This window comes from Mytilus galloprovincialis, chromosome 12 (assembly GCF_965363235.1).
Source record: "Mytilus galloprovincialis chromosome 12, xbMytGall1.hap1.1, whole genome shotgun sequence".
Classification (NCBI taxonomy): Eukaryota; Metazoa; Mollusca; class Bivalvia; order Mytilida; family Mytilidae; genus Mytilus; species Mytilus galloprovincialis.
In genome coordinates, this window is record NC_134849.1 from 37,696,017 (window position 1) to 37,984,374 (window position 288,358).

Genomic DNA, 288,358 nt, shown 5'->3' on the forward strand with positions numbered 1-288,358 from the left:
AGAATATCTGCTGTATTTTTCAGCACATTATGTTTTTTTAAAAGCATAAAACATGTCTAACATCTACTAAAAAAACAACCTTTATACTGTTATAGTTATTAAATGCTGGGTGATGGTTTTGTTTTCTGTTTTACAAAATGGCATTCAGCATTATTGGATTTGACTATTCTAAACAGTTTTACACCGATAAGATAATTTTATAAGTTTCCAACTAATTTTATTTGCTTTCTTAGAGGATATTTATCTAAATTTATCCACATATTTTTTTTCGGGGTAGTTCCGAATTATACTGAATATTCTATTTCATTAGACCTATATCTTGTTGTAACGAATCTTGGATAATTTTCAAAGATAGGTAATATAGGATCTACTTATTTATTTAGTGCCGTACATTTTTAAAGTACTTTTAATGTAATAACTATTTTTTGTCGTTCCAGATGGAGGTTGACGTTTTTTATTTCAACTTTGAACGATTATAGAATAACTCATTTAAATGTTGTCAATTCTGAAATCCAGTTTGCTTTATCTTCAATGATATTGTTTATAAAGTGGTTTATTTTCTTATGTTTTTGTTTTACATCCCAATAAATGTAATTGCATGCATTTTACTTTTCCGAAGTTAGTGAAGAAAATAAGAATTCTGTTGTATTGAATTTTATATTTTCGAATAATTGTTGGTTAAGGATATCGTTTATATTTATTGGACTAAAGGTTGTTCGCTGCTCAGTTTTAAAATAAATAACTTTTTATAAATCTAGTATGTATTGATAGGGAATGAATAAAGGAATAAAAAAAAAAAAAAAAATATAGGGGTCAATATGCTTGTTTTTTTGAGATATTAGCCATTGGAGTTTTGGCGGGAAAATGTTCTCTCTTGATTTTTCATAGCTTTATCATTGACCAGTTAAAGTTCTCAAATACTATTGAAAAATAAATGAAATTTGATAAAACTAATTACATATGACTTATAATTATACATGTAACGATTTATAAAAAGAAAAATGGGGGTTCATGGGCAAATTTTTTAAGGCATTCAACTGGATAAAACCAGAGGATTCCGAAAATCTGACAAACATTCCAAAACATGACAAGCAGACATCCTTAATTAAAAAGACGAAACGTGCGTCTGGCGTAATAAATGATAAGTCTGGTACCTTTTGTAACCATATTGCACGTTTTAATTGAATCAAGATACAATTTTGGGAAATTTTCTATTTGCCATCATCGGAAACCAATACATTTTTCAAAAAAAATATCACATAATATTTCATATCAAGTCTATTTAATCACACCATTCGGCTATTATGTTGCAGATATCGGTTTATGATCCTAAAAACTTTGTCTTACTTTTGATTTGTTTAGATTTAGAGTTGATGTTAATCAGACTCGACCCTTCCTTTGCTGACCCGCATCCGTTGATCCTTTTAATTAAAATATGTTTTTCTCTCCCTACACATTTTTACATGTTGTTTATTTCTTTCTTATCTTTCAGGTAATCCTCGCATTTAGATTCCAATGTTTATCGTCGATACAATCAATGAATTTGATATTAAAACTCAGCCCTTGAATGTAATATCACGAGATTTCTCTACCTCACAACACGCATTAATGTTCCTAATTTTTCTTACTATAGAGCTTATATATTAACAATGTATCCATGCATGACTCCCATTGCTAGACTGGGGTTATTTGACTACATTTTGTTGTTAAATGTTGGTGTTTGATTTCTTCAACGACCAAACACATGTACAGAATGTTAAAACTTTTCACATTAACCAGACCAACTTATAGATGCATTTTAATTTGTAATATCAATAGTCCTTGTACTAATCGAAACAATATACGTGTTTATGGGTTGCCTTGATTTTATTTTATACTTTGCAAGTATTGTATTTCTTAGCTCCAGTAGCATATTTATATCATTTAAAAAACTGAGAATGTCATACAATTGCAAGCTAGTGTTATTGAGTATTGCAGTAATAGAGTATTACACAACACCGTACTGACTATATGTGACATACTTGCAGCTTTCCATTAAGCAGTAAACAATGCAGAAAGAAAACAAGAACTTATAAGTTAGCAAAGTTTCTTAATGAGACAATATTTGCCTTTGAAAGTGAAATAATATTTAAGGACCTTGCTTATCTTAAGTAGCACATTAATTCATTAATCACAGATACATGTAAATGTCGTATAATACAATAATGAAAACATACACTTTATCTTTCAGTTACCATTGTTTATACAAAAATAGAGTGTGTATTGGTGCATATTCCTTAAATCTAAATACATTACAAGTCGGTGATAAACTTGGTATAATGAAAGCATCAGACAGTACCCTACACTTTCACTTGAATGGTATCGACCATGGTAAAGCTTTTTCTAATTTACCCGAAGGTAAGACCACTATATGGATGGGTATAATGCAATAAGCAAATGCTACTATATTTTATTGGAGTTATTGATTGTTATTTGAGGAATCCAAATGTGATAATGTTAGTTGTAAAATTGTAGTGTAGTATCTAAACATATTTGCTTTATTTGTGGACTTTTACTTAGTCATTATTTTTTTTTTATAGAAATACTTTTTAAAATGTTTCTATAACTAATTCATCTTCTTACGGTTTTAACAACCGTGAAGCAAATACCGTGAAATGAGTTTTCATAGTAGACCATGTACTTTTCATATTATACTATTCGTGCAAACGTCATCGTTTTATGAACATGATGAAGTAGAAGTAGCGAAATGCGAGTCAAGATGATATCAAATCCAAATATAAGGTCGAAACCTCGAAAAAATATATACATGATATAGCCGATAAATGGTTTAAGCTATACATGGCACAAAACAACTCATAATGAAGCAATTTGTCTTCTGATTCCTATTCTTAATATTACAGAACACAGGATGAAGACAAAACAATCATTATTTTCGACCATATGATGGACGTTGTTTTAACAAAATAGTGTATCAAATTAGAATGAATCAATCTGAGTCACAAAATGTAATACAAATGCTTTTTTCATATATGCATGGTTATACATATTTTCATATGAACTACGTTTTGTTATAATGCATTAAAGCAAATAAAAAATTGTGTTTAAGCTCCTCTCTCCCAACAGACAAGTAACATGTTCTCATCAGTTCGTATTAGATTGTGTGTCATTTGTCAATTGACAGTTTATTTGGCCACTATCGTATTTGTTCTATATTGATTCAAAAATGTGTCCTACCATCCACCTTGGTAATTTACGTAGCTTCACAAAAAAAATTAATGTACAGACAATATGCAGGAATGGTCTAAACAAAATGACTTGATGAGAACCGTTACCTTACATTTGTTAAGGCACAATCTAACAACATTTTTAATGAAAAACCGTATCGGGCAACCGCTTTTATGATCTTTTTCTTGATTTTCTTTGCAATAATTTGAAAGATATATCATATTCTTAAAAGCAAAGACAAATAACTTTTATTAAACTTATCATGGGGAATTCTCCAGCGGCAATAATCCTTAAGCAGATCAAGTAATAAGAGTTTCCAATTCGTTATTTTTCGCTTATTATTATCATACTATAGATAACGGAAAACTTCCAAGGGTGAAAATCATTAGAATTACACTATCTGTATGCACATACGAGTAAGTATAAGAGAAACATAAGTCACGGAAATGAAGTTGTCAATATTCTTAGAAAGTAATTGACACTTTTGTCATATTCGTGCTTTTGGCCAAGCAAAACCAGCCTTATCTGATGTACAGTAGATGTCGTCTGTTTTTATGTAATTTATACGTGTTTCTCGTTTCTTGTTGCTTTATATAGATTGGACAATTGGATTTTACGTTTGAATGGTTTTACACTTGTAATTTTAGGGCCCTTTATAGCTTGTTGTTCGGTGTGAACTATATTGGTTTACTTTTATAAATTGTTATTTGGATGGAGAGTTGTCTCATTGGCACTCATTCCAGATCTTCCTATATCTTTTAAACTATAGAACATAGACATACCTCGTGGAAAGAAAACTAGAAAAGAATCAAAATCGCCGAAAATTTCTGTCAAAACTGGGTCAATAGTCTGACTAACATATTTTTGTACTTTTTTTCGTGGTGTGACATTATTTTGTCCGCAAATGCTGAGTATTAACATTGACAAACATCGTCGTTAACGACTCCATACTCTAAATGTGGTTTTTCTAAGTCAGCAGTCTGAGTTTTAGTTTTTTGTTGTTGACTTTTGCGGTATTCGTATTTAATCTGTTGTTTGATAATTAATTATGTTGTTGAACGTTGGTTGATCTATTGAATTATTTCTAATTTTGCTTCGACGGCGTTTAGCTTACTCTCTGAAAAGCATTATGTTTGTTGTGTTTCTTATTCTGATTCAGAAACGTCATTAATCTTTGTTAGTTGCCTCGCTTTCCCCCCAGTTTTATTCCAGATGTTCTTGTTTATTGATGCAGTATCAATCTGTGTTGATTTAACTACAGCCATTTTTCGACATGTATGTGTTGTTATTGTTATTATGTTTTAAAATGTAGATGTAATATGATCGCCAATGGCCATACTGTCCACTAAACTTCAAAGTATATGGATGCAGCAATGATTTGGAACCTTACCACCTAACACAATAAAAAAAATAATAACTTTACCTTTCAGTTGTTTACGGTGTCGTTGACCTTCACGGAAATTGTTGCCAAGTTTCTATCATTAACAAAGGTAAGCTATGCATATATTTCGTACAAATATTTATAAAAAAATAACCAAAAAAGACTTGTCTATCGAACTCAGATTGACTGACATGAGAAACTAACGATAGTTTAACAATAAATAATTCAAATAAATATAATATCACCAATACTGCCCTCATTGAAATCGCCAGTCATGTCTCTGAAAAAGCATTGCATCACACTTCAGTAAAAATTTATAGAATTGCGTGTGATCGTTTGCATTCACTAAGACTAATTAAATAAGACTGTCACGAGATTTAACAATGTTCACCAGAAAGTAATTATCTCACCTTGATGAAAATGCGTTAATGAAACAAAAAACACATTTAAAATTAGCATTATAAATGCTCTTAATAAATTGCACAGTTCTATCGTAGAACTTATTCTAACATGTTGACCGTAGAACAGATTATTGCAGTTAAAACTCTAACAAACATTCCGGTCATCGTTACTTGTTGCTATGCTTTATTTATTTGGCCAAGTTTGGCATGTATACAAGAACTTATTGCATGAGTTCTCCTTAATGTTTCTGTGTTTCATTTCGCGGTATGTTACTTGTTTTCTGTCTGCGCTGACGAGAGCTATAAGATAGTTTTAATGATAACGTTTTTCTTTTGTTTTTTTCATCCTTTTTTTATCTCCTGGTTCTTCATATTATGATTTATATTTCGATTGCGTTTTTAATAGTTGAGCAGCATACGACACAAATCATGCAAATGGCGATACACGCATGAAACTTCGTATGAACATGCCTTGCGGTGAATTTGTATCATATTAAGAGGGTAGCCATGAAAATAATCTATCCCGTCATGGTGGCCGTCTTTGATTTTAAAAATGACATCTTTACAGGTAAAAGACATCAAATTATTTCTCTTTTGCATGCGTTTTTGCATTTATTTAATTAAAACTGTTATTACTTAGAGTGAATGCTGGTTTACTTGTTTTATTGCAGTACTAAAACATCACTTCAAGTAAAATCTTGGTCGATAACTCACTTCCGCTTTAGGTAATATCTTACATTTGATCCATCCTTCCACACACCAATGTTTAAATCGTAGAATGTTGATGAATATTAATTTCGATCGTTGTTTTTAGGTTGAACTTTAGACTATTTTTAAAATGAATTCTCATTCTTAAGTCTTTACTTGGCATCCGTCTGGAACCAATGTTTGGCATCAGTCAATTGTGAGATTGCTTGACTTTGTCGAATGTTTTTCTTAATAAACAGCAAAATTGTTCAGCAGAATAAGAACTTCAAATAAGCAAACAAGACCAGAATGCCCTCATAATCTATTTTAAGCATTGTTTTGCAAATTTGTGTTATCTTTTACACAAATCTCCTCTGAAACAGACAAATATAACCCAATGAGCCACACTCATGATAAAGGTATATGGTTAAAAGTAACTGTCAGATGATTCCATCTACCAAAAAATATGACTGACATTGATAAATAGAGAAAGTTTGAAAGGAACAAATATGTTTAGAAAAAAATATATCGACCAATTGTCCATATATGTAAAACAAAATCTGTAATTCAGATTTTGAGTAATTTCTCGCAATTTGATTTGGTAATATTTTCCTAATAAAGTTTAGTACAATTGTTTTATAACGTCAATCGGAATTATCTTCCTTATGTATTACGTCAATTGGAATTATCTCCCTTATACCATTGACTTAATAAAACAATATCAAATTAAATTGTCTTTATAGTCCAAATATTTTTATTTTTTCACAGTTTTTGATAAAGTTTCTAAAATATATTTGTTTGATATTGTCCTAATATTGAATTTGAATATACTAATATGTAATATTACAAAATCAGGATAAATTTGTTAAACAGTGTTCAAGTGTCCTAATATGGTATTTATCAGGTCAATAAAATTCATATAGGGTTTGGCGTCGCCTCACCCGATATGCATTTTATTGACCCGAAGAATTCTCCTATTAGGACATATACACACTGTGTGTTTATTTAAATAAAAAAATGATCAGCAAGGTAAGATGTTTTAATAAGTCAAAGAAACTATAAAACAGACAAAAAAGATCAGTAATATAAGTTCAACAAAATAGAGACTGTCTTGAAATGTATTCTCGTCTTCAATATTGAAAAGTGCACTTGCTAATAGACTAAGTGGAAGGACACCGCCTCTTGTTTGCTTCTGGTTTTGTTATATAACTAAATCTCTGAGACTTTTCAAAATTGTTTTCGTTAGAATATATTGATAAGTGACTATATTTCTTGGTAATCAAACATATCAAATATATTTTACCGACTTCCAATACTGCGATCTTGAGGTTTAATGTGCGCATGGTGTGTGTCTGAATGCATTGGTTAAGTTTCACCATGCACAACATAACTCATATTTATGAATGTGTAAACCGTTTTTGATATTATGAGGCACACGATTCTCAATTGCACCACCTCAAACAGACTCACTTTTCCATTACGTACATACAAAATATATGCAGATTCAGCTATTAATGGAGCACTCTTGGGTTTTGTCAAATAACAAAGAAGGATGTACGTATTTACACTTAGTCTACTACCTAATCTTTAACCCATTGACATGCGCTGTTTATTCAAAAGTATTTGTGCTATGTATGTTTCCTTGACAAAAATGTCAGGTGTTGTTACGTAGCTTACATTACAAAACTTAAACATCTTTTCTACGTGTATGGAAATATCTTCACATTTTTTTTTCATTTTTAAGAAAGAAGTTCCTTTAAAATTATTCTCGTATTGGTTTAGAAATAAACGAAATAAAATGTGCAGCTATTGAACAAACATGTAAAGCTAGCCATCATGGGTCACTGGGAAGGGGGAAATAATACAATATGCAACAATCTATATCACATATACACGACACAGTCTTTACCTGATTGTGAATATTGCGGCAACACGTACACAAAATGAACGGAAATAACGATCGCTACTAGAAAATAATACAATGCAATTTTTGCATTATTTGAGTTACATTTAACGAAGTAATAAGAACATTCCAGTTTATGTTCGTACTTAGTTCAGTCTGCTATTTCTTGATTTATATAACAAATGATATAGATCCACGTCTAACCCAAAGCTTTTGAATTGTCGATTGTTATCTTTTTTGTGCAACACCCACGTTACATGAATTGTTATAGAATAGCTTAAACGTCCATCTGTATGATTTAACTGTTGATTATTGGTTTCAGATTGTGATTCGAAGACGGGAAACACAGAAAATAGCGGTAGATATTTTTTTTTTTACTCTTTTTCGACATATCGTGTTTATTGGTGGTTAAGTGTTTTAATCATCAAACGAATACGTTGATACATGTTTATTGTAATCGCCACATCATATTGTGTTCTATTCATAGTGATACCATCAAATGTTATATAAAACACTGTCTTCATAAAAAAAAATCATAGACATTAAGAGCCTAGTTCATAAACGAAGTACATTAAAAACAAAACAATTTATCGAATATGGTGGTCAAATTGTTAAAACAGCAACAGCGTTCATAATGAATTGTAAACAAAGTTGACTTGTATGCTTTAGAATTCTCAAATTAGTTTAAACACATTGTTGTTCCATACTTTCAGTGTCTATGTTTGTGCAACTTTTCATTTAATGTAATAATAATTGACATTTCAAAAATGCTGGATATTATTTAAAACATTTTTTCAATGCCAAGATCAATTGATAGCATACAAAATATCAATTAACTGAAACAAGAAGACGTTTTAAAAAGGCATTTGTATACAACATTTTCCAAAATGTAATGTCATTTTTAAGACATCTGTAACATATAAATATTTGTTGAGTACGCATATCAATTAACAAGCAGTCTTTATATGAAAAGAGCGTATACATGTATTATTAACAGTTTATATCATAATAACAGAGTCTGCTACAGTAGCGGGAGCACAGGTGGCAATCAATAAATCATCTAATTTCAGCGGGAGACCAGCAGATTGGAATGTATGTAGAACTATTACCTTATTATAAGCATTTTTCCAAAATCCTCACGCGTATATAATTATATTTCATTAGGTACATATCCAACGATGCATATCTTCATAAACGTTCGTGACTGAAATGAATAGTTCAAAACGCGAGTAACATAAAATTAAATACATGAGGTGTCGGGTTTGATAAATCTTTAAGCGCTGAATGTTTTGATGAAAATCGTGTTAGTATTTAAATTGAAATAAACAAGTTTCAATATTGTTAAACATAAATGTTGAAAAGCAACCGTTCCGACTCCTTAATAAAAAAAAACCCATATCAAAATGTCTTACAATTTTAACATTCAAATATTTAATGTAAACATATTTACCAATGATATTGGTTATTAAAATCTTAATTTTGGGCGTTAAAGAGTAATATATATTCACTGGTCGAAATGGTGAGTGTCCTATACCAACGGCAAGGGTGGCTTTACATCAACATCTCTGCCAAACAACTAAAATTTGAATTAAATCAAACACCATCTACTACCAAGGCGCAATCAGCATGATAATACACCTTTCCTTGTTAAGGGATGATTGTTATGGAGTTTTACGATACAAAAATAAAACGATACGCCATGTTTAGAGACAATAATTATTTGAAGTCAGTATTTCGAAAAAAAAAGTAGGTTTTCGTCTAAGATATTTCTTATAATTACTCACGGTGCATTGACGTATATGTTTTTTTTTTATGGTGAGCACTTAGAAAGATTTCGTTTCTGTTGTTAACCTGGTTAAGCTTTGCAATTAAAAGTCTATAAATAGTGTGTAGTTACATGGATACGTGTTTGATTAAAAAAAATGTAAATATGCGTCTGCCCTGAGATTAAGATAATTAAGCAATTTGTACATACACGTATAATGTACTGTTGTTATACATCTAAGCAGTCGAAAAATGTTTATGCATACAACAAAGTTCAGAATAACATTTGAGGAGTGTACATATAGGTCGCTCCTATATCCGTAACATATGTTAGATATAAGTAACCATGTTGTGAAACGTTAAACTGTGTTGTGAAATGAATTAAACATTTTATAAATATTTTTTTTCTTTCAAGGTACAAACAGTTTGTGAGTTCATAGAGTCAATACCAGACTGTGCGCCGTATGTTGAGAAATTCAGATCAGAACACGTCAATGGGGCTGCCTTATTAGAACTCGACAAAAAGGATCTGAAAGAATTTTTCGAGATGCCTTTAGGATTAGCCGTCAACGTTTGTTCGCATTTGAAGAAGTACGAAGAACAAAAATAAATGAGACAAATTTACGCATTCTATATTTGTACATACGAATCTTGTAGATTTGTATCATAGTTTATCGTGGTTAAAAAAACAACAGACTGTGTTTTACACCTTTGTCTTAAATTTGAAGTATAAAATAAAGCATTAACATTTGTATTGACACTAGTACTTTTTCTTTGATAGGAAGACTAAAATATATTTCTAATAAAAACATCTAATATACACACATAAGACAAGCATACAAACCCATAAACAAATTCGACATTCTGATTAAAACTTGAAATAAAAGTATTATATTAGTTTTAAAACAAAACGTAACACCCAACAACTTCAAACTGCTTGACGAGTGTTACAAAACCAGTGCTTTGTTTTTTTATGATTTTCTTTTGAGTCTAGCACCAAAAAGTTGCTGCCACTGCAGACATGAACTGAACACAACACTTGTTTCTTTTGTGTCTACATCACTTTTGAAGACTGAAATGCAGATATTTATAGATTGTCGTTGATCATCTCAACGAGATTGATTTTCTCGCTTGAGCCGGTAACACAAAATTTCTCCAAATAACATCAATAAGGTCTGATTGTAACTGCAACGTTTTCATTTTACATCCATTAGATGCTGCAAATAACTGATTTACCACAAACTGATCACTGCTAAAATGTTTAACGCACACTCTTGATGTGTCGGATGGCTGAAAGTTCTTCCGTTTCACTTTGATTGTCTGTCCATAGTTTACCTCGTCTGTCATCTTTAAGAAACTCAAATAATCCTATTCCTAGACCTGACCCAGTTTTTTTTTTGTAAGATAGGATCTCGCTGATTTTTTTTCTATAAACGAACTTTATCATATACGTAACAGAAAACTAACAGAGAAATCATACCACACCTACTTATATTTTGTGTACTTTGTACCGGATTTGTTTTCAATTATTGCAAATAAGTTGACTTAGAGAAGGCATCATTATCAAACTATTAACTACTCCAAATACGATGTAAATAGGTGAAAAAAAAAGGGACGAAAAATACCAAAGAGACAGTCAAACTCATAAATCTAAAACAAACTGACAACGCCATAGCTAAAAATTAAAAAGACAAACAAACACAGCACACATGGCACAACATAGAAAACTAAAGAATAAACAACACGAATCCAACCAGAATACTAGGGGTGATATCAGGTGCTCCGGAAGGGTAAGCAGATCCTGCTCCACATGTGGCACCCGTCGTGTTGCCTACGTAATAACAAATCCGGTAAATAGTCTAATTCGGTATGTCACATTCATGAAAGGGAAGGGCATTGTAGTTACGACGTAAGGAACATACCCGATATCATTTGTGAAACGGTAATTCCATAACGGTCAACCAAAACGTGATGGCGTCCATAAAATTTACGAAGGGATGATTTCAACTTCACCATTTGTAACTCTTGGTTTAATAGCTTCCTTGTGAGCAGCAACCCTCTATAAAGAAAATCATGATAGGAAATGCAAGCACGGGAATATCGTATCAATTGGGAGATATATACCCCGTATGCAGGTGCTGCTGGAATTGTGCTACTTAGAAATGGAAAGTTAACAATTGGAAAGCTGAAATCATCTCTTTTGTCGTAAAGTTTGGTTTTCAACCGACCCTCGTTGTCAATTTCTAGATGTAAGTGAAGATATGAGGCCGAATTGACTGTATCTGTAGTATCCTTTATCTCTAGCTGGATGGGATAGATGCGTTCCAAATAGTCACCAAATTTTGAAGTATTTAGTGAAAGAACATCATCTATATAGCGGAACGTAGAGTTAAAGGATATTGCTAACTTTTTATCTTTCTTCCTAAGAAGTTACTGTATTAAGTCAGCCTAATAATAATAAAGAAAGAAGTTGGCAAGTAGAGGGGCATTGTTTGTTCAAATTGGAATGCCGACAGTCTGTTGAAAAACACGTCCTCCGAACGTAACAAATATTTGGTCAATCAAGAAATCAAGGATCTTGTTAATGTCAGTTTTAGAGAATTTTTTGTTTGAAGCAGAGTGATCCTTTACAAAGTAGGATGTATCGCTCCCTAAGACAAGATACCTGTGTCTACGTTGGCCATTCTTTTTTATGAAGCAAATCAATACCAACTCTTTCAATTTGTCTCTTAGTGTGGAATGTGGAATACTTGTGTAAAGAGTAAAAAAGTCAAATGTTTTAATACTGTTACAAGATGAAAGAGAGTAAGATTGTATGTACTCTAAAAGATCTATGAAATTTTTAAGTATCCACATCTGATTCATGCCACCTCTATAATAGGCAGTTTCACAATAACTTTGAAGCCCGTCTTTGATTGCTGATAAAATAGATGTTATTAATTTAGAAAGAGGTTTCGTGGAGCACTTGGAAGACCCAGCAATATACCGTTGTTTGTAAGGACACTTATGTATTTTACGTATCCAATACAGTGATGGAAGATCCAGTTCTTCATCTTTGGTTGAAATTCCAAGGGACACAGAACAGCCCTATAGGATTTCCTCTTTGGTAAGTGTCGTGAGGGTATATGCTGAGTTTCCAAGTGAATTATCAATACCTAATTCGCTTATCAAGCAGTTAATGTAATGAGTTTTACACTCAAAAACGATGTTGTTTGGGGCTTTATCTGCGGGGACAACAACATATTTGTCATGGAGGTAGGAGAGGTGTTTTGTAACAATTGGGTCTTTAAAGATTGACGTGGCATGGGCATTGATAGACGCACTCAGTTTCTTAATTCTGATTTATATCAACGACCTCACTGCCTTAATCCATTCGGAAAGAGTATCTATGTCTTCATTCTCGCGCTTAGCCCATTGCCTGGCATAATCCTCAACTGAATCCATTAACATTTTAAAGCTGTATTTCCAATTGATGAATTTAGGCTTACGATATTTCGGACCTTTCGATAACACATTTCGTAGAGAAGTGGTATTAACAATGTTGAGGTCACCGGTAATAACGTGCTATCAGGAGGTTTAGACTTGAAGTCGTCAATATCGAGATCCTGCAAAACGTGTTTGTAATTGAAAAATTTAGTTGGAATAGGTTAAAAAATGATTAGTACAGACTGGTCTTTGAAATAAGAAGGTTATTTCGATTGAACTAATTTATGATGAAGGATATTGCCTAAGTTGACGCCATCGAGACTTTTGTTGGCGAAGGAAAGATTAAGGAAAGATCTTTTCTCTTTTTCATCTTTGCCAATGCGGACTGGCTTGAAAAGTCTGTGACGAGCAATATCCGAAATTATAGCTTCAAGTTTGTATTGGTTTGAATGAGAGTTTGTAACAGTGGATTCCAAACATAAATTGAACAGAGAATGAAGTTTTGAAAGGGGTAACGAATAAAGTTTCGTGCGAATGTGATGAATACCTAACGGTTTTTGTATAAATGGCAGCAAGTCATTAATAGATATATCATGCAGAGAAGGTGATGTATAATGTCGATGACCATGACTGCATCTACGTCGAGGAGTCGAGTTGAAAGTATTCATCACATTCACCGAGTTACACGAAGGACTAGATAGAATACCTATACCATCAATTTTGTCATTGCAACCATAAGCTGTCGCAGTTCCCAATTGTCTAATCCAGTAGTCCTCTGTTTGTCCACGGAGAGTCGTTGAAAGATTAGGATTGTTAGAGCTATGGCATATCTTCTCGATAATGCGAACTATCATAGAAACGATGGAATGATCGGGCTGATTGAAATGCTGGTATAGAATGTCGTTATCATTGAGGTTAATGTCTGATCTTTGACCGCACATACGTTTGTTTAGTCTTCCTTTCGTTTCACCGACGTATACCAATCTGCAAAGGTTGCACTCCAATCTGTAGACGACAGTTATCGATTTACAATTCAGATCACCGTATCTTCTGGTAAAATATGACTTCTTGTTCAAATTACTAGTGAATTCAGCATCTGTAATTCAAATTGCACAAGTTTTGCAGCCTTTGGTCTCACATTTCGAAATGTGACAGTGTTGTACTGTGTCATCAAAAACCAAAATGTCTTTAAGGAGAACTGAACATGGCAGTATATGTGTCATATTGCTGTTGTCACTAGGACGATGATCTGAATGAGTCATGTTTGAGATATTTGTCATGTCTGGTGATGAGGAGATGTAAATAAGTGAAAGGGTGATACGGAAACTCCAATATTATATATTATTAATCACTTAATACTGTTATTGCAGGTCGATGAGTTATTAAATACGACAATTAAACACTCAATATCAGACTATAAAAACACTTGTTTCAGACAGACTTTCAAACTTATTGTAATTTTCCAAATTAGTTTGTTCATATAAAAAAAACAATAACAGTTCGTTTGTTCATTTTTTAATCAGCGGTTTTGCACTTTCTCATTTGACAATAACGATGTATTTATATCTATGTTAACATGTATAAGGAGACTGCTCGAGATATGAAAACAAATCGAGAGAGCAAAATAAAACAAAACTAACTTCGAATGAGCTTTTAGTATTGTGCCGGTAATATAAACAAATATCATTGTATCTGTGATCAGGATTAAACTATAATAATTTACTTGGATGGAGATCTGTTTCTTCAGACAGTATTTGTTTTAAAAAAAATCTGTTATATTAAGTAATGATACTGAATTGTCAGTTTAAATTTACTGATGAATGTGAATATTCCTTTATCATGTTTAGTGTCTTCAATCTATTTCAAATTCACAACTTATCATATAGAGAAATTGACAATACCGGATAACTTTTATTTCGTCAAAAAAGGTGTAAGCATTATGTTGTCATCTTAATGAATTATCTGACTTTACATACAACACGTTTTATTTTAAATAATTGTGATATAGTTCATGCCGTGTATTGCCCATTTGGGAATCTTGTCAGTCAGACTTTTCGATGATGCAATACATACCATACTTTCAATTTCGTTCATGGATAAATTATATAAACGATAAAACCTTTAATCATTTTAATGACACCAGACAACGCTATGTCCCACATCACTAAGAGAGTGATGAAGAAGATGATTTCTCCTCTAAAAACAGTGAGAATCTCTATCTCTATCTACAGCAGTGAAACTGACAGAACAGAATGTTTCACAAGAGAAGGTAGTTGTGAATTCCGTATTAATCTTTTCTATTACTATCTCTCTCATATTCTTTGGCGTTATACTAGTGCAAAACAAGTATGTGAATAACTGTAAATAATTAAGACATTATCATTTCAATCGGAGAATGCGTGGTCAATAATCGTGCATACACCTAACAGCACTTTCATATGATATTTATTGTTATTAGGAAGAAAATGAAAATTTCCGTTTATCAATTGGTTATGGACTATATACATCTTCATTCATTTTGTTTCTACACTTATAAAACGTGCTAGGTATATCGTTGTTTTCTTTTTAAATGTGAAGAAACTATACAATTATACTTGGAATAATATAAAAACATTTAAGATTCATATTGTTTATCGGAGAAGAACTAAATGGTCGTTTATTTCACTTAACAGCTTCCATCAAACATATTAACATTATTTTGCAAATGGCACCTTGAATACTATTACAAAAACAAACACCAAAAAACAAACGGAAGTCTCATAAAGATGTTTGCGTCTGCGTTTGAAGTACATGATGTACCCACCAGTATTATCAAATTAAATGTATAAACGTGTATAGAAGATACAGTTGTGCGCAATACATACGCAGACATCAAGCTTTATTGAACTTGCATTTTTATACAATCATTATATTTGATTTTCAAAATAACCTAAGTAGTTAATAGAAAGTGGTTTACAATAAAAACAATTTAAATCCAATATACTCATCATAACAGTCAGATGCCTGCTTTCCTGTTGTCTGTTCTTTAGTCGGGTTGTTGACCCTTTGACACATTCTCAATTTCCATCCTCAATTTTATTCTAACTGACTAAAAGTATGTTAAGGTATAAATCGTTTATTACTAGTCTTGACTTATTTTCTGCACATCTAGTTAAATGTCTTAATGGTTTGTTTGTTATTATAACAAATAGGAGTTTGAGTGTTTCAAAGTATCGAATGCACTAATAAAAATAATTAAAAAAAAAAGAAATAACTGTCAAGTCATTACATAATCTAGAATCTCATGCAATGGATTGAACAGATACAATCTAATCGCCAAAAAATTTACAAATACCTTTATAATAATCAATTTTCAATTTGTAATGAAAGTATGACGAACATTTTCAAGGTAAAAGTTAAAAACTAATATTCAACAAATAATAATTAAAAAAATATATTTGCTTTATTTTAGTCATTACACGTATTACCATTCTATCGATTCCGTTTCATGCAATTGTTAAAAAAAAAACTAACGAATAATTGTGATATAGTTCAGGGTATTTGATTTTTTACGAAGGCCCTAAATATTAAGGTTCGCAATGGTTTGTTTTTCTGGTATTGAAAGTATTTCCTAGCTCTTGTGGACAATACTTAAAAAAAGATCCAATTTGTTAAACAGAAGACATTTTCAACAACTTTTTTCTTTATGGACTGCCAAATGTTTCCAATCTATCTTTATTTCTGCATTTGGATAAAATGCATTGAAGGAATTGTCATAGCATCAATAAAATATCGTTAATAGAGAACGATTACTTCTGAGTCTTTATGATGCAATTCATTTATGATAAGTATGTTTCCACATCATGCAAATGGAATATAATCCAGTTATTGTTTGTAACTAATGGAAAACATTTAGAGGAAATATTGAGGACGCAGATGTTGACCCGTAAATTCAATTACGGTCAACCAAATCGTGTTGTCGTTTGTTTTGTAGAATTTTAAGATGGCGATTCGTTTCATCTATGCCAGAACACTTGTTATGGCTCACAAGAAAGACTAATAAGACTTCAAATTCTTTACTTGATAAACAAACCTCCGGAGAGGGTGAAAAACTGAAAAATACAAAATAAGCAATTCTTACTAACAATTAGCATTACAAAAATTTAGCATAACAGTACACAATAAAGTATCAATGCTAAAAACACAATATTTGGTTTTAAATCATCTTTTTTTCTTTTTGTCAAATGAAATGTTCAATATTCAACTTGTGTTATACAATGATTGTCATAATAGTCTAAGCAATTTCACAGTTCATAATAGATGTAATAAAATAATTCAGTTACAGTAAAAAAAACAGTAGCACACATGCTTGTGGTTTACAGTAGAAAATATTCGCCTTTTTTCACGAATCGAAGTGAGTAGTTTACAATAACAAAAACCGCAAATTAAATACTTCTCAAGAGAAAACATCTTAATCAAAGCAAAGGAAATACAAAACAGCACACTGGATTTAAGAATTAAGTGAACAAAAGGTATGATAAACAGTTCATGTAAAATGACCAAAAAGAATGTTTGTCAACTGTTTAAGACGACTAAAAATAATATACTTGTCAGAGAAGGTTTATACATATGTAAAGAAAAATATGCTACATTTTAACTTACGCTTTGGTGTCGTGAAGTTACAAATTTCATGAGAAATTGTACAAAATTTTGCGTGAACACATTTTCCAAACGTGCCGGATATAAAAATAAGTGTATATAACAAGAAGATAAAAAACAAAGACGTGCACTCCGTTTCATTTCCGGAAACACGACACTCCCCTTCTGATTTTTTAAAAAATCACCACAAAAAAAATACAAATGTTATGCTAATCTAGCAATATACATGTACTGAACAAGAAGATGGTATAAAGTTGCAAAAATAACTGACTGTCATTTTGGATCAGTAAGAACGAGAGGAATGAGTTCAACAATTGGTCTTATGAATGAACTGGGTTTGTTGTTTCTAATAGTTCGAATTTCCACTTTTCGGATTTTCATGTCGGCACTGGGGAAAACTTTTGTTACTATTGCCATCGGCCACTGTGGTCTTGGTAACTCTTTGTCCCTCATGAGAACTATGTCTCCTATATTTAAGTCCTTTATCGGCAATTCCCACTTTTTCCTTACTTGAAGTGTATGTAAATATTCTTTATTCCATTTTGACCAGAATTCATCTGCGAGTCCTTGAACCATCTTCCACTGACTACGTAGCATGTCCTTAGTTCCAAATTGTAGCATGGTTTGTTCATCCTGTCCTTTCTTGTGTGTTAAGAGCATAGACGGAGATAATACTTCCGGGTTATCCGGGACAGTAGAGACAGATACTAACGGCCTTGAATTCACAATAGCACTGACCTCTGCCATTAAAGTAACTAAAATTTCATGTGTGAGTCTATTTTTCTCACGAATGAGCATGCAATCTAAAATCCTTCTACTTAAACCTATCATCCTTTCCCATGATCCATCAAAATGTGAAGCATGCGGAGGGTTGAATTTCCATATAGTTCCGTATTGTGATAGCATTATATCAACAGTGCCCTTTTCAATGAATTCAGCTGTGATTCCTAAATCTTGTATTGCACCAACAAAATTTGTTCCTCTATCTGATCGAATAAGTTTAACAGATCCTCTGATAGCAATGAAACGACGATATGCATTGATAAAACTGGCGCTACTCATTTCTTCTATGACTTCAATATGTATCACTCTTGAAACCAAACATGTGAATAATATTGCCCATCTTTTCTGATTGATTGATGAGCCTCTAGTTTTTCTATGGATGATTTGGTATGGTCCAAAAGTATCGATTCCCACAAAGGTAAAAGGAGGTCCTGGAGTGAGTCTATCTTCCGGAAGGTCAGACATTTTTTGTACTTTAAACTGACCTCGCAATTTCTTACATGTGACACATTGTCTGATGATTGTAGAAACTAGCCTTTTACTGCCTATAACCCAAAAGCCTCCTGAACGCAAAGCTCCTTCAGTCATGTGTCTGTCTTGATGACATGTCAATTCATGATAGTGACGCGTCAGTAACACAGCTAAATGATGTTTCTTTGGAATAATTATTGGCTGAAGATGTAGCTCAACAGTTTTTGCATGTCGTATACGTCCACCAACTCTAAGAATATTATGTTTGTCTAACACAGGTGAAAGCGACAATAAATTTGACGAAGGAAGTAACTGACCAACGGAACTAATTACATTGATGTCGTTTGAAAATGCCTCTGCTTGCACTGTTTTGATGATAAATTGTTCCACTTCTTGTCGAGAAGGTGGACTCTCTTGATGTAACTTTCTAATAAACGCTTTAAGAAACTGAATAGCTCTCACTAGACTTTTCCAAGATGCAAGCCGAGAAAACTTGCTTGACAATCCTACTTCCTCATTAATGTCAGTTTTATTAGTAACTACAGACGGACGGACTTCTTTATCATCATTTGGGTCGACAAGAGGATACATTTGTTTTCCAATATCTGAATCTTGACTCAAGAATGTTGGTCCCTGCAGATAGACTGAACTGGGTAAATCTACAGTATTAAGGCTTCTTGTTGCTACATCTGCTGGATTCAGATCAGTTGAAATGTAGCTCCATTGGCTAGGAGAACTTGATGTTCTTATTCGGTTAACTCGGTTGCTCACATAAACATAAAATCTACGTGTTTCATTAGTTAAATAACCTAAAACAACCTTACTGTCAGTATAAAAATGAAAACAAGTCGAGTCTAATTTGAGGTGTTCTTTCAAAGTATCTGCAATCTCGACGGAAAGGACAGCTGCACATAACTCTAAACGCGGAATTGTACTGGCGACACTTTAGCTTTGCCCATCAGAAAGGAGACTTCACTTTTATTCTCACCAAACAATTTTAAATAAGCCACAGATGCTATCGCGTCCGTTGACGCATCACTGAATACATGAACCTCCAAATGTGTAGAGTTTAAAAATGATATATCTGAATATCTACGTGGTATTTGTAAGTTTTGAAGATGAACCAATGAGGATACCCAATTTTCCCATCTTACTTTCAAATGATCAGGGAGATCTTCATCCCAATTTGCAGGTCCAGATTCTGACATCATCTCTCGGAGAATTAGTTTTCCATTCATTGCAATTGGAGACGCAAACCCAATAGGGTCAAATATGCTATTAATGACCGACAATGCACCTCTGCGAGTGTACGGCTTTTTCTCTGAAGACACTTTGAATGTAAATTGTTTGACAGAAATGTCCCATGAAAGTCCTAGGCTGCGTTGTACAGGAGGAGTTTCAGATCCAAGGTCCAGGTCCTTGAGGTCCGAAGATAAGTCTTCCGATGGAAAGCTTTGAAGAACAGCTTTACTATTCGACACAAATTTATGGAGTCGTAATCCACCACCATCTACAAGAGCCTTTTGAGTTCGCTTCATAAGGTCAATTGCGGACTCAACATCTGGGCATGACATCAACCCATCATCAACAAGAAAGTTGTTATAAACAAAGTCCTGAATGTCATTATCTGCATTTTGCACTGCTCTCCTTAAACAATATGTGGCAACAGAGGGAAAAGAGTTATTCCCAAAAACATGTACAGTCATTCTGTAATCAATAAGAGGGCGATTAACTTCATTGTTTTCAGGCCATACAAAACGCAAATAGTCTCTATGTGAATCTGTTACCTTAAAGTTGTAAAACATTTGTTCTACGTCTGCTGTCACTGCTACAGCCACTTTACGGAATCTAAGTAAAACACCTAATAAATTGTTTGTTATATCTGGTCCTTTTATTAAGACATCATTCAATGAAGTTCCGCTAAACTTAGCTGACGAATCAAAAACAATTCTCACTTTTCCAGGTTTTTTTGGATGATATACCCCAAAAAAGGGAAAATACCAACATTCATTTCCTATGGGTAGATTTGGTGCCTTCTCAGCATGTTTGTTCACAAACATCGTATTCATGAATGCAAGTATATGCTCTTTTTTGTTAGGGTTCATGCGAAGACTACGTTCCAACGAATTAACTCTCTGCACTGCTTGTACTCTATTATTAGGCAACACAGGTCTGTCTTTGCGAAACGGAAGAGGTGCAGTCCACCGATTATCTGACCCTTGTTTCACTTTAGAATCCATCAATTCTATAAATAGTTTGTCCTCGATTGAAGGTCCAATAGTTTCATCGTAAGGTGTTCTCTCAAAGATAGATTCAGGTTTTACAGTAAAAGCATTTGCACAAGGTTGAAACTGAGAGGTGCGTCCATCTGGCAAAATAAAAGTTTTGTTTACAGTTACAGTTTCAGTTCGATTAATCTGACCGAGACAAGATTCTCCTACGATCACCCACCCTAATGGCAACTTTTGAGCATAGGGCAAGTTGTCACCTCCCAAGCGTTGATCAAGAACGTGATGGGCTTGAATCACATCTCTACCAATAAGTAATTCAATTTTGATATTCTGGTCAATGGGTGTTATGTGCGACTCTATGTTGTTAAGATGATCATGACTAGCCTCCACTTCTGGTGATGGTATCTCATCACGGTTGTTTGGTATGTCGTTGCATTCAATTAGTGATGGAATGTTTATAGAAGTACTATGATCTAACGCTTCAATTATATAATGTCTTGCTACTCTACCCATTGTAGATACTTTGCCTGAGCATGATGATAATGTAAAATTTATATGTTCAGCATTCTCATTAAATATATCGAAAAACTTTGATGTACCTAATGAATGAATACTTTGATCATCTATGATTGCATATACTTTCTGATTCATGTGTGTTTTATTTTTTGGATAAACATAAATTGGCAAAATCTTAGCACAAGACTTGCTACTACTCAACGGATTTCCACAAATCTTTGTACAAATAGCTGATACATGTGATAGGTTATTAAGCTCCCCTTCGTGAATCTTCTCACTTTCACAGTCATTTACAGATTGAGAGCCGTTATATGTATCTATGTTTTGGTCTTGTTGGTAAATGTGTAAAGCTGTTGGATGATTTGAACTTTTACAAATATTACAATGTATATTTTCTCTACAGCTTCTTTGTAAATGTTTCTTAAGACTGCAGCAACGAAAGCAAAGCCTGTTTTTCTGTAACAAGTCCATACGTTCAGTCATTGGCTTTTGACGGAAAGCTCTACATTCATTGAGATCATGATTTGTGCCATGAATAGGACAAACTTGCTTTTCATCTATTGTGTATACATCAGTTTTTCTAGTAGATACACGCAAATTAGATTGCATACTAGCAGGATTAGAAGTTTTATTTGTTTGCGGAGCAATCTGAAAACTCGGATCTGTACGCCATAATGCCATGTCATAAGTAAAATCAACAAAGAATGAGAATGGCGGTTACAACATATTGTGCCTTTTCTTGTATTTAATAGCTTCTGTTGATCATTTGTCCTGTAAGTTATGAGGAAGACAATTTACGATCTGATTAACGCCAGTTGAGGAGTCATAATAAGCGAGAACTTGTGAATATTGTGGATTCTTTTTAACAAATTGGATTTCACATAATATTTCATATAGTTCATACAGGCGTTCATGCTGTTTTAGTTCTCGGTAGGTTGCCATTGTCACAACTGGTCGAAGCCTTTTCACTGTTATGGCTCACAAGAAAGACTAATAAGACTTCAAATTCTTTACTTGATAAACAAACCTCCGGAGAGGGTGAAAAACTGAAAAATACAAAATAAGCAATTCTTACTAACAATTAGCATTACAAAAATTTAGCATAACAGTACACAATACAGTTTCAATGCTAAAAACACAATATTTGGTTTTAAATCATCTTTTTTTCTTTTTGTCAAATGAAATGTTCAATATTCAACTTGTGTTATACAATGATTGTCATAATAGTCTAAGCAAATTCACAGTTCATAATAGATGTAATAAAATAATTCAGTTACAGTAAAAAACAGTAGCACACATGCTTGTGGTTTACAGTAGAAAATAGTAGCCTTTTTTCACGAATCGAAGTGAGTAGTTTACAATAACAAAAACCGCAAATTAAATACTTCTCAAGAGAAAACATCTTAATCAAAGCAAAGGAAATACAAAACAGCACACTGGATTTAAGAATTAAGTGAACAAAAGGTATGATAAACAGTTCATGTAAAATGACCAAAAAGAATGTTTGTCAACTGTTTAAGACGACTTAAAATAATATACTTGTCAGAGAAGGTTTATACATATGTAAAGAAAAATATGCTACATTTTAACTTACGCTTTGGTGTCGTGAAGTTACAAATTTCATGAGAAATTGTACAAAATGTTGCGTGAACACATTTTCCAAACGTGCCGGATATAAAAATAAGTGTATATAACAAGAAGATAAAAAACAAAGACGTGAACTCCGTTTCATTTCCGGAAACACGACAACACTATAACATACATATATATTTGTTTAAATACATCAAATAATAACATAACAAACAACATTTTAACTTTATTATTTGTTTAGAAATTTAACTCTGATGGCACTTTTAAGGTGTGGATCTAGTCGTGTGACAGACGATGCGTGGCTCTGTTGTGCTGTTTTTATGTGCTGTGCTAGATTGTTTTACGTATTTGCTTTTATTCTGTTGTATTTCAGCACTTCGGTCTTAACATGTTTATCTATTTAATGATCATTTTTTTTTTAACTTTATTGTTTGCAAAAGCATAAATTATTTTGAACAGTTTTTCTTCTCCCAGGCATATATCACCGTAGCTGTATTTGCAACACTTTGGGGAATTTTGGATCATCAATGTTCTTTTACTTTGTACATGTCTGTTTACCTGTCCTGAAGTGACTGTTGCTGAAATACCTTTCCCTTTTCACGAATGTGACCTACCAAATTAGATTATTTACCAGATTTGCAATAACATAAGCAACTTGATGGGTGCTACATGTGGAGCAAGATCTGTTAACTGTTCTGGAGCACCTAAATCGCTAAATGTTCTTCTGTTCGTTATGTTTTGACATGGATAATAAATAATTATCATTTGTTGACATTAGATCAGAGTTTTTAAATGTCAGATTATTGATAATGAATAACACACAATTACCAATTGATATTGATATCTTGTGTATACCATTCCATTACATAATTGATAAAATTGAGGGAAAAATTCCAAAACTTTTGTAACGTATTGTTACCATAACATTGTATATATTATAAGTTTTGAAATAGCTGTATTTGCAATTTCTTCTAGAGAAAAGTAGAATAATTGTTCTTTCTCATATCAAACAAATAGGAAACAGCTGTCATCATCCAGGAACGTACAGTTATTTTTTTTTTATCTACAAACGTGCATTAAACTTGGTTTTACAGCCAGCCGAACCTCTAACTGATATGATGCATGCAATTAAATTAAGTTTAAAAGAATGTATCAACAAAACAATAATTTGTCATTTTGGGGCTATTTATAGTCGATTATGTGGTAAGGACATTGCCCATTTTTGAAGGCCGTACAGTGACATTTATGTCTGTGTAATGTGGTCTCTTGTGTAGAGTTGGCTTATTGACAATCATACCACATCTTTTTTTATATGTAATTATGCCAACATATTTGGTTACAGCAGTCATCATTGTGTTTTAGTTGTTATTACTAGACCTCACATGATAATTGGAACAAAGGAACCAAAAAGGCTAATCATGACTCTTTGACAAAAAATTAGCGAAAAAAATACAAACTTGATCAAAACACAATAGCACAATAACACAACGGCGGACTTAATTCATATCTAGTATGCTACAACTTGCTTTTGTTTATTGAAAATCATTGTAGGATATTTTGTAAAACGTTTTATTAACATAATATTTGTGGTTGAACAATGTAATGATAGTTTTGTTAGATTTAATTATAGAGAATGAGATATCTTTTAAAATGTTCGGAAGTTCTTGCTGGTTGATATGAATACACATACGCGAGTAAACAGTTTTACATCAATTTTGTATATAAACTACGTACCTAATTTTTTAAATCTAATTCATTATAGATATTTCTGATTAGCCTGCATTGTACCGTTAAATGTCGTGAATTTATTAAAAATTCAGGGTTAACCAAATGCCGTTCTTTCTTTCCTGTACATGATAATATAACTCAAATATAAACTCTTAAACACGTGAAATGCCTGATGAAGAAAATGAGAATGAGTCGCATTCCTCATCATCTTAAGATTATAAAACCGACTTTAATGAAAACCAGGTGCTAAGTTTACTTAAGATACAACGATAAATGGGATAGAAGTGCACAGCTATCTCGTGTTGACGACATTCTTGTACAACAATGTAACTTAGTAATATCAATAGCAATTGAGAAAAAATGAAGTGGGGGTTGTTGATTCATCAGTTTATACAAAATTCAACAATAAAGACGAATCATTAAATAATGTAAATTTTCAAACAAATTGATATATAACATCGGAGAAACCTTTTCAATCATTGTTTAGTAGTCATCGTATGCAGCTTATTCAATTTATTTTAAATGTATTCCCTAGAATATTGTTTAACCATACAAAACGTCACCAATGCACAGCTTTATTTGGCTAATGCACTTTAACATTGTTTGAACATATACATGTATCAAGACACATATTAAAATTGTCGACACAGAAAAAGAGACATAAAGATATAAGAGGGCTATTCAAACTCATTACCCGAAAATAAACTGACAAAGTAATAAACTTATTTAAATGTTTAAAGAAAAGTAAAAAACAACAACATACAAAGACTATTTTACACACACAATAAAGATAAAATAAAGACTGAGCAACATGAACCCCAGAAAAAACTGGATGAGACATGCACCCCTTAATAATGATACCAAAAAGTACCCACCTACCATAGCAAGACCTTACACACATGTAGTGTAATTTGCCAACATAAACAGGCTTTCAAAATAGTCGATTTTTTTGTCTTTTGAGATAATCAATCTTAACCAGAATTTGCTTACCCTTCTGGAGCACTTGATATCCTCCGAAGTTTTCAGTGGGGTTCGTGTTGCTTATTCTGTAGTATTCTATACTGTGTCTTGTGTAATATTTTTTAATATTTAGTCATAGCGTTGTCAGTTTATTATCGATCTATTGCGTTTGACTGCCTCGCTGGTATCTGTCATTTTTTTTCACTCACTATTGCATTAATCAGCAAAAAGGAAAATCAAGTATTTACATCTTATTTCGATCTTTTATTACATTTTTGTAATACAGTCATTTATTAAGACGTGATGGAAGTCAAGGTAACCGTGTTTTCATCCTCGAAAATAAATTGCACTTCTTATTAACGTGAACAATAATCTACTTTTTGAAATGTTCTATTTCAGAGATTTTTCTTTGTCCTTTTTTCACTTTATTTAAGACTAGTATTCTGTAATTTCAGTTAAGTTGTGGTAGATTTGTATTACTTTGATCAAGGAAAAAACATCGAAATTAGAATCCTTCCACAACATTTGTTTTGCTGGCATAACCGCACATGACCATTCCCGCATTGAAAAAAACCAATATATTCTGTTTGTGTTGAGATAATGAACTAACGTGGTTTATGATTCTTCACAATATGGTGTGCGAAAATGGAACAATAACAGCCCAATCCTTTCGATTTATGTCATTACCCCGTTATTATCTTGTGATTGGTTAAAAACTGTATCCGTTGTTTATTCGTATCATTACTTATACAGCTATAGCAGGGAATGATTTTATAGTCAATTGAAGGATATAATACATCAACATCGTCGCAGTTTTCATTTTTCTCCATGCCTATGATGACGTTAATGTAGTGATAATGCATGATTATCACACCTTTTTTCAGGTTAGTGTTTTGTGTGTTTGTGGTTGTGGATGACCATTTGAGGAAGTCATGCGCTTTTCCAATGTATTTTGTAATGATTATGCGTTAAAAGAATACTATCAATATTAAGTTGTTTCATAATGAGTGAGAATGGGCAATCGCTGACCTGCCAACAAATACTGAATACTCAAAAATGTATTATTTACCACTGGGACTGTGTACACAACAATACCCAAGAATTTTGCATACCTTTTTTCGGTGTCGATGTGGCATGCGGTATGTTGGCGAGACAGAACAGTAATTCAACACACGCATGACTGGTCATCGAAGTGACTACATCAGCGAGCCAAACTGCCCCAAGCTAATCAAAAACCTTATCATCAAAATCATAGACGACAACGAGGGTTGGTTAAGGGCAGACAGACTTGCTTAGGAAAGGTTTTGGATAATAAAGCAAAGCACACCTGCCTCACAGAAAATACATGAAAAAAAACCATAGAATGAGTCACTCATTGTCCCTACCATCACTCATTTTCCTTCAATAGATATATGAAGATGTGGTATGAATGTCAATAAGACAACTCTTCATCGAAGTAACAATCTATAAAAGTAAACCATTATAGGTCACGGTACGGCCTTCAACACGGAGCTTTGAATCACACCGAACAGCAAGCTATAAAATCGCCACAAAATTTACTAGTGAAAACCATACGCACGGGAAAACCAACTGTTTAATGTTTATAAAAACGAAGAACGATAATCACTTATGAACCACCTAAACAGACGACAACCATTGAACATCAGACTCCTGACTTAAGACCGATGCAACAATTGCAGCAGGATTAAACGTTTTAATGGTACCAAACTTTCTCCCTTTTCTGAAGCAACAGTATACAATCACAACATAGAAAGACGCACCTACGACCACTTGTCTCCTGTATATCAGGCTTCCATAATTGACCCTAACAGTTTTAAGTATTGTTTTTAAATTATACTAGTTTAAATTACAAGTTTTATTTGTAGGGTGAGGGATGTAGAAGTATACAGTCAAATTCAATCATTTAACCTTAGTCAAAATTTAGTATTATTTTTTTAATCATTATCAAACTGCTATGCATTTTGCATTTTCAAATATACAATTAGCTTTTAAAAACAGTTGGTTTGAGAAAGCCTGATAAATGTGAAAACACAACAACAAAAAAAACACACTGACACCCCTCATTTAATACATTTTGACGGACATGGTGTTGGAATTCGTGGCAATATTTTACAATTATATCAGATGCAAACCTCGGTTTTTCTAGAGTATTTTTAAATAATGCAACTAGAAACCAGTGACTGTGTTGAAAACGGCAGGAACAGCTGTTTTAGAAAACCGATTGTATTTTTGTAATTGATTTAAGCCGTTTTGTTACTATATTATTCTAGACATTTATCATTTATACAATATATTAAAATATTCAACTGTTATCAATTAAACGTTTCAACTAAAAGTGCACATAGCTTATCCGTATGTAATTATTTTGTGCTAACAAGTATATCTTATTCTGAACACGTACCAATTATCTCAGAACTTAATATAGAACTTGTAACATTAAGTAAAGAACACTATAAACATGCAAAACTAATAAAGTCATATGACGATTGTTCACAGGTCTATCTCGATAAACGAAGTTATTGTGTCTGAATAACTGACAAGATAGGCACCATTTATTTGCTTAACTTATCAAATATGTGCATACATGAGATTATTCGTTTTATTAATATTCTTCCACAAATGACTTACAGACAGCTTGTTATCAATTTTTTTTTAATGTCAAGACTCAGGAAGAAACTGTGAAAAGAGGTAAACCACTGGAGGTGGTAGAAGTTACAAAAAGCATGTTTCCGTTTTTTGGGAAGAAGAACCTGTATAAACTGGTTTTGATTGAAACCATTATAAGTGGCATGAAGAAATAAATATCTTGATTGCACTCCATAATATCTATACAACACTGTGCATTCTAATTTATTTCAAGTGCTCTGAATAGGAACTAACATATTTGCAACACATAATTTAAAGTTAATCTGATAATTGTCCGATATGTTGATGATACATACAATGTTTCTTATCAAACTGTAAAAGGCTAAAAAAAAATCAAAATATGGGTGAAACAGTTTTAACCGGAGTAGTATTAGCTGATACAATATTTATAACGCAAACATATGTAAAAATATATTCTTAATGCCAATATTAGATTAAAAGATATTTATTTCATGTCATACTGTTGGATCAAATAATGAAAATGTTTTCTTGCAAAATTCAAGAACGACAACGGCAATTATCAAGATATTCCAATCAACATGTCCATTTTTGTTGCTATTTTACATGTGTTTGCATTTTTTCATATAATTATAAGTCTAACTCTTCAAGTGCCATGTTGGTCTAACATCACACCTATTATAAACTGTAAAGCAAACGGAATAACTACAATAACAAAGAAAAATCGACTACAAAGACAGATGTGATTTGCCTCAGTATACCTTTAACAATGCAGATTAAAAAAACAAGTATATGTTTAATGAAATGAAAATTATTAACATTATGCGATTTCGTTTTTTTTGTGTGTGTGTTTTTTTTTTTTAATTTATTATTAATAGCATGACCATTTTGTATACGTTCAACTAACAGTATAGCAACGTCTAAAAATTAAATGATAACATTGAGTAAACAAATAAACAGACGCACATGGGAGTGATACATAGTTTAGTTATTGGTTGTTTGTTGTTCGTGCATTAAAGTTAGATGAAGACTGAAAGATAATTCACATCTTGTCTGAGAAGTGGTTGGTCAATTTTAATGCAAATACAACTGACCGCATGACCATATCCAAAAAACTTACAAAAAAATCCATCCACTTTTTATCAATCATTTCCTTTAAAACTATTTTATACGCCCGGTTCTCGAATAAGCTGACGTAGTTTTGGATACATTGATTTTAGTTCATAAAATATAAAGCGTCCATATAGAGGCTGCAATGATTTTGACTGGAGGAACATCTATTAATTTACTGTATAAGGAAACTGGATGGGAAAAACTAAAGGATAGACGAGAGGGTCCAGACTTACATATGTTTATAAAATGTCTCACAATATAACTCCATCTTATCTTAATAATATTTTACCTAAACGGTTCCGTAATATACATGAATATACTACAGGTAATGCGAATGATTTTCAACCTATTGCAGTTAGAACTGCATCTTACTCTAACTATTTTCTGTCATCAACAGTAAAATCCTGGAACTCGCAGACAACAGAACTACAAAATAGTCCGTCATTTCTCGCCTTCAAAATTAATTTGAAAAGTAACTGTGAAGTTAGGTTGGTATTTTATCATTGTGGTTCCAGATCAGGTCAAACATATCATGCGAGAATAAGAATGAACTGTAGTAGGCTCAACAAACACCTCTATGACAGAAATTTGATACGATCCCCGAAGTGTGTTTGTGGAGACCCGAAAACAATAAAACACTTTTTATTAAAATGCAAAATATTCAGTGTATCTCGCCAAAGACATTTCCACAACCAACAGATTCCAATCGAAATTTCTACTAATGTCTTGCTTTTTGTCTCCGATAAACTCACAGTAGAGAAAAAACATTAATCACATTTTTTCTACACCTTTTATCCATCTTCCTTTGCTATATTTTTTTTTCTTATGAATTTTTCTTTTGTTATTGTAATCATTTATTGTATTTTGCTACATATTTATTCGTTTGCTATTCATCATGTATTTATAGCTTGTAATGGTATTAGTGGAAATGGATGTATATGTTTCCTAATTCCAATTATTGAATATTTTGTATATTTCGTATTCTATTTAGAACATACGATATTTGGCGTCATAGTCATGACAGTTGATATAATGAACTACGAGATTTATGATAAAGTCTATACAATATGTTGTGCGAACATAGAAAATGAAAGCTATAGTCTTTAACTAATGTCATTACCCGATAATTATGCATAATTATCAAGGGACTTGTTATAAAACCATATCCGTTGTTTGTTCGTGCCGGAAATGTTTCAGTCGATTGACTGATAGTATGCATCAACATTCAAATAGTTAAAATCTTCTTTTTAAACAATTGTTGTGACGTCAGGCTATTCATTTATCGTAGTTTCTTTTTCAAGAATCAACGCTTATCCATTGTATCTATATCACTTATTAACGTCAATGTACTAATAATTCAATAATATCAAACTGTTTCAAGGTACATGTCTTGTGTCTTTACGGTGATTACGGACTATCGTCAGATGCAGTTGCTCTTTTTTCTATGGTATTATGTAATGTATACTTTAAATCAATATCAATATGTACATTCATCTGTTGATTATCATTTAGAAAATCCACTTGCAGAAATCATTTTTACAATATCAGTACTTGTTTGTGTTATAAAAATTTTAACAGATAAGTTGTTCAAAAGTAGTCGTCTTTAATAACCTGTGGAGCCCAATAACAGAAGAGATTTAAGAAACACATATCAATTTGAATCAGACAACATAACGAATAACAAAATTCTTTCCATTGTAAATACAACCATTGTCATATTAAATGCAAGAATGTAGTGAAATCCATCGCAAGCAATCAGAGATATACTAACTTGAATATCAATAATATTTAATTCGATGTGGTCTTTAAATTACATCTCTAATTTGAATAATATTATTATTATAATATAGCAATTGTTTTTAATACCTCTTGATTTACAAATAATAGCAGAATTGTGAGTGCCTTAACCATGTTACCGATTTCATTTTATTTGACATAAGAAAAGCGTACATGTACACTCACACTGAAAGGTGTGATATTTCTTTATAATATATATCATACTGATACAATATGTTAAAACATTCAGTTTTTAACTGTTCAACGTTTCATTAAAAGTGCACATAACTTTTCTGTATGTATGTTTGTTATTATGAGAACTTCAAATCTAATTAGTTTGTTCTGAAAAGTATCTGTTATTCTGAACACGTGCAAATACCTTCAAAACTTAATATAGAACTTGACATAACGTAAAGTACACATGTAAAGTACACTAAACAGTAGAAAAGAAGTCTTATGACGATTGTTCACAGGTCTATCTCAGTCAATGTTATTCTCGTGTCTGAATTATTAATTAAATAAATTACCTTTTACCTTGCTTTATTTATCAAATATTTCCCTCAATCTGATTTTTCGTTGAATTAATATTCTTCCATAAACGACTAACAGACAGCTTGTTGTCATTTTTTTCAATGTCAAGCATTAGAAAGAAATTATTGATAGGGAAACCTGAAGCAAAAGAAACATTCGCTTGAGGTGTAAGAAGTTGAAAACGCGTGTATCCATTTGTTGGATAAAGTACATGTATGGACTGGCCTTGATTGACCTACCTTATTACAAAACAAACGGAAAATTACTTTGACTGTTTTGGTAGTAAGTGATTAAGATTATAACACAATGATGACTGCTATACCACTATTTGTGGCATGCTTCTCAATTTTAAACTATTATGTCTGATTGTTTTGTTCACGCATCGTTTTCAATGTAAGGGAATTTGATGTGACTGTTGTACAAAAGACAGGTTTATCTAGCTTAAAAACCAGGTTAAATAAATCACTTTCTATATAATGAAATGCTGTTTTTAATTTTCGTCGGAGTTTAGTATTTTTATGATTTTACTCTTTTTATTTTAACTTAGAGCCTTCCCTACATGTTTGTGCGTCGATTGTAGTCTTTTGTGTTTAGCCGAATCAATTGTTTCAACTTAACTGTTTTTGTTTTTGTGATGCGATCTCCGTTTTTTCGTCCATATGACAATGTCGTGTTGATATTATTTATATACAACGTGTATACCTTTGTGTAAACATCGTTTACATTGTATACATCGTAATGTTGAAATGGAGTGAAGCCCATTAAAACATGTGTTAAGAAAAAGACAAATAGCTTAGCGACATAAAACGTGATGATATATGAACTATCAAATAATGCAGTAGCAATCGTTTATCGAGTCTCTCTGTATAGACATGTTTACGAGATACATAAAGTGAACTGCACTTTAAAACAAAATGAAATATAATATCAATATCATCTAACCTTGAGCGACATTTCTGTACATATTCATTGATAAAGTCACTTTTCATGCCTAGATACATTGGATTGAGTTTAACAATCTGGATTTTCTATCATTTCACAGACACAGATTATGGATTCTATCAAATTGATAAAGATGTATATGATATGGTTTGTAAGTCAGATTGACGGAATATATTTCAATTTGGGGTTCTGACTATGAATTAACACCAAATCATTTACAGTAAATCTGTAAATTGTCAAATAATTTGATGATGTATACACATATCATACACACCTGTATAAGGACAGGACACAACAACTATAAGTTATATCAACCGTTTACATTACACGATATCAAGCTCGAAGGGAGATTAAGATAACAGGTGCTACATGTACATAAAGGTCGTTACTTTTTAAGAAGTCTAACATAGAGTTCAGAATCTGATTATCTAAACATCACGTGTGATACATGTTGTCTTTAAAATGACAAATATACAATGCATTTGAAATAACTTTCATCAATTCATTCGATAAAGACTAACTGTAAATGATTTGACAAAACGTTTTTCACAGAATGAAATTGAAGTTTTTATTTCTTGGACTTTTATCTTACTTCAGGGATGGTTTCGTTGATTTTATTAAATTTGTGCCTACTGAATAATGTAAAACAAAATTACATTTGATGTGGTATATTTACGCTATAATAATAAAAGAGTTAATTTCTTTCCCTAGAGAAAACTTTCGACATGCTGTGGTTGAAAAAAAGCTGTCATATGACATTCGTGTATTGACTATGTAATTCATAGTACTGGATATTGCCATTTAAATGTTGCTTTTGCCAATTTTTGTCGAAAGGGTAACAATTATATACATTGTTTCCCGATGGCCCGATTTATTATAGAATAATAGCGTTCAGTTGAAGGAAACACAGACATAATTCAATTTAGAAGTCTAGACAGAGTCTATTGAAAAGGGTGTACATTGTTGAATACATTATTATTAGCAGGTCAAAGGGTTAAGACGCCTGTGATGTAATAAATAGTCTATCGTGTTATCAAGTTTCAACTTCTTGTAACACTATATCTTCCCAAAAATTTGTATTGTGTATATTGTATCAAGATTTGATGCAATATACATGATATAACCTATAAAATCTACAAAGACAATTTTGTATTGGAAAAAGGCTTTGGTCAATGTGACGTGTTTAAACAATATATTTGTTAACTTATAGTTAAGAAAGTTTTTGTATTCCAAATTGTAGATAAAGTCGACAAAAACAGAAACAAAAATAGCAACGTACTAGAAACAACAATACCGAAAATAAATAGTAAATAGTAAACACTTTGTCAGTAATGAAACGTCAAAACAGAAAAAAATAAAACGCAGTAAATCCCGGATGACATGAAGTGCTGCACTAGGGACATTATGTTACAACTCAAAATACGTTGATAAAGTAGTATCACATAATACGCAATTACATCTTAGCGAATGTGTCATCCATTCATTTGATATGTTTGAGCTTTTTGGTCTTGCCATTTGACTAGGGACTTTTCGCTTTGAATTATGCACGAAGTTTAGTTTCTTCGTAATTTTGCTTTTTTGTAAATACTTTGTTTACATTAATATAACAACAAATTGTTAAAATATCGATAATGTAATAAGTCTTACTGTATTTCTTCTGATTATTATTAGGTCTTTCCACTTTTCTGTGGAAAGACCTATTGTATTTGTTTTGATTATTTTTTTTCCGCCAAATTTTGTTCTTTCGATAAATATTTGTTTCGCAATATGTCGTTTAGATATTTCTCATATTGTATCGTATGGTTTATGCGCTTTTAAATTTCGCCCTGCTAAGCCGAACCATTTTCTTTGTAAGAGTTATCTCCCTATTCACTGTTAACAATATGTGTGCATCTCCTTTGTAACAAAAAGAGATAGCGACAAAATTATTTTTACAAATTGTTCGTTACATCCTCAGGAATTCTTGGCTTATTAGGATCGAAGCGATTCGATGAAATATTATATTAGTTATCAAACTTTACACAATAAATTTGTCGCTATGTTTTTTTAACTCACAAACCCTGAACCGTATAACCCTGAAACATTTTTATTTGAAGACCCTATGTCCTAATTTGAAAAATAAGGTAAAAGTCAAAGGTCAAGGTCAAGTTCTGAATTAAGAATTTTGCTTTTTTGGCGTTTTTTCCAACACTTTTAAAGATATATATAAAAGAACAAGCGTAAACTGTTTGCTTAATTGTTATGAAGATATGATACGTTTGGTTCGAAACAATTTAATGACTTCTTATAGGAGTTAGTGCCCCTGAAATGTCTTATTATAAGATTAATTGATTATTACTTTAACTTTGTTCATTATAAAGTCATATCACCTTTAACAAAAGGTTGGGTGATATATGACCTTGAAAAATGACAATCAGAAGTGACCTTGAGAAAACTGGAAATAGCCATTTTTGCACTTTTTTCAAGAAAAAGAAGTCGGAATTCATATATTTTGTCAATTAAATACATGAACCTATCACTCAAGACTAGAAATAACTTTCGATCAACCGGAAGTGGCCAATTATCTCCTGGTTTAAAGGCTTAAGTATATAAAAACTATATATTTTTGGGATCCTTGTGAAGAGACATTAACTTCAACAGAAGTAGCAAATTATCACCCTTATTATAACCAAAGGTATATTGAAACCACTTATATATCGCATCAGTATAAAGTAACTAGCTTATTCATTTTAAAATTTCTTTGATGTGGAAAGACCTTCAATTGTTCCCTGAACAATTGGTTTTTAATTAAGTCTTTCCACTTTTCTGTGGAAAGACTTATTCATGTTCTTGTATTTCTTCTGATTATTAAGTATACTTTTCTGTGGAAAGACTTATTCATGTTATTGTATTTCTTCTGATTATTAGGTATATTTTTCTGTGGAAAGACTTATTTATGTTATTGTATTTCTTCTGATTATTATTATTATTATTATTAAGTCTTTCCACTTTTCTGTGGAAAGACCTATTGTATTTGTTCTGATTATTAGGTCTTTCCACTTTTCTGTGGAAAGACCTATTGTTTTTCTTCTGATTATTTATTTTTTTTTTTTTTTCTTCCGCCTAATTTTGTTCTTGCGATAAACATTTGTTTCACAATATGTCGCTTTGCTATTTGGTATATGATATCGAACAGTTTATGCGCTTTTGAAATTTACCCTGCGTAACCGAATACTTTTCTTTGTAGGAGTTATCTCCCCAAACACTGTTTTCCTTGTGCTCACAACTCCTTTGCAACCGTAAAAGATAACAACAAATTTATTTTACAAAATTGCTCGTTATATCCTTTGCATGATTTGTCCTATTTTGACCGAAGCAATATAACCGCTCCATATGAGAGTTATTTCCCCTTATGCATCTGATATAAGTGATATGCATTTCTATCTTATAAACCATAAGTGATAGAGACCTAGGATCTTTTGATTTGAGGTCCTTGGTCCAAAAAAATGAAAATTAGGTCAAGGTCAAAGGTCAAGGTCATATTCTAATATTTGAATTTGGCTTATTTTCACTAATATCCAAAGACCTTATAAGATATCAACAAATTATTTTTACTAAATTGTTAGTTGCGACATGTCGTAACACATAAATTTTTATTGCAAGGGCACGTTGAACATAAAAGGGAGTTTTCTCCCCTCTTGTATTTAAAAATACGTGTTTGGTGATATAAGTCATTAACCAAATATAATTAAGACCTATGGTCTTTTGATTTGAGGTCCTTAGTTCATGACCTTGAAATTGATCTCAAGGTCATAGCTTAATTTGACGTTCTAGATTTTGACCTTTGCTTTTATTTTATATGTATACATGATAAAGCTATGAAACTTTTGGAAAAAGGTATCAAACCATTTAACCTTGAAAGAAACAACCGGAAGTGACCTTTTGTAAACCGGAAGTAGCTATTTTTTGTACTTTATTAATATAAAAGTATATAGAACCAGATATTTTTGGAATCAGTGTCAAGTTAATAATCAAATATAATCGTAAGTAACATTTTTCAAACCGGAAGTAACAAATTATCTCCCTTATTTAAAAAAAAATGTATGGAAACCAAATATTTTTGGAATCAGCGTACTAGAAGCTATCATTTGACGATTGAAATGACATTTTAAACTTAGTTTCACAACTTTCATATCAAAATACATTGTTTTGATGGAAAGACCTTCAATTGTTCTCTGAACAATTGGTTTTTAATTATTTTTTTTTTCTTTCGCCACATTTTGTTCTTGCGATAAATGTTTGTTTCGCAATATGTCGCTTTAACCATCATTTATCGCATCAGTATGAAGAACCTATCTTCTTATCAAAATTTCTTTGATGTGGAAAGTCTTTAAATTGTTCTCTGAACAATTGGTTTTTAATTTTCTTTGAATTGCCAACATGAGATAACTGTTTTGTTTTAAACACAACCACAGTATGTTTTCTGTTGTTTGATTTTAATTATTTTAATTGCCTTTTGGTGTTTTGGAGTGTCGAAGCTTCATCATACCTATAAACATTACTGAAATCATTTAAAATGTATGTAATCTAAAATGCATTGCCTTGGAGGTTGCATTTCTGTAAATAATGACAATGCAATTTCCAATAGGAACTCTTTTTACGATTAAAACTGTACCTCTTTTTCTATGAAGTTTTGAAAAAAATCAGATCCTAGAATATGCACCACTTTTTTTTTCAAAGGTCAAAACATAGGGCTGTGCTGCATATTTTCAACGTTTATATGCCCTGAACTTCTCAGAGTTTAAGCTTACACTAATTTTCTTAACTACCCTTACCTCGAATGAGAGATTACCACATATTTCAATGTTACAATATGCACATGTATATTTACTGGTAACATTCCCAAGTTATGTCTCTGTGAGATGGAACACAGAGAGCATAACTGGGAACCAGTATGAAAACACAATTAATTTTCTATGCAAATTCAAGATCTCCCCAAAAGAGGCGTGTTTTGAGAAACAGCTGTATTTACATAGTGCAACCTGTATTGGAACAATCCAACCGTATTTTCAAACAATTTATCAATACATTTATTGAAATCAATTTCCAATTTGTAAGGAATCAATTGCAAACTATTTTCATTACATATTTGGAATACAATATTTATCAAATACAAAGAAATTCCTGTTGCTCAGTATTTAGTGTTGTATGTTGTGTTGTGTGTACCAATGTTTTACTTTTTTTTGTTTAGCTAAGGCGTTGTCAGTTAATTTTCGGATAATGAATAAGCAATAAGAAAGTAAAGGCTAATGGAAAAGTATTCACATAGAGATATAAAGTGGATTTTGAATAATTGATAAACCAAGTGGCGCTTCTTGTCGATAAATATATATATATATATATGTTTTGATATAAACACCAAAACATTTTCAGTCAAATTTTCAAGCTACAAATAACGTGTTTTGCTTGTTTAACGTGGAGTTGTAATAACCAATTTGATTGCGACATTTTAAATATTTCATAGAAATGAAAGCACCACTTTGTTTATCAATTATTCAAAATGCACTTTATATCTCTATGTGAATACTTGTAACCTATACACATTACATGTATGCAATGTCTACGAGATGTGACAATTAAAACGCACTATTGAATAAACAAATTTATCTCGATAAAAACATTGTCCCTTATATGAGAAGAGATAGGTACATATGTAGTCGATAATATTTCTTCTTGAAGTTATTGTCTGGAGAACTGTTTAATGGCATTTGTATGCTATTTTAAGGAATCCTGTTAGATCTTAATACTTGTTGCAATCTTAAATAATCTTTACACCATTAATTTACCCAAATGGGAATACCATAGTGTAATGATATTTATTGTTATTCATTCATTGCCTTCAACAGATGCTACTTATTTTGATTTTAAAACGGAAAGATTCCAATAAAGAACATTGTAGTCACGATTTCACCTAAATAAAATGACAATGGAAAGAAAAAACATTATAAGGTGCAGGTGCATCTGTTCTGATGCCACACCAAACAATGAATATTTCTGTATCCGTGTTAACCTTGGTTTTAGCTAAATAGTGGATTAAAAATACCATTAATTAGTGAGTGAATAGTAATCGCCTACTTGTCTGAATTAAAGTGAAATGGTAATTCCAATTTTGTGTCCTTTTTCTTGAAATACTTCAGTCGGAAGTCTGTTTCATCCACCATTTTCTACATTTGAAAATGCCTGTATCAAGTCCGGAATATTTCAGTTAATGTCCATGTGTTTCGTCATTTGATTTTCCCATGTGATATTGGACTTTTTGATTTGATTTTCCCATGTGATTAGGGACTTTTTGATTTGTTTTTGCCATGTGATTAGGGACTTTTCTATTTGATTTTCCTCTGAGTTTAGTATTTTTGTGATTTTACTTTTTACTCATAATAATACATCTGTAATGTAAAACTGCAGGACACAAATTGCAGATACTAAGTAGACATTTAGTATAATTATACGACGAGCACTGAGCCCATACATGACAAAAAGACATAAGCTAGTTTATTTCCTTGTGTAGGGTTCAAATACCACATATGTTTGTTTATACGTAATGATGTGTATATTTTTCTACAATAGCAATACAGACGGTGCTCGTTTAGTTTCGTTTGTATGCATACACTTCGACTGTTCACCTTTACCTATTTTGACATGTTTGTAAGTTTCATTGTTGTATTATTTCTCTATAAATATGTCCCAAAAAGGATCCGGAAGTAAACTAGATGTCTTGACGATATATTCATTCAGAGTTTAATCGATTTTATTTCCATTAATATGAACAAGATTAATAGATGTAAGTTCAAATACTAAAAGATTGCTCATGCTGCCACACATACAAACTAACAGCGTATACATAGAAATAGAAAGGGTGATATGAGTGCCAATGAGACAACTCGTCATCGAAGTCATACTTTATAAAAGTAAACCAATACAGGTCAAGGTACGGTCCTCAACACGGAGCATTGGTTCACATCGAATAGCAAGCTATAAGGGGCATCCAAACAATTACTAGTAAGTGTAAAACCATTCAAACGGGAAACTAACGGTCTAATCTATATAAAAAAACTAGAAACGAGAAACACTTATGAACCAATTAACAAACGACTGAAAATCAGATGCCTGTCAGGTGCAAACAATTGCAGCGGGATTACACGTTTTAGTGAAACCAAATTTATCTGAAACAATAATGTAACATCACAGTATAGAAATACATATTATAAAATATCAATTAGAATGGCTAAACTCAATCGAAAAGAAAAAAAAACAAACTAAGATAGTAAGCTTTTTAAAATTAGTATAAAACCGTCATACTATTCACTTCGTCAAAATGCCTTGTTACAGAGTGAACACTAGACAAAGGGTTAATCAACGATCATTGGAATAAATCAAATCATGTATAGGTACTTTGTAATTCATAGGAACAGGTTTAAAGTACTTTCAATGCAAATAAAAACTTCTTAACTAGTCTGAAACCTACAGTGTGACCCAGTTGTTAAGGCTTAGATTTGCAGTTACCGGTATTTCCTTTCTTTAGTATAATTTCGTTTTTATTGTTATAACATTAATATTGATTGCTGTTTACTACTAATAAATATTGTTCTGCATCTGAGATATTTATACAAATCATTTAACATGTGTGTTACGTCATTACGTAATTTAACACGTAGAGCAATAGTTTGGAACGCTTATATATACTTTTTAAAGGATTTACGAAATCATTTAATATGATACTTATTTTTCAATTTGTAATGCATCCATTTAGAAATTTAACACTTGAAAAACGATTTTTTTCCCAAACTTTTGTTATGAAAGTGTTTTTCCATTTCACAATTGTCCATTACAAGAAATAACAATAAATTCACAATTTTAATGTTTAACTCCAACACTAAATTGGGAAAACTAATAAATAAATGTGAACTGTCAAGTTTGCTTAAGCTATTAATCGGCATACCGCATCTTAACATTCACTTACAACCCTGTTATAATCAACTAGGTGGCGTATTACATTTACCCAACTGAACATGTTGTGTTCTTGTAACACATATAGTTACATATATTACACGTATAAGTGTCATGTATTACTAGCACAAACGAAATGAAAGAGTCCCTAATAAATATTCAAAGAAATAAATGTTATGTTTGAGAGTCATTTATTTCTGTAAGCCTTTGTCTATAGAAATCGGATTAATTATCAATTAAATCATACGCAACATTAAAAGTTAGATTAAATCGATATAAACAAAATTAAGACTGCTACAAATATTATTTGATTTTTCCATACTATACACCTGGAAATAGGTATTACAACGATAACATTGAACACAATTTAAACTGATATGATTGTATAATTTGGGTTTTACCAAATACTTTAAATCCGTTTATGGTTTAAAATTGAATTTGTGTTATAGCATTTTTAGCAAACTTACGACTAGAGAGACGCATCATTAGATCTCATTGCAGAACCAAAGTATTTTTTGTAAAAATTGCCAAAAACTATTTTCGTGCAGCTGATCTGTTATGTCCATGTAGGATTAATATTGATTAAAAAGTCAGTTAAAACCATGAGTTCAATTTCAAATCATAAACGGATTAACAGTATTTGGTAAAACCCATTTTATTTGGTAAATTGTTTATACATTTGCGTACTATTTTGTACATTTGAAAATACATTAGAGACACAAAACTTTGATAAAAGAATTGACTTCGTATTGCACTTATGCACACAAAAAGGCAAACTTTCCGTTTAAATGCAAGTCAGTATATAGTCTACAAAAGCGATAATTAAATATAACTGGAATGACGGACTATTAAATGAAGGACTTGCGACGGGTATTTACTAAATGAGTTATTATCAATAGGAATTCGCCTTGCTATTTTTAGAAGGTTACAAAATTTACCTAAAATGTTTACAATTATTTGGAAGACTAACAAGAGATGTAATTATGAATGGTGTTTTGTGGTAATGAACACAATAATGCTGGTTATTGAATACCACGTTAAGTTAATTCATAAAAAATATTTGAAATACGTGCAATATTTGATCCTAGAAATGATAATTTGTGGAAATCCCAATTATCCTTATTCCATAAAACCAATTCTATTGACAAGCAGGTGCTAAGCTAACACGAGTTACAGCAATTTATTGTATGAAAGTTCACAGTTAGTTTTGAGGACAGATTTGGACACTTATGTAGTTAGTGGGAGTAAACTCATTAGTTGTTATAACAGACAACTAATCAGAAGAATCAATTAATAAAGTATAATTTCATACAAATTGACATTTCATTTATTGCAAATGATACAACATCGGAGAGATAGTTGTATTCATTGTTAATTAGTGGTTGTAAGCAGTTTTTTAATTCTTTTACATAATAAGTGTTTTGTTAATTTATACCGTGTTGTAAATTGTTAGATACAAAAGAGAGAAGAAAGATACCAAAGGGACAATCAAACTCATAAATCGAAAAAAAACTAACAACGCCATGACTAAATATGAAAAAGACTAACAATAGTATACATGAGACAACATAGAAACCTAAAGAATAAGCAACACGAACCCTATTACAAATAAGGGGTGATCTCAGGTTCTCCGGAAGAGTAATCAGAACCTGCTCCACATGTGGCATCCGACGTGTTGCTTGTGTGATAACATATCCGGTAAATAGTCTAACTCGGTAAGTTACATTCACGAATGGGAAGGGGATTGTAGTTACGACGTAAGGAACATATAAAATATCATTTGTGAAACTGTTATTCCATAACGGCCAACTTGTGCTGGCGTCCGTAACATTAACGAAGGGATGATTTCAACTTCACCATTTGAAATCCTTGGTTTAATAGTTCCTTGTGAGCAGCAACCCACTATCAAGAAATCATGATAGGAAATGCAAGCACGGGAATAACGTATAAAAAATATGTTTACGATGTGCAGCTTTGACACACTGATACATTATAACATAATAACAAGATTTGTTATACATATCCCTGAAATCATTTGCAATTTTCCTGTTATATAGAAAATCACATCATAGAGAGGCATTATGTTTGAACAGAGGTAATTATTAAAAAATTCAGAAGAGGACACAATAGACTGAACAAATATTAATAAAGATTCAAAATAGGTGTCTTCTACGACATATTGAAAACAAAAAAATAGAATTGAGGCATTTTTCCTAAACATATCGGCAAACGACAACTGATTTATTGTGCAGTGTATCTAATTAGGTTTCCTCACGGGGATAAGTGATCTTCTGCAGAAACTCTAGCTTCCTTTATTAAAAAGACCACCAAAATGAAGAGGAAAATTAGTCTTGAACCCCCTTTTTTATCGTTTAAATAGTTAGACCGGCAAAACAAGTGATCTATTGGTACGTGGTTTTCCTACTCATACTATATCGATAGACTCGACATGCTTGTGTATAAAACAAATGCTATGAAATGACAAAATTCTATGACAAGATCTTTAACAACGCTTTATACTGTAGATCTTATCTCTAAAGCTTGAAAATACAAAACGCTATTTAATATGCTGTGGGTTTGGTAACATTTGTTAACACCAAAAAAATCGACGTTCGTCATTACGCAAACTAGAGTTTTAATATTTATTGAATTCATGTTATCTTCGTTTTTTTTCAATTTCGATAAAAAATATATACTTCAAGGGTTTAATTATATTACAAGATTGATCATCCTTTTCGTTTCTATAAATGATTGAAATTTAATTTGTTCAACATACAACACGTTTTATTACATAGATGTTCACCTGAGTCTTTGTCATAGTATCAGGTATACAATCTTTATTTTCAGTCAACATTTGGTAAATTGTTCTATCTTTATATAGAAACATTATTTTCCTAAAATATTTTTTTTCTTTACAGATGCGCAAATCGAAATAAATGTCTTTCTTATGATGTTGGAAAAACAAAATCCTTGGATGTTGCAAACCGTAAACAGAGTTGGTTTACTGACATGATAGTTATCAAAGTTACCAGGTTTATAATTTGATACGTCAGACCTGCGTTTCGTCTACATAAGACTAATCAGTTACGATCAGATTAAAATAGTTTTAAAGCCAAACAAATAAAAAGTTGAAGTTCATTGGGGACCCAAAATAAAAAAAAGAAGTTGCGCCAAATACGACTAAAGTAATTTATTCCTGTGATAAGAAAATTAATAGTTTTGTAATAGGAAATTTATTAAAATGACCATATAATTTATATTCATATCAACACTGAAGTGCTGACTACTGCACTGGTGACACCCTCGGGGTTGAAACGCCAACCAGCAGTGGCATCGACCCAGTGGTGTAAATAGTTATCAAAGGTACCAGGATTGTAATTTGATACGCCAGACGCGCGTTTCGTCTACATAAGACTCATCAGTGACGTTCAGATAAAAAAAGTTTTAAAACCAAACAAATAAAAAGTTGAAGAGCATTGGGGAACAAAAAAAAAAGTGTGCCAAAAACGACTAAATTAATTTATTCCTGTGATAAGAAAAGCCTTAGTTTTTGTAATAGGAAATTTATAAAAATGACCATATAATTTATATTCATATCAACATCGAAGTGCTGACTACTTAACTGGTGACACCCTCGGGGGTTAAGTTACGTGAATTCACAGTTATACATCCACACTATATCGGCTAGGCAGTTGCACCGTTAGAAACTCGAGAGCTGTGAATTTCGTTTTTCAAATTGAGATTGTAAAATACATATCAATAATGAAAATGTTGCCCGTAACCATGGTAACTCTATTTTTCATATTGTTTTCTTATTTATATTTATTGTGTTGTTTTTTTTTTTGTTTTTTTTTAATAATAAATCAAATGTTTCTTAATTTTTTATTTTCAATTCTTTTTAATTTGGTTGTTTTTTTTTGTTTTTTTTTTTAAATGGAATTAATAAACCAGTCCTTCCTGGTATGTTTACATTACAGGTTTTATAAATAACATTACATCTTAAATCAGATGGGAGAAGATGATTGTCCGTTCGCTTTCTTGTTGAAAAGAAACACGACACATATTTGTATTCATATTTATTGACTGTTTGCGTAAATGTTTATTTCTTTGCAGCTGTATTTTATTACTTTATCTATACGTTTTATGTTGATGTACAAAGGGTGTTGCTTTTTCGACACATTATACATAGATATATATGACATTCAGATAAAGAACAGCAACAAAAACACTGTTCCTATGATTTTTGTGTGTGTTTTTTTCTAGTTGATGTTCATTCATTGATGTTGTGTCATTAATAAATACTACTTATCGTCTTTTTTTCTATTCTACATCTGATATCATGAAAGATTTGGAGAAGTATAAGTCAAGAAATGCATTAATGATCAAACTGGTGCATATAATCAGTTTAGATGATCCACGTCAAAAAATGTATACACCTTTTTTGCAACAAAACTAAATACGTAAATTTGCAGTACATTTGTCAGGTATCATTCATTCTTATAAGCATAACAAGTGAAGACACTTTTGAACAAGGATGAATAAGGCCGTTAGTTTTCTCGTTTGCTTTGTTTTGCAATGTCGTTTTGGGGCTTTTTAACCCCAAAGGATGACTGGGGAAACGAAACATGGTCGCTTGATCTTATCTTGCCCGTCAGCAAAACGCTTGCCGGAGTGTGGCTTCCGTTTGACTGTGCAGGATGTATTAAGTTCGCAGTCACGTCCGGTCAAAATGGGGACGTTAAATCCGATTCCTTGTGTAAAGAGAGTTAAACGCTCCTTTCATGTTACAAACCCTTGCAACAGCTCTTCTAGGTGCCCGTAGGTGGCATGTTGGAAGGTCAAATTTATGTCCCTATCCAATGTACCCTCATTTTCCAGTGGCAGTTTAAATGTCGCCGACCATCCTTCCGAATGGCCTCAATTATGAGAAGACCTACTTATTGCATTTATTGTTAAAGCATATTTATTTTTAGTGGTTTGGGAAACAAGTTTTGCAACTTATATCAATCCCTTTCCACTTTGCGGGTACGAGTGCTGCTTTGTAGCGGCATTAGCCTACTCTGTTTCGAAATCTACAAGGGAGTATTTAACGTGCAAGAGATATGGCTCTCTCTTAACAAGGATCATCGTTTCCTCAAGACCATACTTCAAATGGTGTCAAGGGAGAGCCGAAAATTCAGTTCCTGAAGGATGATTAACTATAGGTCATCCTTCAGTCTTCAACAATGAGTAAAACACATACCGTATAATCAGCTATAAAAGGCACAGATTGATTGATTGATTGTTGGTTTCTTAATGTCCAGTGGCAAATATTTCATGCATATCCAGGACGAGAACAAGTTAACAATACATAATAATTAAGAGAGCCGTGGTGTAGTGGTTAGTCCATCGAACTACTAACACCAAGGTTCCTGGTTCGATTCCCGTTCCGGATAAAAATTTCAGGAACTGAATTTTCGGCTCTCCCTTGACACCATTTGAAGTATGGTCTTGAGGAAACGATGATCCTTGTTAAGAGAGAGCCATATCTCTTGCACGTTAAATACTCCCTTGTAGATTTCGAAACAGAGTAGGCTAATGCCGCTACAAGGCAGCACTCGTACCCGCAAAGTGGAAAGGGATTGATATAAGTTGCAAAACTTGTTTCCCAAACCACTAAAAATAAATATGCTTTAACAATAAATGCAATAAGTAGGTCTTCTCATAATTGAGGCCATTCGGAAGGATGGTCGGCGACATTTAAACTGCCACTGGAAAATGAGGGTACATTGGATAGGGACATAAATTTGACCTTCCAACATGCCACCTACGGGCACCTAGAAGAGCTGTTGCAAGGGTTTGTACATGAAAGGAGCGTTTAACTCTCTATACACAAGGAATCGGATTTAACGTCCCCATTTTGACCGGACGTGACTGCGAACTTGATACATCCTGCACAGTCAAACGGAAGCCACACTCCGGCAAGCGTTTTGCTGACGGGCAAGAGAAGATCAAGCGACCATGTTTCGTTTCCCCAGTCATCCTTTTGGGTTAAAAAGCCCCAAAACGACATTGCAAAACAAAGCAAACGAGAAAACTAACGGCCTTATTCATCCTTGTTCAAAAGTGTCTTCACTTGTTATGCTTATAAGAATGAATAATACCTGACAAATGTACTGCAAATTTACGTATTTAGTTTTGTTGCAAAAAAGGTGTATACATTTTTTGACGTGGATCATCTAAACTGATTATATGCACCAGTTTGATCATTAATGCATTTCTTGACTTATACTTCTCCAAATCTTTCATGATATCAGATGTAGAATAGAAAAAAAGACGATAAGTAGTATTTATTAATGACACAACATCAATGAATGAACATCAACTAGAAAAAAACGCACACAAAAATCATAGGAACAGTGTTTTTGTTGCTGTTCTTTATCTGAATGTCATATATATCTATGTATAATGTGTCGAAAAAGCAACACCCTTTGTACATCAACATAAAACGTATAGATAAAGTAATAAAATACAGCTGCAAAGAAATAAACATTTACGCAAACAGTCAATAAATATGAATACAAATATGTGTCGTGTTTCTTTTCAACAAGAAAGCGAACGGACAATCATCTTCTCCCATCTGATTTAAGATTTAATGTTATTTATAAAACCTGTAAGGTAAACATACCAGGAAGGACTGGTTTATTAATTCCATTTAAAAAAAAAAACAAAAAAAAACAACCAAATTAAAAAGAATTGAAAATAAAAAAATAAGAAACATTTGATTTATTATTAAAAAAAAACAAAAAAAAAACAACACAATAAATATAAATAAGAAAACAATATGAAAAATAGAGTTACCATGGTTACGGGCAACATTTTCATTATTGATATGTATTTTACAATCTCAATTTGAATAGAAATTCATCTTATAACTTGACGTGATTTTAATTTTGGTGTACAAACAATTGGCTTACGCGTAGTCTTTTAGATTATGAAACGGTGAATTCGTGTAACTAATGTCCGTATGAAATTGGAGTCCTTTCGAAAAAAAAATACATTTCGAGAATTACTCTCAAAAGTAGCAATAGTTATTGTTTCATTGTTACTTGTTGCAGATCACCGCACATAAATAAATAAATACAATAAATAATTAAATAAGGTATAAAAATAATTCACAACAAGAAGATACACTTATTTTCAATTATCAAAATCTTCAAGTAACTGATTCATGTTTGTGATTGGTGTAATTGATGGTCAACTTTATAAACCAAGCGAACCAAAACTAGACAATGTATGTGCATTCAGATAACGAATCAAAGTCCTGTGAGCATATGGGTTGGTAATTGTTTAAAAAATTTGATAGTCTGCATGATGTATCCTCTCTTCGCGACAAATGTGTTGATGTTGTAGTCAACACAGCATCTTACTATATTGTTTATATACGGTAATGGCATTATTTTGAGTGTATAATAGGAGCGACAGATACCAAATAAACTCATCAAAGATACAAGGCTTGAAATTTTATATTTGTGCCAGACGCACGTTTCGTCTTTAAAAGATTCATCAGTGACGCTAGAAGTAAAAATGTCAAAAGGCCAAATAATGTACGAAGTTGAAGATCAATGAGGATCGAAAGTTCCTAAAATGAAATGAAAATGAAAAGGGTGGGTGAATTCTGGCTTGAAGTACAAATAGGTTATTGAAATATCCTTTTTAAAAAGGGGGGGAGTATCTCGACCCCAATTTTATAGCTCTCCGCTCACCTAGCACAGAGAGTAAAATGAGCTTTTCACAATACGTGTCGTCCGTCGTCTGTCGAACATATAAAACTAAAGACTGAGCAACACGAACCCCAACAAAAACTGTAGGGGATATCAGGTGCTCCCGCAGGGTACGCACATCCTGCTCCACATATGGCATCCATTTTGTTGTCCATGTTCTTACAAACCGGAAAATAGTCTAATTCGGTAGGTCACATTCATGAAAAGGGAAGTAGAAGAAACATACCCGATATCATCTGTGAAATTACGCTAAACCAAATAGTGATGGCGTCTGCAAAATTTACGAAGGGATGATTTTAACTTCTCAATTTGGAACTCTTGTTTTGATAGCTTCCGTTTGAGCAGCAACCCTCTTTCAATAAAATAATGATAGGAAATACAAGCGCGAAAATATTGTATCAATTTGAAGATATATACTCTGTATACAGGTGCTGCTGTAATGTTGCAACTTAGAAATGTATAGTTCACAATTGGGAAATAAAGTTATCTCGGTTGTCGTAAAGTTTTGTTTTCAACCGACCCTCATTTTCAATTTATAGATGTACGTCAAGATATGAGGCGGACTTAACTGTATATGTCCTTTATCTCTTGTTCGATATGATAGATGCGTTCAACGTGGTCACCACATTTTGAATTATTTAGTGAGAGAACATCGTCTTAATAGCGGAAAGTAAAGTTAAAGGATATTGCTAATTTCTTGGAAGAAGTTCTTGTATGAGTCAGACTCGTAATAATAAAGAAACGAGTCGGTTAGAAGAGGGGCACAATTGGTTCCTCGATCAAGAAAACAAGCATCTTCATAATGTCAGTTTCAGAGAATATTTTGTTTGAATCCGTGTAATACTTTACAAAGTAGAATGTATGCCTCCCTTAGACAAGATACTTGTATCTACTTTGGTAATTCTATCTTATAAAACAAAGCAGTACCAACTCGTTCAATCTGTCTTTTAGTTAACGTTTGGAATGAGGAATACTTGTGTTAGTGTAGAAAAGTCAAATGTTTTAATACTATTGCAAGATGAAAGAGTCTTAGATTGTTTGTACTCTAAAAGATATTTGGAATTTTTTAGATCAACATCTGATTTACGCCACCTCTAGAATGGACAGTTTCACAGTTACTTTGAAGCCCGGCTTAGATTGCTGATAAAATAGATGTTACTAATTTAAGAAGAGGTTTCGTGGAGCACTTTGAAGACCAGTCAATATACCGTTGTTTGTTAGAATACTCATGTAGTTTAGGTTTCCAATACAGTGATGGAAGATTCAGTTTTTTATCTAAGTTGAAATTTCAAAGGAACATAGAACAGACCTATGATTATCTACGATTTCCCTCTTTGTAAAGAAAGGGTATATGTGGAGATTTCAAGTGAATTGCCAATACTTAGTTCATTTATCAAGGAGCTTATGTAGTGAGTTTTACACACAAAAAAGATGTTGTCTCGGGCTTTATCTGCGGGGATAACAATATAGTTGTCATAGAGGTAGGACAAGTGTTTTGCAACCTTTAAAGATTGACGTAGCATGAGTATTGATAGAACTATTCAGTTTCTTAATTCTGATTTGTATCAACAGCCTCACAGCCTTAATCCATTTGGATATAGTATAAATGTCCTTCTTCTCGCGGTTAGACCATCGCCTAGCCTAATCCTCGACTGAAAACATCAGTATGTTAAAGTTATTTCCAATTGATTGATTAAGGCTCGCAATATTTCGGACCTTTGGATAACAAATTTCGCAGTGAAGTGTTATTGACAATGTCGAGGTCATCGGTAATAACGTGGCCAGCCGGATTATATGAGAATTGGGAGTGCAATCAGGAGGTTTAGACTTGAAGTCGTCAATATTGAGATCCTACAAAACGTGTTCGTAATTTTAAATTTTAGTTGCAATTGATTTGGAATAGGTATAAGAAATGGTTTGTGCAGACTGATCTTTGAAATAAGGAACTTTTTTCTACTGAACTAATTTATGATGAAGGATATTGCATAAGTTGATAACACTGGACACTAGTTGGTTGAGTAATGCTTTTCAGTACGAACATATAGTTGTGACTTGGACGCATTATTAAATAGAAAACAGTACATATAAACTCAATGAAAACGTATCAATATATATTATCGAGTATATAACATGTCTATAACATTCATCTTTCAAGTTGACATGCGCGTATCAGAGATATTAAAAACACATTATTCAATTCTTTTACAAACGGTAACTTGCTCAAACATAATCTAACATAACTATGGAACCTTTTTCTGAATATTTGCATTTGTTCGTTCCCGTGTCACAGCTGATTTATTTAAAACAAATGTTTTCGTATGTCTATCCTGAGATGAATGTACAAAGAAAAACAAATTGTCAATAGACTTGTGTTCAGACTTCAGCAAATCCACAAAATCAAATATCCAAGGACATGCAAGTTTTCTTCTATCCACGGAAATTGGAAATTGATACTCACGAAAATAAATGAATCAACAGTATCATATTTTCATTTGATAACAGTTAAATAGTTGATAAACAATAACAATGCATATTACAGCCAATTTCGAAAACTGTATCTGCCTTTACAGGGACTGAATTTAAAAAAAAAATAGATAAAAGGCCACAAGACCATGAAGACGTTACATATATTTATCTTTTGAGACATGATTAAAAAATGCGATACTTACGAATAGAAAATAAAGGGAACAACCTAGTGCAATTGGATTTTTTTTTATTTATCAAATGTTGCGGCAAAGACTTCACTGAAGAAATATAGAATTTGCATCGGTTGTAATACCAATGGTAAGTTTTTTTGTTATTAAATTATGTAAATCTGATATATTGATTTCTTAACTTTGTAGGCCCTTAACAATACGCTTCATTTAAGTCAAAACTAAGCAATCATACAACAAGCAATGTAAGACAGTTAAATGTGTTCAAGCAATAAGACATTAAGAAGATAACAACACTAATAAATGCAAGTTAACATTTTGGCTGTGTTCAGTTTTTTTCACAAACGTAGTCTCTAGGATAGTCACATTTTGCATCATTCCACTTGAAATCAAGTTGATAACCAAGCATCATACAGTGCTGGTTGTCTATACCTAGTTAACCTTGTGCCCACCCTTGAAACAAAGTACTGGTAGGCAAATTCACAGTGGCACTTGTATTTTCCCAGATAAACACTCCTTCTGTTGCTAAGTCAGAACCTCCGATCCAGTAATCTTTAGACGGAACTACAGGAAGACACATGCTATTTTATTCATAATATTGTCATATCAAAAACGCTATACCCTTACAAATCGTAAATAATATTAGGCTCATTATTTGACAGATGCGCATTTTCAACCACAGAATAGCTGCATTTGACCCAAAAAATCGAAATTGTATGTTTTCAATACTCGTCAACTGAGTACTGTATGTGAAGTTTTCACTTATTCAGCTACATTCAAGAATCTCTATCGAGTCTTTTAATTTTGTAGACGTAACGCGGATTTTGTGTACATTATTGTGATTCGTTTCAACATGAGACTCATCGTCAAATAAATCTAAGAAAGACCGAAGCATTTCTAAGCCACAATATATATCGTCATTAGAATAGGGATTACAGTATTGTAATTTCAGTTTGCACTTCGTAATAATTTCACTGTCGCAAGTATTTGTGTACCAATCTGCACTACGCATCGCTAGATAATTTGCGACAGGAACATCTACGTCTTACTAAGGCCAAGCTTAAAACAAAATAGAAATATATGTATCTCCTAATTCAAGACTCCTTACCGATATTGGCTACATAGGACTTGAGTAACTCATCTTCTTCCGAAGTCTCTATTATCGCCAGGTAACCACCGATACTATTACAAAATGTCTGAAAAGCATTTAACATATTAAGAAAGTACAAAGTACGCGTAATAGGTAAAGTACATATTCCATTAATTTTTCATTTTTATTTTCGTAGGCAAAAATGAATCACAAACGATCAGTGGTAATTTGGAATAACGGTTATGTATATACATGTAAACAGCGCAATTTCGAAATTCTATATATATTGTTCTTAAATTTTGAATATAAAGAAATCGTGTTGAAGACACATTATGTCATGAAGAAATAACCTCATCTGATATATATGTTAACAATGTAGAAATTGATTGCTAGCATTTTCGAATAAACATTTGATGTACTCGAATCGCTTTTATAGATTTATTAGCAAATTAATTATCCAGATAAAACTGTAGAACGAACAGATGAACATGTATTCATTATCGACAGGTGAATATCAGCTAGTTGCACCTCTTTAAACATGTTTAAAGCAGCAACGTGAAGAATAACTGTGTATGTTTGACCCAAATTAAAAGTCGACTAGATTGTCTTGAATGATATTCAAATCTAAACTAATCGTTGACTCGCTTTTCGGTGGTAACGAGCAAAGAATGTCCTAATTGTGTTTGTTGTGTTTGTGTCATGATGGTCTTTTTGTCGGTTTTAACAGGCTTATTTTCACATCTAATTCAGAGTCATTATACATTCGCTCACAATGATACTTTATTGAACACAGGTTGGATAATTTTGAAATTGAAAAAAATCTACTAGTTAAACATATCATCTAAGTAAAACCTGCAGAGAAATGTGATGCGGCTGAAGGTTTCCTGATCAGATAAACATTTTAAAAATTATGATTTAATGATGTTTTTCATGACACTTTTCATATCTTCATTTAAAAATGTGACTTATAAGAATCAGAGTGTAAATTATCCATATATTGTTATTGATCGGTAATCAAACAACCAACGATGAACATTAGACAATATCGCATCACTTTTTAGATTATTGTTTTTTGTTGATTCCAAATGCAAGCTGTCTGTACTCTATGGTAGTGCACTTTGAAAGAAATGTCTATTGAAATAGTTCAATTTTCAAATAAAACTGAGAATTGAATTGGGAAGTGTGTCAAAGAGAAAATAACCCAACCAAAGAAAAGAAAAAGCCGAATGCCACTATTTAGTCTTTCTGCATCTTTGATTTTGAAATTTGTAGATTTCAGTTTTCCTGATGATGTTTAATCCACAGAAAGCTTGCATATACGTGAGACACATATCCTCGTGCGATGTGTTTTCGTACTAATAACAATTTTCACTGCTGACGGTTTCCACTGAAAAAAAATTATTCACGTGTGCACTCAAATTTTTAAAGCATGATCTGTCGAATGTTTTTAGGTATTGATAAATTTTTTGTGTCCATGCTTACTACCATTGTTGTACTGTTTCCGATTTTTTTGCGATTTTCTGATGTCAATAAATGGCGCCGTATGCTTTCGTATGAAGTAAAATCTTAATCAGTATACGAACAGGAAATGACTATAAAATCCGGAAAAGAGTATTTCCTAAAGTCGTAGTTCTATTAATTGCTCGAATCACAAAAAAAGTACTCAAACTGACTGGTAAATAGTTTTTGGTTGATGTACCATGTGCTTAAATAGTAACATTTGGACTTTTTTTCAGATTGGCACTGGGTTTTCATAAAAAACATCATTTTTCGATTTTGAAACGCAGATATCAAAATTTTATTAAATGAAAAAAGCTAAAACTGTTTTCATCTTTATGTATAAAGGATGTAAAGAAGGAATGGCAATAGAATATTGAATGAATGGAGTTTGAACGACAATTCTATATGAGAACTCTGTTGATTTTAAGTCGCTGGTTTGGTATGAAAACGACCAAAAAACATGACAGTCACATGTCGTAAAGATCTGGTGTCTGACAGGGAAACGACATATCTGTACTTCATGTAACCCTACAGGATTTCCTCAACAACTATTCTAGTGATGCATATTTTTTTACATTAAATAAAAATGGCTAAATAGGTCCGTTTTATTAAATTTGTAATAACGTCTTTTAAAGCGACTTTGAATATGTTTCAAATTTATCTCGTCGTGGTATTCTTATTGTTGCAAATATATAAACCGAAAAACCCGACACAATATTTAAGATTTGAATGCTTCTTTTTGTAACTTTACTGGGGTGTAAAAGCGTTGACCGAAGTACATTTTGAAAATGTGCGCACGGTCAACGCTTTTACAACCATATGAAATTACAAAAAGAAGCATTCAAATCTTAAATATTGTGTCGGGTTTGTTAATAGAACAGGAAATATATAGATGTAAACCTACCTTTTTCGGCATAATAGGATGACCCTGGAGAGGTTTCACATAATGTCGTATCAAGTAAAATTGTGTTGAATAGATGGCAATCTCCATTTATAGTGTAGGTAAACGAAACACAAAATGGATGGGAGGCACAGACTTTACACAGACTTTACTGCAAACTACTGACGAAGTTTTGTTCACTACAAATTCTATTCCATTTTCACAAAGAATATTATTCACATCATCTCTTCTTGTATATAATTGTTTAAATTTATAAACCCCATAACAGTTTTCAAAAACTGAATGAAGAAGGAAAATTAGAAATATTACCATGATCGATATCAGTTTAGAAAGGAAGTGTGCGAAATGGTATGTGTTTAATTAGAAAAATCTGTAATTCATGCAGTAACTTTCCTAGTGCGTGTGCATATAAGGCATTCCGTCAGAACAACGTCTTTCGACATGGAGTAATTTTTCGCACTTTGTTGGTAAAATGCAACACTTGTTTATACTGAAACCATTGATTACTCTTAATCAGGCAAGGATTACAGATTTTTAAACATAGATTAGACTTAGTTTCCGTCTAAATAACATAGAAATATTATAACATATCAAAGAAAGTCAATTCGAGTCATGAGGAAGCTACAATGAAAAATTATAATCTTCAAATGCATTTTCCGTGTATATGTTTTAAATAGCTTAAGTAAAATTTGAATCATTTCTAAATTATATGTCTTTTTCTTCGATCAATTTATTAAATTTTATGGTGAAACAAATTTCATGCATAGTCAGGCCGAAAATAAATTCGTCGTTATCAAACAAATTGGCCCTACAAGAGCATTTACAATGATTCTTTAACATGGAAGGTGTACAAAAGATTCCCTGCACAAGGAATATAATCAAAGGTTCATCGGACATGTCAAAGCCCCGTTTTGTAACATAAAGCACAACGATAAATTTCATGGTTTCGATGGTCATTTAAAAATGCTATGTTGCACTAAGATGGTTTACGTCCATTTGACGTAGTGTAACTGGTGAGCTATGATGAGAAGGACAATAACAATCAAAACCAAGGAGTAAACAAAGACTTACAAAACCAAAGGCCATTTACATCAACAGTTATAAATGATAATAAGAAAAACACGAACTGCACTAAAAACCGAGAGTGAAATCAGGTGCTCCGGAAGGGTAAGCATTTTCTGCACCTTATACGGCACCCGTCGTGTTATTTCTTTGTTCAGTTCGGTAATGATGGAATGTAATTATGACTGTGGAAGAATATCAGATATGATTTCTGACACACTTTTGTCATAATGGCCAATCAGCTCACGATGGCGACCGTCATGAGTGATGACCTTAATTTGATTGATTCATAGCCCTGCCTTAGCAACTTTTGAGAAAGTAGTATTCCTCGTTTAACAAAATCAACGTACTTTGAGCTAGCTCTAGAGTAACGTATCAATTGAGACACATATACTCCATATCCATATGAAAAACTCAAGTATACAATTTCTTGTTGAAAATTCTGTACATCATCATTTGAATGAAAACATAATAAGACTTTATCAGAATCGTTTATTTATAATGTTATACAGAAGTTTGATTCAACCTTTTATGCATCGACTGTGAAATATGTCACTTTTTTTATTTATACTATGTTATTTGTAGTGAAGAAACTTATTTCATATTCTGCATTAGTTACACACTAACCTTCATGAAACTCGAAAAATATCAGATTTAATAAAGAAATATGGTTTGAAAATTCTATGTTATTTGACCAAATATTTACAATCAATTAAGCACCAAATATTGTAACAGATTTATTTATTTTAGATTATACTTTTGTTTGCATTTCATTGTTTTAATTCGATCTACTTTCCCAGACTATCATTGAGAATTGGAAATAATTGGTCATTGCTAAATTCGTGTGTGCTTATTTGTTTATCTCGTTATAGAATTAGAATGTGGAGAACAGAGACAGGTAAGGGAGCTACCATTTGATTTTTATGGGGGGAGGGGGGGGGGGCTAGGATGAAAAATGTTGTCCTGCTTTTTTTTTTAGTTGTAATCTTTGTCCTGCCTTTTTATTTTTTACTCTATTCGGTCCTGCCTTTTTTTTTACTAGTTTATCCTGACTTTTTTTACACAAATTGTCATAATCTCGTTAGAATTAGAATATGGAGAACAGAGACAGGTAATACCTAAAAGATATCTGTGTAGATGTATAAATGTATAAACAAAACTGTATGTATGTAGTCAACTGTATCATGTTGATAACACTTTTCAAAATATCAAAAGAACAAATCCACTAACTATTACCGTAAGTCAATGTAGGGTGAAAAATCCCTATACAACAGGATTAAAAAGTATGTATTTCGATGTTTATATTAGTATTATCATGATGTTAAAATGGTCAACCACATGCTGTCTACTGTTTTGAATTATTGATGGATATGAGTACAGTCGACACTGCAAATCATGAGAAACTTTATGAAATCAATATAGCGACAGGTAAAAAACACTCACGAAAAAAGTAGTTGGCATTTAATATCGTTGTGAGTCTTCCGAGATTTATGAATTTTAGCGGTTTTCGTTAAATGCTCTTTGTTATGTTTTTTTTTTTATGTTAATCCTTTATTTGCTGATGAAATCTTTGGGTTTTTTCTATTTAAATTTTAATTGTTTAAGATATTATCAGACGTTTTGGTAACCTATATGGCCATTGTTACATCATAGTTCGTTCATGTGTGTGTTATGTTAATGTAATGTTTCTGTTGTGTCGTAGTTCTCCCCTTGTACTTGATGTGTTTCTCTCAGTTTAAGTATGTAACCGGATTTGTGTTTTCCTCAATCTATTAAATTTGATTTTTTGTTATACTATTAGAATGTTCGCACACAATTAGTTTACTCAATTCAAAAACATTTCTCTTATTATAATATATGTATAAGAAAAGAACATTTAACCCTGAAGACCCACCGAAAAAATAATCTTGAAGTTTGAATGAATGAAGTGAAACGTGGGGTTTAATGGTTGATTGGGTTTTTTTCAAAACTCATGCAAATATACCCAACTTTAAAAAAAATTAGTGCCATTCAGTTAATTAGCACTCTTTTTTGAAAGTTTGACCTGAACATTTGCATACTGAGTGGTATGTTTGTTGATTAAAAATATTGATGTTATATCGAAACATATCAACTTGTAATATAAATGTATTATTAAAATATTTATCCATTACAACTTTTAAGAGGTCAATAAAATTGAGAAAGGAAATGGGGAATGTGTCAAAGCAACAACAACCCGACCATAGAGCAGACAACAGTCGACGGACACCAATGAGTCTTCAATGTAGCGAGAAACTTCCGCACCGAGAGGCGTCCTTCAGCTGGCCCATAAACAAATATGTATGCTAGTTTAGTGATAATGAACGTCATACTAAACTCCGAATTATACACAAGAAACTAAAACTAAAAATCATACAAAACTAACAAAGGACAGAGGCTCCTGACTTGGGACAGGCGCAACATTGCGGAGGGGTTAAACATGTTTTTTGAGATTTCAAACCTCCACCTAAACCTTTAGCCAATGTAGAAAAAACAAACGCACTAATACGCAAAGTAAAACTCAGATTAAGAGAAGTCCGAGTCCGATGTCAGAATATGAAACAAAAGAAAATAAACAAAATGACACTAATACATACATAACAACAGACTACTAGCAGTTACTGAGCTTCGTACCTCAATCAAACTGATTGAAAGATTATGTTTTCATCATATGAGAATCAGGCACAATCCCTCCTGTTAAGGGTTTAGTATTATACCATCATGACATATATGAGAAGAACATATATCGTGTCATGCCAACAACTGGTTTTAGAATAAATGTGTTTAATTCTGATGTAAAGACCCTATAAGTGAATCAATATTAAAACCAAAATATGCAATCTTTAATGACCTGACAACAGTATTGTAACTATATTCCATCTCAATAAGACTGTTTAAAGGTTTAGTTAGCTTTTGGGGTGAATACTGACATTTTTGTGCTTAGCAAAGAATATTACCATAAAAGATTGGACGTGAAATACCTGAACGCATAAGATGTATGCATGTTGAGTTATATTTACGAATTATTTCCTTATACCGATGATTAAAATTTAGTAAATGATTTGTGATATCGAAAAATATGAACTAATTTTTCACAAATATATAATTTTCTCTCGCTAAAATCTAATACGTTGTTACAAGTTCATTTACAAAATGCAGGAGCATATTAACAAGCAATATATATTCAACCAAAATAGACAATCCTGCTATTTGGTTAGATGAAGGTACGGAATCGACCGAGTTGTGATGAATAGAATAAATTCCAATCAGCAATCATCGGGTAAATCCGATACTTCGTAAGATGAAGGTACGGAATCGGCCGAGTTGTGACGAATAGAACACATTCCAATCGGCGATCCTCGGGTGAATCCGCTACTTCGTTAGATTAAGTACGTAAGCGGATAGTTGAGACAAAAATTAAACCACTGTATCAAAGTGTTTAATATTTAAAGTGCGAGGCTAACGAGCTCTTCGAATAATTACATGTGTGCTGTTGAGAGACGGGAAATACAGTTAGACACACGGTATAGTGGTAGGATTTTCGTTGTTCAATAATGGTCTTAGACGCCATCTGAACAAAGTTTACCTTCGTTGTCAAAGTTTGACAAAAAGTTGTGTTTTACAAGTGTTCGATTTACATTTTATATACTGTCATTGTATTTGTATTCACAGATGTAAGAGCACATATTGTCATCAACCAAACTGTACCATTTGTACTTGTAAGATCGGAACATCCGTATAAATGTTCCATTTGCATCCGGTTGACCTCTAGCCCATTTTGAATACGGCATTCTGGTCCCATCATTAAATGTCCATTGGTGTGATGAGTTTAGCATGCTTGTTCCCTGAATACAGATGGCGATGTTGTACACAAGACCAATGTCAGCTGAAATTTTAAATATTATCAGAATTTAAATATGCCAAAAAATCATGATGGAGAAGAAAAAAAAACATGAGCACTTGAAATCTTTGTCTGATTTTGGTAGGGTTCATATTTGGCCTACCTTAGTGTTGTAAGTTGTGTTTTGCAGACTTTTATAGTCGTTTTTTCTATTGACCCTTCAGATAAAATATCCCTTTGGTATCTCCCACTTCTCTCCTTATTGTGCTTTCGATGATTATGTTGGTCAAAATATGGTAATCGCTAATAATTTGTTGGGGTGAGTTTTATTTTCAGATTGTTTATTTTTCATTTTGTATAGATCGTGGTTTTTTCTTTCGATTGTTTATCTCTTTTGCCTATGCATTTAATTTTTGACATATACAAAATGTATGAACGTCTCTTTGGTATCTATTGTCTTTTTCTAATGAAATAGATATCAGAGTAACCTAAAGGTTCGTTTCGAATTCCAAGATGAAATTAAATCTAGGAGTTCCTTATTTAAGGAAAAATCACAAGTTCAAACACATTTAACGAATGGAAAATACCTTTCATATTCCTGACTTGGTTCTTGATTTCCCTTATGTAAAACAATGGTGAAATAATCCAGGTTTATAACTAGCTGTATGTCTACACGAACTCTAAAGATAATGGAACAGTCGAGTATTTTCTGTTGAGGGCAAATATCTCTTATCACTGAGTGTTTACTGTTAAGGACAAATATAATCTTATCTCTGAGTTCATAATTTTTTGTGATTTCACTTTTTTATAACACAGTACATTTTAATAATTTTGTAAATATTTTTCAATTTTCACCAGCAGGATATACGTCTTTTTTGGGGTATTTTATAACAATTTACAAAAAACATACCTCGGTTTGTACACTAAGAATCCGACAAAGCGCTTTACACAAGTATCAAATGGTGGCATGCAAGTGAGAAATTTGCTAGCTATTATAAGTTGTATGGTTCGCTACTGACCCACTACGGATGCAAAGAGGTAGTAGAGGCCGAAGGCGGCATCTTCTATAGATTTTATTCACCCTCTATGGTAGGTAGGGGGTTAGTTATGAACCATATAAAAAATTTATCGCACGCTTTACTTGTTCTGTTCCGTTTTATAGAAAGTTTGACAATAAAACACAACACAATTAATAGATGACGTCACCATTAGCTGAATGACGCTACGTCAGGAACACCCAATGACATTTACTATCCCCGTACGGATCCATAGTTGGTCTCCACATAAACCGTTAAACCAATCATAACAATATTATTTACCCTCAGTGCAATAAAAAAAAACATATCATTGTCGTAGGGGAAAGTGCTCTATCAGGTCAGCTATTGAGGGTGTTTTCCATTCGTTTGATTATTTTGTCACGTTTGATTAACTCCAATGATTTAAGAATTTCATGTTTGATACTTTTGTTCATTCTTTTTTTTCTTCAGTAAATACATCTGAACTATTATTTTCTTTTGTTTTGTTTGTGTAAATATATCTAGAATTTCTTTTTACTTTGTATCATATTTTGGTAAAAAAAAAAAAACTAGTTCGCTACTCAGTTTCAAAATAACAAGCTTTTCATAACGTTACACTAGTATTTATTCTTCAATTCGGTGTTCTACTATACAGATACAGCCCTACAGATATCGCTATGCTGTATCTGAATACTATACAGATATCGCTTTAAAGCTCCGCCCACTGCCGGACTGAGTATTGTATGAACCTGTGTGACCTCAGAATGTGTATTGCAGTCGCATTCTAATGACATATTAATTGTGAATTAACATTTTTTAATACGTTCTGTTTGTTTTCAAACATTTCTTTAGATCAACAAGAATCACAACAATTTTCTGAGAACATACACACATGAACAGCAGTCTTTTCTACGATGACAACTATCGATTTCAAAACTTGAATGTGTATGATTGTGTAACAAAACAACCATGATGTCAATTTCAGCATGCATGTTTAGTGCATGTCGAGTCTGAAGCATAGGACAACTCGTACACTCCTGTTTCAAATTCGAATTCTTTTTTGCGAACCCGTCTTCAGCTGAATGTGTGATTACTGTATCGTATTACTACACGGGCCTCAGGGAATTTCAAATCGAAAATAATTGCAAAACATGAGTTTTGTGTCTTTCATAACACAAATAATATACAGAATTAATTGCAGGATAAAGACAATAACTGTTTAGTGTCTTTAAATATCAGCTGCATTTGTACTCGGCTCGAAACAGGTGTATTAGCTCGCTAAAAGCTCGCATATACCTTGTATCCTAGCCTCGTACAAATACAGCTGACATTTAAAGACACTAAACAGTTAGTGTCTATATGTTGATAGGGGATTAATAAAAGAACCAAATGAGCAAAAAATAAAATATAGGTCAATGTACTTGTTTTGGAAATAAGTCATTGAAATTTTGGTGGATTTTTTTCATAGCTTTACCTTTGACAAGTCTCGGTGCTAAGAAACTGTTTGAAGGCAATTAAATGGATAAATCCGGAGGATTCTTAAAATCTGACAACATCGCTCCCGTCACGCTTCAGTGATTCCCTATATAATCAACATAAAATTTTCTGAATCCCCCTACATCCGCCTCTGTATACAAAAAGTACCTGTGATTGTTTCTATGTAGGATTGTCTTTCTTCAGAATCGACCCTCACAAGATCTTCGTTAGGTTCACTACATATCGTAGTAATGGTAGAATCGGTAGCATTTAATGCTGCTCCGAATTTATAGCAGAGATCGAGATATCGATAGTAAAAGAAATCAGGCTTGCATCGACCAGAGTCTGCTGAAATTTAAAACTATATTGTGAAATATGTATATCGTCCAAATCGTCTTTACACAAATTTTAAAATATAATGTGCTTTTCTATATAGATTAGACCGTTGGTTTTCCCGTTCGAATTGTTTTACACAGTAATATTGGGGCCCTTTATAGCTAATTGTTCGGTGTGAGCCAATGCTCCGTGTGGAAGGCCGTACATTGACCTATAATGATTTACTTTTATAAATTGTTATTTGAATGGAGAGTTGTCTCATTTGCACTCACATCACATCTTCCAATATCTATTGGTTATAGCGTTTGCATGTATATAACGTCACTTGCAGTTCGTTTTGAACAAGTTTTCTGTTTAGAATATTCTTTACTCAAAATCTGTGAAAACGTGCATTACTTGAAAATTGGACCAGAAATTTCTAAAATACATTCAAATTGAGTTCATCCATGCTTGTGCATGTTCATTACCTACTGCAAACAAATGTAGAATACATTGTGTGTGACAATAGATAATTGAACACTGTAAAGTTTTCTTTTTTATTATTTATTAAAAGGGGCAAGACCATGGTTCAGTGAGATAACTTTTTAAATCAGTCATTTTTTTTTTAAAAGCTAACATCATAAATGTATTCTAAGCATTTACCAGATAGTCATTTGAAATAATCAATGTTAACTAGAAGCTTAGAATAATTATATGTTTGACACAAACGTACTGATGATTTTAAAAGTTATTTTTTTTCAAAGCAAGATTTACCTTCTTAAACATGTTCAAGCATAAATTGTTAACTTTTCCTTAAAGAAAAATTTACGAGAGAAATATTTTGCAATTTTATGCCAATACAAACTTTGTTACAATTTTTTTTTTTATCCAGCAGAATTCTTTAATTACTATTCAGTTTTGTATCTTTAATATCTTTTTATTGTTAAATTATAATATTCAATATGAATAATGATTTACCCTTTTACTTACTGATAATAGTAATGTAAAATTTCCATCCCGCTCCAGACTGTGACCGGATTGTATATGTAAACGGATCTTCATGTAGGATACACGTGTTCGATACTCCATTGTAAAAATAGGATACGCAACGATTCTGATTTAAACATTCCATTGAACAATGAATTAAAGCTTCTACTTTAGATATGTGAAGAGATTTTTCATCTTCGTAGGTGTCGTCGTAAGCCTTTACATTTAATGCGAAGATGTCTTTTATAATTGTTCCGACGATGCAGTTAAAGTACAACAAAACACACAAAAAAGTCACATAAATGCAGTTCTTGGACACCGTGTTAGCTCTGAAAATAAAAATAGTGTTGTATTTAGGACTCCTCAAAGCTTAAACAAGATTTTTCCGTTTCTTTCCGTTTTTGTGTTGATTCTTTATTTGGTTGCTCGTTCAATATCACAATTACCAAACGGAAATGGTAAAACAAATATGTATAGATATTATTTTCATACAGAATAGATTTAACCCTTTCGCCGATGAGTCCCGGTTTACCGGGATTCACGCTTCAGACAGCTGACGATGAGTCCCGTTTTACCGGGATCGGAATACCTCTTTTATGTTTCCCGCTTTAAACAGTGCAAACATGAGTTATCTTTCTTTGATGAATACCCAGATGAAAGTGTAAACATGACGCTTCCGTTTGTTGAAAACCGTGTCAAAATCAGAGGAAATTTACGGAATTTACGAGAATTTGAAATGAGGGAACATTTTTTTTGAAAGAATATGGAAGAATTGAAGCCAAACTAGTATACTTTTTTGACAAAAAATGTCGTTTTAAGTACAAAACACTTGCAATGGACATCGTTCAGTGTGAGGAATTTGTACAGCCTCATAAAAATTTTCAAAATTTTGCCGTTTTGGGTTAAAAAATTACGATTTGGGGTCAAAGAGCAGAATTTTGAGAATTTTACCTAGAAAATGCTGAAAATTTGAAAATTTGAATATTTTAAGAAGAAAAAATTATTAAAACATGAATAAAACTGTGAACATGGTGTTAGTGAATGAAATAAATACACAAATAACTACAAACAAGTTTTAATTGACATTTATTATGAAGATCTCCCACTTGAGTAATAGTAGCCAGGGAAGCCATCGTCTCAGAGTAGCTTCTGTCTGGGCAGCAATCGGTGAAAGGGTTAAAGCTTTCAAGCTTGCAGAATAATTAACTTCTGGACTTGTAAGCCCCGTATTTCTATTAAAATTCCAATGCTATCCGTTATCAGATTAAATATTGTATGCAATTTAATGTTGTTATTGATATTTCAATGCTTTAAAAAGTAAAATCCAAAAAATACTGAACTCCGAGGAAAATTCAAAACGGAAAGTCCTTATTGTGTTAAATAAAATATTGAGGAAGGTATGTTATTAAACTAATAATTTGTAATAAGATGGATTATACAATTCTAATTGTTACGAGACTGAAACATAATCTCATTTTCGTCATTTTTTTATTCTAATCTCAGATATGTAAAAGAGAAAATCCTTTTTATTCAAATTTTGATATCAATGAAATTTAAAGGTCAGTATACATCTTGCATTTATATCACTGAATTGAATGCAAATCAATAGTTTAATATGTGATGTTATCATATACTTAAACTAAATAACATAAGATTTTTACTGTATGATAATAGCATTAAATTAATGTAAATTCCATATTTTTCGAATTGGTGCTTAGCGGGCTGATATGAAAAGTTTATCAAATGCTTCGATTGTTATCAAATGCCTTTCCGTAACGTTATCACATGGCATTCCGGCGATACTCGGCAAATTCCGGGAAATACACCTCAATGCTACGTTTTCAGTGAAAAACATTACGAAATAGTGTACAAAACAATTATTTAGATACTGAAAAGTATATTGTGTAATAATAACAAAAAAAAATATAAAAAAAACAAACAAATTATTAAATAAATGCATTCTTTATAAGTTTCAAACATATAATTTAGAAAGTTACTTTGAAAAGGTTGACTTTTCCAAACAGTGTTCATTATGTATATTGTTGGTTTTTTTTTGTTTATCGAGTCGTCAATATTAAAAATGTTTTCTCCTCTGTTGAGGCATATGGTAGAAAGACTTTGATATAGAATGTACTAAACTTGGGTCCGACGTCCGTGAACTTTTCAATCTTTGAACTTCTATTTGGGAACCACGTAAAAGGATCAATATATGAATCTGTTATTTTTCTCCATTGTTGAAGCATATGAAAAAAAGATCATAACATGTCATTTTTCATATCGAATGTATTATCAACCCTCGGTCAATATCAGCCCTCGAGCCATGCGGCTCTTGGGCTGATATTGAACCTAGGGCTGATAATACGGCGATATGAAAAATGCCATGTAATAATCTGATAATATTTCATAATGCCATGAGATGTCATGACAAGTTTAGTAGTATGCTTTCAATTATACCTAGTGATCTGATTTGGCATCTTCGTCAGTGTCGTCATAAGCCTTTACATGTAATGCGAAGATGTCTTTTGTAATTTTTCTGACGATGCAGTTAAAGTACAACAAAACAAAAACAAAAGTCATATAAATGCAGTTCTTGGACACCGTGTTAGCTCTGAAAATAAACATAGTCTTGTATTTAGGACTTCTCAAAGCTTATACAAGATTTTTTCGTTTCTTTCCGTTTTTGTTTTGATTTTTTATTTGATTGATCGGTCAATATAACAATTACCAAACGGAAATGGTAAAACAAATATGTATAGATATTATTTTCATACAGAATAAATTAAAAGCTTTCAAGCTTGCAGAATATTTAACTTCCGGACTTGTTTATCCCGTATTTCTATTAAAATTCCAATGCTATCCGTTATCAGATTAAATATTGTATGCAATTTGATGTTGTTATTGATATTGCAACGCTCTAAAAAGTAAAATCCAAAAATAATGAGGAAGGTATGTAATTAAACTTAGTCTTATGATTTGCAATCAGATGGATTATAAAACTATGATTGCTACGAGACTGGTACATAATCTAATTTTCATCCTTTTTTAATTCTAATCTCAGATGTGTAATAAAGAAAATCCCTTTTATTCAAATTTTGTTATTAATGTAAGTTAAGGATCAGTTTGCATCTTGTATTGATGCAGTGAATTGAATGCAAATCAATAGTTGTGTAATGAGACTGTCATCAAAGTGAAAGGTTAAGCGCTATAAAACCAGGTTTAATCCACCTTTTTTCTACATTTGAAAATGCCTGTGCCAAGTCAGGATTATGACAGTTCTTGTCCATTCGTTTTTGATGCGTTTTGTTATTTGATTTTGCCATGTGATTATGGACTTTCCGAATTAATTTTCCTCGAAGTTCAGTATTTTTGTGATCTTACTTTTTATAATGCCATGAGATGTCATGAACAGTTTAGTAGTATGCTTTTAATAATGCATAGTGATTTGGTGAATAATGCAGTGTACAAACCGCTAAGGGAAATTACTCTGAATATACTCTATAGTTTGTTGACTAAATAGTGTGGCTAGACAATAAGAAACCAAGATTAGCAGGTGTACGTCGCATGCCATTTTGTTTACAAAAGACTCATGATTAAGGCTCAAAACGAAAAAGTTGCACATGCCAGATGAAGCACAAAATAAAACGCATTAAGGGCATGAAATTCGATTTTTTCCCCAAATACACATAAGGTAACTTATTCCTGTTGTATGAAATCCACGGCATTTCGTTAAACCCAAAGTATGTTTTAATATTTCATTTTAAAACACAAGTGCTGTTACATGGGCTTAACATACCATATTGAATATGTCGTATTTGGGTGTAAGCATGATGCGGGATTAACACATGAAAACTGAATCATTTTTTGGGAAAAACGGATTCTGACAAAACAATAAGCGGGATCTCCATGATCAGACTACATCCATCAATAAGCAGTGACAGCAACAGTACCGATAAACTACAAACGATGTCAACTTCATCATCGACACTCAAAATCAACCAATAGCAAAGCAAAATCAACAATGAGACAAAAAAGCAATTGACATGCAAATATATCAAACTGATGGGTACATCTGACTGAGTCATTTTTTATCAAATACAATTTTGCGAATAGGTTTTGTTGATGAAATTTTACATTTTTAATTGAAATAATTTCCCGTTTGAATGTTTTTACACTAGATATTGTTTGGGCCTTTATAGCTTGCTGTTTTGGTGTAAGACTAGGCTCCGTATTGAAGACCGTACTGTAACCTATAATGGTTTATATTGTGACTTGGATTGAGAGTTGTCTCGTTGTTACTGATACCACATCTTCTTATATCTATGCATCCGTATTATTTCTGTTCAGTACGAGAATATTAACTGGTTGTGTAACATCAACTTTTATTGGCTTCGACCCAGTATTGAGGCCCCTCATGGGGGGGGGGGGGGTCCTAGTAATCACATAATCACCATTTTTTTGCCAATATAATCACATAATCATTAAATATTTGCTTATCTTTAGTAATCAAATAATCATAAACTAAAAATACAGTCCTAGGTAATCAAATAATCATGAAATATTTGGCTTAATAATCAAATAATCATTAAAAAAACAGCCAAGTAATCACATAATCAAATACCCCACGAGGGCCCTCAGTATTGAATATAATCATCATTCGTCCCAGATGTACCATTTTGTTGCCCGGAAGATGTGGTCGTCTACTCCAAACTAATCAGTGCCAGTTAAATTAAATTCAATGAATGCTAAATAAAATGCACCATTAAATCTAAACATATAAAATTATGTCAATTTATTTGAATTATAGATGACAAACTGGATTCTGATGTTAATCTGTCGGCTATACTGATCATACGTACCGTTGTTATATAACTCATATTGAATGCTTCCTCAACAAATGTACAGCGCAATGTAATGTTAATTAATTTGTTTTTCTTCATGTTCAACTTAGGTGATACCAGAATAAACAAGTGAAGCTGCGAGCCCCCGCCGCAAGTGTATAATATTAATAGTCTAAAAATATGCAAGTCTTTGGTAAACAGGAAGTTGTTGAGTGATGAACCTGAAAACGCATCACACGGTATAGCTGACTTGTATAAACAATGAAACCAAATTTCAGAAATCCTTGTATTGTAGTTCCTAAGAAAAATGTGACGAAAATTTTCAACTTGGCTATCATGTGTAAAATCAAAGAAGTGTTCGGTAAACTGGAAATTTTTATTTAGTATTACCTATATTCTTTATTCTTTATATTTTAGCACCTCATTATACACTTTTTCTTTTTTCTTTTTTTGCATTTTATTCTGCAATTTTTGCCTATTATTCTTTTTCCGTAAACCCCAATCAGACCCTCTTTTATGGAACATTTTAAAAAGAAATTATACGTTGTAAAAAATGTGATACATGTATGTTCATTATCAATATACATATCTAAAACAATAACTAATTCAGACAAAAATACGTTGTAAGTACATGAACGCAAAAATGGTAAAATCTTAAAAATAGAAATCATCAGGGTTACTGTCTACATGTTGACGCAATAAAAGATGTAATTGAAGCCATATTTTGTATGCCCCCTTAACTACCCCTGTACGTCCGTCCGTCCGTCATTCCGTCTGGCCACCCGTCCTTTCGTCCGTCCGTTCCCTTTATAGTTTATAGTTATTCCGCAAAACCTCTACAGTTTGAATCCTAGAACGTACTTTGCTGTCTGTTTGCATGTGGTCAGGGTTTTGATCTTTATTAATATTTGCTCTAATTAGAGATAGTTGAACTTTGTCATTTTTGGGTAACCAATTCATAAATCTCTTGAACTATCTTGTAAATCATCTGTTTACACTTTTTCTCCGTTCCGATATATGATTTGGCCACTTTTGAAAAAAACGTTTTTTTAGCAGCGGAACATGTAAAAGCTTGTGTTTTGGTACTCTATCACGAAAGACCGTGTTCTGTCCATATACTGCTGCTTAACATCGCATATATAAACAAATATTATATCAATGATTCTACAAATTCTTGAAAGAGTGTCGTGTGGTATTTACACATCTTCAAGTTAACAAGTAAAGCACGCAGACAAACTGACATCTTTGTTAATATTTTTTTTTGTTCTGTATAAAATTTATTGTATACAAGTCTACAAAAACGTTTTTAAAAGTTTACTAAATGGTTAGTGTTCCATAAGTGTACATATGTATGCTCGAAGTATATATAGAATCAGTACATGATACACAACTTGCGACAAATAAGGGGGGGGGATAGTAATGACAGGAAACTAAATTAAACTAAGGCTTTGATGAATGTAAACTTTAATAAAACTGGAAGTTAAATAAGGGGAACAGGAAAATAGGAATATATTGCATCACTTACAACAACCTTTAAATTGACCAGTGATTTTTTATTCAATACTGACCAGCAACACCGAGATAATCCAACGATTTTTACGGGTCCAAGGGTCCATATGAAGTGTGGACCTAAATGTTTTTTTTATCTTTAGATATAACGCTTATTCTGTCAAATCTTCAATTAACGATTTTGTAAAATTCTGTACATGGTCATATTTATGTTTGATATGTCTACACCCCGTCTCCCCCCCAACCCCCTTTCCCCCAACCGAAAAAAGCAAGAAAATACAATCGCACACAGGCTGAGACATGACTGGTAATATTGTGTTTTGCTATTTAGTCCATCTACACAAATGAGGGGGGACCTTAAACGGGACTCCGGGATCGGGTGTTTTTCAGCACGGGATTTCGGGATCGATCCTTTATGGATCCGGCTATTCTTTTTTCGAATTTCGATTTTTCTATTCTATGCAGCCGTGTTGTTTCAAAGAGGAAAACAATGTTGTTTAAGGCCGATGATGGTTTATAGACCATTAATTCACCGCGCCTCACGCCAGGGGTGGTGTTCTTGAAGCTATCTTAGGACTAGGACGTGTCCTAAGTCCATCTTATGCCAGGTATTTATCCTAAGTCGTGTTCTCGAAGCTCTCTTAATTTACAATATATCGCAGTTTTCGTCCTAACTTTAGGATACCTAACTAGGTGTCTTAGGATCATCCTATCTTCATCCTAACATAATAAAGATTTGATTTCGCTTTGTGTTCACTTGTTTACCTGGAAATTAACATGAAATGAAACGCACCATCGGTTTTGACTCGAACATGTATATAAAGAAATAATGCATGATTTTAAACTTTGAACTTTGTTTTTACGATTACACTACCAATTCAATTCTCATTTCAAAACAAGTTGTTTTCCAGTTTAAATTACAATCCTTTTTGGCATAATTTTAGTATTACATTTAAAATCATGGATTTAGTTCTTTAATTGTAATTATAAAATTCCTAAAACATTATTAGATGTTTTATCAAAAATTAAATTTGACGATTTAAAATTTCGACTTAGGATATGTTTATGACGTCCTAACATAAGATACGTCTGAGATAGCTTCGAGACACAACTCAAGAGTGTCCTAAATTGATCCTAAGTCCATCCTAAAATTGGTCTTATCTATGACTTAGGACGAATCTTAGGATACTTTCGAGAACACCACCCCATATGTTTAGTCCATTATTTTCCATACTTTAGTTTTACTTTTTTTACTGTTAAGGTATGCGTTATTTTCTTTTCTGTAATATTATCCAATGTACCATAAACTGTTTTTATTGAAATGACTTTGTTGAATATCGTTGCCCGAAATCAATATTAACCTTAAATTTCGATTTAAAAACTTAATTTTGCACATTTTATTTTCGAAAATCTATTTTTTTTTCTTTAAAACTCTATTAATAACATTCTAAACGAAAATAGAAAAATGTGTTCGTATATACATACGATTAAAATCGTAAACGTTGTCTTCTTCAAATAATATTTTTTTTTATTTTAAAAATGAAATCAATTGAACTTTCGACATGGACAAACACGATATATCTTCAGTGTTTAAAGACTCGGACTACAAAGAGAATATAAAAAGTGCACGTTCCGTATCGAAGATTTTTGTATGTATTGATTAAAGTTGTTTTTAAATGTTTTTATTCAAGATTAACTATTATTATAAATACACAAAGATATCTTACTGTTGTGAAGGTTAGTTATTTTCACAATTATACAGTTTTACTAATTAATATGTATCAGAAAACATGTAGTATACTTTATAAGGCTAAGACAATATTTGTATTCATGGGCCGTGTCAACGAAGCTGTCCTAGGACTAAGACATGTCTTAGGATGGTCTTAGGACACGTCTTAGTCCTAAGTCGGGTTAACGAAAGTCTCCTAAAATAAGATATGTCCTAAATTTGGTCCTAAAGTTAGGATATACAATTGGGTGTCTTAGGATAGTCCTAAAGGTAACATCGTCCTAAAACGTAATAAAAACAACAGATATGGCATAAACTCAATACAAAAAATACTAATACAATATTAAACTATCATTAGATAAAATTAATAAAACAAAATATTGTTTAATGTTTGATAAAGATTTAATTGTATTATATTAAATTATTTCGTTATGCCTTTTTTGAAGCCTAAACAATACTATCATCATAAGCAACATATTTTCAAATATGGGAAAAAGTTTACTTCTTTTTTACCTAATCCTGATTCGATACCTGTAATGAAATCGAGTGGACCTAAGGACAAAACTAGTTTATGTACTAAAATTGCAGCACGAATATCACAAAGTTTTGTAACCATTTACTTTTGTTTTCGTATTAAATTCATTTATATCTTTTATCATATTTAATAACGTATTTATTAGTATTCCGTAAAAACTTTAACTTTTATTTTGCGTTAATTGTTTTCTATATAAGAGTCATCCTCCCTCTCTTTACATATACTGTAGGTTTTAAAATACAATTCAATCTATGTCGTACTAATCTCTACATATATTTTCTATTAAATAAATGTGTTAGGATGGTCCTTGGACCATAGTAGTTAGGACTGTCTTAAGACAGCTTTGTTTTACATCCTAAGACATGTCTCAGACACGTCCTAAGACCATCCTAAATAATGTCCTTGACACGGCCCCAGGATTTTAACATCTTAAACTCTGCAATCTAGTTTGTTTTATTAATTAACTTTTTAAAAATAAAACTTTCTGATAAATTTCCTTCACGATCCAATATGTCGTTAATATACACCAATCCCCTTTTAAACCAATTCGGGTAAAAACAAGCATTTGTTGCGATATCTAATATATTTATTTCCCCAAATAATCTGTTTTGTAATATTAGAAAAGTGAGAAGAAAATGTTGATAAACCTCCTCCTGTTTTAACCCAACTTGAAATTACTTGTAAATAAAAATCGGGTATTTTTCCAAGTCCATCTATTGATTTATTATTATCTAAATTCATGTTAAAGACAAAAACGTTTTTACCAAGATTGTTAAAATATTTAGTAGTAATAATCTTCCAATTCGGCAGATTGGTTGTTGTTAGTTTGGAGACCCATGAGGCTTTCAGTGCTGTAAAATAACTGTCATAATCAATAATTTTCAATTAAGTAGATATCTGGAAATTTGACGAAGTAGCCAAAAATGTAATTTATTGTAATATTAATGATTTTATGATCAATATTTTCCCAACCAATGTTAATTTTCTTTTTTCCCATGTTTTAATTAATGATTTCATCTTATCAATTTTAGGTTCCAAATTTAACTTTTCACATTGAAGTCTATCGTGACCAAAATAAATGCCTAAAGCTTTGACGGGTTTGTCTGTCCAGCGTATGCCCTTAATCTTATCTACGCTGTTTTCAAGTGCCCCAATCCAAATTTCTTCTGTTTTATTACGGTTAAGCTTTAACCCTGAGAAAGAGCCAAATATTTCAATTATATTCATAGCTTAAGATATATATGATTTTGAACTACAAAACAGTGTTGTATCATCAGCTAATTGTGATATTTTGATGCTATGTGTTTTAGTATCTATAGTAATACAAAAACCTTCAATGTCTGAGGTTTGCCTCAATCGCTCGGCCATAATTCCGACCGATAAAACAAAAAGTAAAACCGATAAAGGACACCCTTGACGGATTCATGTAGAGTTTTCAAAAACTTCGGATACCCATCCATTATTTATTACACACGTCTGTATACCCTTATATAATGTTTCCATCCATGATATGAATGATTCGTTAAAATCAAAATGTTTTAGAACAAATGACATAAATCCCCATTCCAAAGAATCAAAAGCTTTTGTAAAATCAGCAAATATTATAGCACCATCTATTCCGTTTGATTCTGCATAGTCCATTATATTTTGGATTTGCCGTACATTAAATCAAATAAAACGACAATATCGCTTCTGTCACTATTGAGTATACGATTTTCGAACTGATTAATAACTCTGTTGCGTATTTTTTTTATATTCAATACCCGTTAAAATAGAATTATGTAGTTTCCAGTATCCATTCCCTCGTCATGAAGCCCCTGTTTTAAATTGTAATACTATCTCTTGATGGTCAGTCACTTTAATCAGTGCGGGTTAATTATACAAGATTCAACGAGAGACTAAAATTCTTTTGCAATTAAAATTATATCTATCCTACTAACTTGTGTCTTATCCTTTCTTCTCCGTGTAAACGGTTGTGTGCTTTTATGTAAAATACGCCAAATATCTATAATATTATGATTTTTTATATGAAATTTTAAACTATGAACAGGCTCAGAAAATTTCGTATTTTTATTTAAGCTTATCTATCTAAAGTCTTTTACGCTTTGAAGTCGCCGGCAACCAGAGTAATGCTTATAGAATTTTCTTTTATAAAATTGTTTACTTTTCTAAAGAAAGAATTTCTATCTGTTCTATCATTTGGCGCGTAAGGACAAACTAAAGACAATATTACATTGTCCATTTTCACATTTAATAAAATAAGTCTTCCGTCATTATCGCAGAATTTATTAATAACCTCAATGTCTGCATATTTGTTGATACCTATTGCTACCCTCCTACTTGCCGTAGTTCCATAGCTGCAGTAAAAAATAAAATCTGTTTCCTTTTCTAGACTAACCCTAGTTTTTTCATTGAGATGTGTTTCTTGTAAAAGGGCAAAGGAACACTTATAACGTTTAACCAAATCCATAACTCTTAATCCTTTTTCTTTATTTTGTATACCATTAACGTTAAGTGTACATAAATTAAAATTTGTCATTGTAATGATTATTTAAAAGGTAATTTAAATACGTTGACTTATCTATATGATCTAGTCTAACATAAAGAAATTTTAAACTTTCAATTGACAACAGGAAACATTTTGCGACCTTACAAATAATTTGTTTAATTATCGGTTTAAATGGATTACGTTGCAGTTCACTAAATGCCATGTATTTTCTTCCTGTTTACCTGAACAGAGAACGTCCATTTTGATAATGACAAATCAGGTAATTACTATGTAAACTTTGTTTTTAACTATCTGGCTTGCCAAGATATTTAGTACATGTTCATCAACGATGTTGTGCTGATTATATATACGTGATATAATGGAAAAATTATCATGTATCGTTGACCTTTCGAAAGAATTTAGGGATTGTTTTTGTTATGTCAGCATGTAGAAAAAAGCATTGACTCAAAAACTCATACTGGATCCATCAACAACTTAAGATATTTAAGAACCATGGTCATTAGTCATTACATTAGGTGTTAAAACGTTAAAAAAAAAGGAGTGTTGATGCAGTATCCATACCTTTTTATCCCTGTCAACTACGTACAATAAAAGGATATTTGTATATGTAGAGTGAATCGTATTAGACATGACAGACATGTAAACTGAAGCATACATTTCTGCGAGAAATCAACTGCTGATTTAGTCAATTTCGATTAGTTAAATTTTTTGCACATTTTGAAATTCTGTAACGTACTTTTTTGATAAACTAGTATTCATTTGTTTTAACGGGCCTGCTGAAATTCGCCTCCAGTTGCGGTATTGTCTCACTGTGTTGATAAACCATTAGTGGCCTTAGACTGTTGATGCTCTTTGGTCGGGTTTTTGTCTCTTTGACACATTCCCTGTTTCAATTTAAATTTTATTACTTTTAATTAAATATTAATTTATACATGTGTAAATCATGTGTAAATCGATTAGTTGAAGTTCTCCATCAATATGTATTGTGACAGATATGTCATAATCAGGGGTCCAACTGCTTATTTCATGTGTAAAAATTGTTGATTTTGATAAATTAAGCATAGGTTTTACACATTTATGGTTGCTACATATACGCAACTTGTGGTTCCAACTGGAATACGTTGAACCATTTTTGTTAAGCTGCATTTTATTTCACTGTTCCATGATACGTTAGTCCGATTGGTTGGTGCAGATATAGAGTAGAATTGCTCCCTTGATGAGGAAAGCATGACACTTTGCACAGTAGTTCTTGGTTTTAACCCTTTGATTTCAGCTATGGACCCACTGAGAAAAATCCGATACGGCTGCCATGTTCAAGATGGCGTAAAAACGTTATAAATATCAAGGTTGTCCGCGAAGTATTAAATATTATTTCGGAAATTAAAGTAATGATTCTTTAAAAATGGGCTTCATGTTCTTGAATTTTTTAAATATAAATAAAATAGTATGGTTATTTCTTGAACGCATACATTCCTAAATATGGCTGCATATACAAAACAAATGTGAAAATCAAAATGTGAATCAATATATAACATGTTATTGTAATTGTTTTTTAATCGCTCTTTGTTTTAATGGTTGGAATGAAATAGGTTTAAGTGAGTCGACTGAACGTGGATATAGGTCGGTTAAGTGTGGTGGCGTATTAGATAACTTATCTGAACTTTGAGACAGTGCTGATGTCACCTTGACTCGTGTCTCTTCAATGTCACGTCTTATGTCACAAATCGGGTGTTTATCTGCCGTATCTCTTAAAATTATTCTTTGTTACCAATAGGTGTTCTTTTATTCAGGTGGATGTGACGATTGTCATCATTTAAAATGGTTAAGAGGCAACTATTTCCTTTTCCAACTATGTGCAAAATTAATACGCAGCGGGCATGGTTCTTAAATGAAATCCTGGTCAGCACTTTATTGGTTTTAATTGAAAAAGTTATTCTAGAGTTTAGCGAAACTGTGATGGTTCGTTTTATGCAAACTTACTGAATTGAAATGTCACCTCCGCTGTTAACAAATGCCGCATTTATCACTTGTTGTTGATTGTAAGTATGGTAGTACTCAAATATCACAGCGCCCAGTATATCCCAAATATCTAGCCCAAGTATAAAATCGTCTGTTAACGGCGCTTTCTACACTTCACATTATATGTTTTCTCCATCAATGTCGAGAGAGGTGTTCCTTATAATCTTCCAAGTAAACAGCTATTCACCCAAATCACGTAGCGTTACGTCTCTCAATCTTCATTATCTGCTGAAATTAATTTTTCATTTACTAATGTTATCATAGCAGCAGTGTCCACAATCATGCTCACACTCTCATCGTATAAAGTACCTCGTTCCAATGGTACGTCTGATGACAATATCGGACGAGGCTTTGGCCTCTGTTCGGTTTGTCATGAGTCGATGTGTCATGGCCCGATTCGTTGCTGTTTAAAGACTCCGTTGTTTTGGTTGCGCTTTGATTTGTTCTTTATCCTGGCGAATGTGAACGTTGCCTGGAATAACAGGGATTTCTGGAGATTATTCTTGATCGTTGTCCTTTAGGATCGTCTTTCTTGTTGAAGTGCTATTTCAATGCTTGGCTTTATCATCTGTGTTGACCTTGCGAAAGTACTCCAAGGCAACATGGGCCAGACAATTTAAGAGCCTACACACCTGTTCATTGTCTTTCTATTGTCGTCTACCGGCAGTTCGTTCAAATTGGTAAATGACAACCTCCTTGTCAATTGAATATTTGTATTTTTGGAAGCTGTGGGCTTCGGCTCCGGTCCCTGGCACTAGAATGTTCTTGCAATCGTGTATATTCTCTCTCCCTAAGAGTCTGAAGAAGAGCTATTGCCACGCTCTTTTAGTTTCATCTGGCCTTTTCTGAATCGGTCAGCGGAGTCAGCTTGCTGTTGTGGCAAGACTGTTAGAGTCGTCAGGAGCTGACGAGGTTGTCATAATTGGAGTCATAAATGTTGGAGCAGGATGATTTGCAATTGACTCGACAGAGATGGTACTGTTAGTAGGTACTACAGTCAGCATTGTAGAATTATGATAGAACACACTTGCAGCAAATTGTTTCTGTAATGGTGTGCTGCTCTGAACCAAATATGATTGACTCATAGTAGGTGGTAAGTGTGCATAAGCAGACACATAAGCTAGTAGCTGCTATCCGTGATCAGTACTAAAGGTTTACTAGTATGTTCTGAATTGAGGTTGTTGTTGAATAACTTCCAACTTTAGTGAAGACAACCAATTTTTCTTCACAGAGTTGATTTTGTTCATGCAAACTAATTGGAGGAAGTCCCAAGGCAGGAAGTTTGTTACTTTGGTTGTACAGGCTAAAATCAAATATTGGCTAAGCTGATGTGTCAATTGCAGGAATTTTAACTTCTTTTTTTTTTGTCTGACAACAGATGCCATTTGTTGGACAGAACCCTGCTGTTCAAATGCACTTTTCAAATGAACTCCTTGTGTCTCCTTCCTTAGTTGTTGTCATTTTGTCCTTCCGTCTCACCACAACATTGAATTTATCATTGGTCTGAACGTCATTCCGCCAAGCCGTGTGGTCTATCCTTACTTTAGACAGCTAAACTTGCTGAAAAATTGCTCCCATCTGTTCAATATTATTATTTATTGCCTCTTCTTGCATCGTTATGATACCAACACATATTTTGTCAATCCCGGTGTAATTTAGTTTGCCAGATCCATTTTCTTGTCCTTGTGCTCCTTAATTCCTGCCATCCTACTGATGTGTTTATACAATTCTCAAATTACAGTATAATATCTTAGCTTGTTAAATATTGCAAACCAAGAGATAAGATAGGCACAGAATAAAATCTTAGTGCGGATAAATCTCAAATCACAGCTTTTATGTGGGACCAAACAAAAAAAATGTAGTAGTTTGTAGTGAAGTCTTTTTTTGTAGTTTTTTTCTGAAATTTATTACTTTGTATATGAAATGACAAGCCACGCAAAATCACAACGAAAGAACTGGAACAGAGACTAAATGACACAATACTTTAATAAAATGCTTAAATTTAGGTCAATTCTAAATTATTAATATTTGTTTATTTTTCAAGGCGTCCATTTTGAAAACAGCCGCCATTTTCTATTTCAAAGATAGATTAAAACAAAATTTCAAATATGTGGAATTTTGGGCTTCAAGCATCAAATTCACTGTGATTTGTGCAGAACTGGAAAATATTTTAGAATGTATGGCGGCATTCTTGAAATAAGCAGCCATATTAAATTTTGAGAGTGGGTCCATAGTTAATATTGCTAAGTACACAGGAATGTACCGTCATGCAAAATTTGGTGCTTTCCTCATTACATTGTGTATTTGAGCATTTATTTTTACCGATCAGCCGGACTACGTTGTTTATTATTATGTATATGGGTTACTGAACTAGTTATCAAAATTCCAGGGCCTTTAAAATTTGTTTTGCTGTGATAATTAAGTACGGCCAATCGATAAATAATCAGTAATTTCATCATCTATTTTGACGTTACCATTGTCTATTTTACTTGTAATCCTAGTAAAAAAACAGGAGTCGTGTCGACCGCATGGGCAGAACTCGAATGTACAACCTCAGTTTTGACCGCTACTTGATAACTGTAGAAAATAAACTTAGACCACGTAGCTACCGACGCCTTTTGAGTTAAGAAAGTTGCCATTGATTGTCATAACCATTTGCATTCTTGTCTGTCGTATTGCTTTACAGTTATCTATTTATCTGTCATCGGAATACGTGTTGTGAGTGACGGCTATGTTAATTTGGGAGACATACTGTTTTTAAACAAATATGTGTCAAGGTCAAGAATATCCAGTGTTGCAAATCGTTGACCTTAAATAACATCAACATACAGACTTAAGTAAGGAAATAAACCAAAAAAAAATATCACAAACATACTAAACTTAGAGACAATTGAAAACGATAAGTCTCTAATGAAATGACATATTCCTGACTTGTTAAAGGCATTTTCAAATTAAGAAAATGGTACTTTTGGAACCTGGTTACAAAGCACTAAACCTCTCGCTTGTATGAAAAATTGAACGAAATGACAACGATGTGTGAACAAAACAAACATACGCAATAGGTAAAAATATCGCAAATAGGAGAACAACAGCAAAACAAAGACAACAAAAAACCGGGGGGATGTTAGGTGCTCCGGAACGGTAAGCAGATCCGTCTATTTTCTCATGTTATTACAAAACCGGTAGATAGTCAAATTGTATAGGTCACAATCGTACCAGGGGAACGGGATTTTTTGTTACGACATGAGGTACATACATGTATCTGATATCATCTGTTAAACAGATTTTCAAACATATAGTAATCACACAGCTAAGAAGAAAATACAAGATTTTTTGTAAAGCTATAGACTGGGCTAATATGATATAATAAACTTGAAATAATATAGTATATTTCTATTAGTTGCAAAACATGAGTACGAAAGCTGTCTCACAGGGAAATCAAATAAATTCAACTGTAAAATAGAACATATACAGTTGTACGGGGTCATATTTTACAGCACCCACAAAGCAAACAGACCATACAATAAATATAAAAAGAGGACATACATGCTTAATAAACGCAAAAGTAGTTTAACTCTTTTCGAAATTCTTTAATCAATTGAGAGAACACAAATCAGGGTTACAAACCAAAACTAAGGGAAATGCATCAAATATATGAGGAATACAACAACAAAAAAACTTAAAAGATAATTCAGCACACACAGACACGAATTTAGATACAACATGACTTGGTATAGGGCAGTTTGAGAACAGAAAGGTGAGGTAAACATATGTTGTGTCTAGCCAAACTTCCCGTTGTTATTGTAAACTATTTCACTAAGATGATAGCATTACTTGACTTCAATACATACCAATTGACATTCAGATAAAAAAAAACACCAAAAAACAACAACAACGACGACGAGCATTAAAGACCCTCCATTATAAAAATGTTGTGCTGATGAAAGCTTCAAATTCATTTTACAGAAACACAATCAACATTGTATTTGGCGACAATAAGGAGTATGATGAGAATAAAGTGAATGCAGTTATCGCTATAGCTAACCTAAAAGTTGATTTTTTTTTTCATTTTTGTTTGAATGTAGCACATTGGATCATAGACTTGTGAAATAACTTCATTGAACAAACTATTTTACCGGAGATGTCAAAATTTCACCGACTCTGCGGAAAAAATGTTTCTCTTGATTACAATTGTACTACAGCGACACAAATGAATACAACCAAGGATGGTGGTTATTATGGTATTGTTATGACTAACAAACCATTAAAGAAAGATAAAATGTTTGAAATTCAAGTAAACACACTTCATGAAGACGACGGCCTTGGATCGCTTTCCTTAGGTAATGTAAACTGTCTTTTTTACGAATGTGTAACACTGTTTTTTTTTAATTACCGATCCAAAACGCGACCAAATAGCTACGAAAAGGTTATAACTCTTTTCGGAACGACTTAATTGTTTGAATAGGGAAGATGACATTCTTACGTGTTTGTTTTAGTTTTATTTATTTTATGCTTTGGTAAGAATATTATTAATGTACGCAAGTGAAAAAAAGCTCGATAAAATCATATGTAAAAACAAAATGTGACATTGTTGATTGTATGTTTTCATTATTATAACACATTGAGTCACCTTTCATGTCTAATCAATATCATTTATATTTTTTACCCGCCTCTTTATTTAGCCTGTGTCCTATATGCCTGCGCATTGTATAGGAAAAAAAAATAACAAAAAGAAATTTATGTCTTAGTTTTTCGAAAGAAAATTAAAATGTTCGAAAGGCTATTTATTTAAGTAAGTTTGTTTTAAAAACAAGTTAAAGTTTGTATTGACTGTATTTAAAGAAAACCTGTCGTGAAAAGACAATACCGACGATAATATAAGATTTCCCAATACGTTAACAAGAATTTTAAACTCTTAAATATTTTCTTCTAATGCATCCTTGGAGGGGACACGTTTGCTTAAGGGAGTACGCAACACTTTGGCTAAAATAGATTTGGTTCGTTTATACATTTCATAAGGTTTTGACAAGATGTTTACTTTAACATGTTGACAAAAATACGAAAATTTCTAGAATTCAGAACCTCCCAATTTAGTTGGGTATATAGCAGTTTGACAAATACTAATTTTGAACGTTGAAAGATTGTTTTAGCCTTACTTATAGTATATGATTTAAATAAAAACGCTCAGCTGATGCATAGGAAATAACTCTCTTAGGTGTTCTGTATCCCCTTATTTATATACCTGATTCCAACTACCTGTCACGAAGGTGCACACGGTTGACATTTTTGTTCCCGGTGCATAACTCGAAAATTATCTATTGTAGAGAAAAGTTTATTTCGGTTTTCCATTAGGAACCAATAAGGTTATCTCTCCTGGATTCTGTGTTTATTGACACTTTAGCTAAAATCACGACGAACTGATATTTTTTTGACTTTACTTTGCCTTGATTTTTTGTTTGTTTAAAGAAATGCCCTAAAAAGACATCCTATAAGAAAGTAAGTTACAATAGTTGCATTCTAGTGTACTCTTCATTTTTTACATCTTAATAGAGCTTTTTACAAAAAGACGAAAGGTACGAACGAACGTAAAGGGAGCACGTATTACCTTTCCACAATAACAGTTAAAAGAGTCTTTGTTTTATCCAAAAAAAAAGGCATTCTTTTCTAAATCAAGTTTATTTTAAAAAATATGAATATCGCCACTAATACACGATTTTATTATAATCACTAAGAGAAAAATAGTGTCAAATACACTAACGTCTGGTCCGGATATGTTACTTACGTAAACAACGAGAAAACAAATTTCCGCGGGACATTTTTAAGCACGAGTTTCACGATTAACATTTCAATGGCATTATTGAAGTACGTTAGTCTAAATTTAACGACAAGATTCACATTTATTTTCATTTTTTATAGTACACTTTTAGCAAATTGTCAAAGTGGAATATCGATATTTGCTTAAAAATGATGCTTACATGTTTTTAAAAAGTAATGGTGTAAAAATCTAGAAAAACAGATTTTGTATATCACAAAAAATAAATTTACAATTTTGCACCATTTATGTTGTGGATTTTATAATGACGATTTAACTATACACATGTTTGGAAGATAGACGTGAGGTTGTCACTTATCGTCCAGTGGCTAATATTTCATTAATTTTCAGGAATATATGCAAAACTCAATTATACCCTAAAATGACCGTTCCATTGCTCCGGTGTATCAATTATAGACATTAGGGGGAGGGTGCAATGAATATTACCAGGGGAGAGGCATTGATTCAAAAGTTATTTAACGAGCAACAGCATATGGCATAGTATGAAGATCGTCTTTTTTTCTTTTTTATTTTCTTTTTATTATTTTGAGCATTTTAAATTTTGAATCAAGGAAGTATTTGTGTTTTAAATTTTCTTATTTGTCTGTAAGGGAAGACGACAATGTATTTGTTTTGACATTTTGTAGGTAAAACAATGCCACATTGTAATATTGAAGAATGGGGAGGGGCCGGTTTTTAGTCTTTCAGGGGCATTTTTCTCGTCCGACTACGCTATATTTAGGATATTTTGTAGTGTTATTCCCTCCAACCTGGTGTTATCATATTTAAACCGATCGTATGTCCCGAAATCCTCAATTTATCTCCAGCAAAATTCATTTTAATAGGTGTAATTGCATGTAGGATAATTGTCCAATGTTCCACGACTATTTAATTTGGTCAAAATAAAGGATCCTTAAAAAGACTTTTACGTATGATTGGTCAATTTGTAAGAAAGCTCCAATAAGTGATACATTTTGGCTGATTGGTGTATAAAGCCCCTGACATTTCCTTGTTTTTTTGCCTCAGTTGGCTCAGTTCTTCTTTTGTTATGTTCTGTTGTGTTTGTAAACTTATTTTGATGTTTTGGTGACAATTATCTTGGGATTTCTTACCCAATAGACCTGTCTAAATATATCTTCGATATAGAATACAAACTTAAATAAAACAAGATTGAATGATCCATTTAATTGTAAAATTGACAAACAATGACAGCTTTATTGACAGTGGTGTTTGATTCATTGCCGTACTTTTAATATATTAGTTCAGTTTCATTTACACCGTTACAACGTGAAAAGAGAAGTAATTATAAAATGCACAATGGAATCTAATACATAATTTACAATCATTTTTTTAAGGTTTATGTACCCTTCTGTAGTCATTTTTGTACGAATTTTTCAAACCTCAATTGTATCAAAACTACAGATATAATGAATAATAGAAGTAGGTCATTTAGTACATATTCCAAGGGGAAACTTGATACAAAGCATTAGTTTTTACTGTTTCATTGCATATGATAGAAAAAGATGACTTTGTGGCAAATAAATCAAGATTTTTAAAGAAAATCCACTGCCTTTAATACAGAGATTTTTGTTATAAAATTTGAAACATAAGTTACTCACTTGATTTTCTATGATGTGCTAGTGTTCATTCTTTACAAAAAGTTCTAAGCAAACTGTAAATTCCAAAACCCCTCGTGCTGAGTCACTGAAGTCGAGCGAACCCTAAAAGGTGTACTTGATTTTGACTATATTTATATTTGTTTTAACATATAACTACATTTATAAACTTTTTTTAAGGAAATCAATGCTAGCACTGCATGCAATAATCCTATATCTACTAGTCATAAAATATGGAATATCATTGGAATATGTACAAAGAGGCCTACCTCTATTATTTATTATATCTGTAGTTTTGATACAATTGAAGTTTGAAAAGTTCGTACAAAAATGGCTACAGAAGGGTACATAAACCTTAACATTTAGGTTAGATGTTTTAGACTGATTATTAATTTTAGAGTCCGAATAGGTGTAAATTTCAAATACAGGCAGAATTCACCATTTTAAGTAAGTTTCATTTAAGTCATATTAGTTGTTCATAATCCAATTGCAGGAGTAGCGACGAGTATACCTGAAAATCTTAAAACCATAATAGAATCAACTGCTTTTTTAAAGGGTGGCTTAATGTTAAGGTAAGTTGATGTTTAGAAATGACATTTACATATGACGTGTTTCTTTCGCTTTGTAAACAACACTGTGTTCAAACTCTCGATATATCTGTATTTAACGCAGACTTGTTTATTTACATGATAATTGCTATTAGAATATTCATACCATGTATATTAACATATATCATAACCTATGTCGATCGATTTCGCTGTGTTAAAAATTACAAAGGACAAAATCCATTGCATTTCTGTTAATATCCACAATGCAATTCTTTTTAGGAACTCCATTTACGGCTCAAACAATACAATTTTTACTACAAAGTTTTGAATTTTTTTTTCTCATAGAAAAGAAATTTACAGCACTTCTATGTTTTTCAAAATGTAAAAAATATAGGACTGTGCAATGTTTTTCCAACGTTTATATGCCCCGAACTTCTAAGAAGTTTAAACGTATACTAAAATAATGTACTACCCCTACCTTGAATTTATCATTTCCACAGATTTTATTATGACTGATTTATATATGCATATTTACTGATTCACATTTGATCTTTTAGTGGATACGCCTTACATAAGAACCAAAAGCCTAGCAAGGGATATTCCTTAAATCTTAATGAAATTAAAGTCGGAGATAAGCTTGGTATGATGAGAGCAGCAGACAATACACTCCACTTTTACTTAAATGGTAACGACAAAGGCATCGCTTTTTCTGATTTACCTCCAGGTAAAATTACTATTTGTATATGTGTAATGTTGTAAAAATTACGATTGAGAATAAACCAGTTTATATTGTAAGCTCCGACGGTATCAATTGGCGAGGTGATCTAAACTGGTATTTGCAACAATCAACTCAAAAACTGATGTGGTCGGTGAAGAAAATATAATATTTGTATTTCCATTGAAACTCATAATGAACGATGCAACTTCTATGATGTTATTTATGTATTATTGTCATTTTCATTATTTTCTTCTGTTACATCACCTGATGACATCAGACTCGGACTTCTCTTGAACTGAATTTTGATATGCGTATTGTTAAGCGTTTACTTTTCTGCATTGGATAGAGGTACAGGGGGTGGGTTGAGATTTCATAAACATGTTAAACCCCGCCGCATTTTCGCGCCTGTCCCAAGTCAGGAGCCTCTGGTCTTTGTTAGTTTTGTATTATTTCAACTTTTAGTTTCTTGTGTACACTATGGAGTTTAGTATGGCGTTCATTATTACTGAACTAGTAAATATATTTATTTAGGGGCCAACTGAAGGACGCCTCCGGGTGCGGGAATTTCTCGCTGCATTGAAGACCTGTTGGTGGCCTTCTGCGGTTGTCTGCTCTATGGTCGGGTTGTTGTCTCTTTGATACATTCCCCATTTCTATTCTCAATTTTATGAGAACAATTATAACCATCCTTTCGTTTGTTTATTTATTTTTATATGACAAAATTATGAATTTCTTGTATTGTATTTAAGAGCTGTATCAAATAAAAAAACACTCATCTTGATGTGATTATTATAAGACAAGAAGGCACATCTTTACTTGTTCATTCTACGACAAAAAAGTATCATCTTCACATGTTCATTGTACGACAAAAAGTCTTATCTTTACATGCTCATTATACAGCAAAGAGTCTCATCTTGACAAGTATATTATACGACTAAAGGTCTCATCTTTATTTGTTTATTATACGACAACAAATTTTATCTTTATTTGTTAATTATAAGACAGGCAGGCTTATTTTTACTAGTTTATTATTCGACAAAAAGATTTAAATTATCTTCGTACACAATTAATTTCCTTTCATCAAAAATAAAATAACGTTAACTCAGTTTCTGCATGGGTATTATATTTAACCATCTTACACATTATTCATATGAACGTCAAATAAACATTTCAATAAAATTGTACTATTCATTTAAAGTGATATGTGTGTCTTTCGACATATTTGATTGTAAATCAGCAGAATTTTTAATTAGTTCTGCACATTTCAATAACAGAGGGAGTAATCTTAAATGATAAGAACATTTTTCTTTTGTGACCTTCATTTATAATGGATCAACTCTTTTAAAAGAATATCTCGTTTTTCTTGGATTCCTTAAACGTTTCATAAAACTTCAATCGAGGTACCTAAAAAAAATATTTACGAAGGAATTCACATGTATTTTTTCTATTTGTTATTATAGTTGGATAAAACTTGAAGTTATCCAGTCTTTTTCTTTACGTATTCTGAATACATTTGATAAAACAATTTTCTCGTAGTTTGTTTCGAAATTGAAAATATTCTTCAAAGTGACTTTGTCTGCATAATACATTGTAGATAGCGTGCATGACAAGGTATCAGCAGTATACATGGATTGGACACATTTCCTATGATTTTGAGAATATCAATAGCCAACTATACCCCCGTTCTTCATTACTTAAATACCATAACAGTTTTTGTTATGTTTTTAGACTGAGATAGTATCTTGTCATACTTTGCTGTAATAAAACGAACATACATTTTATATAACAGAATATATGATTTCTTTCATTAATCAAGTGAGCATATCATGCATATGTTTAAATTTGTATTTTAGTTATATATGGTGTTGTTGACCTCTATGGACTTTGCTGTGAAGTTTTTATCACTCATACTGGTAAGTAAAATACACTTGCATTTATTAAATTATAATGATAATTGTAAGAATATCGTGCAAATATCAACAGTAGTGAAAAATAAGGATAAAAAAGATATTTAACGAAAATACAAACATATTGCTATTGTAAGTTATGTACCATAACTATAAATGACCGAACAGGCATATTCCTTTGAGACCGAAATTGAAAATATTCGACAAAGTGACTGTCTGCATAATACATTGTAGATAGCGTGCATGACAAGGTATCAGCAGTATACATGGATGGGACGCATTTCTATGGAACGCCATGACTGCCTTATGTTAATGATCAGCATTATATGCAGTGCTCACACCATTATATTAAGTGCTCACAACATTATATTAAGTGCTCACAACATTATATGCAGTGCTCACACCATTATATTAAGTGCTCACAACATTATATTAAGGGCTCACAACATTATATTAAGTGCTCACAACATTATATGCAGTGCTCACACCATTATATTAAGTGCTCACAACATTATATTAAGGGCGGCTCACAACATTATATTAAGTGCTCACACCATTATATGAAGTGCTCACAACATTATACGTTTTTTGTTGTATGATGAGATTGTTGTATGATGAGATTGTTGTATGATGAGATTGGTGTATGATGAGATCATTCGGTAAACATCGTTTTTTAGCGGAAATTACCGAATCCATAATTTGTAAATTACGGTAATGCCCAGCAAACAAATTTAAACAGTTATTAATGTTTGGTGCAAAAAAACTAGTTTGTGAATTTAAATTCTTTTAAGAATATAATTCGGACTACGCCGCATTTTTGCGCCTGTCCCAAGTCAGGAGCCTCTGGTCTTTGTTTTTCTTATATTATTTTAATTTTAGTTTCTTGTGTACAATTTGGAAATTAGTATGGCGTTCATTATCACTGAACTAATATATATTCGTTGATGGGCCAGCTGAAGGACGCCTCCGGGTTCGGAAATTTCTCGTTACATTGAAGAACTGTTGGTGACCTTCTGCCGTTGTTTTTCCTATGGAGTCGGGTTGTTGTCTCTTTGATACATTCCCCATTTCCATTCTCGATTTTATGCTAGTATACATAAAAGTCAAATTAGTTTCGACAATTTTCCATTTTTTTTCCCCGTGAGTGATCCCTATCCATGAGAAAGAAGCCCCACAGAAACAATCAAGATCCGCCGTCAAAAGTAACTTTCCAGATAACAAAAAAATATTCAGATATGAAATTTTCAACCTTTTAGATTGATCCTAACATGGGATATGGAAAAAAATTGGTAGCAAACATAACAGAAATCCTCAGACTATAGACAAGCTTGTATGTGAGAAGAATTAGAACGCCAATCACAACAACGAGAAGAATTCACAGTAAAACAATACTAGAAGTTCTCCATTAATATAATTATATTACAATTATATATTGACATTATAATGAGTATCTTTTTTTTTGTGCTTCCGTTACAAAATAAATTGTGTGGACTTTAAATAAAATCAAAGAAGTGCTCAGCAACAAATAGCATTCCTCTTTTTTGTGTTGTTGCTATCATCTGGACCTAAACACACATTTGAATCTTTTTTCGAGGTCCGTTGTTATCAAAGAAGTGCGATCTAAAAGATATTATTCTTCTATGACTTGTAGTTGATTATATTTTGTATCTTAATGTACCTTAACCAGAATTAATTTAGGTCAAGTAGTTATCAAAGGTACCAGGATTATAATTTAGTACGCCAAATGCTTGTTTCGTCTACATAAGACTCATCAGTGACGCTCATATCAAAATATTTATACATCCAAACAAGTACAAAGTTGAAGAGCATTCAAAATGACTCCTTTTTCATGGACAATCGTTACTATCCAATAATAGTAAATCATTCTATTTTACTCACAGTTTGTTTCAATCTTTACCTAAATGCAAACTTAGATGCATGTTTTTTTTATTAGTTGTTAGTGGCTTTGAATTGGTTCCAACAGTTTAGGAATTAGGGGCCATAAAAGGGCCCAAATAAGCATTATTCTTGGTTTTCGCACAATAACTTTAGTATAAGTAAATAGAAATCAATGAAATTTATACACAAGGTTTATGACCAAAAAAGAAAGGTTGGGATTGATAATTGCGAGTACTCTCAGATCAGTACTTATAGTGTCTTTTTTGTTGTTGGGATATAGAAGTAGCCGCCCACGTCTACTCTATTTTCTGGTAGATGAATTTATATTTGTACCCATCTGATGAGTTAAGCCTTTTACAACTGATTTTCATAGTTCGTTCTGATGTTGTTCTGTTACGCCACTGTCCCAGGTTAGAGGGAGGGTTGGTATCCCGCTAACATGTTAAAACCCGCCACACATTCTGTATATGTGGCTGTCCCAAGTCAGGAGGTGCCTTTATTTCAGTGGTTGTCGTTTGTTAATGTGTTATATACATGTTAGTTTTTCGATCGTTTGTTTGTACATAAATTAGGAATGTTTTACGTTTATCATTTCGGGGCCTTCTATAGCAGCATGACTATGCAGTATGGGCTTTGCTCATTGTTGAAGGCCGTACTGTGGCCGTTTAGTTGTTAATTTCTGTGATGTCATTTTGTCTCTTGTGGAAAGTTGTTTCATTATTAAGCATACCACTTTTTTATATATATTAACCGTGCAAAATGACGAACAAACGTAGTAAACGTTTTTCATCCCCACAAACTCAGTTTTTATAAGAGATGATAACTTTAAATGAAAATAATGTTAAACTGGGTTTTGAAAGGGTAAAATTTATGGATTGTTTTGAAAAAAAGTGTGTTTCCAGTTTTTGGAGAATAAAATAATTTGTTTTTGATTCTGAGAAAAAAACTTTGGTTGATTCACCCCTAGCTGCCAATATATGTACTGCTAAAATTGAATTCAAAAAAATATTTTCATTGTAGGTGTTAAACATAACTTTAGGCAGCAACCATTTAATTTTTTTTAGGGGGGAGGGGGGGGGGGCTATTGATTTTTTTTTCGCGACAAGTGGAAAATATTTTGTTTAATTCAATTTTAGCATTATATATAATGATGTGAGCACTGCATATAATGGTGTGAGCACTAAATATAATGTTGTGAGCCCTTAATATAATGTTGTGAGCACTTGATATAATGGCGTGAGCACTGCATATAATGTTGCGAGCACTTAATATAATGTTGTGAGCATTTAATATAATGGTGTGAGCACTGCATATAATGCTGATCATTAACATAAGGCAGTCATGGCGTTCCATACATTTCCTATGATTTTGAAGATATCAATGACCGAACAGGCATATTCCTTTGAGACCGAAGGTCGGACTTTTAAAATTATTTTATTAGATCTGATTGACTTCTTATTGAACTTTGTGTATCCACTGAATATGATTACATAAAAGTATCTAAACGCATTAAATGTAAATCCAATATGTTTTTGGACAGTTATATCCCTGAAACATCACGATGGTTATATTTAACAATAATTTGGGACAAGTGTAATTTGTATTTTGTGCTGGTACTTTTATCTAAGGACATATTGAACATTTCGACCTGATGATTGATTTTAAAAATCCTATGCTAGACCTGTTCTATAGTCGAATTATTCTAAAGCTGTAACCAAAATTTAATGGCTAGTATCGACTATCTTAATAGGTGAAATTTAGGCTAATGACCTATCAAAATGTGCAAGTCTTTAAAACTGTTAGCGTTAAGAAACTACTTGCACTGGTACTACAAAAACAGATACAAACGATAACAACTTGTTAGGTTTAAATGTGTTTTATGAACCAATTTCAATCTTAATCATCAATTTCTTCGTCAGTTGAAACCTTTACGATTTTATTTCAGTATCGTTTTGTTTTTATGCCCCACCTACGATAGTAGAGGGGCATTATGTTTTCTGGTCTGTGCGCCCGTTCGTCCGTCTGCCCGATTGTTCGTTCGTCTGCCCGTTCGTTCGTCCGTCCGTTCGTCCGTCTGTCCCGCTTCAGGTTAAAGTTTTTGGTCAACTTGAAGGTAGTTTGTGATGAAGCTGAAGTCCAGTCATCTTGAAACTTAGTACACATGTTCCTTATGATATGACCTATCTAATTTTAAAGCAAAATTAGTCTTTTGATCCCAATTTCACGGTCCACTGAGCATAGACAACGAAAGTGTGAGTTTCAGGTTAAAGTTTTTGATGTTGAAGTCCAATCAACTTGAAACTTAGTACAAATGTTCCCTATGGTATGGTCTTTCTAAATGTAATGGCAAACTAGATTTTTTACCCAATTTCACGGTCCATTGAACATGGAAAATTATAGTGCGAGTTGGGCATCCGTGTACTTTGGACACATTCTTGTTATAAAGGGACATAACACCACTACTAACCGTGTATGAAATAAGCCCCGTCTCCTACTACTTTATATGGTATATAAAAGGATGTAACACCACAACTAACCGTGTATGAGATAGGCCCCGCCTCCCTACTAATCTAATATGAAATATACATTGTCTCAACGATGGAGCTTTCAACCAATCACATTCCTAGAAATATGTAGGGGGATATACAAATATACGTCCACTCTGTGTTTTTATTAGATAAGCTTCTATTTGTATTTATCCAATTAGTTGAGGCTTTATCCAGTGGCTCTAATAGTTGGTTTGCCAGGGGTACTGTTCCACTATTATCATAAACTAGTGAATGATTAGAGCCTAGGAATGAGTGAAACGCCGCCACATTCTGTATGTGTTCCAAGTCTGGGGCCTGTAATTAAGGGTTTGTCTTTTGTTGCTACAAACGATATTTGTTTTTTTGTTAGTCATTGCATACATAAATTTGGCCGTTAGTTTTCTAATTTGAATAGTTTTCGTTTGACTTTTCGTTGACTTTTATAGATAACTACGCAGTACGGAATTCGCGCATTGTTGAAGATCGTACTGCGACCTACAGTTACAAATATCTGTGTCATTTGGACTCTTTTGGAGAATTGCTGAAACCATATAATTGTTTTTTAGATAGTTATGATTTTTTTTTACATTTAACCCTTGAGTTCAATTTAAGCTTTAATACCAATGTGTTGCCAAACCATACCAACTAACTTTAACTTAAGTTGAGATATCGAATCCTACCTCTAGCTGAAATTTTCGACTCTGATCGTTTTCAATATGATTGCCAAACAGTCAGCGCATTTTATCTGAGAATTCTTAATTCTTCCGCCAATAAATTAAAAACCCCAAAAGTAAGACAAAAGTGATACGATTGTGCAAAACACCGGCAAATAAGCAAAATAGCTCTATGTAAGTATGCTTTGTAGTGTCCTTACATATATTTTGGGTAAAGTTTGCATTATGGAGGAATTGTGCTTAATTTTCATATGATGACGACATACTCTTTTAATTAGTTTAACTGAGGTTTGTTTCTAACATGCTAGCAACTGCTGAGAGTCCTTTGATAATTCATGTATCATAGTAATTTCTCTTTGTTTCTTTTTTAACCTAGTCTGATATCGGCTTTTTTATTTTTTAAACTTTAGTTCATTGGTTTATTTTTTAGTATTATACGACGTCCATTGTCACTTGATTTGAACATATTTTTATTTTGGGGCAAGCTAAGGCCCACATTTGGATTTCGAATCGTCTCTCGTTTTTTAAGACCCATTGGTGGCCTTTAATTGTCATCTGCTCATTGGTCGGGTTGTTGTTTTGTTCGTATATTCCACATGTTCATTCTCAAGTTTATAATTTTTTTATAAAACATGATGTTGCCTTCGTTAAAATATTTTACGTCTTTTTTCATATCTATTTTAAGTTGTAAAAGTATGATGACCGAATTGAATTGTATCAATGATCTCACTTCAAGTTCCTCATGTTCCTGTTTACATTCTGCTTTAAATATCTACCTTTATGTACTTTTAATATTGATAATGGAACCAAAACAAAGGATCATAATTCGAATTACATAGACTGTTTTGTTTCTTTAATCTCAATAGTTCAATGTTGCATACTGCTGAATTGATAAAAACAGATAAACTCTTTTGATGTTCATTACTTTAAATGATGAAGTATTTTTTGTTAATATTTCAATCTTATAGAATTTCAACCATTTTGTTAAATGTGTTACTTTTTTAAATTACAAGACATTTGAAAAATAAAAATAGTCAACATTGCTTTAAAATAAATGTCTCAAGCAAACATTTATTTTAAGAATGTGTAAAACGCACTAACATTTAAAACACAACGACTACAAAAGTATTTGGAACAAACACCAACAAAAAACTGATATAAATAAATAAACGCAGCAGATGTTCAATTTTAACAATTGATAATGCAGAAAAGATTTTTTTTATCTACAGACTATTCGAAAGACACCGGAGCACAGGTGGCAATCGATAAGGCATCCAATTTTAGGGGGCGACCAGCTGACTGGGACGTATGTACACATATTAACGTTTAACTGTTTTTTTGTTTTGTCACAAACGAGTAATATCTTTTATTTTAATTTATTTATTAAATGTCATCAGGTAAAAACTATCCAATTAGGGAAATTGGATCTGTAGATGTTCCTGACTTTCATAATTAATGTTTGATATTAATAAAGTCCAGTAATTATTCATTTGATATCAGCTGACTTAGGGACATTTAATTCAAGCTTTTTTTTTCTCAAAATTTTAGAAATGAATGTTGTTTGTTAAAATAATGGTGATGTTTAATATTGAATAACAATATGGACAACTGTTACGACCTTTCTATCACAATAATCTTTTTGTCGTGTCTTTCTTTATAACTTATTTTTTAGCATTGAAATTTTTAATTATGATATTGGAGTTAAAAATGCAGATATTTTTTCTCGGAAATTTATACTGCGCAATATGAAAATAAAAAGAAGTTTTAGATAAACCTCCCTGTCTTAATTCACACACTATAATTGATTGCAAATACATCGGGCTTTTACATCATAATGTAAATATTAACCACTCGTTTGTATCTATCCCAGGCATGCATATTCATTTGAGCTTAAAGTAAATTGATATAAAATTAAAATGTAGCTATTTCTAAGGAATTTGGTTGTGTGATATCACACTTCATTCAAGAAAGTCACTTCATGTACATATATTTAGAGAAAAAAGAACACTGTATTCCCTAATTCGATCGATGAATATGTCTGGTAAGATTATCTTTATTATTATTTTTTTCTAGTATGTGTTTCCACGAATGTTGGAATTCAACATCAAAGTACATATATTGTCAAGCATTATGTACACACGCAGCAGATTTAATTATGGTGTTGGTACTTCAAATGTTGATGCATGTTAATTTATTTTCGAATACTACCCATTATTATGTATTCATGTAAAGTCGATCTTTCACCCTTGACGTATGCTGAATATATGATTTGTATCACCATTTAACAGATTGTGAACCTTGTTAATTCGTGTATACGTTTGTATTTTCAATTTCAGGTGAATACAGTTTGTGAGTTCATAGAGTCAATTCCGGACTGTGCGCCGTATGCTGACAAATTAAGATCAGAGCACATCAATGGGGCCGCCTTGGTAGAATTAGACAAAAAGGATATGAAAGAATTTTTTGGGATGCCATTAGGATTAGCTGTCAATGTTTGTTCGCATCTGAAGAAGCTTAAGAAGAAAAATAAATGATATTTACAAATCCATACAATGTATATAGATTTAAACATGGCTTTTTTCATATCTCACCCCTAATCAATTTTAGTTCCAGATTTAATCCCAATAGTTAAAAGGCTAGACAATTGATTTCGACCCAGGGCTGATTAGGGGTCTGCTATGAAAAAATAATTTGTTAAGTTTTTTTAGCATATACTTCAGCAAAAGACATACAGACAAGAACTTTAAAAACACATCTATCATAGCCGACAGCTGATAAGGGATCATATATGAAAAAATACATGTTATGTTCTTTTCATCATATACTTGAGCAGAAAACATGAAGACAATAACTAAACCTTTGAAATAATTAATTTGTATTTTTTATATAAAATAATACTAATTTCTTTTTTTTTAATTACCTTTGTTATGTTAAACAAAAACGTCTCATTGAGGTGTACATGTTTTTTCCCGGTATTTGCTGAATGATGTCGGAAAGTCCAGTGATAACGTTACAATAAAGCATGCGATAATAACTTGAAGCAGTTGATACTGAGGAAAATTCAAAACAGGAAGTCCTTTATCAAATGGCAAATGGCAAAATGAAATGACAAAACACATCAAAGAAATGGACAACAACTGTCATATTCCTGACTTGTTACAGGCATTTTGAAAAGTAGAAAATGGTGGATTGAACCTGGATTTATAGGGCTAAATTGCTCACTTGTGTGACAGTCGCATCAAATTACATTATATTTAAAACGATGCGTAAATTAAGAAGGACATACAAGGTTAATAGTCAAAATATGGGTTCAGTAGGCACCGCGGTGTCACAATCATAAAACTAACAAATATTTAACAAAAACCACAAAACCCATCTATCAAATATAAAAACCACAAGCATTACTTCGCGTGTTTGAAGTAAAATTAAAAGTATAATGTTAACGTCACATATAGAAATACATAATAATTTAACCCTTCGATGTTTTTTTTTTCTCAAAAAAGTATATAATTTCACCTGGGGAATGGCGGTATACAGGGTTAAAAATCAAAATTATGTGAAAACTTATTTAAAAAAACAGACCTTGATAAAATTGACCTGAAGTACTTTAGAATTGATAAGAATCCAAGTATGGTTATTACCCGTATGCAAGTAAAATAGTCAACAATTAGAAAAAATTAAGAAAAACAGTTTTAACTAAAGACATATTACTATGTATTTGATTGCAAATTTGAACTTACAACTAAGCGTAGAAAGAGAAAAAAGACAAGACTCTATTACATTTACATAACTTTGCTAAAACTAGATGCGCAAAGGAAAATATGCGGCTAACCTACTTCTTTTCTTTACATTTGATGCATGAAATAATGCAATCATTCTATTTCTGCATTTTTTCCGTCTGTTATATTTTAAGGCATGTCAGCTTTGTTGGTTGACAAGCGGGGTCATTGGACATACTTTTTAAACTTGATACCCTAATTATGATTGTGGTATTTGTCTCAGTAGATTCAAAAAAGAAGATTTTTGTAACATATTACAAAATAATTACGAAATAATTGTAAAACAAGAATGTGTCTTAAGTACACCAATACCCCACTCTCACTATCTTTTACGTTGTTCCAGTGATCGTGAAATCGGGCTAAAATTCTTATTGGCCTTAAAATTAAAAAGATCATATTATAGAGAATATGTGTACCAAGTTTCAAGTTGATTGGACTTCAACTTCATCAAAAACTTAATTGACTAAAAACTTTAACCTGAAGCGGGACGAACGAACGGATTGACGAATGGACGAACGAACGAACAGAAAACATAATGCCCCTCTAATATCGTAGTTGGGGCATACCAATTACTTTAAAGAGCCACTACTCCTTACAGGGTCAATTGGGGATTTTAATCATGTTGATTTATTTGTAGTTCTTACTGTGCTGAACATAATGTTGTTAACAGTGTATCTAGTTGAAAAATGTGTCCGATGACCACCGCTTTCCAATCAACATGGCCGACTTGTTTTTAACAAGATACCTTAGTGATTTTCTTTGAAAGTTTTCGGCGGACGACGGACGAGGGACGACAGACGACTGACGCCAAGTGATGAAAAAAGGTCATTTTTCTTTCTGTGCTAGGTGATTTGTAACATAAGGGGTGAGAGGCCAGATACACCCCCTTTTATGGTGAATTTATACATATTCTTTAATATACATTATTCTTCGTTCACACATATGTTATTTCAAGCTAGTAATCACCTTCTTCTTTTTTTTATTGTAACTTTATTTTTCGACTTATGTGTGCGATTATCATGATTATCCCTTTGGCAAAACTTTATAGAACTTTCGATCGTCAATACTCTTTAATTTCGTACTTTATTTTACCTTTTTGCTTCGAGTGTCATTGATGAGTCTGTTGAAGAAGAAATGTGCGTCTGGCACAAACATAAAATTTCAAGCCTGGTATCTTTGATGAGTTTGTTTGGTGTCTGTCGCCCACTATTATACACTCAAAATAATGACTTTGCCATATACAAACAATAAAAAAGAGGATTTGTAGACTACAACGTCAACACATTTGTCGCTGAGAGAAAATACATCATGCAAACTATCGAGTTTTTGAAACGATTACCAACCCATGTACTCATTTTATTCGAAGAGATTGATTCCTCATCTGAATGCATATAAATTGTCTAGTTGCGGTTCGCTTTGATTAAAATTGATACCATCAACAACACCCATAAGGTACTTGAAGTTTTTGATAATTGAAAATAGGTGTACCTCCTTGTTGAGAATTATCTGTATACAGTATTATGATTTGTTTGCTGTCCATTTGATATTTATATGGCAACACAATGAAAACATGTACTGATGAATGTATATCCGCTTTTATTTAGAAAAACATCACATATATTATAAAATCAAATACAAGTTGAATACCGATGAATATTCCAACAAAATATCATAACACATGTAAAATGTAATTAATGTACATCCCCCAAAATATCATCAAACTTAATGAATTTTTTTTATTCTCACTCTTTACGAATTAAATGTCATAAAAAATACAGATGCATTGCTATGAAAGGTCAAATTTAACCTTATCTAACCTAATAAGTAATATTTAGGAAGTTCGCACTCACAAGAAAGTAAACCACACAGATTGTATCTAAGATTTCGAGAGTAAGAATTTTATACGAAAGCAAATAATGAATTTTCCCGAAATGATGATTATAATATTTAACCATTTAAAATTGTCCCTCAGTTTTATATAAGAATGCTATCGATCCACTTTGTTTCCTTTTTTCCATTCAAATTCGTCAATTCGTTTTCCGTTCATGGCTTTCCATTTTTTTCTGTTTTTCCTGGAAGACAGAATAAATAAATGAATTTCATCAATTGTTGTCATTTATATATAAAATTATACTGTATTGTACTCGTACTCTTCATTTATTAATGATGTTACAGTCTGTCGTTGTAAGACATGATGAACTTCAAAATGGTTTTAAATTTGTAAGTCATATAGAATTCATTTAGTGTGCTGTATAATGCAATCAACTTGTTTTTTTTTATAAGCAAACTGCACACTTCTGGCATTTGTGGTTTCGACTACATCGTAAGTGTGTATTCATATGTTGGGTGATACATCAATTTCGTAATAACTTAAAAATTATTAAATTATATTAATTGCAAAGACTCAATGATAAATTGTTGACATATCGATATGCGTATCGCCTGTATGCATCACAGTATCATTTCAATTGTCACGTGACAGCTTGTGAACAGGGCCTAGATTAAAACATTGAGATGTACAGACAGTAATGTAATTATATCGAAAATATCTTGTCTTTTGTAAGCAGTTTTTAACGTCAATAGAAAGCTAAACATTGAAAATTGGTTTTTAATTTCTGATTGTTATTTGTGCGGGTACCTTTAGCAAGTGCCAAATTTTATTAATGTAAATAAATACTGTTTGTCATAATTAATGAAAAATATATATAGGTGATATTTACCTGATTTATTGTCCAAATCGTCTTTTCTTTGAACGATGGCATGCTGTAAAAAGAGGAACAATATAAAACCAAATTGACTCAAGGTTTTGCCACATTCGGTAAAACTTTTATAGACGCATCTTGACTATCAGTGATTGCTATATGCCATATTAAACATCTCTACTTGTCTGGAAAGTAATGTCATTTCATTTTATTATTTTAACTCTACACAACTTAACCACAAAATGATATATTGATTCATTTCAAGTGAGGAAGACTGGATATATGTTAAAAGACTGTACTTATGTTGTGGTTTATTTTTGTTTTGAGGTTGAAAGAAAGATGTTTACGACTAGGTCAATGGCTTGACGCTAGTTATCAGCGCGTTCATGTTAACATGATACATAATTCATTTGTTCATTTTCCTTCAATTTATGAGTCGATGAAATAATTAAATTAATTGCTTTTAAATCGCTCGTTGAGTAGTAAATTGAGAATTCTGTGGTTTTGTATTTTATCAATTTTTTTTAACGCACAGGTTTATATTATATCTTAGTATTAGTAAACCTTTTGTATTGACATTTTGTTTCTTTGGAGTAGCAAGGTTTTTAAGTTTGATGCAATCTTTCATATGTACATTCTTATTTTTTTTAGAAAAATACTTCAATAAAGACTGAACAAAATGATCTAGTACTTTTCTAACAAATTATTCTAAGAGATGGCAGCTTTTTTCTTGTAAAATTCAAGGATTCAGCTTTGAAATTATGCTATTAAATTTTACTGTTTGCTATATATAATTTTTACCAGTTCATCGAGCTTATACTGATATTTATCCACTGGAGAAGTTTTTTTTTCGAATCTAAAACGTGAGGCTTGCCAAATGTTTTTAAACGTCTTAAATTGAACTGTCGAGAATAGATAAATATCGTATTGCACGATGTTTAGTGGTGGAATATGTTTCCGCTAATGATTTTTATATGAAATGCAGACTATTTAAATTCTTCCGTTTGAACGACTTGCAAAAAGGTGTGTTCTTTCTACGTGACCTCATCAGACATGGTCGCCTTTTTTTCATGACTTCACAATAAAACATACAGAGGAAAGCAATAAAACTTGCCGTCATAATCGAATTTGGACCAATGAAGAACTTAGATAAAACGAGTAACAATAGATAAAAATGATCAACATGTCATGATAGGGATAAATCTAGTAAGAATTAACGTAAAATATTTTTCAGGAGTGTTGTTAATACTGGATTTGCTTTTGCCTCTAAACTGTTTTCATTCAAACGCTGACAAGTCTTATATGTACAAGGAAGAACAAGCGTATGACGGAAAAGCTTTATATCTTCGAGGATTTTTTTTTATTTTAATATCACACAATACAGTGATCATGGTGATAGATTTAACAGTTTTTCAATAAATTTTAAGAAGAAATGTTCTGCACCAGTTCACCATTAAATTATAAGGTAATGTTAATTTTTAATCTGATCTATCTAATAAAAAACTACCTGGACATTTTCTTAAGTTGCATAGTGTTGTTTCAGTTTCGACACCAACACATTTCAGTGCATCTTCAGACGGTGGGGGATTGTCACATGTTCTGGTTCTGTTTATGACACCATCTCCACAAGTTGTAGAACATGATGAGTTGGTCCATTGGCTCCATCCTCCATTAAAAAATAAAAAAAACCCGGTATAAATGTACTACTATTAAAAAACTGTTGAACAAGTATCCACTATAAGTAGTCTGTTTTGTTCAATTTCCATAACCTAAAACCTCAATTTTGTCTTTAATTATTCCTACAAAGCAATCATTCAAATTTATTTCAACGATTATGCTTGCATCATACTCATAGTTTTACTTTAACTTGTATGGAAATAGTTATCGAAGGTACCAGGATTTTAATTTAATTTAATACTCATGTAGTTATAAATATAAACTATTGTAGAGCGTCAAATGAGGATTTCCCTTTCCATAATGTTATGCTATCGTTAAACATTAGATATTGGTTTGTTTTTGTAGCAAGTTTTGATATGAGAAAGAAACTCCCTTAGGCAAAGTTTACTTAAGATGAATTTGACTATAATTGTCATTTTATGATTATGTAGTTCAATAACTGTTACGGTTCTTATACATGTTATATATCCCTGGCTTTCACAACTTTTAGCTTTGAGTGTTCTTGATGAAATCAAATCCATAAAAAGGCTTCAAATCCATGAGATTTTTAACGTGTATGTTTTCATTATTTAATCTATAATTTAAACGTTAGAATGCACACTGATTTTGGACATGTTTGCTTCCATTTAAACTGTATTTGTACTTATTTTCGCGAACTGTGTACTTCAAATAATTTCGAGGGTATTAATTTGTGAGCTTTGTTTCCTAAAAAATAAAATAAAAAAAGTCAATTACGAGTTTTGCCCAGTGTGTTAATATGAAGTGCATGAAAAGAAATACGTATGTAGCCGTCGGGAAAACTGTTGGTGGTACGACTACCAGTATTACTGAACTGATTTGAATTACAATGAATTTGTTTGTCATTCTTTTTTATTAGAAAGCGAAGGTTGAAAGTTCGTAAAACTAAAACCATTCTGTTGTTGTTATCAAATGAGTACAGTTAAGCTTTCAAAATATTGTCATATACTATACACACATGTTTGTAAATCAGTCAATAACAGCTACCATATACTTTTTATATGGTGAAAATAAATACACGCAAATTCAAATTCCATCTTTCAACTATAAACTAATTGTTCATCCATGAAATGACCAACGATAATATACAATTTTTAATTAAGGGGTTTCGCTTTTCAGTTTTAAAATACTAGTTTATATTGATAGGGTATTAAAAAAGGAATCAAAAGAAAAGGAAAAAAAATATAAAGGTCATTGGCTTGTTTTCGAGATATAAGCCATTAAAATGTTCGTGGGTAAATATTCTATCTTGACTTTTCATAGTTAAATTATTGCTAAGTTTAATTTCTCAAAAACTTTTATAACATTTTACAGGTGGCGTATCATTACACAGGTAAAATATTTGTAAATAGAAAAATAGGGGTCAAAGTTTTTTAAAGGCATTCCAATGGATAAAACCAGAGAATTCTGAAGCTCGGACAAGAATCCCAAAATATGACAAGCGAACTTCCTCAAGAAATGTTTGTTACTGCTTACCTGGAATAATGCAGGTGGTCGTATTAAAACTGTGAATATCTATGGTGATATTTGAATTAATACATGTTCCTTCATAAGAAAACTGTGTTTTATTTAACGCCCAGTCTTTAAAATCAATCATGAGGCAGCATATTATTTGGTTTTTGTTCATATTCCTTAAATATAAAATTCAATATAAGGTTAATTACCATTTCATGTGACGTCTGTTTTTTTATACATTACTATAAAACACTTTAAATCCTGATTGGAAGAGATAAACAAGATACGGCAACAACATGGAATTATAAGAAACAACGACAAAGTACCATTCTGTTTCTACAGATATTTACCAAAAAGAGGTATACATCATCAAATCGAAAAGGATAGGGCTTTAAATTAGACTTTTAGTAAACATTTTATTACACAAAAGGAGCAACTGTCCTACAAAACAAATAGTCACGACTCACATAATTTAAAATTATTTGAAATAATCCTGTTGATTAATAAGAAATTCAAAAATCCTAAATGTAAATTTGAATTTGGACACTACCAATATACGCAATGTTGTTATCCGTGCATATAAAGGATACAGGTAGTTTTTATCAAACTGATTTTGCTTTGAACAACAATATTGAATTACATAACGACAGTAACAGTAAGATAAAGAAGTAGAACTGAATTGTGATTAAATAATTAAACGATGGTAAACCTGACGAGGTGTTTCCAAACAAGAATAATTGCAAGAACATCAGTTAATATGTGCATGATAAGATATGCAATTAAACCTGTCATATGATAAGATACACATGATAACTTCGTCGTAAATAAGCCTAAGACACTGATACTCAAATTACCAAAAGTATAACAAAAATGCTGAACTACAAGTCAAATTCAAAAAGGGGAAGTCTAAGATAAGAATCACCCATATTTATAACAGTTGAAGCTTTTGTCCGATGATATCAGACCAACTTGTAAAAATGATTCAAGTTAAGAAAGTTTAATAAGGACAATAATACTCAAATTGCAAAACAGAATTCTAGAATACATTTTGAAATATTGAATAACATAAAAGAGGGACGAAAGATACCAGAGGAACATCACCACTTCAACAAGCATGTAAGAAGCAGATTTGCATAGCAAATAGAATGGTGACGTACCTGTGAAACTATTGACACAAAGGTATGTTAAAAAAAACACCAGAGACATATAAACAAGGTTAAACAAACCAAATGTTTGGTATTTTTAACCTTGTTATTATGTGTCTGGTGTTTTTTTAACATACCTTTGGGGACATATTTGTGATTAAATTTTAATTGCACTCACAAATATGAACTGCATAATAGTTAACGATTTTTCTAACGAGATCATATATACATTACAAAAAAAATAATCTGAAATAAAGTATGATCGAGGTAAGCCTTCCAACTGATATTTTAAAGTGTGTTTTTCTATGTTGTTATGTTATACTATTGTTTCAGAAAAGGGAGAAGGGTTGTTATCATTAATTTCAAAACGTTTAATCCCGATGTAAATGATTATACTGATTTTTAATCAGGTTCCAACAAAAAGACTAGTTTTTAATATAAGTACGTGACATTAGCTCATTAGTTTTAACAATGCTTTAAACTTAGTGAAAACAAAAGGATCATATTGGGGATCTTTGGTAGGTTTGGCATAGGTGCTTTAACGTAATATGTTATTACGGAATCTTGATACTTGATTTCTCTTTCAGAGATTTAGAGAATAACATGTTAGCAAGTTTACAAGAAGGTCTGTTTACATTCAACACATATCTTAGAGGCAGCATATTATTTGTTTTTTGTTCATATTCCTTAAATATAAAATTCAATATAAGGTTAATTACCATTTCATGTGACGTCTGTTTTTTATACATTACTATAAAACACTTTAAATCCTGATTGGAAGAGATAAACAAGATACGGCAACAACATGGAATTATAAGAAACAACGACAAAGTACCATTCTGTTTCTACAGATATTTACAAAAAAGAGGTATACATCATCAAATCGAAAAGGATAGGGCTTTAAATTAGACTTTTAGTAAACATTTTATTACACAAAAGGAACAACTGTCCTACAAAACAAATAGTCACGACCCACATAATTTAAAATTATTTGAAATAATCCTGTTGATTAATAAGAAATTCAAAAATCTTAAATGTAAAATTGAATTTGGACACTACCAATATACGCAATGTTGTTATCCGTGCATATAAAGGATACAGGTAGTTTTTATCAAACTGATTTTGCTTTGAACAACAATATTGAATTACATAACGACAGTAACAGTAAGGTAAAGAAGTAGAACTGAATTGTGATTAAATAATTAAACGATGGTAAACCTGACGAGGTGTTTCCAAACAAGAATAATTGCAAGAACATCAGTTAATATTTGCATGATAAGATATGCAATTAAACCTGTCATATGATAAGATACACATGCTAACGTCGTCGTAAATAAGCCTAAGACACTGATACTCAAATTACCAAAAGTATAACAAAAATGCTGAACTACAAGTAAAATTCAAAAAGGGGAAGTCTAAGATAAGAATCACCCATATTTATAACAGTTGAAGCTTTGTGTCCGATGATATCAGACCAACTTGTAAAAATGATTCAAGTTAAGAAAGTTTAATAAGGACAATAATACTCAAATTGCAAAACAGAATTCTAGAATACATTTTGAAATATTGAATAACATAAAAGAGGGACGAAAGATACCAGAGGAGCATCACCACTTCAACAAGCATGTAAGAAGCAGATTTGCATAACAAATAGAATGGTGACGTACCTGTGAAACTATTGACACAAAGGTATGTTAAAAAAAACACCAGAGACATATAAACAAGGTTAAACATACCAAATGTTTGGTATTTTTAACCTTGTTATTATGTGTCTGGTGTTTTTTTAACATACCTTTGGGGACATATTTGTGATTAAATTAATTGCACTCACAAATATGAACTGAATACTAGTTAACGATTTTTCTAACGAGATCATATATACATTACAAAAAAAATAATCTGAAATAAAGTATGATCGAGGTAAGCCTTCCAACTGATATTTTAAAGTGTGTTTTTTTCTATGTTGTGATGTTATACTATTGTTTCAGAAAAGGGAGAAGGGTTGTTATCATTAATTTCAAAACGTTTAATCCCGATGTAAAAGATTATACCTGTCCTAAGTCAGAAATCTGATGTACAGTAGTTGTCGTCTGTTTATGTAGTTGATACTTGTTTCTTGTTACTCGTTTTGATATAGATTAAACCGTTGGTGTTCCCATTTGAATGGTTCTACACTTGTGATTCGGGGCTCTTTATATGTTGTTGTTCGTAGTGAGCCAAAGCTCCGTGTTGAAGACCGTACCTTGAACTATCATGGTTTACTTTTATAATTGTTACTTAGATAGAGAGATGTCTCATTGACACTCTGCCACATCTCCCTATATCTATACATAAGATGTGCATGAGTCTTACTTACAATGTGAAAAGATTCGTGTTCAAATACAGATCTTTTGGTAAACTTGTTAAATTGTTAGATTGTAGATACCTGGAAGAAAATCAATTATTATGATTATGTGAGAACATGAGACATTAAAACAATGATACTGAACTAACCAAAGATTACCAGATTCGATCTCCGTATATTCAATAGAGGGCATATAATTTTCTTTAAACTGAAAGTGTTGATGCATTATGTAAAGCTTTCAACAGCAACCTACAAATATTGTCCGACATTAAAAGCAATGTTGGTATACGAAAAGAAATGATGGTAGATCGTCCAAGATAGTGATACACAAGCATGTTGAGAAACATTAGTTATATAAGTACGTGATTATATAAACACAACGGTCTTCAATAGTTCAATACAATGAAGTCTGTGATAATCGTTGTTCATAATTCTTGCAACATAGTATCGATTATAACAGACTATCTTGTTAACTTACTTAGTTGTCATTGGCTTCAATTTTGAAATGAAATCAATCACCTTGATTATGTAAAACATATTTAATCAAGACAATAACACTTACATTACAAAAGGAATTATAAAAGAATTGTTCTTACATTGAATATTATTCAAAGATAAATGAACATGTAAAAAGGAAGTGTTTGTAGACACTAGAAGGGTGACAACTCTTGTAACTACGTATTCGATGATAAAACTATCTGGAAACCTTACGCAGACGAATATTGAAGAACATAGTGCATATATGATCGAGGTATGTTGATGCCGCACGTCTGGCGTATTAAATATTATTCTGTGATAACTATGTATACCACTGGGTGGATGCCACTACTGGTGGTCGTTTCGTCCCCGAGGGTATCACCAACCATGTAGTCAGCACTTCGGTGTTGAAATGAGTATTAATTATATGATCATGTTTTTAAATTTGCTGTTACAAAACTTAGATTTTTTCGAAAAACTAAGAATTTACGTATCCTAAGAATAGATTATCTTAGCCGTATTTGACACAACTTTTTTTAATCAATGCTCTTCAACTTTTTACTTGTCAAGCCTTTTGTGGACGAAACGCGCGTCTGGCGTATACAATTATAATCCTGGTACATTGGTAACTAATTAAACTTTCAACATACTAACACGTAAGTTTAATTCTGATATAAATATAAACTACACTTACACAAATCTAAGATCTGTGTTGAATGTAAACAGACCTTCTTGTAAACTTGCTAACATGTTATTCTCTAAATCTCTAAAAGAGAAATCAAGTATCAAGATTCCGTAATAACATGTTACGTTAAAGCACCTATGCCAAACCTACCAAAGATCCCCAATATGATCCTTTTGTTTTCACTAAGTTTAAAGCAGTGATAAAACTAATGAGCTATTGTCACGTACTTATATTAGAAACTAGTCTTTTTGTTGGAACCTGATTAAAAATCTAATATGACCATTACATCTGATGACAGATTGACGATTTGTTTTTAACAAGTTAAATGTTTTACTGTAAACTGAACATCTGGGAAACTTTCTGACTTGTTATTCACTAAATTTCCAGTAGAAAAGCAATCATCACGAACATATTCAATTAACCTACTTATTTTGAAATTACTAAACATTGCAATGGTTGAACTTCATTAGTTCAATAGATCAAATAAATTGTAATCGGCCTGATATTGTGGGTGTAATTGTTATTGCTTTGACATTTAGCATAATATAGCAAAAATTTGTGGATTTTCAAATTCGTGGTTTTGCTAATATCTGCATCAAGTCTATGAACAATTTGTAATTCGTTGAATTTTTAAATTCGTGGTTTACCTGTTCCCACAAAATCCACGAAAATTTGTATCCAACGAAAAAAAAGAAATCCCAAGTATAATGATGAGGCCACTATTATGTCCTCGGCATACAGGTATAGTTAAGAACAGCAGAAACGTCTGTACGTGATTAATTAAACAATTTTCATATGAAAAAAAAAGTCTGATGTGAGCATACATCATACTTACAATATTTGAAGTTTTTTGTTGTTAGAAAACAGACCTTCTGGTAATCTTACTAGCTTACTAGATCCTAAATATCTGGAAGAAAAATCCATTATCCTGATCATGCAAGAACATGTGAAATTAAACACACCTATTAGGTGTCTGATGAACAGTAGTTGTCATTTGTTTATGTGATCATACTTGTTTCTCGTTTTTATATTGATTAAACTGTTGGTTTTCTATTTTGAATGGTTTTACATTACTATTTTTTGGGGCTATTTACTGCTGCTGTTCGGTGTGAGCCAAGGCTCTGTGCCAAAGGCCGTACCTTGACCTATAATGGTTTACTTTTATAGGTTGTTATTTGGATGGAGAGTTGGCACACATACCACATCTTCCTATATCTATTAACAAAGATCATTAATTTCAATCTCCGTGTATTTGATAGATTAAATATGTTTTTTTAAGTGACATTGTTGGAAGAACTTCTGGTTGTCGTCATACACGTATACTGATACACATTTGTTAAATATGTACTTTATTTGCAAACAAAACAATATTTAATAAAATAATGTAGTTTGATGTTTGATGATAATAGATTATCTGGTAAACATTCTTAGTTATGAATGGCTGTAATTTTAGATTAAAATCAATCTTTTGATTATGTAAGACATTTTTAATCAACACAATATTCAAATTAATAAAAGGAATTTTAAGATAAACTTTAAAAGATTGAATAAAATTTAAGTTAATAATATAATGATAACACAACTGCTGTGTTATCTTCACATACGTGTATTGAAGATGTATTTGTTAATGATTAAATACAATATATAATATAATCCAGAATAAAATCAATTCTAATGCGGGGTTCACACATTGCCGATTATTGCTCCCGTTTGAGATCAGACAGCGATACGACACGAAAAGTGAAAAAGTCGGATTAGTATCCTCAATTATCTGGAGAGTCCTATTATTGTCTGATTGCAGTCGTTTTAGTTCGTAACAGATTCTTACTGGTCGGGAAGGGTCCGAATAGTTCGGCAAAGCACCCCGACAGTTGGGTGCGTCCCGTAACATTCGGGGAAACTCAGCCGATTTTGTCTAGTCGGATTACAATCGTGCCTATGTCGTGACAGATTCTGCTGTATCGGATCGAATTCCTAACAATGTTCTGTGTATTCGGGACGGTGTCCTGTGGAACGGGAATGATCTGGAGAAATTTTTTATTGCTGTTTTTCTGCCGATTGAGTCCAGATTGCATCCAGATCTTGACGATTGCGAACCGTTTTTGCCGAAACCGTTCCGAAACAGTCCCGTTATTAATTCTATATTCGTCAATGATACCCACGTCAGAGTCCCGACAATTACCGAATACAATACGACTGAGACCAGAAAAAGCCGTTTGCAATGCGATAGAGCGGACCGTGATTGGATTACGTTCCGACAGTACCTGCTCATCCCGAGTATGCCGACAGTTTTCGAACGGATAACTTCCGTCAGCGTCGGTTCACTGTCTTGTCACTATCTGATCTCTGTCGGATTACATTCGGTAGAATCGGGACGCAGTCGTGACAGACTCGGTCGAATTTTACCTGGCGAAAGATACAAATCGGATTAGAAGCGGATTTAGAACGGGATTGTCGGGATTAAAGTTTGAATTTCCATGCACGATTCATAGGATCTTGATCAGACTTTTAATAAATTTTAATCGGGAATGGTCCTGTCAAAGGACGGCAGTAAACATCGTGAATGTGTGACCCCAGCTTAAGATGAGCACAATTCTTACTTACAATGTTTCAAGATTCGTGTTCGAAACCAACAGATCTTTTGGTAAATATATACTAAGTTGTTAGATCCAATATATCTGAAAGAAAATCAATTATCATAATTATGTACGAACACATGCATTAAAAAAACTGATACTGAACGTACCAAAGAGGTCATAATCTAATCCCTTTGTATTCAGTCGATAAGATATATATATATATTTTTTAAAGAAAAAATCGCACTTTTTTACTTTTAATCTTATTATGTTAATAATATAAACACATTCACCAAGTTTGACTGTTTGGAAAGCTTCTAGTGACCAACCCCAATCCAACAAAAATAAACAAGTAGTCGTGCAACATCTTATGGTATCGGCAGATATATGTTCTATAGATTTATGTTTTGCTTATAGTTAGTAATACCAGTTAATATAATAGTAAAATAATACTTTTTGGTTAAATATGTTTTCTAACGGATATATTGATCAAACTGCTAATTGGATGACAATGAGTGTATCTTTTCTGACTTTTTAAATAAGTATTCCGAAAAATTTCCCTCTTTTCGTGGTTGAATTCCCTGTAAAATATACGGATTTTATTTGTCTTTCTTTTGATTTTCACTCGAGTGTATTTAAGCCGCCGAGGATCACATATCCAAGTGTGAACGATATCTTGTTAGGATGATAAAAGAAAACTGAAAGTTGGAGACACAAACAATAGAGAAGAAATTAAATCATTTGTGGGAGGAAGTAGGTGGCAAAATACTTATATCGCCGTTGTATATATTGTTTATACTTTAGGTAAGCTTAGATTCAAATATGGATAGAATCCGAAAACATATATAACATAGAAAGTTGGGTAACCATAGAAATATCAGCAATTTATTGACACGTAATGATACTCCGGTACGTCATGCTTGTTTGGTATTTAGATACATGTATCATATGATTATTTGTATGGAGATGCCATTGCGATGGCAGTAAGAAAAAAATCGATGGTCAGATTTTATAAACCAATTTGATCTCATATTTAGGAGCAAAAACAACTATATCAATGCAAATATGCATATTTATATCGCATAAACAGAATTTACAAGTTTTAATTTGTTTGCGACGTTTCTCTTTAAACTGACATTGTTCATGCATGTTTTAAATCTTTTAAATGTATACAATAAATAGTCAGCGACATTTAAAGTAATATCAGTATGCACAAAGGAAGTTTACAAACAAATTCAAATGATTGTAGACCCTCTGAGTTATTTACACATTGATATTGAGGAACATCCGATATATATGTACGTGATCATATCAACAAAACAATATTTTATCAAAGGAAGTATGTTAGAAGCATGAATTTCAATAACAAATCGCAGTTTCAGAATCTAGTGCATTCTGGGTAATATTTCCAAAACGTTTTGATTGGTTTAACACGTTATAAACAATAGAAATTCATCTTATAACTTGACGTGATTTTAATTTTGGTGTACAAACAATTGGCTTACACGTAGTCTTTTAGATTATGAAACGGTGAATTCGTGTAACTAAGTGTTCGATGATAACAGACCTTCTGTCCAACTTATATAATTGATACACAAGTATACAAAGGAACACAGGTTATATATGAACGAGGTTGAAAACTCCACTCACTATTTCATAGGTTTAAGTCGGATATACATATCAATTCTACTTACAGTTCTGCAATATTCGTGTTCAAAAACAAATCTTTCGGTAAAGTTACTAACTTGTTTTTCTCTAAATCTCTGAAAGACAAACAAGTATCATGATTTTGTAAGAACATGTTACATTAAAACACTAAATCTGAACTTATTAAGGACTACAGTCCTTGGATGGTGTAAACTTCCCACAAACACCATACACCATTACACGATACACCTTACACCATTACACCATACACCTTGTTCAATTACACCATACACGTTACACATTTGCACCATACACCTTACACATTACACTATACACCATTTCCCATTCTATCTACAGGATCCAAAATTACCAATAATGCAATTAAATTTCAAATATTAAGATTTTTATTAGTGTTTATGTTTACAATACGAAAAAATAAAATAAAAATAAACTTCGTTTTCAACCAATGAAATGTCGTACACCATCATGCACACCATTCCCGATCGCATGTTACACAATCACACCATTCCTCAAACACCATTACACCATTCCCCTTACACTATACACCATAACACCATACACCTTACAAAATTGCACCATATGCCATACACCATACACGTTTTTTGGGGAAGTTTACACCATTCAAGGGCTGTACCAAGTTGATCTCCTTGTATTCAATAAGTTTACAATGGTGGTACACTTGCTGCATTATTTGCGTACAAGAATATCACAACCCCGTTATACATGTTATATGTGAACATGATAAATTAATTGTTTATTAAGTTTAACCCCTCCACAATTATTTATGTATGTACCTGTCCCAAGTCAGGAGCCTGTAATTCAGTGGTTATCGTTTGTTTATATGTTACATATTTGTTTTTCGTCCTTTTTATATGTAAATAAGTCCATTAGTTATCTTGTTTGAATTGTTTTACATTGTCTTATCGTTTTTTTTTATATCTGACTATGCGGTATGGGCTTTGCTCATTGTTGAAGGCCGTATGGTGACATATAGTTGTTAATGTCTGTGTCATTGTTGATCTCTTGTGGACAGTTGTCCCATTGGCAATCATACCACATCTTCTTTTTTAAATTACGTTCGACAGATTGAAAAATGATATTCAACATGTTTATCCATTTTTTTGGAAGTTTTCTAACTTATTATTTAGTAAATAAGTAATAAAAAGTTAATGATTACGAACACACTCAATTAACCTACTTATATTCAAATTACTAAACATTTCAAAGTTATTTATTCTTTTTTTAAACTGATTGTTGATGCCTTTATTTAATCTTTCAACTGCAATTAGGACACAAAGGAATTTTGCGAAAAAAATGAAATGATGGTAGACCTTATGTGGATTTGATGCAAAAGCATATAGAGGAACATCAATTTTATATGTATATATACAAACATGAATTTTGGGATGAGCATAACCCACACTTACTATTATTGTAACACAGTGTTCGATGATAACAGACTATCTGGTAAACGAATTTAGTGTTATTGGCTACAATTTTGGATTAAAAATATATCATCTTGATCATTTAAGAACATATTTAATCAAGACAACATTGTCATTTCGGGATTTTTATAGCTGACTATGCGGTATATGCTTTGTGCATTGTTAAAGGCCGTACGGTGACCTATAGTTGTTATTTTCTGTGTTATTTTGTTCTCTTGTGGAGAGTTGTCTCATCTTCTTTTGTTTTATAATAATGCTCAAATTACCAAAAAGAAATTCTAACATTAAATTTTGAATATGGAATGACATTAAACATTAAATAAGCATGAAAGAAGGACGTGTTTGTTCGCATTATAAAGAAGGATATAAAGAACACAGGTTAAAAATTTCACACACTATTAGATAAATATCTATTTTACTTACAATTCATTAAGTTTCGTGTTCGACAAAAAAAGATCTTTTGGCAAACTGACTAACATGTTATTGAGTAAATCTCTGGAAGAAATTCAAGCCTAATGATTATGTAATAACATGATACATTAAAGCACTTAATCTAAATTTATCAAAGAATACCAACTTTATATCAAAAGTGTAGAACGACGACTAATTTGCTTGCTTGCCATTACACAAGTATATTAAAACCCCTTTTATATAAGAACATGATTACACATTTTTTATGATAAGTTTAGGTTTGACATATTTGTGTTAAACTTGGCAATGTTAACTGACCAACGTTCTAACGTGTTATTCAATAAATACCTAATAGAAAATCAATGAGCATGTCGATACCTAATTTTCCTATTGATATTCAAAATACGAAATACCAAACATTGAACTTCAGTTATTCAATGTATCCAATGCATTTTTCATCAACATGATATTGTTGATGTATATGTTGTTGCTTTATAATTCTAAATTAAGTAATTTCACAATTAAACAGATTGATATCAAAACGCAGTGTTTTCAGGAAACAAGTCTATTCGGGTACATCAGATATGTGTGTACGTGATTAAATATTCAATGTATTACATAATAAGTCCAGGCCCTAAAGTCATAATCCTTTCAAGTCAGTTGTGTGTACTAATACTCCAAAATCAACCAATCAAAATGCTGGATTTCATGTTATGAGCATTATTTTTTAGTGCTCCATACACTGAGCAAAGTTGTATGACTTCAACCGCAGGTATACGTTGAGAATAAATCATACTTACAATATTTGAAGATTTTTATTGTTCGAAAAGATACTTTCTGGTAAACTAACTAACAGGTTATTATCTAAATCTCTGGAAGAAAATTAATTATCTTGATAATGTTAGAAACTACTACATTAGAGCACTAATATTAAACTTACCATAGACTTCCAATTGGATATTCCTGTTTTCAATATGTTTATAATGCTAATAAACTTGCTAACCTGTTGCTACACGCGTATATTAAAACCCTATTTAAATGGAAACAAAGAAAATATCCAACATAACATTTTAAGAAATCAAAGACTGACGCATAGAAGATGTTTGTTTAACATGTTCAATGGTAATCATTATATGATGTGCAAACACCTTTATATGATTTGCAATATTCTAATATGATGTGCAAATATCCTTATATGATGTGCAAATATCCTTATATGATGTACAAACATACTTATATGATATGCAAATAAACTTACATGATGTGCAAACAAAAAAACCTGCAGCCCCCCTTGCTACACTTAGCAAAAAAAAAATCAATAGTCGGTACGTTAGCCCTTATTACTTGAGCCTAGATGTGTATTTATGAGCGGCTTCCCATGAAAGCTTTTATATTGCGGGTTTCTGTCTAGTGGTGGTGCTTTGGTGGTAACAGGTTCGCCTCGAGTGCGGGAGGTTGTGGGTTATAACCCGGCCGTGTCAAAACCAAAGACTTTAAAATTGATATTTGCTGCTTCCCTGCTCAGCACGCAAAATTAAGGACTAAGAGCAAAGGCTGGTCGGCACGGAATCAGAATAATGTGTCTCGGTAAGGTGACATGCCTTGCTTCGGACTGTTACCTTGTTAACCAGCATGTAAAATATCGGCCTCAGGGTGTCGGTCTAGTACAAAGCAGGGTTATTATTCATATCACATAAACATGTTCTCCTAGGAATATGCATATCAATTTGCCGCTGGACGGCGAGCATCCATCCATATTCATCTATATTTGAAGCTGTGAAATATATGCGCGAAAACATAATAAAAAGCTGAACATAAATGTAATGCACCGAGTTGAAGTTCATTCCCTATCGCCTTTAATCCATTTCGAATAAAAGGGATTGGCGCTCGGTGGTCAAGTGGTGTTAGTCTTAGATGCATGATCTTTTTTTAGTTGTAAGTGGCTTTGAACTTGCTGCCAGTAGCTGCATGTACTCTCAGATCTGTACGTAGTGTTTTTTTGTTGCCGGAATATACAAGTACCTGGCCACGTCCACTCTGTGTAGTATTTCTATTTGTATCCATATGATTAGTAAACCCTTTTCAACTAATTTTTTATAGTTGATTATTATGCTGTAATGTTACACCACTGTCTCAGGTTAGGGGCGGGTTGGGATCCCCCTAACATGTTTAACCCCACCACATTTTCTATGTATGTGCCTGTCTCAAGTCAGGCGCCTGTAATTCAGTGGTTGTCGTTAGTTGATATGTAAGATATTTGTTTTTCGTTCATTTTTACCAAATCTTGTGTAATATATAATTATTGCTAAAACCCCATACTTCGCACCAATACAATAGAACGGGCTTAATAATTTTGTCAAAAAGATGAAGTTGACATGTTACAGAAAGCTGATACATCCTTCCCATTCTCAGATTTTCGTATATTGCTGTTAAAGCCTTATCGGATAAATGGTTTTTTTTGTCACATGAAAATTTCCCAATTGAGTAAAAACAATTCCCAAATACAATGACATAGTTATATTATGTTCGTGTTATTGTAAGAAAATCCGAGATTATTTTGGCAAACGTCCAAAACTAAACACCAACTTTTAAGGCTTTGATTTTGTCAACGTCAACTGTTTACTTTCAAGTTCCAAGCCTTACAATAATCATGTAAGGCATATCGTTGAGTCTGCATGTCCCGTGTCATCTGCGTATAATATGATAAAAAGCGTCAGATATATTTCTAATTCTCTTTTCAGATCCTCTGGTATAGTTCTGCTAAGTCCTATAATATTATTGCTTGCTAGGCAATTTACTTAGTCAATCAAAAGTAAAGAAAATAGGAAAGGTGATAAGTTTTCTCCTTGTCAAACACCATTGTATCAAGCAACCAAAGTATTCCGAATTGTAAGTACTAGATGCCAGCTAAATCGCGGTACAATTGGGCAAGAGTTGAATCAAAGAGGGTGGACCAAGTAATGAAGTGGTTACAGTAAGGAATTGGACACGGTTTATGCATTTAATTCTATTTCTTTAAAAGAGACAAAAACATGGAACATAATGCAAAAGATGGGCGTTACCCCATTCATCTCGTTTGGAAAATAAAAATACTTAATACCCTAAATTGGAAAAGTGTGGCAAAGTGTGATTATCAATGTTTATTTGCCCTTTCAACTCAATAACCGTACGAGCTACGTGAAATCCGTTGACATTATCGAAAGGGATCAAAACGAGTAACACAATGGAAAAATTCACATCTAATCGGATGAAAACTAAAATCTAAAACACTTCATCAGGAATCAACCCATTGTAACAGACGAAACCGCTGACACTACTCCGAATCTGTTGACATACTCAAGTTACAGAATTTAATTAGCAATTAGAAAAACCCTCCATTGAAATCAGTTGATAATGAACAATCTGTATATATATACAAATATGTGAACATTACCCAACTTCGACATTTCACATTTCGCGGGCAGTCGACGAGTATGCGGTCTCCAAATTCTGATATTTTCATTAAAAATGGCGTGGAAAAAAGACTGTTTCAAAGACAAATAAATAAAGTTCAAAACACTAGTACTACATGTAAACATCACAAATATTTCCGACATTATATGGTTTTAGAGGAGGTGCGGCTCAATGCAGTCGGTCTCTTTCTTTGGTATAGTATAGATTATAATATATACTAGATTTAATATCACTGTGTATATTTAATACTACATTATACACTGTTATACATCTTACAATTTATACTTTTCATTTTATAAAACAAACCATATCGTCATATTATGCATGAGTAGATCATTTTAAAGTTTTTGTTATGAAATATTTTTAAAACTGACTGTTCAACGGTGTCTTTTGCAATGAATAGAAATAAGAAGATGTGGTGTGGCCTATGAGACAACTCTCCATCCAAGTCATAATTTGTAAGAGAAAACAATTAAAGGTCAAAGTACGACATTCAACATTGAACCTTTGTTCAAACCGAATAGGAAGGTATAAAGAGCTCCGAAAGTTGTGTTATAATATTTTCGTCGCAACCGGGAATTTTTTCAACTATAGCTTCTGTATTTATCTTTCTCAGAAATATTTGAGACGTTGATTTTGTTAAATTGCGTTGTCTCATTTTCCCTATAAATTGCACTTTTGCTATGGATAGCTTCAGATTTGAGCCAGGTTTATAGTTTACAGAAGCAGATCGGAATCAGTTATGACGTAAACAGTAATTATTCTAATCGTAATCATGTTCATGGACCATAACGACGATAAAAGCACATCATATGATGACGTTTCGACATCATATAAACATGATAAAGAAGTAAACCAAACCACATCATATAATATTATCAGCGCATAATATAATGACACAACCACATCATATAAAGATGTTTGCACTTAATATAACGGAAATCGCACATCATATAAAGGATATTGCACATCATATAATGATATGTGCACATTATATAAGTATATTTGTACATCATATAAGGATCTTTGCAAATAATATAAGTACATGTGCATATCAAATAAGTACATTGGTACATCATATAAGTACATTTGCTCATCATATAAGTATACATGCACATCATATATTAAGTATATTTGCACATGATATACGTATATATGTACATCCTATAAGTATGTTTGCACATCATATAATGATCTTTGAACATCATATAATGATCTTTGAACATCATATAATGATGTTTGCATATCATATAAGGATATTTGCACATCATATAAGGATATTTGCACATACTATAAAGGTGTTTGCACATCATATAATGACAAGTTCACATTATATAAAGGTAAATGCACATCATATAATGAGAATGGTCATAACAAGACAGTGTTAGCGTTCCATACTTCCAGTACATTTTCTAAATTATTATTCAGTAAAGATACATTAAAAATGCAATGATCATGAACATACTAAGTTAACCTTCTTATATCAAAGTTACCAAACATTTCAAAGGTTGATCTTCTGTCATTTCATCGATCAAATGTATATATTGTCAACCTGACGTAATGTATGTAATTTTTATTGAATTAAAATTTAAACATAAGATATTGAACTTAATCAAAATAGAAAGATGACAAAACTGCTGAGTTGTCGGCACAGAAGTAAAATGGAAAGCATCAGATATGTGTTCGTGATCAAACTTTATAATACAATCTTATTTACAATAAAGTCTAAAACGAGCATAAATCAGACTTACAATGTTACAAGTTTTGTGTTGTTAGAAAACAGACTTTCTGGTAAAGTAACTAACTTGTTATCCTTTAAACTCCTGGAAGAAAATCAAATATCTTGATTATTAAAAAAAAATGTTCAATCGAATCAAACAGATTAATACTGGACTTACCAAAGACTATCAATTTCGATCTCCATTTATTAAATAAATACACTATATTTGTCTTTTAATTGATATGGAGTAGACGGTTATCAAAATAATATACAAAACTAGTAATTTACCCCTCTGTTTCATTTTAGCCATGTTAACAATATTGGTTAGTTAAATTTTGCCTATTAGTTTCAGATGATAATATTTTTGTTAAAGTGAACAGGCGACGACGGACGCCAAGACGTGATAATAAAAGTTCACTTGGCTCTTTGTTCAAGGTGAACAAACAAATTTAAAAATATTCATCAGAATGTTTAAAACCTTGTCTTGCTGATCAATGTTGCCTACTTATGTTTTGATCTATCTATTATACTATTTCAAATTTTAGACAAACACCAATAGAAAATAAAAATTTTTCATTAAATGGCAATACCTATAAAAATGGGTCATCAGACTTTAAAAAGTTATCTGATAATTTGGAAGTGAATGGACAATAGGCATATCTCATCATCCAAACTGTTTTTGCACTCGTAAAATTTTCTAATTTTATCATTGTTTATTATGCATGTGATGGTTTTAAAGATGTTAGACAAAACTTGCATTTTTGGCTTCTTTACTTTTTTTAGTCATGTCTTCCAGCTTGGTTGGTAGTTAGTGTCTCAGGCAACATTTGATTGACTGTGGCCAAGTGTGGTTAAGTTTGGATCAGTAGTTACAGGGACGAAGAATTTTGTAAAGGTTAACGACGAAGGACGACGTACGAAAGTGATGAGAAATTAAGGTAAACATTGAAAAAAGTAAATCTAATCAGATAAATACAGAAACAAATACATGTATATATTTCAAAAGTTTGCTCTCAGTACTGTATTTTTGTCATAACACACAGCTTATCTTAAAATTAAATAAAATTAAATAAAGTTCGGACAAAGTTATTGTTGACTGAAAAGCCTTAAACTTAGTCGGTATCTACTTGTTAACTGTGAAAACAAGAGGTTCACCTGCAACTGCAACAATGGGCCCCTTTTTAAGTAAAGGGGCTTAACTCAATTAAAAGATAGCTAAACATTTCAGTCATGTTTTAGATGCCTACTGATAAAAAGGGGGAAGTTATTCCTGACAAAAAACTAACGTTGAACCCTTTCAACAATTTATATGAATGTAAAACAGGATGACATGTCTTATAATCTTGCAGTGGTTAGGCATTAGAAAAGAAATAGTGAATTCTTCGATACTAAAAACATTATAAGTCGAAAGAAACTGACAAGGCCATGACAAAAAATAAACGAAAGACAAAAAAAAGTCAAATAAGTTATAAAAAACAAACCCACTTCCAACTGGGGGGTGATCTCAGATGCCCCTAATGAGTCAGCGGATCCTATTAGTAAGGAGTTACATATGACATAGGATAGACAGAAACGTTCCCAGTCTTGATCCTTCTCATTTTATATTAATTCCACTTCCTGCCTGATAGATAATTTCCTTTCACTGTATAATTTAAAAAAAATACTGTTTTGACTGCTTCGATCATAATGAACTTGAACTATAGGATACAGTTACATGCATCTACAAATTGTCAATAAGGTTAATATCAGAACTTACAAAAATGTAGCTCTACCAAAAGATGCTGTCAATTTTCTAATTGTGGTATGTATATTTCAAGGTAGCAACAGCCAAGCAGACGGAATGAAGTCTTTTTCGACTTATGAGTTTGCATATCACCTTGGTATCTTCTGTCTTTCTTTCTTCAACACAAATACAATTCGTACACGTGTAGTTAAATGTCAACATCAGTCGATACACATAGCAAGATGTCGGTGCAATGTTAAGTTAATATATAACATCAGGACCAACAAACCGGAGACGATGGACATTGAAAATATGATAACAACTTACATTAACATGATGAAAGTGTAGTTATTTAATTTCCGTCCATTTTAACTTCTAAAGTAATTTAATTTATTGCATTTTCATTACGGTAAAAACCTACTGCCTTGCTTTTGTATCATAACTTACAGTTCTATAAGGAATGGTAAACCAGAAAACGCATTTGGTCTTACTGTTGTTAAGTTATTGCCACCAAGTAATCTGAAAATATGTAAATTAAATCTCATTATTTTGATATATATAACCTACATTTCTGTTACATTTTGCAGTTATGAAAATATTCGCTGGCATCTACATGAAAAATGTCGTTAAATTCGACATCTGTAAAAAAAAGTTAATAATAAATGAAGCTTGAGTTACAATTATCCATGGTATCATGTATATTAGAATCATTTGGTTTGAACAAGTAAAGGAAAGACCAAAGATTGAATGAACTACATTTGAATATATGAAAGAAAACTATAAAGTCTATTGAAAAGACAGAATTATGATGACTTTCATTTGATTGCTCAGTCAAGACAGATTGCTGATGATTTAATCAATAAGGACCATTTTGAAAAATGTGAAAGTCAAAGCCTGACCATGCAGTTAACAACAATTAACATTGAAATGCAAAGTAATGGCGTTAAGATAAATGTTGGGCCGTGAATGAAGTATATAAACAGATTATAGGTATCATTATCATTCATAACTTTTACCAATGAACCATCAAAATAAAGTCAAGTTCAAATTGCACCTGCCAATTTTACATGAACACTTACAATCATTACAAACAGCAAATATAGCAGACCAACTGGTTTTAGTATCTCAGATATGGACTTGACTACGAAAACTGGTTATTGTTCACTAATTCATAAAATAAGGTCGATGTCAATTGAAAACTTTCTGAAATATTAAGGTTTTAAGAAGTATGTTAACGCCGACAACGGATCACTATCTTTATCTAGAGCTTTTTGCGGCGGAAGTCGTAGGCTCGACAAAAAAAACCTGTCCCTAAACAAAAATCTGATTGTCTAGTTATGGTAGGAAAATAAGATCGATAATTTCCAGAAACAGTAAGTTCTCTATAAAACGCAAAATCGGTCGGCCAACAATGTTTTCCGCAAAGTCAAATATACCCGATATCTTATTATGTACATGTGTTATAATTCTTGTAAAGCTTTTACGTTTTTTCATTATTTCGTAGTGTTTTCGTCTAAACTGTTGACTATGTATTGCTTAAGAGGTTCTGTCCAGTTTTCCACAGAATCATTGCAAAAAAATGAGAATGGAAGTGGTAAATGTTTCAAAGAGACAACAACCCGCCCAAAGAGCAGATAACAGCCGACGCCCACAAATGGGTCTTTAATGCAGCGTGAAACTCCCGCACTCGGAGGCGTAGCTTCAGCTGGCCCCTAATGGGAAAGTATACCAGTTCAGTGATAATGAACGTCATACTAAACTCCGAAATATACACAAACCTGTTTTAACGATAACTTTTCCATGCATCGCTATTTACAAAATTTCCAAAGAAAAAGCAAATTCTTGTGAATAAACTTCAAAATATCTAGATCGCTATCCAATCTTCAATATAAACAAATTAAATAATACATTTGATCAACACTATACAAGGATGTCCTCGATTTGAAATAGCAAAATCATGTTTTATAGAAACAGCAATCATGTCAAAATATCAAAAGTATGTTAAAGTTGAAAAGAAAATGTTGATTGTAAATGTTCTTAAATCAGTTTTTCCAAGTCTTAAGATAAATTTCTGTCGGCAAAAGTTCAAATACTATTTTCACAATAACTATTTTCCAGATTCAAAATCTACATATATATGTAGAATTACCTAAAGAGGCTTCATAAGTGTATACAAAGTGCACTTTCGTTGTATTCTATTACTTCACCAAAGGAGTCGGTCCGGTAAGGGCCAATTTGGCCTCAAATTTCAGGTTCATCTAACTAAAGATTTTGGACACTTGTTAAACACTAAAATTTCTATTTCAATTGATTCAATTCGGTTATGTGTAAGATTTGGACTGATTTAGTCATAATAAAGGCTCCGATTCAAGCTTAAATATGTAAAATCTAACAAATATGCTAAAAAAACGTCACTTTTCAGATGGTTTTTGTCAAAAATGAAAGTGGCCGCATCCTTGTTTATCTCAACCTTTATTTATGTTATGTATTATCATCAAATACAACTTAGATTCAATAGTATAAAAGAACACGAATGCGGCCACTTACATTTCAGACGGAAACCGTTTAGAATTTAACTAAAGTGCTAAAATTGAGAAAATTTCAGTAATTTAGAATGAATTAATGATGCTAGTACCTTTTATATGTGCATTGTATTGTCAAAAATAGCCCATATTTATGTAGCAGAAGCATTTTGTAAAACCGCTCTATTTTGGGCCAAAAAGGGGTCTTACTGAATCTACTCCTTTAACAAAATAAGTTGGGGCCCTTAAATTTCAACTAGGCGCCTCAAAAACAATACTTCAAGTGCCCAGCTTGGCGATTGAGAACGGCAATAAAGTTTAGACTTTGCGTACAGCGATGAATTAAGAATGTGATGAACACATTTGTTATAATATATCCACTCACAAGCCCTCGATCTCCATCTATGTCATATGATTTCCTCATATTGTTTTAAATCTGTATTCGCATCTATGCATGAAGCAAAGTTCAAGAGTCAGATTCAGTACAAATGCACAAACACCTGAGATTATAACATATTTAATGTATAGTACTTACAAAATTGTTGTATTTGAAGAAATATTTTGCGGTATTTTATCTAAACCCGTTTGTGAACAATCAACTAGTGTATCAGTACATTCACAAGGTGAAGGACATCCATTGACTAAATCCCTGTTAAGCAAGCTTATAAACACTATAACTGTAATTGACATCAACATGTTATTAGATATTTTCGTTTTTCTCGATTATCTTGATATAGTTATCTGTAATATACAAAACATAATGTCGTATAAGTATACAGTATTAGGTCAATGTCAGAAAAATATAAACGTTTTTGTATGAGGCTGAGAAACTGGGGAAAGGCCCAATTGTACTGAGTACATGTAGTTCTCCAGTTTTGTGACTAATACAAACAAGTTTATATCTCTATGATATTGACCTATTGTAGTTATTATATTGCAGCATAAATTGATAGTTTGATACCTATTTAAATTGTAACGCAAATTTCAAACCTATTCTCATCCATTAATGAACCCCTGGTTGAAGAAAAAGTGTTCCATGATGAAATTGACATTGCACACAATATAGCTGTGTTAATACACACAACTAGTTGCAGTAGAATGTATTCATTTGCTAGGCAGTAATTTATATTTTGATAAACAATCATGATTTTTCAAGATAAGAGAAAACACAAGAAGGCCAAAAAATAGAGACAAATTACCATTTCCAAGATTTAACTTTTTCTAAATTACAAGAATATCAAATGGTACATTCCAACTCATAATTAAAAAATAACATGACAACGCCATAGCAAAAAAGGAAAAAAAAAGCAAAAAGGAAAACTATAGTTCACATAATATAACTTGCTTTTTTTTTAACAAACCTGATGATTCGGTATGTTACATCAGAGAAAAGGTGACAGGATTGTAGTTTCAAAAATTGGAACATATCCATTGTCACCGGTGAAATGGATATTCTATATTACGATCAACCAGTTCGTGATGGCGTCTGTAAAATTGGGAGGGGAAGGGAACATACTAGCTTCCTTTTGAGGAGCAACTCTCTATCAAGGAAATTATGATAGGAAAAACAAACTATAGGAATTGAATCAACTAGCAGATATATACATGTACTCCTACAAGACATGTTTTTAACAGGATGCTGTTGCGAAGTGTCTCAAACATATTCTAACAAGTATAATTCCGTAAGAGCTCTCCATTTTGAACAAACTAAAAAAATAAAGGTTCAAGGTCAAATACTGACATAGTTATTATAGAAGTCCACATGTGTCGATGGTCATTACTGGTATGTTTTCCAAAAAATGTTCTCAGGTTTTGATCATTGAAAAAAAAAAATTAAAAGATTCTAAAATAAAAATTGTTCAAATCAGTAAACAACATATACATGTACACGTAATTGACATGTAAATTACATACAATTGAAATTTTCTGTAAACTTTTGTATCAATTGTAGCCCAATTCATATTTTTTTTAAATTTTTATTATTTTTTTTCTTTTGGGAGAGGGTGGGACAAAATAGAAGAATAAATTATTCAAACTAAATGTTTTCTTAGGAAAATTAATATTTTGTTTCAGTAGGGAAGTGAGAAAAAACATTTGATTTCTTAAAAATAAAGTGCCAGGGGATTTACTTTGAAATTGGAAAATGTTCCTGTATTTCATTGATATCAAAATATTTCTATTATTAAAACAAAATGGTCTGGCCTATTGAAGATGAATGGTTGGTACCTTAATAAAATCTAACTATTGAGTTGGATAAATTGCGTTTGCTCAAACAGCTTAACAATAGGCGAACAAAGTAGTTTGACAATGATTGATTGATTGATAAAAGTCTCGTGGCAAATATGTCATGGTTGTTCAGGACTAGAACAATCTCACAATAAACACAATTAGTTGGTACTGAAATAGGCACAGACTAAGATGAATATGGACGTAGGTGACCTATTGTATATCATGCATTGCAAAACAGACTTCCATTCCGGCAAAAAAAATCCGCTACTGCTGTTAAAGAAAATGTCAACGATCTGCTTTTAGAAAAAAATCCACTTATGAACCGATTAATTCAAGAAAAAATCAAAATACTCGTAAAAACGAGACGAGTTCTAAAGAATATACTCATTTTCAATATCTTCAGAAAACGAGATGTGTCCTTTAGGGCTTAATGTTCTAACACGTTCCTCTAAAAATCAAACACACACAAAAAATCAAAAATCAAGACATTGTTGACATACAGCAAACAAAACGAGGCAAAACAAAAGAATTGTGAAATACTCGTGCTGCAATAGCTACTGTTAAATGTTGATGTATGTGACTAGGCTTATCTAATGTGAAATACTCTTACTCCTAAAGTTAATGGTAAAAGTATGTATGTAACTGCACGTATGTGGGCTAAATTTATCACAAAAAAACAAAACAAAAACAAACATCCGGAAACTTAAATGTATGTTGTTGTGCTCAGAAAATCAAGTCCATATCTATTTGTATTAAGTTTATCAATCGTGTATATTTCATGTTTATTTCATATATTTAACTGTAAAATTATATTTTAAATTAACTGAATGATTGATGACTTTTAAAACAACTTTCAGCAACTTTGGCTATTTAATGGCCGCCCGTTTTTTTTTTTTTTTTTTTTTTGATGGTAGAGGAAGCCAGATGACCGGGAGATAACCAAATAATTGTTGCCAGAACCCTGTTGTTTCGTGCAAGATTCGAACTCACAATTACAAAGATACAGTCTATAAACTACTTACACTAATTTGCAATCAATGTCCTGAGATATCTGAGAACTATTGAATTGATAGCATGGAAAATATCAATAACACATTAAGATTTTTACCTATTCAATATTTCAGATCTTTTGTTAGGAGAACCAAAAAAAAATAAATAACGGTACAATCTAAAACTCATTTAATTATCAGTATTATTGTAATTAGGCTGAAGTTACATGAAATTTTGGAATGGCAATAATTGAATAATAGAAACATTGTAAAATGTATACAATCATTTATGCTAATAATTTTTCATAACAAATTATAAAGAATAAAGAATTAAGTTTAAGTTAAATTCACGTAATATGAAAAACATTAACAATTTATTACAAGATAACTACATATGAAGAAATGAAGGCTTTACAAATGTTTATTGTAGAACTAAGGAAAACTTACCCTGCAAAAATTCAGACATACGTACTTGTTAATTTGATTCTTCTTGTAATACAGTGAACATAAGGCAATCAATATAGAATAACACATGGCAAAATCCGTATCGCATGCTGTATCACCAGGAGCAACAAATATCAGTTCCGAGGGCCGAATGTCCCGAGGGCACACATTGGTCGAGTGGTGATACAGCATGCAATACTGATTTTACCATGTATTGATCTGTTTATCATTTATATTAACAAAATCAGTTCCGTGATATGTAAGCGGACAACCGTTTGGTACTGAGGGGAAAGCCTGGCAGATTTCAGAAATAAATAATCTTTTCTTATCACACATAAAATTATAAATATTCTGAACATAACAGTGGCGTAGCTAGATCATTTATTCGTGTACGCCCGACTCTCGGCGATTATATTGACGCCTACGACCTCCACATATAGCATAATGAATTGCTTTTAACAAAAGAAAAGTGAAATATTCACAGTCGATTCAAACTTTAACACAAAATGAACAAATATATAATATGAATTAACTCATCATATATACCAGGATCTAAATTTTGTATTTGCGCCAGATGCGCGTTTCGTCTACAAAGGATCCACCAGTGACGCTCGAATAACACAAATATGTTGAAAAGGCCGAATAAAGCACAATTAAGTTTAAAAGTAAATTTCATCACTTTTATTCGCAATTACAAGGCTGTGATGTTTTAACCAGTTCTTTTTATTTTATTCAGATTATAAAAATTCAAGTGTTCACCCGGGCGTTTTGACGTAAACGTAGCTTCGCGTCTGCATATGTTCTGCACTAATGTTACCACGACTGTATATTGATCTGTAATTATCTAACATTCAATTCTCGAGACATTACTGTTACATTACATAATGATGTATAATTTGACCAAATGTTACCACTAAATGTTAAGTTGTGTATTAATCCCGTTTACTATATACTTTTAATAGAATCCGCATAATATGTAAGGAGACAATCGTTTGGTCCTAGGATTGGATCTGACAGATTTTAGAAATAAATATTCTGGGCCCAATTTAGATTGTCTTATCAATCACGAAAAATGAATATTCTGGCCCGATATACATTTTTGTAATCATTTACAAATGTATCCATTATTAACAGAACATTTGGAAAGAAGTTTTATCATTTGTTATTTTGAGGGATATGGAGTGAACTTTCCCTTTCTGTTCACTTAAACAAATATAACTTCGTTCATGAAATCTTAAAAAAAAAGACTCGCTAATTTTAACATTTTTGGGTCATAAAACTTCTCTTTTCGAGGACTCACGTTATTTAATGATATTACGTATTCTAATGCAACATCGTTTGAAACGTTCATTTTGATGGGATGACGTTAACAATTTTCATGACATCAATTCATAACAGACGACGTATGACAGATATTAAATGTATGATTTAACGTTGTTTTCTTTCAGTTTCATTAGAAAGGAGATAACAATATTATCGCCAATAAACTCAATTTGCGATCATCAAATCACCAATTGAAGCCGTTGGAGCTTAAAATGCAATAGAGTTGACCCATAAACCTGTATCATAACGGACTGAACGTTTGATGCTGAGGGGTGGTGAAAATTGCAGATTTGTAGTCAATTTTGGGAATGATCAGATTATAGATATTCTGGCTCAGGCGGACCAAGGCAGATTGAACATTAATAATCTGGCCGCCTCACATTGTCAAATGAATAATCAATCAGCATAAAAATCCGCTACCGATGATAATGAAAATGTCCACGAACCTGTATTTTGAAAAAACTCCATTTATAAACAAATTACATCAATGAGATATCAAAATAAAACAAAGCTACATATTATTAGAAACTCTACTAAAGACGAGTTTCAAAGAATACACTTATTTTCAATATCTGCAGACAACATAATGTTTCCTGTTAGACTTAATGTTCTAAAGCCTTCCTCTCTAAAAAATAAAAGAAAGAAAAAAACAAGAGATTGTTGACATACAGGAAACAAAACAAGGCACAAAAAATAGGAGATTTAGGAGATAACTGTATTGTATTTTAAGCTCAATTAGTGATTTGATGGTCGTAAATCAAGTTTACTGGCAACGCGTTAGTTAGTGCCAATGTATGCCATGAAAAGTAGGGACGTTATGCAACCAAAATGAAGGTTAAAAACGTTGTAGCATTATAATTTTTATGCAACTTTCAGCACTCTTGGCAATTGATTGGCCGCCAGTTTTTGGTGTTTTGTATTTGGTAGAGGAAGCCGGATTACCGGGAAATAACCTTATAATTGTTGCCAGAATCCTGGTGTTTCGTGCAAGATTCGAACTCACAACCTCAGTGATGCAGTATAGAAACTGCTAACACTAATTGCCAATCATTTTCGTTAGATGTTTGAGAACTACTGAATTGATAGCTCTGACAATTTCAATAACCAACTAAGATTTTGACCAATTCAATATTTCAGATCTTTTTTAGGAAAAAAAACCCAAAAAAACTGGTACACTCTTAATTTCATTTAATTATAAGAATTATTGCAATTAGGCTGAAGTTATATGAAATTTTGGAATGGAAATAATTGAATAATAGAACATTGTAAAATGTATACAATCGTTTATGCTAATAATTTTTCATCATAAATTATAAAGAATAAAGAAGTTTGAGTTAAATTCACGTCATAATGAAAGACATTACCATTTTTTTACAAGATAAACCCATATGAAGAAATAAAGGCCTTACACATGTTTAATGTAGACCGAAGAAAAACTTACACTGCAAAAATTCAGACATACGTACTTGTTGATTTGATACTTCTTGTAAAATAGTAAACATATGCAATAAATATAGAACAATCCATGGAAAAATCTGTATCGCATGCTACATAACCACGAGAAACAAATATTAGTTCCGAGGGCAGACGGTCCGGAGGGCACACATTGATCGAGTGGTGATTCAGCATGCGATACAGATTTTACCATGTATTGATCTGATTATCATATATTTTAACAAAATCAGTTTTGTGATATCGAAGCGGATAACCGTTTGATTCTTAGGTGGATGCCTGGCAGATTTTAGAAAAAATATTCTTGTCTTATCACGCATAAAAATAATAAATATTCTGAACATATCATCTGGACTTATGTTACCACTCCTATGTATTGATCTGTAATTATCTAACATTCGATGCTGGAGACATTACTGTTACATTACATAATGATGTATAATTTGACCAAATGTAACCTCTCCTGTGTATTGATTTGTATTAATAATTATCTAACATTCGATGCTGGATACTTTGTTACATAATGATTTATAATTTTAGCAAATGTTACCACTTATTGTTAAGTTGTGTTTTAATCTGTTTATCATATACTTCTTACAAAATCCGCATGATATGTAAGGGGACAATCATTTGATTCTAAGATGGGGTCTGATAGATTTTAGAAATATATATGCTGGCCCCAATTTAGATTAAAATGAATAATCTTGTCTTGTCACACATGAAAAATAAATATTCTGGCCTGATATACATTTGTGTAACAATTTACAAAGGTATTCATTATAAACAGAAAATCAAGAAAAAGTATTATCATTTGTTGTTTTGAGGGATATGCAGTGAACTCTCCCCTCTATTTTAACCTAAAAAATACAACTTTGTCCATGAAACAAAAAAAAAAGACTCGCTATTTTTTTTTCATTTTGGATAATGAAACTACTTTTTTCGAGGACTCACTTTATAACAATATTACGAAATCTGTATCATAACGGGCTGAAAGGTTAATTATAAGAAGTGACGAAGAGGGTCAAATTTGTAGTCAACTTGGGAATGATCAGAAAATGAATATTCTAGCCAAACCCAGTCAGATTGAACATAAATAATCTGGCCGTCCTTATGTTTAAACTAAACATCCTGATTTCATTAAATTTGCTAGCTCAGCTCTCCATTCCAGTCCCCTCAAAATTAGATGATCCTAGATGGTCCTGACTGCTGCTTAGCCCTCTTTCTGACTCGTATCATGCCAGGAAATAAGTCAACTAGACATCATATGTCATAATTTGACGTCAGTCGATATATGAAGTCACGCATTGATGACGCAACTTTGAAGACATAGATTCCACAACTGCTACAAGTGTATAAAGGTATTTATCCACTGGAGACAGTTAAATGTTAATATGTAAAGCGCGAGACTTGCCGAGCTTTTTAAATATTTAAAATTTAACTCTTGAGAGTGGAGAAATATCGTAATACACGAGTTACAGTGGTGGAATCTGTTTCTCTTATGATTTTTACATTCCTTTTCAAAGATTTAAGGAAAATAGTGTACTTTTGATGTGACGTCATCAGGCACAGTCGACTTTTTTCATGACGTCACAATAAGAAAACTTAGAAGAAAACAAGAAAACATAACGTCACAGTTAAATTTAACCAATTATTTGCTGAGAACAGATTTTTCACTAGTGAGGAGAAATATTTTTTCTCACACCGGTTAGGGAATGTGAAAACAGCACAAAAAATAGAGAATATGATAACAACCGAGGCTATTAAAGAATCTAAATAAGTTGCAATACGTGGTATGCGTGAAGAATTTAGCTATGCGATATTGGTTATGCGGTACATGTAGATGATACAGCCTGGAGTAAAGAAGCTTTAGTAGATATGCCAAATTTGTGTATCTAGTATTAAATATATGAAAAATTCAAGTAATATACGAAGTGAATCCAACAAGTTAATCAGTCAAAATATGCAATCTTGAAAACCATCCGGCAGCAAGAGGGTTCAGGAAATGCTTAAGCTGTATAAGTTATACAGAAAAGAAAATACGGTGAAAAAAGAAAGCAAGCCTACACTATAAATAAAAAAAATATGTGATAATATTGAAACCGTAATTTATCTTCTATTAATTTTCATATATAGAAATAACAAAAGTATGCATTAAAATATCATGCAAAAAGACTGCATAAAAGTCATGAAAACAGACATAAGTAAGGGATATTATTTTATTTTAATACATTAAAATATATGACAATTTCAAATAGATAACATTTTTGGAAAAGTCGAAATTAGTCGTACAATCTAAAAACAAAATACTTAAACGACACTTGGCCATCAAGAAGCACGTAGCTCTTCGTAGATGGTATGTTATGTTTAATTATTTGATATCATGCAAATATGATTTGAGAACGGAAAATGTCCAAAATGCTTAAATATAGCAAAACAATTCAAACATATCGTCGTCTTTACAAGTAAGAAGGCATTAGTGCTATTTTTTATAAAAGTTAGTAGCTTAGAACAATATACTATGTAAATGTATAACTGTACTTACATTATAGAATCAACCACAACTGGAGAAATCTGATCACACAACCGAACACATGAAGAAATATTTCATAAGTAACACATTGGTAAAGATGAAATATTTAACGAAACGCATGGATGGTCCAAGTATGTAACACATGTCTACTATTGTTTTAGTTCTTTCAGACGAAAAATATTTTTATCATTTTTATTTATTCCGTTCATGTAAGTGCATTTGTTACACATACAAAGATAAGTATGAATAACGATATAAAAATAGAATATGTCTATGTAACATCTTGCAATCATTTGTCTAAGAAAGCACGTATTGACCTACACGTTTAAATTTGTTATTCAATTTAATAAATCATCAATTTATAAAATAAGACAAATTGTTTTTAATCTTTATGGTTCACAGTTTCTTAGGTGAAGTGATGTGTCGAAAATGTTTATTCTATTTAGAAATACAACACCAAATTCGAGCCCAACCATACACCTACAGAATAGAGAGATGGGGAGTCGGTCATCCATTCCTATATTAAGGAGATGGTAGGTTGGTCATCTGTCCCAAAATCAAGAGTGATAATAGGTCGGTCATATATCTCTGAATCAAGGGGGATGCTAGGTTGTTAACCTATCCCGAAATCAAGGGGATGGCAAGTTGGTCATCTATCCTGAAATCAAGTAGATGACAATTTGGTCTTCTATCCCGAAATCAAGGATGATGGTAGGTCGGTCGTCTATCCCGAAATTAAGGGGGGTGTTAGGTTGGTCGTCTATCCCAAAAATCAAGGGGTTGGTAATTTGGACATGTATCCCGAAATTAAAGGGGGGAAAGGTTTGTCGCCTATCCCGAAATCAAGGGGATAGTAAACCTGAAATCTATTCAGAAAAATGTGTTGTAATGTGGGTCGTCTATCCCGAAATATGGTGATGGTAGGTTGGTCATCTTTCTCGAGATAAAGGGTGATGTTATGTTAGTCATATATCTTGAAACAAAGGGGTGAGGTAGGTTGGTCGTTCATCCTGAAATCAAGGGGGTGGTAATTGGTAATCTATTTCGAAATAAAGGGGGATTATAGGTTGATCGTATTTCCGGATGTTTTAATATATCGTGCTTCTACAATTCAGATCATGGATATGGTGTAAACTTCCCACTAATATCATACACCATTACACCATACATCATACACCATTACACTATACACCTTGTACCGTTACACCATACACGTTACACCTTTGCACCATACACCTTACACATTACACCATACACCATTCCCCATTATATCTACATGATCCGAAATTACGCATAATGTAATTAAATTTCAAATATTAAGATTATTATTATTGTTTATTTTTACAATTCGAAAACAATTAATAAAAAAGAACTTCGTTTTCAGCCAATGAAATGTCGTACACAATCATTCACACCATTCCCGATCGCACGTTACACAATCACACCATTCCTCAAACACCATTACACCATTCCCCTTACATCATACACCATAGCACCATATACCTTACACCATTGCACCATATGTCATACACCATTACACCATACACGTTTTTGTGGGAAGTTTACACCATCCAAGGGCTGTATACGATATAGCTGATACAACACAATATACAATGCATCGCTGACATGTAAAAATGTAAGGTGATGAAATGAAGTGGTTACGCCAACAAACATTATCAGTCGAAGTTATATACTTATAGATAAAATGATGATATAATTATGTTCGCAATTAAAGAAGATCAACTCGATTGATATTTTTTTTTTGAAACAGTATACTCTATTATTCGCTCATTTATTAAACACTTGTAAAATTTTTTAATATTTTTTTTAAAATTATGTTAGATATTTGTCGGTATTAACATAAAAAAGAAATCTCAAAATTACTGTTTGCTGATCCATTTGTTAATTCTAGAAGATAATTACATTTTCTAAACCATAGCATTTGATCATGTTTCTATTGCATTTGATTTTGTGACCATGTACCATTCCGCTGATTTATAATAATAGATTTGTATGAATTATGTATTGTACACATGCAGGAATACTATATTTCACAGAGTTTACATGCATATTCTGTAGTTTTGGACCAGTATGAATTTCGCTATATATAATGGACAGTCATGATTGACAGAATATCAATTGTGACATGCATTGTATAACCACATGAAATGTCTAAAATAATATTGTTAGATCTTCACCAATGTTTTATACTTATATGTCACTGAGCTTGTTTTCAACCCACAGACCGTGGGGAAAAATACACATTTTGATTAGTTATAGCGAAAGAAAAACATGTAACTTGAACGATTTTGAAATAGAATATAACAAGATAGACTTTATAAAGTAAATTTAGAATATATAGAATACAAAAACGGTCCTTGTTAGTTTTTGCGACTATACCACGAAAAAGAAGACAATACAGTGCTTCGTAATCATACTATTTCAGAAATATATCTACTCAAGATGCGTAGCAAATGAATGAAAGAAAGCAAACATATTGAAGGCCGTACGGTGACCTATAGTTGTAAATAATGGAAATAGATTAAACAGAAACATTAAGAAAAAATCTACCATTAAATCGCAATTTTACAAAAAGTCTAAACCCCAAAAAATTTGTCAATTTAAAACTCACCAATGAAAGTCGTATTTCCCCCTTTCTTAGGATCCGTGGATTGCGGAAAATCGTCCACATCTAAAACGTTCACGTAAATTAATGACGTCATGTGTTAAAACAGTTATTGGCCAATCAAATCGGTATATAGAATTTAATCTGCACGCGCTCAGGATGACCCTTTAACCCGAACTCCTACGTCGTTCGGGTTATTAAGGGTCACATGAGCTGTGCAGATTAAATCCTATATACCGACTTGCTTGGTCAATAACTATAACTTATACGGTTCTTAAAATAGATTAGCATCCTGTAATTATACTGAAAAGATGAGTAGATGATCATTTCTGTACACTAAAAATAAATGCTTCGTGTATTGTTTCAAATCGGCGGAAATGTCATACGCTCATCATCAGCAATACATAGTTCGGACGAGTTTGAAAAATTCATCTGGTCCGATCAGCCTTTTTAAAAATGTGTTATAGCTTCAGAATACGGATCAATTTCCTTAAGGGAAAATTGCATTGTAAGTAAACTAGCTCATCAGGATTTATATTTTGTATTTACGCCAGACGCATAGTCATCAGTGACGCTCGATTTCAAAAGAGTCAAAAGACCAAATAAATTACGAAGTTGAAGAGCATTGAGGACCAAAGCGCTCTCATGTCGACAATTTTTGACAGATATTTATTAAAAGTATATTGTTTATATGAGCAATGTCGAGTACTAGTTTGAAATTCAATACTGGTCACTTTTCTTTTACCGTCCGAACCATTACTGACGATTTATCTCTGATATAAGTTTGATACACAATTGGCAAGAATTTTACATGAGAGGGCTAACCAGATGGAATGACAGAAACACGGACACATTCGGACGCCCAAAAGTTTAATGTCCACCACAACGTATATGTCGCGTAGTGGGATACATTTAAGAATTAAAAAGAACAGTGTTGACTGCCAACCTTCCCACCAAAATATATATAAAACTTATTTTATTGACACGATTACTAATAAAACTGAATAAGAACTTTTTTATACATGTATATGTACTAAATTCCGAAGTTTTCAAAAATAAATTCCAATTATATCATCCCGTTCACAAAATATAAAAGTTATATCATACCGCCCATATATGATTATCACAAATGCATGTCCTATGGCGAACAATAAGGGGATGGGATTGGTTCCAGCAAACACATTTATACTATGTATTCCGTTAAATTGTGTACGTCCCTGTTTAAAGTCAGTATCTTTTCTATCAATGGTTGTCGTTTGTCACTGTGTATATCACAAACCCTACCCTTTTCGATGAGAACCAGGAGCTTCAAAATTGTAATGACACAACGGAATAGAAAATAAAATATGGTGAAAAAGTCCAAGTTTTGCCATGATAGCATCATGTTTGCTGTTTCTTTACACATTTTATAGTTTTTATTTCAGAAATCTTTAACATGCAGACTGTCTAACTAGACATGTGGTATAAATACAGCAACTCTCTCGAAGGGATTTAAATAAAATTGAGAATGGAAATGGGGAATGTATCAAAGAGACAACAACCCGACCATAGAAATTCCCGCACCCGGAGGCGTCCTTCAGCTGGCCCCTAAACAAATATATACTAGTTCAGTGATAATGAACGCCATACTAATTTCCAAATTGTACACAAGAAACTAAAATTAAAATAATACAAGACTAACAAAGACCAGAGGCTCCTGACTTGGGACAGGCGCAAAAATGCAGTGGAGTTAAAGCTTGCAAACACAGTAAATCCAACCATTCAAAACATCTCTATATCCTATGTCAGCAATTTATAATTTATTGGCTAGCTTTGAACGCTTTCTGTCATAATAGTTTATCATTTCCTACGTTTCCATAAATCGGAACGCTCACTTTCTCATTTAATTGTTTAATATTTATGATGTATATAATCTTACGGTGTGCATTTTGCTTATTGTTAAAGGCCAAATGGTATCTCATATAGTTGTTTACATAATTATAAGTTATTTGATTTTTTTTTTGGGAGGACAGTTGTCTCATTTGCAATCATACCCGTGACATGTTGTTTATAGGGTACACAACAATGGATAATACCGGATTCCCTTAGGCTAGTTTGTATAACAACTACTTTGTTTCTGTTTAATGGATTAAGGAAAAAGAAATAAGTTAAACTGTTTTTAAACTGACCGCGTTAAGGGGACGACACTTTACTTTTCCTGGGTTGGCAATACGCGTTTGTCCTCTCAGCATCTAAGCCAATTGTATTTATATATAATTCATATCAGTTTACTACATTTCATATAAAAAATGTGTAATTTCACATATTTTTTGTGTGTGCTATATATTTGTAAATTGAACTCTTTCTTAGAATATGTTCTATTGTATATTGCATATCATTGCATTGTATTTTATCTAATTGAATCATTGTTTGTGTGTATTGCTTGACCCTTATGGGTCATGTTGGTGTAATTTTGCAATAAAGATTAAATTACTGAATTTGCAAAGAGGCATCAGGTTCACGTGTTGTTTTATTCTTCTTTTTTTTAAAAGAAAATAACTTCTTTAATTCAGTATAGTTTAAAGATTTGTCTACCGAAGACGTAAATCGTTTGTTTTGTTGTATATTTGTTTTGATTTTGATCCAATGACTTATTACTTTTACAATAAAGAAACCACATATTGTGCACATTATCAACGCTTCAGTATAAAATATTTGTTAAAATCATAGTAAATTGAGTGTGATAATTGGTAAAGGCAACGATATCCGGTCATCTCTTTGTTAAAATAATAAATTGACCTGATAAGCTGAAATGATCAGTTGGAATTGATTTTTTGGAAATACGAGATTTCAGATGGTCGTTTAGGTTTATATTTCCTCGTTCGAATGTTATAAAGTCTTTTCATAATACAAAGCACACACAAATATAACACAATTAACCATATATTGTTTTAATATACAACAATTATAATAATATCCATTTTTTTTTATTACAATTGCAATGCTTACTTAATAGTTAATCTAAATGGCTCAGCATAAAATTGGTGCATGTTCATGGTTCTCATACGCAGAAAATATATGTTACACAAAATAAAACTGACATAAAGCCAAGGCTCCGTGTTGAAGGCCGTACATTGACCTATTTATAATGGTTTACTTTTATAAAATGTTATTTAGATGGAGATTTGTCTCATTGGCACTCACACCACATCTTCCTATATATATAAATAAAATACAGGGAACAAACTTTTAACAAGAGAAAAGTTCATTCTGAAAGTATAAAAGACTAAAAAAAAAAAACATTGGAAGTATTTTCTTTGAAAAGTTAACATTAACTGATGAAAACAATAAAATGTTCATGAACAGCCGAATTAAAACAAAATATGAGCTCGAAATGCTATAGTAAGTAATCATTTCTTAGAAGTTGAAAGAAGTCAAAGAGAAAATAAATGTGTATGCATTGTGTATATAAATGTAAGTTTGTTGGTGTTTAAGAAAATTTGAGAATTCAATGAAATTATGCATTTGTAAAAATAAGTCTGTATGTCTATTACAAAGATTTTATAAAGACCACGATTCTTCTGCAATATATTATATAAAACGATCCAAGTACTATACATTTAAAAGAAAATAGTTTCCAAATGGATAATATGAAGATAAATGATACATGTACATATGTACATATGCAAGGTATCGAAAGAAGTTTATCTTCCCTTGGCAATTGTGTTGCACTGGATTTTCCAGAGAGACTCCCCCCCCAACCGAAATAAATTTGCTATTTACATCTTTTATCTTTGTGAAACCATCAAAACAGAAATATCTGCAATTGAAAACGGGGCTCGAATGCAATAACTTAACATTCAAATTGACTTTTACTACCACAAGTGATTAAAGTGAACTTTATAGTTGGAACGTACGTACTTTGTTTAAAAAATGACGGCCCCAACGACAAAAAAAGTCAAGAATTAATATTTGTTTCAAAAAACTCAAATCAATATCATATAATATGTGCATTAAATTGTATACATTTTAATAATCAATAGTGAAATAATGTTTATATATTCGTTCCAGTATTTAATGGACAAATAAAGGAAACTTTCCTTCCTGAAAGCTCACCATCCGTTCGTACAAATTTACAATAAATTCGTGCAACAGGTATAAATGCAGATGGCCCAAAAGGTTCAAACATTTCTTGGCTCCACACTTCTTTTGGTCTCCCACAGTGATACCTGTATCTAGCTGGTAGAGCACGTAACCACTTTACCTTCGCAAATAAGTGCATGTTGTTATCACCTCTGACCAACAGGTTATGTAAGTAATAAGTCTGGATAATGCCGGGTGTAAGATCCCCAGTGCCGGTCTCAGTAATTATTTCCCCATCTTTAGTATGCCAATAAGCCATTACAAATGATGAACGCTTGTGTCTAGAGTCCCATGAACCATATACCTCATTGCCTAAACTAACTGCTGTGCATTTTCTACAAGATTCTGGAATTACAGCTTCCGACAAATCTGGATACATGACACTGTAAGTACGAGAAATAATACGGTGTTCGTCATATGTAAGACAGTGTCATGATGCCTTTGAGTATTGATATGCACCAATGTGTGACCAGTCCTGGTTTAAAATTGGGGCACTTCGTTTTGCTAAGTAGAGAAGATGTCTAACCTCTTCATCAGCTATGGCTGCTACTGCTCCAAGGGTATCCATCTGTTGAAAGTGTTTTATTAGAGTGATTTCGTATTTTTCTGGTAGTTTTACAGATTTTACAAAGGAATCTCGAGTAAAACGTCGCATCATCTGCAATTCAACCGATCGATTGTTTTTCGGCAGTGAACCAAGGTGACCATTATATTGTTCGAAGCTAAAAAGCCAAAACGAATAAACTGGCCCATAATCTCTTATACAATCGCTCAAATGATAGTGCAAATGCATGTTCGGTGTAACTCGATCCTTGCCATACTTAGCTTCAAAGTATTTGCAAAACTGTAGAATGCTATCCTCATATTGCCTTATATCTGCCTCTGTAACATACTTAGAAGCGATTGTATGACTTGCAAGTACGAATTTCCGCCAAAATTCCAAATCTATATTAGGTAAGACATCCTTTAGTGAAAATATGGAAAAAACATTTGTCCAATTCTTCCATTGCTCTGCAGTAAATCCACCGAAAGAGGAGGATATTTTTCTTGGTATAGCACCGATGTTGCTAGCAGCATTTACAGAGTCTACCCTTTCCTGTACCGTTTTCAATTCTTCTGGTAGCAAAATTTTCAATTCCAACCAAATTTTAATTAATTTCTTCGCTGTTCCCTGGTAAAGATTATGCATCGGGTCTATAATTGACATCCTGATTGGATCAAAGTACTCCAGATCCCAAAGGGGAGAATATCTGAGACCGTATTTGCTTTCTAGACTGTCTTTTTCTGTTTGTGTTTTTGCATGTCTTATGAGATGAACCAACTGTCGCTGATGAATTAAATCCCGGAGTATCCAATTTTCAACGTCAAAACCACCATATATTTTCCTACCGATATCACCAGGAAATGTTTTCATGCATTTGGAGCATCCTCAGGTAGCGCCATGGCCTAAAAATCCACATAATTTCCTTGTTGCAGGAATATCGCAGCCGACACACATCAATGCTAACTTGAAATTCTGTTTATCCTTTTTACGTTGAAAAGAATTCGACGAAAAACCGTGTGTCCATACACTTTTGAGTTCATCTATAAGTGGGTCAAGGAATGTTTGTAGACTTGGTTCTTTTCCCATATCCGGTATTATACCGATGAGAACGACATTTTTTAACTTAAAACGTTCGTTTCTTGGTAAATTTAAAATTACAGCGTACATAACACCTACAGAATACTGAACATGCTCATATGGCTGGAACCAGTCCAAGTTTATCATTAATCCATAATGTCTCTCGCTACACAAAAAGTTGTTTTTCTCTGTACCTTGGAATTCTTTCCAAATTCGTCCATCGTAAACATCTGCAAAAAAACCTTCTTCTTGTCGTCTTGATCTCCATTTTTCACAGTTCTTTTCAAATTCAGGAAGGTGGACAAGACTTGAAACTGAAGATTCCAAAGACTTATAACAAAATTTTTTATAAGGATTCAGCTTTCTGTTCCTTTGCAGCTGAACAACTTTCAAAAGAAGTTCTCCACATACTTTTCTCCTTCCGATCTGTGAATGATTTAGGAAGCGAATATTCAGACAGGTTTTTGAGACTTGTTGACCCTCGATAATGTGCATACAGTCTTCGTAATCATATAATTTGTAACACTTCTTGCATATGACATATTTAGTAAAATTATCTTTCTTGAAACCGATATCTCTATATAATTTGTATACAGAAGCAGGAAAAGCAGCTGATATTGTTGCAATTGCAACATTTTCTGCAGACAAAGCATTGAAAAAATCGCTTAAAAATGAGAGCAAACGCTGGATTGCTATATCTGGAATAATGTGACAGGCCTGCCATGTACAAACAAAAATCAATAAGGACATTAAAAGGGAAGGCATATTTCAGCGGCTACTGTCATGATCACCGATTATAGTCTGAAATTGACATGCATCGTCTCCTGTGTTGAAATCAGAATCAATGTCTGCGATCGTTACATTGTCCCAAATTTCTTCTACTTCGCTGTCGGATTCATCTGAGTCGTGGTTAAGCGCCTGCAAGTTACTTTTTAATTTTGCCTTTATAATAGAAATTAATGGTCGGTCATTTTCATCAGCTGGTGATGCCAAATCGGGGCTTGCTGTTTCTTGGTTGTCATCTATCGAAGTTTCCTGACTTTCAATGTCTTACTACTACAGTGCCATATACTGTTATTATAATATTTAAGCCGATGATTTTCGAAATGCTGCTTCCCAAATATGTCATTACAACCAGGACATTCCTTCTTTCCTCGTTTCCTCTGAAATTCCAAATGAGCCGTTGACACAGGCTGGTCTCTTTTTGACATTCTCGCTGAAAAAATAAAGACAGCTTTACTTCTCAGTGTAAATATTAAGAAACAGAGTAATGTTATTTTAAATGTACATTGGTTATTTGTAAAATAATAAATAGGGAAATACACTTTTTATCAAAGCATTTTCAAATATAAATTGAATTCAGATGAAATCACTGCAAAAATTTAAAAGAAATGGAAAACTAAAGTCTCATATTTTCATTTATTCAAAGATTTATGTACCCTTCAATCGCCCATTCCGTTTTGTTTTGTTATAGTAAATGTTGAACTAGAGGCCTTGGTAACCCTGTTTGACCCTAAGTAAGATGGAGAAAAAAAAACATCCAAATTTGAGCTGAAACTGATTTTTTTTTATCTCTATCACCATGGATATTAACCCATATACAAGGCCATTTGTGTCAATGTCGAGAGAAGTGGTGAGGCTTGCTAGTGTTATTTTCATGTCGTATGTTTGCTTATGCTGTTCAAAAGACAACTGATAAGTTGTGTGTTTAAAGATGCAATAAAGAAAACGAACTTATGTTAATTGTACTGTTGCATCATTGTTCCAGGTTAGGGGAGGGTTTATCCGCTAACATGTTTAACCCCGCCACATTCTGTATGAATGTGCCTGTCCCAAGTCAGGAACCTGTAATTCAGTGGTTGTCGTTTGTTGATTAGTTACATATATATATATTTGTTTTTCAATCATTTTTTGTACAAAAATAAGGTCGTTAGTTTTCTCGTTTGAATTGTATTGTATTTGTAATGTCGGGGCCTTTTATAGCTGATTACGTGGTATAGGCTTTTCTCATTGTTGAAGGCCGTATGGTGACCCATAGCTCTTAATTTCTGTGTTATTTGGTCTCTTGTGGAAAGTTTTCTCAATGGCAATCATATCCGTAATTTTTTTTTATAATTACAATTAAATATGTAGTGCCAAGAATTTTAGTATCGATATATGGGATATATGGGATATGTCTTCATAACAAAATCCTTACATTACCAATTATTGTCTAATATAATTATTAATACAATGCTATTGTATTTTTCTGAGACTTATTTTATTACACAATCTGAGACTAATATATTTATCTATGTCCAAGCATACAGTAATTATGACAGTATATTTTTCCTCTTTCAATTACCATGTTCATGTATGAGGCTATCTATCGGTCACCATTTATAAGGACATGAATGGGGTTTACAAAGAAGAGAATAATGAGACCAAAAAATATACAAATGTAACAGAATAAAGATGTGATGAAATATAAAAATAGATTGATTGATTGTTGGGTGCTTAACGTCCAGTAGCAAATATGTCATGCATGTTTAGGACGAATATTATAGAGACCAATTGAAATGCTCACAATATCAGATATTAAACTTTAGAAACGATAATCTGACCCCCTTCCATCATTACCACCTACACGCGCATATATACATCTTTAAATTGGTTTCATGGTGCCCCAATTTTCCCGTCAGAACTCAAGGTTCTGGATCCGCGCCTGGACTACTGATGCAAAATTTTATTGAACGATAATAATATGAATAGAAATTGTATGTTTGTATTTTTGCTATTAATAAGAAATGAAAGTTTGTATTTTTGCTATTAATAAGAAATGAAAGTATCTATACATTATTTTTTTTTTTTTTGGGGGGGGGGGGTAATTTAAATGTCTATATAAAGGGGTCTTGAATTAATTTTCATTCTTCAAAAGTAGGGACATGACGAAAAATCAGAAATATTCTCCTGCTGCCTCCCATCCCCCCAATGAAAGAAAATGACCGTTCCGTTAGATTGTAGAAAGTTGTTCCGAAAATTTCACCCTGAATTCAACATATAAAAAAGATTTTCATTGGACAATGCGATCATTTTTGCCATACCGTAAATGTAATTATGCGATTGCATAAACATTTTTGGGATTGCATTTATAAAAATGCGATCGCATAAATAATTATGCAATTACATACATAAAATTGTGCAATTGAAAAATTAATCAGGCGATTGCATAGGACACCATTTATGCCATCGCATAATTATTTATGCAATCGCATAAATTAATGAATCACGCAATCGCATAAATGATTTATGCGATTGCATTAAAACACGATTTTGACACTATTCCCGAGCCATACAAACTTAACATGGTCCGTAACATATACATGCATACCTGGAAAGTACAGGAAATAAAATACATTTTTTTTCTGTTTTTCTGAATAATTTGAAGACCCTTTTTCTCATAAAATCATAATGCATATTGATAAAAAGGTATTAAACTTGTGCAAGGGCTTTATAGCCAGTCAAGGTCGTTAAAAACAGTAATAGTCAGCATCTGCATTTCAACTGAAGAAAATTAATGAGTGTAATTACTTAATCTGATAAGATTAGATAGCAGGCTGTGAATTTAATTAATTAATATGTTTACTTTTGATATCTATATAAAAGAACGAGGTCCAGTTTGTTAGCCACCCTGGGGTAAAAACGACAAATCTAGGAAGTCAACTTAACAGTTATAGGACAAACGCCAGATTTTTAGTTTCTTCAGCAAAATAGCCAGAACAGTAACCAATTAACAGCTTATTGGCAAACCATTAATTCAAACACTTGTTTATTTGTCATCACAGCAGGAAATCTTCGGATTACCACAATATCTTAGATGACTGACCAGAAATGACCACATGTGTATTATGTATTGTAAAAGTACTGTTCTACATAAATAGATTGTTATCAAAATCAGCTAGTGGTAAAATCTTCTGACATTTTAATTTTATATACACAAGGTCCCCCCTTTTATTTTCTTTTAAAGTTTTTGCAATGCAAAAAAAAAAAAAAAAAATATGTGTTTTTAGTATTTTATCTCTATATTTATATATTAAAATCTCTAACATGAATTTGAATAAGAAATGACTGATTTTTATGAAAAAAATAAATTGTATACTGGAATGAAATTTGAGTTATCAAATTTAATGTTTCATACCACAGTCACACTTTTCTTTGAAAATGTTTTCTCTAAATAATGGTGTCAAAAGAAAAGATAGAATAAAATTAACGGTACCAATTTTCTTGCACCAGATGCGCATTTCGACAATAAATGTCTCTTCAGTGATGCTCGTGGCCAAAATATTTGAAATCCAAAGCTTATATAAAAGATGAAGAGCTATAATCCAAAAGGTCCAAAAAGTATAGCCAAATCCGTGAAAGGAATCAGAGCTTTGCATGAGGGAGATATATTCCTTAATTTAAAATAATTTCTAATATTTTGTAACAGCAAATTTTAATAACACAAAAAAATCCGTATTTTCATGCCAGTACCGAAGTACTGGCTACTGGGCTGGTGATACCCTCGGGGACTAATAGTCCACCAGCAGAGGCATCGACCCAGTGGTAGTAATAAAATTAACGGTACCAATTTTCTTGCACCAGATGCGCATTTCGACAATACATGTCTCTTCAGTGATGCTCGTGGCCAAAATATTTGAAATCCAAAGCTTATATAAAAGATGACGAGCTATAATCCAAAAGGTCCAAAAAGTATAGCCAAATCCGTGAAAGGAATCAGAGCTTTGCATGAGGGAGATACATTCCTTAATTTAAAATAATTTCTAATATTTTGTAACAGCAAATTTTGATAACACAAAAAATCCGTATTTTCATGCCAGTACCGAAGTACTGGCTACTGGGCTGGTGATACCCTCGGGGACTAATAGTCCACCAGCAGAGGCATCGACCCAGTGGTAGTAATAAAATAAACGGTACCAATTTTCTTGCACCAGATTCGCATTTCGACAATACATGTCTCTTCAGTGATGCTCGTGGCCAAAATATTTGAAATCCAAAGCTTATATAAAAGATGACGAGCTATAATCCAAAAGGTCCAAAAAGTATAGCCAAATCCGTGAAAGGAATCAGAGAAATGTAGTGATCCTTAACATCGCAATTGTTTTTCTTCGTCTGTAAGCACGCTGATGGCGAGTCTGCGTTTTTAATGCATAATCGAGACATCTTCAAATTACTGCAAATCATCCAAAATGACTTTTTTAAAGGAGTAACCCCTTAACTTTTAAGATAAAGGGGAAAGGGGGGGGGGGGGTTCTGAGTCTGAATTTTTTCTCGCGCGAAAGTTTATAATTAGTTATTTTTTTCGATGGTACCAATTCAATATTTAACACTATAATGTATGGGGAAACTTTGGAATCAGAATATTTGTTCATTCTTATCATCTGAATGATCCGATTTTTTAAAATCAAATTGTGGGAAAATCCATCTCCCCTTTTTTTAAAAGTCAAATGGTCGTTCCCTAACTGCTAGAAAGTTGTTCGAAAATTTGAATTCGGACGGTTCTATGTAATGAACATCTAAATGACATATACATGTATTTTACAAGTGTGAACAAATATTATGTACAGGTAGCTAAACAAGGTGTATAGATGTGAACAAATTTAATGTGAAACTAGTGTACATTACATTAAACCAAGTGTAATAAAATTGAAAATGGAAATGGGGAATGTGTCAAAGAGACAACAACCCGACCACACATGTTTACTGTGCATAGCGTTTGGTGTGAACACGGTCTTAGTTTACAAGTCATCATCATTACAAATGTGTCTCTAACCAACACAAACAATTTCAATATTTACTGTACATGCAGTTTTACAATTTGCTATTTGTTGACTGCAACTAAAGTCGCCAAAATCTAGACATAACAATCCTTCTTTGAGGAACGGATTTATATAAATTCTAATTGTTTCCAAATCGCTCTGTATTTCTCATGTTTCTTTTGTATGATTGAAACTTGTGCACTTTTGAACCGTAAAATAAAATTAGGTAACAAAACTAATCCTTATCTAGCATGTCTAGTGATGTAATCAACATTTAGATTCATTTTTGGGGTTATTTTCTCTTTTTCAACGTCAGCATTTCTGTTAAACCTTCACAGAATTTATTTAACTGACAGACATACATGTATCTTCTATACAATGCGGCGCAGGACATTTGCGCTTTTTCATAAGAAATTTGAGCTTTTTAAATAGACATTTACGAGTTTTATAACAGACAAATGTGCTTTTATAATATTTGTTTCTTATGACTTCCCCGTTCTATTTTAATTTGGCTTAGGTCCGGTAACTTTGGCCTTAAAATAATTAAACTTAATTTATCAATTTTCATTATTGCTTATAATTGAATAAAATTGAGAATGGAAATGTGTCAAAGAGACAACAACCCGACCATAGAGCAGACAACAGCAGAAGGTCACCAACAGGTTTTTAATGCAGCGAGAAATTCTCGCACCCGGAGGCGATAGTCGTTTCCTATAGCTAAGACATTCGTGTTTAAAAGTAATTTTGTACTACATCGATATAGTTGTATATAGCTAAACCAAATGAAAAGTATACATTATAAAGACATAAAGACGAGCATAGTTATCAGGGGTCAATTTTTGCTTGTGTCCTTTTATCTTTCTGTCCATCTGTCCCATTTTGGGTATAAAGCTGTTCCGGGTAAATTATCTTACAGTTTGAATGCTAGGAAGTTATCACTTTGCTGGCTGTTGATATACATATATTGGAGGTGTCTTTGCGGTCAGGACTTTAATTTAAATAATATTTCTTATGTGTGGGAAACAGTTGACCTTTGTCATTTTTTGTGTATAAACTTGCATGAGATTGATTATTGGTTGCTTAACATCCTGTTGCAAATGTTTCATGCATGTTCAGAACTAGAACAAGTTAACTATAAATTCTATAGGAAGGTCTTGTAATAGATAAACTTGAGAATAGAAATAGGGAATGTGTCAAAGAGACAACAACCCGACCATGGAACAGACAACAGCAGAAGGTCACCTATAGGTCTTCAATGCATCGAGAAACTCCAGCACAGTGGCGGATCCAGAACTTTTCATAAAGGGGGGGGGGGGGTGTGCTGACTGACCTAAACAGGGGGGGGGGCTCCAGCCATGCTTCAGTGATTTCCTTTATAATCAACCAAATGTTCCCCCATGAAAGGGGGGCCCGGGCCCCCTGACTCCTCCCTATTGATCCGTCTATGGCGCACCCGGAGGCGTCCTTCAACTGGTTATATATAGCTAATATAAGACACTTAAGTTTATTAACCATTCCAGACCCTTTTGTTTTCCACATAATTAATATTACCAATCATATTGTCATAATATTGTTTGTTGTAAAATGATGCCCTTTATAGGTTCTTGGTTAGATTAATAAAATTCTTATCTTATCTTATCTTATTACCATAATTGATAAGTTCAAACAAGAAAGATTTTGAAAGCATAGAAAACTGTGCATATTATAATCAGCATGACTTTTTTTCAGATTACAATACCAATACAAAAAATTCAGGCTAAAATAAGGCTTGCACATAGTTATATACTTTAATTCAGTCACGGACCTGTGATATCGCGGATGTGTTCTAGTGAAACAATAAAAACAAAATGAAGTTAACGATTCCTTTAATTTCGTAATGGTAAACTTTGTAACACTTGTGTTTAGGGAGCAACCATTTAACTTCAAAGGGAGGGGAGATGTTTTTTTTTTTGTCTGAGTCAGATCCCCCCCCCACCCCACCTTTACGCTATCAATATTTTTTTTTTTCAAATTTTTTTTGACATCTGCTTGACCAGAATATTGTTTAGGAAAAAACTCGGTTCCTTAAATAGTTTATTATTTTTTTTTAACATCTGTTACAATTTTGATTTTTTTCAACTTGATTATTGTACATAATATAATCAAATGAATAAATGGAGATGATTACGCACTTTTGAATATGCGACCTTAATTTACTGAAAGATAGAAAAAGGAAAATAATCATCAAATATCAAATGTATATGAATGATAAAAACATGTATCATAATAAATCAGTCTCTTTTTTAACCGTCAAATATCTATACATGATAATATTGAAAGATTTCTTGAACTGGTAATTGAACAATATTGTTCATGCAATGTATACAAATACTTTGATCTGTAAATGAGTAGCACAATGTTAATTTTGAAGTTCCTTTCTGAACCATTATCACAATTGTTGCAAATAATTATTTTCTCCGTCCCATTCACTAACTATTGTATGACTAACTAGAAAGGAGGAGTGCTTTTGTTAATATGTCAAACACGAAAGCTTTGATCCCTTATACACATAGAGATGAAGAACTTTGATGTCATCGAAGATCAATGTAAATTGCATAGGATAAATCTGTTTTCTGGTCATGTGGCATGCAGTTGTAACAACTGCAAGTTGGCTATAAAGATCAGAAGCTATACACATATTCATTTATATCAAAATTTACTCTCTAAACACGAACTCCGAATTCTAAGATTTGCACATACCTCAAAATGTCAACTTTCAACTCTTTGATGTCTTCTGATGAGGATCCGGATATTGGGGACAGCAGCATGCATTTGTTTCTTGAGTCATCACAGACTTCAGAAGTCCCTGAGCAAAGAAGAAGCCCAAGTCCAGCACAGATATGGAGGCAACATGTTGAGAGTCCAGTTATAGCAAATAGCCCAGTCACAGTTTCGTCAGGTGCTTGTGGAGGGTCACAAGATACTCCTCGGTCGTATACCCGACAAACCAGTACCCCTTTAATGGGTAGAGTGCAACAAGAAAACACTACACGTATATCCAGCTCGTGTATTAAGGTACTTTACTTTATAACTTATGAACATGTGTGTACCCAATTGAAGTATTAAATTGACATACTTCCACGATATTAAATGACGATTGGGAATTGATAGGCATGAATGAGGCGATATCATATAATTTTATCATTTTGTGGCGTGGTTATTTCCATTTTAGATTTGATAAGGATACTTTTATCAGTTTAATGATATTTTATTTTGATTGATGAGACAGCTTTTACGGTTCCTTGAATGCTTTGATTAAGGTGGTACCTAATACTACAGGGAGATAACTCTGAAATTCAGTTAAACGTTTTAATCACTTTGTATTGTTAAGGAAATATTAGGCTTCTTAGTCAAACTGCTATATAACCAATGAAAATTTTCTTATAAAGTGGTGGATTCAAATTTTTGTCAAAGGGTCAAAGTAAACATTTTGTCAAAATTCTATGAAAATTAAACGAGCCAAATTAATATTAATATTAGTCAAGGTGTTGGGTACCACCTGAAGATTAAAAAAATGTATTATCTTTAGTGCTAGTATAAACGCCAATATATATATACATAAAGGTCTTTCGCAAGTAAGTAACTAAGCTGGAGAAAATCTATTTCTTTTATTTGAAAGCATTACACGTTCGATTTTAAATATAGCCCCTTCATATATTATATTTAACAAGGTTATGTCGCACATTTAATCTATAAGTTTTTTTCAAAAAAAATAAGAATTATACATAAACTGCACAGCCACAGTTTGTTTGCCCTGTCTGAAATAAAGCGAAGTGCATATTGTCATATGAATTATCTCTTCTTGCACGAAATTGAAATTGTCAGTATTTCAAACAAAACTAAAAAAACGCAATTTATGCTTAATTTTTGTAGACGATATATAGGGTTGTGTACATGGTTATTTTTAAGATATCATGCTATTCTTTTTTTCGATGACTTTCAATCATCATAATTATGTTCAAGTCTTATCCACGGTGCAATACTATAAATTGACACATGATTGGTGAATTAATTATACCAATGATAGTTTAAATATATCAACATATTTGTATTTTCAGACACTTGAGAAGTTATTTGACAATCAAAGGACATTTTTACAAGAACAGTTTGTCAAACAAAATGCCCTTGTTGGAGAATGCCTTTCAATGTTAAAAACTTTGGAAAAAAGACCAGAAAATGGAAAGCAGCTGAATAAAAGTAAAAATGAGATTCACGTGCCTGCATATATAAAGGTATTTCATTTCTTACAGTTGTTTCATTTAATGTCACTTGGAATAAACTAGTAGCCTTAACCAATCAAATATTCAGTTATCAATATGTTCCAGACCATATGAGTATTTGGACCGTACGTGTACGGTCCGGACCGTATACGTATACTCGTACGGCCCGACCATACGCGTACGGTCGGACCGTATGAGTATACGCGTATGGTCCAGTACGATATAACCATTTATCACAATCTTTATTTTTAGTTTTATAAATTGTTATCATTACAATTACTTTTAGATGGATACAATGAACAATCGAACAATTGACATTAAATATTTGTTTAATTGTATATCTGAATACTATTTTGGTACTCTCGCCAAAGGTGACACTTACTACCACAATCAATGATATATTGAACGGTCCGGAACAAATATACATGTATGCATACAGTGTAATCAATTAACATACTTGTTTTCATTTGTTTTTTTCGATACATTACTCATCATTCGAAATATAATAGTGTTTACTTTAAACTTTTTACAGCAATCTGTACGTGACGGATACAAACATAACAAGACAACAAAGGGGTTAAAGTGGACCACAAAAACTGCAGCCGGTACAGTACTAAAGTGAGTATAACATGTATCTTATAACAACAATCGAATACCTAGTCCGAGATGACTTTGACATCTGAAGACCTTTTAAGAACTTGCTTGTGCAGTGGGACGAAAGAGCACACTCCTTATAGAAAACAGAGAAATTGCTGGCTTAGACTTGACGCGGCACATTTATTAAAAATTAAAAAAATTATATACCATCCGATTCCTCATTCAATGATGTTGATACCGATTGTTTATGGTCGTTCTATTGCGTCCAAGTTGCTGTACCTATATGTTGCCAAACCAAACAAAAGTATAGCAATGTCCGGATGGATGTTATTTTTTTTAATTTATTTTTTTTAAATATTTTGTTATCAAATCAAAACGTGTCTGCCTTTTATGAACTGTATAGCCCGCCTTTTAATTAAGTGTCCCCTGTGTGCAACGTAAATGCACCTATAGTGACAATTCTTTTTTTTTTAATATAAAGGACAAGAAAGACTAGTTCACATTTTTTCTTTCTGTTACAAGTATGTTTAAAGTAATAATAAACGAACTATATGAGTTTAGTTTCAAAAAAAGGAAATTGATGATGAACATATTCTTATATTCATAGATGCAATTCTGAAGAAAATAAAGCAATGACAGAGGCGATTTTGATTTATGTGAAGGGTCAGCATCAAACTGTTGAAGAGGGCGTGATCAGGTGTAAGTACATTTATAGCTGCAGCACTTATACTTATAATATTTTGTAACGGTCGTTAGACGATCAAAGTTACCTATCCAATGCGTTTTATCACTTGTTTTCTTAAACTTATGATTGTATGGTGGATTGGGAATTACGTTTTTTCGAACGACCCCCCCCCCCCCTTTTTCCAAAAAAAAATCCAACCAAACACCAAAAAACACCAAAACAAACAAAACAACAAAAAAAAACCAAAAACAATATCAAATAAACGCGCTTAGTAAAAAAAGTAAAAAGAATGATTCGATCATCCCCAAATTCCTCCATGAATATCAAATGACCGTCAATTTATGACAGTATCCGATTTCTTTCTTTACCCTAATAGATTAATTGGTCATTACTACATCGCTTTTTTTAATTCTGAGATGTGGCACGTGACCGTCATTTGGTTGAAAAAAAAAGGTCCGTTTCAAACTTGAAGTAAGATTTTGCCTCAGATTCGGCTAGCTCTGTCTTGACGGCATCACTTTGATGTCGAGATGGTAAACAGCAATAGAAGCGCAGTTTCTTTCATTTTTTTTAGTTTATGTTCTCACTTTTTAATCAGTATATGCATGTTCGAATATCATTAAGAATTTTTCCAAAGCTGTCGTTGAAAGCGTTTGTTTGCGTCTTAACTTTAAAAAAAAATCTTCTATTATTCTTCTCAAGGTTTGCAGTGTTTTTTTACGAAACAATTGTACACACCATATATATGTATATAAATTATATCTGATATCATTTTATTGGTGGTTATATCTACATATTTTAGAATTAAAATCAAAATGTATCTTCATATAAAAAAGAAGATGTGGTATTGCAAATGAGACAACTTTCCACTAGAGACAAAAATGACACAGGACTTCAACAATGAGCAAGGCCCATACCGCATAATCAGCTATAAAAGGCCCCGAAATGACAATGTATAACAATTCAAACGAAAAAACAAACAGCCTAATTTATGTACAGAAAATGAACGAAAAACAAATATGTAACATATACACAAACGAAAACCAATGAATCACTGGCTCATGAAATGTTGGCGGGATCCCAACCCTCCTCAGTTTGTGTATCAATGAGTAACATGTATGGACCTATCTTTCAAACTGTACAGGTTTTCAAGGCGTTATTCTGTTTTTTTTTTATTATTTCATTTATGCTTTGGCAGTGAAGTATTAATTTTAGGTTTGATATTTTCACATAGTTCTTTTTTTTTTTCTGCAGGTGGGGTTGAAACGTACTTCAATTCTGTTAAACAGAAGGAGATAATGGAGTTAACAGGGAAAAGGGAAGAACATAATAGAAAAATGGTTCTCTATGGCCGAAAACACAGGGTATGTACTGAATTAACACTTGAGACAGTTTTAGTCATCTGGATTAGGAATAAACATCGGCCTGATAATTATTTTTAAGATACATGTAGGAATTTCAATAAAGATTGATTAAAGACACATTGAAACTTATATAACAGTAAGGAGATGTTTGATGCTTTTGATGAGTTCAAATGAATTAAACGTAATCAATTTGTTGTAGGCAGTTTGATTAAGAGATTTGAAGGTTCATGTAACTTTTCCGTATATTATGGTTAATTCATGGTTTTCGTCTGTATATATTTTTTTTGTAAATGAGAAAATTACCATTTTAACAAATCGCTTATTCAGAGACGGGTCCGGATTTTTCGGAATAAAAGGAGAGCGCCTTTTTTAAAATCTGTTGAAGAGGGCGGACCCATTTGACCCTAAAATCCCACTGTTATTTTAAATCCGAGTTAAGGGACCCCCATGATACGCCTATGCTATATACGAAAACAACTGTACAAGGTACCAATACTTAATTATTCGTTATTTATAGCGATTTCAATTTCGTTTGTTGATAGTAATGCAAGGGAAATAATCCAAATTATACATCATGTGGTATTTATTTAAATTTTTATTTCACCATCTTCTGAGTTTAACATTTAAGGTATACTGTACATATGTGTCTTTTTTCAGAAACTTATCAACCGAAGAAGAACCCTAAAAGAAAGAAAAATTGACCCAAAGGAGGAGGAAAGGTTCATGAAAGCATTGGAGATTGAAACCATGTCCTCAGAAGATTCCGATTCTGAGGACGATTCTATCTTCGTTACACGTCCTCTGTCGTGGGTGTCGACAGAGTTTAAACAGCTGATACAGCGTTTGGATAGAAAATACGATCGTACGTTAAATGCTCAGGGAAAGAGATTAAAATCCAAAAGAACAGTCGGGGAGCCATCAGATAGACCGTGTCCCAAAAAGCCCAAGGGACTGGAGTGGATGTTTGGCTAAGGTGATATGGAGTTTTGACCATCAGTCATTTCAGATACATGTACATGTACTAATAAACATTTTGGCATACATATATGGTCTTGTTTAACTTATTACGACGAATTAATTTGAACGTATGTTGTCGTCTCGTTTTATTTTGTTAAATTGTGTTTATATTCAGTTTCAGCTAAACATGTAAAGAACCACGGGTCATTCTCCCTTAACTTAAAACCATTTGATATGCTTGGTGGGATAGGGAAGCGGCGGATTGACACGCACGCGCCGCACACAAGCATATTTTCACTTTTGTACACAATTGTTTATTTTTTGTAAACTTTTGTTCGCTTATTCTTTCAATAATGTACATGTTTATTTTTAAATGAAATGTAGCATGTGTATGTCATTGATTATGATTTGTTATTCATTTGTTTGTCTTCTTATTTTTGTCCACTAAAACTATTAATCAATTCTCAAAATTCTTTACATTTATTTTTGTGGTTTTTATAAATAGATTTGCTTATCCTGGATGCCCCTTCTCACGAGGAACAGGGTATGGCGATCAATGAACATATATGTACATGTCATCAATACGCTGACTTCTCGAAAAAAAGAAATCCTAAATTTAATGTAAAAAATTAATATAGAAGTATAAAGAACACGTTTTCAGTTTGTCTAGATTTTTATTTATCAAAATAAGGTTTGATCAGAATGTGATGCCGAATATGTAACACTTCTTCAAACATGTACATGTAGCTATTTGAATGTGCATAATAAAGAATATGACCACATAAAATGTATTAACTTTATTATTTATACTTGTAAATAACTTGTTTCCCGGGACTTCTTGTGTAAGTAAGAAAAATATAATTTCAGAGTTTTATATTGTAAAAAAATGTACTTCTTGAGTATCTGGACTATGAGGTGTGCTGCTCGATTTTGGTGTTTATCGTTGCAATTTCTTGATTCTAATTGTTTGATGTGAAAATATTCTCAGGGCAGTCTTTTCTAAGATTCATAGTCCAGAGTCTTCTGATTACTGATTGATCGAATTACCTTGTGCTGAGTCAAAGTGCCGGTGTCCTTTTTAACGTTTTTTTAGCGTTAAGAATATTAGAAGCAAAATGCAGTTCTTTTTTTTCTTTTTTACCTCATTACGGAACAAAAAACGATAAATGACATAAAGGCATGTAGCAAGTCAAGATACACCTGAAGCTTGAAACTTTTACAGCCATATGGTACAGCAAATTTGTGCATAAGGTAATGGCCTAAGTCTCACCTAACCATCTTTATAAAAATACAAACACTCTTGTTAATTGTGAATCTTGTAGATTTGTAAATCATCAAACTATCAACATATTTGCACACACCCTTTCCCCTTTTTAACGCTTATAACAATCGAAAAAAAAAAATAAAAAACGAACAAACAAACAAACAAACAAACAAACAAACAAAAAAAGGAAGAAAGAAGTTACTTAGAACATTTGGAACAGTTTATTGCGGGTAATAAATTGATATTAAATATTAAATTTAATGGCAATTACATATGAATAATTTTCAAATTTACGAAAATTTAACAATATTTAATTTAGTATATAAAAAGTTTATTTTAATTATTACATTTGTAAACTTTAAATTTAATTCACAGTAAATGGTTTAAATCAGAAAAATAAAGACATTTGTTCTGCTTTAAATTTCAAATTTTATTAAATTTACTTAAATTTTCCCTAATTTAAATTTCTCATTTAAATAGGTTTACCGTAATTTAAAAGAAAATAAATTTTAGATTTATACAACTTTAAAAGTATATGTAAATTGGGTTTATTCTTAAAAGTTTATTGGTTATATTAAACTTAAAGTAAATACGGTGTAAATAAGATATTTTCAAATGGATTATACTAATGATAAGTTTTGAAATTTTAAATATATATTAGCTTTTATATGGATATAATTTTCTAATAAATGCATCATTTCATGCAGTGATAAATTCTTGTTAATTTCATGTCTTCATATTAATATTGTTTATGATGTTATTATTATGTATTTCATATTTGTTCGGATATGTATTATTTGTATGTAATGGAGAAGACGTTCTAAGTTGCAAAACTTGTGTCCAATCCTATTGTCAATGTTTTTTTGGACAATAAAATATGTTTGAACTATAACATTTATAGTATTTTGATATGAATTCAATGTGTTATCAAATCAGTATTAAACAGATTCTAGGCATTTTTTTTATCAGAAAATATGCAAATAGGGTAAGCTGGCAATGATTTAAGTCTTGTTTTCAAATGATTTAAAACATTGAAACAGGGGAGGGGGTATAAAATGTACAGTAAAGAAAAACTTAGAGTACACACAGTGATTTTTTAAGGCTATAATTCTGGTGTTTTGGGGAAAATTTGAATATTCATAGAAAATTAATTTTGTTTACATACTGGTTCCCAGTTATGCTCTCTGTGTTACATCTCACAGCGACATAATTTTGGAATGTTACCAGTAAATGAACATGGTGCTTATATATCTCAACTTGTACGATTCGCTCGTGTATATAAAAACGTATTTGATTTTAGCGAGATAAATTTATGTATTACTGAAAAAATTATTACACCAGGGTTTTCGATATCACAAACTGGTCAAAACATTTACTAAATTTTATCATCGGTATAAGGACATCATTCGTAAATGTAGCTCAACATGTGCAGACTTCTTATACGTTCAGGTATTTCACATCCAATTTTTTATGGAAATATTCTTTATAAAGCACAAAGGTGTCAGTATTCACCTCAAAAACTTACAAAACCTTTAAACAGACTTATTAAGAAGGGATATAGTTACGATACTGTTGTCAGGTCATTAAAGATTGCATATTTTGGCTTTAATATTGATTTACTTATAGGGTCTTTGCATGGGAACTAAACACATTTATTTAAAAAAAAACAGTTGTTGGCATGACACGGGTTATTTTCTTCTCATATATTTTATGATAGTACTAAACCCCTAACGGAAGGGATTGTGCCTGATATTCATATGATGAAGACATAATCTTTTAATCAGTTTAGTTGAGGTCTGGAGCTTGCATGTCAGTTGACTGCTAGTAGTCTGTTAATATTTATATAAAACTTAAACTGAATTTTAATGTGCGTATTGTTATGCATTTACTTTTCTACATGAGCTAGAGGTATAGGGGGTGGGTTGAGATCTAATAAACATGTTAAACCCCGCCGCAATTTTGCCCCTGTCATAAGTCCGGAGTCTCTGTCCTTTGTTAGTCTTGAATGATTTTTAATTTTAGTTTCTTGTGTATAATTCGGAGTACTAGTATACATATTTTTAGGGGCCAGCTTAAGTACACTTACGGGTGCGGGAATTCCCGCTACATTGAAGATCCAGTGGTGGCATTCGGCTGTTATCTGCTATATGGTCGAATTGTTGTCGCTTCGACACATTCCCCATTTCCTTTCTCAATTTTATGTGCATATTGTGGACATGTTTGTGTAACGTTTTAAATTGTTAATGTCTGGTCAATGTTAGTTTATAACAGTGTTTGATACATTTTATTTGTCCAGCTATAAATACATTTGACAGCGCTTATCGCTCCTGAACTGAATTACCAAGCATGACTATGACTGATAAAATTGTGTATTCTAGCTATACATAGATATAGCGGTAAAAAAGTTTATATTGTGTAGTTACATATTTACGAAGAATTGAAATGGACAGACGACACACGATTATGCCCTCAAAATGAGCAAACATATCTGCGTATTGCAAGCTGTAAAAATCTCCAAAATGTCAAAATGAGAAAAATAGTACACTAGTAATGCATTATCTATTTTAAATGTTCGTTCAACTGTCATACAGGTAACCGTGACTTGTTTATTAGTTACACCTTTTTCCTTCCTGGTTACACTATCTGAACAAATAACGTCCATTTTGTTATAATAACTACTTGCAATTCAGGAAAATATCAGGTATTTATATTTATTTTTATCAATCTGACATGTAAACATGTGCTTTTAAAATGTATTTACCATGTTGGGATGGTAATATATCCGTGATTTAAGAGACGATCTTAAGAATAATGAAATAACAGGTTTTATAACAAACTGACACAAAAAATATGAAACAATTTTATCGAGGAAACTAATAACTTAGTTCATAACAGAGCAATTTACAAACAACAATAATAACAGAACTTTTTAAATGACAATAACTGAATTATCAAAGGTGTGAACATTTCAAAGAGCAGTCATAATGAATAAACACGTATCGGTAAGCCGATATATGAAGATCAACTTCTTTCTACCTTATTCGTTTAAACCTATTGTTCATGTTTGACTATAAGTCTGTTAAATTGCGGTTGGAACCATAGTTATGCGTCTGAATAAGGAAGGTAAGCTATACTACTTCAAAATTAAACAAAAAATGAATGGCAATGGAGAATGTGTCAAAGAGACAAAAACCCGACCAAAGAAATATACATATATATCTTCGATACTATGATTTCAGTAAATTAGTTTTTATTTAAAATGGAAAAAGTGCAAAATAAATTTAGGGGAATCTATCCCATACTTTTTCCACTAAACAAGAAAGCAAATCAATAATAAATACGCTTTGTTTTTATTATTACAAACGTCTATTACATTCAGCTGTCCGCGCACTTTTCTGTTTTGTTTTATATTCTGTTATCTTCGAGATTGATGACGGCTTTTGATATAACATATATACAAGGAAAACACATAACATGCGTCTTAAAAAGGAAGATAAGCTTAACTTCTTTAATAAAAAGTGTGAAAACAAGTTAGGGGAATTTATCCCATACTTTTTCCGCAAAAAAGGAAACAAATCAATAAGAAATGTGTTTTTTCTTTACTATTAGAAACGTCTCTTAAGGAAACTCGCTTGTCTAGTTTTGGAATTTTGGTCAGATTTTCAGAATCCTCTGGTTTTTTTCATTTTAATGCCGTAACAAATTTTGCCAGGAGACCCCTAATTTTCTTTGTAGAATTCTTTTACAAGTGTAATGATAAATTTTAGTTATTTTGAGGACTTAAACATGTCAACGAGCACGGTTACCTATATATTTGTTTTTGCTCTTTTGATTTCTTTATTCATCCCCTATCAATAATGCTAGTACTTTGAAAAACTAATTATTTTGAAACCGAGAAGATACTCCCTTAAATTCTACACTCTGCGCACGTTTCTGTTTCGTTTAATATTCTTATATCTTCGGCTTTTACCATAACATATATACAAAGAAACATTAGACATTAATTCAAAATGTAGAAAAGCGTAATGGTGTTTTAAACACGATAATTAGTATCTTAAAATGACACCAGAATGTGATCATTTTAAGAAAACATCATATACCCTACTGTTAAAAAGTTAAAACTCGTGATGACAACCGACAAACGAACTCGTACTAAATGTTTTTCTATGTCGCACTTACATATTGTATTTCAATGTAAATTATTTGCATATTCATAATATACCAAAATCTCCAATGAATCATATTTTTTTATTTATAACATTGTAGTAATGATAATAAAGTAAAAGTCAAATCAAGTTTAGCTCAGTTAGAATCTTCACAAAGCAATTAACCACGAATACGAGAAACCTCATGAAAATCAGAGTATGTTCATGTTATGCTTAATTTTAAAGTAACTTCATATGAATATTACAATCTGTTTTAGTTATGATATGTTTGATATGTATCTATCTTTACTTATAGAAATGAATATTTGTTTTCCTCAATCAAATTCAAAAATACAATTATTTGTATTTTATTTAAATTGTATTAGTTGCTTTCTTATTAGAATTACGTGTAAGAAACAGCTGAACTGTTCTCTTGATTCTACATCATCATTACAAATCATTAGAAATTTTCCGTTTCACTTTGTCTTTTTGTTTTGGCTTTTTAATGCGAATTGCTACGTTGATTTTTCGACACTTCCAATATTTGAGCTTTCATTAGGAAGGATTAAGAAACTATTTAAGAAACTTGTATACTTTGGAAGAATGTAGCGTAACATTGATATGAGCAAGAAATAGATTTGAGAAAAACGAGAAAAACTGTCACTGCTACCAAATCAACATCAAATTTGGACAATACGGACCTTTGATGAAGATAATAATGAAACTAAATGACGAATCTCGCGATCGGACGTCCTGTCCCGTAGTTAGATATGTTATCTCTTTGTATCTTACGAATGCAAAAAGTATAATTACTTTCTTCCATATTGTTAACATGGAACTCATTGTCTATTACAGATGGTTGAAGTAAGCAAATTGAACAAACAACTTAACAAGAAATGTGGAAGTTTCATCGTATCTGTGCTGAAAACATTTCCCTGGAAAACAATTGTACCACTGCAAAGCGATTAAATCCAACCGAAACATTTGCTGATGGTATTGTTTTACAAACACACCATTAGTGAATGACAAAGTTTATGAAATACAAGTAGACGAGCTAGTTACCAATTGGAGTGCATCACTTGGCTTAGGTACTTTTTGTTATCATACTTTACAAACTAATAATAATGTTATTGAAATGACTGAACCAAACACTACTATCAAGTAAGAGGTTGATAGAATCGCTATTAAAAAAAATCAGAGCTTTTGTCTCAGAAAACCATGTATCAGTTTTAATAGAAAATAGTTTTACCTTTTACAGTTTCAAATATTATGTGTTAGTGTAAGACCATCAAAAATTGGCAGCTGTAATAGTTGTAAGTTAAGACTGTGACAATGTTGAGTGGTACATTTCTGGCACTTTCCATCTCTTGTTCATCTTATCTTTAACAAGGTATATTTTCAAAACAGCAGAAAATGACTTAACATTTTTAATATAAAGTGTATGAGATTTTACTGCATTGACCGCTGATATGTTGTCATAAACCGATATATTATAAGAAATATCAGCTTTTTTCAACATGTAAACAAGGATTTTCAATTTGTAAATATTTACGTCTCGGAGATTCACTAAAAGTAGAAACTTTTTAAAGCTTGTATTTAAGACAGAAAACACGAAAAAAAGTTTCAGAAAAAGAAAATGCTCAAATACAGTTATGTGTTTTGCATGCCAAAGATACTACATGGGCTACTTTTTTAACCTTACTTTATCAATGCAACCCTCCCATCATTACGATGATTATCATCCGATTGTTAACTCAGAGTAGAAAGTTGAAAAACATGGTTTAAGGGCATACGATACAGTTTTGTACATGTATTTACAAGATGATGAAAGTTGGCATATAGGCTATTTTTTGCCTGATTAAATCAAATATGTAATAAAAAATATACCTTCATGTGCTACTTTTTGAGTAAAAAGAGGTAAAAATTTGGTATATTTGCTCAAAATTCAGATTTGTGTCCGTATTTTCTTTTTCGAAAGAAAGACACAACTTTTTGTTTTAAAAGATAAACACAAATGGTTTTTTGTTAAATAATCGGTAATTTCTGTATTTTATAAGTATCATTAAAAATTATGCATTTTTTATTCCGAAATAACTCTATATTTATCAAATGTTCATGAATAAAGGAAAAAACGTCATTTTTTGCTGCATGTTTGTTAAAATAAAAAAATGGCGCTATTTACAGTTTTATAAAATTTGGGTCACATAATCTCCTTGCAAAACGAAACAAATTGCTGTTTTAAAAAATAGGGGTCCATGCACTAGTTTTCAAATTAAATCAGTTTGAATGATAACAATCAGACGAAAAATGCATCTTTTCTCGATATGTCATAGTTTGACGTCGCGAAAATAACATTTTATGTTAGCAACGTCATTACCTTCCCTGTAACTGTATCGTATGCCCTTAAAAATCCCATATGTGGTAGTATTTCTGCTATGTTTTTTGTACAGTTGACTTTAAAATCGTGTGTAAAATGGATCAATTACGTAGATTTGACTAATATTTAAAAAGACCGATTAGACACATTAACATTTTTTCACATTATGACAAGACGCTTTATCAAATTTTGACTGTAATACAGTCGAAATGTTGTTATTTTACACAAGAAGAGATTTCGGTAAGAATATACAAAAATGGCATAAGAAAAATAAAAAAAATAAGAAAAAAATATACAAAATTATATGAATCGAAAAACACAAACTCCACCGAAAAACAAAGATAAACCAACATGCTGTAAGGGTATGCAGTTTCTAGTATAAGTATCATTAGTCTGCATGCTTATGTCAAGTACAACACACATGTACATGTACACATCAGTTACACTATGTTACCGTCATACTAGTTATCTGTTATACGATACCTGTATTACATGATAATCAATCAATGATGTTTACGTTCGTAAAACTACTGTAACATAACTGTTTCCAATGTTTGCTACAACTGGTGTCATACAGTTTGTATTTGAAAAGCAAGTTGTTGGTTTGATAACACTGAATTTTTGATAAATTGTTTTATAATTAAAATAATGAACTATGTCATCAGCAATGCCCATTTGAAGAGTAGCTTTAGTTTGGGAAATTTGTTGCATCTCGCTAAAGTTCGGTATAAATATTGATCATGAAAACATTCAAATTTTATCAACGTTATAATTATATTTATTATACCTAACATTTATTACAAACAATCATTTTTGGTAAAACGAAATCACGTGACATTGAATTATCCGGTTAATTTTCATTCAATTGCTTGGAAGGAAGATTAACCCTTAAAATTAACACTAGCGGATAAGCTTTTTAGTTTTTGATTTTTAAACGAATTTTTAAGTGTTTTTCAATATTTGATAATAGCCTGGCGCTGTTAGTTTGGTATAATAAAACAAATGTGGCCATACAGAAGCAATGAATATCCAAAATTGTCTACCCTTAAAAGTTGAGTCCTCATTGAAATAACCTTCTCGTGTTGATCATTTTGGATATTCACCTTTTCTACAGGCCATAATTGAATAATACTATAACTCGTGATATGAGCTGATTGTTCTGAAATTTTTAATAAGTGTTTATATAATCTACACCACGTCATCATATCTTCGTTGTGGTAGCTATTATCATTGAACAAAGTATAAGTCATTTTAAATCGAACGTTATGGTCAACTTTGTACTTATAAAAATAAATCCTTGCATTATTAAAAGAAGGTTGTTGCAGAAACATTTATTGAAACTTCAACCTCCATGTAATGTAGTCTCTCTGTCTAATATTATTATTTTTAATAACACACTCAGATTTATTTCACAAAACATGTTTTTTTTTTAATTTCGGAGGGGGTAACACGTTGACCTATAAGGTGTCTCATTCCCAGGAAATACTAACCATATCGTTTGACAAATCAAGGAAGAGCTACATAGATGGGAAAATGAAACAATTAACAGCAACCATCGTAAACAATACTTAGCGTACATTAATTAATTAAGATTTGAATTTGAGTTTCTATTCACGCTCTCAAGGTAACACAATTCCAATAGAAGTATTTTGATAATTTGAAGGTATTCACAATAATAGGACATTTCACATGTAGTATAAGTTGGTTAATACTGCCAGTGTTTCTACTGTATCATACAGTTACACCAATATTCTTTTATCGATAGTGTTTAACTATAATCAAGCATTGTTGGCTTGGATTTAGAAGAATACTTAACAAAAACCTCTGATATGTGCATTTTTATCATACTGTACGTAGATTCGTTATAAATTGTTGGATACCATTTTTCGTGGATTTCTTTGGTACAGGTCAACCACGAAATTAAATGTTCATTGAGTGACATATTTTCTACAGGCGTGTATGCAAACTTAGGCAAAACCACGAAATCCAACATTCACAAACATGTTAGTTTTCCATAATCCAAGAAAACCAGCACACACAAAAATAACCGAATCCACAGTAGTTGACATTAGCAGTCCATACCTCATATTTGACGTAATCGTTTATATCAATACCGGAATATGACAAGCAAGACGATTTTAATTTCAAATTATTACTTCCCCACAACTTAGTGGCATTATACACGATGCACTTGCATATGGGTTATACATTTTAAAGCTTATTCGGTATTCGAGCGTTAACAGCTACTATTCATACTTTATAAAACATCACCGGTGTCTGAGAATAATGAGTGTGAATCAGGGTTATGTCAAGGAACGTCTCCTCCTTTAAAAAAAAAAACATTTATCGGAAGATACCACTATCTTGATGATAAATATTGACAACTGATACATGATGGTTTTCAAGAATAGAGTCTTGGTATGGACTTTTCATCTTAATAAAGTGTTACAGTAGTTCAGTATGTGTCTTTTGTAAATGGTAAATTGATAACCCTTACGTTTAAGACAAGTTTTTATTTACATCCAACTAGCATGGTTCGGTACTTATACTTTGTCGTTGCATTATTGTGTTATTGTCATTTGTGTATTCTTGTGTTATTGTCATTTGTGAATTCTTGTGTTATGGTCATTTGTGTTTTCTTGTGTTCTGGTCATTTGTGTATTCCTGTGTTATTGTCATTTGTGTATTCTTGTGTTATTGTCATTTGTGTATTCTAGTGTTCTGGTCATTTGTGTATTCTTGTCTTCTGGTCATTTGTGTATCTTTGTGTTATTGTCATTTGTGTATTCTTGTGTTATTGTCATTTGTGTTGTTGTCATTTGTGTATTCTTGTGTTATTGTCATTTGTGTTGTTGTCATTTGTGTATTCTTGTGTCATTGTCATTTGTGTATTCTTGTGTTATGGTCATTTGTGTATTCTTGTGTTCTGGTCATTTGTGTATTTTTGTGTTATTGTCATTTGTGTACTCTTGTGTTATTGTCATTTGTGTATTCTTGTGTTCTGGTCATTTGTGTATTCTTGTGTTATTGTCATTTCTGTATTCTTGTGTTGTTGTCATTTGTGTTGTTGTCATTTGTGTATTTTTGTGTTCTGGTCATTTGTGTATTCTTGTGTTATTGTCATTTGTGTATTCTTGTGTTATTGTCATTTGTGTATTTTTGTGTTATTGTCATTTATGTATTCTTGTGTTCTGGTCATTTGTGTATTCTTGTGTTATTGTCATTTGTGTATTCTTGTGTTATTGTCATTTGTGTTGTTGTCATTTGTGTATTTTTGTGTTATTGTCATTTGTGTATTCTTGTGTTATTGTCATTTATGTTGTTGTCATGTGTGTATTTTTATGTTCTGGTCATTTGTGTATTCTTGTGTCATGGTCATTTTTGTATTCTTGTGTAATGGTCATTTGTGTATTCTTGTGTTATTGTCATTTGTGTATTCTTGTGTTATTGTCATTTGTGTTATTGTCATTTGTGTATTCTTGTGTTATGGTCATTTGTGTGGTCGTGTCTTTCCTTTTTGTATATTTGTTTGTGTTAGGGGGGTAAGGATTAAAACACAGTGGTTACGGCTGTATCCCTCTTTTAAATTTTGTACCTTTTATGTCTGTTTATAATGTTCACACATTATTGACATTGTAATGGAAATAAATGAACTCATCATAAATACCAGGACTAACATTTTACACTGACGCCAGACGCACGTCTCGTCTACAATGGACTCATCAGTGACCCTCGAGTCAAACAATGTTTAAAAAAGGGCAAATAAAGAACGGAGTTTACTATAATTCCTAAAAGTTTTGCCAAATACCGCTAACATAATCTTTTCCTGAGGTAGAAAAACCTGAGTTTTTCAAAAATTCAAAGTTTTGTTAACAGTTCATTTATTATTATGAACATATTAATTATAATAAAATATATCTCCATCAGTAGTGGCATCGACCCAGTGGTTGTAAATAAACTCATCATAGATAACAGGACTTACATTTTGACACTTACGCAAAACACGCGTTTCGTCTACAATAGAGTCATCAGTGACGCTCGAATCAAAAATTGTTAAAAAGGCACAAATAAAGTAAGAATCTAATACATCTGTCATACAAGTGAGAGTGGTTTAGCTAGCAATCAATCATATTTTCAATTTATATGATGAAATAAATCTATCAAATCAGGAATATAACAGTTGGTTTCCATTCGTCTGATGTGTTTTATTTTTTTAGTTTGCCAATTGATAAGGGACTGATTTTTCCTTTGAATTCCGTACTTTTGTATTTTACTTTTAAACATTGCAAAGGGCTACTGGTCTACACAAGTTTTTACATTATCCAAGATAATAGGTGTACTCTTGTGTTGTTTTGACTGATGAAGTGTTGCAAAGGCTTTCATGCATAACCTGATAACTTATTCTATAATTAAATAGACAGATTGACTCAATACTAAAATCACTCATGAATCTTTTGTAGACGAAACGCGCGTCTGGCGTATGTACAAAATTAAGTCCTGGTATCTATTATGTATTTATTTACAACCACTGGGTCGATGCCACTGATGGTGAGGATTAATTTCCCCGAGGGTATCACTAGCTCAGTAGTCAGCACTTTTTGTGCTGACATGAATTATCATTGGTTATATTTATAAATTAACTGTTTACAAAATTTAGAATTTTTGAAAGACTAAGGCTTTTCTACCTCAGGCATAGAATACCTTAGCTGGATTTGGCAAACTTTTTAGGAATTTTGGTCCTCAATGTTCTTCAACTTCGAACTTCATTTGGCTTTTTTAACTTTTTTGGATTCGAGCGTCACTGATTAGTCTTTTGTAGTCGAAACGCGCGTCTGGCGTATGTACAAAATTAAGTCCTGGTATCTATGATGTATTTATTTACAACCACTGGGTCGATGCCACTGATGGTGAGGATTAATTTCCCCGAGGGTATCACTAGCTCAGTAGTCAGCACTTTTTGTGCTGACATGAATTATCACTGGTTATATTTATAAATTAACTGTTTACAAAATTTAGAATTTTTGAAAGACTAAGGCTTTTCTACCTCAGGCATAGAATACCTTAGCTGGATTTGGCAAACTTTTTAGGAATTTTGGTCCTCAATGTTCTTCAACTTCGAACTTCATTTGGCTTTTTTAACTTTTTTGGATTCGAGCGTCACTGATTAGTCTTTTGTAGTCGAAACGCGCGTCTGGCGTATGTACAAAACTTAGTCCTGGTATCTATAATGAGTTTATTTACAACCATTGGGTCGATGCCACTGCTGGTGGAGATTTTTTTCGCCAGGGTATCACCAGCCCAGTAGTCATCACTATTGTGCTGACATGAATTATCATTGAAATCAGATATGGTTATATTTATAAATTAACTGTTTACAAAATTTAGAATTTTTGAAATACTAAGGCTTTTCTACTACAGGCATAGAATACCTTAGCTGGATTTGGAAACACTTTTAGGAATTTTGGTCATCAATGCTCTTCAACTTCGTACTTTATTTGGCCTTTTTTACTTTTTTGGATTCGAGCGTCACTGATGAGTCTTTTGTAGACGAAACGTGCGTCTCGCATATGTACAAAATGTAGTCCTGTTATCTATGATGAGTTTATTTATGATAAAAGGAGTGATTTTTCTTTTCCTATCGATTATTTAAGAAATAATGTATGGGGGCTTCAATATATCGTGATTTAACAAAGGGTTAGCCCTTTATGACAAATATTTTACCCTGAGCGATAGATAAGAAAATTGAAATACAATATATAAATCACTTTAAATTAAAATCAAAGTCTCTCAAAACAAAAGAATTCACAGTTCTTTCACAGTTGAACATAAAACAAATTCGCATTACAGTCCATATTGATCGCGTAACACATTTTTAAATAAATCTGCTTGATCACTTTATTTCAAAAGTCCATAAAACAAGTTTAATGTTCTCTTTAATCGTTGTCGTGTTTCCATGGTAAATTTGCATAATCTTTTGAAGTTCTTATATAGTTCTCTTTTTGGTCGTGTACTTGTTGAAATTCTACTTCTCGAGCTTCAATCTTCTTAAACGCTTTTAAGTTGTGTTTCTCTGTTTGATGTGAAATAAGTACATTGGAAATACTTGACACTGTTGATAGCTGTGACTTTCTAAATTTAACGGTCCAGAAAGTAAGTACCCTAGTTTCGATTTGACTGCGGTGGGTCCGTTTCCGCGTAAAACTTTATCTTCAACTATTTCCAAATAAAAATCGGCTCCAATTAATAACGAAATTTCAAGGGTATCCTGTTGCGTAACTGGATGTGCGAGCTTAAGATCTTGTAAATAGGTACTGTTCCTGTCAATGAAACGAATGTGGTTCTATAACGGCGTAGCTATCATTGGAACGATTAATGCATATATTGGGATTGTATGTCCAATTTCAATTTCAACATTAACTGTGGCTTTATCGAGTCGCCTAGCCTTAATGTTGGTTTCTCAAAATGCTGAGAGTTGAATCTTTTCGGATCTTTTTTTCTGCATGTTTAATTCTCGAGCAAGACTCTCCGTTACAAAAGACCTTTGAGCGCCTTCATCAAGCAAAATATTTTTATCTGTGCAATGATGACCTGAGCAATCAGGGGCCACGGCAGTTTCAACGATACATTTGAGTTAAATTTTGCTGACGAGTGTAATATTGTTGAGTCTTCTGGTATCTCAGTATCCTTCACAAGATTAACTGCAGTCGGTGAAGATGTTGTTCTTTCATTCGTACAACTGTGATTAGAATCATTCGTGTCAGTGAAACGATTTTCACTTCTCTGGTCGGGGTTTTCGGTGTGTTCAACTTTTTACATAAGCTAGTGAGGTGTCGTTTACCACAGTTACGACATGAGCTTTTCGATTTGAATTCTTTAATGTGATATGTACCGAGGCAGTTGGAGCAAACATTGTTACGTTTAACAATAGCGATGCGTTCATCTAAATCGCGTCCTTTCTGCAGTTGGCAGCCGAATGAATATCTTTGCAGAAAATGCACGGCTTTCCTGTTAAATGCTGATTAACATTTCTAGTACTTGCGTTGTGTTTTCGTTGTGAGTTAGCACCGGCGAAAAGGGTAGAATACGAAATATCACTTTCTGTCTGTGTAACTTGTCCGGCTTCAATGATTTGTATCTTTTTATGTATACTTCTTCGAAGATATCGTAATAACCAATGTGTCGTACCATGCTCCCGCGCGATATGCTTTCTGATTTCTCCAGGCAGTTTGTTGATTATAGTCTGGACTAATAAAATACCGTAAGAGTCCTGTGCCTTTCCAAGCGATTCAAGTCCCCTAACCAAACTTTCCATTTTGTCGTAAAATATTCTCAGGGTTATGAGGTCATTCCAGGGTGGTTTAATATCAAGCAGTGCTTGTAGGTGTGCTTGTGTTATTTTATGAGTCTGTCCAAATCTCTCTATCAGAACATTTACGACTTCGGCATAGCTAGCGTTCGTTAAAGAAAATCCGGCAATTGTCTGATCGGCTTCTTCTAATTGGGCCTTCAAATAATTAAACTTTTGAACATCTGTCAATGTTGGGTTGTAATGAACTGCTGATTCGTAAGAATCCCAAAAGCTTGGCCATTCTAATATATTGCCATTAAATGTAGGTAAAGTTAATTTTGGCAAACGGTCATTGCAAGATAAAGCGGACGGGACAGCATAGCTTGAAGTAGGAATTGATGTGGCAATTTGACTCGTCTCTGTTAAAGTTCGAGAGGCATCATTTGAGTGTGGCAATGACGGGGCGGCATAACTTGTCTGTACAATTTCGGATGAACTAGTAGGGATGAACGGTATACTGTCTACATTTAAAACTTGATAAGACGAATGTGATGTTTGATTTGAAATAGGTTGTGATGTTTGATCTATGAATATTTAAAAATGTCTCAGTTTAGTAAAAAAATTGTAGTATACTCATCTGTGTCTACGATTTCCGTCTCTATATCCTCTGTTTCCGATGCGTTCTCAATTTATTCATTCAGTGTGTCGAGTAACTTCTTCTTCCGTTGTAGATTTTCGTATGTGGCTAACAGCTCCTCTCTGCCGAATTCAGAACTTTCTTTTGCGTAGGCAAGTTTTCGTAAAAGTCGATTGCCCGTTCTTCTTAATTTAAGCTTTGGTAGTTCCATTTGTCACGGCAACATAAATGTGGGGACAATATCTTATAATATAACTCTGATAAAATATACAACAGCTTTGTAGTTTGACGTTTACTAGTTACTAAGAAAAATATAAGGAGACGTCGCCGTGTGACGTCGACTTAGATAAAATGTGACCTCCGATACGTTGCCGGTCCGCGGTCTTCTCGACAATACCAACCCTCAACGGAAGGTATTGTACTTCCTATTTATATGAGGAAGACATGATATTTCAATCAGTTTAATTGAGGTTTGGAGCTGGTCAGTAATTGCGAAGAGTCCATTATTAATCAATGTATCATTGTCATTTTGTTGAGTTTGTTTTTTTATCTATTTTGACATCGGACTCGAACTTCTTTTGAACTGACTGTTACTGTGCGTATTATTGTGTGTTTGTTTTTTCTACATTGGTTTAATGTATGGAAGGAGGGTTGAGATATCAAAAAACATGTCTAACCCGTCGCATTTCCTACGTCAGGAGCCTCTGGCCTTTGTTAGTTTTGTATGCTTTTTATCGTAGTTTCTTGTGTATATTTCAGAGTTGAGTATGATGCTTAGTTTGTTGCTTTTTATGATGTGTTTAACCTTAATCAACTGATTTTTATAGTTATTTCTTATGTTGTGCTGTTTCACCCCTGTTCCGAATACCGCTTAAATTTTTAACCCTGTCACACACTGTATGTATGTGCATCTCCCAAGTCAGGAGCCTTAACGTCAGTGGTTCTCGTGTGTTTTTTGGTTACATATTTGTTTTCGTTCATTTTTTCTACATATATTAAGTCGTTAGTTTTCTCGTTTGAATTGTGTTACATTGTAATTTTGAGGTCTCTTATAGCTGACTATGTGGTATGGGCCTTGCTTATTTTTGAATGCCTTACGTTGACATATAGTTGTCTATTTCTGTGTTTTTTGGAGAGTTATCTCAATGGCAATCAAACCAAATCTGCTTTTAATATTGTATATAGTGCTGGTTTTTTTAGTTAGTGTGTCTTCATTTTGCCACGACATAGTCAGTATTAGACTTATTAGTACGGCAGCTTTGTGAAAAATTGTGCACATCCTGCTACAAGCATAAAATTTGGGAAAGACCTTCCTCAACTATTATAATTTTATTTCTGATAGGGAGGCATTTGAAAAATATGTCTCACTTCCGGTAAAATCCAAATGGCGGATATCATACTTAAATCAGCCCAATATCAGAGGCTAGTGTGTTAAAGGGTGTTTTCATCATGCTGCTATAATAATATTTGGTATAAACCTTTGTTATGTACTACTTTTGGATATATTTTATAGATTAGGTGTCTTTCAAAACCCTACTTTTGGTAAAATCCAACACGGCGGACATTATACTAAAATAAGCTTAATTTTTAGGGAGGATGATTGAAATGTGTTTTAACGTATTGCTACTAACATTAAATTGTGCAGGAAACTTTTTTTATGCTACTCAGGGATACAATGTATACGACGTATGTCTTAAAAACACTTTCTTCCAGTAATATTCAAAATGGCGGACATAGATATATACTTTTTTTTATTTTGATATTCAACTTCTTTTCAAAATGTGAAGACAGTTTTTTTTTTGTGGTGGTCATAACATTTTTGACTTTAAGTTATCCTCTGAAACCACTAATCATATTCTATAGTTGATATTTTAGTACAAAGTTAACACTTCCGTTAAAAAACAAATATGTCGTAAATTTTAAAGATGAGCCCTTAGTCCATATCTTCGATGTAGAGTTTTGGATAGATTGATAAAAATAGAGTAAAATCACTTAAATACTAAGACATCTTTAAAATTACTGATATTGCCGCAGAAACATGTTTATTCACAATCGAAGAGCTGATTTTCCTCATTTACACAGACCGTGGTATTGTTTCTGACATCAATAATGTACAACCTCCTGATAATGTGACAAGGCCTCACAAACAGTTGTATTAAAGGGTTTCAATGGATCATATTTTTCCATTCGCTATTCATAAGAGTCTGGAGTAGTAATCATAGGAAACGATTTGAAGCTTGTTACTCATCCACACCTGACATTGTATATTACACGTTTTACATGCTGAAAAAACTAGACCGAGTCGTTCCAATAGCTCATAAGCGACTGTGCTAGTTAGCAGAGGAAAACAAATCCAAGCTTGTTACTCATCCACACCCGCCATGGTATATTGCATGCTGACAAACACTAGACCAAGTCGTTCGAAAAGCATCAATAAGTCTTTCCTCTTCCAAAAACATGTTGTCTTGCTTCGTAAACCCCATCTGATCAGTTTGTTTGATCTTACTACAAAACCATGTATCGTTTTATCAATGACATTATCAAATCAATATTTTGTGATGTTGGCTGATCAATCATCATTCTAAATCATAAAGTTACATCTTTAAACGCCATTCATGTCAACAACGAAGTTACCTTTCAAGAAAACATGCATTCGAAAGGTTACAGATAGATATATATCAAAAGCTTTTCCTACTTCCAAATGCAAGCCAAAGTTCGTCTGCCCATATGTCACGAAGTAACGAGACAGGAATGACAGCAACATCAGTATCGACTGTTCGAGTCATTACTCAGGTAACACTGTGTATCACTGCATCGGACACATGTAACTTTTTATAATTCTAGTATAAGCGTCTTCATGTTAACCATGGGGCTAAACTTGAAACACCATCATGCATTTGTTGCTACAACTACCTTTTCCTCAAAATCTATTGAGCAAGCTCCTGTGAATGAAAACTAAGTAGTTCTTTCTTAATTTCGTTATTTCGTTCTAAATTAAAAACTACCGGTATTGTGTATTTACGCATATGAGACTACATCCACTGTTGTTACAGTTTTAAGGTGCTTCATAACGAGTATGCTGATAGGGTATAATGTCCTTACCTTAAAAAAAAGGTGAAACTGTTCCAAGAGTGGATTAAGGCTTGGGTGCATATGGTAGTTGTAGCAACAGATGTTCAGGATATTCTATCTTAACCACCACTTTATATATTTCAAGTTAAGCACCAAGTTCACAGTAAGAAGCAGACAGTAGAATTATAGTGCATGTATCTGATGCAGTGAAACACGAACGTAAACGAGTCATGATTCGAACAGTCATTACTGATGATGCTTTCATTACTGTTCCGCTATTCTGTGACATAGGGGAAGTCGAATTATAGATTGTGTTTAGGAGGGGGAAAAGCTTTGGATAAATATCTATCAATGACCTTTCAAATGCACTGGAGATGTGTGATCACACACACACATATTGTGATCCATGTATTTACCGATTGTGATACAGTTCTCTGTTTGGTTAAAAATGAGGAAAAAAAGACTGCTTGGGAGACATTGATGGCATATGAAGATGTGACTTTAACATAAAGAATGGTAATTGATCTGCCTAAATTACCACTGTACATGATATTTTTTTTTCAAATGTCTCATCATCTAAAATGAAAGACTAATAGTTGAGGAAAGTCTATGTCAAAGTTCATGCTTGTAGCAGGATGTGCACAATTCGTCTGATATATGCCTGTAGCCGCCGGACTGTATAAACTGTATTATTCCGTTGGTTTTCATTTAAGTAGTCTACTTTTACTTTCCTAATCACATTACAGCTCGTTAAGCAGTACCATGAAATACATTGATGATGAGTTTATAGATTCTTTACTATCATTTGATAGAACAGTTTTAGTTAAAATAACAAGTGAATTAAATAAACGATATAACAAACAACTGACATCATGTGATGTCAAGAACCTTTATCATGTAAACTGAAAAACAGTTTGTGTAATACAACGTCACAGATTCGTAGCAATTGTTGAAACTATATAACGTTTTTAAAAAAATTTCAATAAAACACCTATAGCACCAAAACAAACGCAATTTTAAGATAAGATAATTAAATTAATTTTCTAATGAATTTTCATGGGTATCATTAATTCAAAACATATCAGTCCATATACCTTAGCAATCTGTTAATCTTATAGTAATCTACAAATGCAAACCGTATTGAATATTACAAATCTCAGATCAGTTTTATGATCTATTGGCAGGTGTGACGACAAATATACCATCTGATCTAACGGGAATTTCCTGGGGAAGACAGTTCAAAGAAAGCTGGATATTACAGTAAGTTCATGTTTTAAGGAAGGAATGAGACTTTTCTACACGTTTCTCTGATTTCAAATTACTGTTACCACTCTTGCCGATGAATAGTCTGTTGATACAAAACATGTAGATATGTTTCAATCACCTTTTTGTTTTAAAAACTTACCGCTTGGAACAACACCTGAAATATATAAAAGTCAAGGCAAAACACAACCATACTTCTAAGTAAATATTCACCAGATTTCATAGACTTCATGAAATGATACTCGATGTGATGACAGCGTTCCAATGTGTATGTGGTGCATCAATATAAGGTAATATTAAGTGAAGCGAGGAAAACTAAAATCAAGTTATCAAATTACCGTTAACTAGATCTATAAAATCAAACTAAATATGAAACACCTTTTATAGAAATATTAGTTATCGCCAGTGCAAAACGTTGTTGATGAAGGTAAAGTTAAGTTGCTTTTAAATTTTCATAATTTGGGTTTTCAAAAAAGTTCAAACGTTCGCTACAGTTGGAATATTAAAGTAACATCGAATGTAGACATTTGAATATGAATGAAATAATTGATGATTTTGAAATTTAAAGCAACTGATTGTCAGCCTTTTGTTTGTATTTGACAAAGTTGAAACAAATCAGGTTTTTAACCATTTGTTTATATCTTATATGAAGTTGTGTTCTCTTTGACAAACATTTAGATAACAACTTGTCTCGGTAAAGCTTCAATGTTAAAAGTAAATAAACCAACATACAAAGCTTAAACGACAATTTAAAACTGAAAGTCCTTGAGCAAAAGACAAAATCAAAGTTCAAATATCAAATAAATGAAAAACACTTGTTATAAGCCGTACTTGGCACAGGCGACAAGATGCGCATTTCGACAATACATATCTCTTCAGTGATGCCCGTGGCAAAAATATTTAAAATCCAAAGCTTATATAAAAGATGAAGAGCTATAATCCAAAAGGTCCAAAAAGTATAGCCAAAATTGTGAAAGGAATAAGAGCTTTGCATGAGGGAGATACATTCCTTAATTTATAATAATTTATAATATTTTTCTGCACATTATGTTTTTTAAAAGCATAACACATGTCTAACATCTACTAACTCACAACCTTTATACTGTTATAGTTTTTAAATGCTGTGTGAGGGTTCTGTTTTCTATTTTACAAAAATGACATTTACTATTATTGGATTTGACTATTCTAAACAGTTTTTACACCAAGAAGATAATCTTATAAGTTTCCAACTAATTTGATTTGCTTTCTTAGAGGATATGTATCTATCTTTCTCCATATCTTTTTGCGAGGTAGTTCCGATTTTTACTGTATATTCGTTTTTATTGAACCTATATCTTGTTGATACGATTATTGGATAATTTTCAAATATAGGTAGTATAGGATAAACTAATTTATTTTGGGCCGTCAATTTCTAGAGTACTTTTAAAGTAATAACCATTTTTTGTCGTTCCGGATGCAGGTTGACGTTTTTTATTTCAATATTTCAATCTTGTCAATTCTGAAATCCAGTTTGTTTTATCTTCAATGATATTGTTTATAAAGTGGCTTTTTTTCTTATGTTTTTGTTTTACATCCCAAAAAGTTTAATTGCATTCATTTTACTTTTCCGAAATAAGTGAAGAAAATAAGAATTCTGTTGTATTGAATTTTATATTTTCGAATAATTGTTGGTTAAGGATATCGTTTCTATTTATTAGACTTTATCAAAAAGACGAAACGTGCATCTGGCGTAATAAGTCTGGTACCTTTTGTAACCATATTGCACGTTTTAATTGAATCAAGCTACAATTTTGGGAAATTTTCTATTTGTCATCATCGGAAACCAATACTTTTTTCTAAAAAAATATCACATACTATTTGATATCAAGTCTATTTAACCACCATTCGGCTATTATGTTGCAGATATCTGTTTATGATCCTAAAAACTTTGTCTTACTTTTGATCTGTTTAGATTTAGAGTTGATGTTTATCAGACTCGACCCTTCCTTTACCGACCCGCATCAGTTGATCCTTTTAATTAAAATATTTTTTTCTCTCCCTACACATTTTTACATGATGTTGTTTATTTCTTTCATATCTTTCAGGTATTCCTCGCATTTAGATTCCAATTTTTACCGTCGATACAATCAATGATTTTGATATTAAGACTCAGCCCTTGAATGTAATATCACGAGATTTCAAACCTCACAACACGCATTAATGTTCCTTATTTTTCTGACTATATAGCTCATATATTAACAATGTATCCATGCTTGACTCCCAATGCAATAATTGGGTTATTTTACTACATTTTGTTGTTAAATTTTGGTGTTTGATTTCTTCAACGACCAAAAACATGTACACAAAGTTAACACTTTTCACATAACCAAGACCAACTTATAGATACATTTCAATTTGTAATAACAATATTTCTTGTACTAATCGAAACAATATACGTGTTTATGGGTTGCCTTGATATTATTTTATACTTTGCAAGTATTTCATTTCTTAGCTCCAGTAGCATATTTATATCATTCAAAAAACTGAGAATGTCATACAATTGCAAGCTAATGCTTTTGAGTATTGCAGTAATAGAGTATTACACAACACCGTACTGACTATATGTGACATACTTGCAGCTTTCCATTAAGCACTAACAATGAAGAAAGAAAACAAAAACTTATAAGTTAGTAAAGTTTCTTAATGAGACAATACTTGCCTTTGAAAGAGAAATAATATTTAAGGACCTTGCTTATATTAAGTAGCACATCAATTCATTAATCACAGATACATGTAAATGTCGAATAATAAAATAATGAAATCATTATTTGGAAAACGTCCAACAACGCCATTTTTCGAGATAGAGATTATTTTGTGTCACCCAATCTAAGCTACATTGATAATTCCAAAGATTACATGTCTTAACTTACTTTAAGTAAGGATTGCCCTAAGGACGTTACCGGGTAAGACACTATAAATAAAAAGATACCTTCATTGTTTACACTTTATCTTTCAGTTTTAATGATTTATACAAAAATGGAAAGGTGATTGGTACATATTCCTTAAATACAAATAAAGTACAAGTTGGTGATAAAATTGGTATAATGAAAGCGTCAGACAGTACCCTACACTTGTACTTGAATGGTATCGACCATGGTAAAGCTTTTTCTAATTTACCTGAAGGTAAGACCACTAATTGAATGGATACAAATGCTACTATACTTTATTGGAGTTATTGATTGTTTTTTTACGAATCAAAATGTGATAATGTTTGTTGTAAAATTGATAGTGTAGTATCTATATATATTAACATGTTTTATTTGAGGACTCTTACTTAGTCATTATTTTATGTTATAGAAATACTTTTTAAAATGTTTCTATAACTAATTCATCTTTTTACGGTTTTAACAATCGTTAAGTAAATACCATGAAATGAGTTTTCATATTAGACCATGTACTTTTCATATTGTACTATTCGTGCAAACGTCATAGTTTTATGAACATGATGAAGTAGAAGTAGCGAAACGCGAGTCAAGATTACATCAAATCCAAATATATGGTCAAAACCTCGAAAAAAATATCGCTGATATATACATGATATAGCCGATAAATGGTTTAAGCTATACTTTGCACAAAACAGCTCATAATGAAGCAATTTGTCTTCTGATTCCTATTCTAAATATTACAAATCACAGGATAAAGACAAAACAAGCATTATTTTCGACCATATGATGGACGTTGTTTGAACAAAATAGTGTATCAGATTAGAATGAATCAATCTGAGTGACAAAATGTAACACAAATGCTTATACATATATGCATGGTTATACATATTTGTATATAAACTACGTTTTGTTATAATCCATTAAAGTAAAAATAAAATTCTGTTTAAGCTCCTCTTTACCAACAGACAAGTAACATGTTCTCATCAGTTCGTATTACATCGTATTTCGTTTGTCAATTGACAGTTTATTTTACCACTATCGTATTTGTGCTATATTGATTCAAAAATGTGTCCTACCATCCACCTTGGTAATTTACGTAGCTTCACAAAAATAATATAAAGTACAGATAATATGCAGGAATGGTCTAAATTAAATAACTTTATGAGAACCGTTATCTTACATTTGTTAAGGCACAATCTAACAACAACTTTAATGAAAAACCGTATCGGGCAACTGCTTTTATGATCTTTTTCTTGATTTTCTTTGCAATAATTTGAAAGATATATCATATTCTTAAAAGCAAACACCCATAACTTTTATTTAACTTATCATGGCGAATTATCTAGCAGCAATAATCCATAAGCATATTAAGTAATAATTGTTTCCAATTTGTTTTTTTTCGCTTATTATTAGCACACTATAGATAAGGGAAACTTCCAAGGGTGAACATCATTAGAATTACACTATCTTTATGCACATACAAATAGTATAAGAGAAAATAAGTCACGGAAATGAAGTTGTCAATCTTCTTAGACAGTAATTGACAATTTTATCATATTCGTGCTGTTGGCCAAGCAAAAATAGCCTTATTTGATGTACAGTAGTTGTCGTTTGTTTATGTAATTTATACGTTTTTTCTCGTTTCTTGTTGTTTTATATAGATTGGACAATTGGATTTCACGTTTGAATGGTTTTACACTTGTAATTTTGGGTCCCTTTATAGCTTGTTGTTCGGTGTGAGCCAAGGCTCTGTGTTGAACTATGACCTATAATGTTTTACTTTTATAAATTGTTATTTGGATGGAGAGTTGTCTCGTTGGCACTCATTCCACATCTTCCCATATCTTTTAAAATATAGAACATAGACAGAAATCGTGGAAAAAAAAAACTAGAAAAGAATCGAAATCGGCGAAAATTTCTGTCAAAACTGGGTCAATAGTCCGACTAACATATTTTTGTACTTTTTTTCGTGGTGTGCCATTATTTTGTCAGCAAATGCTGAATATTAACATTGACAAACATAGCCGTTAACGACTCCATACTCTAAATGTGGTTTTTCCAAGTCAGCAGTATGCGTTTTAGTTTTTTGTTGTTGACTTTTGCGGTATTCGTTTTTAATCTGTTGTTTAATAATTAATTATGATGTTGAACGTTCGCTGATCTATTGAATTATTTCTAATTTTGCTTCGACGGTGTTTAGCTTACTTTCTGAAAAGCATTATGCTTGTTGTGTTTCTTATTCTGATTCAGAAACGTCATTAATCTTTGTTAGTTGCCTTGCTTTTCCCCCCAGTTTTATTCCAGATGATCTCGTTTACTGATGCAGTATCGATCTGTGTTGATTAAAATACAGCCATTTGTCGACATTTATGTGTTGTTATTGTCATTGAGTTTAAAAAGAACAGATGTAATATGATCGCCAATGGCCAAACGGTTCACTAAACTTCAAATGATCTGGTTGCAGCAACGATTTGGAACCTTGCGACCTTAAAAAATGAAAAAAAAACACTTTACTTTTCAGTTGTTTATGGTGTCGTTGACCTTGAAGGAGATTGTTACCAAGTTTCTATCATTAACCAAGGTAAGCTATGCATACATTTCTTACAAATATTTATCAAAAATTAACAAATAGATATGTCTATCGAACTCAGATTGACTGACATGAGAAACTAACGATAGTTTAACAATAAATAATTCAAATAAATATAATAGCACCAATACTGCCCTCATTGAAATCGCCAGTCATGTCTCTTGAATAGCATTGCATCACACTTCAGTCAAAATTTATAGAATTGCGTGTGATCGTTTGCATTCACTTAGACTTATTAAATAAGACTGTCACAAGATTTAACAATGTTTACCCGGAAGTAATTATCTTACCTTGATGCAAATGTGTTAATGAAAAAAAAAAACCATTTAGAATTAGCATTATAAAAGCCCTTAATAAATTGCTCAGTTCTATCGCTGAACTTAATCTAACATGTTGACCGTAGAACAGATTATTGTAGTTAAAACTCTAACAATCATTCCGGTCATCTTTACTTGTTGCTTTGCTTTATTTGTTTGGTCGGGTTTGGCCTGTATACAAGAACTGATCACATGAGTTCTCGTTGTTCTATTGCTTTTATCATCCTTTTTTTTATCTCATGGTTCTCCAGATTATGATTTATAATTCGATTGCATTCTTAAAAGTTGAGCAGCATACACCACAAATCATGCAAACGGCGATACACGCATGAAACTTCGTATGAACATGCCTTGCGCTAAATTAATATCATATTAAAAGGATAGCCACGAAAATAATCTATCCTGTCATGGTTGCCATCTTTGATTCTAAAAATGACATCTTCACAAGTAAAAAACATCAACTATATGTTTCTTTTGCATGCGTTTTTTTTTTTTTTAAATTTAATTCAAATTGTTATAAGAGACAGTGAATGAGGGTTTATTTGTTTTATTGCATTACTAAAACATCACTTCAAGTAAAATCTTGGTCGATAACTCACTTCCGCTTTTAAAAAATATCTTACATTTGATTCATCCTTCCACACACCAATGTTTAAATCGTAGAATGTAGATGAATATTAAATTCAATCGTTGTTTTTAGGTTGATCTTTGGACCATATTTATAATGAATTCTCAATCTTAAGTCTTTACTTGGCATCCGTCCGGAACCATTGCTTGGCATCAGTCAATTGTGAGATTGCTTGACTTTGTCGAATGACATAACTTAATAAAACAGAAAAATTGTTCAACAAAATAAGATGTTCAAATAGGCAAACACGACAAAAATGTCCTCACAAACTATTTTTAAACATTTTTTTTGCAAATTTCTGTTATCTTTTACAAAAATCTTCTCTGAAACTATAGAGACAAATTTAACTAAACTTGGCCACACTTATTATAAAGGTTTATGGATAAAAGCAATTGTCAGATGATTCCGCCTACCAACCATTATGACTGAAAGGAACGTTTATGTTCAGAAAAACTTATATCTACCAATTGTCCATATATGTAAGACAAATTCTTTTACTCTGATTTAGAGTAATTTCTCGCAATTTTATTGGCTTATATTTTCATAATAAAGTTCAGTACAATTGTTTTATAACGTCAATCGGAATAATCTCCCTTATGTATTTCGTCAATTGGAATAATCTCCCTTATGCCATTGACCTAATAAAACAATATCAAAATTAAGTGTCTTTATAGTCCGAATATTTATAATTTTTCACAGTATTTGATTAAGTATCTAAAATATATATGTTTGATATTGACCTAATATTGACTTTGAATATCCTAGTATGTAGTATTACAAAATTAGGATAAATTCGTTAAACAGGTTTCAATTGTCCTAATACAATATGAATCGTGTTGACCCTAGGAATTCTCCTATTAGGACAATTACACACTGTGTGTAACTGTAAATCACAAAAAAATATCAGTAAGGCAAGATCTATTAATAAGTTAAAGAAACTAAACAGACAAAAAGATCAGTAATATAAGTTCAACAAAATAGAGATGTATATCTTGAAGTCTGTTCTCGTCTTCAATGTTGGAGAGTGTGCTTGATAACAGACTAAGTTATAGGACACCGGCTCTTTTAAGCCTCTAGCTTTGTTAAATAACTGAGTCTCTGAGACTTTTCTAAATTGTTTTCGTTAGAATATATTGATAAGTGACCATATTTGTTGGTAATCAAACACATCAAATATATTTCACCGACTTGCAATACTGCGATCATGAAGTCTAATATGCGAATTGTTGTGTTTAAATGCACTGATTAAGCTTCATCATGCACAACACAAATAATATTAATGAATGTGAAAACCGTTTTTGATATTATGAGGCACACAATTCTCAATTGTACTTCCTAAAAAAAAACTCACTTTTCCATTACGTACATACGAAAATATGTGCATATTCAGCTATTAATAGAGTTCTCTTGAATTTTGTCAAATAACAAAGGAGGATGTATTTACACTCTCTGCTTAGTCTGTAATCCAATGACATGAACTATTTATTTATAAGTACTTGTGTTATGCATGTCTGCTTGACATAAATGTCAGGGGTTGTTACTTAACTAACATTACAAAACTTGAAGATCTTTTCTTCGTGTATGGAAATATCTTCATTTTAAGAAAGCAATTCCTTTAAAAAATAGTATCGTATTGTTTTGAAAATAAGCGAAAAAAATTAGCAGCTAATGAACAAAAAATGAAAAGTAGCAATCACTTGTCACATTTAAGCTACATTTAACGAACAAATAAGAAAATTCTAAATTATGGTCGTACTTAGTTCAATCTCCTATTTCCTGAATTTATATTATTAACAATATACATCCACCTCTAACCCGATACATAAACTGTTAAATGGAATGCTACAGAAATTTCGTTAACGTTCATCTGTATGACCTAACTGTTATATATTGGCTTCAGATTGTAACTCGAAGAAGGGAAACACAGAAAATAGAGGTAGATATAATGTATTGTTTACTTTTGTCAACATCTCGTTTTGATGTGTAGGTAATTGTTCCAATCAGCAAATGGATACATTGATAAATGTTTATTGTAATCGCTACACCTTATTGTTCTATTCCTAGTGATACCATCGTATATTATATTAAACGTTGTTTTCAACAGAACTCTTATAAACATTGATAGCTTATTTCATCCAAACAGTTAATTAAAAACAACAATACGGTGCATGAAGAAATTGTAATACAAAGCAATAGCGTTAAAATATTTTTTGAAGAAAATGTATTTGTCTGCTTTTGCATTTTTGAATGTCTTTAAACACAATGTTGTTCAATACATTCAGTTTCTATGTGTGTGCAAACTTTACATTATTTGTGCCTATACCAAGTCAGGAATATGACAGTTGTTATTCATTCGTTTAATGCGTTTGAAGTTTTGATTTTTTCCATTTCATTAGGTGCTTTCCGTTTTGATATTTCCGTGGAGTTCAGTATTTTTTGGAATTTAACTTTTCCTGTCATTTAAAATAAAAATGCGTGATACTTTTACCATTTTTTCGTAGTATGCCCATAACAATAATCAACATACTTACTAATGCCCATAACAATAGACAACATACTAACTAATGCCCATAACAATAGTCAACATACCCAATAATATCTATAATAAAAGTCAATGTATCAAATAACTGACACAAGCAGATGTACAAAAAACCTACATTAACATTTTGCAACATTTAAATGTATCTTTTTTTAACAGCCGTCACATGTAAATACTTGGTGAATACACATATCAATTAACAAGCAGTCTTTGTATAACACAAGTGAATAAATACATTATTTACAGCCAATGTCACAATTTGAAATACCTTTTTATCATCAGAATTTGCTACAGGAGCTGGAGCTGGAGCTGGAGCACAAGTGGCTATCAAAAAGGCGCATAGTATCAGCGGGAGACCAGCAGATTGGAATGTATGTATAATTATTAAGCATTTTTTCTAAAATCCTCGCACGTATATAATTATATTTAATTTGGAACATATCCAACGATGAATGTCTTTTAAAACGTTCGTGAATCAAATGAATAGTTCAAAATACGAGTAACATCAAATTGTATACATGAGGTGTCGGGTTTGATAAATATGTTAACGGTGAATGTATTGATTGAAAATCGAGTTAGTATTTAATTTGCGATTTTTAATAAAAAAAAAAACAACCCAAAACATATCAAAATGTCTTACAATTTTAACGCATGCATATTTAATTTTAACATATTTACCAATAATAATGTTTTTTTTTTAATCTTAATTTTAGACTTTAATGAGTAATATATTCACTGGTCGAAATGGTGAGTGTCCCATACCAGCAGCAAGGGCGGCTTTAAATTAACATCTCTGTCAAACAACTAAAATCTAAATTAAATCGAACGCTATCTACTACCAAGGTGCAATCAGCATGCCAATACATCTTTCCTTGTTAAGGGATGATTTGATGGAGTTTGCGATACATAAATAAAACGATCTGCAATGTTTAGAGAATATAATTCTGTGAGGACAACATTTCGATAAAAAAAGTAGGTTTTCATCTAAGATATTTCTTGCAATTACCCACAGTGCTTTGACGTATATGTTTTTTTAGTGTGAGCACTTAGAAAGATTTCGTTTCTGCTGTTAACATGGTTAAGCCTTGCAATTAAAAGTCTATAAATAGTTTGTAGGTACATGAATGAGGGTTTGATTACAAAGGATGTACATATGTGTCCGCCCTGAGATTTAAATAATCAAGCAATTTGTACATACACGTATATTATTCTGTTGCTATAAATCTAAACAGTCTGAAAATGTTGATACATATCAACAAATCAGAATAGAAAGTGTGCATAAATGTCGCACTTATATTCTTTACACATGCTAGATACATGGTTTGTATCAACAAGTAACTATATTGTGAAACATTAACCTATGTTGTGAAATTAATTAAGCATTTTATATATGTTGTTTCTCTCCAGGTGCAAAAAGTTTGTGAGTTCATAGAGTCAATACCTAACTGTGCGCCGTATGTTGAGAAATTCAGATCAGAACAAGTCAATGGGGCTGCCTTATTAGCACTCGACAAAAAGGATCTAAAAGAATTTTTAGAGATGCCTTTAGGATTAGCCGTCAACGTTTGTTTGCATTTGAAGAAGTATGAAGAAAAAAATAAATGAGACACATTTACGCATTCTATATTTGTACATACGAATCTTGTAGATTTGTATCATAGTTTATCGTGGTTAAAAACAAACAGACTGTGTGTTTCATTCGTTTTGTATTTGACCTTTAATATGAACAGAGGTTGGAATCATCAAATAAAAGAATACAAATTCATGTCTAAAATAGATGATTTTATTATATATTCATACATGATGTTTAACTTCCAATACATATACTTTCTTATGTTCACTGCACTCTTTTAAAATAGTGGAATTCACAGGGAAAAGTAAGATTATTTTCAAAATAGCAACCACTCAATTCAGTAGAACCGTTTATAATGTCTCGTTGTAGCGTGATTGCCTAAATTGCAGAATTCCTGGGTTTGAACCTTGAAATCGTAAAACTAACTACTTTCAAATTAGTATTCTTCATTTAACATCTTGTGTCTAGGTAGGCAAAATGTCTTTCTGAGAAAGGTAACTTAGTAGAATACATTTAGCACGTTGAAAGGTAGTTCATGTTTTTTTTTCAGTACAAAGCAAGGTTAATATCGTAACGCAATTACTTTACACATTGTTGACCTTTATTTTGTGTGATCACCATGCAATACCATCTAATTAACTGGTGGAAGCAGTCTACATAATTAAGATGGTCTATTGAGCAAACAACGGAAAAGGAGTGATTTTAATAGTTCGTTCCCGTATTGTGCTGCTATATCACTGTCACAGATTAGGGAAGGGTTGGAATCCCGCTAACATGCTTGACCTCGCCACATTCTGTTTGTATGTGCCTGTCCCAAGTCAGGAGCCTGTAATTAAGTAGTTGTCGTTAGTTTATGTTATACATATTTGTTGTTTTGTTCGTTTTTTGTACATAATTATGGCCCATAATTTCTTGTTTGCATTATTTTACATTTTCATTTCAGAGTCTTTTATAACTGACTATGCGGTATGGGCTTTGTTTATTGTTGAAGGTTACCTGTAGTTGTCAATTTCAGTGTCATTTTGGTCTCCTGTGAACATTGCCTCATTGGCATCGCCATATACATCGTTGTTATTCCTTTGTCCGAAATTATAGTAGTATTCGACAAAAACCCACGTAAGCAACTCAATAAATGTTGATACGATTACGATACATGTAGTTTGTGCTTAATTGACAGTGGCTATGTTGCCTGCTCCGGCAAAGTAGTGATTTACATGGAGTTTTGCTATTTTGCAAGTCTTAATTAGGATTACAAGATAAAAATACTAATTAAGAATAGAATAAAAATAGAAACATACACTTTAATAAGAAATCTCTATACAAAAATGTCTTCTTTAAAAACATATTCAAATTGATTTCCTTTACTTTTAGAATAAGTAGTTTCTAAAAATGTGTATCTATAAATATCTAAAAAGAAAAGAATAAATATCAAAATACATACTAGTACTTTTTTCTTAAATGTGAAGTATAAAATAAAGCATTAACATTTAAATTGATACTAGTACGTTTTCTTTGATAGAAAGACTAAAATATATTTCTTAAAAGAAAAACATATAATATATACACATAAGAAAGGAATACAAACCCATAAACAAATCGACATTTTGATTAACCGTTTTTTTGTTTTGTTTTAATAACATAATAATTTTATTCATCAAATATTGCTTGTTACAAAAACTGTCCAGATTCCAAGACTACTCAGGGAATAATCAGCTGATTAGATATACCTTTAATTAAGTCAACAGTTACTGTATAATAAAATAAAAGTATTATATTAGTTTTGAAACAAAAAGTAACACCCAACAACTTCAAACTGCTTGAGGAGTGTTACAAAACCAGTGCCTTGTTTTGTTTATGATTTTCTTTTGAGTCTAGCACCAAAAAGTTGCTGCCACTGCAGACATGAACTGAACACAACACTTGTTTCTTTTGTGTCTACATCACTTTAGAAGACTGAAATGCAGATATTTATAGATTGTCGTTGATCATCTCAACGAGATTGATTTTCTCGCTTGAGCCGGTAACACAGAATTTCTCCAAATAACATCAATAACGTCTGATTGTAACTGCAACGTTTTCATTTGATATCCATTTGATGCTGCAAATAACTGATTTACCACAAACTGATCATTGCTAAAATGTTTAACGCACAATCTTGATGTGTCGGATGGCTGAAAGTTCTTCCGTTTCACTTTGATTGTCTGTCCATAGTTTACCTCGTCTGTCGTCTTTAAGAAACTCAAATAATCCTATTCCTAGACCTGACCCAGTTTTTTTTTGTAACATAGGATCTCGCTGATTTTTTTTCTATAAACGAACTTTATCATATACGTAACAGAAAACTAACAGAGAAATCATACCACACCTACTTATATTTTGTGTACTTTGTACCGGATTTGTTTTCAATTATTGCAAATAAGTTGACTTAGAGAAGGCATCATTATCAAACTATTAACTACTCCAAATACGATGTAAATAGGTGAAAAAAGAGGGACGAAAAATACCAAAGGGACAGTCAAACTCATAAATCTAAAACAAACTGACAACGCCATAGCTAAAAATTAAAAAGACAAACAAACAACAGCACACATGGCACAACATAGAAAACTAAAGAAGAAACAACACGAATCCAACCAGAATACTAGGGGTGATCTCAGGTGCTCCGGAAGGGTAAGCAGATCCTGCTCCACATGTAGCACCCGTCGTGTTGCCTACGTGATAACAAATCCGGTAAATAGTCTAATTCGGTATGTCACATTCATGAAAGGGAAGGGCATTGTAGTTACGACGTAAGGAACATACCCGATATCATTTGTGAAACGGTAATTCCATAACGGTCAACCAAAACGTGATGGCGTCCATAAAATTTACGAAGGGATGATTTCAACTTCACCATTTGGAACTCTTGGTTTAAAAGCTTCCTTGTGAGCAGCAACCCTCTATCAAGAAAATCATGATAGGAAATGCAAGCACGGGAATATTGTATCAATTGGGAGATATATACCCCGTATGCAGGTGCTGCTGGAATTGTGCTACTTAGAAATGGAAAGTTAACAATTGGAAAGCTGAAATCATCTCTTTTGTCGTAAAGTTTGGTTTTCAACCGACCCTCGTTGTCAATTTCTAGATGTAAGTGAAGATATGAGGCCGAATTAACTGTATCTGTAGTATCCTTTATCTCTAGCTGGATGGGATAGATGCGTTCCAAATAGTCACCAAATTTTGAAGTATTTAGTGAAAGAACATCATCTATATAGCGGAAAGTAGAGTTAAAGGATATTGCTAACTTTTTATCTTTCTTCCTAAGAAGTTACTGTATTAAGTCAGCCTAATAATAATAAAGAAAGAAGTCGGAAAGTAGAGGGGCACAGTTTGTTCAAATTGGAATGCCGACAGTCTGTTGAAAAACACGTCCTCCGAACGTAACAAATATTTGGTCAATCAAGAAATCAAGGATCTTGCTAATGTCAGTTTTAGAGAATTTTTTGTTTGAATCAGAGTGATCATTTACAAAGTAGGATGTGTTGCTCCCTAAGACAAGATACTTGTGTCTACGTTGGCCATTCTTTTTTATGAAGCAAAGCAATACCAACTCTTTCAATCTGTCTCTTAGTGTGGAATGTGGAATACTTGTGTAAAGAGTAAAAAAGTCAAATGTTTTAATACTGTTACAAGATGAAAGAGAGTTAGATTATATGTACTCTAAAAGATCTATGAAATTTTTAAGTATCCACATCTGATTCACGCCACCTCTATAATAGGCAGTTTCACGATAACTTTGAAGCCCGTCTTTGATTGCTAATAAAATACATGTTATTAATTTAGAAAGAGGTTTCGTGGAGCACTTGGAAGACCCGGCAATATACCGTTGTTTGTAAGGACACTTATGTATTTTAGGTATCCAATACAGTGATGGAAGATCCAGTTCTTCATCTTTGGTTGAAATTCCAAGGGACACAGAACAGCCCTATGGTTATCTAGGATTTCCTCTTTGGTAAGTGTCGTGAGGGTATATGCTGAGTTTCCAAGTGAATTATCAATACCTAATTCGCTTATCAAGCAGTTAATGTAATGAGTTTTACACTCAAAAACGATGTTGTTTGGGGCTTTATCTGCGGGGACAACAACATATTTGTCATGGAGGTAGAAGAGGTGTTTTGCAACAATTGGGTCTTTAAAGATTGACGTGGCATGGGCATTGATAGACCCACTCAGTTTCTTAATTCTGATTTATATCAACGACCTCACTGTCTTAATCCATTCGGAAAGAGTATCTACGTCTTCATTCTCGCTTAGCCCATTGCCTGGCATAATCCTCAACTGAATCCATTAACAATGTTGAGGTCACCGGTAATAACGTGCTATCAGGAGGTTTGGACTTGAAGTCGTCAATATCGCGATCCTGCAAAACGTGTTTGTAATTGAAAAATTTAGTTGGAATAGGTTAAAAAATGATAAGTACAGACTGGTCTTTGAAATAAGGAGGTTATTTCGATTGAACTAATTTATGATGAAGGATATTGCCTAAGTTGACGCCATCGAGACTTTTGTTGGCGAAGGAAAGATTAAGGAAAGATCTCTTCTCTTTTTCATCTTTGCCAATGCGGACTGGCTTGAAAAGTCTGTGACGAGCAATAATCGAAATTATAGCTTCAAGTTTGTATTGGTTTGAATGAGAGTTTGTAACATTGGATTCCAAACATAAATTGAACAGAGAATGAAGTTTTGAAAGGGGTAACGAATAAAGTTTCGTGCGAATGTGATGAATACCTAACGGTTTTTGTATAAATGGCAGCAAGTCATTAATATATACATCATGCAGAGAAGGTGATGTATAATGTCGATGACCATGACTGCATCTACGTCGAGGAGTCGAGTTGAAAGTATTCATCACATTCACCGAGTTACACGAAGGACTAGATAGAATACCTATACCATCAATTTTGTCATTGCAACCATAAGGTGTCGCAGTTCCCAATTGTCTAATCCAGTAGTCCTCTTTTTGTCCACGGAGAGTCGTTGAAAGATTAGTATTGTTAGAGCTATGGTATATCTTCTCGATAATGCGAACTATCATAGAAACGATGGAATGATCGGGCTGATTGAAATGCTGGTATAGAATGTCGTTATCATTGAGGTTAATGTCTGATCTTTGAACGCACATACGTTTGTTTAGTCTTCCTTTCGTTTCACCGACGTATACCAATCTGCAAAGGTTGCACTTCAATCCGTAGACGACATTTATCGATTTACAATTCAGATCACCGTATCTTCTGGTAAAATATGACTTCTTGTTCAAATTACTAGTGAATTCAGCATCTGTAATTCAAATTGCACAAGTTTTGCAGCCTTTGGTCTCACATTTCGAAATGTGACAGTGTTGTACTGTGTCATCAAAAACCAAAATGTCTTTAAGGAGAACTGAACATGGCAGTATAAGTGTCATATTGCTGTTGTCACTAGGACGATGATCTGAATGAGTCATGTTTGAGATATTTGTCATGCCTGGTGATGAGGAGATGTAAATAAGTGAAAGGGTGATACGGAAACTCCAATATTATATATTATTAATCACTTAATACTGTTATTGCAGGTCGATGAGTTATTAAATACGACAATTAAACACTCAATATCAGATTATAAAAACACTTGTTTCAGACAGACTTTCAAACTTATTGTAATTTTCCAAATTAGTTTGTTCATATAAAAAAACAAGAACAGTTCGTTTGTTCATTTTTTAATCAGCGGTTTTGCACTTTCTCATTTGACAATAACGATGTATTTATATCTATGTTAACATGTATAAGGAAACTGCTCGAGATATGAAAACAAATCGAGAGAGCAAAATAAAACAAAACTAACTTCGAATGAGCTTTTAGTATTGTGCCGGTAATATAAACAAATATCATTATATCTGTGATCAGGATTAAACTATAATAATTTACTTGGATGGAGATCTGTTTCTTCAGACAGTATTTGTTTTAAAAAAAAATCTGTTATATTAAGTAATGATACTGAATTGTCAGTTTAAATTTACTGATGAATGTGAATATTCCTTTATCATGTTTAGTGTCTTCAATCTATTTCAAATTCACAACTTATCATATAGAGAAATTGACAATACCGGATAACTTTTATTTCGTCAAAAAAGGTGTAAGCATTATGTTGTCATCTTAATGAATTATCTGACTATACATACAACACGTTTTATTTTAAATAATTGTGATATAGTTCATGCCGTGTATTGCCCATTTGGGAATCTTGTCAGTCAGACTTTTCGATGATGCAATACATACCATACTTTCAATTTGGTTCATGGATAAATTGTATAAACGATAAAACCTTTAATCATTTTAATGACAGCAGACAACGCTATGTCCCACATCACTAAGAGAGTGACGAAGAAGATGATTTCTCCTCTAAAAACAGTGAGAATCTCTATCTCTATCTACAGCCGTGAAACTGACAGAACAGAATGTTTCACAAGAGAAGGTAGTTGTGAATTCCGTATTAATCTTTTCTATTACTATCTCTCTCATATTCTTTGGCGTTATACTATTGCAAAACAAGTATGTGAATAACTGTAATTAATTAAGACATTATCATTTCAATAATCGTGCATACACCTAACAGCACTTTCATATGATATTTCTTGTTATTAGGAAGAAAATGAAAATTTCCGTTTATCAATTGGTTATGGACTATATACATCTTCATTCATTTTGTTTCTACACTTATAAAACGTGCTAGGTATATCGTTGTTTTCTTTTTAAATGTGAAGAAACTATACAATTATACTTGGAATAATATAAAAACATTTAAGATTCATATTGTTTATCGGAGAAGAACTAAATGGTCGTTTATTTCACTTAACAGCTTCCATCAAACATATTAACATTCTTCTGCAAATGGCACCTTGAATACTATTACAAAAACAAACACCAAAAAAACACCAGAAAAGGCGAAAAACAAACGGAAGTCTCATAAAGATGTTTGCGTCTGCGTTTTAAGTACATGATGTACCCACCAGTATTATCAAATTAAATGTATAAACGTGTACAGAAGATACAGTTGTGCGCAATACATACGCAGACATCAAGCTTTATTGAACTTGCATTTTTATACAATCATTATATTTGATTTTCAAAATAATCTAAGTAGTTAATAGAAAGTGGTTTACAATAAAAACAATCTAAATCCAATATACTCATCATAACAGTCAGATGCCTGCTTTCCTGTTGTCTGTTCTTTAGTCGGGTTGTTGACCCTTTGACACATTCTCAATTTCCATTCTCAATTTTATTCTAACTGACTAAAAGTATGTTAAGGTATAAATCGTTTATTACTAGTCTTGACTTATTTTCTGCACATCTAGTTAAATGTCTCTATGGTTTGTTTGTTATTATGACAAATAGGTGTTTGAGTGTTTCAAAGTATCGAAAGCACTAATAAAAATTAAAAAAAAAAAAGAAATGAATGTCAACTCATTACATAATCTAGAATGTCATGCAATGAATTGAACAGATACAATCTAATCGCCAAACAATTTACAAATACATTTATAATAATCAATTTTCAATTTGTAATGAAAGTATGACGAACATTTTTAAGGTAAAAGTTAAAAACTAATATTCAAAAAAATATAATTGCTTTATTTTAGTAATTTAACGTAAAACCATTCTATCGTTTCCGTTTCATGCAATTGTTAAAAAAAACTAACGAATAATTGTGATATAGTTCAGGGTATTTGATTTTTTACGAAGGCCCTACATATTAAGGTTCGCAATAGTTTGTTTTTCTGGTATTGAAAGTATTTCCTAGCTCTTGTGTACAATACTTAAAAAAAGATCCAATTTGTTAAACAGAAGACATTTTCAACAACTTTTTTCTTTATGGACTGCCAAATGTTTCAATCTATCTTTATTTCTGCATTTGGATAAAATGCATTGAAGGAATTGTCATAGCATCAATAAAATATCATTAATAGAGAACGATTTCTTCTGAGTCTTTATGATGCAATTCATTTATGATAAGTATGTTTCCACATCATGCAAATGGAATATAATCCAGTTAGTGTTTGTAACTAATGGAAAACATTTAGAGGAAATATTGAGGACGCAGATGTTGACCCGTAAATTCAATTACGGTCAACCAAATCGTGTTGTCGTTTGTTTTGTAGATGGCGATTCGTTTCATCTATGCCAGAACACTATAACATACATATATATTTGTTTAAATACATCAAATAATAACATAACAAACAACATTTTAACTGTATTATTTGTTTAGAAATTTAACTCTGACGGCACTTTTAAGGTGTGGATCAAGTCGTGTGACAGACAATGCGTGGCTCTGTTGTGCTGTTTTTATGTGCTGTGCTAGGTTGTTTTACGTATTTGCTTTTATTCTGTTGTAGTCGGTCTTAACATGTTTATCTATTTAATGGTTTTTTTTTATTTTAATTTATTGTTTGCAAAAGTATAAATTATTCTAAACAGTTTTTCTTCTCCCAGGCATATATCACCGTAGCTGTATTTGGAACACTTTGGGGAATTGTGGATCATCAATGTTCTTTTACTTTGTACATGTCTGTTTACCTATTTTGAAGTGACTGTCACTGAAATACCCTTCCCTTTTCACGAATGTGACCTACCGAATTAGATTATTTACCAGATTTGCAATAACATAAGCAGCTTGATGGGTGCCACATGTGGAGCAAGATCTGTTAACTGTTCTGGAGCACCTAAATCTCTAAATGTTCTGTTCGTTATGTTATTGACATGGATAATAAATAATTATCATTTGTTGACATTAGATCAGAGTTTTTAGATGTCAGATTATTTATAATGAATAACACACAATTACCAATTGATATTAATATCTTGTGTGTACCATTTCATTACATAATTGATAAAATTGAGGGAAAAATTCCAAAACTTTTATAACGTATTGTTACCATAACATTGTATATATGATAAGTTTTGGAATAGGTGTATTTGCAATTTTTTCCAGGGAAAAGTAGAATAATAATAATTGTTCTTTCTTATATCAAGCAAATAGGAAACAGCTGTCATCATCCAGGAACGTACAGTATTTTTTTTTATCTACAAACGTGCATTAAACTCTTTACAGCTAGCCAAACCTCTAACTGATATGATGCATTCAATTATATTAAGTTTAACAGAATGTATCAACAAAACAATCATTTGTCATTTTGGGGCTATTTATAGTCGATTATGTGGTAAGGACATTGCCCATTTTTGAAGACCGTACAGTGACATTTATGTCTGTGCAATGTGGTCTCTTGTGTAGAGTTGGCTTATTGGCAATCATACCACATCTTATTTTTTATATGTAATTATGCCAACATATTTGGTTACAGCAGTCATCATTGTGTTTTAGTTGTTATAACTAGACCTCAAATAATAATGGGAACAAATGAACAAAAAAGGCTTAACATGACTCTTTGACAAAATAATAACGAGAAGAATACAAACTTTATCAAAACACAATAACACAATAACACGACGGCGGACTTAATTCATATTTAGTATGCTTCAACTTGTTTTTGTTTATTGAAAACCATTGTAGGATATTTTGTAAAACGATTTGTTAACATAAGATTTGTGGTTGAACAATGTAATGATAGTTTTGTTAGATTTAATTACAGAGAATGAGATATCTTTTAAAATGTTCGAAAGTTCTTTCGGATTGACATGAATACACATACGCAAGTAAACAGTTTTACATTTTTATATAGACTGCGTATATAATTTTTAAAATCTAATTCATTTGTAGAAATTGCTGATTAGCCGGCATTGCACCGTTGAATGTCGTGAATTTATAAAAAAATCAGGGTTAACCAAATACCGGTCTTTATTTCCTGGACATTATAATATGACTCAAATATATACTGTTAAAGACGTGATATGCCTGATGAAGAAAATGAGAATGAGTCGAATTCCTTGTTATCTTAAGATTATAAAACCGACTTTATTGAAAACCAAGTGCTAAATTTACTTAAGAAACAACGATTAATGGGATGCAAGTTCACAGCTAGTTCGTGTAGACGACATTCTTGTACAATAATGTTACTTAGTAATATCAATAGCAATTAAGAAAAAAATAAAGTGGGGGTTGTTGATTCATCAGTTTATACAAAATTCAACAATAAAGTCTGTTTGTCTTTTTTATTGTTAGTCATGGCGTTGTCAGTTTATTATCGATCTATTGCGTTTGAATGCCCTGCTGATATCTGTCATCCTTTTCATTCACTATTGCATTAATCGGGAAAAAGGAAAAACAAGTATTTACATCTAATTTTGATCCTTCATTACATTTTTGTAATACAGTCATTTATTCAGACGTAATGGAAGTCAAGGTAACCGTGTTTTCATCCTCGAAAATAAATTACTCTTCTTATCAACGTGAACAATAATCTACTTTTTGAAATGTTCTATTTCAGAGACTTTTCTATGTCCTTTTTCACTTTATTTAAGACTAGTATTCTGTAATTTCAGTTAAGTTGTGGTAGATTTGTATTACTATGATCAAGGAAAAACCATCGCAAATAGAATCCTTCCACAAAGTTTGTTCTACTGGCATAACTGCACATGACCATTCCTGCATTGATAAAAACAATATTCTGTTGGTGTTGAGATAATGAACTAATGTGGTTTATGAGTTTCACAATATGGTGTGCGAAAATGGAACAATTACAGCCCAATCCTTTCGATGTATGTCATTACCCCGTTATTATCTTGTGATTGGTTAAAAACTGTATCCGTTGTTTATTTGTATCATTTCTTATACAGCTATAGCAGGGAATGGTTTAGTCAATTGAAGGATAGAATACATCAACAACGTCGTAGTTTTCATTTTTCTTCATGCCCATGTTGACGTTAATGTAGTGACAATGCATGATTATCACACCTTTTTTCAGGTTAGTGTTTTGTGTGTTTTTGGTTGTGGCTGACCATTTGAGAAAGTTGTGCTTTTTTCCAATGTATTTTGTAATAATTATGCGTTAAAAGACTAACATCAATATTTAGTGGTTTCATAATGAGTGGAAATGGGCTATCGTTGACCTGCCAACAAATACTGAATACTCACAAATGTATAACTTACCACTCGGACTGTACACAATATACCCAATAATTTTGTATACCTTATTTCGGTGTCGATGTGGCATGCGGTATGTTGGTAAGACAGAACAGTAATTCAACACACGCATGAATGGTCATCGAAGTGACTAAATCAACGAGCCAAACTGCCCGGTAAATTGTCATTTGAGTTCACCTGGGCACGCCCAAGCTAATATCAAAAACCTTATCATCAAAATCATAGACGACAACGAGGGTTGGTCAAGGGCAGACAGACTTGCTCAGGAAAGGTTTTGGATAATTAAGCGAAGGACACCTTCCTCACAGGGAAAACATGAAACATAGAATAAGTCACTCATTTTCCCTACCATCACTCATTTTCCTACGATAAATATATGAAGATGTGGTATGGGTGTCAATGAGACAACTCTTCATCCAAGTACCAATGTTATAAAAGTGAACCAGTATAGGTCAAGGTACGGCCTTCATCACGGAGCTTTGACTCACACCGAACAGCAAGCTATAAAAGCACAACAAAATTTACTAGTGTAAAACCATTCACACGGGAAATCCAACTTTCTAATGTTTATAAACACGACAAACGATAATCACTTATGAACCACCTAAACAGACGACAACCACTGAACGTCAGACTCCTGACTTAAGACAGATGCAACAATTGTAGCAGGATTAAACGTTTTAATGGTACCAAACGTTCTCCCTTTTCTGAAACAACAGTATAACATCAAAACATAGAAAGACGCACCTACTATCACTTGTCTCCAGTATATCAGGCTTCCATAATTGACTCTAACAGTTTTAACTATTTTTTTTAAATTATACCAGTTTAAATTACAAGTTCTATTTGTAGGGTGAGGGATGAACAAGTACACAGTCAAATTTAATCATTTAACCTTAGTCAAAATTGAGTATTATTTTTTTAATCATTATCAAACTGCTATGCATTTTGCATTTTTAAATATACAATTAGCTTTTAAAAGCAGTTGGTTTGAGAAATTCTGATAAATGTAACAAAAAAAATACCTTCACTGACGCCCCTCATTTAATACATTTTTACGGACATAGTGTTGGAATTAGTGGCAATATTTTACAATTATATCAGATGCAAACCTCGGTTTTTATAGAGCATTTTTAAATAATGCAACTAGAAACCAGTGATTGATTTGAAAACGGCAGGAACAGCTGTTTTGGAAAACCGATTGTATTTGTGTAATTGATTTAAGCCGTTTTGAAACTATATTGTTCTAGACATTTAACATTTATATAATATATTAAAATATTCAACTGTTATCAATTAAACGTTTTAACTAAAAGTGCACATAGCTTATTAGTATGTAATTATTTTGTGCTAACAAGTATATGTAATTCTGAACACGTACCAATTCCCTCAGAACTTGATATAAAACTTGTAACATTAAGTTAAGTACACTATTAAACATTCAAAACTAATAAAGTCATATGACGATTGTTCACAGGTTTATTTCGATAAACGAATTTATTGCGTCTGAATAACTGATAAGATAGATACCATTTATTTGCTTAAACTTATCAAATATGTGCATACATTTGATTATTCGTTTTATTAATATTCTTCCACAAATGACTTACAGACAGCTTGTTATCAATTTTTTTTAATGTCAAGACTCAGAAAGAAACTGTGAAAATAGGTAAACCACTGGAGGTGGTAGAAGTTACTAAAAGCATGTTTCCGTTTTTGGGGATGAAGAACCTGTATGAACTAGTTTTGATTGAAACCATTATAAGTGGCATAAAAGCATATCCGTTGTTTGTTCGTGCCGGAAATGTTTCAGTCGATTGACTGATAGTATGCATCAACATTAAAGAAGTTAATATCTTCTTTTTAAACCATTGTGGTGACGTCAGTCTATCATTTATCGTGGTTTCTTTTTCAAGAATCAACGCTTATCCATTGTATCTATATCACTTATTAACGTCAATGTACTAATAATTCAATAATATCAAACTGTTTCAAAGTACATGTCTTGTGTCTTTACGGTGATTACGGATTATTGTAAGATGCAGCTGCTCTTTTTTCTATGGTATTATGTAATGTATACTTTAAATCAATATCAATATGTACATTTATCTGTTGATTATCAATTAGACAATCCACTTGCGGAAATCATTTTTACAATATCAGTACTTGTTCTAAAATATTTAACAGATAATTTGTCCAAAAATGGTCGTCTTTAATAACTTGTGGAGCCCAATAACAGAAGAGATTTAAGAAACACATATCAATTTTAATCAGACAACATAACGAATAACAAAACTCTTTCCATTGTAAATACAACCATGGTCATACTAAATGCATGAATGTAGTGAAATCCATCGCAAGCAATCAGAGATATATTAACTAATCATTCTTGAATATCAATAATATTTAATTCGATGTGGTTTTTTAAATTACATCTCTAATTTGAATAATATTATTATTATATAGCAAATGTTTTAACACCACTTGATTTACAAAAAATAGCAGAATTGTGTGTGCCTTAACCATGTTACCGATTTCATTTTATTTGACATAAGAAAGGCGTTCATGTACACTCACACTGAAAGGTGTGATTTTTCTTTATAATATATATCATATTGATACAATATGTTAAAACATACAATTTGTAACTGTTTAACGTTTTATTAAAAGTACACATACCTTTTCTGTATGTATGTTTGTTATTATAAGAACTTTAAATCTAATTAGTTTGTTCTGAAAAGTATCTGATATTCTAAACACGTGCAAATACCCTCAGAACTTAATATAGAACTTGACATAACGTTAAATACACATCTAAAGTACACTTAACAGTAGAAAACAAGTCTAATGACGATTGTTCACAGGTCTATCTAAGTCAATGACCTTCTCGTGTCTGAATCATTAATTAGATAAATTACCTTTTACCTTGCTTTCTTTATCAAAAATTTCCCTCAATCTGATTTTTCGTTGAATTAATATTCTTCCATAAACGACTTACAGACAGCTTGTTGTCCTTTTTTTCAATGTCAAGCATCAAAAAGAAATTTTTGATAGGGAAAGCCGAAGTGAAAGAAACATTCGCTTGAGGTGTAAGAAGTTGAAAACGCATGTATCCATTTTTTTGATAAAGTACATGTATGGACTGGCCTTGATTGACCTTCCTTATTGCAAAACAAAACGGAAAATTACTTTGACTGTTTTGGTAGTAAGTGATTAAGATTATAACACAATGATGACTGATATACCCCTATTTGTGGCATGCTTCTCAACTTTAAACTATTATCATAATGTCTGATTGTTTTGTTCACGCATCGCTTTTAATGTAATGGAATTTGATGTGACTCTTGTACAAAAGACAGGTTTATCTAGCTTAAAAACCAGGTTTAATAAATCACTTTCTACATAATGAAATGTTGTTTTTAATTTTTGTCGGAGTTTAATATTTTTTGTGATTTTACTCTTTTTATTTTAACTTAGAGCCTTCCCTGTAAGTTTGTGTGTCGATTGCAGTCTTTTGTGTTTAGCCGAATCAATTGTTTCAACTAAATTGTTTTTGTTTGTGATGTGATTTCCGTCTTTTCGTCCAAATGACAATATCGTGTTGGTATTTTTTATATACAAAGTATACCTTTGTGTAAACATCGTTCACATTGGATACATCGTGATGTTGAAATGAAATGAAAGCCAATAAAACATGTGTTAAGGAGAAGACATATATCTTAGCGACATAAAACGTGATGATATATGAACAATAAAATAATGCAGTAGCAATCGCTTATTGAGTCTCTCTGTATAGGCATGTTTACGAGATACATAAAGTGAACTGCACCTTAAATCAAAATGAAATATGATATCAATATCATCTAACCTTGAGCGACATGTCTGTACATATTCATTGATAAAGTCACTGTTCATGCCTAGATACATTGGATTGAGTTTAACAGTAATTCTTTCAAATCTTTATGTTCTATCATTTGACAGAGATAGATTCTGGATTCTATCAAATTGATAAAGATATATATGATATGGTTTGTAAGTCAGACTGACGGAATATATTTCAATTAGGGGTTCTGACTATGAATTAACACCAAATCGTTTAAAATAAATCTTGAAATTGTCAAATATTTTGATGATGTCTACAACATCTCATACACAACTGTATAAAGACAGGACACAACAACTATAGTTATATAAACTGTTCACATTATGCGATATCGAGCGCGAAGGGAGATTAGGATAACAAATATCGGACTTAAAGGTCACGAAGGTATGTTAACAAACGATGAACGTCTATAAAAAATAAAACAATTTGACATCATGAATCATTATCCACGAAATGAGTGTCAAACATCTGTCTTATTTTTGACTTTGTGCAGACTTATATATACTTCATAAGCTTCATAATTTAAAAAAAATAAACCATATAGTTTAATGCCTATAGACAATCTGATTCCATAATATAAAAGTATGAGATCAAGTAATGATTTAATTTGTCATATCTCTCAACTACTTCTAATACACGTTTGAAACTTTATCATTTCCTTCAAATACTATAGTATAAACACATAATGTTGGAATTTTAGACTATTACTCTGATTAGTGCTACATAAAGGTCGTTACTTTTTAAGAAGTCTAACAAAAAGTTCAGAATCTAAACATCACGTGTGATGCATGTTATCTAAATGAAAAATATACAATGCAATTGAAATAACTTTCATAAATTCAGTCGATAAAGACTAACTGTTAATGATTGCACAAAACTTTTTTTCACAGAATGACATTGAAGTTTTTATTTCTTGGACGTTTATCTTACTTCACAGATGGTTTTGATGATTTGATTTAATTTGTGCCTAGTAAATAATGTAAAAAAAAAATTGTCATCTGATGTGGTATATTTACGCTATAATAATAAAAGAGTTAATTTCTTTCCCTAGAGAAATTTTTCGACATGCTGTTGTTGAAAAAAAATCTGTCATATCACATTCGTGTATTGACTATGTAATTGATAATACTAAATATTGCCATTTAAATGTTGTTGTTGCCAATTTCTGTCGAAAGGGTAACAATTATAGACATTGTTTTCCGATGGCCCGATTTATTATACAATAATAGCGTTCAGTTGAAGGAAACACAGACATAATTCAATTTAGAAGTCTAGACAGAGTCTATTGAAAAGGGTGTACAATATTGTATACATTATTATTGGCAGGTCAAAGGGTTAAGACTGATGAAATGTAATAAATAGTTTATTGTGTTATCAAGTTTCAACTTCTTGTAAAACTATATATTCCCCATTTGTTTTACTGTGAATATTGTAACAAGATTTGATGCAATATTACCTATAAAATCTACAAAGACAAGTCAGTATTGGAAAAAGGCTTTGGTCAATGCAATGTGACGTGTTTAAACAATATATTTGTTAACTTATAGATAAGGAAATGTTTGTATTCAAAATTGTGGATACAGTCGACAAAAACAGAAACAAAAATTAGCAACGGACTAGAAACAATAATACCGAAAATAAATAGTAAATAGTAAACACTTTGTCAGTAATGAAAAGTCAAAACAGAAAAAATCAAAACGTAGCAAATCCCGGATGACATGAATTGCTGCACTAGGGACATTATCTTACAACTAAAAATACGTAGATAAAGTATTATTACATAATACGCAATTACATCTTAGCGCTTATGTCATCCATTCATTTAATATGTTTGAGCTTTTTGGTTTGCCATTTTACTAGGGACTTTTCGTTTTGAATTATCCACGAAGTTCCTTTTTTTCGTAATTTTGCTTTTTTGTAAATACTGTGTTTAACATTAATATAACAACAAATTGTTTAAATATCGATAGTGTAATAATTTTCTTTGAATTGCCAACATGAGATAACTGTTGTGGTTTAAACACAACCACAGTATGTTTTTTTTTGTTTGATTTTAATTATTCTAATTGCCTTTTGGTGTTTTGGAGTGTCGAAGCTTCATCATACCTATAAACATTTCTGAAATCATTTAAAATGTATGTAATCTAAAATGCATTGCCTTGGATGTTGCATTTTTGTAAATAATGACAATGCAATTTCCTATAGGAACTCCTTTCACGACTAAAACTTTACCACTTTTACTATGAAGTTTTGAAAACAAATCTTATCCTGGAATATGCATCACATTTATTTTCAAAGGTCAAACTATAGGGCTGTGCGGCATATTTTCAACATTTATATGCCCTGAACTTCTCAGAGTTTAAACTAACACTAACTTTCTTAACTACCCTTACCTCGAATGAAAGGTTACCACAGATGTCAATTTTACAATATGCACATGTATATTTACTAGTAACAATCCCAAGTTATGTCTCTGTGAGATGGAACATAGAGAGCATAACTGGGAACCAGTATGTAAAACAAAATTCATTTTCTATGCATATTCAAGATCTCCCCAAAAGAGGCGTGTTTTGAAAAACAGCTGTATTTACAAAGTGCAACCTGGAATGGAACAATCCAATCGTATTTTCCAACAATTTTATCAATGCATTTATTGAAATCAATTTCCAATTTGTAATGAATCAATTGCAAACTATTGTCATTAAATATTTAGAATAAAATATTTTTAACAACTACAAAGAAATTCCTGTTGCTCAGTATTTAGTTTTGTTTATTCAATAGTGCGTATTGATTGTCACATCTCGTAGACATCGCATACACGTAATTTGTATAGGTTACAAGTATTCACATAGAGATATAAAGTGGATGTTGAATTATTGATAAACCAAGTGGCGCTTCTTGTCGATAACAATATATATATATATATGTCTTGATATAACCACCAAAATATTTTCAGTCAAATTTTCAAGCTACGAATGACGTGATTTGCTTGTTTACCGTGGAGTTTTAATAACCAATTTGATTGCGACATTTAAATATTTCATAGAAATGAAAGCACATCTTTGTTTATCAATTATTCAAAATGCACTTTATATCTCTATGTGAATACTTGTAACCTATACAAATTACGTGTATGCAATGTCTACGAGATGTGACAATCAATACGCACTATTGAATAAACAAATTTATCTCGATAAAAACATTGTCCCTTATATGAGAAGAGACAGGTACATAATTATGTAGTCGATAATATTTCTTCTTGACGTTATTGTCTGGAGAACTGTTTAATGGCATTTGTATTCTATTTTAAGGAATCCTGTTTGATATTATTACTTGTTGCAATCTGAAATAATCTTTACACCATTAATTTACCCAAATGGGAATACCATTGTGTAATGTTATTTATTGTTATTCATTCATTGCCTTTAACAGATGCTACTTACAGCTACTGAACCATTCAAGTTTCCCGTTTTTCCGTTTTCGCTCCGTTTTTCATTCGTTCCGTTTGCGTGTTTCGTTCATTCCGTTTCCGTGTCATTCATTTCATTCATTTCGTTCATTTCGTTTGAGTTCATTCCGTGTTACATTCCGTGTTCCATTCCGTTTATACACGGCATAGAATGATATCAAGCGTGTTGATCGGTAAACGCGTGAAGCTAATCATTTCGTTTAAGAACGTTTACAGCGTGTGTGAACTATTATATCATTCTAAAGCGAAATATAATTTGGTTCTTTTCACAGTCAAATTTCGTATTTTATAATCACATCATCACATGTAATTCCTTCATCTTCTTCTTCTTCTTCTTCCACAAAACCGACGACCACTACAACGTCAACGACCATGATAGTTTATTCATTTTACCAAATTGTGAACATACACACTATTTCAAGTTAGGGAAGGAATTTACGTCTAACAATAATATAGTGATGGCTGTCCAGGTTACTCGTCTATCGTCAAGTGTTCGCAGTATTATTATCAATCTGCATAAAGAAAAACTGTCGTCTGTTCAAATTCAGCGAGAATTGGAAAGAAGACACCAAACTAAAACAACTAGACAATCAATTCGTCTGTTTCTGATTCGGTAAGTTCTATTGTAGAAGTTATTCGTGGAAGGGGGAGGGGTCTGTATTCGCACCTTAGTCATGGCATAATAATCAGCTCGTTGATTGTGGCCATTTTCAGGCAGAAATAGAAGAAGGGTCACTCATCATTAGTACAAATAATTATGACGTCTTGATAGGCTGTTATAATTTTTTTCCTTGACGTCTTACTTTGACGAAGTAAGGCGTCTTACTTCATTACTTCAACAAGAAAGGCGTCAAGGAAAAAAATAATAATAGCCTTTCAAGACGTACATCATTTAACTATTTGGACTAGCTCATCATATGTCATGTGCATGATGTGGGGAGGATCATTTGTTACGGGGTATGTGAAGGAGGATTTTCCAGGATTGGTCAATTTTCATTTGTTGCTAGCTTTTTTTTCCTGTAGCTTTGAAACTTATGAACATAAATCAGGTAATAACTTTTATACAAAGTGCTGTACCATGTGTATCCATCACCATATTAGCAGCATATGAAAGAGCGGTGTAAATAAGGATACCTGCACGGAAGAAAATCTTTTTACCAATTTCACGAAATACAGTGAACAACTGACCTTTTCACAACTGCACGTGAAATAAAAATGGCAAAACATGTTGCGCGAAGTGAACTTATCATTTTTTTTACATAAATAAGGCCTTTAGTTTTCTCATTAGAATTGTTTTACATGTACATTGTCTTATCTGGGCCTTTTATAGCTGACTATGCGGTATGGGCTTTGCTCATTGTTGAAGGCTGTACGGTGACCTATAATTGTTAATGTTTTTGTCATTTTGGTCTTTTGTGGATAGTTGTCTCATTGGCAATCATACCACATCTTCTTTTTTATATTATCTCCTGCACCACTTAGAAAACATCATATTTTCAAATTAAACTGTCACATCAATTATATTCTATTAGTTCACAGATATTGCTAGAATTATTTGGACTAAGAATTACTGCATGGTTTCTCTCTCAATATCAGTCTTCATGCTGAACAACAGGCCTGGCAGCCCTTGCTTGTAAAGTTGCTCTCTGGCCTGTTAAAATCATAACTACCATGACTACAGGCCAACATAATCTTAACTAAATATTTTAAAAAATTGACATGATTGAGGTCAGGGCCGGTAAATTGTGAAGTTCATGGTAAAGACTGCAATTTATAGGTGACAATTGTTGCAAGAAGGAATAAAAATGAAATGTATCTTTTTTTTCTTTATATACATACATGTATATGTGTTTTTGATTTTTTTTTACAAAATTGATTTTTTCAATAAATCAGTAAATTGCAAGATAAAAATATTTTAAAATAAAACATACATTGTATATTGAATATAATTGGGTTTTCAAAAAAAAATTTAAAGGCAGGGTAAAGAACTTTAAAGAGTATTTTCTAAAATAAAAGTTAAACACAAAAAAAAAATTGAAGAAAAAGGGGGAGGGTCAACCCCACATGTGCCTGTGCATTTTCCTAAAACTTTTAAAGTTTATCAATTTTGAGTTTTAAACATCTGTTTGAAAAATGTACAATGTAATGTCATCAGTCGCCTTATCGGTATGAAATGACATGTTTATAGCCCTACATGTACTTTACCATTTTATAACTGAGAGAAGAAGTCTTCACTTTCTTGTGCATGAATATTATATATATATTATATAGGACTGTAATTTAAACAAAACACCAATGTCAAGATCCATGCTTTCACACTATTCACATCAAATAGTCTCTAGTGAAAAACTGTTACCTGGACTAAATACATGCAGTGAAATTGTGTGCCTTAAGTTAATAGAGAATACAGGCTTTTTCCCCTGGAGAAGAATACCAATTTGAAAAAAAAATGGCTTAAAATTATTTCCAAAAAGACAACTTTTTCCCAAACAGTGCAGTCTCAGTAGTAATTTTGCAATAATACAAACTGAAAAACACTAGTGTATACATTTTCCATGCCTAAACTTACTATATGTGCAGATTTGAGGGTCTACATGTACATTGTATTTATGCATCATCACTGACAAAAAGGAGTCAGCATTGGCGGATCCAGGGGGGGGGGGGGGGGGGTTCCGGGGGTTTGAACTCCTCCTTTACTCTTGGTTGGGAACACCCCTTTTTAAAATGGCTGGATCTGCCACTGACTGAGTCTTATTTCAAAGCAGGCTTTGACTCTTGAAGTTTCAGTCAATTCATGGTTTAATCAAAATTTCCAAATTTAATGAAAAATACACATATTCCCATTAAAAAAGAGTAGAGGTAGTTTTGAAAAAAATCAACAATATCACATGCACTGACGTGGTCATGACGGTGGAATCAAAGTATACTTACATTTAAATACCAAGGATCAGGCCTCTATACATTATATTTTTTTCTAAATTGTCCCTTCAGACATGTCAGACAAGTTGCAACATGTGCAAGAAAATCAACTTGTCCGAAACTCTTTTATCTTACTTGTCCAAATTCATAATTGAAAATCTTACATGTTGATGATATACATCATGTACATGATACATGTATATGCAATAATAACACTAAATCATAAAATGCGCTTAGATTTTACCAAATAAAGGGATCGAGCATTTTTAATGTTATATGAACATGATGAATACCACATCAAAATTAATTTTATTATTTCAGACTAGAAGAATATTTGCAAGACTAAGTACTCTCACTCAATATTTCTATCATTGTGTCGATTATTAACTCATCATTTCTTCCTAAACAACCAGGTTCTCCTATGGACCTATTTATTCTGTAGTAGTGGTATGGGTTAAACCAGGGCTGTAAAAACACCTGCATGGTCACCTTGTATATGATTAAACCTTTTAAATTTATTAATTGTGTCAAAAACAAGCTTTTCAAATACAATTTATTTTTAATTTGTATCTACAATTTGAGATGTATGATCCTGAAGTACGTAAAACATTTCACTATTAAAAAATCTGCTTTTTTATTACATCTTAACTTATTATTTTAATATTTACATGTACATATGTATATCCCATAAAATAAACCCTCTTTTAATGTTTTGCTGTCATGCTTAAAAGCAAAATCAAATGGAAGCTACTTTCATTTTTTACTTTAAATTTAAAATTTTAAAATTGAGGTACATTTTGTAAAGCTTCAAATGGAGGTGCTCCAAAAATATGGAGGCTTATACTAAAAAGAGGCATTAACATTGGTTTCTTTCCCACCTTACTTATAGATTCCCCTGGTCAATTGCCAGCATCATGGCATGTTCAGAAATGAGAACTGTAACTGTGTACATGTATATTGGTGGTGGGATATGTGTACGTACAGCGCAATAAGTGTAATCCACACTGTCCAAAATTAAAGACAACAGTGCCAAAGTTTCACCTGACAAAGCTTGCAAATACAGGACAGGTCAATACAATCGGACAAACGGTAATGTCCAGCCCTGTATTTTGTGTTCAGGTAGTGCAGTTAAACCACCATTGATTTTTCCCTATTTATAGAAGTACCTTCATGACGAATAACTGTAAACATTCTTGCTTTATGACTTTTACAGTAATATTTGGTGCATGATGATAAGGGAGCTACCATTTTATTTTGAGGGGGGGTGTGTGTGCTAGGATGAAATTTGAAAAAAAATAGGCAGGACAGGAGTTTTGAGTAAAAAAAAAAGCAGGATGAGACACTTGCCAAAAAAAAGTCAGTACGACATTTTAGGTAAAAAACAGTCAGGAGCAGTGTTCTGAAGATAACAGACAAAAATGGGACTTTCATTGTCCATGAAACAGAAATTACACACAGTATTACTAACTTTTTCCATCAATTGTTCAACTCTAGCTACTGCAATGACAATTGTGATATTTTGTGTGTCTCGTATAAATTCATTTTTAAAATAATGTTAATTTATTCTATCACACATCGTAGTGATCGTACAATTAAAGCATTTTCAACCTGGATAACACCGCATACGATAATTAATGTTAACACATTGCTGCAATATTAGAAACAAGTTGCTTTCTTTAAAAAAAGAAAAGCAATACATGAACCTAAGACAGCTGACTGCCGGGTCACCATAAGATTGTTGCTAAATTTGTGTTTGCTTGTGAATTGAAATAATTGACTGTGAATAGAAGAATCCAGTTGAAAGTATATACAATGTATGTACAGATTCTATTTGAATAGTTATTTTAAAGCTGGACTATCTTATTTATTACTTGGGAATGAACATAATGTTTCCCCTTATAACTCTTTGGCAAATCCTAATTTCTACTAACTGGATGATTGATGCAATTTGCACAAACCTATCGCAATATAAATTTATGCACTCAGTTTGCTTTAAAATCTAGAATTCTGAATGCATTTATTCTATCTATCATATCTTTATATTTTGTTCTCATGGTAAATGTTGTATGCGGTGAAACCTGTGGCATGCAATTGATTGGGACCTCTTATGACGAGATTTATATTGGTCTCATAATACATCTCAAATTTTAAGGATTTCCTGATTTTACTTAAATCAATTCAAACATATTATACAGGGAAACTTAGTTTTGCCGAAGAATTTCTTAATTCAGAAGTTTTTGAATACCTTTACACACTTTCGAAATAACCAATTTATACAAAAAGGTATGAAGGTATAAAAAGATACCAGAATTAAAACGATGTTGGCCAGACACGAGTTAAGTCTACAAGAAAAGCATCAATGACGCTCGAATGAAAAAAAAGTTAAAAGGCCAAATACAGTCATGTACATTACAAAGTTAAGGAATCTATTCTTTAATTAAAAAAATCCTCCATTGAAATCAGTTGAAAATAAACAATCTGTATATATATGCAAATATGTGAACATTACCCAACTTGGCCATTTCACATTTCGCGGGCAGTCGACGAGTATGCGGTCTCCAAATTTGGATATTTTCTTTAAAAAAATGGCGTTGAAAAAAGGTTGTTTCAAAGACAAATTAAGAAAGTTCAAAACACTACATATAAACATCACAAATATTTCCGACATTGTATGGTTTTAGAGGAGTTGCGGCTCAATGCAGTCGGTCTCTTTCTTTAGTATAGTATAGATTATAATATATACTAGATTTAATATCACTGTGCATATTTAATACTACATTATACATCTTACAATTTACATTTTACATTTTATAAAACAAACCATATCGCCATATTATGCATGAGTAGATAATTTTATAGCTATTGTTATGAAATATTTTTAAAACTGACTGTTCAACGGTGTCTTTTGCAATGATAGAAATAAGAAGATGTGGTGTGGTCTATGAGACAACTCTCCATCCAAGTCATAATTTGTAAGAGTAAACAATTAAAGGTCAAAGTACGACATTCAACATTGAGCCTTTGTTCAAACCAAATAGGAAGGTATAAAGAGCTCCAAAAGTTGCGTTATCATATTTTGGTCGCAAACGGGAATTTCTTCAGCTATAGCTTCTGTATTCATCTTCCTCAGAAATATTTGAAACGTTGAGTTTGTTAAATTGCGTTGTCTCATTTTCCCTATAAATTGCACTTTTGCTATGGACAGCTTCAGATTTGAGCCAGGTTTATAGTTTACAGAATCAGATCGGAATCAGTTATGACGTAAACAGTAATTATTCTAATCGTAATTATGTTCATGGACCATGACGACGATAAAAGCACATCATATAATGACGTTTCGACATCATATAAAGAAGTAAACCAAACCACATCATATAAGATTATCAACGCATAATATAATGACACAACCACATCATATAAAGATTTTGGCACATAATATAACAGAAATTGCACATCATATGAAGGAAATTGCACATCATATAATGATCATGATGATATGTGCACATTATATAAGTATATTTGTACATCATATAAGGATCTTTGCACATAATATAAGTACATTTGTACATCAAATAAGTACATGTGTACATCATATAAGTACATTGGCATATGATATAAGTCTAATCAGATAGATACAGAAACAAATACGTGTATATATTTTAAAAGTTTGCTCTGAGTACTGTATTTTTGTCAGAACACAGCTTATCTTAAAATTAAATAAAATTAAATAAAGTTCGGACAAAGTTATTGTTGACTGAAAAGCCTTAACCTTAGTCGGTATCTACGTGTTAACTGTTAAAATAAAAGGTTCGCCTGCATCTGCAACAATGGGCCCCTTTTTAAGTAAAGGGACTAAACTCAATTAAAAGATTGCTAAACATTTCAGTCATGTTTTAGATGCCTACTGATAAAAAGGGGGAAGTTATTCCTGACAAAAAACAAACGCTGAACCCTTTCAACAATTTGTATGAATGTAAAACAGGATGACATGTCTTATAATCTTGCAGTGGCTACGCATTAGAATAGAAATAGTGAATTCCTCGATACTAGAGACATCATAAGTCGAAAGAAACTGACAAGGCCATGACAAAAAATAAACGAAAGACAAAAAAAAGTCAAATAAGTTAAAAAAAAACTACTTCCAACTGGGGGTGATCTCAGATCTCAGAAACTAACCTCACAAAACAAGTTTTATACTTTTAATATTTTGTTATGCCACCCTTCTGAACAAGAACTTGTCTGCAACGACGTGGTAGGCTTGAATAAAGCCCCTGAATATAAAATAATGGTACTTCTAACCAGGCACGCAGTAATTCAGACTTAAGGTCTTCAACGTTACGAACCAGATAAAGTCTATTTTTTATTTTATTTTTCATCAGAAGCCATACATTTTCGATTGGGCTCAAGTCTGGTGATTGTGCAGGCCAGGTAACTTGCGGTATCTGGTTTTGCCTTTTCCATTCTTCTACAACCCTTGACCGATGACAGGGTGCATTATCATCTTGAAAAAGATAAGGTTCATTGCCAAAATGTTTGGTTACAACTTGCCATAAATTATCGTCCAGTGTTTCAATATACTTGACAGAGTTCATATTACCATTTATCATAGCTAAAGTACCAACTCCATAATATGTTATACATCCCCAGACCATAATTTTAAGATTGGTGGACGGTCGCTGTGCAACATATCCCAGACATTCAGGTCTCCAAATTTCATTTGACTTCCTCCAAACTTTAAGTGTTCCGTCAGGTTTGATCACCATCATCATCTCATCTGTAAATATCACTTTTTTCCACTGATTGTTCACAGTCCAATGAAGTTTACTCCTGCAATAAGCCACTCTTTTCTTTTGATTAACAACCCTGATGCCAATTTTCTTCCGTACAGATCGTCTGGTGTACCCTAGTTCATGCAATTTTCGTTGAACAGTTCGTCTAGACACTTTAGTAGGTGTGCGAGTGTTAAATTCCTTGGTGATATCCTTAAGGGTTGAACGGCGAGACGTTTTCACAATCCGTGACAGAGTGTTTTCTGCCCGTTTGGTGACAGTTTTTCTCCTTCCGCTTCGAGGAACATTTTCAGTATCACCACGCATCCGCCAACGCTTCAAAAGCCTGGAAATGGTGGATTTAGCTATTCCTAAGCTTTTCGCAACACTACTTGCTCGATGACCACTTTCAATTAAACTTATGATAGCCTTTTTGGTGTCGTCTGACAATTCTTTCCCGTGCTTCGCCATTTTTGTTGATATCAACAATGGCTAAACTTCGCTACGATTCCGGTTTAAAAATCCGTATTTACAAAGTTTAGTTCGAGTAATTCCCCTTTGAACACATGTTATTGATTTTACGTTACACAACATCGATAATGACGTTCTTAAAAGTCGGACAACGAAAATCATCACCAATCGCCATTAAAAAAGTTGACTCATGTATGGCACTATGCTGTATATGCTGGCCCCAATTTAGATTAAAATGAATAATCTTGTCTTGTCACACATGAAAAATAAATATTCTGGCCTGATATACATTTGTGTAACAATTTACAAAAGTATTCATTATAAACAGAAAATCAAGAAAAAGTATTATCATTTGTCATGTTTGTTGTTTTGAGGGATATGCAGTGATCTCTCCCCTCTATTTTAACCTAAAAAATACAACTTTATCCATGAAACAAAAAAAAGACTCGCGAATTTTTTTCATTTTGTATAATGAAACTGCTTTTTTCGAGGACTCACTTTATAACAATATTACGAAATCTGTATCATAACGGGCTGAAAGGTTAATGATAAGAAATGACGAAGAGGGTCAAATTTGTAGTCAATTTGGGAATGATCAGAAAATGAATATTCTTGCCAAACCCAGTCAGATTGAACATAAATAATCTGGCCGTCCTTATGTTTAAACTAAACATCCAGATTTCATCAAATTTGCTAGCTCAACTCTCCATTCCAGTCCCCTCAAAATAAGATGATCCTAGATGGTCCTTACTGCTGATTAGCCCTCTTTCTGACTCTAATTAAATGTGGTTACATTTCGTATCATGCCAGGAAATAAGTCAACTAGACATCATATATCATTGTCGATATATGAAGTCACGCATTGATGACGCAAATTTGAAGACATATAGATTCCACAACTGCTACAAGTGTATAAAGGTATTTCTCCACAGGTGACAGTTAAATTTTAATATTTAAAGGGCGAGACTTGCCGAGCTTTTTAAATATTAAAAATTTAACTCTTGAGAGTGGAGAAATATCGTAATACACCAGTTACAGTGGTGGAATATGTTTCTCTTATGATTTTTACCTTCCTTTTCAAAGATTTAAGGAAAATAGTGTACTTTTGATGTGACGTCATCAGGCACAGTCAACTTTTTTCATGACGTCACAATAAGAAAACTCCGAAGAAAACAAGAAAACATAACGTCACAGTTAAATTTCAACCAATTATTTGCTGAGAACAGATTTTTCACTAGTGAGGAGAAATATTTTCACACCGGTCAGGAAATGTGAAAATAGCACAAAAATTAGAGAATATAATAACAACCGAGGCTGTTCAAGAATCTAAAAAAGGTGCCATACGTGGCATGCGTTAAGAATTTAGCTATGCGATATTGGTTATGTGGTACAGGTAGATGATACAGCCTGGAGTAAAGAAGCTTTAGTAGATATGCCAAATTTGTGTATCTAGTACTAAATATATGATAAATTCAAGTAATATACGAAGTGAATCCAATAAGTTAATCAGTCAAAATATGCAATCTTGAAAACCATCCGGCAACAGGAGGGTTCAGGAAATGCTTAAGCTGTATAAGTTATACAGAAAAGAAAATACGGTGAAAAAAGAAAGCAAGCCTACACAATAAATAAAAAAAAAATGTGATAATATATTGAAACCGTAATTTATCTTCTATTAATTTTCATATATAGAAATAACAAAAGGATGCATTAAAATATCATGCAAAAAGACTGCATAAAAGTCATGAAAACAGACATAAGTAAGGGATATTATTTTATTTTAATATATTAAAATATATGACAATTTCAAATAAACAACATTTTTGGAAAAGTCGAAAATCTAAAAACAAAATACTTAAACGACACTTGGCCAACAAGAAGCACGTAGTTCTTTGTAGATGGTATGTTATGTTTAATTATTTGATATCATGCACATATGATTTGAGAACGGAAAAAGTCCAAAATGCTTAAATATAGCAAAAAAGTTCAAACATATCGTCGTCTTTACAAGTAAGAAGGCATTAGTGCTATTTTTATAAAAGTTAGTAGCTTAGAACAATATACTATGTAAATGTATAACTGTACTTACATTATAGTATCAACCACAACTGGAGAATCTGATCACACAACCGAACACTTGAAGAAATATTTCATAAGTAACACATTGGTAAAGATGAAATATTCAACGAAACGCATGGATGGTCCAAGTATGTAAAACATGTCTACTATTGTTTTAGTTCTTTCAGACGAAAAATATTTTTATCATTTTTATTTATTCCGTACATGTAAGTGCATTTGTTACACATACAAAGATAAGTATGAATAACGATATAAAAATAAAATATGTCTATGTAACATCTTGCAATCATTTGTCTAAGAAAGCACGTATTGACCTACACGTTTAAATTTGTTATTCAATTTAATAAATCATCAATTTATAAAATAAGACAAACTGTTTTTAATCTTTATGGTTCACAGTTTCTTAAGTGAAGTGATGTGTCGAAAATGTTTATTCTATTTAGAAATACAACACCAAATTCTAGCCCAACCATACACATACAGAAAAGAGAGATGGGGAGTCGGTCATCCATTCCTATATTAAGGAGATGGTAGGTTGGTCATCTATCCCAAAATCAAGAGTGATAATAGGTTGGTCATCTATCTCTGAATCAAGGGGGATGCTAGGTTGTTAACCTATCCCGAAATCAAGGGGATGGCAAGTTGGTCATCTATCCTGAAATCAAGTAGATGACAATTTGGTCTTCTATCCCGAAATCAAGGGGGATGGTAGGTCGGTCGTCTATCCCGAAATCAAGGGGGGTGATAGGTTGGTCGTCTATCCCACAAATCAAGGGGGTGGTAATTTGGACATGTATCCCGAAATTAAAGGGGGGAAAGGTTTGTCGCCTATCCCGAAATCAAGGGGATAGTAAACCTGCCATCTATCCATAAAAGTTGTTGTAATGTTGGTCGTCTATCCCGAAATATGGTGATGGTAGGTTGGTCATCTTTCTCGAGATAAAGGGTGATGTTATGTTAGTCATCTATCTTGAAATGAAGGGGTGAGGTAGGTTGGTCGTTCATCCTGAAATCAAGGGGGTGGTAGGTTGGTCATCTATCCCGAACTCAAGGAGGTGGTAATTGGTAATCTATCTCGAAATAAAGAGGGATTATAGGTTGATCGTCTATCCGAAATAAAGGGGGATGGCAGGTTGGTCGTCTATTCCGAAATCGAGGGGGTGGCATTTTGGTAAAGTATCCCGAAATTAAGGGGTGGTAGGTTGGTCATCTCTCCCTTAATGAAGTGATGGTACTTTAGTCGTCTATTCTGAAATCAAGGGGGTGGTAGGTTGGTCGTCTATCCCGAAATCGAGGGGATGGCAATTTGATGATGTTTCCCGATATCAAGGGGGTTGTTAGGTTGGTTGTATATCCGGAAATTTATAGGGATTGTAGGTTGTTCATGTATCCCAAAATCAAGGGAGATGTTAGGTTGCTCGTCTATCTTAAATAAAGGGTAATTAGGTTAGTCATATATACCGAAATCAATGGGATGGTAATTTGGTCATGTATCCTGAAATCGAGGGGATGTTCGGTTGGTCGTCTTCACCGCAATCAAATGGTGTGGTAGGTTGATAGTATATCGCGATATTGAAGGGTGGTAATGTGGTCACGTATTCCAAATTAAGGGGGATTTAAGGTTGGTCGTCTATCCTGAAATGAATGGATGGTAATTTTTTAATCCATCCTGAAATCAAGAGGGATGTTAGGTTGGTCTTTCATCCAGAAATGAGGGCTGGTGGTAGATTTTTCATCCATCCAAAATTAAGGGGTGGTAAGTTTGTGATCTATCCCGAAATCAAGATGAATGTTACGTTGGTCGTCTATCCTGAAATCAAGGGGGTGGCAGGTTGGTCATCTATCTTGAAATCAAGAGTGATGGTAGGACTGTCATCTTACCCAACACTAACGGGGATGATAGGTCTGTCATCTACACCAAAATAACTGGGGATGGTCAGTCAGTCATCTATCAAAAAATTAAGGGAAATGGTAGTTTGGTCATCTATCCCAAAATGAAGGGGGATGGAAGGTCGGTTATCTATCCAAAATTAATTAAATGGAAGGTAGGTCATATATCCCGAAATCAGGAGGGTTGTAACTTGGTCATGTATCCCAAGATTCAGGGGGATATTAGGTCGATAGTCTATCCCGAAATCATGTGATGTGAAATGTTAGTAGTGTATCCTGATATCGAGGGTTGGTAACTGGTCATATATCCCGAAATAAATGGGGATGTAAGGTTGGTCATCTATCCGAAATCACGGGGGTGGTAATTTTTTTTTATCTATCCCAGAATCTAGAGGGGTGTAAGATTGGTTGTCTATTCCGAAATCAAGGGTGAGTAGGTTGATCATCTATCCGAAATAAAGGGGTGGTAAATTTTTCATCTATCCCGAAATCAAGATGGATGTAAGGTTGGTAGTCTATCCCGATATCAAGGGGATGGTAATTGGTCATCTATCCCGCAATAAAGGGTGATGTTATGTTAGTCGTATATCCTGAAATCAAGTGGATGTTAGGTTGGTCATCTATCCCGAAATCAAAGGAGTGTTAATTTGGTCATGTATCCAAAAATCAAGGGCGATGTAAGGTTGGTCGTCTATCCTAAAATCAAGGGGGATTGTAGGTTGATCATCTTTCCCAAAACCAAGGGTTTTTAATTTGGTCATGTATCACAAAAGCAAGGAGGTGATAGGTTAGTCATCTTTCCTGAAATCAATGTGTGGGAATTTGGTCATCTATTCCGAAATCAAGGGGGATGTTAGGTTGGTCGTCCATACCGAAAACAACGGGTTGATAGTCTATCCCGATATCGAGGGGTGAAAATTTGATCATGTATCCCCAAATTCAGGGGGTGTTAGGTTGGTCCTTTATCCCGAAATCAAGGGAGGTTGTAGTTTGGTCATCTATCTGAAAACAAGGGGTTGGCAATTTTGTCATCCATCCCGAAATCAAGAGGGATGGTAGGTTGGTCATCTGGCCAAAATCAAGGGTTGGTAATTTTGTCATATACTTGAAGTTAAAGAGGGATTTTTGATTGGTCGTCTGTCCCGAAATCAAGTGGGATGGTAGGACTGTCATATATCCAAACACTAACGGGGATGGAAGGTCGGTCATCCTTTTCAATATAAAGGGGGATAGTAGGTCGGTCATCTAACCTGAAATCAGGGGAGATGGTAGGATGATTCTCTATCTCGAAATCAAGGGAGTGGTAGGTCGGTTTTCTATTCCGAAATCAAGATGGATGAATAGGTTGGTCATCAATTTTGAAATCAAGGAGGATGATAGGTTGGTCATCTATCCCGAAATAAATTAGATATTTTTATTCCTAAAAATATCTTTCCTAGTTTTTTATATAGGATATCAAATATAGTTTGCATAGAGTTTGAATGGAATAGATTCAATGCTTATGAACACTTTTTCAAATCAGCAAGTGTTACCAAAGTTCACATCTATAACTTTCCTTTATTGATTTTGATTCACATGGTGGATGATGAATGCACAGCAGGAGACGCTTATGCTTTCGATGCACACGGTTTTTTCTATTTGGATCTATAAACAAAGAGATAAACAAAGGACGTTAAAGAGGGATGTTTGATTGGTCGTCTATCCCAGAATCTAGAGGGGTGTAAGATTAATTGTCTATTCCGAAATCAAGGGTGAGTAGGTTGGTCATCTATCCGAAATAAAGGGGTGGTAAACTTTTCCATCTATCCCGAAATCAAGATGGATGTTAGGTTGGTAGTCTATCTCGATATCAAGGGAATGGTAATTGGTCATCTATCCCGCAATAAAGGGTGATGTTATGTTGGTCGTATATCCTGAAATCAAGGGGATGTTAGGTTGGTCATCTATCCCGAAATCAAATGAGTGTTAATTTGGTCATGTATCCCGATTTTGTTTTTTGTCCATGGATTTATGAGTTTTGAACAGTGGTATACTACTGTTGCCTTTATTTATATTTATGTGATACTTGCTTGTATAAAAATCGTTATGAACATAAATGCAATTACGTTAAACAGGAGAGACAGTGTTAACCGTTATTGAATACACGTTTCAAAGATGATATCTGATATGTTCCTTACGTCGTTACTACAATCCCCTTCCCTTTCTTAAATGTGACCTTCCACATTACACTATTTACCGGGTTTGTAATCACATAAGCAACACGATGGATGCCACATGTGGAGCAGAATCTGCTTAACCTTCCAAAGCAACCGCGATAACCCCCAGTTTTTGGCGGGGTTCGGGTGCTTAGTATTTAGTTTTCTATATTGTGTCACGTGTATTATTATGTTTCAGTTTGTCCGTTTAATTTTTACCATTGTGTTGTCCGTTTATTTACGATCTATGAGTTTGACAGCCCCTCTTGTATCTTTCACACCTCTTTGAAGCGTGTGCACTCTTTTCATGTGATCTATTTGATATATATCACAGAGATCCCTATGTGGTCTCCCCTGGAAGGAGTCAAAAGTTAGTCAAAAGTTCGCAGTTTCTGCCGTCAGCGTCGGAAACGGCGTCAACAATGTATCAATTTGTGATTAATTACAAAAGAGAAATAAGAAGATGTTTCATGAGTGCCAATGAGACAATTATCCTTACTGTAATTGGAAATATTCTTTTATTGACAAAGGTCATATGGTGAGGTCGTATTAGCGCACCTTTATTACATCGTATAGAAATAGTTCGCATTAATTAACAATATCTAGGGGTTCCGATTTTTGCATTCTTTACAGAACTGTCCTAATGACATTATAAAGTACAGGTGGATTTGAAAAAAAATATGAAAATCATGTTGACAAATTATAATGAAGTTTTTTTTTATTGGTGAGGTCGTATTAGCGCACCTTTATTACATCGTATAGAAATAGTTCGCATTAATTAACAACATCTAGGGGTTCAGATTTTGGCATTCTTTAGAGAACTGTCCTAATGACATTATACAGTACAGGTGGATTTGAAAAAAAATATGAAAATCATGTTGACAAATTATAATGAAGGTTTTTTTTTATTGGTTACAGCAGTTGTTTTTTTTTATTATCCTAGCCATTTTAAATATTGTACACTGATACACTCTTCTAATACCTTCATATTGATTAAAAAATGCAAACAAGAATAAGTAGTGGAATTATCCAACTTTAGACATAGCTAAACAAGATACATATGTCGTTAGCATATATAGCAATGTTTCGAAACATAGAAAAGTTGATTGCCAATGTTTTTTTTCAAAAGAGTTAGGTTTTTTTCATGTGTGTCTCATAACACATACTGTCAACCTTCTTGTTTGGGTTTTGCTCATTTTTGAAAGCCATATAGTGGCTTACAAATGTCAACAACAATGTCATTAGTTGGTTTGTGTATTTGGAGCAATCATACCAGTTCTGCTTATATGTACTTTGTAGAGAATTTTTACAAGCATTGCAAATAAATTGAAAAAGACAAGGGGTTATTATCATTCAAACTATATTATTGATCACTTAATACTGATACTGTTACTAAATACGACATTTAAGTGATCCATTTCTGAAAACATAAGACATTTGTATTATACAGACTTTCAGACTTATTGTAATGTTTCAATTTTTGTTTATTATAAGAAAACAAGGATAGATTTTTGTTGTTCATTTTCTTAATCAGCAGTTTTGTATTTTCGCATTTGACAATAACCATGTACCAATGTCTATTCTGACATGTCTACGGAGATATGAAAAATACTGAGAAGGTAGAAGTAAAAAAAAAAATAACTTTGACTCAGCTTTTATTTTTGTGTTGGTTATAGCACCCAATATCTTTATATCCTTGCTGAGGACTTGATCTATAGTATTTTATTTTTCCACATAGTCACTCGGATGGAGATTTGATTCCTTTTTAATCAGACAAAATTAAATTAAAACAAGTTCCTGTAGTTATATTTAGCAATGATTGTATTTGACTTATTAGTTTGAATATTCCTATGACATGTCTAGTATTTTCCACCTTTTGCAAGATCACACGTTATAATTTGATAAAAACATGATACCCTTTTTTCGGCAAAGGAATTGTAAGTTTTTTATTGTCTTCTTTACAAATTGTCTGACTATATGCATACACCACATTTAATTTCAAATTTGTGATTAACCTCATGACGTCCCATTTGGGAATATGGACAGTCAGACTTTTTGATGATTTAATATATTACATTTTTTAATTCGGTTCGTGGAAAAAAAAGTGTACGAAAAAGCTTTTAAGCATCTAAATGACACCACTGTATGTCCCACATCGCCAAGATAGTAATAAACAAGATGATTTATCATCTAAACAACAGTAAGAATCGAACTCTCTATCAACAGCTGATAAATTGACAGAACAGAATATTTCCCAAGAGGAGGTAGTTGTCTTAGGTTAATATTGTAATTCCGTATTAATCTGTTCTATTACTATGTCTCTCATATTCTGTGGCGTTACACTAGTGCAAAACAAGTAGTGTTCAACAGTAGTACATACACCTTGTCCTTTTCATTGTTAGCCATGGTGTTTTCAGTTTATTGTCGATTTATGAGTTTGATTGTCCCTCTGGTATCTTTCGTCCCTCTTTGAAAGCGTTTCCTTATATATATTTTGTATACTGGTTTATTATGAATCAAATTAAATATCCGTTTATCAATTGTTTATGAACTGTTAATATTTCCAGTCATCTTTCTCTTTTTCTACACTGATAAAACATGCTACGTACAAATGTGTCTCATTGTGTTTAAATGTAAAGAAATAATACAATTCTATTTAAAATGATAGAAATACATACAATGTTAATATTATTTTCGTCAGATATGGAAAAAAAATTAGAAATATCTTCAGTTGATATAGTTTCTGACGAACAAGAAATTTAAGAATTCTAAATTCTACAATAGATCTGACTGCATAATTCATATCATTTATCAAATTAATATAATTTCAGATTTGATTAAAATGACACGACATGAACCGCACACCAGGAAGTTTATCACTCATACTGTTCGATGTTTTAATATCTCGTGCGTCTACAATTCAGATCATGGATATGGTGTAAACTTCCCACTAACACCATACACCATTACACCATACATCATACACCATTACACCATACACCTTGTACCATAACACCATACACGTTACACCTTTGCACCATACACCTTACACATTACACCATACACCATTCCCAATTATATCTACATGATCCGAAATTACGCATAATGTAATTAAATTTCAAATATCAAGATTATTATTATTGTTTATTTTTACAATTCGAAAAAAAAATAATAAAAAAGAACTTCGTTTTCAGCCAATGAAATGTCGTACATCATCATTCACACCATTCCCTATCGCACGTTACACAATCACACCATTCCTCAAACACCATTACACCATTCCCCTTACACCATACACCATAGCACCATACACCTTACACCATATGTCATACACCATTACACCATACACGTTTTTGTGGGAAGTTTACACCATTCAAGGGCTGTATACGATATAGCTGATACAACACAATATACAATGCATCGCTGACATGTAAAAATGTAAGGTGATGAAATGAAGTGGTTACGCCAACAAACATTGTCAACCGAAGTTATATACTTATAGATAAAATGATGATATAATTATTTTCGCAATTAAAGAAGATCGACTCGATTGATATGTTTCTTTTGAAACAGTATACTCTATTATTCGCTCATTTATTAAAAAGTTGTAAAATGTTTTAATATTCTTTTAAATTTATGTTAGATATTTGTCGGTATTAACATAAAAAAGAAATCTCAAAATTACTGTCTGCTGATCCATTTGTTAATTCTAGAAGATAATTGCATTTTCTAAATTATAGCATTTGCTCATGTTTCTACTGCATTTGATTTTGTGACCATGTACCATTCCGCTGATTTATAATAATAGATCCGGATGAATTATGTATTGTACACATGCAGGAATACTATATATCACAAAGTTTACATGCATATTCTGTAGTTTTGAACTAGTATGAATTTCGCTATATATAATGGACAGTTATGACTGATAGAACATCAGTTGTAATATGCATTGTATAACCACATCAAATGTCTAAAATGATATTGTTATATCTTCACTAATGTTTTAAACGTATAAGTCACTGAGCTTGTTTTCAACCCACAGACCGTGGGGAAAAATACACATTTTGATTAGTTATAGCGAAAGAAAACATGTAACCTGAACAATTTTGATATAGAATGTAACAAGATATACTTTATAAAGTGAATTTAGAATATAGAATACAAAAACGGTCCGTGTTAGTTTTTGCTACTATACCAGGAAATAGAAGACAATACAGTTCTTCGTTATCATACTATTTCTGAGATATCTCTACTCAAGATGCTTAGCAAATAAATGAAAGAAAGCAAAGGTATTCCATATTTAAAATAAATATTGGTTAACAAAAATGCAATCAAAACATTTGTTCCTTCTAATGAAACTTTGGTAGAAAATAGCTGAAAGCATTATTATCTGAATGTAAATTGGCCGGTTTGATATAAATTTTATACCAATATGTGGAACAGCAGTAAACTACTATTGCCTTTATTTACTATTTTACAATTCTAGATAGCGAAGGATTATTTAAAGCATTTTTTGGATGTTTGATATACAATTAAAGGGTTAGCTTGTGTTAAAATTTGTTTGTTTATAAACGTTATTCATTCATTCAATCCAATTCTGATCTGGCTGTAGTTTGAAACCATAATCTAAGGTATTTCAGACATAATTGCCAAAGCCATCTCCTAGTACATGTAATTCTATCAAACTCTTACAAACCATCCCCTACAAGACATGCAAGAGATGAGAATAACACACAACACTTAAGTGAATGGACATCGTCTATCATTGTTCTTCCTTTTAAGATGATAGATTGCTATCCCAAATCTTAAAATCTGTGGCTTTCACATTTTAGAAAATAAAGTTAATTGAGCATGCCGTATGCATGAGTTGTGTTGTTTTCATTTATCCTGAATGAGTAATGTGGAAGAAATAAATAAAACGAACTTTGATAGTGGTAATTCGGTGTTCTGTTTCTTAACTTTCTTAATTTGCAATTATGATAGACATATATGACATTAAGTTAAATAACAGCAATACAAGCGCGGTTTCTTTTGTGTGTGTTTTTTTTTTCATGTTGCCGTCCATGCATTGATGTTGTGACATTTATAAATACCCCTTATCGATTGTTTTTTTTTTCTATTATACATTTGATAGCATGAAGGCTTTGGTAAATTATAAATCAAGAAAATACATATATGAACAAATTGATACATATCATCTGTTTAGATGAACCACGCCGATAAATCAGACTGGAAAAAATTGGGGCATTAGACACTTTTTTTTTGCAACAAAACAAAAAAGGTAGATTAACAATACATTTGTCAGGTAGCATTCGTTCTTATAATCATAAGGTGGGAACACATATCTTACTATTGAACTGGGATACATAATGCCGTTAGTTTTCTCGCTGGAATTGTTTTACTTTTGTCATTTTTCGGGCCTTTTATAGCTGACTGTATATCAGATTCATTCATTGGGTGTTTGTTTTTGACAAATTGCATTGAAATGAAACGATAGAATGTCAATACGTTTAATGACTTGAATTAAGCTATTATTGTTTTTGTTAACATTTTGTTTAATATTCACGTTAACGTTGATCGTAATAGACTAATTACACATTGGAAATTGGTAATTATAACGGTATTTTTTAATTGTTTGATTATTAGACTTTATAGTTCCAACCCATAACAATGCATTCTACATTACGTTATGACGTGACTCACAATTCTATTGATTTCCATAAATGTTTAATTAGTATTCAAAGCTTTCACAGACTCAAACACCCATCTGTCATTATAACAAAACAAATCATAAATTATTTAAACTAGATGTGCAGAAAAAGAGTCACGACTAGTAATGCAGGATTTAAACCTTAACATAGTCACTTCCCAGCAGGCACTCAACGTTGAATAAACGTTGAAATGTGATCAACGTATATTCAACGTTGAAACAACATAACATTTTCAACGTTGAGAAATAAACAAATATTCAACGTTGAATTAACGTTGACCATTTCAACGTTGAAATTCGAACGTTGATTCAACATTGAATCAACGTTATAAACTTATTAACTCATCGGGTAGGCCTACATAAAAAAAAAGCATTATCAAACGGTAATACCTGCATAACCGTAGTAGTATACACTTATGAAGGAAAGAATGAAATATAATTTTCGTTTTCACATTGATAACACAGTATAGTACCAACTATTGATTACTATTTCAGCTTGAGTTGTGTCACATTATGAGAAAAAAAGGGGGGGGGGGTAAATCGTTTGATACTAAATTTCTAGGGAATAAGAAATATAAGTTATTTATTTTATTTCACATAATGTTAATTAGAACATAAGGATAATATGTAAATAATTTGAAATAGCAAGTTGGGTATCAACAATGATCGCGATTTCTTTCATTCAAATTTTCGCGGGATTTGAACAGGAAGTTGGATTGCCCATGCGCATTATTTAAACCCGCACCTTCCTGTATTTCAAAAAGAATAACAAAGGACTAGTTTGCAGAGAAACTTTCCATTTATCACGTATTTTTATGGTATGTAGATGTTTGTATGTGGCTATCACGGTTTTTCATATTTATGAATTGTATTGAGAAACTCTGAATTAGTATCCATATTGCACAATCAGAGAAAAATATAACGTCAACATTCATTGAAAACAGATCAGAACACATGGAAGAGCCATCATATATATATAATTTCCTCAAGTTATACTATTTTTAAGAGCATTTAATGTGAAAAGCATATTTAGTTTCAAATTAAAGTTAAAGTTAAAATTGATGCATTTATTATGCTAAAAGATTCAAAAAAGAAAAATAGGGGGGATAAGCATGTGTTTACATTACTGTGCTCAGATAAATTTCCCAACATGTTTACTATACATACTATATACATGCGATTCGTTTAGTCAAACATTAAGGCTTGGTAAACCACATACTTTTTGAGATTATAAATTATAAATTTCAACTGGACAACAAAGTATACACCTTATCGCTATTTGTCCGCCATTGCTGGATATCACACAGGTTCCCGTAAAATGTTGACGTCATAAAACAAAATATCTGACGCCACAATGGAAAAGTGATGTTAATGACGTCAAAAGTTCAAGCGGCTGGGTCAGCCGGGATTAGCGATAAGGTGTATTGAATTTGAACGATCATGTGATGAAAATTGATACTTATTTTTACAAAAACATTTAATAATTCCAAAAAATAGTAGTATTTCACGCTATGTCTATGAGATGACAACTATAGAACATGTTCATTGATAAATTTTCACCTAATTAATCTTTCTACAAAAGACATTCTATTTTAGTTATTTTTTTAAACGAGTCAGTCTGATACTTATGATATCTGATCTTCAGGTGATCTCTGACGCCTGTTTACATTAATGTGTATGCAACCTGGCCCTGAATGTTAGCAGTCCATTATCATGAACATGCATTATTTATTTTACAGTTTCTTGTTAAACAAATCAATGGCTGAAATGCATCAAGTGGAGCAAAATCAAAATTCAGTTTTGGGAATGCCAGTCTTTAAAATCATCAAAGGTAGGTTTTTTGTCTGTATAACTTTATACCATTTGTGTTCAAAGATTTATCTGTTGTTTATTCTAATTTTGTTAACCTTACATACAAATAATGTACCATATATTATATTACATGGATGTTTGTTTTTATATTTGAACTATTCTAATAAAGCTATTTTTTTCTTGTTAATGGACTTGCCAGGGCAGTCATCAATAAAAAAAAACCATCATAGGTAAAGTGTTTACATTGTTATAGTTAAACCCGAAGTCTTACAAAACTCAGGTTGGAGCTTCTTCATAAACAAAAAACTAACAATAGTAAACATTAATGTATATATTTTTTTATTAATGAAACCTTTTTACAATATGTGCTTTGTCGTTATGGTTTTATTTATTTTCAATGCTTCTAGGAACAAATTGAAAGAGGCTCAAATTTAAGATATCTTTTCACGACATACAATTTATATTTATTATAATCTGATTTTTTCCAGAGGTTAAATATACTGCAAAAGTATAAAGATGTCATTGGGAAATACACATCTGATAAAGACCCCTCCTGCTTAAAGTCTACCGCAGAAAGATCTCGAAGTGGTGGAAGAATGATGACATGCAATAAGGACAAACAGAGACAAAGATAACAAACGAATTTATAAAATAAATATTGTATCAAAAGAAATATGATTGTATTACTTAATTTGATATTGTTCCTGAGTATGTATTCATTTAATGGTTTGTGCCAATTATTGGTGTGAGGGTAAAATTTATATTTATATATAAATAATATATTTGTATATGTAATCAAGGACCTTTGGTTTTTTAGCAGTCATGTAGCATCTTCTTATTGTAATACGTATTGCGATCATCTTGAACACAAGTTGGATCTAATTATGTCTTCATGCTGCTTGGGATATACTTCTTTTAAGAAGGGCTTAACATTTGTTGGTCGTTAAATTAAAACTACTTTCAACTTGTGAGAATTATTTAGAACTATATATATTCAACATCTTCTTTCCTTTCTGTTTGGAGATCCTTTCTGTGGTGTCGGGGATGTTGTTTCAGTAACAGGTGATGTATTTTTTTTTTAGATGCTTCCCATTTAGCTTATCTATTTGGTTTATATGTGTCTTGGTGAGAGAAAAACACATTAAAAAAGGTGTACACTCAGGCTGCCTACCATCTAACAACAGCAAAAATTTGGAGAGCAGGTAAAAATGTGTATGTAGCTTAATAATAAATTTCATTAATATACTTTCAACTACTATTCAACCTTGAATCAACGTTGAATGGATGTTGAAACTTCAACGTTGAAATGTCAACGTTAATTCAAATTTTCAAAATCAAACATGAATTTGACATTGTTTCAAAGTTGAGAAACAACCTTGTTTCAACGTTAAATCAACGTTGAGTGTCTGCAGGTTAGTGCAGGTATCTGACTGTTTAAGAAGTATTGTATTTATATTGTATTTATTATATTCATCATGATTGTAAACAACTTTCCGTGAATTAATTCTATTATTTTGAGACAGAATATAGAAGACATTATTGTTCAATAAACTACATGTGACTTTTTTCTTTGTAATACTGGTTATGTCAAGCATTTCTGTCAAGTTTTGTCATATTCAGTTCAATAGTTTGAGAAAAATCTAGTATAATGAAAGACGACTTCTACAGTCGATTCGAGAAACATTTCTTCGACAAATCAGAACCAAGCCGCATCAAGATATAATAGAGTGTGGACCAACGAATGAACACATATTCATCTTATCTGCCTACAAATAATTGAATATGATAAACAAGATGATTTTAAGAAAAAAATAAATACCACTTATGGACCTCTTCGTCTTCTTTACAAGGTATCTTTTGGTTAGTTTATACCATTCATTTCCTCAAAATTTCAACATTTGAGGCCAAAAATTAAATCAAATTGAATAAATTCACTCATTTATGGTAGAAATGGTATAAGAAATGAGTAATTGAAGCATTTTAGCAGAAGAAACAATCAATGTAAAAGTTTACTGTCTCCAAGGAGGTTTTCAATAAGTCCTTACGTAAAAAATAAATTTACGCCGCGTTCCAGAGACGGACGTAAAAGGCTTTTCGTTTAGTGAATAATTTGTCGTTACAGGATGCACTTTATAAATACAGATGTTTCTCAAACCACGCCTGTTACTAAATTCTAAATTGACCATTTGAGGCAGAAAATGTGTACTTTAATTGACAAATAGGCATACTCGAAGATGTAGACTGGAGACAGAGGCAGGATTGGATACTTTATATAATCTTGTATGTAATAATAATTGACTGCTAACCATTACATTTATAGTATTTTGATATGATTTCAATATGTTATCAAAACAGTTTTAAACAGATTCTAGGCATTTTTTTTATCAGAAAATATACAAATAGGGTAAGCTGGCAATTATTTAAGACTTGTTTTCAAATGATTTTAAAAATTGAAACAGGGGATAAAATGTACAGTAAAGAAAAACTTAGAGTACACACAGTGATTTTTTTAAGGCTATAATTCTGATATTTTGGGGAACATTTGAATATTCATAGAAAATTAATTTTGTTTACATACTGGTTCCCGGTTATGCTCTCTGTGTTCCATCTCACACAGACATAATTTGGGAATGTTACCAGTAAATGAACATGGTGTTTATGTATCTCAACTTGAACGATTCGCTCGTGTATGTAAAAACGTATTAAATTTTATCGAGAGAAATTTATGTATAACTGAAAAAATTATTACACCAGGGTTTTCGATATCACATATTGGTCAAAACAATTACTTATTTTATCATCGGTATAAGGAAATAAATCGTAAATATAACTCGACATGCAGACATCTTATACGTTCAGGTATTTCACATCCATTTTTTATGGTAATATTCTTTACAAAGCACAAAAATGTCAGTATTCACCTCAAAAGCTTACAAAACCTTTAAACAGACTTATTAAGAAGTGATATAGTTAGGATACTGTTGTCAGGTCATTAAAGATTGCATATTTTGGCTTTAATATTGATTTACTTATAGGGTCTTTGCATGGGAACTAAACACATTTATTTAAAAAAAAAAACAGTTGTTGGCATGACACGGGTTATTTTCTTCTCATATATTTTATGATAGTACTAAACCGCTAACGGGAGGGATATTCATATGATGAAGACATAATCTTTCAATCAGTTTAGTTGAGGTCTGGGGCTGGCATGTCAGTTGACTGCTAGTAGTCTGTTGTTATTTATATATGATTGTCTTTTTCTTTCTTTTCTTTTGGTACATCTGTTGACATCGGACTCGGACTTCTCTGAAACTGAATTTTAATGTGCGTATTGTTATGCGTTTACTTTTCAACATTAGCTAGAGGTATAGGGGGGGTGAAATCTAATACACATGTTGAACCCCGCCTCAATTTTGCGCCTGTCCCAAGTCCGGAGCCTCTGGCCTTTATTAGTCTTGAATGATTTTTAATTTTAGTTTCTTGTGTATATTTCGGAGTACTAGTATACATATTTTTAGGGGCCAGCTGAAGTACACTTACGGGTGCGGGAATTCTCGCTACATTGAAGATCCATTGGTGGCATTCGGCTCTTATCTGCTATATGGTCGGATTGTTGTCGCTTCGACACATTCCCCATTTCCTTTCTCAATTTTATTTGCATAGTGTGGACATTGAAATCTGTGGTAACCTTTCAAACGAGGTAGGGGTAGTTAAGAAAATGTGTGTTAGTTAAAACTCTGAGAAGTTCAGGGCATATAAACGTTGAAAATATGCCGCACAGCCCTATATTTTGACCTTTGAAAACAATTGTAGTGCATATGAACTTTCAATTTTTGGATCAGATTTTTTTCTGAAATTGCATTGTCAATATTTCAAGAAATGCAACCTACAGCATTTAAATAATTGCATCTACTTATTACTATATATTTATGTAAGTATTTCCTAGGAAAATGTTCTTTCATTGCAAAATATAAGAAATAAGGAGAAAAAGCTCCCCCACCCCCCACTCCCCCACCCCCCAACAAATTAAAAAAAATCCACTTAGTATGGCTTGTTCCTATTTCACATGAGATTACTTACAAGGTCAAAGGTGCACAAATAGCTTCCCATAGTAGGTGTAATACCATCATTGATGCTCCCCTATTAGTCTTTGTTAAATTTGCACTTTTCCAAAAAATGTGCAGAATTTATCTTTGTTTCAAAGAAAGAAATATTTGGCATAAGTAACGTTTTATCCTGTCCAGAACTTTAGAAATTTCACATTACATTTCATTGCATATAAGAAAATAACCATCATTGGAAGTTAACCAATCAAATGTCTCCCATTATTTTATCTGTGTACAAGGTTTAGCGATCATGTAACCTCAAGATTAATTTTTTTTCTAGAGAAATCCCAAATAAAAAAAAAAATAATTGTTGTTTGAAATACCCAAAGACATATGTTTTTGACACAGAAATGTTTTTACTGCGAAAAAATGTAGGATTATTTACCTACAACTGTCAAATTCACGGGTTTGTTTTACCTACTTTCGTATCAACCTGATACCATGATTTGGTGGTATTACACCTATAATGCTAACTGAATCATCTTTAAAAACGGCTTGGAGTGATAGATATATATATATATATTTCTTGTCAATAAAACACTATAATTCATACAAGCGACTCGTTCTTATGTCACAATATGCACATGATGCAATAGATATACATTTGAACTCAAACGTAAAGTATTGTTACAAAATCAACGCATGTATTGCTCACAACTTTATTCTCTGTACATGTATGCTAAAAGAATGTTGATAATACATGTGTACAGAAAACAGAAAAGCAAACAAATATATGAGACTTTCGTTTATTTTTCGCCTTTGTCTTTTTTGCTCTTTTCTTTTGAAAAATCATTCAATGTGCCATTTAGCCTTTGTAGATGAATATTAATATGTTTAATAGGACTGTTAAGGGAAAACTGTAATAACCAGTAATTTCGCGCTTCTCTGATAAAATAAATGTTGAAACATATATAAGAAATAACCTTAAAAAGACACCAACATGTTATACCGTTAAAAATAACTTATATATAGATATCGATAAACACTGTTTCTTTTCATTATACTTTTTTTCCGGTGCATAATCACACATTCATAATATACATGTTTAAAAGTTTAAAATATGCATCAGTTGTTTGATATTTAAGAAATGTCAACAGAATTCGTAAGAGATATAGGAAGATGTAGTGTGAGTGCCAATGAGACAACTCTCCATCCAAATAACAATTTAAAAAAAGTAAACCATTATCGTTGATTACAATATCACGGTTTAATATGAACGCACCTGGCAAAATAAGAATTGTTTACGCAGAGTAAATAATAAAAATATGATGTGCACTTTTAAGTTAGCTAATTGCTAGATATTTTGAGAACTTCACTTTGTCGGTTTATCAATACTTGTACATATTTGAAATACATTAATCGCCTTTTTGTGTTTTACGCGACTTTCAACAACCTTTGCCTCGACTATTTATATATATATCATTGTATATATATGTAAAGGAAGCTTGGATACCAATAAAAACTACTGACCATTATTTTGAATATTAATATCGAGATTCATTTAAATTACTTACGCATTTCAAATCAAGGAGTCTTCTTATTGGGGATATTTTAGATCAATTTTACCTCTCGTTTTGAAATCGGATTAATTTGGTTCTTAACATTTAATTTCAATCTATAAAAGAGGGGCAAACGATATCGGACAAACATCCAATCTCATAAATCGAAAATAAACTGATCACGCCAAAGCTAAAAAGGAAAACAAATATTACCTTGTTGAAATCTCAACCCATTGATATATTTGATGTGTCCAAAAGGGGACTCGTTCAAGCGGCATATACCTTCATATAGAAAGAACCCCCCCCCCTTGTTGCTAACCATAACTCATGGACATCAAGTTTACAAGGTGGTATATGTCAACGATGTCGTATATTTAAGGATATTGTTCAATAATATCTTAACTCAAAATATGAACGTAAGTTTTAAAATTTCACGAATACATGTACATCCTTAATAAAAAGCGATTAAGCAACATTTAATTTGTTTACAAATATTTCATATACATTAGGTCTATTTTGGAGGGTTCTTATAATAGATAGATTGCAATAAATCAGTTACAGACTTTCTGAAGATAATTTGTTTAACTCATACTAGGTTAGGTGTATTGGTATTCATATGCAGAAGGGCGATTTCTATTATGATGATATACATTGTAGATGAGCTGGTTTACAAAGAAAAAAACCCGCACTGGTTCGTACATGTTATACAAAGTATTTGTAAAAAACAGTTTAATGTACATGAAGCATTATTTTACATACCAACAAATCTAATTGAAAACTTTGCCGGCATACTGTAAATATAAATGGACTTGGTAACTGAATGTTAAGTTGTTAATGTTATGCATGAATTGAAAAAAGAAATAATGAATTTACGTAAACATTCTTTTAATAATATGTTATCTAGCGCGAATTAAAATGTCAATGTATATGTTTGTGTAACGTTTTAAAATGTTAATGTCTGGTCAATGTTAGTTTATACATGTAACAGTGTTTGATATTTGTCCAGCTCTAAATACATTTGACAGCGCTTATCGCTCCTGAACTGTATTATATACAACGATAGATTTACCAAGCATGACTATGACTGATAAAATTGTGTATTTTAGCTATACATAGATATAGCGGTAAAACAGTTTATATTGTGTAATTACATATTTACGAAGAATTGAAATGGACAGACGAAACACGATTATGCCCTCAAAATGAGCAAAAATGAGAAAAATAGTACACTAGCAATGCATTATCTATTTTAAATGTTCGTTCAACTGTCATACAGGTAACCGTGACTTGTTTATTAGTTACACCTTTTTCCTTCCTGGTTACAATATTTGAACAAATAACGTCCATTTTGTTATAATAACTACTTGCAATTCAGGAAAATATCCGGTAAATATTTATTTTTATCAATCTGACATGTAAACATGTGCTTTGAAAATGTATTTACCATGTTGCGATGGTAATATATCCTTGATTTAAGAGACGATCTTAAGCTTTTTGGAATGACAGGTTTTATAACAAACCGACACAAAAAATATGAAACAATTTCATCGAGGAAGCTAATAACTAAGTTTTTAACAGAACAATTTATAAACAACAATAATAACAGAATTTTTCAAATGACAACAACTGAATTATCAAAGGTGTGATAATTTCAAAGACCTGTCACAATGAATAAACACGTATCGGTCAGCCGATATATGAAGATCAACTTCTTTCTACTTTATGTGTTTAAACCTTTGTTTATTGTTCACTATAAGTGTGTCAAATTGCGGTTTGAATCATAGTTATGCGTTTGAATAAGGAAGGTAAGCTATACTACTTCAAAATAAAAAAAAATGAATGGCAAGGAGAATGTGTCAAAGAGACAACAACCCGGCCAAATAAATATCCATACATATCTTCGATACTATGATTTTAGTAAATGAGTTTCTATTTAAAATGGAAAAAGTGCAAACAAAATTTAGGGGAATTTATCCCATACCTTTTCCACTAAACAAGAAAGCAAATCAATACTAAATACGCTTTGTCTTTATTATTACAAGCGTCTATTAAATTCAGCTCTCCGCGCACTTTTCTGTTTCATTGATTAACAAAGCATATATACAAGGAAAATGTAGAATATGCGTCTTAAAAAGGAAGATAAGCTTAACTTCTTAAATAAAAAATAAAAAAATGGCAATGGGGAATGTGTCAAAAAACCAACAAACCGACCAAGGAGCCGAATTATACATATATCTTACTTCGGTACTCTGATTTCAGAAAATGTATTTTTTTTCAAATAAAAAAGTATGAACTAAATTCAGGGGAATTTATCCCTTACTTTTTCCACAAAAAAGGAAACAAATCAATAAGAAATGTGTTTTTTCTTTACTATTAGAAACGTCTATTAAGGAAGCTTGCTTGTCTAGTTTTTGGAATTTTGGTCAGATTTTCAGAATCCTCTGGTTTTGGGTCGATGCCACTGCTGGTGGACGTTTCGTCCCCGAGGGTATCACCAGCCCATTAGTCAACACTTCTGTGTTGACATGAATATCAATAATGTGGTCATTTCCTGTATAAAAAACTTTGAACTTTTTGAAAAAGTAAGGATTTTCTTATCCCTGGCATAGATTACCTTAGCCATATTTGGCACAACTTTTTGGAATTTTGGATCCTCAATGCTCTTCAACTTTGTACTTGTTTGGGTTTATAAATATTTTTGATTTGAGCGTCACTGATGAGTCTTATGTAGACGAAACGCGCGTCTGGCGTACTTAATTATAATCCTGGTACCTTTGATAACTGTTTGTTCATTTTAATGCCGTAACAAGTTTTGCCAGGAGACCCCCATTTTTCTTTTTATAATTCTTTTACATGTGTAATGATAAATTTTAGTTATTTTTATAGTTTTTGAGGACTTAAACTTGTCAACGAGCACGGTTACCTATATATTTGTTTTTGCTCATTTGATTTCTTTATTAATCTCCTATCAATAATGCTAGTTCTTTGAAAAACTAATTATTTTGAAACTGAGAAGCCAACTCCCTTAAATTCTACCCTCTGTGCACGTTTCTGTTTCGTTTAATAGTCTTTTATCTTTCATGTTTGATGTTTGATGTTTACCATAGCATATATACAAAGAAACATTAGACATTACTTTAACATGTAGAAAAGCGTAATGGTGTTTTAAAAACGATAATAAGTATCTCAAAATAACACCAGAGGGTGATCTTTCAGGAATACATCCTATGCCCTACTGTTAAAACTCATGATGACAACCGACAAACGAACTAGCATTTAATGTTTTTCTATGTCGCATTTACATACTGTACTTCAATGTAAATTATTTGCATATTCATAACATACCCAAATCTCTAATGAATCATATTTCTTATCTATAACATTGTATTAATGATAATAAAGTAAAAGTAAAATCATGTTTAGCTCAGTTAGAATCTTCACAAAGCGATCAACCACGAATACGAGACACCTCATGAAAATCAGAATATGTTCAAGTTATGCTAAATAACTGCATACGAATATTACAATCTGTTTTAGTTATGATATGTTTGAATTACGTTTACGAAACAGCTGAACCTTTCTACATCATCATTACAAATCACTTAGAAATTTTCCGTTTCACTTTGTCTTTTTGTTTTGACTTTTTAATGTGAATTGCTACGTTGAACTTTCGATACTTCCAATATTTGAGCTTCCATTAGGAGGGATTAAGAAACTATTGAAGAAACTTGTACACTTTGGAAGAATGTAGCGTAACACTGATGTGAGCAGCACGAAATAGATTTGAGAAAAACGAGAAAAACAGTCACTGCAACCAAATAAACATCAAATTTGGACAATACCGACTGACCTTTGATGAAGAGAACAATGAAACTATATGTCGAATCTCGCGATCGGACGTCCTGTCCCGTAGTTGTATATGTTATATCTTTGTATCTCACGAATGCAAAAGTATAATTACTTTCTTCCATATTTTTAACATGGAACACATTGTCTATTACAGATGGTTGAAGTAAGCAAATTGAACAAACAATTTAACAAGATATGTGGAAGTTTCATCGTAGCTGTGGTAACAACATTTCCCTTGAAAACAATTGCACCACTGCAAAGCGATTAAATCCAACCGAAACAGATGGTGATGGTATTTGTTTTACCAACACACCATTAGTGAATGGCACAGTTTATGAAATACAAGTAGACGAGCTAGTTATCAAATGGATTACATCACTTGGCTTAGGTATTTTTTGTTATCATACTTTACAAACTAATAATAATGTTATTGAAATGACCGAACCAAACACTACTATCAAGTAAAAGGTTGATAGAATCGCTATTTAAAAAAATCAGAGTTTTTGTCTAAGAAAACTATGTATCAGATTCCATAGAAAATAGTTTTACCTTTTACAGTTTCTAATATTATGTGTTAGCGTGAGAAAATAAAAAAATGGCAGCTGTAATATTTGCAAGTTAAGACTGTGACAATGTTGAGTGGTAAATTGCTGGCACTTCCCATCTCTTTTTAATTTCATTATAATTCTGCATTTTCCCCCTTTCACAATGTTTTATATATATTTAATATCATCAATTCCTTATCATTATCTGCATTTTTGTGAATTGTAAAATACGTCAAAAATTCATGATAGTCAGTGTCAATGATTTTTCTTGTTCATCTTATCTTTAACAAGGTATATTTTCAAAACAGCAGAAAATGACTTAACATGTCTAATATACTGTATGAGATTTTACTGCATTGACAGTTAATATGTTGTCATACACCGATATATTATAAGAAATATCAGCTATTTTCAACATGTTAACAAGGATTTTGAATTTTAAAATATTTACGTTTCGGGGATTCACTAGAAGTACAAACTTTTTAAAGCTTGTATTTAAGACAGAAAACACGAAAAGAAGTTTCAGATAACGGAAAATGCCCAAATACAGTTATGTGTTTTGCATGATAGAGATACTACATGGGTTTTTTTTTAAACCTTACTTTATCAATGCAACCCTCCCATCATTACGATGATTATCATCCGATTGTTAACTGAGAGTAGAAAGTTGAAAAACATAGTTTAAAAAAAAACCTGTATGTGGTAGCATTTCTGTTATGTTTTCTATACAGTTGCTAAAATGAATCAATTATGTACACAAATGTAGATTTGACTAATATTCGAGCTATTTTTATTAAATCAAAAAGACCGACTAGACACATTAACATTTATTCACATTATGATAAAACACTTTATCGCTACTTTGTGCATTTTTCCTTTGATCTTTTTTGTGATAATTTTCATATCATGCTACTCGCTTGAGATGGAAAAGTATCGCTAGAAACTATATATAAGCATGCACGCGGCGTTGCTAACGAAATTGACATGAAATTGACACGAAATTGACAACGTCGTCATAGGTAAAATAGCGATAAAAAGATTATCATTGTACATTTCATCTCGATTGCCTTTTTCGCTTTCGCCGTCCCGGCTCAAGCGAGAAAATCAATCTCGTTCAAATGATCAACGATAATCTATAATTATCAAAGTTTATAGGTAATACAGTCAATATGTTGCTATTTTACATAGTTGTAAAGAAGAGATATACAAAAATGGCATAAAATGTTTTTTTTAAATAAGAAAAAAAATATACAAAATTATAAAGATCGAGAAACACAAACTCCACCGAAAAACAATGATAAACCAAAATGCTGTGAGATTATGCAGTTTCTAGTATAAGTATCACTAGTCTGCATGCTCATGTCAAGTACAACACACATGTACATGTACACATCAGTTACACTATATTACCGTCATCCTTGTGGTATATGGGACGCTAGATAAGAATATAACTGTGAAAATGTTATTTGTTATACGATACCTGTTTTACATGATAATCAATCCATGGTGTTTACGTTCGTAAAACTACTGTAACTTAACCGTTTTTAATGTTTGCTACAACTGATGTCATACAGTTAGTATTTGAAAAGCAAGTTGTTGGCTAGATAACACTGAAGTTCTGATATATTGTTTTCTAATAAAAATAATGAGCTATGTCATCAGCAATGCCCATTTGAAGAGTAGCTTTAATTTGGGAAATATAAATATTGATTATTAAAACAAGTACATTGTATCAAGGTTATAATTATAATTATTATACCTAAGATTTATTAAAAGCTTTCATTTTTGGTAACACACAATCACGTGACATGGAATAATTCGGTTAATTTTCATTCAATTGCGTGGAAGGAAGATTAACCCTTAAAATTAATACGAGCGAATAACCTTTTTAGTTTTTGATTTTTTAAACGAATTCTTAAGTGTTTTTCAATAATTAATAATAGCCTGCCACTGTTAGTTTGGTATAATAAAACAAATATGGCCCTATAGAAGCAATAAATATCCAAAATTGTCAACCCTTAAAAGTTGTGTTCTCATTGAAATAACCTTGTCGTGTTGATAATTTTGGGTATTCACCTTTTCCACATTTTCTACGGGCCATAATTGAAAATATTATAACTCGTGACATAAGCTAATTGTTCTGAAATGTTTAATAATAATTGTTTATAAAATCTACACTACGCAATCATATTTTCGTTGTGGTAGCTATTATCATTGAACAAAGTACAAGTCATTTTAAATCGAACGTTATGGTCAACTTTGTACTTATGACTGCTCAGAAAAAAAATCCTTGCACTATTAAAACAAGGTTGTTGCAGAAACCTTTATTGAAACATGTACACATCCGTTACACTATATTACCGTCATCCTTGTGGTATATGGGACGCTAGATAGGCATACAACTGTGAAAATGTTATTTGTTATACGATACCTGTATTACATGATAATCAATCAATGGTGTTTACGTTCGTAAAACTACTGTAACCTAACCGTTTTTATGTTTGCTACAACTGATGTCATACAGTTAGTATTTGAAAAGCAAGTTGTTGGCCAGATAACACTGAAGTTCTGATATATTGTTTTCTAATAAAAATAATGAGCTATGTCATCAGCAATGCCCATTTGAAGAGTAGCTTTAATTTGGGAAATATAAATATTGATTATTAAAACAAGTACATTGTATCAAGGTCATAATTATAATTATTATACCTTAGATTTATTAAAAACTTTCATTTTTGGTAACACGCAATCACGTGACATGGAATAATTCGGTTGATTTTCATTCAATTGCATGGAAGATAGATTAACCCTTAAAATTAATACTAGCGGATAACCTTTTTAGTTTTTGATTTTTAAACGAATTCTTAAGTGTTTTTCTATAATTAATAATAGCCTGCCACTATTAGTTTGGTATAATAAAACAAATGTGGCCCTTTAGAAGCAATGAATATCCAAAATTGTCAACCCTTAAAAGTTGTGTCCTCATTGAAATAACCTTGTCGTGTTGATAATTTTGGGTATTCACCTTTTTCATATTTTCGTCGGGCCATAATTGAAAATATTATAACTCGTGACATGAGCTAATTGTTCTAAAATGTTTAATAAAAAGTGTTTATAAAATCTACACTAAGCAATCATATTTTCGTTGTGGTAGCTATTATCATTGAACAAAGTATAAGTCATTTTAAATCGAACGTTATGGTCAACTTTGTACTTATGACTGCTCAGGAAAAAAATCCTTGCACTATTAAAACAAGGTTGTTGCAGAAACCTTTATTGAAACATCAACCTCCATGTAATGTAGTCTCTCTGTCTAATATTTTTTTATAAACACATTCAGATTTATATTTCTTCACAAAACATGTTCTTTCATTTCGGAGGGGGTAACACTTTGACCTGTAAGGTGTTTTTTCACTGGAAATACCAACCATATCGTTTGACAAATCAAGAGTTGTCATATGCAACAGGAAAAGCGACATAGATAGGAAAATAAAACAATTAACAGCAACCGTCGTAAACAATACTTAGCGTGAATTACTTACTTAAGATTTGATTTTGAGTTTCCATCCACGCATTCAAGGTAACACAATTTCAACAGAAGTATTTTGATAATTTGAAGGTATTCACAATAGTAGGACATTTCACATGTGGTATAAGTGGGTTAATACTTCAAGCGTTTCTACTGTATTATACAGTTACACCAATATTCTTTTATCTATAGTATTTAACTATAATCAAGCATTGTTGGAGCTGGATTTAGAAGAATACTTAAAAAAAACTCTGACATGCGAATGTTTTGATCATACTGTACGTAGATTCGTTATAAATCGTTGGATACCATTTTTCGTGGATTTCTTTGGTACAGGTCAACCACGATCTTAAATGTTCAACGACTGACACATTGACAGGCGTGTATGCAAACTTAGGCAAAACCACGAAATCCAACATTCACAAATATGTTAGTTTTCCTTAATCCAAGAAAACCAGCTTTATAAAACATCACCGGTGTCTGAGAATAACGAGTGTGAATCAGGGTTATGTGAAGGAACGTCTCCTCCTTAAAAAAAAAACATTTATCGGAAGATACCACTATCTTGATGATAAATATTCACAACTGATACATGATGGTTTTCAAGAATAGAGTCTAGGTATGGACTTTTCATCTCAATAACGTGTCACAGTGTTCCAGTATGTGTCTTTGGAAATTGATAATCCTTTCGTTTAAGACCAGTTACATCCAACTAGCATGATTCGGTACTTATACTTTGTCGTTGTATTATTGTGTTATTGTAATTTGCGTATTCTTGTGTTATTGTCATTTGCGTATTCTTGTGTTATTGTCATTTGTGTATTCTTGTGTTATTGTCATTTGTGTATTCTTGTGTTATTGTCACTTGTGTATTCTTGTGGTATGGTCATTTGTGTATTTCTTGTGTTATTGTCATTTGTGTATTCTTGTGTTATTGCCATTTGTGTATTCTTGTGTTATTGTCATTTGTGTATTCTTGTGTTATTGTCACTTGTGTATTCTTGTGGTTTGGTCATTTGTGTATTCTTGTGTTATTGTCATTTGTGTATTCTTGTGTTATGGTCATTTGTGTATTATTGTGTTATGGTCATTTGTGTATTCTTGTGTTATTATCATTTGTGTATTCTTGTGTTATGGTCATTTGTGTATTCTTGTGTTATTGTCATTTGTGTATTCTTGTGTTATGGTCATTTGTGTATTCTTGTGTTATGGTCATTTGTGTATTCTTGTGTTATTGTCATTTGTGTATTTTTGTGTTATGGTCATTTGTGTAGTCGTGTCTTTCCTTTTTGTACTTTTGTTTGTGCTATGGGGATTAGGATTAAAACACAGTGGTGACTGCTATATCCCTTTTTTAAATTTGTACCTATTATGTCTGTTTATATTGTGCACACATTATTGTCAATGTAATGGAAATAAATAAACTCATCATAAATACCAGGACTAACATTTTACACTGACGCCAGACGCCCGTCTCGTCTACAATAGACTCATCAGTGACCCTCGAATCAAACTATGTCTAAAAAGGGCAAATAAAGAACGGAGTTTAAGAGCATTGAAGATCATCATTCCTAAAAGTGTTGCCAAATACCGCTAAGATAATATATTCCGGAGGTAGAAAAACCTTAGTATTTCAAAAATTCAAAGTTTTGTTAACAGTTCATTTATTATTATGAACATATCAATGAAAAATCAAGTCAACACAGAAGTGCTAACTACTTGGCTGGTAATACCCTCGGGAAAATAAATCTCGACAAGTAGTGGCATCGACCCAGTGGTTGTAAATAAACTCATCATAGATACCAGGACTTCAATTTTTACACTTACGCAGGACGCGCGTTTCGTCTACAATATAGTCATAACAAAAATTGTTTAAAAAGGCCAAATAAAGTAAGAATATAATACATCTGTCATACAAGTGAGAGTGGTTTAGCTAGCTATCAAACCTGGTTTAATTCATATGATGAAATGCAACTATCAAATCAGGAATATAACAGTTGGTTTCCATTCGTCTGATGTGTTTGATTTTTTTATTTTGCCAACTGATAAGGGACTGATTTTTCCTTTGAATTCCGTACTTTTGTATTTTACTTTTAAACATTGCAAAGGGCGACTGGTCTACATAAGTGTTTACATTATGCAAGTTAATAGGTGTACTCTTGTGTTGTTTTGATTGATGAAGTGTTGCAAAGGCTTTTATGCATAACCTGATACCTTATTCTATAATTAAATAGACAGAGTGACTCAATACTAAATTTATGATAACAGAGATGATTTTTCTTTTCCTATCGATTATTTAAGAAATAGTTGAGTGGGGCTTGAATATATCGTGATTTTACCAAGGTTAGCCCTCTATGACAAATATTTTACCCTGAGCGATAGCGAGGGGTAAAATATCGGCATAAACGGACAACCCGTGGTAAAATCACCATATATTCAAGTCCACATGAATTATTTTGATTCAAATAGGACAAATACGGCATTTCTTTTGGGTCGAAGCGTTCTAGGTGGAGGACAATATTTGCCGTTCCCATAAATAAACGCACTTTTAAATTGAAGTGAAAGAACGAAGCAAACTAAATTAGTGACGTGCTAAAACTATTTTCAAAAACGTATTTATATAGTTTTGGATGAATTTAAATGATAATTTACTTAAATGTATTATAGGTATAAAAATAATTGGCTTATACCAGATTTTAGCATCGTGTGTTAACTTTTCTTTGTTGTGATGATTTTCGGTTTCACAAGCGTGTATTTTCCCATAACATGCTTATATTCTTACGTGATCTTTCTATGACGTCGGGTAACTCATTCATAAAAGAACACATTACATGGGAGTACAATCGGAACAGCCCTGCCAATATATTCATATTTTACCACGGGTGGGTACTCAAAGCGTTTGAAGTACGTCATGTTAGAATATACATTTTAGATGGCATTCCCTTGTGACCTTCTTATGGTGTATATATATCTCAACTTGTAAGATTGTCTCGTGTATGTAACAACGTATCATAATTAAGCTAGATACATTTGTGTATTACTGAAAAATTAGTACACCAGGATTTTCGATATCACAAACTAGTCAACACATTTACTAAATTTCATCATCGGTTCAATGACATCTTTCAGTAAGATAGTTCACATCGAGTTGTTTTCATGGTAATATTCTTTATAAAGCACAAACAATGTCGGCATTCACCTCAAAAGCTAACAAAACCTCTAAAGAGACTTATAAAGAAGGGATATAATTACGATACTGTTGTCAGTTCATTTATGATTGCATATTTTGGCTCTGATATTGATTAACTTATACCATCTTTGCATCGGAAATAAAGACAATAATTATTATTCTAAAATATATGTGTTATAATAGTATAAAACCAACCCTTAACTGAAGGGATAGTACTTGCTATTTATATGAGGAAGACATAATATTTCAAACAGTTTAATTGAGGTTTGGAGCTGGTCAGTAATTGCTGGTAGTCCATTGTTAATTAATGTATCATTGCCATTTTGTTGAGTTTGTTTTGTTATCTATTATGTCATCGGACTCGAACTTTTTTTAAACTGAATTTTACAGTGCGTATCATTGTGTGTTTGTTTTTTCTACATTGGCTAAACGTATGGAAGGAAGGTTGAGATATAAAAAAAACATGTCTAACCCGCCGCATTTCCCACGTCAGAAGCCTCTGGCCTTTGTTAGTCTTGTATGATTTTTTTTTATCTCAGTTTCTTGTGTATATTTCGGAGTTGAGTATGGCGCTTAGTTTGTTGCTTTTAATGTTGTGTTTAACCTTGATCAACTGATTTTTATAGTTCTTTCTTCTGTTGTGCTGTGTCACCCCTGTTCCGGATACCGCTAAAATGTTTAACCCCGTCACATATTGTATGTATGTGCCTGTCCCAAGTCAGGAGCCTGTACGTCAGTGGGTCTCGTGTGTTTATGGGTTATTTGTTTTTCGTTCATTTTTTGTACATATATTAAGTTGTTAGTTTTCTCGTTTGAATTGTGTTACATTGTTATTTCGAGGCCTCTTATAGCTAACTATGTGGTATGGGCCTTGCTTTTTTTTAATGCATTATGTTAACCTATAGTTGCTTATTTCTGTATTTTTTGCTCTCTTGTTGAGAGTTATCTCCATTGCATTCAAACCAAATCTTCTTTTAATATTGTATATACTGCTGTTTTTTTAGTTAGTGTGTCTTCATTTTTTCCATGACGTAGTCAGTTGTAGACTTATTAGTACGGCAGCTTTGTGAAAAAATGTGCACATCCTGCTACAAGCATGAAATTTGGTGTCAACTATTACTTTTTAATTTCAGATTGGGAGGCATTTGAAAAATATGTCTCACTTCCGGTAAAATTCAAAGTTGCGGACATCATACTTTAATCAGCCCAATATCAGAGGCTAGTTTGTGAAAGGGTGTTTTCATCATGCTGCTATAAGACTATTTGGTACAAACCTTTGTTATGTACTACTGTTGGATAAATTATAGATTAGATGTCTTTCAAAACTTTACTTCTGGTAAAATCCAACATAGCGGACATTATACTTAAATAAGCTTATTTTTTAGGGAGGGTGATTGAAATGTGTTTTAACGTATTGCTACAATCATTACATTGTGCAGGAAACTTTCTTTGATGCTTCTAAGTGATACAATGTATACGACATATGTCTTAAAAACACTTACTTCCGGTAATATTCAGAATGGCGGACATACATATATCATTTTTTTTTATTTTGATATTCAACTTCTTTTCAAAATGTGAAGATAGTTTGTTTTTTTGTGGTGGTCATTGCATTTTTGACTTTGTACCAAATATTATTATAGCAGCATGATACTATTACCTTTATACATACTAGCCTTCGATATTGGGACGATTTAAGTATGATGTCCGCCATTTTGGATTTTACCGGAAGTGAGACATTTTTTTTCAAATGCCTCACCATCTGAAATAAAAGAGTAATAGTTGAGGAAGGTCTATGGCAAATTTCATGCTTGTAGCAGGATGTGCACAATTCGTCTGAAATATGCTTGTTGCCCCCAGGACTGTATAAGCTTTATTATTCCGTTGGTTTTTATTTAAGTAGTCTACTTTTACTTTCTTAATCACATTACAGCTCGTTTAGCAGTACCATGAAATACATTGATGATGAGTTTATAGATTCTTTACTATCATTTGATAGAACAGTTTTAGCAAAATAACAAGTGAACTAAATAAACGATATTACAAACAACTGACATCAAGTTATGTCAAGAACCTTTATCATGTCAACTGAAAAAAGTGTTTACAATACAACGTCACAGATTCGTGTCAATTGTTGAAACTAGCAATTTCTGATTTTGAAACCATATAACGTTTTTAAAAATAATTTAATAAAACACATATAACAGCAAAACAAACGCAATTTTAAAATAAGATAATTAAATTAATTTTCTAATGAATTTTCATTGGTACTATTAATTCAAAACATATCAGTCCATATACCTCAGAAATCTGTCAATCGTATAGTAATCTACAAATGCAAACCGTATTGAATATTACAAATCTCATATCAGTTTTATGATCTATTGGCAGGTGTGACGACAAATATACCATCTGATCTAACGGAAATTGAATGGGGAGTGGACTTGAAAGAAAGCTGGATATTACTGTGAGTTCAGGTTTTAAGGAAGGAATGAGACTTTTCTACACGTTTCTCTGATTTCAAATTACTGTTACCACTCTTGCCTTTGAATAGTCTATTGATACAAAACATGTAGATATGTTTCAATCACCTTTTCTCAAAAACATACCGCTGGAACAACACCTGAAATATATAAAAGTCAAGACAAAACACAAGCATACTTTTAAGTAAATATTCACCAGATTTCATAGACTTTATGAAATGATACTCGATGTGATGACAGCGTTTCAATGAGTATGTGGTACATCAATACAAGGTAATATTAAGTGAAGCGAGGAAAACAAAAATCAATTTTTTTTTCTTCAAATTACCGTTATCTAGATCTATCAAATCAAACTAAATATGAAACGCCTTTTATACAAATATTGGTAATCGCCATTGCAAAACGTTGTTGATGAAGGTAAAGTTAAGTTGCTTTTCTATTTTCATAATTTGGGTTTTCAAAAAAGTTCAAACGTTCGCTAGTGTTGAAATATTATAGTAACATTGAATGTAGACATTTGAATATGAATGAAATACTTGATGATTTTGAAATTTATAGCAACTGATTGTCAGCCTTTTGTTTATACATGTATTTGACAAAGTTGAAACAAATCAAGTTTTTAACCAGTTGTTTATATCTTATATGACGTGGTGTTCTCTTTGACAAACATTTAGATAACAACTGGTCTCGGCATAGCTTCAATGTAAAAATAAATAAACCAACATACAAAGCTTAAACGACAATTTAAAAATGAAAGTCCTTGAACAAAAGGCAAAATCAAAGTTCAAATATCAAATAAATGGAAAATACTTGTTATAAGCCTTACTTGGCACAGGCGTTTATTTGTCTGTGTCAGTGTGGCAAAATTTAGACTTACAGCTCGCTTTTTTCTCACTTGTATAATAGCTGCATAATATTCTATTATATTGACATCAATATAAAATCAAAACAAACAGAAATATTGGGTAAAACTGTCAAACTATTAGGAACTGGAGTCGACACTGTGTTAAAATCTCAGTCACTACAGAAATAAAACAAACCCAGCTAGCTCAACAACAAAAATAAATCTCTGCTGTTTTCTACTCTATGGTAAGGTTGTTGTCGTTTTGACACATTCCCCATTTCCTTTCTCAATTTTACTCTATATACAAATCACATTAGGTGTTGTTATACTAATATAAGATTGCTTTATATGTCATTGATAGAGTTGTCATGTATTTAATTGCAAGCTTTTTCATTTTCATAAGACTAAAATAATTCTATATAACCCGTGAACAATCCTTTTCTTTTTGTTTTTAAGAAACATTTAAACACTTTAATGTATTTCATAATCAAATACCGTCCCTGTTGCGTTGTTGAAGAACCATTCATATCATACATGCCACTGTATATTTTGTCAAGTGATGTCTCAATTTGGGTCTCAGGATGGGAAACCTATTTTCCTGGTGCATTTTTTTTTGTATAAAACTCTTAACACTGGATTTTTGTTCTTATCGTGTGACAATTAAACTCTGATGAATAGTTGCTTCATTAATACTATAACTGAAAATGGTCAAGTATAGAAAGTAGGAAATTCCTACTAACCTGATACCAGTTATAACTGTAATACACGATAATAAGGGAAAACCAGCATACAAAACAATATAGCATTGTACGTAAGATGATATACTTCATGAATCACACTACAAAATGTGTTCTTTAAACACTTGGATAACATGAATAACACTGTAGTGTGTCGGTGAGTAATTTTGATAGGCCACATGATCGACGATTGTCATTAATGTATACTTCATATCTGTTGTTGGATGTATAAGGTTGCAACATTGAAAGAAACTGATATTTGATTATATTCCTAGTTTTTGATGGGAATCACGTTGCTTATTCTTTAGTTTTCTATGTTATGTAATGTGTTCTATTGTTTGTCTGTTTGTCTTTTTGTATGTTTGGCCAGGCGTTGTCAGTTTATTCTTGATTGATGAGTTTGACTGCCCCTCTGTTATCTTTCGTCCCTCTTTGATAATTAATAATATATATTTAACCGTGTTGGGTATGACATCATATCTTTCTTTTTATTGAAACCGTATATTTCTAGTATTATAATTTTTGCCTCATTAGAATATCTGCTGTATTATTCAGCACATTCAGCTTTTTAAAAGCATAAAACATGTCTAACATCTACTAACAAACAACCTTTATACTGTTATAGTTATTAAATGCTGTGTGAGGGTTTTGCTTTTCTGTTTTACAAAAATGGCATTTACCATTATTTGATTTGACTATTCTAAACAGTGTTTACACCGAGAAGATACTCTTATAAGTTTCCAGCTAATTTGATTTGCTTTCTTAGAGGATATTTATCTAAATTTCTCCATATTTTGTTTTCGAGGTAGTTCCGAATTTTACTGTATATTCTATTTTATTGGACCTATATCTTGTTGGTACGAATATTGGATAATTTTCAAAGATAGGTAATATAGGATCTACTAATTTATTTTGTGCCGTAAATTTCTAGAGTACTTTGAAAGTAATAACCATTTTGTGTCGTTCGGGATGCAGGCTGACGTTTTTTATTTTAACTTTGAACGATCGTAGAATTACTCATTTCAATCTTGTCGATTCTGAAATCCAGTTTGATTTATCTTCAATGATATTGTTTATAAAATGGTTTATTTTCTTATGTTTTTGTTTTATATCCCAATAAATTTAATTGCATTCATTTTACTTTTTCCGAAATTAGTGAAGAAAATAAGAATTCTGTTGTATTGATTTTTTTATTTTCGAATAATTGTTGGTTAAGAATATCGTTTCTATTTATTGGACTTAATTTAAAAGTGCGTCTGGCGTAGTAAATGATAAGTCTGGTACCTTTTGTAACCATATTTTGCACGTTTTAATTGAATCAAGATACAATTTTGGGAAATTTTCTATTTGCCATCATCGGAAACCAATACATTTTTCTGAAAAAAATATCACGTAATATTTGATATCCAGTCTATTTAACCATTATTCGGCTATTATGTTGCAGATATCGGTTTATGATCCTAAAACTATGTCTTACTTTTGATTTGTTTAGATTTAGAGTTGATGTTTATCAAACTCGACCCTTTCTTTACTGACCCGCATCCGTTGATCCTTTTAATTACATTGTGTTGCTCTCCCTACACATTTTTACATGATGTTGTTTATTTCTTTCTTATCTCTCAGGTATTCCTCGCATTTAGATTCCAATTTTTACCGTCGATACAATCAATGATTTTGATATTAAGGCCCAGCCCTTGAATGTAATATCACGACATTTCCAAACATCACAACACGCATTAATGTTCCTAATTTTTCTTACTATATTACTAATATATTAACAATGTATCTATGCATGACTCCCAATGCTATAATTGGGTTAATTGACTATTTTTTCGTTAAATGTTGGTGTTTGATTTCTTCAACGACCAACAACATATACACAAAGTTAAAAACTTTTTCACATTACCCAGACCAATGTATAGATACATTTCAATTTGTAATAATAATATTCCTTGTAGTAATCGAAACAATATACTTGTTTATGGGTTGCCTTGATATTATTTTATACTTTGCAAGCATTGTATTTCTTAGCTCCAGTAGCATGTGTATATCATTTAAAAAACGGAGAATGTCATACAATTGCAAACTAGTGTTATGGAGTATTGCAGTAATATAGTATTACACAACAACATACAGACTACATATGACATACTTGCAGCTTTCCATTAAGCAGTAAACAATGAAGAAAGAAAACAAGAACTTATAAGTTAGCAAAGTTTATAAATGAGACAATATTTGCCTTTGAAAGTGAAATAATATTTAAGGACCTTGCCAATATTAAGTAGCACACTAATTCATTAATCACAGATACATGTAAATGTCGTATAATAAAGTAATGAAAACATTATTTGGGAAACGTCAAACAATGCCATTTGTGGAGAAAGAGATTATTTTGTGTCACCAAATCTAAGCTACATTGATTATATGATTTTATTACGTAAGTATTTCTTTATTGGCCTTTTTATTGGTCCGAGGCTTGCTGTATTGGCCTGCGGCGAGGCCGAGGACCAATAACAAGGTCAATACAGAAATACACGTAATAGTATCTTTATTAATTATATACAGTGTTACAATATTTTTTTAATTTCATTTCAAAAAAGATAAATATGTTTACCTTGAAGTGGAACTATGCAAATCTCAGTTTGTTTCTTTTAATTAGATGCAATACATTATGATCTGGTGCTGTGTCTAGGTGTCTTCAGCATTTTTTCATCTGATGAATTTTTCACACCTTTTCAGTCACTATAAAGTGTTACAACTTAAATCTAGACGCGACACATACATAGTAATTGGAAAGGTAATGCCATTGTATGGCTTATGCAGAAATTAATTTAAAATCGATGTGTACAATCGTGAAATTATGAGGTCGTCAAAAAATGAACTGTGTGATAATTTACTCGTTCCCCAAACCTGAAATAGTTCTATCGTCTGCTTTTCAGAAATGAATGTGACAGTCTTTCGCCTGAAATGTATGCCATAATTTTCAGCATGTTTAAGATAACTAAATGACAACTGCGTCTTCAAAACAACTGTTTACTTTCAGTGTGTGTTTATCGTGACTTTCGATGTAAAATCTACAGACGTTATGAAATCCTGCACTTGTGTCATCTTGGTCAATATAGAATAACTCGGCCAATACAGAACAAATCTATATTGGCCGAGTTATTCTGTATTAGCCGAGTTTACACATTATATTACATAGGCAGTTTTCATCATATTAAGTCCAATAACAGTGTAGTTAATTAATAATTACAAATATTACATGTCTTAAATTACTTTAAGTCAGGATTACCTTAAAAAAATAATCGGGTAAGACAATATAAATAAAAAGAAACCTTCATTGTTTACACTTTATCTTTCAGTGGTACTTTTTTATTCAAAAATGGAAAGAGCATTGGTTCATATTCCATAAATATGTATACAGTACAAGTCGGTGATAAACTTGGTATAATGAAAGCTTCAGACAATACCCTACACTTTCACTTGAATGGTATCGACCATGGTACAGCTTTTTCTAATTTACCCGAAGGTAAGACCACTATATGGAGGGGTATAATGCAATAAGAAAATGGTACTATAATTTATTGGAGTTATTGATTGTTATTTGAGGTAGCCAAATGTGATAATGTTAGTTGTAAAATTGATAGTGTTGTATCTAAATACATTTTTTTTTATTTGAGTACTTATACTTAGTCATTATTTTATGTTATAGAAATACTTTTTAAAATGTTTCTATAACTAATTGATCTTCTTACGGTTTTAATAATCGTGAAGCAAATACCGTGAAAGGAGTTTTCATAGTAGACCATGTACTTTTCATATTGTACTATTCGTGCAAACGTCATCGTTTTATGAACATGATGAAGTAGAAGTAGCGAAACGCGAGTCAAGATGATATCAAATTCAAATATAAGGTCAAAACCTCGAAAAAAATATCGCTGATATATATGTAGGACTCAAATCTATGGCGGGTTCCAAATCTATGGCAGATTCCTAATCTATGGCAAATGTGACGTTATAAACGCCAAACAACTCAAATCTATGGCTGATTTTTGTTTTCTCCAAATCTCTCTTTTTCATAACGTCACAATTGAATAACGCCATATTACATCGTCGCTGCCGAATACGACGGAACCGATGGATTTGATTACCATTTCAGATGAAGGTATTTCACTAAACAACATTTTGCAGATGGTTTAAAGGAAGACGTGGCCGTTTATCTGAAAGAGGGACAAAATGTGCTGTACCGACCGAAGCCCGCGATGAATAAGGACATCGATTGTTTTCAGTGCCGGAAATTTTATAAAAGGATTTATAAAAAATATTTTACGTCAGGCAAAGTTTATTAACTGAAAGATCAAATTACCTGATACCGATCTGATTAGAATTGTCATCAAATAAAAAACAAACTTTAACTACAAAAAAAAAATTATGTGAAAATTTAAACTGTTCATTTTTAGTTGTCTTTTTTATATAAAAATCTGCCTTCTTGTTTGCTAAGGGACTTCAATTAGTTGGTTTAATGAATGGGTTAAACAAGTACCATGCATTAAAAAATAATTATTTTAAATATTAAAGTCTGTATTAGGATATATGAATTCATCATTTAAGAAATGTTTTGGTTGACCATTATGGAAAGTTTATTCCACAAATGTGTATAGACATGCTCCCGTTGTCGTATATTTCCACTTATTTAAGACAAGTCATTGGTCGTATATATATTGCATTGTTTACCATTTGCACAAAATTTACCATAGGTTTGGAAACAACAAAAATTACAAAATTTGCCATAGATTAGGATTTAAAAAAATCTGCCATAGATTTGGGATGGCATGACGTCATATTTACCATAGATTAGGAATCTGCCATAGATTTGGAACCCACCATAGCTTTGAGTCCTACATATATATGATAAAGCCGATAAATGGTTTACGCTATACATTGCACAAAACAACTCATAATGAAGCAATTTGTCTTCTGATTCCTATTCTAAATATTACAGAACACAGGATAAAGAAAAACAAACATTATTTTCGACCATATCATGGACGTTGTTTTAAACAAAATAGTGTATCAGATTAGAATGAATCAATCTGAGTGACAAAATGTAATACAAATGCTTATACATATTTGCATGGTTATACATATTTGTATATAAACTACCTTTTGTTAAAATTCATTAAGGCAAATAAAAAATTGTGTTTAAGCTCCCCTTTCCCAACAGACAAGTAACATGTTCTCATCCGTTCGTATTACATCGTTTGTCATTTGTCAAATGACAGTTTTTTTAGCCACAATCGTATTTGTGCTATATTGATTCAAAAATGTGTCCTACCATCCACCTTGGAAATTTACGTAGCTTCACTAAAATAATTAAAGTACAGATAATATGCAGGAATGGTCTAAATAAAATAACTTTATGAGAACCGTTATCTTACATTTGTTAAGGCACAATCTAACAACAACTTTAATAAAAAACCGTAACGGGCAACTGCTATTATGATCTTTTTCTTGATTTTCTTTGCAATAATTTGAACGATATATCATTTTCTTAAAAGCAAAAACCCATAACTTTTATTAAACTTATCATGGTGAACAAATAGTGATTTCTCTAGCAGCAATAATCCTTAAGCATATCAAGTAATAATAGTTTCCAATTTGTTTTTTTCCCGCTTAGTATTAGCACACTATAGATAAGGGAAATCTTCCAAGGGTGAAAATCATTAGAATTACACTATCTGTATGCACATACGAGTAAGTATAAGATAAAATAAGTCACGGAAATGAAGTTGTCAATATTCTTAGAAAGTAATTGAAAGTGTTATCATACTCGTGCTTTTGGTCAAGCAAAAACAACCTTATCTGATGTACAGTTGTTGTCGTTTGTTTATGTAATTTATACGTGTTTCTCGTTTCTTGTTGTTTAATATAGATTGGACAATTGGAGTTCACGATTGAATGGTTTTACACTTGTAATTGCTTGTTGTTCGGTGTGAGCCAAGGCTCTGTGTTGAAAGTCGAACCTTGACCTATACTAGTTTACTTTTATACATTGTTATTTGGATGGAGAGTTGTTTCATTGGCACTCATTCCACATCTTCCTATATCTTTAAAACTATAGAAAATGTACATACATCGTGGAAAAAACTAGGAAAGAATCAAGATCGCCGAAATTTTCTGTCAGAACTTGGTCAATAGTCCGACTACGATATTTTTGTACTTTTTTTCGTGGTGTGACATTATTTTGTCAGCAAATGCTGAACATTTACATTGACAAACATCACCGTTAACGACTCTATACTGTAAATGTGAATTTTCCAAGTCAGCAGTGTGCGTTTTAGTTGTTTGTTGTTGACTTTTGCGGTATTCGTATTTAATCTGTTGTTTAATGATTAATTATGATGTTGAACGTTGGTTGATCTATTGAATTATTTCTAATTTTGCTTCGACGGTGTTTAGCTTACTTTCTGAAAAGCATTATGTGTGTTGTGTTTTTTATTCTGATTCATAAACGTCATTCATCTTTGTTAGTTGCCTTGCTTTTTCACCAAGTTTTATTCCAGATGTTCTCGTTTATTGATGCAGTATCAATCTGTGTTGATTAAAATACAGCCACTTGTCGACATTTATGTGTTGTTATTGTTATTATGTTTAAAAAACAGATGTAATATGATCGCCAATGGCCATACTGTCCACTAAACTTCAAATTATCTGGATGCAGCAATGATTTGGAACTTTACGACCTTAAAAAATGAAGAAAAAAAAAACACTTTATTTTACAGTTGTTTATGGTGTCGTTGACCTTGGAGGAAGATGTTGCCAAGTTTCTATCGTTAACAAAGGTAAGCTATGCATACATTTCTCACAAATATTTATCAAAAAATAACCAAAAAGATATGTCTATCGACATGAGAAACTAACGATAGTATAACAATAAATAATTCAAATAAATATTACAGCACCAATACTGCACTCTGGGATGACAATTTCAGGAACTGAATTTTCGGCTCTCCCTTGACACCATTGCGATTATGGTCTCGAGGAAACGATGATAGTCCGTCGGAAGGGGACGATAAATGGCTGACCCGTGTTACAAGAGAGCCATATCTCTTGCACGTTAAAAACACTTTTGTAGATTTCGAAAAAGAGCAGGCTAATGCCGCTACAGGGCAGCACTCGCACCCGCAAAGTGGAAACGGATTAATATAAGTTACAAAACTTGTTTCCCCATCCCATTTAAATAAATATGTTTAAACTAATACTGTCCTCAATGAAATCGCCAGTCATGTCTCTGAAATAGCATTGCATCACACTTCAGTCAAAATTTATATAATTGCGTGTGATCGTTTGCATTCACTTAGACTAATTAAATAAGACTGTCACAAGATTTAACAATGTTCTACAGAAAGTAATTATCTCACCTTGATGAAAATGTGTTAATAAAAAAAAACATTTATAATTAGCATTATAAAAGCCCTTAATAAAATGCACAGTTCTATCGTAAAACTTAATCTAACATGATGACCGTAGAACAGATTATTGCAGTTAAAACTCTAACAATCATTTCGGTCATCTTTACTTGTTGCTATGCCTTATTTGTTTGGCCAGGTTTGGCCTGTATACAAGCACTTATCACATGAGCTCTCCTTAATGTTTCTGTGTTTTGTTTTGCGGTATGTTACTTATTTTCTGTCTGCGCTGACGAGAGCTATAAGATAGTTTTAATGATAACGTTTGTTTTGTTTTTATCATCCTTTTTTTATCTCCTGGTTCTTCAGATTATGATTTATATTTCGATTGCATTTTTAATAGTTGAGCAGCATACAACATAAATCATGCAAATGGCGATAAACACATGAAACGTCGTATGAACATGTCTTGCGGTGAACTTATATCATATTAAGAGGGTAGCCACGAAAATAATCTATCCCGTCATGGTGGCCATCTTTGTTTTTAAAAATGACATCTTTACAGGTAAAATACATCAAATATATGTTTCTTTTGCATGCGTTTTTGCTTTTATTTAATTCAAATTGTTATTAGAGACAGTAAATGAGTTTTGTTTTTGTTTATTGCAGTACCAAAACACGACTTCAAGTTAAAATATTGGTCGATAACTCACTTCCGCTTTTAAAAATATCTTACATTTGATCAATCCTTCCACACTGAATGTTTAAATTGTAGAATGTTGATGAATATCAATTTCAATCGTTGTTGTTAGGTTGATCTTTGGACCTGATTTATAATGAATTCTCAATCTTTAATCTTTACTTGACATCCGTCCGGAACCATTGTTTGGCATCAGTCAATTGTGAGGTTGCTTGACTTTGTCGATTGGCATCACTTAATGAAACAGCAAAATTGTTCAACAAAATAAGATCTTCAAATAAGCAAACACGACAAAAATTACCTCATGATCTATTTTAAACATTTTTTGGCAAATGTTTGTTATCTTTTACAAAAATCTTCTCTGAAACTATAGTGACAAATTTAACTATACTTGGCCACATTCATTATAAAGGAATATGTTAAAAATAATTGTCAGATGATTCCGCCTACCAACCAATATGACTGAAAGGAACGTATATGTTCAGAAAAAATTATATCTACCAATTGTCCATATATGTAAGACAAATTACTTTACTCTGATTTAGAGTAATTTCTCCCAATTTGATTGGTTAATATTGTTCTAATAAAGTTCAGTACAATTGTTTTATAACGTCAATCGGAATTATCTCCCTTATGTATTACGTCAATTGGAATTATCTCCCTTATACCAATGACCTAATAAAACAATATCAAATTGAAGTGTCTTTATAGTCCAAATATTTTTAATTTTTCACAGTTTTTGATTAAGTATCTAAAATATATATGTTTGATATTGTCCTAATATTGAATTTGAATATACTAATATGTAATATTACAAAATCAGGATAAATTCGTTAAACAGTGTTCAATTGTCCTAATACGATATGCATTATATTGACCCGAGGTATTCTCCTATTAGGACAATTACACACTGTGTATGTTATAAGTCAAAGAAACTAAGCTGACAAAAAGATCAGTAATATAGGTTCAACAAAATAGAGATGTCTGTCTTGAAGTCTATTCTCGTCTTCATTGTTGGAGAGTGTGCTTGATAATAGACTAAGTTGAAGGACACCGGCTCTTTTAAGCCTCTAGTTTTGTTATCTCTGAGACTTTTCAAAATTGTTTTCGTTAGAATATATTGATAAGTAACTATATTTGTTGGTAATCAAACATATTTAACCGACTTGCAATACTGCGATCCTGAAGTTTATTGTGCGCATTGTGTGTTTAAATGCATTGGTTAAGCTTCACCATGCATAACATAACTCATATATATGAATGTGTAAACCGTTTTTGATATTTTGAGGCACACAATTCTTAATTGTTCCACCTCAAACAGACACAATTTTCCATTACGTACATACAAACTATATGCAGATTCAGCTACTAATGGAGCACTCTAGAGTTTTGACAAATAACAAAGGAGGATGTATTCACACTACTACTTAATCTTTAATCCATTGACATGCACTGTTTATTCAAAAGTACTTGTGCTATGTATGTTTCCTTGACAAAAATGGCAGGTGTTATTACGTAGCTTACATTACAAAACTTGAACATCTTTTCTACGTGTATGAAAATATCTTCACATTTTTTTTTTCATTTTTAAGAAAGAAGTTCATTTAAAATTATTCTCGTTTTGATCTAAAAATAAGCGAAATACAATGAGCAGCTATTGAACAAAAATGTAAAGCTAGCAATCATGGGTCACTGGGAAGGGGGAAATAATACAATATGCAACAATCTACATCACATATACACGACACAGTCTTTACCTGATTGTGAATATTGCGGCAACAAGTACACAAAATGAACGGAAATAACGATCGCTACTGGAAAATAATACAATTCAATTTTTGCATTATTTGAGTTACATTTAACGAAGTAATAAGAACATTCCAATTTATGTTCGTACGTAGTTCAGTCTGCTATTTCTTGATTTATATAACACATTATATCGATCCACGTCTATCCCAAAGCATTTGACTTGTCGATTGTTATCATTCAAAGTTGTAATTTTCGTGCAACACCCACGTTAAATGAAATGCTATATAATAGCTTAAACGTCCATCTATATGATCTAACTGTTATTTATTGGTTTCAGATTGTGATTCGAAGAAGGGAAACACAGAAAATAGCGGTAGATATTTATTTTTTACTCTTTTTCGACATATCGTGTTTATTGGTGGTTAAGTGTTTTAATCAGCAAACGAAAACGTTGATACATGTTTATTGTAATCGACACATCATAGTGTGTTCCATTCATAGTGATACCATCAAATGTTATATAAAACACTGTCTTCATAAAAAAAAATGATAAACATTAAGAGCCTAGTTTACAAACGAAGTACATTAAAAACAAAACAATTTATCGAATATGGTCCTTGGTCAAATTGTTAAAACAGCAACAGCGTTCATAAGAAATTGTAAACAAAGTTAAATTGTATGCTTGAGAATTCTCAAGTTAATTTAAACACATTGTTGTTCAATACTATCAGTGTCTATGTTTGTGCAACTTTTCATTGAATGTAATAATATCTGACATTTCAACAATGCTGGATATTGTTTAAAACATTTTTTGTTCAATGCCAATATCAATTGATAGCATACAAAATATCAATTAACTGAAACAAGCAGACGTTTTAAAAAGGCATTTGTTTTGACCATTTCATTTTTTAAGACATCTGTGACATATACATATTTGTTGAGTATGCATATAAATTAACAAGCAGTCTTTATATGAAAAGAGCGAATACATGTCTTATATTAACAGTTTATATCATAATAACAGAGTCTGCTACAGTAGCGGGAGCACAGGTGGCAATCAAGAAATCATCTAATTTCAGCGGGAGACCAGCAGATTGGAATGTATGTCAAACTATTACCTTATTATAAGCATTTTTCCAAAATCCTCACACGTATATAATTATATCTTATTTGGTACATATTCAACGATGCATGTCTTCATAAACGTTCGTGACTCAAATGAATAGTTCAAAACGCGAGTAACATCAAATTAAATACATGAGGTGTCGGGTTTGATAAATCTTTAAGCGCTGAATGTTTTGATGAAAATCGTGTTAGTATTTAAATTGCAATAAGCAAATTTCAATATTGTTAAACATAAATGTTGATTAGCAACCGTTCCGTTCCGACTCTTTAATAATAAAAAAAACATATCAAAATGTCTTACAATTTTAACGTTTACATATTTAATGTGAAGATATTTACCAATGATATTGGTTATTTAAATCTTAATTTCGGGCTTTAAAGAGTAATATATATTTACTGGTCGAAATGGTGAGTGTCCTATACCAACAGCAAGGGTGGCTTTACATCAACATATCTGCCAAACATCTAAAATTTGAATTAAATCAAACACTATCTACTACCAAGGTGCAATCAGCATGATACTAAACCTTTCCTTGTTGAGGGATTATTTTTATGGAGTTTTACGATACAAAAATAAAACGATACGCCATGTTAAGAGAATATAATTATTTGATGTCAGCATTTCGATAAAAAAAGTAAGTTTTCGTTTTTTTATTGTGAGCACTTAGAAAGATTTCGTTTCTGTTGTTAACATGGATAAGCTTTGCAATTAAAAGTTTATAAACAGTTTGTAGTTACATGAATGCGTGTTTGAATAAAAAAAAAATGTAAATATGTGTCTGCCCTGAGATTAAGATAATCAAGCAATTTGTACATACACGTATTATGTACTGTTGTTATACATCTAAGCAGTCGGAAAATGTTTAAACATACAACAAAGTTCAGAATAACATTTGAAGAGTGTATATATAGGTCGCTCCTATATCCGTAACATATGTTAGATATATGGTTTGTATCAATGTTCCGGACCATATGAGTATTTGGACCATACACGTATGGTCCGACCGTACGCGTATGGTCGGACCATATGAGTATAATACTCGTTTGGTTATTAACGGGCCGGACCATATGAGTATTTGGACCATATAGGTATATTTATTTTTCCAAATTACATTATAAACGTTTCAATAATACAAGAACTTTATCTAAAAAAAAACAGTGATGGTTTAAAACATGACAATTTTTTAATTTTATAATAAAAAAAAACTACCGAAAAATTTAATATTGATGCCATAGTTAGTTTTCATCGCTAGTTACATTAGTGCATGTAGGCTTGGATGACATTCACTTCCACACGGTATCATAGCTTTTTTGCATTTGCAAGTTTTGTGCACGATCTTTTTCATTGACACATTTTGTTTGCGAGTAAAAAACAAGCCTTTTTTGCAGTTGCGTGCAGTGATACCGAGGTCTTTGGCAATTCTGATGTCTACAGTGTTTTTAAGAAGCTCTAGATCTCAAATATCGTAAAATGGTTGACTGCAATACACCATCTTCACAACACAACTTAAATAAACTAATAGTATGCTACTTTCCAGTGACTTCTTATGTAACAGTTCATTAAGAAATTTTTGGAATTTAATTTTTTAGTCGACATATTGCCATTTACTCGTAATAACAAATCGGTTATGACCATCGGTAATGACCATCGGTATAAAATGTGTTTACTTTAAATTTGACAATTAAGTAAAATTAACAATGGGAAACTTCTTATTTTTATTTAGCTTATCTTTTTATTATAATATAACGATAAAATTACCTATATGATAGCGTCTTTTGAATGAACGATCATACCATATGAAGAGTTTAGAAGTATTAAAAGTAAACTGTAACAGAGTGTTAATTACCCCGACCATACGCGTATGGTCGAACCATATGAGTATATACCCATATGGTCATGACCATACGCGTATGGTCCAAATACTCATATGGTCCGGAACATCAACAAGTAACCATATTGTGAAACGTTAATCTGTGTTGTGAAATGAATTATACAGTTTATATATTTTTTTTTTCTTTCAAGGTACAAACAGTTTGTGAGTTCATAGAGTCTATACCGGACTGTGCGCCGTATGTTGAGAAATTCAGATCAGAACACGTCAATGGGGCTGCCTTATTAGAACTCGACAAAAAGGACCTAAAAGAATTTTTCAAGATGCCTTTAGGATTAGCCGTCAACGTTTGTTCGCATTTGAAGAAGTATGAAGAAAAAAATAAATGAGACACATTTACGCATTCTACATGTGAACGTACGAATTTTGTAGATTTTCATCATAGTTTATCGTGGTCAAAAACCTTACACTGTGTGTTTAATTTGTTACGTATATGAACTTCTATATCAAAAGAAGTTGGAATTATCAAAGAAAACAATAGAGATGCATATCTAAAATAGACGTTTTTATTGATATATATATTCATACATGCTGTTTAACTTCCAATACATATACTTTCTAGAATTTTTTTTTTGCTGCATTCTTTTGAAATAGTTGAAGTCACATGGAAAAGTAATATTATTTTCAAAATAGCAACCACTCAGCGCAGCAGAACCGTTTATAATGTCTCGTTGTAGCGTGAATGCCTAGATTACAGAATTCCTCGGTTTGAACCCTGAAATCGTAAAACTAAATACTTCCAAATTAGTATTCTTTGTTTAAAATATTGTGTCTACGTAGGCAGAATGTCTATCTAAGAAAGGTAACTTTGTAGAATACATTTAGCACGTTGAAAGGTAGTTCATTTTTTTTTCAGTACAAAGCAAGGTTAATAATGTAACGCATTTACATTACACACATTATTGACCTTTAGTATGTATGCTCAAAATGCAATACCATGTAGTTAACTGGTGGAATCAGTCTACATAATTGAGGTGGTATATTGAGCAGGCAACGAAAAAGGAACATTACAATGATTTTGATAGTTCGTTCTCGAATTGTTCTGTTATATCACTGTCACAGGTTAGGGAAGGGATTGGATCCCGCTAACAAGTTTTACCTCGCCACATGATTTGTATGTGCCTGTCCCAAGTCAGGAGCCGGTAATGAAGTGGTTGTCGTTTGTTTATGTTAAACATATTTGTTGTTTTGTTCGTTTTTTTGGTACATACATTAAGCCGTTAGTTTTCCTCGTTTTACATTTTCATTTCGGTGCCTTTTATAGCTGACTATGCGATATGGGCTTTGCTCATTGTTAACAGTTACCTATAAATGTTAATTTCAGTGTCATTTGTGTCTCCCGTGGAGAGTAGTCTCATTAACATCGCCATATACATCGTTGCAATTCCTTACTTCATAATAGCGCTGTTTCAAATAAAAAGGAGACAAATAATACAAAGGGAAAATCATGAGTTGAAGATAATTTAAATGCATTGAAAAAATACTAGTACTCGACAAAAACTCACTTAAGCAACCCAATAAATGTTGATACGAATATGATAGTATGTGTTAATTGATATGAACAGGTCATCGGGCTTTTATGAGATGATGAACGGTGTTAAGGAAAAAAATATTGCCGTTCTAACAAAAGAAAATGTGTAAAAAAAGGAAAGTGTCTCCTATTCCCAATTGAATTAAACGTACTTAAAGACTCAACAATCGAAACTGCGCTTTGTTGTAAAGTGCTCCTTTAAAAAAAAATTGGGTGACACCAACAAAAAATCAAGCAAAACATATAGATTCAAATAAGTTAAAAGATATATCGTAGTCCAAACCAGCAGTATAATCCAAAGTATTATTAATAGTAGATCTAGATAACACTCTGATAAAACGTCTTTTAAAAAGAAGCCGTCTCTTGATATAACAAACAAAATATATAATTCAAATAGGGACATTCCTATACAATTTCAAATATGTTAACCCATAATTCCTTCAAATAACATTGTCGGATGATTATTTACACCAGCGTTACTTCCCTTCATATATAATGTATAGAACATTTGCCATAACGTATGTTTGTTTGCTCGTGTAAATATTTATCAATTGTTAAGAGCCAGTAGCAAAAATGTCAACGGTAACGAGAATATGAACAAAAAGTTATACTTATAAAGGAATGAATTAATAATGATAGAAAGTAGAACTGTCAGTGAATTAAAACTGGTGGCGTATAATCATTTAAATCAATGAAAACACCAACTTCACTACAACAATATTGATGTTTAACTTTCAGATAAGCATAGAACATATACCATCTTATCGTAACACATTAGATTTGTTTGGAAAGCCCATACACAGAATTGATGCAGCTTCATGATACTAATACTAGTGTACCTTCATTTGAATTAAAAACAATAGAACTTCATACTTAGCATCAAGCCATGAAAGCTGATACTAAACTGCATATTGAAATGTCATAGATAACAATGTGAAACAGACTTACGGAGCTAAAATTTAATATTTAGAAGGTGGGAGGTGCTCAGATGAAATTTTAAATTGAAAGGGCAGAAAAAAAACTTCAACAGGATAAGCAACTACAACTTAGCAAAAAAAAAAGGTAGGATAACAGACAATTTATGTAAAAAGTAAGGAGTACAAATATAAAAATCCAGGACTAATTTTGATCCAAGCGACACAAATCCCTCCCCACTCCTCCAAAACCCATTACAAACCCCCTTAAAAATCAAATGGTAGCTCCCTTACACAACTTTCATTATAAGAAAATAAAAATGTAACAAATCAATTATTTTCGAGACATGTATTATCAAAAAAGATTCTGTAAAAAAATAAAATACCTCTATTTTTTTCTCTTTCCAATCCCTCCCGATTGCATTACATTCTATTGTTTATCTTCTGCTGACAGTGATGTGAACTGTGGCTTTGTTGGGGAAGAACAGTAAAAAATCGTCGACACTGCGTCTGATTTTAACTACAACGTTATCATGTTATATCCAATTGATGCTGCGAATAACGGATTTACCACAAAACTGTTCATTGCTACAATGTATAACGTGCAATCTGGATGTGTTAGATGGCTTACTGTTCTTTTGTTTCACGTTAATTGTCCACTGTTTACGTCGTCTGTCATCTTTAGGAAAATCAATTAATCCTATTCCTTGACCTGACCCAGTTTCGCAGTTGAGAGGGTTCGCAGGTATAAATCGATTTTTTTCTAATATAGGATTTCGCTTTTATTTTCTACAAATAAACTTTATCATATACGTAATTGAAAAATAAAAAAAAATGGGGCCACCGTTTTTTTACGTTCACAATCTGTCTTCGGAAAAAGCATGAAGTTTTGTTAAGATTCCTTTTTCTGTTGAACTAATAGGCAAAATATAGGTAATATCAAAATAAAAAAAAGTGCAGCTTGTTTGAAAATAATTGTATGCAAAAAACAATGGCATTTTTGTAAAGGGCAGATAATTTATAGCTTTTCCAATGAAAAAAAAAAATAATTTATAAGTCATCTGGGGCCAAAACAGATCGATTTTTTTGGTTGATTTTTGTACCAAATAATAAAGTAACAATTAGTTGTGTAATAAATAATCTTTAAAATAAAATTTAAAAAAAGTAAATTTTTTATCAATTTTTTGTTCCCTCGAGAATCTTCAAGACCAAACAGCCTATTGTTTATGTGCATCAACCAACACAACTTGGTAGTGACATAAAAGATCTATGACGTTTCCATAAATGAAAAAACGTCAAATCATAACGTCCTATTTCGCATTTTCACGGCTTACAACATGTTGTACGCTTAAAAATACGTCTCTTAAGATAAAAAGAATTAAGCGTTGCGCTGATATTTTGAGGAAATTTAACACAAATGGACACAAAAGATACTACACTACATTTACACTTCGTGCTAATAAAAATGATAAAATATAAATTTTGATTTCAGCTTTTTGCGCGGATCTTCAATTCGTTCTTTTTATTCTTTCACATGCGTAGACTTTTTCTCATATTTGCGCCGATCTGCATTTCATTGTTTGTTATTCTTTCACTTGTGTAGATTCTGTCTTTCATTTGCGCCGATTGTGTACAGGTTACGGGGTAATTAGAATGGTGAAAGTTATTTGTATGTACAATTTATGTTTTCTCGTCTGTGCGTCAGTTTGTCCGTTCGTTAGTCCGTCCGTCCCGCTTAAGGGTAAATCTTTTTGGTCAAGGTAGTTTTTGATGAAGTTGGAGTCCTGTCAACTTAAAACTCAGTACACATGTTCCCTCTGATTTGATCCTTCAATTTTTTATGTCAATTTTTTTTCAAAATTAAAAAAAAAACATTATTCAGAAGGTCAGGCCGATAAAAAAAATATTACTAGAAGTTATGACATACTGGCAACGTATGCATGTAACTGATGTCTGGCTGATTCTCGTAAAATAATGTCCGATCTTGCAATGAAGCTGAAATTTATTCATACTGCTTATTTGACAAAATCTTATAGTAGTCATAAAATTATGACAAAGGGTGATTGTCGTTTGTTATTTGTTTCATTTAAAAAACGATTAACATTTCGTCTGATCTGACTGAAGCTTACAGTTAATTTCCTAATGTATGTAGATCAACACTTTGGTTAGCTTGCTTGCTTTGTTAGTATATTTTGATAATGTCCAATTGGATTTAAATATCATATATGATCATATATACAGATGGTGTCTTCCTGCTAATCCTACATTTTATAAATGCACATTCCTTCTATTCCTACAAACAAATAACAATAGTTTATGGTATAAGGTGTTTTGTTGTTTTTACAATTTAAATTTGATAAAAAAACAGGTGAGTACACGTAATCTGGAAATGATTATAAATAATTTAAAAAAAATGTAGATGCATTGCAGAAACTATAAAATAGAACATTACCAAAATATTTATGTTAAAAATTAAAAAAAAGTTTTAAAATAATGACAAGATGATATCATATTGCCAGGAGATTTTTAATTTTGACTTTATATGTTCTAATTAAATGGTGTTGACGCTAGAATAAAACAACAAAAGTTTAAAGTTGATCACATAGACAAAACATAGTTTGGAGCCTAACATATGGAACGCATAGCTGTTTTATGTGATAGTATTTATTATGTGATGGTGGGTTTTGCATTATATGATGTGGGTTTGTTATTATATGCTGTGGGTTTGTTATTATATGCTGTGGTTTTGTCATTAAATGCTGTGGTTCCGTCATTATGTGCTATGGCTTTGTCATTATATGCTGCGGGTTTGTTATTATATGCTGTGGGTTTGTTATTATATGCTGTGGTTTTTTTATTATATGCTTTGGTTACGTCATTATACGCTTTTTCTTTATGATCACTCTTCTTTATTAGGATAACTCTTCATTATTATGATCACTCTTCTTGGGTGATCCCCTTTCATAATTGTATAATCAATTTACCCCTCTAACCATACAAGATGGCCGCCTCAAAAATTTTCTTGAAATAAACCAGTGAACCTAATTTAGTGAAACCATTTTGATTTTGATATCAAAGGACAAGGTCACTGTTCCTAAAAGTATATTTTCAGTAGAAATTTGGTTTCAGCTGGATAACTTGTTTCCCTCTCCAGATTTTAATAACACACAGATGTTAGAGTATGGGACAAGGAAGAACTCTATTGATTTTGAGGTTAGAAGGTCAATTGTTACTGTCACTAAAAATAGAATTTTCCAGTAGAAGTTTGTTTTCCCCAGGATAATTGAGTTTCTTTTCTTGGATTATATAGAAACTTACATAGGTGTTAGGTTAAGGGACAAGGAAAACCCTTTTGAATTTGCGGTCAGTAGGTCAAAAGACAAGATCACTGTTACTAAAAATGAAAGTTCCCAGTAGAAGTTTGGTTTCTGCAGGATAACTTGAGTTACATTCATAGATGTTAAAGAAACTTACACAGTTGTTAGTTCAGTGGACAAGAAAGCAACCAAATGATTTTAAGGCCAGTATGTCGAGGTCACTGTTACTAAGTTAAAAGCTTGAAATATACCATCACAGAAAGAATTATTTTATTATACCCTATTGTTTAATGTTGTTTCATATATATTATCCCCATACCAATACTTTTTATCTTCAAGTAGACAACCATAGAACAAAATATTGCAGTTGAATGTCAAAAATAAAAGTCATTGTCAACAGAAACACTGTTCACTGCCACACAGGGACCTTGAGCATCGCTCTTGTTAAGTTTATGCTATCGAGTCCATGGAGTACATTTGTCAATAGCTATTGATACTAGGAGTTTCAGATATGGTCTGTAGAAAAGTCTTGAAGAGTGGGTTGTGTTACTATACCTTGAATTTATTTCACTTTTCATTTCTCTTTATTTTAAATTTGCAACAATCATTCTATACAAATTGACTGCAAGCAGTAAGACATTAATTTTGTATGAAATCATTTTATATTCCTGATTAAGTCACTCACTCACTAACTACAAGCAGCTGTCCAGCTATTGTTGGTTGTTATATATTCATCTAGGGGAGTTCATGTCAGTCTGAGTCTTCGACAATTGACATCAGATTTTTACAATGAGACATTATTTTGCGCAACACTTCTTTATATTACAGTATATATTAACACCTAACACACACATTACACAACTGTAGCATATCTTTCTGAACATCTAATTATATAAGATGTGTCTTAACCTCAAAATACCGTTCTTGTCAATAACAGAACTTGAATTGATAAATGTAGTGTATTCACAAATTGACTGGCATTCATTGAGCTCTGTTAACAGTTTTAATACTTGCTTTTTTTTGCAGGTGGTAGAAGAGAATTTATTTCTCTACAGAATGTGTTACAATTTGCTACAGGTTCCACAGAAGAACCAGTGCTTGGTTTAATTTACATCCTTCCATTGATTTTGTTGAAGTGAAACAAGGATCAACCTTTTTACCAACTGCAAATACCTGCATTAACACCATGCAGCTACCTAGACCATCTCTGTTAATTAATTTACATCCACATAGGAACTTGTTAAGCTTGATGATTATGTTTTTTTAAAAACTTATTTTGGGCTTTATTAAAGTTATATTATACTGAACAGCAAAAAAGGGTAACAACAGGATAAAAAATAATATTGTAGCCATAATAATTTAGTATGCAAAATAATTCTGTATCCACACTAATGCTGTGTCCAAAATTTTACTAAGACATACACCTGTCAAGTTTAAGCAGCCAGTGGAATCTGCTGTTTCGAACAGTTTTTGTATTATTTTCTAGTCAGCTATCTTGCATTTTAATTTTAAATTTTATGTATTTCTTCTCTTGCAATTAGTTTAATGTATGTTAAATGTTGAGTAAGATATTTTTTTTTGCACTCAAAAGTATTAATAAATGTTTTCTGTTGCATCATGATGTTGTTTTCAATTGGATCAAAACATGTTTTTCTGAGTTGAATAATTTAAAAAGAAAAGTTTAACAGAAAACAATCTATATTAAAAAAATTCCACACAGACAATCATCCAATAGCTAACAAATTAAGAACAAAACAAAGGACAGGATAAAGGACAAATACTAGTAGTCACTGGCTTTGAACAGTCGATGTCTAGGTTAAGTGATTGCAGTAGTAAGCCATTTTATTACTGGTATATAGTACATGTGTACCAGTTTCCAATAATGGACACTTAATTATTAGACTCGCACAAAAAAGTTTCACCTTGTCCGTGGAAATTGTGTATCGGAGCATATCTCGTATATCATTCAGTCTTGACCAAACTTGATTTATGGATGCATCATGGGAAGGCAATCTGTCAGAAACCAAAACTTGGTCACTATGACATTGAGTTTAACCTTTGACCATGTTGACCTCTATCATATCGGTGCTTCTGGTCATATAAAACTTGTGCCAAGGGAAAATCTTGAACATAGGATCACTAAACTTGTTGTATTTGTCTGCTAAATACTGAATGATGGGTGTATAAATAAGCAAATAATATCAATATAAATGAAGAAATTTTCTTTCACCTAGAAATAATGTTTCCAGAGGAACATGTTTCCCAATATTAGCTCATGTGTGACTCTTTGTTTCAGCTGTTTGGTTTTTGTTGTTCAAAATCATGGATACCTCTTCCTTTTTCAATGAGTCAGTTATATGTACATTTTTATCAGTAATGTACCAAATTAAACATACATAGTTATTCACCAAACCAGCTTTTATTACAGGTGTTTTATAAGTAGACATTTGGTTCATTATATACAAAGTAACTAAGATAATAATTACAATCAGTATTTAATACTTAGTTATATTTATTCTAGTTGTATATTTCTACAATTTTTATACACCTTAGAAATTCATCTATTTCAAAGTTATTTCCATTCCTGATAAATTCTTGGGCAATAATATCTCTACACTGTTCATTTATCAAGTATGAAAGAGATGCAAAAATGGGTCGTTCTCCATCTTCAACGTCATTTTGATAAACAAATCCTTCAACTCCATAATTTGAAGATTTGCTGCACCATCCAGCCCAACTGGGTTCTGCAGTTGCCCAGATGTCCACAAATTCAACGGTGAAGATCTTGCGGTACGAAGTCTATGGCCAGCCCATGCGTCTCGCCACAATTCTAGTTTTTTGTTAATTTCTGATATAAATATATAATGGAGGGTATCTAAATGGATCTGATTTAGTGGATCAAAAATGTCCTTATCTTCCATGTGGAAAAATATGCTGTAAAAGTAACTTAAGACTTCATCATATACATCTCGCAATAGTCTCTCAATCCTCTGATTGTGTGTGCTCTTCCCTGTAATCATACTATCGAGGCCCTTTTTAGACAACATGAAATCTGCCACGGATACATTGTTCTTCCTTTATCAGATCGGACTCGATTCGGAATGCCGAATTTGTCTACTCATGATAAAAAGCATTGTAATAAAGTTTCTGAAATATTGATATCAGTGCACTTTAAAAACATAATCAGTCGACTAAAACCATCGATCCCTCCAACAATAACAAATCCCCAGCGGACAAGTTTATGATTGGTATCAATGTGCCAAAGGTGGTTTGGTCCCATAACGTTGTAGACCCGCCTGTGAAGTCTCTCAGTTTGGCTTTCACGAACACCACGACTGTCCATTTGATGGACACTTTCTCTTAATCTCCACCTCGGCACTCTAATTCTTTTTTATAATTAGCATCTGTTTCAAGAGGGTTTCTCCACACAAGGGAAAATCTTTCAAAATTTTGCCAAGTTCTACATCAAGTTCATTGTCACTTATTTGTGAAAAAAATACTTTTGCTTAATCCAAATGCTGCCATCATCCGGTAAATAGTGCTTTGGGATATGTAAGATACTTCGCAGCCATTTTCAAGGAAATTTTCCAGGATTGATTTGGGAATGTCAAAGGTTCGAGGACCACACTGAGACCGGACCCTTTGGGGCTTATCAGTTCCGTACTTGACACACTCTGTCCGTAATCTCATCATGTGTGCCCTGCTTGAATCACATAAAGCTTTCATTTCATGAGATGACAATTATCAGACAATATCAGGCGTTATTGTTCATTAATAAATGTTTGAGTGTACGCTTTTAGATTTCAATCTTGCAATACATGTTTCATGGTTGAATCCCCCATTTCTTCGTCAATTTCTAAAATTCCATTGCATACATACGGGTACTGAAGAACCGGAAATTTTTTACCTCATCATAATTAAGAATAATCATCATAATAAAGGAGAGTGATCATAATAAAGAAGAGTTATTATAATAAAGAAGAGTGATCATAAAGAAAAAGCGTATAATGACGTAACCACAGCATATAATAAAAAAACCCACAGCATATAATAACAAAACCACAGCATATAATAACAAACCCACAACAAATAATAACAAACCCGCAGCATATAATGATAAACCCACAGCACATAATGACAGAACCGCAGCATATAATGACAAACCCACAGCATATAATTACAAACCCACATCATATAATGCAAAACCGACAATCACATGATAAATACTATCACATTAGACAGCTATGGCGTTCCATACTAACAAGTTCCATGAAGTGTTATATTATGGAACGCCGGAACTGTCTTATAGTGTAAATATTTAATGTGTTTTGTCGCTTTACCTTTACGTCCTGTCGATTCTTCATTATGTGATGTGCATGTGCCTTTGTTTCCTGACACTGCATCTCTGTGGTATGTCAAATTATTTGTTCGGTAAAACAATTGTATGAAACGTCGTTGCTAAACTTTGGTTTGTGCACTAGGCATTACATTAGGCTGTAACTATTATATATTCTGTGAATACCTCAAAACTTTATGATCCCCCACCTATACATTCTTTCATATTTTCTCTATGCTGTGTCTATTCTTCCGTTCAGTAAGTCAGTTGATATTTGCTTCCTGTGTCAAATGTGATTGTTATGCTGAATATTTAAAACGTTCTGTTTTTATACATCTTTGTTCTATGAAAACCTAATGATGTCATAGTCTAATGACTTTATGTTGTGTTTTTACATATGTATCTCCAGTGAAAATCATAAAACATCATGGTATAGTTCATAAACGTATTGCCAAAAAAACTGATACTCTCTGTTAGCATTAGTTACGTCATGTGCACATGTTTTTACATTATGTCCAAAAACCTAATACGTTATATCAAAACATCGTTTACGTTATGTGCAAACCACCCGATGCGACTCGTGTTATCCTCTTGAATAGATGTTAGGTACTGTGGGGTTATGCTGTATAACTGTGGACATGGTATATCATGTTACCATATGGTATGGGGTTTAACTATAGGATTAATACTATAACATAGATAAATATTATTGACCAATCATATTGGCACAGTTGGTTTTGGCATCATCGTTACCATATGGTATGGGGTTATTCTGCTGATAAAGAATAACTTTTGATTTAATAATTAACCAATCAGTTTGCTTCCATCCTCCCAGCATCCTTTCATCCTCTACAGCGGTCATTCCAAAAATCATAAGCACGAGTCAAATCTATAAAAAACCATATCTTTTGAAAAAAAATCTTCTATTTAATACATAGACATGCATCCATCCCCCCCCCACAAAGAAAAAAAAATAATTAAAACATAAATAAGTTAAATGGTTGTTCCCTTACTGGTAAGAAACCAATGACAGTTTCTACTTGGTTGAGCATGCAGTTGATTGCTTTATGAGTCTAACAATCCAGTTATAATGTTCTACCAGACCATATAATATAAATGTCCCTGGCTCCACATTGAAAATGTTCACTGAGGTAAGGTACATACACTTGTATATTACTTGTAGTTGCAAGGTTCACAATGGAATATTTGAGTCCATTCGCCCTGATACACAACCATTTGGAATCCATATCTAAAGGGAGATTTAGACTATAAAGCAAAATTAAGCCATTTTACACCTTTCCTAGGTCAGGATCTCTAGTCTGAAACTTGTTGTACCGCCTTAGAGGTGATGTGGTTTGTGTGATGACTTCAAGTGAGGTATGTCATTTGTTCCATCCTTTGTCAGGTTTAACCAAAGACTTAAAAATTAGTATATTTTGCTTCTCCACCAAACACGTGTAAGATTTAATAATGTCCTCCATGAAAAAATGTCCACCTAACACATTTTGAGAATATTTACTTATCTAAATGTGTCTTGGACACAATTTCCTATAAAAACATGTCCTCAGGTATAAAAAAGTGTCCATGACCATGGACATTATTTACTACCATAATATTGTCCAGGTGGACATTTTTTCACAGGACATTGTGTCTGCCAGGGCAGTTTTTGATATGATAAAATTATTAAATGATATCCATTGCCTTGTTATTACTGGACGCATTTTAAATTTAATTAAAAACCAATTGTTCAAAGAACAATTGAAGGTCTTTCAACCAATAAGGATGTATTTTGATATGAAAATATAAAGATTCAGTTGAAAATGTCAGTTCCTATGGCTTTATGATGTATAAAAATGAATTTCGACCAAAGGTCAAAATCTAGAACGTCCAATTTACCTATGACCTTGACCTCAATTTCAAGGTCATAAACATAGGATCCCAAATCAAAAGACCCTAGGTCTGTATTATGTATGGTTCATGAGTAATATCACTTTACGCATAATTCTAAATATAAGAGGGGCGAAAACTCCCATTTATTGTCTACGCACCCTTGTAACCAAAATTTATAAGTAACGACATGTCGCAACTAACAATTTAGTAAAAATAATTTGTCGAAATCTTATTAAGTAATTGAAAATAAGTGAAAATAAGCAAAAATCAAAATTTAAAATTTGACCTTGACCTTTGACCTTGACCTAATTTTCATTTTTTGGACCAAGGATCTAAAATCAAAAGACCCTAGGTCTCTATCACTTATGGTTTACCAGTTAGAAATGCATATCACTTATATCATATATAAAAGGGGGGATAACTCTCATATGGAGTCTCCGGATAGCTTCGGTCAAAATGAAACAGAACATCCTGAGGATATAACGAGCAATTTGGAAAAATAAATTTGTTGGTTTCTTATACGGTTGCGAAGCCTTAGTGGCCACAAGAAAAACAGTGTTCGGGGAGATAACTCTTACAAGGTAAAGGTTTTTGTTACGCGGTGTCAGTTTCAGAAGCGCATTAACTGTTCGATATAATATACCAAATATCTAAGCGACATCTTGTGAAACAAAAAAACAGCGAAGGAAAAAAAAGTTGGCGGAAGAAAAAAACTAAAAATTAAAAACCAATTGTTCAAAGAACAATTGCAGGTCTTTCAACCAATAAGGATCTATTTAGATATGAAAATATCAAAATTCAGTTGAAAATGTCAGTTCCTATGGCTTAATGATGTATAACTATGAATTTTAAGCAAAGGTCAAAATCTAGAACGTCCAATTAACCTATGACCTTGACCTCAATTTCAAGGTCATAGACTAAACATCTCAAATAAAAAGACACTAGTTCCTTAATATGTATGGTTCATGAGTAAAATCACTTTACGCATAATTCTTAAAATAAGAGGGGCGAAAACTCCCTTTTTTGGTTTACGCACCCTTGCAACCAAAATTTATAAGTTACGACATGTCGCAACTAACAATTAATTAAAAAAAAAATGTCGATATCTTATAAGGTTAATGAAAAAAGGTGAAAATAAGCCAAAATCAAAATTTAGAATTTGACCTTGACCTTTGACCTTGACCTAATTTTCATTTTTTTGGACCAAGGATCTTAAATCAAAAGACCCTAGGTCTCTATCACTTATAGTTTACCAGTTAGAAATGCACATCACTGATATCATATATAAAAGGGGGGATTACTCTCATATGGAGTCTCCGGATAGCTTCGGTTGAAATGAAACAGAACATCCTAAGGATATAACGAGCAATTTGGAAAAATAAATTTGTCGGTTTCTTATACGGTTGCGAAGGAGTAGTGGCCACAAGAAAAACAGTGTTCGGGGAGATAACTCTTACAAGGTACAGTTTTTTGTTACGCGGTGTCAGTTTCAGAAGCGTATTAACTGGTCGATATCATTTATTTTATATCTAAGCGATATCTTGTGAAACAAAAAAACAGCGAAGGAAAAAAAAGTTGGCGGAAGAAAAAAAAAAAAAATAATAATAATCAGAACAAACCCTATAGGTCTTTCAACTGAAAAGTTGAAAGACCTAATAATAATAATTAAAAACCAATTGTTCAGAGAACAATTGAAGGTCTTTCCATCAAAACAATGTATTTTGATATGAAAAGTTGTGAAACTAAGTTTAAAATGTCATTTCAATCGTCAAATGATAGCTCCTAGTAAGCTGATTCCAAAAATATATTGTTTCCATACATTTTTTTTAAATAAGGGAGATAATTTGTTACTTCCGGTTTGAAAAATGTTACTTCCGATTATATTTGAATATTTACTTGACACTGATTCCAAAAATATCTGGTTCTATATACTTTTATATTAAAAAGTACAAAAAAATAGCTATTTCCGGTTTACAAAAGGTCACTTCCGGTTGTTTTTTACAAGGTTAAATGGTTTGATATCTTTTTCTAAAAGTTGTATATCTTTCTCATGTATACATATAGAATAAAAGCAAAGGTCAAAATCTAGAACGTCAAATTAAGCTATGACCTTGAGATCAGTTTCAAGGTCATAAACCAAGGACCTCAAATCAAAAGACCATAGGTCTTTATTATATTTAGTTAATGAGTTATATCACCAAACGCGTATTTTTAAATACAAGAGGGGAGAAAACTCCCTTTTACATTCAACGTACGCTTGCAATCAAAATTTACATCTTACGACATGTCGCAACTAACAATTTAGTAAAAATAATTTGTTGATATCTTATACAGTCTTTAGATATAAGTGAAAATAAGCCAAATTCAAATATTAGAATATGACCTTGACCTTTGACCTTGACCTAATTTTCATTTTTTGGGACCAAGGACCTCAAATCAAAAGATCCTAGGTCTCTATCACTTATGATTTATAAGATAGAAATTCATATCACTTATATCAGATGCATAAGGGGAAATAACTCTCATATGGAGCGGTCATATCGCTTCGGTCAAAATAGGACAAATCATGCGAAGGATATAACAAGCAATTTTGTAAAATAAATTTGTCATAATCTTTTACGGTTGCGAAGGAGATGCGCTAACAAGGAAAACAGTGTTTGGGGAGATAACTCCTACAAAGAAAAGTATTCGTTTACGCAGGGTAAATTTCAAAAGTGCATAAACTGTTCGATATCATATACCAAATATCTAAGCGACATATTGCGAAACAAATGTTTATCGCAAGAACAAAATTAGGCGGAAGAAAAAAAAAATAATCAGAAGAAAAACAATAGGTCTTTCCACAGAAAAGTGGAAAGACCTAATTACAAACGTGAACTAATTGTTACTTTGACATAAGAATTGTCTCTGACATTGGCACTCATACCCTTTTTATCTTCAACATTAGTACCGTTGATTTAATTACTACCACTGGGTCGATGCCTCTGCTGGTGGACTATTAGCCCCGAGGGTATCACCAGCCCAGTAGCCAGTACTTTGGTACTGGCATGAAAATACGGATGTTTTTGTGTTATTAAAATTTGCTGTTACAAAATATTATAAATTATTATAAATTAAGGAATGTATCTCCCTCATGCAAAGCTCTGATTCCTTTCACGAATTTGGCTATACTTTTTGGACCTTTTAGATTATAGCTCTTCATCTTTTATATAAGCTTTGGATTTCAAATAGTTTGGCCACGAGCATCACTGAAGAGACATGTATTGTCGAAATGCGCATCTGGTGCAACAAAATTAGTACCGTTGATTTAATTACAAGGATTTCTGAAATTTGGTTTCAATTAAGGTTTATATGAGTGAGCTATTCTATCATGACTATGTGAGGTGTTTTCAAGTTTAGTTGAAAATCTTTATCACATTATTCTCAGGAACTACATTACAAGGATATCTGAAATTTGGTTTCAACATTGTTTAAGGTTAATATTTAATTAGGGAGCTATGTCGTATGATGCGTTTTCTGATTCATCAACTAACAACTTTCTGTTAACCAAACACTTACATCATTTTACACATGATAGTGGCTGTTAGCCCAATTGATTTTTTTTTATACACTTTCTTTGAAAAAGTTGTGGTATACTGTTTTACCTTTGTCTGTCTGACCGTCCTTCCATCCCATAAATATTTTTCATCACATTATTCTCAAGATTTACATTACAAGGACTTCTGAAATTTGGTTTCAAGGTTTATATGAGTGAGCTCTATCCTGTGATGCGTTTTCAAATTCATCTTTCATCAACGTCATTGTTGAATCATTATTACAAAATTCACCAAGAAAACTCACTTTGGCCTATTTTTTCTGCTTGACGAATTTGTCAAAAACCTTTATGTAAAGGTTATGCTAAATACCGATTGTTGCAAATGTTGCATTTGATATCATGACAGAAGTCTCATAAAAATATTTTCTAGCACCATGCAGTAAATATATTTCATTCTATAAATATTTAGTGTATCAACCCCCATATGATGAGTTACCCATGTTTTCTCTAACTAAGTTCCGTTGTAACATGTTAGACATATCACAGTGTTAATAGTAAATTGTATTTATTCACAGAAAACTGTAGATAATTTGCAGATATTGGAGGAGTTGTACCAGTCAGGAATGACATCCAATGGAAAATCCAGTGAATCATTTCACAAAGAAGCAGAAAGTAAAACTGGATTACAACTTCAAGTTATACAGGTAATATATCATGTTAAATGGTATCATTTTGAAAAGGTAAAATAGAATACTTTAAAAGCAGTAATTTTTTTTGGTGGATTTAATCTTATTTAAATGATTATTTTAAGACATAATTATCTTGTTCATTAAATTACTTCAATATCAACAGACTGGATATGTTTTCGGCTTACAATGAACATGTATACATTTTCTGTTTGGTTAGATGTCTTGATATTTATCTTGAACCATAAATATACAACTATTTACAATCATGATAAATTTCATGGGAAATGAACAAAATGCTGTCATTATATATTAGAAGATGGGATAACAGGGAATGACACAACGCTCCATTAAAGTCACAACGTTTAAATAGCTAACAATAATAAGTGAAAGTATAGCTTTCAATAGAATGCTTTTCTTTTGTTAAGCTTTTAAGTGAAAGTATAGCTTTCAATAGAATGCTTTTCTTTTGTTAAGCTTCTCAATAATTGTTGGATTTTATTTTAAGAAATCAAAGGGGAAAACATTTATGATTAGCATCTTACAGTCATCCATATACTTAATTGTTAAATTCTTTGTTTTCCATAAAACTATGCATTACATTTAAGTTTTTTTTGTCAAAGGATTGGATTGGAAATAGGGAAAAAAAGGAAAGTGGAAGAAAGTTTGAGTACAAAAAGGCTCATTACTCACGAGGGATATCCGCATATAACTGTTTTGTAAGTGAGGAAAAAAAAGTATTCAAAATGATTCAAAAAATGAAAATACAAAATTCATTTAAAAAAGTGTCATGTACGGGCTTTAATATCATGTTTAGTATTCCTTTATATATATATTTTGATGTATTAAATTCAAACAATATACATAGAATGATTTTTTCACAATTTAAAATTTGTTACCTAAATATGAAAATTAGTAACTTATTATGAATTTTGGTAGTGACACTAGTCAGTCAGGGGTACTTCTTGTACAAGTAATTATTATTAACTTGAAGAAGAAAAAATATACTTATATATTAAGTGAATTATAATGTTCAAATAATCTCCCCTGAATTAACCAGTGTTCTGAAGATAACAGACAAATGGCTTTTCATTGTCCATGAAATTACACTTAAATGATTAGTAAAGACATCTGCAAAGGGCAGACAATGTAAAATTCTATTAGAGCAAAGAAATCTTAAGAATTTAAGAAAAGAAGATGAATGACCTTTTCACTTATACATGGATAAAAACATCTGAATATTTAAGGGACATAACTTACCCAATTTTTCTTTTACCTTTACATGTAAATAAAATGCACTTGAATAAGTATCCTACAAATTTACTTCTATAAGCATATTAAAATTTACTTCTTCAAGTAACTAACAAAAAATTGTACAAGTAGTGCCCCTGGCTGCTAGTGTCATCAACTGATTTAACACTTCTCTGATTGGAAGTAGTGTTGACTGCACTGAAGACACTTCACATCCACGAAAGCATTTTCTTCTGTCTGCATTTCCAAAATATTTGTTATACTTCATATAGATGAAGCTACAAAATATTGTGCAGGAACAGCTATTCCTAATCCTGTATTATTTATAAAGTAAACAAAGAAGAAAATATGTCTACAGTACATTATTGTTCATACTCAGTGAACCATAACATTAAAAAGTACCTTGAACCTAATCTTTAACATGAAACCTGACAGAATGAGATGAACAAATACATGCACAGACTGTAAAACAAAAATGTCAATGGCACATGAAAAGCTAGTTCTATAGATATGCTTTGAAGTAATATATATATAAATATATATATTATACAAGTGCAACATAGTCGTTGAGCTGCAAAAGTTTCTTATCATCTACTTCCGATTTCACCTGGATAGATGCACGCTTGATAAAGCTAGTGGGTCTAGCGGAATATTGCGTTTATTTTCATCCTTTTGTAAATATTTTAAACATTCTTATATTTACATACTAAATAGTGTGTTAAAATTACATTGTTAGGCAATCTATAATTGTATTTGTGTAATTGAATTAATCTTTGTACTGATTAATCCAGACTCCCATAGATTTGTATGTCATGTGCTGCAATTTATATGCACTTATATACATTTTATACGATACATTTTACAATATGACATGAAAAAATGAAGTATAATAGAACAATACAAAGTTTTTCAAACATTTTCTTTTTTCAATTTTATAAAGTTTTTGGAAACTTTGATTTAAATATTGTGTTTAAAACAGTCGGGGCACTTAGCGAACTCCATAATATTATGGAATTCCGTAATTTTTGTGGAAAATTAAAGTTGTCTCCCTTTGACTAACAGGCTAAATTTAAGATGGGAGATAACTATATTTTGAAAGTGATTATCTAAAAAAAAACAAGGGAGACAAATGAAATCTATTTATTGTTTTCTTAACTACAATGGAAAAAAATATATAATAACATGAAGGGATGTTACCTCGGTGAAGAGTACTCGCTCGGTAAAACATTTACAAAATGGAAACACAAAATTATATCCATTTTATGTATTGTGGGTCGTTGTCTTTTCATTGTTTTATATATATGTAAACTGTATATTATGTATAATGTTTTAAGCCATTGGCTCATACTGAGGGCTCATATGGGCGTAAAGAGCTTTTCAATAAAGAATTTAAGGACTTATAAACGTAAAACCCTCAACATTATAACAATGGACTAGATAATATGAATTATATACCATATAAATCATAATTAAAAGCTTATTTAATACATGACATACATGTTCTTATTTTATTATGTAAACTGACAATTATCTAATCCAGTAATAAAGTGATATCTATAGAAAAATTATTACTCAAACAACAGTATTAAGGGACCGTAAAAAACACATTTTTAAAATAATCAACAAAGGGGTGATGTTTGAACTAACTGATGATCACTGATGACTTTAATAATTTTCTAAGGATCGACATAAGGTGCATTGAATTTGTCTGATCTAAAAGTAGTATCTTGACAACTGTGCCTGGGATGAGGCTAATTCTCAACTTTATTTGTAACTAACAGTCCTGCTGATGAAAATATATGCTCTGACGGTATAAATGGAGAGGGAATGACTTAGATTAGCTTAAAGTGTAAGATTTTGAAAACTGATCTTGTTCATGGCATACCTCTGTTTGGGAGAATTTTAAATGAGAGCTAAGCGGAAATATTCGATTCGTATTTTAATTATCGAAAAATATTAGATAGTATAATTGCAGGACATAAATACAACTATTGACAAATTATTGATGCAATCACATTGACGTATGCGTATCTGTTTCCATATGTGTGCTATAAATACATTATAATCTGCAGATATATATAAACTGTGTAATTATAAATCGTCTAAGCCACAAAATATTGTGTTTTATCAATGAAGTGAAATACGATACTAATACATCTGTGTACTGTAAGCTACAGTAACAAGGTATTTGATTTTTAATGGCTCAAGTGCATCAGGAAACCTCATTATAACTAAAGATAGTTCAACGATTAGACATTTCTCTTAAGCTAGAGGTCACATTGGTACGCTGATCCCTCAAATTGCACTTGCCACTTTAATATATAATATTTTGTGATAAAAGTTTAGAGATTTTTAATCGCCAACTTTGAAAACAGACAACGCATCATAATACACAAGCGTAGATATTAGTTATAAATTATTATTTTTGCTTTAACTTTAATTGTTAATATGCTTCTGAAGGAAAACAAACTAATCGACGACACAAAATAAAATAAAACTAAATTAATCATTTGAAAAAGTCTATATAATAGAAAAACACTCGCAACAAATTTATGAGTTTGTTTGAATGTTAAATTCGTTTGATTTTTTTTTTCGTATGTTCTAACTTTCACGGACTTCAACGTGAAAGGTTGCTGGAATTTAAATTAAATTTATAATCAATGCTAAAAGCTTGTGAAATACTAGAACTCTTTTCTTCTCGCGTTTGTTTGAATTATATGACTAATGTTATGGCATATTCAACTAAACTGGGAAGCAGCGCTGTATTTTGTTTACGTGCTAATGTACATGTAGATTTAAATAGTCAACAAAACTTAATATGACTCCGCGAGCACCACAGTCTTTCCTCTGACATATAATACAGGGGCGGATCTAGCCATATTAAAAGCTTTAAGGGGGGTCCCAACTCAGGACAAAAAGGGGGGGGGGTTCCAACTATATGTTCCCATTCAAATGCATTGATCGGCCAAAAAGAGGAGGGTTCAAACACTCGGACCCCCTCCCCCTGGATCCGCTAATGTAATAGTTCTTATTAATTGCCTCGAAAAATATCACTCATACGAAAGATGTCTATGCCAGCACGAAACTGACGGGTCGGTTTGAACATGACATGACACATTTAATTATATTGCAATACATGTATTGTAATCTTTCTTTTAACATAAGCAGAATTGTTCATATGTTCAATTAATTTATTAAACTTTTCTAGGAGTTTTTGCTTAATTTCATTCTAATAATACGGTAGAGAATTAATATTTCCTGCAGGAAAAAAATGAGTAACAAGTCGACCTTCAATATTATTGCATTCATCACACAAAAGAACTACAAACAAGCTGTCCCAAGTCAGGATCATGTAATTCAGTGGTTGTCGTTTGTTGATGTATTACATATTTGTTTTTCGTTCATTTTTGTACGTAATTTAGGTTTGCATTGTTTTATATTTGTCATTTCGGAACCTATTATAGCTGACTATGTGGTATGGGTTTTGCTCATTGTTGAAGACCGTACGGTGACCTATAACTGTTAGTTTCTATGTCATTTGGTCTCTTGTGGAGAGTTGTCTCATTGGCAATCATACAACATATTTTTTATAAGATAAAGTGTAGTTCATGATTTCTGAAATCTTTCAACATCAAGAATCACTTACACAGTGAAAATTGTTTTTCTTGAACTTGAGGTGTGTGATATTTTTCCCCATATCGAAGTTCTAACTAATATTTCATGTCAAGTTTTTAGCATTGCATACTGAAAGAGGAAAAAAGGAATATTGCAGCTAGACAAAGTCTTTCAATTGCAGCTAGACAAAGTCTTTCAATTTTATTTATTCATTCATTGTCTGCACTGTAATGAAAGATTCGAATTACCTCTATTTTCACTACTGTCCCGGAATATTGTGCGAGTTAAAACAACACAAAAAAAACCGCCAGTTTAATAATAACAGGAGGCTCAAAATAGCCTGTGTTGCTCATCTTGGTCTATATCATATTAGACAAAGACACACTTCAACATTGTACACGAGAAAAGTATTATTAAATGACAAAAACAGATATGTTTTTTTTTATCTTATATTGGCGGTCATTTAAGTCTGTTCAGTTTCTCTCATTTATATCTTATTTAGGACTAAATGCTTAAGTTTCAGAGATATAAATCAAACACTGCATCCCCGCTTATTTACTATTTAGCCATTCTGCTATCTTGGTTGATGTTTGGTCAATGGATACATTTTTTTGAACTAGATACCCTAGGGATTGTTTATGCAAAGTTTGTTTTAATTTGGACAAGTAGTTTCAGAGGAGAATTTTTTGGCAAAGGATTACCGAAATGTAAGACAAATTGTGGGAAATTAACTGTAAAAGGCAATAACTACTTTTTGTAGACCTTGTTTTGCTGAAAAAGTTTGCTGTCAACAGTTTTTCTTCATGCATGGTAATATTCAGGATGATAGCCAAAAACTGCAAAATTTTCTTTCAACTATCAGTTCAAGGGGAAACAACACAACAACGGGTTGTCTACTGCATTGGCAGATAACTTTTGACTGAACGAACATAAGATTTGCTATAAATGCTTTAGTTTCAGAGATTTATACGCCAAAAACTGCATTTTACCCCGATGTTCTGTTTTTAGCGATGACTGCCATCTCGGTGCACAAGCGTGGTCATATGCGTCGGAATGATTTTTTTATCTACATACCCTAATAATGATTTAGGCCGAAATTGGTTTTATTTGGCCCAGCAGATTCAGAGTGGAATATCTTTGTAAAAGCTATCAGACGACAACGACGGACGAAGGACGACAATTGATGAGAAAAGTTTAATAAATAATCGCACTTTGTCACTTTTGGCCTGGTGAGCTTAAAAGGAGATATTGGCAATTTGTAAATTTTATATACACAGTTATACATATTTTCTTGGATTGAAAAAAAACCAAACTAATCATAATGCATCTCGTTTGAATTGTTTTATCATTTGTAATTTCGGGGCCTTTCATATAGCAGACTATGCTGCACGAATTTTACTCATAGTTGAAAGTCGTATCATGACCTTTATAGATATAAGGAGATAACATATGATTGCCAATGAGACAACTCTCCATTAAAGTCATAATTTTTAAAGATAAACCATTGAAGGTCAAAGTACAGTCTTATATGTACCATTTACTAGTTTTCTGGATCTTGAGTTGATTAAGAGAGAATGAAACTAAAAATACTCAATGTGTCAGTGGCAACTCAGGTGCAGATCCAGAGGGGGGAGGGGGTCCGGGGGTTTGTTGGACGAACAATGCATTTGAATGGGGACATGTAATTGGACCCCCCCCCCCCTTTTGTCCTGGGTTAGGACCCCCTCCCCCTTTTTTAAAATGGCTGGATCCGCCCCTGCAACTATTTGATACCCTTTGATAATTTGATTCACTTCATGTCAAACCACCTTTTAAAAAGTCACACTTACAATTTTGTAAATATACACGTGGCTTAAGCATAGTTTCATCAAATTTATACCGTTGGTTTTCCCGTTTGAATGGTTTTACACTAGTAATTTTGGAGCCCTTTATAGCTTGTTGATCGGTGTGAGCCAAGGCTCCGTGTTGAAGGCCGTACATTGACCTATAATGGTTTACTTTTTTTTAAATTGTTATTTGGATGGAGAGTTGTCTCATTGGCACTGCACTCCACATCTTCCTATATCTAAGAGCTGGTCTTGAGAGACTTCCCCTGGAACTACATATTAAATTTCAATCTATATTGTATGGTATACGTTTATATTCTCATGCCATTTATCCTCTTGTAAAGGAATCATTTTTTTTTTTTGTCTCAAAGCTTAGACTCTGTGCGAATTTATTCTTCAGTTGGTTCTCATTTGTAAAACATGTATCAGAAGAAACTGGTATGGATTTAGACACTTTCAAGAAATATTCCTCTCATAAGATAAATAAAACTATTAGAGAACAAATAAAATTAAAATTGAAGGATTTTTATGAAAAGAGAGTAAATGATAAGATATGAAGGATAACAGCAAACTCACTATTTATAATCTTGTAAGACTAAATAATACAAATGAAAAATATTTAACTTACTCAAAATTTTAATTTAGAAAACTAATAACAAAACTAGAATAAGAGATCATAATTTATTAATAGAAAAAGGAAGATATCTTAGAAATGTAGAATGCCAATATATATAGAAGAAAGATTAACTGCAACCAATTTGAAGATAAAATTCATTTCTTTTCTATTTTATAATAGTAACAGTAATAATAGAAAAGTGTCTTTTTATTTAAAACCCAATCCAAGATCACACATTCAGGTAAATATAACAGGTGTTTTCGTCTTTCCTGTTATTTTTAGATTTCGGAGATAAAGCCACTGGCTAAAATCAAAACAGCTATAAGTTAAGCTTTACGATGTTTTATATTATATAACTTCCTCAAGAGTGCAAAAGAATTACAATGAAAGTTCAATGGTAATGTTCCAAAAAGACAGAATAGATAGTTATTTCAGTAAATGGTCAATACTAAATATACAATGTATACATGTATCAATGTAAATGCACGGCATCTCTTCAGCTTGCCCGCTGTTATTTTATGAACAAGTCACACTAGACCACGATCGCACCACGCTCAGCACGATCTAAAAAGTATTCAGATCGTGTTGAGGTCGCGGTATGGGCGGCATGAAAATGTAAATTTTGGATAAGTTCACGATGCTACTACGACCTCATTACTTTTCTACAACGATTCCGCCAAGAGTATACCCCGTTTTTACCACGCTTGTTCTGCGACCTCACTACGATAATCACGATCTTGCTACGCTCATCACGTTCTTACTACGATTATATCACACTATAAAAAACGATCTTAGCACGTTTCTTCTGCGATTAAAGAACGATTTTATCACGATCATTCTACGATCTTACCATGTTCATATGGCGATTTTACTACGCTCTCGGTAATATAATAACGTCAATATCATGTTGTCGGAGTCAATATAAATACTGTTCCATTCCTCCTTATTTTCATTTATACGTAAAATTCTCGATAACAACACAGACAGGCCACCAAAATCTACAATATTTTGTATTTGTGCATGATATGGATAGAGGTAGAGTCAGTGGGGCCTCTGATACGAATCCTGATCCAGATGAGATGTCGGATTAACCTATCACAACGTATATTGCTGATCTATCAAGATCAAATGAAGATATTTTATTGAACAATTAATAGTGGGATGATACAAATGTGTCAAGCATGGCTGAGCTGTTGGAGACTAGCGACATTAGGTCCAAATGATATACAGACGAATAAAACCTGGAGAGCTTTTACATGCTTTATTTGACAATGAGAATGAGCCCGAGCATGGCTATAAGTAAAAATGGTCGTAATATGAACGTAGTAAGGTCGTAAGACGTGCGTGATTAGGACGGCATGAGCGTGCTAGAATCGTTCTATGATCTTTAAAGCGGGATTTACACAGGGTGATTATTGCTTCCGTTTGAGATCAGACTGCGCTTAGACTCGAAAAGTTAAAAAGTCGGATTACTATCCTCAATGATATGGAATGTCCTGTTATTGCCTGAACGCTGTAGTATACGTTCGTAACACTCGGACTCCTACGGATCGGAGAGTTTGGACAAGCACCCCGACAGTAAGGTGCGTCCCTTAACATTCGGGAAGTCTCAATCAATTTTGTCTAGTCGAATTACAATCGTTATTATGTCGTGACAAATTCTCTAGTATCGCGATGATCAAAATCGTAACATTGATCTGTGACTAAGAATTTCATTATCCCAGGAATTGATCACCTTAGCCGTATTTGGCACAACTTTTTGGAATTGTTGGTCCTCAATGCTCTTCTTCTTTGTACTTGTTTGGCTTAATAACTATTTTGGAACTTAACGTCACTGATCAGTCTTATGTAGACGAAACGCGCGTCTGCCTTAAAAAACTATAATCCTTGTGTCTTTGATAACTATTTTCTGGACAGTGTCATGTGGAACGGGCATGATCTAGAAAGATTTACCATTGCTGTTTTTTTGCCGATTGAGTCCAGATTGCATCCCGAATGCAAATATCCCGTCTTATGACGGCAATTGATATATGAGGTTTGAAAATTTTCAAAACTTTGTACTACAATGACGCACTGGGTCAGTTTATTAAGCGTGCTAGTTCACAAGGCAAATATAGAAAAAAAAAAGAAATGGTATGATTGCCAATGCATCAACTCTTCACAAACGACCAAAAATGGCACAGAAATTAATAACTATAGGTCAACATACCGCAAAGTCAGCTATAAAAGACCCCAAAATGATAATATAAAACAATTTAAACGAGAAAAATAACGGCCTAATTTATGTACCAAAAAATGAACGAAAAACAAATATGTAACAGAAACAAACGACAGCCACTGAATTACAGGCTCCAGATTTGGGAGAGACACATACATACTGGATGTGGCGGGGTCAAACATGTTTGCGTGATCACAACCCACTCCCTTACATGAAACAGTGGTGTAATAGTACAACATAAGAACGATCTATAAAAATCAGTTGAAAGTCTTAACTCGACAGATGATTAAAGATACAAATACTACATAAAATTACACGTGGACGTGTCCGGGTACTTGTACATCCCAAACAAAACCAAATAGACACTAAGTACAAATATGAGAGTACTCACAGTAAGCCTAATAAACTCATCGTAGATACAAGGATTTAAATTTTGTATTTGAGCCAGACGCGCGTTTCGTCTACAAAAGGCTCATCAGTGACGATCGAATAAAGTTCGAAATTGCAGAGTTTCTACTCGAATACATTATTCTGACTCCTGGCAGACAAGATTTTCTTTTACACCTGTCAAGCAGCAAATACTGATTTTAAATTTATATGTTTGATCAGGCACAAGTCTTAATCCACGATCTTTTTCCCCCCAAAAAATCTATAACTTTCAGAATAAATCATGGTAGAGCTAAACAATTAATTTTTTGTGAGAGATGCATTCATCTGTTTACTTTTCTGTTGTTTGTTTTGTAGGTGTTTTGTTACTCAGTATTTAATGTTGTTTTGTGTACTCTTTGTCTTTTTGAAGTTTTGCAACATTTCAGTACTAGGGTTTATTTCCGTTGGGCAGCCTCTTCGTGGGTGTGTTACATGCGATACGTTTTTCGTGCAGTTTTGCAACATTCAGACATTTGAATGTGTCCCTGTCGAGCTGACACAATCACAATAGCCGCCTTTCGAACGTGTCTTAAAATATTCTTGTGTTACCTATTCTAAGATCGGTTCCGGACTTCTTTTTACTTTGCATATTGCTGTATGTTTGTTGATTCCACATAGGATAGATGTATACATGGGGGGGGGGGGTAAGATTTCACTAAACAAGTTATATATAAATTGAGGTCTAGCAGGACGGCAACAGTGCAGGCGATTGGGTGTCCCGGCGAGGGAAGAACAAAAAATTTGCGAAAGCAAGTTTACAGATCTAACATTGTTGGGTTGATGTTAAGACGAGTTTTATATATATAATTATATATATTTATACGAGTCTAAATTGAAAACTACGTTCAAACCTATGATTGCGTTGGATAAAAACCGCAATTATTATACTCGTGCATGTAAACCAAATTTCGTTGTAGAAGGGTCTAAAAACAGCACAAACAACATTTTCCATAAGACCAAAATAGTGAAAAAGTATATTTAAACAAAACGCATTTGACTAACAGGTCGAACAACTGATGTTCTTTAACCCTGCTGACTGCCATTATATATATACATGCCGCATTTGTGCGGCTATTCTAAGTTGGGATTCTCTGGCCTATGTTAGTTTTGTATGGGTTTTTTTACTACTTATTTTGGTTCCTTTATATGTTTCGGAGATTTTTTTTTTATTAAATTTCATATTTGCTGAACTTGGATACAAACATACTGTTTAGATGCAAGCAAAACCTCACTTGTGGGATTTCCTCACTGTGTCGAACAATGGGTGCTGTTTTCTGCTCTTTGGACGGGTTACTGTCTCTTTGACACATTCCCAATTTTAAGTTCTAAAGTTTCCAATGAGAATAATGTCATGCTTTATACTATTCTAATATTGATAGACATTATATTTGTCAATATCTAAATGGTCAGAGTCAGAATTATTTCACAACAATTAAAATCGTGATGTTTAAACTCAATACAGTTGCATAAAGGACCTACATGTTGTTCTTAATATGATTCATCTGTTCTTGTCTTGAACATGTTCGAAATATTTGTGACTGGACGTAAAGAAAATAATAATCAATTACAGCGAATCAGTTAAAAGTAATATGTAGTAATATAATAATGTTTTAGAAAAAAAATGTATAAAGCTAGTTCTTTATGCAGCCTCACCCTACACCTGGCTACACTAGTATTATAATACTAAAATGAAACTCGCATTTTATAACGTCCAACACATGCATTTCTTCTTTATATAGCGGATAATTATTTCGACAGGAAATCTCAATTGTTGACAGTTTAGTTGGAGCGTTTGTCTGAGATTTATTATCGGAACTCCCAGCCTGTTTATTCTAATTAGCAACAAGCCTAACTTTAACATTCCTGTCTTATTTGATAATCACATTTGATTGTTTCAACAACGCGCCTTTTTCTTTCTGCGGTAAATATTGGTGAACTTTGATATATATTTTCAAGGTTGTATAAAATATGTTGTTTTAAAATGCTACACAATAAATTTGCAATGAAACCTAACATAACGTATACTTGAGAGGCGGATCCAGCCATTTAAAAAAAGGGGGTCCAACATATGTCCCAATTCAAATGCAATAATAGTTAAGAAAAAAAAGGGGGGTTCAACCCCTAGAACCTCACCCACCTCCACTCCGGAATCCCCAAACTGTAGTAAAATTTTAAATTACAAATCTTCAAAAGTTACTTGCATGAAAATTGTTTTCCATTTTGTTTATAAAACTTGAGGAAGTCATAAAATTGAGAAAGGAAATGGGGAATTTGTCAAAGAGACAACTACCCGACCATAGAAAAGACAACAGCAGAAGGTCACCAACATGTCTTCAACGCAGCGAGAAATTCCCGCACCTGGTCCTGGTCCTGGTCCCTATTAAATAAATATATACTAGTTCAGTGATAATGAACACCATACTAAACTCCAAATTGTACACAAGAAACTAAAATTAAAAATAATACAAGACTAACAAAGGCCAGAGGCAGCTGACTTGGGACAGGCGCAAAAATGTGGCGGGGGTAAACATGTTTATGTTTATAACATACATGTATGTACATGTTTATATAAAATCTGCTATTTTCGGTCGTTAAATTATTTATAAAAAATACGTTTGGCGTTACAGAAAAGAGGGATGATTCCTACTTTCAATTTTCTTAACCCCTATACGAAAATCCGTCAAATCATTTTCACCAGAATATCACATCTTTTACCTCTTCTCTTCATCCAGTTCCTAATCCCTTGACCCCAACTGCCCGCCCGCTAACCCCCGCTTCCCTTCCCATGTTCCTTTATCTCTGTCCGTCTCTCAGGAAATAACGGGTTATGTGGGATCGCTTCATTTTTAAGTGATACATGTATGTGTTTACCATAAATATGTGTCTTTTAAAAGGTGTGTGGGTTCCCTAGATAATTATTTACCAAACTGTAACTTGTACAATGTAAATGTGTTCTTAGTGTAATATTTCTATGTTCCCCTAACAGAACACTTCAATGGTGAAAATTGGCATATTTCACTTGAAGACCATTTAATATAAAATCCTCAAAGAAACATTGTATTCAATGTTAAGTTGATGTGTTTTCCTATATGCAAATTTATATATGTTCCTCCCAATATTGTTTCGCTAAATAATAATTTTATTAGGTGTTCCACATGGAATATTTCACTAAATGATGTATTTGTAATTTTTGTTTGATATTTTTTATTCATCTTGTTTTTGGTAATCAGTTTTTCTATTTATATAGTATACATATATATAGGAAGATGTGGCATGTGCTAGTGCCAATGAGACAACTCTCTATCCAAGTATCAATTTATAAAAGTAAACCATTATAGGTCAAGGTACGACCTTCAACACGGAGCCTTAGCTAACACCGGACAACAAGCTATAAAGTGTCTTAAAAATTACTATTGTTAAACCATATACAAACAGGAACGGTCTTGTTTTTTTTTTTTGGGGTGGGTGGGGGGATTGACAGTCAAATGATAAAATCTGAGTCAAAACGTAGCGGAACTTTAGCCGTGTTTTTATTTACTTGATGTATAGTCAACCCATTGTCCTTTAAACTATCGATTTTCTAGACGAAAAGGTAACATTAAAAAAAAATTGTCACTCTCTCGGCCATGTGATAGAGTAAATTAACACCCTCGTATCAGCCATCAAAATATTGCATTTTCATATGAAGTATAATTAATTTTTTGTCGTTCACCAATTAAACCATAAGTCAGGCTGTTTGTTAACTTGTTTGTATTGTTTTACCTATCATTTCGAGTCTTTGTAACTGATTTTGCAGTTTGGTATTTTTTTTTTATTAGTGAAGGTCGTACGGTGACCTTAAGTTGGTAATTTTTGTGTCACTTGGTCTGTTGTGAAAAATTGACTCATTGATTACAATATCACATCTTTCTTTAAATTATGTTAATTACGCGAGCAAAAATTTAATGCATTACACGACGGTTCCCCAATGAATAGCCTTCATCTATAGATAATTATATATATGGTTAGGAATCTGATATGCTACTGTGTAACAGTAATTGTAATATTTTCAAAAGTACACAAAGTCATCATGGTCACATGCAGTTGTGATAATACTAATTTGATTGAAAACCTAATACATATTTTTCTTAAAAAAATTACAAGTTGAGAAAATTTAAATAAAAGATGATCTAGTCTTAAGGTGGTATTAGTGTCTTCCTCCATCTTGGATTGTAAAAAACAGAGAACCAAAGATCTAGATTTTCCATCAAGATAGCAAAATTTGATGCAGGAATGCAGATATTTAATGTGAATTTTCATTTAGAAGAGCCAATTTATAAGAATAGAACTTATAAATATTAATATTATTGCAAATGTTAACTATTTTGGCTTGTTTTTAGGTTTTTTTAATTGGCATTTTAGGGGGAGGTATCTCTAAAACAGTGCATTTTCTGAAGGATTCATGGAATTTTCCTATTTTGTATTTTAGACGGAAAAAAGTACGGTGACCCTATCTTTTCTTTTGATATTCTCAAAGCAGTGTCTGAAATCTATATGTTCCTGAAGTATTTAATAATTCTATCATTTTGTTTAGTTTCTAATCACAAAATGGTGTTTTTTCCTGTATAATCCATACAAAATGTGTCATTTTGTCCCGTCCTGTAGCTTGAGAAAATGCGCGTT

General features: G+C 32.2%; 3 protein-coding genes and 5 long non-coding RNA genes across 13 annotated transcripts; 6 read left to right on the forward strand and 2 right to left on the reverse strand.

The window, feature by feature from the left end:
* Positions 1 to 2,267: 2,267 nt before the first annotated feature.
* On the forward strand, positions 2,268 to 183,755 carry LOC143053462 (polyhomeotic-like protein 1). 5 transcript variants are annotated; one of them, XM_076226262.1, is made up of 5 exons: positions 2,268 to 2,397; positions 4,656 to 4,715; positions 181,343 to 181,378; positions 182,264 to 182,352; positions 183,389 to 183,755. In XM_076226262.1, exons 1-5 carry the CDS (start codon positions 2,319 to 2,321, stop codon positions 183,584 to 183,586), a joined length of 462 nt encoding a protein of 153 aa, XP_076082377.1. In that variant the 5' UTR covers positions 2,268 to 2,318; the 3' UTR covers positions 183,587 to 183,755. The 5 variants fall into 5 exon arrangements, with proteins under 5 accessions (XP_076082377.1, XP_076082378.1, XP_076082379.1 ...); XM_076226263.1 differs by having other exon boundaries at positions 182,276 to 182,352; XM_076226264.1 differs by lacking the exons at positions 181,343 to 181,378; positions 182,264 to 182,352; positions 183,389 to 183,755 and adding exons at positions 7,920 to 7,955; positions 8,613 to 8,689; positions 9,777 to 10,112.
* LOC143053471 (uncharacterized) lies at positions 16,827 to 20,249 on the reverse strand. Its single transcript, XR_012971365.1, has 2 exons — positions 17,429 to 20,249; positions 16,827 to 16,878 (listed from the first exon to the last, which is right to left on the reverse strand). It is a non-coding gene; the product is annotated as an uncharacterized LOC143053471 (long non-coding RNA).
* Positions 59,130 to 63,616, reverse strand: LOC143053470 (uncharacterized). The gene is made up of 3 exons (XR_012971364.1): positions 63,304 to 63,616; positions 62,167 to 62,346; positions 59,130 to 59,551 (listed from the first exon to the last, which is right to left on the reverse strand). It is a non-coding gene; the product is annotated as an uncharacterized LOC143053470 (long non-coding RNA).
* On the forward strand, positions 147,968 to 153,328 carry LOC143053456 (uncharacterized). Its single transcript, XM_076226243.1, has 6 exons — positions 147,968 to 148,129; positions 149,173 to 149,346; positions 149,867 to 149,952; positions 150,539 to 150,630; positions 151,871 to 151,980; positions 152,638 to 153,328. Exons 1-6 carry the CDS (start codon positions 148,076 to 148,078, stop codon positions 152,950 to 152,952), a joined length of 831 nt encoding a protein of 276 aa, XP_076082358.1. The 5' UTR covers positions 147,968 to 148,075; the 3' UTR covers positions 152,953 to 153,328.
* Positions 156,801 to 159,323, forward strand: LOC143053467 (uncharacterized). Its single transcript, XR_012971361.1, has 2 exons — positions 156,801 to 156,902; positions 159,202 to 159,323. It is a non-coding gene; the product is annotated as an uncharacterized LOC143053467 (long non-coding RNA).
* LOC143053465 (uncharacterized) lies at positions 172,903 to 178,489 on the forward strand. Its single transcript, XR_012971359.1, has 3 exons — positions 172,903 to 172,980; positions 175,979 to 176,145; positions 178,429 to 178,489. It is a non-coding gene; the product is annotated as an uncharacterized LOC143053465 (long non-coding RNA).
* Positions 183,756 to 223,595: 39,840 nt separating the features above from the next.
* LOC143053466 (uncharacterized) lies at positions 223,596 to 224,548 on the forward strand. The gene is made up of 2 exons (XR_012971360.1): positions 223,596 to 223,894; positions 224,364 to 224,548. It is a non-coding gene; the product is annotated as an uncharacterized LOC143053466 (long non-coding RNA).
* Positions 224,549 to 230,794: 6,246 nt separating this feature from the next.
* Positions 230,795 to 258,031, forward strand: LOC143053458 (neuralized-like protein 4). 2 transcript variants are annotated; one of them, XM_076226249.1, is made up of 8 exons: positions 230,795 to 230,866; positions 233,484 to 233,717; positions 242,985 to 243,060; positions 248,020 to 248,186; positions 251,440 to 251,499; positions 254,853 to 254,888; positions 255,540 to 255,616; positions 257,664 to 258,031. In XM_076226249.1, exons 2-8 carry the CDS (start codon positions 233,525 to 233,527, stop codon positions 257,859 to 257,861), a joined length of 807 nt encoding a protein of 268 aa, XP_076082364.1. In that variant the 5' UTR covers positions 230,795 to 230,866; positions 233,484 to 233,524; the 3' UTR covers positions 257,862 to 258,031. The 2 variants fall into 2 exon arrangements, with proteins under 2 accessions (XP_076082364.1, XP_076082365.1); XM_076226250.1 differs by lacking the exon at positions 254,853 to 254,888.
* Positions 258,032 to 288,358: the final 30,327 nt, after the last annotated feature.

What these genes read in the sequence shown, in the direction of transcription:
- LOC143053458 (XM_076226249.1), top strand. Translation starts at nt 233,525, where the DNA reads ATGTGGAAGTTTCATCGTAGCTGTGGTAACAACATTTCCCTTGAAAAC. An exon ending in TTTTTCTAATTTACCCGAAG is followed by an intron (nt 248,187 to 251,439) that starts GTAAGACCACTA and finishes TTTATTTTACAG; the next exon opens with TTGTTTATGGTGTCGTTGAC. An exon ending in GGGAAACACAGAAAATAGCG is followed by an intron (nt 254,889 to 255,539) that starts GTAGATATTTAT and finishes TCATAATAACAG; the next exon opens with AGTCTGCTACAGTAGCGGGA.
- LOC143053456 (XM_076226243.1), top strand. Translation starts at nt 148,076, where the DNA reads ATGGGTAGAGTGCAACAAGAAAACACTACACGTATATCCAGCTCGTGT. An exon ending in ACGTGCCTGCATATATAAAG is followed by an intron (nt 149,347 to 149,866) that starts GTATTTCATTTC and finishes AACTTTTTACAG; the next exon opens with CAATCTGTACGTGACGGATA. An exon ending in TGAAGAGGGCGTGATCAGGT is followed by an intron (nt 150,631 to 151,870) that starts GTAAGTACATTT and finishes TTTTTTCTGCAG; the next exon opens with GTGGGGTTGAAACGTACTTC.
- LOC143053462 (XM_076226262.1), top strand. Translation starts at nt 2,319, where the DNA reads ATGAAAGCATCAGACAGTACCCTACACTTTCACTTGAATGGTATCGAC. An exon ending in AGTTTCTATCATTAACAAAG is followed by an intron (nt 4,716 to 181,342) that starts GTAAGCTATGCA and finishes TATTGGCTTCAG; the next exon opens with ATTGTAACTCGAAGAAGGGA. An exon ending in GGGAAACACAGAAAATAGAG is followed by an intron (nt 181,379 to 182,263) that starts GTAGATATAATG and finishes TTTTATCATCAG; the next exon opens with AATTTGCTACAGGAGCTGGA.